This window comes from Ictalurus furcatus, chromosome 11, assembly GCF_023375685.1.
Source record: "Ictalurus furcatus strain D&B chromosome 11, Billie_1.0, whole genome shotgun sequence".
In the NCBI taxonomy this organism is placed as follows: domain Eukaryota; kingdom Metazoa; phylum Chordata; class Actinopteri; order Siluriformes; family Ictaluridae; genus Ictalurus; species Ictalurus furcatus.
In genome coordinates, this window is record NC_071265.1 from 14,185,415 (window position 1) to 14,473,772 (window position 288,358).

The 288,358-nt window shown below is 40.0% G+C and overlaps 1 protein-coding gene across 4 annotated transcripts; it reads right to left on the minus strand.

The window, feature by feature from the left end:
- Nucleotides 1-30,208: 30,208 nt before the first annotated feature.
- Nucleotides 30,209-201,691, minus strand: LOC128614500 (contactin-4). Of its 4 annotated transcripts, XM_053635835.1 has the most exons (25): nt 201,672-201,691; nt 201,400-201,490; nt 145,677-145,713; nt 103,202-103,349; nt 101,156-101,282; nt 100,171-100,346; nt 98,639-98,734; nt 92,758-92,961; nt 92,013-92,115; nt 83,798-83,982; nt 83,029-83,171; nt 82,580-82,709; nt 82,306-82,456; nt 72,799-72,926; nt 68,953-69,125; nt 67,906-68,023; nt 61,036-61,194; nt 57,266-57,415; nt 56,220-56,290; nt 53,955-54,189; nt 51,465-51,580; nt 49,188-49,368; nt 47,471-47,583; nt 39,315-39,480; nt 30,209-31,029 (listed from the first exon to the last, which is right to left on the minus strand). In XM_053635835.1, the coding sequence occupies exons 4-25, from the start codon at nt 103,266-103,268 to the stop codon at nt 30,935-30,937; spliced, it is 3,087 nt and encodes a 1,028-aa protein (XP_053491810.1). In that variant the 5' UTR covers nt 103,269-103,349; nt 145,677-145,713; nt 201,400-201,490; nt 201,672-201,691; the 3' UTR covers nt 30,209-30,934. The 4 variants fall into 4 exon arrangements, with proteins under 4 accessions (XP_053491810.1, XP_053491809.1, XP_053491808.1 ...); XM_053635834.1 differs by lacking the exon at nt 145,677-145,713; XM_053635833.1 differs by lacking the exons at nt 103,202-103,349; nt 145,677-145,713; nt 201,400-201,490; nt 201,672-201,691 and having other exon boundaries at nt 101,156-102,772.
- Between the last annotated feature and the right edge of the window lie 86,667 nt (nt 201,692-288,358).

Sequence of the window (288,358 nt, forward strand, 5' to 3'; positions counted from 1 at the left end):
GGCCTAACGGCCAACCCCAAGAAGTGCCACCTAGGGCTGACTGAGGCCCAGTACCTGGGGTACCGCATCGGCCGGGGGATGCTGAAACCACAGGCGAAGAAAATCGAGGCCGTAAAGGACTACCCTCGTCCCACTTCAAAGAAACAGGTACGGGCCTTCTTGGGGTTGGCGGGGTACTACCGGAGGTTTGTGCCTAACTTCTCTGCTGTAGCTTCCCCCCTCTCAGATCTCACCAAGAAGGGCCAGCCAGACCGGGTCAGGTGGTCAGCCGATGCAGAGAGGGCCTTCCAGGCCCTGAAAGGGGCCCTCACCAGTGCGCCGGTACTGCGTAATCCGGACTTCGACCTCCCATTCACCGTGCACACTGATGCGTCTGAGACCGGGCTTGGCGCCGTCCTCTCGCAAATCTTCGACGGGGAAGAACATCCGGTCCTCTACATCAGCCGGAAGTTATCCCCTGCAGAGAAGAAATACGCAGCTGTCGAGCGAGAGGCCCTGGCGATAAAGTGGGCCATCGAGGAGCTGCGGTACTACCTGGCTGGCCGGCACTTCGTCCTCGTAACTGACCACGCCCCCCTGCAGTGGATGGCCAAAGCCAAGGACACAAACGCCCGGGTAACACGCTGGTTTCTCGCCTTGCAAGATTTCTCGTTCCAGGTTAAGCACCGGGCGGGGGCCCAGCATGGCAACGCAGATGGGCTCTCTCGACGAGACGCACTCTGGGCCCACCACCAACCGGCAGTAGGCTCGGAGCTGAGGGGGGGTGCTGTCGCGACGGACCGACAGCCGGCGCGCAGGAGAAGAAAGGCGCTCCTTCCCCAACTGCCGCACCGGCACGAAGCGGACAGCCTCGTGCCAAACACACCAGCAGCCGGAAGGACCGGCACGGCGGGGCGGGACCGCTGACACTACGCCAGCCGGCGATTGGGGAGTCAGGCGGGAAAAGTCCACCAATCAGGTGACAGAGGAGGAGGATAAAAGGGCGCGCTTCCGGCCATACGGGAAGAGGAAGACCGACGGTGAACGAACAGAATCCGTGCGTGCTCTTCAGCAGCCTACAGACGCGCCAGCGCAGAGCACACCGGTAATATTGACTCACGCCGACTACTAATCTCTCTCTCTCTCTCTCTCTCTCTCCCCTCTTCTCCCCGAAGGTGTGAGCGTGGACGAGGCCACCGGGCGGTGAAAACGCACGCACCGGTGGATGACGGCACGGGAGACCCACGCCCTCGCCTCGGGAACCTCGACACACCCTCAAGAAGGTCACGCGACAGCCACACCCCCCACGCACTCACACACACTCGCACTAAGCTGAAATAAAAACACCCTTAATAACTATATATATATATTTATATATATATATAAAAGATGGATCATATCAGAATTTCAGCTTTTATTTACTGATTTTTACGTTAAGATGTGTTTAAACAATTTAGAACATGTCACCTTTGGTTGCTAGACATTTTAGGTGAACAAAAGTATAGGAACATAGTTTTACAGTAAACAACCCTTAATATTTGGATGTATATCCCTTGCTTACAATAACTGCATCAAGCCAGCAACACACTGACATCATCAAACTGCTGCATTCTTATTTTGTGATGCTTTTGGCTTGTACTACAGCTTCTTTTAGTTGTTTGTTTTGTGGGGTTTCTCTTGTCTGTCTCCTCTTCAGGAGGTGAAATGCTGCTCAATTTGGTTAAGATCTGGTGATTGACATGGGCAGTCTAAACTTGTCTACTTTTGTGCTGATGAGTGGTTTGCATCTTGTGGTATGGCCTTTATATTTCTGCTGTTGAAGTCTTCTTCAAACAGTGGTTTGTGAGACCATCGCTCCTGCCCTGTGGAAGTTGTTGATGTCACTAACTGGTTTCACAATGAATATTTTTTGTCAGCATCCTCTGAAGATGATCTGATTTGGTTTTGGTGAAAACCTGACATGGTATAGGAGGATTTTTTTTTTTTTTTTTTTTTTTAAAGGGGTTTCAGAAATTTAAAAATGGTGGAAAATCTAGTCTAGACAGAAATTGAAACCACTGTATGCTTTAGACTTGGCTCAAGCCAAGGAATCAGAGAAAGAAAAAAATAATTTTGTTTCTAGTCCTTAAGGTTCAAAAGTTATTAACATAAACATGAGTGCAGCTTTGACTTGTTTGACCTGATCATCAGCTTCTGTTGTTTTCCTTGGCCAACTGCCCATTGTCTAATTGTTGGCATGCCAGTGGTTTCTTTCTGTTTCAGGACATTCCATATTGTTGTATTGTATATACCCAATGGTTGTGCAATTGCTTTAATTGATTTTCTTTGTTTTCTTAGCTTCAAAATGATTTGTACATTTCATTGTTTGTATTATTTCACTTGTCTGTGTTTACTACATTAAATTCCAATTATGTAACGCTGTTACATTGAAAGTTGAAATACACTTACTATGGGCTTTAAGTCAATCTGTGTGTTATATACTATGCTGTTGTGGCTTCTTTGGGAACCATTTTCATTGACTGAGCAAAAATAAACACAATATTTGCCCATATTATGCTGGAAACATCAGTTACTCAAAATTAATTTCTTGTTTATAGAACTGTTCTATAAAAGCAATATCACACTTGCAATCATGCTGTTGCACTGAATATCAACATGACTATTATTCTGCTAAAGGCCACAGGCTGGTACAACAGCACTCTAGCATTTGCGATATTGCTTAATTACAGACTACAATTTGCTCCTTGAACAGATGTAAAGTTGGAATGGAACAGATGGAAATTTCTCATTATGAAATGCAACAAAATAGGGTAACAATAAACTAAATGCAAGCCAAAAATTAAAACCCCAAAAACATGATCCAGAACTCTGAATGTTGTTCCACAGTGAATTTGTTACATATTCCATACACTGTCATAAAGGAAACAATATTTGTGCATAGGAACAACATTCATGAAATGAATATCAGTCAGGATTTAGACCTCATCATAGCACAGAGACAGTGTTAGTTAAAGTAGTAAATGACCTACTACTGGGCTCTGATCAGGGTTGTGTCTCATTGCTTGTGTTACTTGACCTTAGTGCAGCTTTTGATACTATAGATCAAACTATTCTCCTTGAAAGATTAGAAAATGTTGTTGGCATTAAGGGAACGGTCCTCTCCTGGCTCAGGTGTTATTGGACCGATCGTTTTCAGTTCGTAGATGTAAATGGAGACTTCTCCACATGTACTGAGGTTAAATTTGGTGTTCCACAAGGTTCTGTTTTAGGCCCACTGCTTTTTACTTTATATATGCTACCTCTGGGTCAAATTATTCGTAAACATGGAATTAGCTTCCACTGTTATGCTGATGATACACAGTTGTATGTTTCAGCGAAACCAGAGGACAGACAGCAGCTTAGTAAAGTTGAGGATTGTGTAAAGGACATTAGACATTGGATGCTAACTAACTTCATTTTACTTAATTCTGATAAGACAGAAGTACTTGTATTAGGACCACGTGTAGATAGAAGTAAGCTTTCTGATCACATAGTTACTCTGGATGGTCTTTCTGTTTCATCATGTGCAGCAGTAAAAGACCTTGGTGTGATTATTGACTCCAGTCTATCATTTGATGCTCATGTAGATAATATTACTAGGATAGCCTTCTTTCATCTCAGAAATATTTCGAAGATAAGAAATATATTGTCACTACATGATGCAGAAATATTAGTTCATGCATTCGTCACCTCTAGATTAGATTACTGTAATGCCTTACTGTCTGGATGTTCCTGTACGTGCATAAATAAACTCCAGTTAGTCCAGAATGCAGCTGCTAGAGTCCTAACTAGAACCAGAAGATATGACCATATCACCCCGATCTTATCAACACTGCATTGGCCCTCAGTGAAATCTTGCATTGATTATAAAATACTATTATTAACCTATAAAGCACTAAATGCTCTCGTGCCACAGTATCTAAGCGACCTTTTGGTTTTCTATGATCTGTCACACCTACTTAGATCAAAAGGTGCAGGCTATTTGACGGTACCTCGAATAGCGAAGGCTACAGCAGGGGGAAGAGCTTTCTCTTATAGAGCCCCACAGTTATGGAACAGTCTTCCAATTAGTGTTCAGGACTCAGACACAGTCTCAGTGTTTAAGTCTAGGCTTAAAACGTATTTGTTTACTCAAGCCTACCACAACTAGACTTTGTTATGCTAAGCACAGTCCTAATAATCTTTTCTCTCCCTCTCTCCTTCTGTCGAGCCACACACTATGTGTGATTTATGGAGATACTAGAGATCCTGATCCTCTCTGCTCTCTGGACCTGCCTGATCCGTTTCGGATGTCCTTACTCTGGATGGAGCTCTCATCTACTCCAATTCCAGATTGCTGGGACTACGGCTGCTTCTAAGGCGAAACAGACTTCATATGAATCCATAATGAACTTTTTCACACTATCTGTTGTTACCCAGATGAGGATGGGTTCCCTTCTGAGTCTGGTTCCTCTCAAGGTTTCTTCCTCTTAACATCTTAGGGAGTTTTTCCTTGCCACCATCACCACTCAGTGGCTTGCTCAGTTGGGATAAATTCGCACCTTTAATATATATATACCGTGTTGATATTTCTGTAAAGCTGCTTTGAGACAATGTCTATTGTAAAAAGCGCTATACAAATAAAATTGAATTGAATTGAATATTTGTAAAAATGTGTACAATAATCATATTGAAGATTTTTAATATAGAAAAACATTTAATAGTTAGACTATAAAATGTGAATGGCCCTCCACATTGATAAATAAATTGAGCAATTAATAGGTTTTGATTTCAACTGATTTATAGTTGCAATCAAAATTGTTAAACCCCAATTACAAATCAGGTATATTGTCAAAATTTACAAACTTTCAGCTGTTTGCAATGAACAAATCAAACAAAAGCAATTGAAATAGTTAAACACAATGAATGCTTCAAGTGGTTTCCCCAAATTCAACTGAAAATGCAACTTATGACTCCTCCAGTTTCAAAATTATTCAACCACTTCATGGCAAGCATCTTTAGTACTTAGAAGTGCACCCTTTTGCTGTTATGACCTGCTGCAAAAGAGATGCATAGCTTCTGCCAGCATTCCTGAAGAAAGTTAGCCCATTCCTCATGAGCAATGGCCTGCAGTTCAGTAATATTCTTGGGTTTGTGTGTTCAATTGCCTTCTTCAAATCCCACCAGAGATTTTCTAGTGGGTTCAAGTCAGGTGAGTGTGATGGCCCTGTAGAATCTTCCAGGACTACTTCTGCAACCAAGCCTTGGTGGAATTTGAGGTATGCTTGGGATCTTTGTCCTTTTGGAAGGTCCAATAATGCCCAAGTTTCAGCTTCCTCACAGATGGGATGACGTTTTCTCCTAGGATTTCCTGTTACATCAATGAATCTTGCCTTCCACACGCTACAGGTTTCCAGTGCCAGAGGATCCAGACATACCGCTGATCCGTCGTGCCAAAAAGTTTTGTTTCTTCACTCCACAGAACAGAATCCCAAAACTTCTGTGGCTTATTTATATGACTTTGAGCCAACTTTTCTTATGATATTGTCAGTAGTGGTGTACGTCTTGTAATTCTGGCATGGAAACCTTCTGTGTTAAGTATGCACCATACTGTGCTCACTGAAACCTCAGTGCCTGTTGCCACCAAGTCTTGCTGCAGGTCTTCTGCAGTCACTCGAGGGGTTTTTCACAACCTACCTTCTCAGGTTGCAGTTGATAGCTCCCTTTTTCTGCCCCGTCCCGGTATTTCATGAATTTTCTACCCCTAGCCAGTTCAGGTATTTTATGTGTTCAGCTCAGGCACACCTGATGCAATTAATGAAGCCCTTGATTAGTTGCATCAGGTTTGCTTGAGACAACACCTGTTTTGCATATTTCTGCTGTTGTGAGGGATTCTATTGAGGGAGTTGAATAATTTTGAGAGAGGAGAAGTCATCATACAGTGCATCCGGCGGCTGTGGCTCAGGTGGTAGAGCGGGTTGTCCATTAATCTTAGGGTTGGCGGTTCGATTCCCAGCCCATGTGACACCACATGTGGTAGTGTCCTTAGGCAAGACACTGAACCCCAAGTTGCTCCCGATGGCAAGTTAGCACCTTGCATGGCAGCTCTGCTTCCATTGGTGTGTATGGGTGAATGAGACACAGTGTAAAGCACTTTGGATAAAAGCGCTATATAAGTGTGCCATTTACCATTTTATTTTATCTGGAAAGTATTCACAGCGCTTCACTTTTCCCACATTTTGTTATGTTACAGCCTTATTCCAAAATGGATTAAATTCATCATTTTCCTCAAAATTCTGCAAACAATACCCCATAATGACAATGTGAAATAGGTTTGTTTGAAATCTTTGCAAATTTATTAAAAATAAAAAACAAAAAAAGCACATGTACATAAGTATACACAGCCTTTGCCATGACACTCAAAATTGAGCTCAGGTGCATCCTGTTTCTACTGATCATCCTTGAGATGTTTCTACAACGTGATTGGAGTCCACCTGTGGTAAATTCAGTTGATTGGACATGATTTGGGAAGGCACACACCAATCTATATAAGGTCCCACAGTTAACAATGTATGTCAGAGCACAAACCAAGCCATGAAGCCCAAGGAATTGTCTGTAGACCTCCGAGACAGGACTGTATTGAGGCACAGGGGAAGGGTATAGAAACATTTCTGCAGCATTGAAGGTCCCAATGAGCACAGTGGCCTCCATCATCTGTAAATGGAAGAAGTTTGGAACCACCAGGACTCTTCCGAGAGCTGGCTGCCTGGCCAAAAACCCGATGGTCACTCTGACAGAGCTCCAGCATGTCTCTCTGGAGAGAGGAGAACCTTCCAGAAGAACAACCATCTCTGCAGCACTCTACCAATCAGGCTTGTATGATAGAGTGGCCAGACGGAAGGCACTCCTCAGTAAAAGGCCCATGACAGCTCGCCTGGAGTTTGCCAAAAGGCACCTGAAGGACTTTCAGACCATGAGAAACAAAAAGATTGAACTCTTTGGCCTGAATGGCAGGCGTCATGTCTGGAGGAATCCAGGCACCAGTCATCACCTGGCCAATACCATCCCTACAGTGAAGCATGGTGGTGGTAGCATCATGCTGTAGGGATGTTGTTCAGCAGCAGGAACTGGGAGACTAGTCAGGATCGAGGGAAAGATGAATACAGCAATGTACAGAGATATTCTTGATGAGAACCTGCTCCAGAGCACTCTGGACCTCAGACTGGAGCGAAGGTTCATCTTCCAACAGGACAGGGACCCTAAGCGCACAGCCAAAATGACAAAAGCTACAGGACAACTCTGTGAATGTCCTTGAGTGGCCCATCCAGAGTCCAGACTTGAACCCGATTGAACATCTCTGGAGAGATCTGAAAATGGCTGTGCACCGACACTCCCCATCCAACCTGTTGGAGCTTGAGAGGTCCTGCAAAGAACAATGGGAGAAACTGCCCAAAAATAGGTGTGCCAAGCTTGTAGCATCATACTCAAAAAGACTTGAGGCTGTAATTGGTGCCAAAGGTGCTTCAACAAAGTATTGAGCAAAGGCTGTGAATACTTATGTACATGTGCTTTTTTGTTTTTGATTTTTAATAAATTTGCAAAGATTTCAAACAAACTTCTTTCATGTTGTCATTATGGGGTATTGTTTGTAGAATTTTGAGGAAAATAATAAATTTAATCCATTTTGGAATAAGGCTGTAACATAACAAAATGTGGAAAAGGTTAAGCGCTGTGAATACTTTCCGGATGCACTGTAAATGGCATTTTCAGTTGAATTTGGGGAGCCCACTTAAAGGATCACGGATTTAGCGTGAGGGAGTATAGTCGTGGCTGGGGGCATGAGAGCTGAACATGGAGCAGGAGTGAGGCAGAGCTGGGCAAAGCAGGAAGTGAGCCAACAGCTACCGTACCGTACTGAAGCTGGAACAATCTGGCGGTGAGTGGATGAAGAACGGGGGTTTAAATACACTGCTGATTGATGGGCTGATGAGAAGTAGGTGATCAATCAGATGGCCTGAGAAGTGGAGCACTATGCCCAGAAAAACACACACACACACACACACACACACACACACACACACACACACACACACTAACACAGTGGTTCCCTTTCAAAGGGAAGCACCTCTTACGTGTGACCGGTATCTGAAGCTTGTGTAAAATCATGCCTATTTATAGGCCTGCCATGATCAGGTGACGTGGCAATTAAGCGCGTCACGTGATATAAATATGGCACCTGTGAACCACTCCATCAGCCTTTATTATCTTCAGTGAAAGACTGCATGTCAGTTGTTTGTGTAAAGAAACAAAAAGACACTTCATTTCCTCGTTATCCTTTCTCAAAATCTCAGAACTTTTCTATCCCTTTAAAAAAAGAGAAGAAAAAAAAAAGGAATGAGCGAGAGAGAAAAATATGAGTGAGAGAATTCAGGAAGTGTGTTACGGCTTGCTCCCGTTTCATCACGGGGAATAGTGTACACTTTCTGGGTGAAGTGTTTAGGAGTGTAGCATGCGATGGCAGCCTCGAGAGGCTGCACATGGTAATGCTTACATTAAGCAGCTCGGCTCGCGACTCGCGCTCTTCTTGGAAGCTGAAACGAGTTGGGTTTCAGAGCCTCATGAATCTGGGCCGGCCACTGCCAAGGCAGCTAGCCATCTCAGGTTCGTTCGGGGGATCTCTTATGGATCCGGAAGAGGAGCTGGAGACGACGCTGCTCTATCTCTTGCTCTATCTTCCGGGTTCGGCTCTCTGCTGGATTTTGGAACTCGCGTCGCGACTCCTTCTGCTATGGAAAGCCAAAGGGAGAAAAAAAAAGCCAGAAGGATGTGCTAAAAACTGAGAGCAGCATATAAAGAGCTGCTTGAAGTCATTACTAAGGCTGGATGAGCCGTTTTCTCCCCAGTGAAAGTAAATCCCTCACACTGCAGAAACTCCCCATTCTTCCAGATGTGCATGACAAAATATCAGGCTTCTGGGGGAAAACCATGCATAAACTGTATTTATAACCCCACGATGTTGGATTATTCGGCCATTGTGGGGAATGAACTGCATGGCTATTTATCTATGCTGAAGGTGGAGGAGGCACTTGCGAGCTACCTCTCTCCATCAACGGCAGGTAATTAGGGGGGCCGACTTTGCCATCCAAGCCAAGGCCTATTGGCTTGGATAGTCTTGTAGTTAAGCAGTAGTCTTGCTTGTGGGTCACTGCAGAAAATGACAGTGTTGCAGGCCTACCAAGCAGACCTGCTGAGTGAGCTTGACATATGGCGGAATTCAGCCAGTTCCTTCCCAGTTGTCTCGAGCTCACCCGGGCATCCACGAGTGGAGCCTGGGCCAGCACTAGTGCATGGGAGACCCAGAAGGCAAGTATGGCAGCCTGCCAACCCCCGCAGACAGCCAGGGGAACCAGGCGGCCACAGTCCTGCTACTAGGCCTGATTTGAGAATGGTCATAAAGGCCAAGCAGGCAAAGAAGAGCGGTCCTGAGGGGCTGTGGAGGGATATATCAGGGGACATGTGGTTGTTAGGGCAGTTAGCCCCCAGTGCTACTGTAGGGCCTGCCCTAGCCAAGGTTGTCTCAGTGTTCTCTGGTCAGCGAGCTGTCACAGGGCAACGAAAATCTGATGCTTTCCCTCCAATAGAATGTGGAATAGTTAACGTCACTAAAAGACCATCAGCAGCGTGGAAACTACTGCAAAATGTGTCACCATGGGTTCTGTCTACCGTAGAAAAGGGTTACCGGGTCCAGTTTATAGCTCAATCCCCCTGGTTCAGAGGTGTGCTCACCAGAGTAGTCAGCACAGACCAGAGCCCGACATTAGCGCAGGAAGTAAGATCCCTCTTGGACAAAGGGGCCATAGAACATGTATCTCATTCCCTGAGGAGGTTTTTACAGCCATTATTTCCTGGTCCACAAAAAACAGGAGTATGCGGCCAATTTTAGATCTGCGTGATCTGAACTGTACTCTTCGGACATACAGTGCATCCGGAAAGTATTCACAGCGCTTCACTCTTCCCACATTTTGTTATGTTACAGCCTTATTCCAAAATGGATTAAATTCATTATTTTCCTCAAAATTCTACAAACAATACCCCATAATGAGAACATGAAAGAAGTTTGTTTGAAATCTTTGCAAATTTATTAAAAATCAAAAACAAAAAAAGTACATTTACATAAGTATTCACAGCCTTTGTTCAATACTTTGTTGAAGCACCTTTGGCACCAATTACAGCCTCAAGTCTTTTTGGGTATGATGGTACAAGCTTGGCACACCTATTTTTGGGCAGTTTCTCCAATTCTTCTTTGCAGGACCTCTCAAGCTCCATCAGGTTGGATGGGGAGCGTCGGTGCACAGCCATTTTCAGATCTCTCCAGAGATGTTCAATCGGGTTCAAGTCTGGGCTCTGGCTGGACCACTCAAGGACATTCACAGAGTTGTCCTGTAGCCACTCCTTTGTTATCTTGACTGTGAGCTTAGGGTCATTGTCCTGTTGGAAGATGAACCTTCGCACCAGTCTGAGGTCCAGAGTGCTCTGGAGCAGGTTTTCATCAAGGATGTCTCTGTATATTGCTGCATTCATCTTTTCCTCGATCCTGACTAGTCTCCCAGTTCCTGCTGCTGAAAAACATCCCCAAAGCATGATGCTGCCACCACCATGCTTCACTGTAGGGATAGTATTTGCCAGGTGATGACTGGTGCCTGGTTTCCTCCAGACATGACTCTTGCCATTCAGGTCAAAGAGTTCAATCTTTGTTCAATATTTGGTCTGAAAGTCCTTCAGGTGCCTTTTGGCAAACTCCAGGCGGGCTGTCTTGTGCCTTTTACTGAGGAGTGGCTTCCATCTGTCCACTCTACCATACAGGCCTGATTGATGGAGTTCTGCAGAGACGGTTGTTCTTCTGGAAGTTGTTCTTCTCCTCTCTCCACAGAGACACTCTGGAGCTCTGTCAGAGTGGCAATCGGGTTCTTGGTCACCTCCCCGACTAAGGCCATTCTCCTTGATCGCTCAGTTTGGCTGGGCGGCCAGCTCTAGGAAGAGTTCTGCTGGTTCCAAACTTCTTCCATTTACAGATGATGGAGGCCACTGTGCTCATTGGGACCTTCAATGCTGCAGAAATGTTTCTGTACCCTTCCCCAGATCTGTGCCTCGATACAATCCTGTCTCGGAGGTCTCCAGACAATTCCTTGGACTTCATGGCTTGGTTTGTGCTCTGACATGCATTGTTGACTGTGGGACCTTATATAGACAGGTGTGTGCCTTCCCAAATCATGTCCAATCAATTGAATTTACCACAGGTGGACTCCAATCACGTTGTAGAAACATCTCAAGGATGATCAGTAGAAACAGGATGCACCTGAGCTCAATTTTGAGTGTCATGGCAAAGGCTGTGAATACTTATGTAAATGTGCTTTTTTTGGTTTTTATTTTTAATAAATTTGCAAAGATTTCAAACAAATTTCTTTGACGTTGTCATTATGGGGTATTGTTTGCAGAATTTTGAGGAAAATAATGAATTTAATCCATTTTGGAATAAGGCTGTAACATAACAAAATGTGGGCAAAGTGAAGTGCTGTGAATACTTTCTGGATGCACTGTACAGGTTCAAGATGCTGACGCCCAAACTTATCATTCCACAGATTCAGTTTGAGGACTGGTTTGTGATGATAGATCTAAAAGGTGCATATTTCCACATAGAAATATCGCTAGCTTTATCCCCTCGCACCTTCAAAAAGTGCATGGATGTCACTCTGGCTCCATTGTGACTCCAGGGCACGATCCGATCCAGGGAACTGGCGGTTCAACATCGAGATGTTGTTCTTGCCCACATGAAAAGCTTGAGGCTCAGGTTGAATCTCAGAAAAGTATGCTTTCCCCAGTGCAGTTTACAACTTTTTTAGGGGTTATAAGGATTCTACTATGATGAGGGCATTTCTATCCTCAACATGCGTAGGGTCAGTCCTATCAACACTAAGCAAGATAAAGCTGGATCTTGGGACTTGGCACTTGTGGCACTTATGGGCCTATTGCACAGGAGACCATTCAGTGGTGGCTGAGAAGTTGGGGGTTTCATCCAAGGACGAAACCTCGGAGAATAATCAGTATCACGTGGCGATGCCTACGTGCTCTGAGAATTTGAGTGTCCCTGGTTTCTAGCTTTGGGTCACACTCTAGGGGTGTCTCCTCAGCGCAAGACGGTAATGACAGACACCTCCCTCACGGGCTGGAGCGCGGTCTTAGACAGCTGTCCATCTCATGGTTTCTGGTGCGGCCCTCATCTGGAGCAGGGTGGCTCCATCCACAAGTGGTGGAGTCCATATGGCGAGATTTGGCCAAGCGGGATTGCATGTGTTCGCCTCTGAGGATACAACACATGGCCCGCTGTGGTTCGCCCTCACTCCTCCCACACAATTAGGGCTGGAAGCCATGGTGCACACGTGGCCGAGGTCACATCTGTATGCTGTTCCCCCATCGCTCTGCTCCCACAAGTTCTAGCGAGAGTTCGCCAAGACAGTCTACGTCTGCTGCTAGTAGCACCTTATTGGCCAGCTCGAATATGGTTCTGAGAGATAATATCCCTGCTAGATGGCACTCCTTGGGAGATTCCCATCTGCAGGGATCCACTGTAGACCCAGTGAACTGTGCAATAGCTACAGTCCTGGAGTTCTTACAAGAACATTTCTCAGCGGGGTGTTCTCCTTCTACAATCAGGGTTTACGTGGCCGCCATTTCGGCCAGCCATGCCCCTGTTGATGGAGCCTCTGTGGGGAAACATCCTCTGACTTTAAGGTTTATGCATGATGACAGGTGGCTGAGGCCCATCTGCAGGCCGCGCATACCTTCCTGGGACCTTTCTGTGGTCCTGGAAGGTCTGTCAGGGACCCCATTTGAGCCCTTAGGGTCAGCCTCTGAGAAGCTTCTGACTCTAAAGGTAGCTCTTCTGCTGGCCCTGACATCTCTCAAGAGAGTAGGAGTCCTACAAGCTCTCTCTGTTGCCCCTTCCTGCCTTGACTTTTCCCCTGGATTAGCCAAGGCCTTCCTGTATCCTGGCCCGGATTATATTCCTAAAGGTGCCTACATCTGCTGCCCAGCCTGTGGTGTTGCAGGCTTTCTGCCCTCCTCCATTCCCCACACCGGAACAAGAGAGAATGCACCTGCTGTGTCCAGTAAGGACTCTCTGTACTTACGTCCACCGCTCCAGCCAGTGGCGTAAGTTGGAGCAGCTGCTGGTGTGCTTTGGCGGTGACAGTAGAGGTGATGCTGTGTCAAAGCAGCGTATCTCTAATTGGATAGTGGAAGCAATCTCGATTGCTTATGAGGCACGCGGTCTTGCTACGCCTCTGGGCATAAGGGCTCATTCCACTAGGGTGGTCGCCTCCACGAAGGCTTTGTCCAAAGGTGTATCCTCACAGGATGTCTGTGCTGCTGCAGGGTGGTCTACGCCACACACATTCATTCATTATTACAGCCTGGATGTTCATTCCACCCCGGGCTCAAGTGTCTTGCAGTGACCCTCGAGCTTGGGTCTTTTTGAACAGGCCGTACCCTCGGTATGATGGAGTGGGTATTCTCGTTCCCATATGTTATGCTAAACGCAACGTCGAAGATCCCTTTGAAAGGGAAGGTCTGGTTTACACATGTAACCCTGTTCCCTGACAAGGGAACGAGACGTTGCGTAGCTTTGTCATACCAGGGCAAGCCTGTGAATTCATCTTCGCTTCAGATAATAGAGGCTGATGGCGCAGTTCACTGGTGCCATATTTATATCACACAACGCGCTTAATTGCCATGTCACCTGATCATGGCAGGCCTATAAATAGGCATGATTTTACACAAGCTTCAGATACCGGTCACGCGCAAGAGGCGCTTCCCATAGTGTTATGCTAAATGCAACATCTCTTTCCCTTCTCAGGAAAAATTCTAAAAAAATTTTTTTTAGAATTCACAGACATTGCATCATTTGGGTCCTCAGTGCATTTTATTGCTTTTCAAATAGGATGTGCATAAATTGAAAAACTCTGTGTTCTTTCTCCATCTGTATTTTCTTTTTGCTGGGGAGAGGCGGAGCTTAGACTGCCTTTTATGTAGCTATCAGTGCAGACCAGTGTTGCTAACTTAGCGGCTTTTTTTTGCCAAAAAAAAAAAAAAAAGCACCTAGTGACTTTTTGGACTAACCTTAGCGACTTTCCAAATGTGGCCAGTGCTGTCCTGAAATCGTGAGGTCTTGCTTTCCCGCTGCACTCACACCTCTCTCTCTGTGTCTGCTCTGTTCAGTGAGTGGCTGAGAGCCGAAGATTTAACAATGCCCTGGATATCGATATGCGCCCTTCGTCCCCATTTACATCGTTCTTATGTGAATGTTTTCAGAACGCAAGACGAATATAATGCAACATGTTTTACATGTAAAATAGTCCATGTTATTACAGCCTAGTTCTCTTCTTCAAAATAGTTATAGTGTTCAGACACATTTTTGATCATTCATGTTCTATACCTGTCCGTTATATAGTTTTATAAAAGTAAGTAAGTAAGTAAAATTTATTTATATAGCATGTTTCACACAGCAAAGCTGACCAAAGTGCTGCACAGAGTAAGGAAAATAACATAGAAACGGAATTAGACCAAATAAAAACAGACAATGGACAATAGAAAAAAATGATTAAAAATTTGTTTAAACAATTAAAAATTTGATCAAAAAGCCTGGCAGAAGAGATAAGTTTTAAGCCTATTTTTAAAAGTGGTAATAGAAGGTGCAAGGCGGATGTCCAGTGGCAGTTGATTCCATAGACGGGGGGCAGCAACAGCAAAAGCTCTATCCCCCTTTGTTTTTAACCGGGAACGAGGGACATGCAAAAGAAACCTATCAGAAGATCTTAGACATCTGTTTGATGAATGTGGTTTAAGAAGATCCTCGAGATAGGAAGGAGCTTGATTATTAAGAGTTTTAAAAACAAACATCAGAATCTTAAACTGAATCCTAAAACGCACTGGGAGCCAGTGAAGCGATGCTAAAATTGGGGTGACATGATCAAACTTCTTTGCCCTGGTCAACAGCCTTGCAGTTGCATTCTGAACCATCTGAACATGATGGTATGAAAAGTCATAAAAGTTATGAAAAATAATATAAAAAAATATAAAAACACAAAGGCAAGAAAATCTATATAAAATCTATCTATCTATCTATCAATCAAAAACAGATTATCTATCTATCTATCTATCTATCTATCTATCTATCTATATATATATATATATGTGTGTGTGTGTGTGTGTGTGTGTGTGTAGATATAGATAGATAGATAGATTTAATATAGCACAGGTAATCATTATACCTGTTCTCCTCCAATATGGGGGGTCATGCCACATGGTAGGGAAGGCCTGGGGGGGCTTTAGTTGCAAAAGGTTGAGAACCTCTGCACTAACAGAAACACAAGGGAGAGAAAACGCAGGGAAAAACAGGAAACACAGGAAAATGCACAGGCTTCTGGCTGGATCATGACAGTACCTTCTTCTCGATGGCCTTGTCAGGGTGGGCCCAGTGGAATTCCTGAATGAGAGAGGGGTCCAGAATAAGGGATCATGGTATCCAGGTCTGCTACGTAAGCCTCCCAGTCCACAAGATATTGCAGGCCCCTTCCCCTATGGCACACATCCAGCAGTCCCCTGACAGTGTAGGCAGGGTGATCATCCATGACCCGGGTGAGTGGACAGGGGTCGAATGGGAGGCTCAAGGGGCTGAAGTGAACCGGCTTGAGCTGTCTTCCACTCATCCCCCTCTCTAATCCGGACAAGATGGTACGCGTTCCACAGGTCCAACTCTGTGAAGATGGTGGCCTCCTGCAGCAGTTCAAAGGGAGAGTTGTGGAGTTGAGGAGTGGAACGGGGTACTTATTTTTCACTGTGATGTTGTTGAGGGCCCAATAGTCAATGCAAGGACAGTGGGTCTTGTCCTTCTTGGCCACAAAGAAGAAGCCAGCACCCAGGGGGGAGGAGGAGAGGGCCAAGAGGGACTCTAAGATGTATTTCATGCAAAGAAAGCAGAGAGGAAGAAGGGACCCCAGTTGACAACCCTTCCAGCAGACCAGTCTATTTGGGGTTGTGTTTTGTTAACCAGGAGTGACCCAAAACCAGGGGGGTTGCTTGGGGAGGAGATGACTTTGAACAGACTTGTTCTCGGTAGTTATGAGAGGGTACCAGAAGCAATGGAGTGATGTGATGAGTAACCTTGGCCAAGAACCTCCTGTCCAGCACAGTGACCATAACTGGGAGATTAAGACGTTCTACGGGGAGGCCAGTCTGGGACGCTAACTCCAGATCCAGGAAACTGTCCTCTGCGCTGGGGTCAATCAGAGGGAGTATGGAGATGGAGATTAACTTGTGGTGCAGGGTGTCAGGAATTTTGAGTCTGGACCGGGAAATACCGAGATGTTTGGCTCACCAGCAACTCCCTTGCTAATGGTGAGCCCCTCCCTTTAGAGCAGAGAGGACAGGTGGCGATGAAGTTGCCTAATTGACCACAGTAGATACTCACCCCAGCCTGGAGCCGGTGGTCACGCTTGGCTGGGGTGAGCAGGGCTAGCGGGGGGGCGGAAGGGACTCGAGGACTGGGCTGAGGCTCCTTGGCCAGGTTGATGGACAAATGGGGAGGCAGATGAGGGATTTGGGACCAGCTCGTTCCACCCAGACACGGCAGCCAGGACACGAAGCTCAACTGAATACCCTGCCACACTACATGACCTTTGGCGTGGGAAAGCAGATGCTTGGCAGCCTCCTTCTCTTGGACTGGGTGGACACAAACCCTCTGAAGCTCGTCAGTGAAGGAGCTGAGGGAGGACCACAGAGCTGGCTGCCTGTCCCAGATGGCAGTGGCCCAGGCTATGCCATCTCCCCTCAGTAGCCACATGATTTTGGCCACCTTAGCCTCATTGGTGGCATAGCTAAAGGGACAGTGGACAAACAGGAGTGAAAACTGGAGGATTAAGGACAGGAACTTGCCTAAGTCACCGTGTAGGTTTCAGGGTCTGGGACATATGCTTCACGCTGTGGTGGACTGGGGAAGGCAGCAGACTGGACCATTTGTGGAAGGACATTGTGGAGCTGCTGGGTGCGGGGCCTGAGTTGGTCCATCATGGCCTGGTGGCTCTCAGTGAGTGTGGAGAGCTGTAGGGAAACTAGCTTTGCTGGGAGCACGATGGCTAGATTATTCTGTTAGAATTTAACCCAGAGGCGAGAGGACCCAAACGCAGAACACAGTCTGAATGATAACAGGATTTATTGTAGCTGCTTGGGTGGAATTGGAATGGAGTGAGATAATGAGTCATCAGGGTCGGGATTCAAACAGGTCTGCCGCGTGAGAGATGAGTGCACAGCTAAAGCGAGAGATCCACGGTGAGGCAGGGTGTGGGCATAGTTGGAAGTGAGCCGAAAGTGAGCAGGCAGGGAAAAACAGACTGGATAAGCATGGGGAAAGTCGACAACAAAGAACACTAGACATAACATAGAAAACAATCACGTGGAAGACTGGAAGTGTACCATACTGAAGCCGGAACAATCTGGCGATGAGTGGCTGAAGAGCCAGGGTTTATATACACTGCTGACTGAAGAGTAGGTGAGTCCCTGATTCAGTCAGATGGCCTGAGAAGTGGAGCGCTACGCCCAGAGACACGTGCGCGTGCACACGCACGCACACATACACACACACACACACGCACACACACACACTAACAGAAACACAAGGGAGAGAAAGCATTGGAAACATGTGGAAGGGAAAATCAGCAAACACAGGGAAATGCATGGGCTTCTGGCTGGATCACGACACAGAGGGCATCTGCCCTCTGCTAGACATTGAGTCTGATAAGGAATGTCTAACGTCACTGCCAGCCTCAATCAAAAATACAAACTCTGTTTTCTCAGCAAATCACTTCACATACTGTTTCGATCAATAACATGAACTCAGTTTCACAAGTCATGTATCAAACTACAGAGTGCATCACCTGGCCATTTACATGACACTTCATCTCATACACCTGACTTTTGATCAAGCACATGTGTTCATCACACACACACCTTTAAATAATGTCAGTCTTCATTCTGTTCTGCTGCTTTCTGCCAGTGATGAGTCAGAGACTGGGAGTTCTGAATAACATTCTGGCTTTGACTTACTTCTGTAAACTCCTAGCCTAGTTTATTCTGTTTACCAATTGCCTGACCCTCTGAGGTCTAGACCATATTAACAGTCTTGATATTAATTTAAATCATGTATGAAGATGACTGTAGTTTATTTAGATAATCAATAGACAGTGCATTACTAATTTAGGCATGATAAAAAAAATGCAAATAGATGAGCCAACTGATAAAAGACCTAATGCAATATATATTTCTGAAGCAGAAGAAAGCTCAAAGTAATAACTAGCTTACCATGGCTTAGAATACTGTAGCTTGTCATTTCACATCACGATTGCATACATGCTTTATTATATTATTGGAATAATTAAGCATTCACATTTTCAGTCATTTTCAGTCTATCAAACACTATATATACAGTATTATCAGGCTTGACACCTTTTTTTCTCATGACCGATGGAGTCATGGATTATCATACCCATCAACAATAATCATGTTTAAATTATTTATTTATTTTCAAAATCCTGAGGGGTATCCAACATTTCAACTCTGGAGACCAGCTTTGTCAGTATTCACTCCTTTCATGTCAATTTATAGTCCAAGTAGTCCAAGATGCTGCTTTGCAGATTACAACTGCTTTAACCTGGCTCTTGGCACCTCTTGAGCCCTTGTTGGTTTTACCTTCTTTGTTCTTTGAAACACCTTTCTTCATGGGAACCATATTTCTCTATTGTGACACTCCCATGTGGTATCTGGTACATCAATCTGGTTATGTAATACATAGAACTAGCTTTTCTTTTGTGTTAAATTAGTTACTATTATGCTTGATTTATTTTGATCTTCAATTCAGGGTTTAACAGTCTAAATCCTCTACAGAGATCTTTTTATTTAATTCAAAAGAAGATAGTAAAGGATGTGGTCAGATTGTAATGGCATACATTACATTCAAATTGCAATGCACATCCAGCACACAGGGTTAAGTACTGTAGTCTCTTAAGAGTCTCTTGTCTTAATGACTAGCACCTGATATTGACCATATTGTTTGACCTTTATGAATTATTCATCATTGCTACTGCTTTTTAATTTATGTCACTGTAGTACGATGATTTTTTTATGTAGTGGAAAAAATATTACAAAATTACTCTGTCCCTTTGCAGTAGTGATTTAGGCATTTTTGTGTTTTAATGAATAATTGTTTTAGCAGTTGCAAATGAACATCTGTAAAAAAAAAAATATCCTTGATAATCAACATCTATAAAAACCCCCTTGAAAATAACTCAGCTATTCCTCTTCTATTCATCTCTGTAGGCAGTGGGTGCTTGTCCATAGTGGCAAGTGGGGCAGGGCCCCACTATAGGCAGTCCCACCTGAAAGTATTGGAACGGCAAGGCCAATTCTAGTTTTTGCTATAGATTAAATTGGCATTTGGGTTTGAGATCAAAAGATGAATATACGAAGATAGATCCAAATTTCAGCTTTAATTTCCTGATATTAACATCTAGATGTGTTAAACAACTTAGAACACCTTTTGTTTGAACCCACCCAAGTGATCAAAACTATTGGAACACGTCACTGACAGGTGTTTCTTGTTGCCCAGGTGTGCTCTGTTAGATTTAATTTTAAACAGTTTATAGCTCTGAATGACTATTCTTTGTTTGAGGCCTGAGTTTTACCTGTGAAGACTGAATTTGTTGTTAAAAACGATAAAACAACATGAAGACTAGAGAGCTATCTATGGGAGAAAAGCGTCTGGGTTATACGTGTAACCCTGTTCCCTGAGAAGGGAATGAGACATTGCGTGAGCTTCACGTTGTGGAAAGCGCCCTTGTGCACAACCGGTATCTAAAGTCTGTGTAAAATCACACCCACATTTCTAGGCAATTTATATGCCACACTAAATAAGGGCCACTTAAAGATATCATATAGTAAACACAAGATGACATCATAGGTCTTGATTTGTCATTACTGCAACAGTTTCACACACACACACACACACATACACACACACAGAGAGAGAGAGAGAGAAAATATTTGTAATATTACAGACTAAACTGTGCATGCTTGATTGAAAATTAGAGTTTACATTTTTAAAGTTTACATTTTTTTTCTAAAAACTATTTGCCATGATTAGCAATGACTTATCAGGAAAGATAGAATGTCCCAAACTATACGGAATACATACATAAAAGTAATTTTAATGCTATGTTATATTAAGGAGATTTTATATTTAAAAAAATGTATGTTCTTGATTAAAATTTGTGAAATCATATAAAACATCTTTGTACATCTTATTTCAAACTGTATGGCATTAATTTTATATGCCATTAGCTCAGACATTACTAAACCTGCGGTGTCCTTATCTATATATGCTTTATGTCACTTCTCCCAAGAGGACGGAGCGATCTAGTCCAAAATCTTTTTCGACTTCTGGTCCCCCTAACTAGGCTGTGAGATCCTTCACACCCTTTCCTGGTGCCTCAGATTGCCTTTTCAGCTTTCCCACTTAATATGCATAACTCCTAAACCATTTTTTATTACTGGTCCCTCCTCAGTGGCATCCCACCACCAACAAAATGAACTATGACAGCCCTATTCTATCACCATAATGATTAATTTCAATAGCCATAGGTTCCCCTGAGTAAAGGTGCTTCCTACATACTGCTATGGCTATCCGTGAGAAATTCTGGGACAGAATTCAGCCTTTTTCATTTTTGTATAAGATTCATTACAGTGCTGCTAGGCAGAATTTTTAATATGCCCTACTTGAGCAAACAGATATCCATCTATAATGAAAATATTGTCTGAGACAAAAGCGGCTATTATCAATAGTATTATTGATGGGGAAGGGGCAGTCTTAACACAAAACGAAAATAACTATGAAAATACCAGAGCCATACAAGTGCTAAGATTAGTTGGTGTATAACATAATCAATGGTGCAGCGTAATGTTCCAGCAAATGTGTTTTTACATAGACATATATAATCCCACAAAACTATAACCTTAAACTTTCATATGTCTTGTGGCTTGTGAAGTCACAGTACCAAAATTATAGACTAATACTCATTGAAGAATGAACAAATGTGAATTTTAGCCATGTTCTCTGACTAAATAGACACATCAGATGCACAAAAGTATTAAATAGGAGACATACTTCACAAAAGCTGTATGAGCTCCAGTGAAGCCATTAATTTAAGATTATGAAGGAGAGGATCATTTTAAAATGGCAAATAGTGCCAGAATCAGAGCTGGTATTGAGGGGCAGAGAACAAAATGGCAAGGAGGACTTAAAAAAAAAATAAAATTCTTGCTTCCTACTACACGTGCTCTAGGTTTTAGATGGCCTACCACTTACAATTAAATCCCTCAGCAGTCTGATAAGTTGGAGCAGGTCTCGGGAGATTACAGTCATGCCGAGACGCTCAGCTGTGTTCCTGACAAGCTTATTCCTCGGCAAACCAGGAAATGTACTCGCACATCTTTTCTCCACCCCACGTCACAAAGCCCTTATCATTAAAACTGACACACTGATTTCAACCCAGTTTCATATTTTAATGTCAAAATTGTGTAAATATATAAAGGAATGCTTAGTTTATATATATATATATATATATATATATATATATATATATATATATATATATATATATATATATGTATGTGTGTGTGTGTGTGTGTGCATTGTTTTTTGTTAAAAAAATAAAGCTTAACTAAATGAACTATTTTCAAAATTAGAAAATTTCACTCTGTACAGTAACAACTATGTATACTCAGATCAGATGTAACTACTGTATGTTTCTTGCATGAAAGAAAGCTTGAAATTGGAATCCTTTCATAAAATTGTTCACATTAGTGTATTTATTAGTGTTGTTACCTTAGTGGTAGTGGTTAGTAATTTTGGCGAAGGTTTGATGGTTCATATTCCATCATTTTTGTCTACATTTACATATAATTGCATCATATAAAGTTAATCAGGTGTTGCCCTGTTGTTATATATAGATAGATATAGATATAGATTTAGAGTAAAATTGAAATTGTTCATCAGCTGCAAATTAAGCCTAAATGAAAAACAATTACCTGTTTTTAAACTGAAACAGGGACAGGAAAAAATTATTTCATTAAATCTTATTCTGTGTACACTATGTCTGTATTACATATTTGTAATTTCTTTATTTGCAGATTTTTAGGCTCTGGGTTTAATGTTAGTTAAGCCCTCTTCAACATGGGCCAAAGTGTCACTGTGTGGTGTTTTTGTCCAATGAGAAATTCAAAGATTAGTATTTCAATTTGAAATTTTATTATGCTCCTGTTACATCTCACAGAGATAATTAAGATATTAATACAAAAGTATTAAAATGCTTGACAAACTAATTGCAGCAAGAACCAACAATGGCCACATGAAAGGCAACTGAACTGATGGTCTTACAATAAAAACAAAAATAACATAAAACATTAATCATAATTCATGTCAAGGGGCATGGTAATGGTAGCTATGAGCTGACAATCGATAATGGATGGCTACCAGATTTTAAGCATTTTTTGAGATACACTGCCCTCCATTAATATTCGCACCCTTGGTAGATATGAGCAAAGTAGGTTGTGAATGTCTTTATTGATTAACCTTTTGATCGTTTGTTTAAAAAATTCACAAAAATAATCTGCCCTCATGCATATCAAACAATTGCAGACAAAACACAGGTTTATAAAAAATATGTATATCTTTGTTAAATATAGGTGTGCAACAATTATTGGCACCTTTTTAGTCAATATTTGTGCTACCTCCCTTTGTCAAGATAACAGCTCGGAGTCTTCTCCTATAATGTCCACTGAGGTTAGAGAATACTTGGCAATGGATCTGAGACTGTTCCTCCATACAGAATCTCTCCAGATCCTTCAAAATTCAAGGTCCACGCTGGTGGATTCTCCTCTTCAGTTCACCCTGCAGGTTTTCTATGGGTTTCAAATCAGGGGACTGGGATGGCCATGGCAGGACCTTGATTTTGTGGACAGTAAACCATTTTTGTGTTGATTCTGATGTATGTTTTGAATCATTGTCCAGCAGGAAGATCCAACCATGGCCCTTTTTAAGCTTTCTGGCAGAAGCAGTCAAGTTTTCATTTAATATCTGTTGATATTTGATAGAGTCCATGATGCCATGTATCCTAACAAAATGTCCAGGTCCTCTGGCAGAAGAACAACCCCTAAACATTAAAGAACCACCACCATATTTAACCATGGGCATGAGGTACTTTTCCATATGGCTACCTCTCTGTGTGTGCCAAAACCACCTCTGGTGTTTATTGCCAAAAAGCTCTATTTTGGTTCTAATTTAATTCTCCAGCTGTGATCCTTGGAGAATTTTTGGCCACTCAAACCATCCTCTTCACAGTACGCTGAGATAATATAGACACGTGTCCAATTCCAGGTTGATTAATAACATTTCAGGTTGATTGGACCTTTTTAATTGTTGCCCTGATGGTAGAAATGGGCATTTTTAATGCTTGCGCTATTTTCTTATACAGTGGGGAAAATAAGTATTGAACACGTCAACATTTTTTTCAGTAATCAATTTACTAACCCAGCTGATATTAATTTGCACAGATAGGAGGTAGAATTACTTTCTAACTATTTACGGATTTCAGCTGGTTCCTTGCCTTACCTTGCCTTGGAGAACTGCTTTTTCTTAGCATGTTCAATACTTTTTTCCTGTGTCATTCCTCTTTATTACACATAACTTCATTTATAGACTTTAATGTTTGGATTTCATTATATGTGTGGATATGAATAGCTTCATTGGAAATATATTTACTGAAAAAAAAGTTGATGCATTCAGTACTTATTTCCTCCACTGTAGCCACTTCCCATTTTGTGAAGCTCAGCAACACATCACAGCTGTATTCCTTGGTCTTACCCATTGTGATGAATGACTAAAGGACTTTGGCCTATGTGTTACCTCATATTTATACCCCCGTGAAAAAGAATGTCATGGTTGAACAATTTCCTGTTCCTAGTTACCCACGTGTACTAAAACAAATGTAAAATATTGATGGGAATAGGGATGTCACGAGAACCGATACATCGGTACTAAGTCAGTACCAACATTCTTAAAACGTGACGGTACTTGTTTTTCTTCAGTACCATTAGTACCAATTGTAACGAAAGTACCGGGTTGGACGAAAGGACCTGATGGGGGCAGCAAATACGCGCAAGTGTTTTAGTCGGTCCACAGGTGGTGAAGAAGAAGAGGAACACCTACAAGCACACAGGAAAAACTACAGAAGATTAGCTTAGCTTAACAAGTTTAGCTCCGCCCCGACTCGTTGAGAGGAAAAGAGAGGAAAGCTAGTATCGGTTTCCGATACAGAAACACCTGGAATTTGGCGAAGCACCTGAAACACGGTCCTATATTATGTTTGTTTGATGCAGCTGGCATTGTAGCCGTGAAACCAGCTAACGTTATGCTCCATGTAATGTTTGCGATAGCCAGTTATTTGTTAACGACGCTAACGCATTGCGATGTTACAAACTACCTCCGAATGGACCACCATGCATCGCCATTCAGCCCGTGTCCTGTCAGCTAAATGTAGCCTAATGTCACTAATAATTATTCACATGTTCATGCTTTTAATAAATCGTTTTGGCCTCCTACCATATCTAATGCTTTTAAACTAATGCTTGCATTCAGAGTATAAGGTGTGTGTGTGTGCGCGTGAGTCTGTGTGCATGCGTGTGTGCATGTGTGTGCGTGTTTAGGAGTGCACATCCACTCACTGTCAGACGGTGTTTGATAACTAAAATACACCCCCCCGCCTCCATCTCTCTCGCTTTGCCAGTATCAGCCAGAGGAGGATGTCCTCCAGGAGAGTTTTTTTATTTAACTTTTTTAATTTTATACTACACCGTGGTATCGACTTTGGTATCGAGTATCGTGTACTTTTGGTGGTATCAGTACAGACTACTAGATTTTTGGAATCGTGACATCCCTAGATGGGAATATATTTCAAATATATTTCTCTCACATGAATTCATAAGGGTGCCAATAATTACTGCACACCTATATTTAACAAAGATATAATTAGATAAAAAAGGGTTCCCTTTCAAAGGGAACTCCACGTTGCGTTTAGCATAACATTACGGGAGTGCCCTCGCGCACGTGATAAAAATCAAGCTTGTGTAAAATCATGCCTTTATTTATAGGCCTGCCATGATCAGGTGACCTGGCAATTAAGTACATTGCGTGATATATATATGGCACCTGTGAACCGCACCATCAGCCTTATTATCTTCAGCGAGACTGCATGTCGGTTGTTTGTGTAACAAAACAAAAAGATGCTTCATTTCTCCTCTATATTTTCTCAAAATCTCTGAACTTGTCTATCCCTTTTTAAAAAGAAAAGAAAAGAGAAAGAAAGAATGAGCGAGAGAGAATTCAGAAAGTGTGTTACGCCTTGCTCCCGTTACATCACAGGGGGAGACGGACATGCTTTCTGTGTGAAGTGTTTAGGGGTGGAGCATGCCATGGCAGCACTTGAGGGGTTTGCGTGTGAGCATTGTGAACGTTTTATGATTTGGCAGCTCCGCTCATGACTTGCCCTGTTCTTGTCCAAAGGGAGATGGGTTTCAGAGCCTCGTGGATCAAGTCCAAATCTAACATGGATTTGGAAGAGGAGCCGGAGACAAGCGCGGCTCTATCTCTCTCCGGCTCTCCGCCTGACTTTGGAGCTCACGTCGCGACTCCTCCTTTCCCTATGGAAAGCAAAAACACCCTCGCTGACTCCGAGGAGTTGGTAGGAGGCGCCATTGCAACAAAAACCGAGAGCAGCTCTCAAGTATATAAAGAGCTGCTTGAAGTGATTACTAGGGTAGTTGAAAAGCTGAATATAGACTGGCCTGGGGAAGAGGAAGTGGCTTGTAGCAGGCTGGATGAGCGCTTCCTCTCCAGTGAAAATAAATATAAATCTCCAGCATACCGCAGAAACTCCCCTTTTTTCCATAAGTGCATGATGAGATATCACACTTCTGGGGAAAAGAATACACTAGCCGTGTTTATAGCCCCGCGATGTCTGATTACTCAGCCATCATGGAAAGTGAGAAGCACGGCTATTCAGCAATGTCGAAGGTGGAGGAGGCACTTGCAAGCCACCTCTCTCCATCAACGGCAGGTAATTTAGGGGGGCCGACTTTGCCTTCCAAGCCATGTAAGGCCACCTCGGTGTTGGTGTGCAAAGCCTTTGCAGCAGCGGGTCTTGCTTGTGGGTCACTGCATACAATGGCAGTGTTGCAGGCCTACCAAGCAGGCCTGCTGAGTGAGCTCGATACTGGGGAGGGAATTGGGCCCGAGGCAGTAGCAGAGCTGCGCCGCGCCACGCCACAGATTTGTCTCTCCAGGCGACCAAGCAAACGGCCCATCATATCAGCCGTTTAATGGGTGGCCTGGTTGTGGTGGAGAGGCACCTATGGCTCAACCTCTCAGGGATGGGGGACAAAGATAAGGTCTCCTTGCTGGATGCCCCTGTTAAACCTTCCAGCCTGTTTGGTGGCGTGGTTAATAACATCGCCGACAGCTTTCATGAGGCAAAACAACAACCGGCGGCATTCAGCCAGTTCCTTCCCCGTTGTGTCAAGTTCGCCCGGGCATCCAAGAGTGGAACCTGGGCCAGCGCTAGTGCAAGGGAAGCACAGAAGGCGAATGTGGCGGCCCACTTCCCCTCATGGAGAGCCACTGGGACTGGGCGGCCACAGCTACAGCCTGCTAACAGGCCTGATCTAAGAATGATCATAAAAGCAAAGCAGGCAAGGAAGGAACAATCCTGATGGGCCACGGGGGGATGTATCAGGGGACATGAGGTTGTTATGGCAGATAGCCCCCAGTGCTACTGTAGGGCCTCCCCTAGCCAAGGCTGTCCCAAGTTTTCAGCCTTCACTGGTCAGCGAGCTGTCACAGGGCAACGAAAAGTTCAGAGTTCAGGGTCCAGTTCAGAGTTCGACCCCCCTGGTTCAGAGGTGTGCTCACCACAGTAGTCAGCACAGAGCAGAGCCCAACGTTAGTGCAGAAAGTAAGATCCCTTTTGGACAAAGGGGCCATAGAACATGTACCCCGTTTCCTAAGGAAGGGAGGTTTTTACAGCCATTATTTCCTGGATTGCAAAAAAGATGGGAGTATGTGGCCAATTTTAGATCTGTGTCAGGTTCAAGATTCAAGGTTCAAGATGCTGACGCTCAAACTTATCATGCCACAGATTCAGTTTGGTTTGTGATGATAGATCTGAAAGATGCATATTTCCACGTAGGAATATCGGCCAGTCACAGGAAGTTCCTGAAGTTTGTGTTTGGAGACACCGCATAACAATATCAGGTTCTTCCCTTCGGGTAGCTTTATCCCCTCGCACCTTCACAAAGTGCATGAATGCTGCTCTGGCTCCCTTGCGACTCCAGGGCAACTGTGTACTAAACTACTTGGACAACGGGTTAATTCTTGCACGATCCAGGGAACTGTCGCTTCAACATCGAGATGTTGTTCTCGCCCACATGAGGAGCGTGGGGCTCAGGTTGAGCCTCAAGAAAAGCATGCATTCTCCAGTGCAGAGGACAACTTTTCAAGGGGTTATATGGGATTCTACTACTATGAGGGTGTTTCTATCCCCAACATGCGTAGGATCGATCCTATAAACATTGAGCAAGATAAAGCTGGGTCTGGGCATCCCCTCCAGTCTCTATGAGAGACTGTTGGGCCTTATGGCAGCAGCAGCCAACGTCATACCATTGGGCCTATTGCACATGAGACCGTTTCAGTGGTGGCTGAAAAGTCAGGCTGAGAGTAACGAGTGTCATGCAGCGATGCCTATGTGCTCTGAGTATTTGGAGGTGTCCCCAGTTTCTAGCCCTGGGTCACACTCTAGGGGCGTCTCCTTATCACAAGACGGTAATGACAAACTCCTCCCTCACGGGCTGGGGTGGGGTCATAGATGGATGTCCAGCTCACAGTCTTTGGAACGGCCCTCATCTGGAATGGCATATAAATCACCTAGAGATGCGGGCCGTATTCCTAGCGCTGAAGTTCTTTTTTCCTCAATTAAGAGGTCACCATGTGTTAGTTGTGACAGACAACACACGGTGGTCTCATATATCAACCACCAGGGAGGGTTACGTTCACACCCCCTGTTCAGGCAGGCGCAACTAAGTCTTCTCTGGGCAGAGGGAAAGTTCTTGACAGTGAGTGCAATGTACATTCCGGGCAGCCGGAAAGTGGGAGCAGACACCCTGTCGAGGCAGGGGCTGAGGCCCGTGGGTTGGAGGCTCCATCCACAAGTGGTGGAATCCATATGGTGGAGGTTCGGACAGGCGGAAGTGGATGTGTTCACCTCCAAGGAGACAACACACTGCCCACTATGGTCCGCCCTCACTCCTCCAGCACCACTGGGGCTGGATGCCATGGTGCACATGTGGCCAAGGTCATGTCTATATGCTTTTCCCCTGATCTCTCTGCTCCCACAAGTTCTAGTGAAGTTAGAAGTTAGAGTTCACCAAGACCATCTACGTCTGCTGCTAGTAGCACCTTATTGGCCAGCTCGAATATGGTTCTTAGAGAAAATATCCCTGCTAGATGGCACTCCTTGGGAGATTCCCATCTGCAGGGATCTACTGTCTCAAGGTGGCTGAGGCCCATTTGTAGGCAGCGCATACCTTCCTGGGACCTTTCTGTGGTCCTGGAAAGTCTGTCAGGGGCCCCATTTGAACCCTTAGAGTCAGCCTCTGAGAAGCTTCTGACTCTAAAGGTAGCTCTTCTGCTGGCCCTGACATCTCTCAAGCGAGTAGGAGATCTACAAGCTCTCTCTGTTGCCCCCTCCTGCCTTGACTTTGCCCCTGGATTAGCCAAGGCCTTCCTGTATCCTAGGCTGGATTATATTTCTAACGTGCGTACATCGGCTGCCCAGCCTGTGGTGTTGCAGGCTTTCTGCCCTCCTCCGTTCCTCACACCGGAACAAGAGAGGATGCACCTGCTGTGTCCAGTAAGGGCTCTCTATACTTACATGCACCGCTCCGGCCAGTGGCGTAAGTCGGAGCACTTGCTGGTGTGCTTTGGCGGCGGCAGTAGAGGTGATGCTGTGTCAAAGCAGCGCATCTCTAATTGGATAGTGGAAGCAATCTCTATTGCTTGTCAGGCGTGCAGTCTCGCTACGCCTCTGGGCATAAGGGCTCATTCCACTAGGGCGGTCGCCTCCTCAAAGGCTTTGTCCAAAGGTATATCCTTACAGGATGTGTGCGCTGCTGCAGGGTGGTCTACGCCACACACATTCATACATTATTACAGCCTGGATATTCATTCCACCCTGGGTTCGAGTGTCTTGCAGTGACCCTCGGGCTTGGGTTTTTTTTAACAGGCCGTACCCTCGGTATGACGGAGTAGGTATTCTCGTTCCCATAGTGTTATGCTAAACACAGCGTGGAGTTCCCTTTGAAAGGAAACGTCTGAGTTACGCATGTAAACCTGTTCCCTGAAAAGAGAACGAGACATTGCATAGCTTTGTCATACCACGGCAGGCCTGTGAATTGCGTCTTCGCTTCAGATAATAGAGGCTGATGGCGCAGTTCACAGGTGCCATATATATATCATGCAATGCGCTTAATTGCCATGTCACCTGATCATGGCAGGCCTATAAATAGAGGCATGATTTTACACAAGCTTCAGATGCCGGTCACGCGCAAGGGCGCTCCCATAGTGTTATGCTAAATGCAACATCTTGTTCCCTTCTCAGGGTTGGTTTGGGCTGTACTCACTTTTGTTGCCAGCGGTTTAGACATTAATGGCTGTGTGTTGAGTTATTTTGAGGGGACAGCAAATTTACACTGTTACACAAGCTGTACACTCACTACTTTACATTGTAGCAAAGTGTCATTTCTTCAGTGTTGTCATATTAAAAGGTATAATCAAATATTTACACAAATGTGAGGGGTGTACTCACTTTTGTGAGATACTGTATGTGTGTGTGTGTATATATATATATATATATATATATATATATATATATATATATATATATAATATGCCTCGCTGGTTTGATCTACAGAATATTGATGAAAACAGTTCTATGGAGATTTCAAGCATACATACTCCAGACCACCTAATAACAGGGAAAATGAGTGTATTAAAAATAAGGGTAAGGTTTCTTGTTATTATTAGCAGTGTGACTCTCACAAAATAACAAAGAAATTATGACAGAATTTGGTTTGACAAATTGTCACACTCACACACTAAACTTCAATCTTCAATTGCATAATCAAGGCAAAATGTCTGATTAATTCCGTTTACCAGGCGTTCTGTAACAGTTTAAGGACAAAGACAAACAGTGTGAAAAACACATTCATGTTCTTTTAGAAAGACTTACACATCTACACTGACAGAAGAAAGTAGTATATAAGTCAAACAGTGAGAGTCTAATGAAGAGCCAGGGGACTTCTTCACAGAATACAGCATTCTCTTAAATGCTGTTTTCAGCCCAAAATATACTAGATTTCAAAGTAGAAGTGAGTTTTAAGTTTTCTCAAATGTTGAAACTGACAAATAAAACCTAAGCAACACTCCAACAGTTCACCCTTTTTGCATAAAACTAAACAGATAAAGCACAAGTATATCAATAATAAAACAAACAAACAAACACACAAAAAACAGCAACAAACCAATAACAAAAAACATATTCGGCTATGTGTATCTATGAACATTCTTCAGCTCATGAAATAAATAAATTACTTTCACATTGTGTATATTCCTCGTAATTTTCATCTTGATTTTCTTTTCAGACTCTGCTAATCAAAAGGAAAAATTCTACAGAAATAGCCATGCTAGCATAAGAAATGCTACTTTGTGGATATGGACCAGCTTGTTTGCATCAGAGCTGAAGTAGCCCCTTGAGTTCAGATCTGGAACAAAAGAGACAAATATGAATAATATATAATATTAGTTAGATAAAATAGCATATGTAATGTCAGTGTACACATTAGTTTAGTTAGGTGCATTTTTATACTCACAAAGCAATATTAGCATATTTGTGATCTGTTGAACCAAAACAGGTGCAGACTAAAGCCTCACTCGCTGACTGTCTTTTTAGGTCTTGAATGGGCTATTTGTGGGTGAATGCTGACTGTAATGCTGACCTACAATGTTCTATTAATTGTTACCAAGAAGAGCACTGTTGATTCCATTGACCCAAAATGAGTAAAAATTAGCCTCACTGGACATATTTGATAATGAAAGGAGCTGCTGTAACAAAGGTAACAAGCTTGCACAGTGCTGACACTCTACTCTATTCCATTAGTTATTAGCATTAGCATTTTTGGATACAGCAAGATGAATGAGTGGAGCAAGGTAAATCTGTTTATAGAGCTGTAACAACTTTACATTAATTATTAACAGCATTAGCATTTTTTTTCTGCTGACTCAGTATGAGGTTGTGGACATTTTCAACATTAGCATGGTCAGGTCCATTAACCCTAAATGAGGCTGTGAATTAGTGAAGTCTCACCAGGCATCTATGGCATATAGATGAAACTGAGTGAAAGGTTTGTACAGTGCTAACTCTTCCCTAGTTTTTTTTTTTTTTTTTTTTTTTTTTTTTTGCTCATTACCAATATTAGCAAAATGATATATGAATCAGAAGAAGGCAAGTACTGAAATAAACCTCTAAGAGTCTAATACAGTATACTGCCAATATATTACTATATGAATATTCCTAGTTGTAATTAACATAGTAATCACTGCAAATCACTCCACTGATCACCCTGATTATTTGGCAGCTTATGAGCACTTGATCTCTTTTTTTTTGCAGGATGAACCTGAAGTATAACAGATGAAAGCATGAAACCTGGACAGTATTGATAAATGCTGTGTCTGCTGTTGATATTATTAACAAATTACTGGACAAACAACCAAAAATATTTATTTTATTATAATGCGATAACAATTTAAGGCAGCAAATATATACTTAAAATCCAGGGCACGAAGTGGTAATGTGTGCAGGCCTTAGGCTATTTTCTTATGTTTAATTTGCTATTTTGAGTTGTCTAATTAATTAAATGATGCTAATGTCCTGCCCAAACATCCCCCTGTTTTAAAGGATAAGCTTACCAAGCATTCATTTGGAAAAGTAAGTGTTACTAAAAAAAAAACAGCTGGAGGTTAACTGTAGAGTATCTTGGAGAGGCAGAGTCTTTCAGAAGTAAAGATTTGCAGAGATTCACCAAGCTGTGAAAAACTGCATCTACAATTTGTGGAACAATTTCAGAATAATGTCCCTCAACATAAAATTGCAAACACTATGCATATCTCATCATCTACAGTACATAATATCATCAAAAGATTCCAAGAATTTGGAGAAATCTCTGTGCACAAGGGACAAGGGTGAAAATCAATATTGCATGCCCGTGATCTTAGGGCCCTCAGGTGGCACTGCATTAAAAACAGGCATTCTGTAATGGAAATCACTGCACTGGCTCAGAAATACCTCCAGAACTCATTGTCTGTGAACACAGTTCACCGTGCCATCAACAAATGCTGGTTAAAGCTCTATCATGCAAAGAAGAAGCCATATGTGAACATGATCCAGCAACACCGCCATCTTGTCTTGGCCTAAGCTCATTTAAAATGGACTGAGGCAAAGTGGAAAACTGTTCTGTGGTCAGGTGAATTGAAATTTTAAATTCTTTTTGGAAACCATGAACACCACATCCTCTAAACTAAAGAGGACTATAGAGAAGAGGGACTATCCGGCTTTTTATCAGCACTCAGTTCAATAGCCTGCATCTCTAATGGTATGGGGGTGTATAAGTGACTATGGAATGGGCAGCTTTCACAACTGGAAAGGCACCATCAATGCTAAAAGGTGTATACAGGCTTTAGAGCAAGATATGATCCCATCCTGATTCCTTCTAAGAGACTCTGCCTCTCTAAAACACTGTTTTTATACCCAATCATGTTACTGAGCTGTTGCCAATTAACCTAATTAGTTACAAAATGTTCCCCCAGCTGTTTCTTTTTAATAACACTAACTTTTCCAGCCTTTTGTTGCCAACTTTTTTCACATATTGCAGCCATCAAATTCAAAATTCACTTATTTTTTCCTTAAAATGGTAAATTTCCTCAGTTTAAACATATGATACGTTTTCTATGTTCTATTGTGAATAACATATGGGTTTATGAGATTTGCAAATCATCGCATTCGGTTTTTATTTACATTTTACACAGCATCCCAATTTTTTTGGAATTGAGATTATCATAATACAGTATAATTGATAAAAAGAAGAAAAAAATTAGTCTTTGAGCTAAGAAATGTCTCAGATTAAGATGTTGTCTCCTCTGATATCATCTGTGTGAAAAACATTACAGAGATGTATTTTTGTAGTGAAGTTATAGCCCAAAACATGAATTTCAGTGTGACATAATGTGGTTGCTGTCAGACAGTGGCACTGGACTTAATGCTGTTCCTTGCTTGAGCCAGTATAATGCAAGCAAAATCAATTAACCTCAAAATTATTTTAAATCATTTCAAATACTGAGCTATTGTTTCCTCAGAGGACCATTTTGCTCTGTCCACATTCATCAGTGACTTTCATGACAATTATTCTTCTATTTAACTGATTATTAAATAGATTCATCACAACATCTGATTGAATGGTATCATACTATAGATCATAGTACAGATTTATTGTAATTATATCACTAACATGAGAACTGAATGACATTAATCTGCAAAACTTCTCTGTCTCTATGGAGTTAAATGCAACACCACACTTGACATTGAATATTAAACTAAGATAATTACATGATTATCAGATTATTTTAAATTGTATTATGACTATTCTGATTGGCTATATAATATGAATATATTGGTTATATACAGCCAGGTCCATACATATCTGGACAGTGACACAATTTTCATAATTTTGCCTCTGTAAAACACCACAATGGATTTGAAATGAAGCAATAAGATGTGATTGAAGTGTAGACTTTCAGCTTTAATTCAAGGGGTTTAACAAAAAAAAAAAAAATTAAATGGTTAATTGCATTAACCATTTAGAAATTTGGAGTAAAATGGTTTCCCTCCATTTCACAGTCTCAAAAGTAATTGGACAAACTAACAATTATAAATACTAGGATCATTTTTAATATTTTGTAGTCAATGACTGCATGAAGTCTGGAAACCATGGACATCACCAAATGCTGAGTTTCCTCCCTTGAGGTGCTTTGCCAGGCCTTTACTCCAACTTCAGGTCCTGCTTGTTTTGGGTCTTTCTGCCTTCAGCTTTGTCAGTGAGTGAAAAGCATGCTCAATTAGACAGAACCCATGGAGACACATTTGGCAGTAGTTTCCATGCTGCCAGATGGTCTTATAACTTATAACGTTAACTTTTCCACATTCTATTCATTTTCGTTGCCCTGTGACAGCTCGCTGAACAGAGAACACTGAAAACTAGGGATAGTCTTGGCTAGGGGAGGCTGTACAGTAGTACTGGGGGCTAACTGCCTTAACATCCATCTGCGGCTCCTCATGACCGCTCCTTCTTTGTCTGCGTCTTTTCCATTAGGCGTTTATTTAAAAATGCAGTCTGAAGGTTGTACAAAGTGACATTAATCTTTAATGCCAGGCTGATCTGCCCCCCCCCCCCCAAAGATGTTCCAGGCCTTGGATTCTGGACTCCCGAACGCAGTCACAAATAGTCCTACAAATACACATACGTTTTCAAGCCCACTGGATCCCGTGGCCACTAGAAGCTGTGCCCACTGGTGGGTTGGGCCGAAGAACTGGGACAACATGAACCTTATCCATTGCTTCTCATTGGGCTTGGCTTGGGGTCTGCTAGGCTTGCAAAACAGTACTGGCAGTCAACAAGAAAATATTCCGGATAGCCAAACCTATCATACGTATTCGGGAGCTCTATGCCAGTCCACTGGGGAAACTGGATCGGGTCCAAGGTTGGGACAGTTTGCTTGGTTTCCCTAGTGTGACGTCTCCTCTGTCTTCCTGCTGCATCCATGGTGAGGCGAAGTACTCTGTCACGTAATGGAGTTGAGGACGGATACAAATGCAGATAAGAGCTTCATTAAAGAGAGGCAGGCAGACAAATCCAAATTGTGAATCAAAAGTGTGGTACAAAAACAGGCAAAAGGTCAGGCGATCGACAAATGGGCATAAACTAGGCAAGGAAAACGAGAAACTAGAAGCAAGATCAAAAACCATGAAACGGAACACGATGAACAAATTCTTGGCACGGTGAATACAATCAATACTTCGCAAAGACTAGTGTTCAAACAGTCTCTTTTATGTGTGGTGTGATTGTGTGTGAGATTGGATGCAGGTGTGTATGATTAGAATGAAAGTGAGATTTCTGGGAATTACGGTCCATGGTGGCCATGTTTGTAGGCCGCAGTGCAGGATGGGAAATGTAGTCACTGGTTTGCTGTGATATGACAACTCTATTCCTGCACCAGTATTTAGCCAGTAATGGAGGTGTTGTCTTGTTTGTATGTTGTGCCTCCTGTGTTTGATATTTTCCAGCACTCGCCAATGTTTTTTCCTCAAACATGACCGATCGAAGGCGGGAATATGTAGGATCTCAACTACAAGCAGGATATATGACCCAAAAAAGTATTAAGACACACAAAACCCATGGACACTCTCAGACAGAAAACCCAATGGACAGCTGTGGAGAAAACGTTACAGATTGGCTGCCATAAAACAATGAACGCTCACGCAGTAGACACTCAGGAGCCACTTAATTAGCCTCTGTTTGTGTTTGTCTTCACTCAACCACCTTACGACAATAAGATGAGTGTTAGAGGCATCCCATATATATATATATATATATATATATATATATATATATATATATATATATATATATATATATATATATATATATATGTAATAAGAATATTGTGGAAAAGTACTTTTTTCCCGTAATTTAGCTCGTGGAAATCAAAAATCCAGTATCCCGAAATATTAGAATAAAGAATTTATAATGTAGAAATGTTGACCTGAGAAAAGCTCTAATCAGCTAAATAACTCAAAACACTTGCAAAGTTATCCTGAGCCTTTAATTTCTCAGTCTGGTTCAGTACACACAACAAAAATCAATTTTCAGATGAAAGTAAATTTTGCATTCATTTGGAAATCAAGGTCCCAAAGTCTGGAGGAAGAGTGGAGAAGTACAGAATCCAAGTTGCTGGAAGTCCAGTGTGAAGTTTCCACAGTCAGTGAGGATTTGGGGTGCCATGTCCTCACCTGTGTGAAGTTGGCCCCCCACCCAATGCAAAACTTCGGCAAAATAGTCTCAATCGTTTGTGCTCCGTTTGTGCTGGTTTGTGGCGTAAAAATTTTCGTTTGTGCTGCTTCGGTTCTGGAGATATTAAAAGAATATTTGTAGGTCATTCTGGGGTCACTCAGCCCCCCCACACGCTCCAAATTCACTCCAAGTAGTCTCAATTGTTTATGCTTCGTTTGTGCTGGTTTGTGCCAATAAAAGTTTCGTTTGTGCTGCTTCCGTTTTTACAATATTAGACATTGAATTATGGTGCGGTGACGTCACCAGCCCCACACATGCTCCAAGTTCACTCCAAATAGGCTCGTTTGTTTGTGCTCCGTTTGTGCTGGTTTGTGCCGATAAACGCTTTGTTTGTGCTGCTTCGGATTTGGAGATATTAAAAGAATATTTATAGGTCATTCTGAGGTCACTCAGCCCCCCCACATGCTCCAAATTCACCCCAAATAGACTCAATCATTTGTGATCCATTTGTGCTGGTTTGTGCCGATAAAAGTTTCGTTTGTGCTGCTTCCGTTTTTAAAATATTAGACATTGACTTATAGGCGCAAATCTCCTCGGTGTGAGCACACTTTTAGAGGCGAATTGCTGAAAACTTTTTCAAGACAAATCATATCATCATTTGTTCAATAAACAATTATCTTTACTTCATTCCCTGGTCTCTCATGATTGAACTTTTCATTTATTTACAAGGAGAATCATCTGCTACACTTCACTGCCACCACTAGGTGTAAGTGACACTTCTGTTCAAGATGCTCTTGTGGAAATTAGTGTTAAGTTAGTATAGGAAAAGTCGATATAGTTACTAAATCAAAATTCTGGCCAGTGTAAGTACAATGTTTTAACACTGTCAGTTATAATATTATTAGTTAACTTCAATCATAATGGTACAACATTCAAGAGAGCTAAGACTGTCAATGTTTATTGAACAGAAAACTCAAACACAGAACTGCAGCAAACAGATTATGTTGCATGTATTTATTTATGGCAATGTTAATATTATGACTGTTATTCTCATAACAACATATACAGTAACACATAAAAACACTTACCTGGTAGTTAGTGTTACATTTCACGCATCCTGTGATCCGCTGTGTCCTTTAAAAGTTGAAAGCGCACAGTGGATAGGTAACAATTAAATGAATGCAACTATTTAATGTGATTTGTTTTGTCGTTTGGATTTTACCTTGTTACTTCAACTGTATTGTTAAAAAAAAAAGACAGTCGCAAAAACGAAGCTTTTATCGGCACAAACGAAGCACAAATGATTGAGACTATTTGGAGTGAACTTGGAGCATGTGGGGGGGCTGGTGACATCACTGCACCATAATTCAATGTCTAATATTTTAAAAACAGAAGCAGCACAAATGAAACTTTTATCTGCACAAACCAGCACAAACGGAGCAAAAATGATTGAGACTATTTTGCTGACGTTTTGCGTTGGGTGGGGGGCCAACTTCACACAGGTCATGTAATCTGCTGTTGTTCCACTGTGCTTTCTCAAGTCGAGACTGAATGCATCCGTCTACCTGGAGATTTTAGAGAACTTCATGCTTCCTTCTGCTGACAAGCTTTATGGAGATGCTGATTTCCTTTTCCAACAGGACTTGGCACCTGTACACAGTGCCAAAACTACTAGTAACTGGTTGCTGACCATTGTATTACTGTGTTTTATTGGCCAGCCAACTTGCCTGACCTGAATTGTCAAGAGGAAAATGAGAGACACCAGACCCAACAATACAGATGAGCTGAAGGCCACTATCAAAGCAACCTGGGCTTCCAGAACACCGACAATGCCACAGGGTGATTGTCTCCACGCCACCCAGCATTGATGCAGTAATTCGTGCAAAAAGAGCCCTGACCAAGTGTTGAGTGAATAAATTAACATACTTTTCTGTACTATAAATTCTTTATTCTAACATTTTGAGATATTGGATTTTTTTTATTTCCATGGGCTATAAGCTGTAATCATCAAGATTAATAAAAAAAAAATGCTTGAAATGTTCACTTTATGTGTAATGATTCTAGATAATATGAAAGTATATATATATATATATATATATATATATATATGGCAGCTTGCTCCACTCCCATAAAAATGATGCACTGGCTCCTCACTCTGGCTCCAGTCAGAGAGGGCAGGTTGACACAAGCTCCCTTTCCGTATTTTTCATTTATTTTTTAATTTTTTTTTTAACACGGAAGTGAAGCGTCGGATCTGGAGGAAAGAGTCCAGGTCCATACTGGAGCCCCAGGATCTAAGCTGGCTGTCTGCCTTGGCAGCAGCCGGCCCAGAGTCCTAAGGTTCTGAAACCCATCTTGGTTTGGTTGAGAAGTGAGGGAGCCAGAGCAGAACCGCGCTGTAGTATGCTTCACTCTCATACACTTCACACAGAAAGAGTCCTTGCCCTCTCCCATAATAATATGATACAAAGGAGTAACACTTCCTGAACTCTCTCTGACTCAACCTTTTCTTTTTTTTCAAAGGCACAGAAAAGTAAAGATCACCTAACCACGGCAGGCCTATAAATAGGTGTGATTTCACACAGACGTTAGATACCGGTCACACGTGAGGGTCCTTCCCACAGTGTGAAGTTCATGCAACATTGAGTTCCCTTTGAAAAGGAACTGTGTTTTCAAAAAACATTTACGAAAAGCTAAATTTTCACTGGACAAAACGGTGTCTCAGTGTGGATGGAAAGACCAAAACGTAGAAAAAAAGATCTGTTTTCAAATTTATCCGGATTAATGGGGATATAGCCTAAATGTAGATGTGAGGAAGCCTCAGTGGAAAAATGTGTTAAGTAGAAAGGGCTGATGTTGTCAAGTTTTGCATACTGCTAAATTTGTCTACTGTTTTCAATTAGTACAGTAAATGAGGGAAGCCTTACTGGACATCTTTGGTATGTGAATAGGACTGCTGTAGCTGCCATCTCCTCCATCACTTAAGGTTTTGATCTGTATAAGCAGATCTTCTGATGGAACCTGTAGCTCCAATGACGTCTGATTTGTTTCCACTATGCTGGTCCCTCTGTGCCAGTTTTGACGGTACATCACCTGAAAGACAACTGATCTGTCTTAGATTCAATAATATATCTGTGATATATCAAAATAACCTGTGTCCAATTTATTAAATATGAATATAATTGTCGAATGAATATTAAGATGTAGATGTATTATTTTAATGAATCTTAAGTCAATAATGTGTACAGATGTCTTATTATTGAGTTAAGATGTCTAAACTCAATTGTTAGCAATTAAGGTTTATGGAGACAGACACACAAAACCCAATCTCACAGATCCAGTCTCTCCTGTTTGTCTTTGCAGAGAAGAGAACTTACATGAGCTGGTATGTCGACTCATACTGTATGTCATGAAAATCACAAACTTTATGCATGAGTGGGCAATGCTCAATATGTTAAAAAAGAGGTCAAACTATTTATTACCCATCAATCATATCCAAATGGTGTAGTGGTAAAGATTAGCTATGCAACATATGCTTGTGCCAGAACTTTGATATTAAACATATTTAAGGTGCTGCAAATAGGCTGCATGCAAACCTGGGAGAATGGGTTGCACAAAATCCTTGACATTCTCTTGAGAGCAGGTGTGTATGAACATAGCTGTGAGTGTGAATAGGAAATTAATGGAAAATACCAAAGATTTATTTATTTATTTGTTTGTTTGTTTGAAGGGTTTTTCTTTTTTTAATGGGAAATCAGTTTATGTGGAAAAACTATATTGTTGGATAAATAATGATGAATATTTATATGCTAATTTTGAAGCACATTTACATTATGGAATTCTAAAGATGTCTTATTCATGATTTAGGTTACGGCAGAAAAATGCTGTAGCTTAAATTGGTGTGTTGTAAGACTGAAAATTTGTATTAAATGAATTGGAATATGTGATAATGGATGTTTTATGGAGTTAATTTTATTCCTGAACTAAGGTAGACAAACCTTATAGTCATACTGCAGAGTTATACACACATATACAGTGCCCTCCACTAAAAAAAAACCCTTGGTTAAAATGAAAATTGTCTTTATTGTTTAACCATTTGATCTTTTGTTAAAAAAATTCAAAAAATACTCTGCTCTCATGGATATCAAACAATTGAAAAGACAACACAGGTTTATCCCTCCAAAAAATCTTAAATATAGATGTGCAACAAAATTTTTGAAGTATATTCCCACTGATATTTTAAATCTTTTAGTACACCTGGGTGACTAGGAACAGGAAATTGTTCAACCATGAATTCCTGATTCACAGGGGTATAAATATTAGGTAACACATAGGCCAAACTCCCTTAGTCATTCATAACAATGGGTAAGACCAAGGAATATAGCTGTGATATATATATATATATATATATATATATATATATATATATATATATATATATATATATATATATATATATATATATATGTGTGTGTGTGTGTGTGTGTGTGTGTGTGTTGAATATAGCTGGCAAAAGGTTTTGAGCTTCACAAAATGGGAAGTGGCTATAAGAAAATATTACAAGCATTGAAAATGCCCATTTCCACCATCAGGGTAATAATTAAGAAGTTCCAGTCAACTGAAAATGTTATGAATCAGCCTGGAAGAGGATATGTATCTATATTGTCTCAACACATTGTGAAGAGGATGGTTTGAGTGGCCAAAAATCTCCAAGGATCACAGCTGGAGAATTGCAGAAGTTAGTTTCATCTTGGGGTCAAAAAGTCTCCAAAATTACAACTATCTGAAATCACCTACATCACCACAAGTTGTTTGGAAGGGTTTCAAGAAAAAAGTCTCTACTCTCATCCAAAAACAAACTCAAGTGTCTTCAGTTTGCAGACACTACTGGAACTTCAAATGGGATCGGGTTCTATGGTCAGATGAAACCAAAATAGAGCTTTTAGGCAATAAACACCAGAGGTGGAATTGGTGCACACAGAGAGATAGCCATATGAAAAAGTACCTCATGCCCATGGTTAAATATGGTGGTGGCTCTTTAATGTTTCGGGGCTATTTTTCTCCCAGAGGACCTGGACATTTTGTTAGGATACATGGCATCATGGACTCTTATCAAATATCAACAGATATTAAACCTGACTGCTTCTACCAGGAAAGCTTAAAATGGGACATAGTTGGATCTTCCAGCAGTACAATGATCCAAAACATACATCAAAAGCAACACAAAAAATGGTTTACTGTCCACAAAATCAAGGTCCTTCCATGGCCATCCCAGTCCACTGATTTGAAACCCATAGAAAACCTGTGGCGTGAACTGTAGAGGAGAGTCCACCAGCGTGGACCTCAAATTTTGAAGGATCTAGGGGGATTCTGTAAGGACTCAGATCCCTTGCCATGTATTCTCCAACCTCATCAGGCATTATAGGAGAAGACTCAGAGCTGTTATCTTGGCAAAGGAAGGTAGCACAAAGTATTAACTAAAAGGGTGCCAAAAATTGTGGCACACATACAGTATCTCACAAAAGTGAGTATACCCCTCACATTTTTGTAAATATTTGATTATATATTTTAATGTGACAACACTGAAGAAATGACACTTTGTTACAATGTAAAGTGAGTGTACAGCTTGTATAACAGTGTAAATTTGCTGTCCCCTCACAATAACTCAACACACAGCCATTAATGTCTAAACCACTGGCAACAAAAGTGAGTACACCCCTGAAAATGTCCAAATTGGGCCCAAAGTGTCAATATTTTGTGTGGCCACCATTATTTTCCAGCACTGCCTTAACCCTCTTGGGCATGGAGTTCACCAGAGCTTCACAGGTTGCCACTGGAGTCCTCTTCCACTCCTCCATGACGACGTCACGGAGCTGGTGGATGTTAGAGACCTTGTGCTCCTCCACCTTCCCATTTTGGATGTCCACAGATGCTCAATAGGGTTTAGGTCTGGAGACATGCTTGACCAGTCCATCACCTTCACCCTCAGCTTCTTTAGCAAGGCAGTGGTCATCTTGGAGGTGTGTTTGGGGTCATTATCATGCTGGAATACTGCCCTGAGGCCCAGTCTCCGAAGGGAGGGGATCATGCTCTGCTTCAGTATGTCACTGTACATGTTGACATTCATGGTTCCCTCAATGAACTGTAGCTCCCCAGTGCTGGCAGCACTCATGCAGCCCCAGACCATGACACTCCCACCACCATGCTTGACTGTAAGCAAGACACACTTGTCTTTGTACTCCGCACCTGGTTGCCGCCACACACGCTTGACACCATCTGAACCAAATAAGTTTATCTTGGTCTCATCAGACCACAGGACATGGTTCCAGTAATCCATGTCCTTAGTCTGCTTGTCTTCAGCAAACTGTTTGCGGGCTTTCTTGGGCATCATCTTTAGAAGAGGCTTCCTTCTGGGACGACAGCCATGCAGACCAATTTGATGCAGTGTGCGGCGTATGGTCTGAACACTGACAGGCTGACCCCCCACCCCCTTCAACCTCTGCAGCAATGCTGGCAGGACTCATATGTCTATTTCCCAAAGACAACCTCTGGATATGATGCTGAGCACGTGCCCTCAACTAATTTGGTCGACCATGGCGAGGCCTGTTCTGAGTGGAACCTGTCCTGTTAAACCGCTGTATGGTCTTGGCCACCGTGCTGCAACTCAGAGTCAGGGTCTTGGCAATCTTCTTATAGCCTAGGCCATTTTTATGTAGAGCAACAATTCTTTTTTTCAGATCCTCAGAGAGTTCTTTGCCATGAGGCGCCATGTTGAATTTCCAGTGACCAGTATGAGGGAGTGTGAGAGCGATGACACCAAATTTAACACACCTGCTCCCCATTCACACCTGAGACCTTGTAACACTAACAAGTCACATGACACCGGGGAGGGAAATGGCTAATTGGGCCCAATTTGGACATTTTCACTTAGGGGTGTCCTCACTTTTGTTGCCAGCGGTTTAGACATTAATGGCTGTGTGCTGAGTTATTTTGAGGTGACAGCAAATTTATACTGTTACACAAGCTGTACACTCACTATTTTACATTGTAGCAAAGTGTCATTTCTTCAGTGTTGTCACATGAAAATATATAATCAAGTATTTACAAAAATGTGAGGGGTATACTCACTTTTGTGAGATACTATATATGTAACAAATATATTTTTTTAAAATAAATCTGTGTTTTTTTAGCAATTCATGAGAGCAGAGTATTTTTGTGAAATTTTTTTTAAAAAATAGACAATTTTTCACAGCCTTACCTGTTCATATTTACCAAGGGTGCCAATATTAGCGGAGGACACTGTGTGTGTGTGTGTGTGTGTGTGTGTGTGTCCAAAATCTGTAGAGTGGCCAGAATTCTTCACCTTCAGTAAAAGTTTAGAACAGTTACAGTCTAGGAAAAAAGTTAACAACATCATTGTCATATCTGTAACGCCTTTGACGGTATCATAGAGTGATGCATACTGTTTAGTGCATATGGACATCTGTGATACATTATAATGCTGGCTGTAATATAGGCTTGCTGTAATGTGTAATGCACTATGTCTATGTACCTTATTTTATGCAATACATGCAATGCATGGTGAAATTTAATAGTGACATCTTTACACCATAAATAAACAAGTGACATCTTTACACCTAGTGGCAGCTGGTGATAATATTAGACGCAAGGGCTGAAATCTAATATATATATATATATATATATATATATATATATATATATATATATATATATAATCAGTAGCTTGACAATTAATCTAATAGGGCTGATCACTAAATTATGTCTCAAGGTCTCACTGCTAATAATAATAATAATAATAATAATCTGTATGTAAATAATATTTGGGCAAATTAACACACACACACACACACACACAGATAGGAAGCTGTATTAGCAATTATTATTATTATTATTATTATTATTTTAATGTTTCAAGCCCATAGAGTAATGCTCCAGTACCTTTATGGTAAACAAAAAATTTCAAAACATTTCATTCCAACAATGGCAAAAAAACCCAAAAAACTTACAGTTCTATTGACTATCTCGTAGTGTAATTTGTACTTTGATTAGACAATGTGTGCTTATTCAGTATACTTTTAGTTTCTTCTTCAAAACACATTTTCAGGAAAAATGGATGACAGTAAATAATTCACTTCATTTACATTCATTATGGGACTGTTGAAGATGTATAGTAGACATATCACTGAAAGGGACTAGAAGATATTTAGCCCAAATGGAGATTAATTCTAGCGGTTGTGTCACTTTGTGTAGTCACCTGATATAACTGGCACTGATTGACATTGTGAATCTATAAGTGAGTGCTGGGCTCATAACAGTTAGCCCATAGCATGACTTCATACCATTCAGTTTGTTTTGTCTTGTGACTGCTGTTGCACTCAGTTTTAAAAAAATGCCCAACAACAACAACAATAAACCAAAAACAAAATCTACCAATGGGAATCTACCAACACTTTTTAGTAAAATGTCTTCCAAAATTTTTCCTACTTAGTTTCAGATAGCCTTTAAGAATGCTTTTGGCAAAAGAAGAGATATCATTCTCATGGCTGGATCGAGAAGCTGTCGCAAGGTTGTGATGGACATGCAATTACATGCATAACACCAGATGTGTTAACACGAGTTCATGATGAGTGGGAGAGACGACTCCGTGTGGGTTTACAAAGAAATAGCAATCATGTACACAATGTTTTGTAAATAAAGTTGCATTTTGCTAAAAAGTGTTAACTTCCTCTGTGGAGACTTTTGGGACACCCTGTAGTTTATTCAACCCCATACTTTTCTGTAGCCTTCACTATTACTAGATATAAGTAAATTACCACAATCTATGTATTTTATGTACAATTTCATACATGACTTGCATTTACAAATACAATAAATCAGTGCTCTGTAATTTTTAGGTTGGAAATACCATTTAAAACAACAACTTCCTCTGAAAGAACTTCCTACATTAAATACTTCTAAAGTATTATTTGGACATGACAGTATTTCGAGACATATGTCTATTACACAATGTTGCTGTAAAATCTTATTTTTCTGTGTTTCAAACATGGACAATATTTGGTTTCAATTTGGTTTTGGCAGGACGTGATAGAAAAGAGTAAGTTCTTCCTGAAGTGTCTTTGCAGAAACTTTTCCCATGTGATATAATGGAATCTTTACCAACATTTCAGTTTGGATCGGATACATGTTACCTGAGGTTATTTCTACTGGCCATTTTATAGGAGGTAAATAACACCGTTTAAATAACAAAATGACATGTCAGATTCAGATGGACTAAAATCCTGTATGATTCCAGTAATAAGTACATTACCCCATCATGTCCAATCCAAACAGGGCTTAAGAGACGTATTATGTAATATTTAAATAAGCCAAATAAGCCAAAGAGTATTACGTAATATACTGCGGTTACTTTTATGAAAGAATTGAACAAATTGCTTTCATACACTAGCATGCTATGAAACATTGACACCACCTTTCAAAAGGCACCAATAACAATGTATTCAATAGACTCACAAGTAAGAAGGAAAAGATTACTTGTCAATTTTTTTTTTTAATTCTGTAAGAAAAGATGAGTTGAATGACAGCTTAACAGTCATAGCCACACAAGACAATAATGGATATGATTATGATTCTACTATCCATGCCTCCCACATGGTGAGGAATCCACTTTTGAGCCATATCTCTTCTCAAGGTTTTCTCCACATAGTATCTAAAGGTATTTTTCTCTTGTCTTGTTTTTCCCCCCTTGAGGTCTGGACAACTATTTCTAATAACACTGCTTTCTGATAGTGTCTACTGGAAAAAGTGTTTAAAACTTAAAAGTGAATTCTCAGCACACTAGAAAGATGATTAGTATGCCAAGCAATTTGCTGTGCTCTTAGGGAAAAAGATCCATAAATCATTTATAATTCTTCTTTAAACGGACAGATGAAAAACAAAGACCTGGGCTTCTGATATTCCTTCTTGCCTGCATGGGTGAGATAATTTGTAGCTATTGATTGCATTATACAAGTTCTGCTCTGAAAGCAGCCTGGATTACAAATGAATACTGGAAAGTGATGCTCAGTAAAGCTTGTAGCTCACAGCATTCCAGTTGCTTTCAGCCCCCTGGAAAGGCCTTTCTTAGTTAGCCAGCACCATTCAGCATCTAATTAATGCATTCAAAAGAGAAAAAAAGTGCAATGCTGATCTTTTTACTTTCCACTCACTTTTCATTTTCTTGGTTTGTGCCAGTTCATATGTGCCGATGAGTAAGACTGCTCTTTTTGAGCACAGCAGGCCATCATGCTGACTGGCTCTCTCTGAACTGTATTTTTAAAATATGCTGAGCGTGATCCAGACCACAAATATAACTCCCAGTGAAGAGATTCTTTTAAATGACTGTGCAAACAAATTATTCAAATTAACATTTTGTCTGATCTAAAGTCTGTATGGTATTAGTAAATTAATTTTAAACCAGAAATCTAAGATTATGTAGGATCACTTTGTTTGCACGTGTTCCTCATGTTTACATAGATCTTTCCCCTACATCACTGGGTGTATATACAACAGACATTGTTTGACTGAGGTGGCAAACTTACCACACAGCTTAAGCAAGAGCTTATAGCTGAACAAATCCTGAGATTTGAATAGTTGCTGTGACTCATTTTAGCTTCGGATTTTAATTGGTCAAGAGCACAGAACACACTGCTGGCTCCTTTACCTAACTCCAGAGCCAGCTGGCTCTCCTTTAACTAAGACTGTCCAGGTTGCCTGATTAGCAAGCACCAGAGTGTGCATTCAGATTAAAAAGCTGATTAAAATCAAGGCATACACATAAGGTACCAAATATGGAAGCCTGTAGTGCATAAACCACTAATGGGTTTGGCGTCACTGTAAAAATTGCCTAGAGGGACAGAAGCGAATTTCTGATTTTTAGGCAACAAAATGTGTCTATAATGTGTGTATAAAGATAAATTAAAAAGTGTATACAAGTGTATACAAGGTAGATTTCACTTTGTAAATATTAATCCATACTCTGGTGTTCCACAGCATACAAAAGCACTACAGAAAGAACAAATCTCACCTTGTAGCCTGTTACTTCAGATTCATTGTCCATTGCCTTTACATGCTGCCAATGCAAAAAGATCTTGGAGTTTGTCAAGTTCCACTCAATATTCCCTGGAGACTGGCTTGGAGCTGAAAAATAAACAGTGTAATGCAGTTTGCACCCACGTAATATCAATGTAACTGCTTTTTTCAATATTTATTTATGAAATTATTTAATTTTCATTGTCTGGATTTTGCATTTATAGATCATTGCTGTTAAACCTTATGTTTTGTTTGGATCATAGAAACCCTTTTTATGATCATAGAAAGCATTTTTATAAATGAAATTTATCGCTCAATCTCTGATATTTGCTAATATGAGAATTTAGTTTAATTGTTTCAGCAGCCTATGCTCTCTCTGAGTTTGATAACTCAATACACAAAAAATTGGACTAATTACTAAGCGGTGCTGAAAAACAGTGTGACATTGGGAGTTCTTCATCTGAATTCTCTAACTATTTGCTTAGTCTATTAACCCAAATGAGTTATCCATCTCTTTTTTTCCCCATTGAGACATCATAGTTTATCTGATAAGACCCTGGTTCCATTAAAATATGCTTGGGGCTTTAACAAAGTCTACATGGATCTGTCATGGGAAGATGGAGTATCCTATCAATTCAGTATGATCATTCCACTGATTAGTTATTCTCTAGATTTTTTTTGTTTGCTTGTTTGTTTTTTGCATGATGGTGTTGGAGTATTTGTGGTAATAGTTCTGTTATCTGTAAATTAAACAGAGAATTGTTTCAATACTGTTAATACATAATTACTCCATTATAGTTGCAGTTGTTACTGAGTTTTTCTTTTCTTCTTCTTTTTTTAATTCCACAAATGAGAGGATCAGCATGGTAGAGCTGCTGCCTAATAGCTCTGCATCTAGGTTCACCAGTTTGATCCTGAGCTAAGGTAAATGTCTGAGTTTCTTCTGGGTTCTCAGGTTTCCTCCCATCTACCAAAAACCATGCCAGTAGGCATACTGATTACTCTGAATTATCCCTAGGTGTGAATGAGTATGCAAACAACATCCTATCCAGGGTGTTTTCCTGCCTTGTGCCCAGTGTTTCTTCGATAGGTACCCGATCCATTGTGTTAAGGTAGTTACTGAAGGTAATGAATGAAAAATTCAGGTAATGAATGAAAAACCCTGAAGAGATATTACCACAAACAATGCTTTAGAACCACATTTATCAAGAGAAACATAAGAGGTGCTGGCAGTGTAAATGACTGAACCCCACTGCATTTGCCTGTCTCTGCAGCATATTTATCAAGGACAAGGACAGTAACAGTATGCTAATGAACAGTGGCCAGCTTTAATCATTTGGGCATCTACTGCAGCTAGAGTAGTGGGAGGGAAGTGTATACACAGTGCACGTTCATTAGAAATCAACTGCTAAAAAGGACTCACATTAGATTAGATTGACGGAAAAACATGTAAAAGACAGAAATTGTGTTAAAAAAAAAAACAAAAAACAAAAAAACAAGAAAGACATTTTTTGCGGGTTCCTTGGCTGAAAATAATATCAATTTATGAAGTTTCTGTGAAAACAAAAAAAATGTGCATTTTTTAAAGAAAAGATCAATACATGAGATTTGTATGTGACAAACTGAGATGAACATCATATTTTTTTGGAATCCTGTGAGATTTTTATGTAAAAAGTTATTTGTTTTGCTTGCATTATAGTAGAGAAACTCACGCGGTTTCTTTGTTGTCATGTTGATGACAGCACTGGTAGGTCCAATTCCACCACTGTTGTGAGCTCTGACTGAGATTAGATACAGCGTGCTGCCCTTCAGGCCTGTGATATAAGCTGGGCTTCTTATGACCCTTTCCTTCATTGCCTCACGCTCTAATGAGCCCTCCTCCCACAACAGCACCTATAGTTAAAAACAGAAGCTTGATAGAAGATTGATAACAGACTGATGTACTGATGATTAGTTATGAGACATATCATGATGTCCAACATCAATGATATTGGACACATTAATATACTGTCACTACATTACACTTTATTTAGTAGACATCATTTTTGAGATGTGTGTACTTGCAATACAGGCTACGTTATTTGAAAGGCAGACAGAAAGACAGATGCATTGTAAGGTTTCTTCGTTTGGCCAAATCTGAAGACAACATCACATGTAATTATGAACAAAGTCAGTCCCCTAATTATGTTCACTGAGAACATAATTGGAAGATGGAAGAGTGATTCCAAGATTGCGGTACCACCAACACCAAATCTATCAAAACATGCATTTAAAATATGTTAACCTATCTCAGGCAACAATCTCATTTTTAATAAGTTTTTCAACTGCATTTTGCAGGTTTTTTTTTAAACACATGAGATTTGTGTTTGACAAAATAAGACACACATCATATTTTTTGGGTGAAAAAAATTTGAGAGTTTTGTCCAATATTGTATTAAAAAGTTGAGACACTCATGGATTTGATTTCTCTGCATTCTGCAGAGTTTTATTTATTTATTTATTTAAAGCACAGAATTAACAAACACACAAAAAATCTGGTTACCTAGGTTCCATGATAATGGCATGATGGCATTAAGGACACTCTAATTCTTTAATCATTACTATTAGTTTTCATAATTAATTACATTGGGTTGTACATTCAAAGTGACCTCATAATTCAGCATATAACTGAAAATAAAGTAAAAAAAAAAAAAAAAAAAGCATGAGAGTGAAATTGTCTATATGCTGTATTTCAAGACATGAATGTTAATCCATGTAACAGGCTTGAGTAAATGTTGTGGGATGTACATTTTTCACAACCTATAATGGATGAGTCATGGAAATCAATGTTGAGATATTAAATGGATTCATACATTGCTGCAAAAGTAATATTAGGGCATTCATAAATGCTGTTTTCTAAGTGCTACAGACAGCTTTTAATAATGTTTTAAGTTATTTATCTGAAATATACACATAAATTGATGTGAAGAACAAAACCTAAGCCTTTTACTTGTACATACAAGTTAGTAAATCAATGGGACACAAATGGCACCCTAACATTGGGCTCACCCAGGATGGTATTTCTGACCATTCTGACTGAGAAAAAAAGCAAGTCATATTTCTTCTGTAGCCGGCAAAAGGTCCTATGGGTAAATTTAACTAGGTATGAACCTGACAGGTAGCTTGCTATTTAATGTTAGTATCAGATACACAATCTAACCCTATTTTAAAAACCTTGGTGTGTTTTATAAACAAAATTATTATACAATATATCCGATGTTTCATATAATACAATTATATGATATTTCATATCAGCACACATTTAATATAAAACCTGAGCGCATTCTAACAATCTATAGCTGCTGTGGACAGCCACTGGGTATTTGGTGTCATAAGCCAGAACAAGAACAACAAAAGGGAACATTTGAAAGCAGTCATGCATTAGAAAACAATGCACTCCAGATTTTTTTTTTTTTTTTAACGTCTGCTCTAACAAGGCTGATTCACCTCATCAGTTCATTATCAAGCCCTTTGTACACTGAAGTAGCTGGGAAAACAAAAAAATGTGGGCCAAGCAATGGTCCTTCTCTGATTCCAGAAATATATAAGGGATATCTGATGTAAACAAAAGAAAAATTGCAGGGAGGGTACATTCAATCTGACTCCTCTAATCAGGATTTCATCCAAATAAAACAACAATGTCAGTGTGTCTTGACACTCCTTGTTTCCTTATTACATCCAAACTTGGCAATGCTGTTTCAACAGCACACACTGAGATGAGAAAACAGGCCAAATTACCACACCTCAAGTGATCCAAGAGGAGATAATTGATTTTTGACCCTCTGAAGAAAAATGTACTAATTGTCTAAATGGATATTTTGTGTGTAGCGAATTTTTTAAATAGTTGACATTTTTTAATTTATTGTCAATTTTACAATAGAAATAGTGAAAGGTAAACAAACAGTGCATAATTAATTAAATAAATAATTAGGAGTTGCCTTTTTCCTTACCTGGTATCCTAAGATTGTGGATTTGCTATGGTTTGGCAGGATGGGATCCCAGAAAACCTGCAGTTCTGAGAAGGAAAGACTATGTGCCCACACTTTAGTAGGGGCTACAGTGGGTTCTGGGAAGACAAAGAGCAGGAAACCAAAATAAAGGATAACAGGGACAAAACAACAAATTGTTTAAAAAAATTTGTAAATTCTGATAAAGAGCTACTACAACATATAAGACTTTTAAATATCATCACATTTGTTTGTTCACCTTTGTTAAGATAGAATCTTAATACTAAGGTGAGTTTTTTGAGCAGTCATTATGCAGACAAATGAAAAGTGATAGATGTGTGTAAATACCATTTATGTTATCCACCATTCCTAGTTTTTCTGAAGAGATGCTTGATATGCCATTAAGGCTTTTAAATTAGCTTTTAAAGAGTTCATTCATTTATACATTTCTTACTGTCTGTAAGTGCTTCTCCAATTCCAGGTCATGTTTAGAGCCTATGAAGAAACACTGCACCCAAAACAAGAAAACACCAAGGACAGGTCACCAATCTACTGCAAGGCTTTATACACCCATGTGCACACAGCTAGGGGGAATTTAGAATAGCCAATCTACTTACAGTCATGTTAAGTGTAGGATCTCAACCACAAGCAGGACATATGACCCACAAAAGAATTAGACACACAAAACCCAAAGTTACAGACTGGATGCCATAAAACAATGAACCCTCACCCAGCAGACACTCAGGAGCCACTTAATTACTCTCTGTTTGCATTTGTCTCAACTCAACCACCTTACAACAATAAGATGAGTGTTAGAGACATCCCTGACTCAGGGTTGAACCATCTCGACCACGGAAACTGCTGTCACATGCAGTGATTTAGGCCTTTAGGCCAAACCTGAATAAAACCCTGAATATATATTTAAAACCACTGCAATCACCTATTTTCTGGCATGTTTCCTTCCATTTCCTTCATATGTATAACCATTCATTAAGTTACCACAAATTTTCATTTATTTAGCATGTATTAGTATAGTAGTACTAGTATGATTCTTGTGTTTTACTCTTAATAGTGTTCTTAACAAATGTTGTGTGCTGTATGTATGTATTTGTGGAATAAATTTCTGATAGATGAAACTAAGGAAATTCAGATAGGATGTACATGTTAGTATTTTGGACAAAGTTTAATCCAAGCATCATGAAAAGGTGTGGAACCACCCATCTGCAGAGACAATGGACTGATTAACATAATGGGTGGAGCATTTGGCTTACACCCAGCCCTAAGCCAATCTCTGGTTTGTTGGAACCCTTAGAGGGCTGGACTAACCAGAAAAGAGTTAAAATCCAACTCTCTGCTTTCTTTTTGGGGTTGTCTCTGCTCTCTCGGCTTGCTCAAATCAACTCATCTCACCTCATCAGTGGCAGCAGGAACTTTCAATCAACATCTGCTCGGAAACCCAGCCTAGAGCTCCCCAGCTTTTCAAAACTCCCGCCGCCAGCTCTCCAAACATTCCTCATACTAGACGCTGTTCCGTTTAGCATTCCGGTTGGTCTTACGAGATGTCACTCAACGCCGACCAGACGAATGAATAACCATAGCGGTAATCCCCTCAAGACCACGACTTAATGAGGAAATCCCCTTAACAGGCAAGCGCAGTACCTCCAGAATCTAGCTAAGACTGGTGCATATAATAAAAGTTTAAAGCCCTTCTAAAGAAGTGAAATTAGTTTGATAAAATTGGTGGTTGTTCAGGTCATGGACGCGAAATAACATCCTTTGTTATACACTCAGAACTTCATTCACTCTGTCGAACCATTTTCACCTCTTCTTGCGTGCGTGTGTGTGTTTGTGTAAGATTAGTTTCTGTGTCGTAGAATAGTTCAATAAAGTATCGTCTGTTTTTAAACACACGTATCTTATTTGTTTACAAGGGCCACTGCCTTGAATTGGCGATCCTGCTACATGCTCTTCAAATAATGTTCCACTGTATCTAGGATATTATTGCCAGTGACTCTATATATTACCATAGAGGTAATATCTAATGCATAATTAATGAATATGCTAAGTTCAACTTATCACTAGATGAATAGGTGATCAGAAATAATAAATTAGCCAAATTTCCCCTTTCGAGCTGATCTGCTAGTCTATCCTGCATATTTGGTGGAGAATACAATAGCTCAATTTAAACAGCTAATGTTCGTTAAATATAATGGTGGAGAATACAACAATTTAACCTAAACAGCTAATTTTCTCTACAGATAGGACATGGGAAGAACAAGTGAAACTCCACACAGACAGTAACCTGAGCACAGGATTGACCCTGTACCTTAGAGTTGTGAGGCAGCAACACTACCTAAATAATACAACATTAACATCTAAATTCTAATTTGCAGGTCAACAGTTTTTTTTTCTGCATGGTACAATCATAAATGCTAAATATGTATGCCATTATAAACTATTTGTGTGAAGAGAAATGACAAATATTTACGCAACCTTCCGCTGCTGAGTAGACAACAGATATAGGGCTATAGGGTCCTTCTCCAATGCTGTTGTACTCTCCCACCTTCACCTCGAACTGTGAGAGTGGAGGAAAGGTGTCATTTTTAAACACATATCGGGATGCATCCACTGAGGGCACCACGGTCTGCATCCAAACCAGAGAACCAAGTAAACGAAAGGCTACCACATATCCAAATTCTTCTCCATTCTGTAGTTCTTCTGGAACAGGCTAAAATTGAAAGAGAATGTTTAAAAAAAAAAACAACAACAAAGAATCAAAAACAAAAAAAACAACATTCTAATGCTCCCAGATGGTCAAAAAAAATCTAGAGATAAGATGTTTGATTCATGTAATTAGCTGAGATCATCGTACATAATTTGAGGATGACAAGAAAGTCCCTTGTTGTTCTTTTCTTGATACTGTCATGTCTTCCTAGATAAGCTGAAAAGCTGTGATTACTGCTCTGTCAATCTGGTATCTAAGCTCTCAAAACATGTGAAATGCTCCATTTTTAAAATCTTACTTGCCATCACCACAAAGCTGAACATGTAGCATGACAGCCAGTGTGCTTATGGAGAAAATCTCTTGACAAACTTTGTCATTTCACATTTTTTCTTACGCAAGGCTTTTCTCTAATATGACAGTCTATCTCTATCTATATGATTTCTGTAGGGAACAGCTGCACACAGAAGAAAGTGATGGTGACAGCTCTAGGTTTTAATTATGGCTTGTCTAATTTAAATGGCATTACTGCTGAGGTTTAATATTGAATCCAATTCATGTCAGAGGATTGATTTAAGGAAAAAAAAAAGATAAAACTATCAAGCCAACACACAATTTTAATGGATCAGCAGTGGCCAACAAAGGCACAAGCATTTCTGATTATGAGGCCCTTGATATAAAATGGGCCTAAAAAATATAGACATTCATAACATGTTATCATGCCATTATGTGTTGCTGCACTGCCATGTTAACAGGCAACTAGATCGCTGACAAACTAGCAAGTGTCTAGGATAAAAAAAAACTGCATTAATATTTTCTGTGCTTAGTTTAGACTACAGTTACATTCTAGGATTCCTAATAAAACATCGAAGCATTTAGATCTTAGACCCCTCCTGATTTTGTTACTCCTTGCTACTTTCATCCTGTCACTTCATATAAGCCTTCTCTTTAATTTGTGTTGGTGCAAAACACTGAACAAATTAAATATTTGCAAGTCCATCCAGGAATGTAAATCCCTTAGTGTAAATAACAGTTGATGGTTGATTTGCACATTAAAAAGTGGTGTCAGTGAACATAACAAAGATTAAGTAATGTAACGTTCATGCAGAAAGTGAGTGCTCATCATTTTGGAAAGCCTGTATAAATAAATAAGAGTGAGGGCCTTGTGGAATGACTATGAAATACAGTATTGTACATACATCTTTTTATGTTTTATGTTGAAAATGTCTTTTATTAATGCTTATGGTTTAAAAAAAAAATCTAAATTATGTTATAAAATTATGTAATTTTAGTTTTATTCACATTTATTTTTTTAAAGGTCTAAGCCAACATTTGCCAATATAGTCTCTATCTAGTGCATCTATTGTGTTTTACCATATACAGTTTAACACATTTCCCTATAAAAGGTAACAACAACAACACTAACTGATAATGGCTAACTGATGAGGGCAGTTGTTTAAATTTGCCAATAAACAACTGAGAAATATGAATATATAAAGTGAATTCCATTACATTTTAAAAGTGTTTGGATGAGACAGACATAAGGATATACTGTATGTATCAATACTGTTTTTATGTATTTAGTTGAACAAGTACAAGTGTAAAACAATAATACTGTTAACATGTTTTCCAACAATTTAGTTTCTCTGTTTGTATTCCTCTTGTTTTTCTGAAAACTTTGCCCACTCTGGAAATGTTTACTAGTACATATTTAGAGATTCATTTAAGTAACTGTACAACAACACAAAATTTGTATAAATGTTTCTTGACCCACCAACTGGTTTTAAACGTCCATTATTATTATTATTATTATTATTATTATTATTATTATTATTATCCCCCCCAATTAAAACAATGAAATGTGTATGAAAAAATCACAACACAGATTTTAGATTTTTTAGAAACAAAGCTGGAGTACTTCTATTAATTGTATTAATTTACAATTCAGTATAAGACTTTTAGTTGTAATTGGTTTGACTGTTTCAATAATGATATCTGTCCTTAAATTCCCATATTGGTCATGCACGAATCCTCACCTCCCACATAATCACCAGTTCGCTGCGGCTTCCACCACCTCCTCTCACATTGGTTGGAGCAACCTCAGGAACTTGGAAAAAGAATGAAAATCAGCAAGTACAAAAAAAAAAAAAAACAATTATAAAATAAAATCAACAACAAGGAGCATGCAACTAGATTCTTGATTCCTCTGATGTTGCAAGGCAAAATAACTTTGTCTTCTTCAAGATGAGTACTAGGTTGTCATAAAAGCACTAAGTTCGGCTGAAGAAGAACCTGCTAAACAAAAAGGCTTTGAGTTTTTGTCATCTCTTTTAAGTGCTAAAGTTGACATGGTATTTTCTTTTTTGTATCTCTGATCAAGGCAGATGCCGAATATAGACTCTTTCATTTCCTGCTGCTTGATGGTGAGTGTAGAAATTTCACACATTTTTATGGCTAAATTAACAGCAGCAGCAATCAATGCTTGCTAATGTACTACATCAAAATGATTAAAAAGTACAGCATGACATCTTTACCCTTCTGATATCAAAAGAGATTTAAAACATGACTGAAGTATCAGGAAGCACAAATATCCATAGTTATTCAGCCGCCATATAAAATACAAACACCATCAGTGCTGCTTCTCAGTCAATTTAGCAAAATCTCCTCTGGTGTTGATCAGATAGTTGCACGCATGATTTGTGTCTTAATTGTGAGGAGATTATTTGGTGATTTGGGGCCATGTGCAATGACTGACAGGAAACAATGATCACAGATTTCCCATGGCTAATCTGCCATTGAGATGAGTCTCTCCAAGTGAATTAAATTTAATTTAATTATGGAGTTAAACAGCATTCTCGCTGTGGGCCTGCAACATTAGTAACGGAAGGAAATGAGAGGAAAAGAGGGGAAGAGGAGCTGGAGAAGAGACAAAATGAAGAGTATAAATGGCTTGAGGGGTTCTAGAGGAGAGAAGATAGAGAGGTACAAAATGAAAAAGAAAGGAAAGGAAGAGGAAAGGACGTCTTGTGTTCAGGAAGAGGAGTAGAGGACATAAGGAGGCATTTAGGGTTTAGATTCGTACCTGCTGCCTTAGTGAGAACAGCCTCAGATGGGGCACTGGGCTCACCCATGCCGACACTGTTCATGGCTGCCACCCTAAACTTGTACTGAACCCATGGGCTTAAGCCCACTGCAATAGCATGTGTCATCTGCCCAGGCACAGCATGAGGAACTAGGAGTAAAGAAATTTGGAATGGAGACACAAATAAATGCCCTCTGCACATGAACCAAGACACACATTTAAGAACACATTGTCTTGTTCCATGAAGGATGCACATGCTCTGCAACAATACTCAAATAGGCTGTGGCATTCAAGTGATGATTGATTGGTATTAACAGGCCCAAAGTGTGCCAAGAAAACATGCCCCACACCATTACACCACCTCCACCAGTCTGGACTGTTGACACAAAACAGGTTGGGTCCATACTGTCCAGGTTGGATACATACTGTTGGCATCAAATTCTGACCCTACCATGTGTGCCTCAGCAGAAATTAAGATTCATCATACCAGGCTAAGTTTTTCCAGTCTTCAACTGTTTTGGTGAGCCTGTGCCCACTACTGCCTTAACTTTCTGTCAGAAGTGGAACCCATCTTCTGCTGTTGTAGCCCATCCACTTGAAGGTTCAACGTTCTGCATTCTAAGATGCATTTCTACCGACCACAATTGTATAAAATGGTTATCTGAGTTACTGCAGCCTTTCTGTCAGAGAATGGCCAGCTCACCACTCTGGCCAATCTCTGTTGATCTCTCTCATCAATCAGGCATTTCCGTCCACAGAACTGCCACTCACTCAATGTTTTTTGTTCTTTACTGCACCATTCTGAGTAAACTCTAGAGACTGTTGTGCATGAATATCCATGGAGATCAGCAGTTATAGGAAAACTCAAACCAGCCTGTCTGGTGCCAACAATCATGCCACAGTCAAAATCACTGAGATTCCATTTTTCCCCATTCTGATAGTTGAACATTACCCAAAGCTGATTTCCCGCATCTGCATGATTTTATGCACTGCACTGTTGCAACACAATTGGTTGATTAGATAAGTGCATGAATGAGTAGGTGTACAGCTGTTCCTAATAAAGTGCTCAGTGAGTGTATTTGCTAGATGATAAAGGTTGGCATAGGGTTGGAGGTTCGATTCCTGGCCCACATGTCTCCACATGCCGAAGTGTCCTTGGGCAAGACAGTGAACCCCAAGTTGCTCCCGATGGCAAGCTAGCGCCTTGCATGGCAGCTCCACAGCCATTGGTGTGTGTGTGTGTGTGTGTGTGTGTGAATGGGTGAATGAGAAACAGTGTAAAGTGCTTTGTAGAACTGCTAAGGTTAAAAAAGCAGTATATAAATGCAGACAATTTACCATGATAAAGCTAATGACAAATTAGCAAAAACAAAGCTTAGTAAACACCTTGGACCTGAGTTACTACAGTTTTACATGTACAAACATGTAAACTTGATAATACCTACAAACAACAACAACAAAAAAAACATTTGCAAGTTGATTTGCTAGTATGTATGGGGGATTGCATATTTTACATTAGCAAAATAGCACATCTTGTCAGTTTTGTGTATTTGGCTTAATGAAGATGCATTTTGGGGCGCTTTTACCTTAATGTTCAAATACAGGTTGGTATCAATGCAATCACCCACAATGTGATTTTCTAAGCCTGAAAGTAACTTTGGGGTTGCTGAATTCCTTGGCAAATTAATACAGCTGAAGGGTTTTAAATTTTTTAACTTAAAACTATAATTATAAGCCTTGTAAATGATACATTTTATTGAAATTATAAAATAATCAGAAACATCTGCAAAATTGTTACTTAATATTACTCTGGTAAAGTCCACAAATATCCCAGTGCTGAAAACGTTTAAATCGAGCTACTGAAAAGGTTTTCATGGACATACAGTGCCCTACTGTGAAAAATTGTCCTATTGTTTAAACTTTTGGTCTATTGTTTTAAAAATTCACAAAAATACTCTGCCCTCATGCATATCAAACAATTGCAAACAAAACACAGGTTTATAAAAATATATCTTTGTTAAAAATAAGTGTGCACCAATTATTGGCACCCTTTAATCAATTCTTTGTGCTACCTCCCTTTGCCAAGATAACAGCACAGGGTGTTCTTCTATAATGCCTGATGAGGTTGGAGAATAAATGGCAAGGGATCTGAGACCATTCATTCATACAGAATCTCTCCAGATCCTTCAAATTTACAGGTCTGTGCTGGTGGACTCTCCTCTTTAGTTCACCCCACAGATTTTCTATGGGTTTCAAGTCAGGGGACTGGGATGGCCATGGCAGGACCTTGATTTTGTGGTCAGTAAACCATCTTTGTGTTGATTTTGATGGATCATTGATCATTTTAAGCTTTCTGACAGAGGCAGTCAGGTTTTCATTTAATATATGTTGATATTTGATAGAGTCCATGATGCCATGTATCCTAACAAAATGTCCAGATCCTCTGTCAGAAATCTGGCCCCAAAACATTAAAGACCCACCACCATATTTAACTGTGGGCATGAGGTACTTTTCCATATGGCTACCTCTCTGTGTGTACCAAAACCACCTCTGGTGTTTATTGCCAAATAGCTCTATTTTGGTGTAAAAATTGTAGTTTGTAGTTTTGGAGACTTCCTGACCCCAAGACACAACTAACTTCTGCAAGTCTCCAGCTGTGATCCTTGGAGATTTTTTTTTTTGGCCACTCAAACCATCAATATATTGAATCAATATATACACACATCTTCTTCCAGGTTGATTCATAACATTTCCAGTTGACTTGAACTTCTTAATTATTGCCCTGATGGTGGAAATGGTCATTTTCAATGCTTTTGCTATATTCTTAAGGCCACTTCCCACATCACAGCTATATTCCTTCTTCTTTCCCATTGTTATGAATAAGAGAATTTGGCCTATGTGTTACCTCATATTTATTGCCCTGTGAGACGGAAAGTTATGGTTGAACAATTTCCTGTTCCTAGTCACCCAGGTGTTCTAAGAAAATATAAAATATCAATGGGAATATACTTCAAATACATTTTGTTGCACATCTATATTTAAGATTTTTGAGGGGGATAAACCTGTGTTTTGTTTTGTTTTGAACAAAAGATCAAAAGTTTAAACAATAAAGACAGCCTTCTTTGCTCATATTTACCAAGGGTGCCAATATTAGTGGAGGGCACTGTACATCTTATTAACAGAACAAACAGTCATGTCTACACTCTTATATTCATTTATCTCACTGCCTTTAGTCCGTGTTATACTAGAGTTTCAAGCTCACTTTCAGTGAGGTGTTTTTGAGTTCTAATCTTGCCACAGATAACGAGAATGTTTAGCACACAAAAACCTAATATACATATTGTTTTCTCCCCTTACTTTGCATGTGATGCATTTCATGAAAAAGTTCTTTGTAACTCAACTGCAAGATATCCACTATTTGGGCAAGCAAATTATTTGACCAGTTAACCCAAGATGATTTGTTAGTTATCTTTTCATCAGAACATCTGCAAGCTTATGACATAAGTCCAGTAACCTTGACTTCTACTAGATGTTAAGAAATTACCTGTCTTACTGAAAAAAATGTATAACGCAGATTGCTCCATAAATAATTATCTAAATATTGTATCCAATAATTGTATTAAAGCCTGTGTTGTAAACATTCTTAGTTTATGTGCGTCATTGTTCTTGTATGTCCCTACATGCATATTTAATAATGCATCATTTATAAACAACATTCAAAGACTATTTAGTAAGTGTTATGTAAATGTGTATCTTTCTGAGAACAGTACCTGTTTTTACAGCCTGCCAGCCAATCAAGAAATGACTTCGGGCCTGCACTACATAATTTGTGATGGGGCTATGATTGTCAGGACTGGGACGCCATGAGAGCTGAACTGTCCGTTCAGTGACTTCCCCCACCAAAACTCGCTCAGGGCAACCAGGGGGCCCTATGAAACCAAAAAAAAAAGCATCATGTTTTGAACCTTCATGAGGTCATGTGAAAGGGCCTTAAATCATCTTTTAGTTTCTTATTTACAAATAATGCATACATACAAAAATACATACAAACAAGGAAAATAAAACAGTGGCTCTGTTAGGCCATAGGGGGCATGTTGCTGGCATGGTTTGGGTCCACTTAGAGGGACGGGTCACTGCAAATTAATACAATGTTATTCTGATTGATCACCTTAATCATATGATGAAACGTCTGGGTTACGCATGTAACTCTGTTGCCTGAGAAGGGAATGAGATGTTGCATGAGGTTAACGCTGTGGGAAGTGCCCTCGTGTGAGAATAGTATCTGAAACGTGTGTAACATTATATCTATAGGCCTGCCGTGACCAAGTGACATGGCAATTAAACATGTTACATGATATATAAACGGCACCTGTGAACCACGCGGTCAGCCTCTATTATCTGAAGCAAAGACGCAATTCACAGGCATGCCCCAGTATGACAAAGCTACACAATGCCTCATTCCCTTCTCAGGGAACAGGGTTACATGCGTAACCCAGACGTTCCCTTTCTAAGGGAACTCCACATTGCGTGAGCTCAACACAGTGGGAATGAGAAGACTCACTTCGTCATACTGAGGGTATGGCATGTGCAAAAAGATCTGAGCCCAAGGGTCACTGCAAGACACTCGAGTCCAGGGTGGAATGTATATCCAGGCTGTAAAATCAAATGAATGTGTGCGGTGTAAACCACCCCGCCGCAGCACACACATTCTGTAAGGGTACCCTTTTGGAAAAAGCCTTCGAGGAGGTGACCCCCCTAGTGGAATGAGCTAGAGCTGCAACAACTAATTGATAAAATCGATAATAATTGATTATGAAAATCCTCGTCAACGAATCTCATTATAGATTAGTTGTTCTGCGTGCGGCATGGGGTACATTTACTCATTTCATTACTTCTGTTCCTAAACCATGCTTCGGAGAGTAAATATTAAAGTTGTGTCCCAAATTAAGTACTATAAACTTACACTATGCATTATGTACTTTACCGTCTACTGTATGAATTTTAGAAGAGTAGTATGGTCTCAAATGGAACACTAGCAGGTTTTTTACTAACCGGAAGTATAAGCTGTTTCCCAGTCAGTGGCACATGACGTCATACACATGTAATGTGATGCCGCTACGCCGCTAGCTTTAGCAGATACCCAAAGTCACAGATAATGACTTTCTTCATTTTACTGTTTATGTCAGTGTTACTTTTTATACCCCACATGACCTCAGTCACCATCAGATGGGGGCGTAATCGTCAAGTGACTGAGGAAGAAAAAGTATGCGACCTCCAAGTCCTTTAAGGCAGGGGCGCATTTTATATTAAACACCATGGAGAAGATCATACTATATAATGTGGAGATGTGTCATAATGTGGCATAGAACCTCCGCCATATGGACTCCACCACTTGTGGTTGGACCCACCAATCCCTGGGCCACAGCCCCTGCTTCAACAGGATGTCTGCCCCCACATTCCAGTTGACCAGAATGTACATTGCACTCGCTGACAAAAACTTTCCCTCTGCCCAAAGAAAAATTAGTTGCGCCTGTCTGAACAGGGAGCACAAACATAATCCTCCCTGGTGGTCGAAATATGGGACCACCGCTGTGTTGTCTGTCACAACTAATACATAGTGACCTCTCAATTGAGGAAGAAAGAATTTCAGTGCTAGAAATATGGCCCACATTTCTAGGCGATTTATAGTGCCACTACAGATGAGGGCCGCTACAGAAACCGGGAGCTGGACAGCCGTGTATGACCGCACCCCAGCCCATGAGGGAGGTGTCTGTCATTACCATGATAAGGCGATAAGGAGACACCCCTAAAGTGTGACTGAAGGATAGAAACAGGGGACACTTCCAAATTCTCAGAGCACTTAGGCATTGCCGCATGACACTGATTACTCTCAGAATAATCCCCAACTTTTCAGCCACCACTGAAACAATCTCCCGTGCAATAGTCCCAATGGGATGACGTCAGCTGCTGCTGCCATAAGCCCCAACAGTCTCTTGTAGAGATTCGTGGGGATGCCGAGATCCAGCTTTTTCTTTCTCAATGTTGATAGGATTGACCCTACGCATAGATAGAAACGCCCTCATCGTAGTAGAATCCGTATAACCTCTAGAAAAGTTGTCCTCTGCACTGGAGAAAGCATATTTTTCAGAGGGTTAACATCTCGATGTTGAATTGCCAGGTCCCTGGATCATGCTAGAATTAACCAGCCTTGCAGGTAGTTTAGTACATGGATGCCCTGGAGTTGCAATGGAGCCAGAATGACATCCATGCACTTTGTGAAGATGTGAGGGGATAAAGCTAGCCTGAAGGGAAGAACCCAATACTGGTATGCGTTTCCTCCAAATGCAAACCTCAGGAACTTCCTGTGACTGGGCAATATTTTTATGTGGAAATATGCATCTTTTAGATCTATCGTCACAAACCAGTCATCAAACTGAATCTGTGGAACGATAAGTTTGGCCGTCAGCATCTTGAACCTGTATGTCTGAAGAGTACAGTTCAGATGACGCAGATCTAAAATAGGCCGCACACTCCCATCTTTTTTGCGGACCAGGAAATAATGGCTGTAATAACCTCCCTCCTTCAGGGAACGGGGTACATGTTCTATGGCCCCTTCATCCAAGAGGGATCTTAATTCCTGCGCTAACATCAGGCTCTGCTCTGTGCTGACTACTGTGGTGAGCACATCTCTGAACTGGGGGGGGATCGAGCTCTGAACTGAACTGAACTAACCCTTTTCGACGGTAGACAGAAACCATGGAGACATATTTGGCAGTAGTTTCCACGCTGCCAGATGGTCTATTAGTGACGTTAACTTTTCCACATTCTATTGGAGAGAAAGCATTAGATTTTTGTTGCCCTGTGACAGCTCGCTGACCACTGAAAACTTGGGACAGCCTTGGCTAGGGGAGGCCCTACAGTAGCACTGGGGGCTAACTGCCCTAACAACCTCATGTCCCCTGATCTGTCCCTCAGGACCGCTCCTCCTTTGTCTGCTTGGCCTTTATAACCACCTTCAGATCAGGCCTCGTAGAAGGTTGCGCCTGTGGGCACCCGGTTCCCCTGGCTGCCTGCAGGAGGAGGCGGGCCACCACACTCCCCTTCTGTGCCTTCCTCACACTAGTGCTGGACCGGGCTCCACTTGTGAACTCAACACAACAGGGAAGGAACTGGCTGAATGCTGTCTGCTTGTAGGCCTGCAACACTGCCATTGTCTGCAGTGACCAACAAGCAAGACCAACTACTGCATAAGCCTTACCCACCAACGCTGCGGTGGCCTTACATGGCTTGGATGGCAAAGCCGGCCCACCTAAATAACCTGCCATCGATGGAGAGAGGTAGCTCGCAAGCGCCTCCTCCACCTTCGGCATAGCTTAATAGCCATGCCGTTCATTCCCCACGATGGCCGAATAAGCTGACCTCGCAGGGTTTTAAAAACGGCTTATGCATGGTTTTCTCCCAGAAGCCTGATATTTTGTCGTGCACTTCTGGAAAAAAGGGGAGTTTTCTGCAGTGTGAGGGAGATTTATTTTCACTGGGGAGAAAAAAGCTCATCCAACCTTAGTAATCACTTCAAGCTGCTCTTTATATGCTTGAGAGCTGCTCTCAGTTTTTAGCACACCCTTCTGGCTTCTCAGAATCAAAGAGGAAATTTGATTTATTTTATTTGTAACATTTTTATTTAGAAGGAGGAGTCGTGATGCGAGCTCCAAAATCCAGCAGCGAGTCGGACCCGGAAGAGAGAGCAGGAGATAGAGCAGCGCTCGACTCCGGCTCCTCTTCCAGATTCATACGAGATCCCCAGGACCTGAGCTGGCTGGATACCTCGTTAGCGGCCAGCCCAGATTCGCGAGGCTATGAAACCTAACTCCCTTCGGCCGCAAAGAGAGCGAGCCACAAGCGGAGCTGCCTAATTGTAAAGCGTTCACAATGCGCACTGCCAGACCTCTCGAATGCTGTCCTGGCGTGCTCCATCACTAGACACTTCACACAGAAGTGAAACGGGAGCAAGGCATAACACACTTCCTGAATTCTCTCTCACTCATACCTTTCTCCTTTTTTTTAAAGGGACATAAAAGTAAAGAGATTTTTCTTTCTTTTTGTTTGAAAAGATAGAGAGTAAATGAAGAGTCTTTTTGCGAGCCTTACACAAATGGCCGACATGCAGTCTCGCTGAAGATAATAAGGCTGACAGTGCGGTTCACAGGTGCAGTATATATCACACAATGCACTTAATTCACACGTCACCTGATCACCGCAGGCCTATAAATAGGCATGATGTTACACAAGCTTTAGATAGGCGGTCATGCGCAAGGACGCTTCCCGCGTAGAGCGTAGAGCTCACACAACCTGGAGTTCCCTTTGAAAGGGAACCACTTATTCTTAAGTTAAGGGACAAAACATGTTTTAGAAGTTGATTTACATTTTTTAATACTACATTAATTAGAAATTTATATTTGTAGAAAAAGGTCTCAGCTAATGAACCATGTAAAGGAACAGGTTTTTATGAAAATGCTTTTTCTATAAATGGACATTTATTCACTTAAGTTATTTCTGTCAACTCCGTCAAACAATAAAATGCATCTCAATGATCTAATAATGGTGTTCAGTAAAGGAGTTAAGTGATAAAATACATTCTCTATTTTTTTTTTTTTCTGTTCACACTATTATGAAAAATCCAATTCCTAAAACCCTTAATTCTCTACCCTCCTTTTTAATATTAAGCATAAATAACTAGTGTTCTTAGGCAAAAAAGACATCATATCATGTAATTCAGTTATTGTTTTCATTATTAACACAATGAATTGAAACAAAGAATAAAATATTTCTTTCAAAATTAACAAAAACCTTCATCTGACGGTCATGACAATTAACTGACAGAGGTGACAAAGAACCAACTGAGGTTACAACAGATTAAGTACTAAAATATTTTTTTAAAACAACGGATTGACAAGACAACAAATTAAGAGAACTTAAGTATAAATGTTTTATATTTAATTTAATTAAACAATTTAATTTTGTAATTTTATTATAATTGGGTTCCAGAATCCTTCCAGTGCCTTTCTCTTTGTAGCAGCATGTCTTATTCTGGGTCTCTGGTGGCTCACTGGAAAAACAGAAGAAGATTATGTTAGGTTCAGTGTAATAATAAGCATTATTATGCAACATCTTGTAGTAGCAACAGAAATCTTCTCAATTCTGTAGGGATACAAGGGATCTGTGGCCCGTTTATCAATTATCTAGTTGAATGGCTGCTTCCGAACTTCTCTGATACCTCTGCTACCTATAGTCCAATTCAATGATTTGACTAGCTTTTTTGTCTTGAACCCTTTACTTCCACCCTTGTCTTTCTTTCTCTCTTCTCCCTTCTGCTTTCTGGGTCTCTGTTTAATTTCACTCTTCTCTTTCTTTTATACTCCCAACAACATTAGAATAATTCCCCATATTTAAAAATAATATTATATCACTATATAAAGAGTTTGTGTGAGCACTTGTCAACTCGGTCATCTTGCAAGTCAACTCCCTGACGGAGTTGACAAAATTGAATATTTTTCCATCTTAAACATGTGTTCTACAGTGGACCAATTTAGTTCTTTTTCCTTAGTTGAAGCTGCCTCAATAAGTATAACTAAAATGCCAAAATGTATCCGCAATTATAGACAGAAATGATCACAATGGGAAGACGGTGTTGACATATGACCACAGAGACTTAAACATTGTTTGTTTCAAATATTTTTTTTAAAATTATGAAAAAAACTTACCAGACCATGCATCCTACTGTTGCATCCACCATGAGTAGGAAGTGGGAAAGGGATCCTCAGAATTATAGCTGACTGTGACAATGATTTTTCAGGATTATAAAAATAATACGATGGAGTTGACGCAAAGTAAGGACACAACTTTGATCATCAGTCTTTTATGGAAAATATCATTTAAATTTAGATTTATGAATTTATTGCATTTTTATGCACTTTGTTTGATATTGTGACCTCTTGCTGAGGACAGGTTAAATTACATGTTTTCCAAGTATAGAGCATGCATTTAGAACAATTGTAATTATTGTAATTATGATTAGTAAATATATATATATATATATATATATATATATATATATATATATATATATATATATATATATATATATATATATATATATATAAGCAATAAATGGCCAGAGTATACAGATTACCTTTAGATTGAATTTTTTAAGTATTTTTATTTTTATGAATTTCTTAATTTTTAACATAAAGAGGACTTTTGTATGTACAGTAGGACATGTTTTGTCTCTTCTCTCAAGAATCATTGAAGGGACTGATGAGAGTGGTCAGTTCCAGGATGACCTCATCCCCACCCATAACAGACTGGGCTCACCAAATATTTTGATGATTATGAAAATGGTGTTAATAACACTAACTGAGACAGTAACTTTTAGAAGAATGTACAGTTGCAGAGACTTGTGGAATCTACGGCAATATGCATTTAAGCTTTCTTACAGCTAGTGGTATACTGTACATAGATTAAAGTGTTTAATTATTCATTGGTTAGGAACATTGTGATAGAAACAGAAGGGAATTCAAGCATCAGTTTTAGACAGGGGATGAAGGGTTGGAGTTGTAGTACCTCTGAGAAGCTGTATGTACCTCTGACTATCAAATCAGCTGCAGCCGAGACACTGTCCATCGCTGTATGGACCATGCACACATATTTCCCAGAGTGTTTTAGCTGAACATTACGTACCATGATGTCACCGGATACTCCCTAAAAAATAATAATGTTACATGCATAGACCTATTTACATGGGTGACAACAAGCTAAATCTAATGTTAGTATGTTATACACACAGTAACATTAGCATTCATTTGAGATTAAACAAGAACTTGTCTCTCATTTGGCCTATTAACCTTTTAGTTAATTAATAATTAGCCTCTAATTACTATTTGAACAGTTAAATATAACACTTTTGCATCAGTAGCCTAGGCTATGAATAAGCACTTCATCACTGTTGCTAATGATGTAAATGGTATAGGACTGTCCGTGGTGCAGATTCCCAATGATTACATTATAACATGATATACTGTGATGTATTTTTGTGACATTATTTAACATTTTGTGATGGATACCATACTTCATATTGTAGTAACAACACTGATAGATACACTCAGTACAACAATCTCCGTATATTACCATACTTTGACCATCCTATCACAAGTTTTACTGTATGGTGATTGCTGTTCTTTAATGTATATAAGAAACAAAAGCCAGACAGTCATAGCAACGAAATACCGAACACCTTTAAATACATAACAAAAAGCTAATCAAGACATCTAGGTTATTTGTTTTCTTCATTCCATATTTTTGAGTATGAGCAGGAAATTAAATTGAAGGCCTTCTTGCACTGACAGACTTTTTTCATATCTAATGTGTGGATTAAATCCTGTAATCAGACAGATTTGTGCTTTCTCCTCAACAAGCAGCCAGATATAGCTCTTGTTCTCCATGTCCCTGATCACTAGAAAAAAAAGACCTACAAAAGAGCATTGGGAGGTCTTGAAGTTTTAGGAACCACAGCTGCACAAAAGCCTTGCTTTATTCTAAATAACTAGCTTTCAAGAAAGAACCTGCATACCATGTAAAAGCATTATGGCACTCAGACAGAGAGTGTCGGATATCTATATTTAGAGACGTACCCCTCCAATCATCTCAAAGTGTTCATGGCGGCTGAAATCAACAAGTTTCCCGTTGAAGAACCACTTGAAGATGAGGTCCATGTTGGAGTCTCTGGACACCCTACATGACAGAACAATGCTCTCACCCAAACTGGCATCCATACTTAGTGGAGGAACTGTAATTTTGGTTGGTTCTGTTTAAAAAACAAACAAACAAAAAAAACTATAGTAAAGATTTGTTTTAATCTGACTTTGCCTTTTTATTTTATCATGCTGTCTTTCTGGGTTATCCTAGAATACTATAAACTATCATTGAACTTTTCTAATAGGTCTACAGTATGAAAGGGAAGTCATATCACAATAATAAATTCAACCAGTCATTAGTCTCAGGTAAGGTAAATGTTAAAAATTGTGAACCTTTTCTTTCAACATAATTTAGAATCTCAGAGCAAGAGTGATGACTGATTTTGTCTATGAATACTGATGTGTAATTATGTGGATGTCTAGTAACAATGACTAATCAAGAGACGCTTCACAAGGGTCTGCAGGTGGCTGAATCTTGATCAGTTCCAGCTTTATAATTAGGAGATAAGTATATAGATGTGTGTTGGGGGGGGGGGGGGGTTTGAGCTTGTGGGTACATCTGGCTGGTCCTCACAAGGAAAACTGCCCTTTTTTTTTTTTTTTTTTTTAATAATTTAAAAAAAAAAAAAACGCAGCTTTTTTAAAACTAAAAGAGCCAAATGTTTTTCTTTTGGTTATTGATGTTAAATATTAGGTTTAGATTTAGGTTTAGCATAGCATTGTAGCATTGACTATTTGCATTAATAAATACAATACATGACCAAAGGTTTGTGGAAACCTGAGAATCACATACCAGTGGCCCTTCCCCAAACTGTTGCCACAATGTTGTAAGTATACAATTGTACAGGATTTATTTGTAAATCTTTGTAAGTTTTGCAATTTCCCTTCACTGGCACTAAGTTGCCGAAACATGTTCCAGCATGATAATGCCCCTGTGCACAAAATGAGGTCCATGAATAGAGAGTTTGCTAAAGCTGGAGCTGAAGAGCTGCACAGATCCCTGAACTCAACCCCACTGAACACCTTTGGGATGAATTCGAATGCCAACTGTGCACCAGGGCTCCTTGCCCGACATCAGTGCCCAACCTCACTAATGATCTTGTGGCGGAATGAGCAAATCCCCACAGCTGCATGAATCTAGTGGAAAGCCTTTCCAGAAGAATGGAGGTTATTGTAACAGCAAAGGGGACTAAATTTGGAGTGAGATGTTCAAAAGGCACATATGCTATGGTCAGGTTTCTACAAACTTTTCATGTCCGTGGAAGGTCCTCATCAGTATAGTAAGACAAGTGTGTGTGTGTGTGTGTGTGTGTGTGTGTGTGTGTGTGTGTATTTATACAAACTCCAACAACACTGGACTGTACTGAAATTACAGGGGAAACTAGCATGTCTTTTCCATGCTGATCATTCTGTGTCTCATTCATTCTTTAAGAACAATCAGTGTAATCACTCAGTGAGGACATTCTGAAGTTTAAAATCTACATTACAAGTCCTCCCCACCAGACTCTCAGTCTGGACTTCTAATACTCAGCCACCAATGCCTGCAACACAAAACAGAACTCCTAGCCCAAGTTTGCAATGACTGTTATGATTACAAAGGACTGTACATAGCACATCATAATAGAACAGTAGACCTCATAAATACCAATCCATTTATCTTTTTCTGTGAAAATGTACAAGCATTCTTGCCAGAGCTGCTATGCTCAACGTCTGTAACAATAATTCATTAACTTTTGTAAAACTATCTGCTAATACACTAGATGATGTTGTTGTAAATGATGAGTTCAGACAGGTATGTGTCCTAGAAGTAGTTTGCACATTTGATTATAGCCTTGAGGAAGCCTTTATGACAAAAGTACCAACCACTCCTCAATAGCATCTCAGAATATACTTTTGGGCTTCATGTATGACAGCCTAGGACATGTCAACAGACTGGTCATGAGGAACTTGCAACTAGTAGTAGTCAGGGCAAAATACTGTGCAGTGTCTGCTATCATTGTCATCTGTACAACATAGAGAACTATTAAGGAACTATTTTTAGCCGTTATTAATCTTGATATGGTCCATGTTTTAACTGTAGGATAATGTATTTTTCTATATTCTGCATCTATATTATTTATGTTCTGTATTTCTACTTTGCTTAATGGATATAAATAAATTGTGTGTGTGTGTGTGTGTGTGTGTGTGTGTGTGTGTGTGCTGTTATCAGTCAACAAGGAGCAAATTGTTTAACAATATCAAGGCTTTTGACATTGCTGACAAAAACCTGATCACAAAACCCTTGTCATTGTAAGAGAGCTGTTGTTCTGTTTCCTGATAAAAGACTGAATGAGTTTGAAAGTGCAGCTGTGGTGGCTCTGTACTGCTGTCAGTGTTCCTTTGATTAACAGGTCTGAGACAGCTGCACATGCAACATGGGGCAGCTGTTGTGAGAAGTAATGTTTTATCAGTCAAATTTTGACTTTAATAATTCAACAGTGATTAATTCACATCTTATGTAAAATAAATAAATAAATAAATAAATAAATAAATATAAAAAAACATACCGTAATTTCCGGACTATAAGCCGCTACTTTTTTCACACGCTTTGAACACTGCGGCTTAAACGATGATGCGGCTAATTTATGGATTTTTACGGGCTAACGAGCTTCATGCCGCCAAAACATTTAGCCTCGTCACATGGGACCAATGAAATTACCGAACAGGTCACAGTCGACCAATGAAACTGTTCGAATTAAATCAAACGCACTCACACTAAATTCTTCAGATCAGTCATTTTGCGCTTCATGCACACACCCTTATCATGGAAAACACACGAAGAAATGCATATGATGCAGCTTTCAAGTTAAAGGCAATCGATCTGGCTGTCGAAGAAGGAAATAGCATGCGAGGAGCAACTTTTGCTCAAGTCTGCCAGTGGGTCCTAACAGCGTGGAGCAGTGTCAAAAAATCTACTATCACCAACGGGTTTCGAAAGACTGGACTGCTGCGTGATGAAGAGGACAGCACGAGCTCAAGGGCGAATTTGCCTCGAGACATAAGTGACATTGAGAGCGACAACAAAAGAGAGACTGAGGAAGTGTGTGATGAAATACCGGTAATTCTGAGGCGGTTCAATTCCGACACTGAAGAAGACGACTTTAGTGGTTTTAGTGCGCAGGAGGAAGATGAAGATAGCGATCAATGACTTTTCCTGGTAGGCAACTGTATTTTTTATTTTTTTAACCAGCCGTGTTACAGGCACTGTTCGGAATAAAGCATTTACCGTACGTATTTAATTAAAAGTTAAAAAAATCTCTGTGTAACATCTTTCTGTGTAAATATCTCATGTTACAACGTGGACACCTGCGGCTTATAGACAAGTGCGGCCTATATATGTACAAAAAATTTTTTCTTTTTAAAGTTAGTGGGTGCGGCTTATATTCAGGTGCGCTCAATAGTCCGAAAATTACGGTATATGAAAACCAAAAAGAAATATAGAGGGAAATATTGAACAGAAATGCAAAAACAACATTAAAAAAAAAATTAATCACACTATTTAGAAGCAGGAGAGAGGAAAAACTTCCCTCATTCCTACAGATGGCAGAGGTTTTCCTCATGCTGCTGATTTGACCAATGACTCACAGCTGACAAAAACATGGATGAGTTATATCTCTGTCAAAGGTGGCAGGGACATAAAACAACTATATATTTCATTATCAATTTCATGCTTGACTTAGTCATATTTTTCCTGCTGCTTTCTTGAGTCAAGTTTAAGACAAAATGGAGGGGGGAAAATTGTACCTTTGACCATCAGTGTTCCTGTGCTCCTGGCCACGCCGAACAGGTTGTGCGCCACACATGTGTATCTACCTGCATCTGACTCACTCACATTGGTAATACGCAGAGTGCCATCCTCTGAGATTGTCCTTCTGTTGAAAAAAAAGGATATTGGATGAATCATCATCCCCTTTTATAAGGGCTTTAAACTAAGTCATACTGAGACAGCTTCTTTGACAAAACATAAAACCGTAACCCTCATACATAAGACAATCTGAAGCTCATAATGTAACCTCAAAAGGGCTCAAGTGTCAATCTTCACTTCTGGAGGGCTACAGCAGTGTAAAACTCAGCTTTGTAAAGTACTATTGTATGATCCAGGGATGCATCAATACTGACACTGGTATCAGTCTGATGCCACATTCATTTACTCTTACTCAAATTCATGAAAAATCCTCTGATACCAACATCCAGTACCATGGGATACTAAGTGTACTAAGTCTAGTGTATGCTGTTGTACTAAAGAATAGACCACATGAAATGACAGCCATCTGGACATATTTCATGATTACTAATCAAAACAAAGCACACTGTAAAATAGAGGACGAACTACACCATTTTAAATATAAAATTCAGCAAGAGGAGTTCATTCCGAGCAGCACACAGCAACAACCAAAACTGAAGTAAGCATTTGCCAGACAAGAAAACATGATTACATGGCAATGAGGGATTGCAATGCAATAAAGACAAAAAAGTTTTTCAAAGTAGAACAAAATGTCTGTTTTACGTATGTAACCCTGTTCCCTGTAAATACGTAACCCAGAGGTTCCCGTTCCAAGGGAACGAGAATACCCACTATGCCATACTAAAATATGTCTGTGAAGTATATACACACAAAACCACTTCTTGAACAAACATAGAATGTCTCGTCTTACAGCATACCCTCAGACAATGCATCAGACGTAGTCACACCCTCAAGTGCAACCACCTAAGTCTGCTTGAATGAGCCCCTTTAGAATTCCAGCACCTCAGTTACTGTTGCTACTGGCAATATTTATCCCACAAAGGAAAAGACGCATATTAGAGCATACACTTCCTTGTGGATAAAAAACAGCATTCAAAACGTTTTCCCAACCTCGGTTGAGAGAGACCTCAGGGGCCAGACTTATAGCCTACACTGCCTCGACAGGGCTATGATGTCTGAAAACCATACTCGTTGTTGGTCAAAGCAGAGCTACAAGCATCAGTCTTTACTGGTTTTGACTAACCCCTTGTTCTGAAAACAGAGCTATTGGGAAAGAGGCATGGCCTCAACCACTCCCTCAGCCCCTACCTCGGTAGGATGTCTTCAACAATATTCCCCCTTTAGATATGAGAAGAAATATTTTCTCAGAAATATTCTGCATTCATAACAGACCCAACAGACTCAACTGAAGGGAGGGCAATATGGATGCAAGAATGTGCGATTTTCAGATTTATCGTGACAAATAAATACTCAAACTGAAAGTGCAAATGATAAATTTAGCATATAAATTATAAATTTAGCTGCATGTATAATGAGCACAGTTTCGGTAACGCAGACCCAAACGCAACCCCGGCAGACTCAAGGGAGAGAGAGACTTAGTATCATAAACGTAGAATAGTTGATATTCTGGGGGCAATAACAACTTCAAAGTCCTCAATACCTCATTTATCAGCCTCTCGGGACTACTTCTTCCATCTAACACTTGGAATAGTCCTTAGATCCATTCTTGCACCTCTAGAGAACTGGGATCGCAGTTTCCCAGATCCCCTGCCACTGCGTGGGGTGAGTCGGGCAGCCACACTAACTTTCTGTTCCTCCCTACCAGTGCTAGTCCCAGGTCAAGGACTACTCGAAGCCCCAGGAGCTTGAAGCAGTGAGGGAGGAGTCTACTGAATGCCTCTGACTGTTTTTTCACTCACTGAAACCTGTCCATGACAATATTTACTGCATTCAGGGGGCATTCAATAAAAACACTTTCTCTCTCTCTTTTATTCCCGATAAATTAAGCCAAAGATGCCTCTTCACAACCACCAAAGCAGCATAGAATGGCCAATGGCACCGGCCATCTGGTTCGTGGCATGGACAGACAAATCTGTGGCTTGCCTCGGGACCAATACCTTCGACACTATCGAGCTCTTTCAACAGGTCAGCTTGATAGGCTTGAAACACAGCCATAGTATGCAAAGCCCCACAAGCCTGACCTGCTGCTGCATAAGCCTTGCCCACTAACTGTGATGATACCCTGCATGGCTTCGTAGGCAACACTGGCCCCTCTACGTTTGCTACCATGCCGGGAGAGAGATAGCCCATAAGTGTCTCTTCAACCCGGAGAGTAATTTGCGGGGTTAAAAACTCAACTGGAGTATGGTTTCTCCCATGATCTTGACACCTCAGTGTGGAGCTCGGGGGAAAAGGACAGCTTTTTGTGGGGGGAGGATTTTTTACTACTGGGGAGGAAGCACTCGTTCAGTCTACCACAAGCCTCCTCCTCAGCTGGCCATTCTATTTTCCACTTCTCCACAGCCCTAGTCACAACCTCTAGCAGCACTTTATATGATTCAGAGAGCCACATGTTTAGTACTTCCTCCTCCATCTCCTCGGAAGGTCGCACTGCAAGCTCCCGCCGGGACTGGAGACTCGGAACTGAAGGAAAAAGCAAACAAAAGGGACTCGCACGTCTCTTGCTCTTCCTCCAGATCCATCTGGGACCCCCATGATTGGGACCGGCAGGCTGCCTCGACAGCGGCCGGTCCCAAACCACGAGGTACAGATGTCCAGCTCCCTTCACTCGAGAAGAGAGTTTTTTTTAGGGAGAATTTCTCACAATGCATGCAGATAGCCCCCTCAAGGACTTGCCTTGCGTGCTCTGCCCCCAAACATTTAACACAGAGAGTGTGCCCATCATCCTCTGAGAAAATGTGAGCATGGCATAACACAACCTCTGAAATCTCTTTTGCTCATGACAAATAGGACAAACAATAGGGCATACAATATACACAGAGTACACAGACATGTACTTCCTGAAAACAAAGAAGTTAAATGATGTAGATTGTGGGTGCCTTATATAGTCTTTGTGACACGTTTCTACTTTGTCACCTGAGTGAGACAGGCCAATCAGATTGGCATGATTTCACAGGTATTCAGACAAGGTTTCCACCGGGGGTGTTCCCAAAGCATCAAGCATGACGCAACATAGAGTTCCCTTGGAAAGGGAACCCGCTCTTCTCCACTGAAACTCTTCTTGATCCAAGCACTTCAATACACTCAAAACCAACTAGCTATCATTATACAGAATGAGCCTAGTAGCATAAGTCTATGAATACATACACATGTGCACTGTACATGGCCATTATTTAAAGCAGGGAAACATAAACAAAGCTGAATAAAATGTTCCATGGCATCCATGACTGATTATTACTAGAGGCTACTTCACAATGGGCAGAGCACTGCCCTGGTTTTACTATTTATGTCTATAATTTTTAACTATGTGTGTGCGTAAACTCCATAGAAACCCACTGAAATCATAAAACCACACTTGCTCTATGTTGTGCACTTTATTTAAATAATCTGCAAATATGTCATGATTGTGCAGTAGGGTTTGTACACTATGATACTTATCATCTGGCCACAAAATATTGGTTGTTTACTGTTCCACTGTTTTTGTAATTACAGCTGGTAGATGACTATATACAAAGTAAGCTTAGTAATAAAGAGAGTTAATTAAGTAAAGTGAGTTCTTGTTAATTATTTTAGCACCCTCTTCATGTCATTTTGGCAAAAACTGTTAATTAGCTATGCAGTTATTTTGGTAGAGTATGGAACAGGTTTCCTCATCTAAGTGTATAGGAGTGTGAGTTGCAAACCAAGGGAAATCTATACATGAAATTTACAGCTGTTAATGAACAACAAGAGAGTGTAAATATTAAACGAGTTCATTTGGCTTGACTGAGAGCCGGCATGGTTGTCGGCAGGAGATTCTGGAAGGCTCATTCCATTAATTAATAATATTAAAGATTTAAAATCTCTCTCCCTCAAAAAAAATGTAATTCACCCACTCATAAATGATATGTGAATGCTGGAGTTTCCAAAACAGATTTTTTTTTTTTCTTTTTTTAAAGCGCTGTTGATCTTTCTTCTGCCAGTAGGCCAAATGGAAACACAGCTCAGACGTGTCCATTATGGAGTCCTGTGATACTTATAAGTAGGTTACCCATTTCCATATCAGTATCGGCGAATACTAAAACACATGTATTCATATTTGTACTCAGTCTGGGGAAAAAAAAACAGTACTAATGTACTCCTATGATGTGGGGAATATATAGTAAGTAACAATTTGTGCCTCTGTAATTTAACACAGTGAATTTTAAATGAAAAAAATAGCTATGAGGTTAAAGTGCAGAATGTCAGATTTAATTCCAATACATTTGTATGTAGACATAATCCAGGTCTAAAGCCTCAATAAAACAAAACATTGCAGAAATTCCACTGGATTAACTGGTTTTAATAATGACACACATAACAGTGAACTAGGTGATCAGTTAAGACCAAGAATTCAGACAGAATAAACCACAGCTGGAAAGATTCAATATGTCCATTCACGCACACACATACACACACACACACTCACACACACACACACACACACACACACACACACACACCCTCTGCTGCTGGATTTTAAGTCTTCCTTTAAAAAGACAAGGCTGCTGAAACCACATGGCTTCTTACGGTCACCCTCCATTTGCTGAGGGCAATCTAAGAACAATCTAACTTGGCTTAACATCTCTGAACGGGAAAACCTTTATGTCTGTCCAGCCTTGTTTTGTTGGCGTGAGTGTGTACTTCCCAGAAGAAGAGCTGTTGCATTGCTATTTTTATATAATCTGAGAACTAGCATTTGGCTAAGCTCACTGATATGATATGCTAGCCAAACAGCTAAATCCTGCATTCGCTGCAGCATCCAATTAAGATCATTAAAGATGTCCAAAAGCAGCAAGTAATAAAACATGACTTTATTTAGCAGTAGGGCAGAACAAAAGCATGACAATGTAGCCCATGACAAGATTAATGAGACGTTGGTTAACTAATTGAAAAAAACTGTAATACAAATTATACTATTAGGATAAAACAGTAATCGTGGTAGTTAAAAAGGACACACTGAGGGTTGTTTGGCTGTTTCAGTGAATCTACATGTAGCAAGTTAAACAACTGAGAGCAGCACCAGGAATACTGTGTAGTCTATAATTACAAACCAAATATTAACCCACATTTACACATTTCATAATGCCATGTTTTGTGGAAGATTACACTGTTAGTTTCCAACACAGTTTAATTACTAAAAATACCGTACATACTTTACATGAAGCATGTCTGCTTTAAACAGATGTCTTCTTTTTGTCATAATGTTCATAACATGGCTGCTACAAAATGCACTGCCTTAATTTACTAGTTTATTAGTTCTGTTGACTACCCAAAAGATTATGTTCAGACATACTTCAAATCATTTTTGGCATCTGCGATTAGATCAGGGAAGAGTTTTTGTACTCTGAACAGAAAAAAAATGTGTTGAAAATGTTTGATGTACAAAATTTGCACAAAGAGCAACAAAAGTATCAAAAAATAAGCAGGCCTATTTGTAGTACCTGTATGACAGTGGTAACAAATATTGTATACGCTGCCCTCTTCATTTACTCAGTGTTATCTATGATGAATTTGTTCAGAAAAAGGACTGAAGAATGGGCCTCATTTATCAAATTGGATGCAGATGCATTTATTCATAAATGTGGTATTCATAAAAGTCCAGTTAGTTTGAGAAAAATGTTCATATCTTACAAGAGTTGTTGAGTTTTAAATTTATGTATAAGAAGACTCAATACTGTATGAACCTTGATCCTTGTATACTTGGAATGAGTTACTGTAAATCATGGACTACACTTAAGGTTACATAGTTTAATTATTTCAATTGCACACATTTTAGTAAAACAATTGTGAAACTCAAGAAAGAATGCAAAGCAATTTAAATGAACACAAATCAAACAACAACTCAGTATAAAAGGACGAGTTAGCGTGTGTCTGCAGTACCTGAAGAGCTGCATTGGATGTGCTGTTTCACCATTTACGCATCATTTTGATGTTTAATGTGGGCATGTGATGTAATGTTTAATGTGGTGATTGGCAATTATGAACATTCACATGTGACTACGAAGAAAATCAGTGTTACCAAAACTTGAATATTTAGTTTGGTTTGGCCTATGAAAATAATTACATACAACTTTACTACAAGATTGATAAATGAGGCCCATTGCCCTTATGTAAAATATTATCCAGTATAAGATCAAAATGTTGGTAGCTAGCTAACTAGCTAACTGCCCCTTGATTCAGTTAAAAAAATTTAATTAATGAATTATATTCAGTTTCACATATGAGTGAAAATTGAGAAAGTAGTCAGAAATCCATCCATCTTCTACCGCTTACTCCTTTTCAGGGTCACGGGGAAACCTGGAGCCTATCCCAGGGAGCATCGGGCACAAGGCAGGGTACACCCAGGACAGGGTGCCAATCCATCGCAGGGCACAATCACATACACACTCACATTCCATTCATACACTACAAACACTTTAGACACACCAATCAGCCTACCATGCATGTCTTTGGACTGGGGGAGGAAACCCCCGCAGCACGGGGAGAACATGCAAACTCCGCACACACATGGCCCCAGCGGGACTCGAACAACTGACCCTGGAGGTGTGAGGCAACCGTGCTAACCACTAAGCCACCGTGCGCCCAGTAGTCAGAAATCTCCAAAATAAATTAAAACTCTGATAGCATCAAAAAGATGTATCATTTATTGTCTCACTGCTGTAAGGGATAACAAGTCAGATTAAAACTGCTTCTGAATAGTTTGAATAGAAGGTGTATGGAGGCCAGAAAGATAGCGTGAAATGGGAAAACACTGACTCATCAACTGTGACTTTAATATTAGCCAAAAGATAAAAATAGACATGAATATTATGCTTGTAAGAGGCTATGTGTCATACAAGGAGGAGGTAGGACAAATTTGAAAAAAAAAAAAGAAGAACTTTTGAATGTGTTAGCAGTAGTGTGCTTCAAAAAATTTACTCAATGACTGAGTTGATTTGAGAATCTGAAATTAAACAAAACAAACAAACAAATAAAAATCTAATTCTAATGATGAATAGCAACAATATAGATGTTTCAGCCTCAAGAAACTGACATGGAAATGGCATTTGGCAACTAAGACTAAGAATTAAAGACAGTATTTAAATATTTTCTGGGTTGCCATTCATGATAACTCCTGTCAAGTTTCTAATTACTAGGAATACAATGAAAAAGGCAAGTAACACAAACACAAACAACATAAACAAATTAGTTTAGTCCCTTGCCTTATGTTCAACTCAATCAATCAAACAGCAGAGAAGTGAAAGTCACAAAGAAAACAAATAGTTTCTGTAAAATAAATATGTCTTTACCACAGCTCAGAAAGTATTCTTGGCACTGGGGCTGTTCCTGCTCTGATTTATTAACCAAAATCAAAACATTGTGTGTTCCAGCCATGCTGGACCACTGACCTGAGAGGGCAATGAGTTGGCAAAAAAAGAGGATGGGAGGGGAAAAAAGAGAAATATCTGCTTACCAAAAAGAAACTTCTGGCCATATTCATATTCTCATCAAGTCATGCGCATAGCTTTGTAATCATTTTCCTCCCTACATTTCTGCAGCTGAGCCGCCTCATGGAATATGAGAGCTAATCGATGCTAGCGCTTGCAAGTGCAGAGAGTTACGGAAAAAAAGGGCTGTGGGGAATGGGGCGAGGCGCATTGATTCAGAGCCGAAGTCGACTGCATGCGGCTGGGAAGGATGGCCACTTCCTTAATCACTTCTTTAATCTTAACCATAATTTCTTTAACCGGAACGCAACGTCAGTGTAATGATCATGTCGACACGTGCACAGGCGCAAGGGCAAAACATGTGTATGCTCAAATACTCAAAAACATCTCATATGTATATTGGCATTAAACTCTCTCTCTCACTCGTCTTGCAAAAACAGGAAATGCATTTAAATGTATTGCAGATAGTTTAACAGAATTCTCAGTCTTTTTTTCAGTGTATGTGTTCCTCTAGATGCCTCGTTCAGTTCAGACAAGCTTTACTGACATGGCTGTAAGCACTAGTGTATAATCAAAGTAGAGGTACTTTCCATTGACATAATTTAACAGATTTAAGAATAATAAAAGGTCCTTTCTGTTAGATTTAATCTCTCTCTCTCTCTCTGTGTCAGTTCAGGATTACTTTACTGACATGGCTGCGTATAGCAGTAGCAGCATTACCAACACATATAATTGACATAGCTGAACATATTCAGAAGTTCTCTCTCTTTCACTATCTCTTCTTTCTGTCAGATCAATTCTGGATAGACTTAATTGCTTGGCTGTGAAGTACAGTACTGCCAACTCATGCTGCTCTAGTGTTTCTGTCTCTCTTGTGCTCTCACTCACTTTCTCTCTCTCTCTCTTTTATCAATCATCATCACTTTACTGGCATGACTGTAGCACAGTATGGCCAAAGCAGTTCACATACTGACATAGTTAGACATATTCAGAAGGAGAAAAACTCTTGGTCTCACTCCACCTGTCTCCTTCTCTCCTCTTTCCCATATCTCGCCATCTCTTTCTTACCCTCATATCCAGTAATCACTCGGCTCCTCTGGGGCTTGCAGACAGCAGCAGTGAGTCATAGCGGCAGCCTTCCCGCTAGCGTAGATAGACCCGCCATGGCCGTCTCTTTATCCCCATCTATTACTGGAGATCATGCGCTTCTACTGCCACCTGTCCTGACACAGCCATGCAAGACTCTATCTCTCTCTCTCTCTCCTGTCCTCACATGTCCATGCTAGACTGTCTGCCCTATGCAAACCCCACGGGCCAGATACAGTGAATTAATAAGTGTGCCATTAAGCATGCAGTCTTCTGTGAAAATGCCATCAGGAAAAAAAATATAGTACTATAGTGTCTACCAAACAACATCTTTGCATGGACATGTGCTTATATCACCAGTTCTGTCTTAATTAGGATACCAGAAACCTCTGGGGTGGTAGAAGTGAAGAGGAAAAGGTGTGGATGAATAAGGGTGACAAATTCATTACATGACCATAGGTACGGGCAAAGTCTACATCTCTCTGGAGACTGGAGGCCTCCATCTTGAGGAGTGATGTGGCCTTTAACTGGTTTAACTGTTACTTCAAGTGTGTGCCCCAGAAGAGTTGTTGTATGCTCACTCATGTTATGTGTTAGCCAAACAGCTGAATATTATTAAGGTATTAAGTCAAAGCTTCATTTTGCTAAACTAATTGCATGAGCTGTATGCAGTGAGATTGAACCTAGCAAGAATCATGAAGCACTGACAAGTTCCATGAGTGAATTTAAATGGCTGAACCAGCCTGAAGTCCTTAGCATGTCTTCGCTGCATACTTGGCCAGTGATCCCTACCTCTCACTGTTTTTCAGCAGATCACCTTCTTTCCTCCATGAGAAGGATGCCTTGGGGGATGCATGTGGCCGGCATTCAATGATGACTTCACCTCCTTTTTGAACCAACGTGGACTTCTTCACTGGACTTTTAGAAAAGTCTGGAGGAAAAGCTTTATAAAAGGCAACATTATTTTTTTTTTTGCTGTTTGTAATAGGTAACAACTGTGTGTTTTTATAAAGTCAATATATTTTCAGCCTTCTAATGATGCTCAGATAAAAACAAGGTCACTCACCTACAACTTTGAGTTCGGCACTGGCATAAACGACACTATGCTCATTCTCGGCCAAACACTGATACATCCCCGAATCCTCTAGGTTAACTTTCAAGAGCATGAGCTTGCCTCCATTAATGCGGATTCTGTCCTGAGGGCAAAATTCAATCATCAACAGTCACAACAATGTGCATGTACAATGTTGCTGAATACTGATCCCAGTTAGAGATATATTGTTGAAATATTACTAAGGCAGGTGCAACTGACACCATTATACTGTTATATCATGTATTTGTATTAGATTATCATTTGAATAAAAAGTCATACAACTTGAAGAATTCTGTATAATGCACTGTAAAAACATCACTATTTGATATTTGTTGGTTGCATCAAACAGGTTCATCTGACATATACAAATCATGCACATAATTGAGAGGAGTTTTGAAGGCATCGCAAATTAAATTTCTCACCTTAGACACCATGACCTGTCCATTTTTAAGCCATCTGTACACCGGCTGGGGTTTCCCATTAGCCCTGCACTCCCAGTGCAAATTGGCATCTATGGCCATGTAGGCATCATGCAGTGTCTGGACCCAATGCAGATGTTCCACATCTACAATCAAGGACAGCAGAGCACACAGTTTCTGTGACTACAAGCTAAATTATTAAAAACAATACACTCTCCTTTTTTCTCTCTCAATTCCTTTTACAATCCTGCCCATCCTTTTTGCATGGTAAATATGCATGTTAGCTTGAGAATACTATTTCATAAACCACCAAACAGTGGAGTTAATTGGTACACATCAGTTCCAGATTAGCCTGTCTTTATACAGTCCATCCTCAGTATGAGCAAAATTGCTTTTCACCACCAATCTAAAGACTGACACTTCAGCCATTTTAATTAGCCTGGCTTGGCCAACCGGCATTAAGGCATATTCATCTGCAGGTTATTCATTATTCAGTAGTGGTTAACATGCTGCCCAGTTTCTGACATACAATTAAAGTATGTTGTATTGATTTCCCTGCTGTAAAGGTAACAGAGCTACTAAGAGTCATCTTAAATAGATGAGATTAAGTAATACGTTTTTGCAAAATTGACTTGCAGTTCATCCAAAGCACTCACAGTGTAGTTCTAATTTGGGCATTTTCTAGCCAAGTGCACCCAAAATGCATCCTATTTACAGCAGCCATTAAATATGTGCTTTTCTTTCTATTATTACCTATTGCAATTATAGTTACCATCAAATATGAGTTGTCCTTTTGCAATACTGTGGCCTCTGGAGTTCTCTGCCACACATTCATAAAAGCCAGCATCCTCAGGCCGGAAATAAGGGATCTCTAGGACGCCATTTGATTGATTGATTTTCATCTTTCCAGGAAAAGGGCTTCTGTCTGCTCTTCTCCAAGAGATAGACGGCACTGGACTGTCCAATAAGACAATCAGTCCATGTTAGTATCGGACTAATGCTAAACAAATATGAAAAATACAATATAAAATTTTTCCACTTCTCCAAAATGGAGTTGATAAAAAACAAAAACATGTACTGACTGATTTTTCCTATTTAATTTTGCCTTGGAAATACAATGTTAATAGTATGATGCCAACTGCATAGTACAATCATTTGAACATTTGGGTTGTTAAAGAATCTTAGAGTGTTTGTGTGGTTTCTGACTCTACATGACAGTGTTTTGAGTAAATACTTTACACAAATACAACCATTAAGATGTATACACTTTGTCATTTTCAAATATTCATATGGAATTACTAAACCAAATGACTTCAGCAATACTGACAAACAGTGTGCATGAGGATAAGTTTGCTTTATTTATGATCTACATTTGCCTTGTGAGCTCAATGCAAACCAAAGGAAAATTTGGACATCAAACTCTTATTGGCTAATTGACTACATGTTAAGTAGAAGTAAAAAACTGAAGTGAATGGGTCAAGTGAAGTGTAAGATTTCTTGTGCAGTGTGTCTCTGTTAGACATGATTCATTCAAAGTTTTGTTATTATTTTTGCAGTAATATTTTGGCAGGATTATAGTCGTGTGTTAGATTTCAGTGGTTGTCATCTTCTCATTCATTATTGGTGTTTTATGAAACACCTTACATTGCAACTTGGTGACATCATCAGTGATGTAACCTGAGGTCATCAGGTGTTTAGTGTTTTTCAACATCAAACGCCCTTGCCAGGCAACCCAGCCAGGGATGATCAGGCCCTGGCTTGTGTCCAACTAGTTTATGTGTTCCACAGATTACTCCAATTGTCCTCAGGATCACGAACATGTTCAGTGCAAATCAGAACCATACAGGCCTCCCCAGTGATTAAGACTGTAGCAAACCCCACTGGCACCATTAACGCATGCTCATTGCCACTGGCTCTGTATGGATTCCCTGTAACACATAACACCACACAGACATGTCTGCCTAAAGTACAAACATGCAGAAGCATTAACACAAGCAGAAACACACATGCATTAGTGCATGACACCAACACACTTCTCACCCCTTTCTTAAATATGATGGGGTCATTGTAGCAAGGTCACTAAACAGGGTTTGAGTGCGAGTAGCTAAATGTATTTCATGGATCACCCTGCTTAATCCACAGCCATCTGGATGCCTTTCCTTCTGCCATACCACAGCTGAAGAAGTTTGGATGGGCAAGGCAGGACATCATAAACTGACTGGATCAGAAACTCGATCCAGAATGGCTCTGGTTTCCAGAGCTCTGTCCACAAGATGTTATGGTCCAATGCTTGTTCTCATCTGGTCCACACACTTTCTGTCACATCACTACAGTCATGCTGACTTGAAGTTCCTCCACCCCTACTCACACGTGTTTTGGACATCAAGTGCGCACATGGCTGCGAGGCCGGGTGGCAGAAACACACACGACTGGCAGCGGCTTCTTCTCATGGTTTGAGTGAAGAGGAGTGGCTATAAAAAGGGTGCAGCAGAGATGACATGGTTAGTTCATTCTCCACAAACACTCTTGCTCTCTCTTTACAGACTTAGATGACGACAATCTCAAAGTAGAAACTCCCCGTCGCGCCCCACTCTGGGAAGACAGCAACCCACACACACATGCTCAAAACCCCTTCACTTCCACATTTGCACCTAAAATTTTAATAAACACTAACTCTTTTTCACCACCTCTGCCTGCCCAGTGTCTGTGTCTGCCTGTTCTGCCTGAGAGCTGACATCTCTCTTTCTCTCTGCCTTTACTGCAGCGCTGCATCCTTGGATGCTACCCAGCCCTGCCTGTCCAGAAGCTACAGATCTCACTAGCTCTCTGGGTCACATCCATGATTCCAGCAGTGATTCCAGGCCAGTCAATAGCCTCCTGTTCCCTCCACTTCCTTGCAGTTCTCACCTCAGCACCTGCTGAGGAGACTCTGGTGTTAATGGAGTCTCTGTACAGTAGTACCTCTCTTGCACGGGTAGCCAAAAACTCCTATGACAGACTGCTGAAGGGGAACTGGAGCTTTTTTTTGTTCCTATACAAGGATGCTGCGTAGGCTTTGTTGTAGGCCCAGCCAGCTATGCAAGAAATAGCTGATATTTCTCTCAAAGCCCTCCACAGTGGTAAGCGGGACCACATAGACCAGCAGGGTCTAGAGGACTCATGGTAAGATGCCATCTTAATAAATCCAGGCTTTGAATTTCCCTGGCAACCTTGATTTATCTATATTTGGTCATATCTATTCCTGGTCAGCAGTTTCCTCTTTGTTCCAAACCTTTCAGAGACAACACTGAATGTACACATAGACCATAGCCTCTAGTTTACATATCCCCTGCAAGTGGTTTCAAGGACCCCATCCACATCACTTGCTCTGATTGCCTGCTCTCAGGTTGGGCTTGTGATGCTTAGAGGCTTCTGGCTTTGTTGGGTGATTCTGGGCCTGGTACCTCTTGAATCTCACCAGGGGCTGGACCTCTGTGCACCATGTGATCCCCCATCAAGCATGTAGTCCATGAATGTTTTTTCAGAGTTTCTCTCTCTCTCTCTCTCACACACACACACAAACCCATACACACACACCCACACACACCCATACACACACACCCACCACACTTGTAGTCATTACTCCTTTAGCTTGGGTCATTGAATGTATGTCCACCCAGTTCGGGTGCTCATTCTCCCCCTCTCCCAGGCACCCCTGGGATTATAACTAAGTGGGGCTTTCTATAGCGTTGTTGTGGATTCTCATTCATGACAGCTACAGTTTGGGGTGCTAATACTCACTGCCCACATTGCTGTCTCTCCAGGCATCACCACACTATTTGTAGTAATCATCCATCCTGTCTCATCCATTTTGTCTCTAGCCTAACCAGGTGGATTGGTTGTATCATACACCTTTCGATGCAACTTTTGCACATCAACTATGGCGTTAGTTATTTTATTTAATTTTCATGTTTAAAAGTTCTCTTGTTTTATATGGTACATTATATTACACAGAGGCTTAGTGGATAGCACGTTTGCCTTGCACCTCTGGGGTTGGGGGTTCGATTCCTGCCTCTGCCCTGTATGTACAGAGTTTCACAGGGTTTCCCCCTAGGTACTCTGGTTTCCTTTCCCAGTCCAAAGACATCATTGTAGGCTGATGTGTGTGTGTGTGTGTGTGTGTGTGATAGGCTCCAGGCTCCCCTGTAAGCCCTGTGTAGGATAAGCGGTATAGAAGATAGATGATTTTTTTTTCAGGTGTAAAGGCTAGTTCTTGTGTTAAAGGCAGTGATCTATATGCTATTGAAAAACCCCTGTGTATGCTCTGTAGACTTCTATTTAACTCGTCTACTCTGGCAACCTGGAAAATCAACTTAAGCACATACTGTCTGTAGCCCATCTCTGACTATGCGTAACTCTGTCAAGATACATTTTTATTTACAGTTTGGATTTACATTTTTTATTTTTTGTTGAGGGTATGTCAGTGATTCCCTACTTTAAAATCCATCTTAGACCAGCTTGGATCCTGAACTGGTTAAGATGGGTGTACCAGCCTGGTTTAACTGGTCAGAGCTGGTTGAACTGATACTCTAGCCTTGTGAAGCTGGCTATAAACTGGTGGACCAGACTGGTGATACTGGTGAGTGCATGGTTAAACTGGTGGATATGGCTAAGAGAGAAAGATCATGTCTGTGTCCTTGTCTTTACATTGTTGTAGGTCAAAATGTAAAATCTTCTTTATTTCTGTGGATATGTTTGAGTTAAGCATATCTTGGTTTAGAATTAAAATAATGCTCATGATTCTCCCAGTCCCAGGAAAGTGTGCTGACCTTTGAGGATCTGAACACACACATGCACTATTTCTGCTGAACTTCAACAATTCCCAAGAAACACAGTTAACTTCCTGCATGATCTGTTGCATATCTGTCAGTACTTGGGGCTGTACATTGCCAATGGTAGGTCACACTTTGGTAGGCTAGGAACTCTGCAGAGATACATGTTTTGCTCACTTTTTGTCAATAAAACAATAGATCATGTGGTTACAGATATAGAACCTTTGCCAAATGTCTATTTTGCATGGATATATTGGCACTCCCTATATAACTGCCAACACTGGCAGAGGAACATCGTTAATACCAACCTTGACAACACTGGCATGCTAAAAAAAAGACTTAAATACAAACAATTTTTCCCCCTGTATAAATGTATTATGTTGTATGAATTGGTTTGTCATAGCTATATTTATGATACTATATGTAATTATGTGATACTACATATATTAAATATGTATTATACTTTGTAAATATAATATTTTTGGCAACACAAAAATAGTTTTTGGATTCCAGGACAGATTTAGAATTTTGGCAGTGGGCTGCTGTTCTTAATGCAGACCTGGAAAACCTGAGCCTGTCTGAGTCTGTTAACATAAATAATGGACAGCACCTCACCCACTCATTTCATTCCAAAGATTAGTCACAACAACACACAACAAAATATACCACTAAATGGCATCATGTATACTATTGTGTGTATTTTAATTGTAAGTGCTAGTCCTTGCTAGTCCAGGCTCTTGTCATCTCAGAACTGGACTACTGCAACGCACTTCTCACGGGCCTCACAGCCAGCTCCATCGAACCCCTTCAAATGATTCAAAATGCAGTAGCACACCTCGTCTTCAACCAGCCCAAATGAACTCATGACACACCTCTCTTCAAATCCCTCAACTGGCTTCCTGTAGATGCCCATATCTAATTCAAGGCCTTGATGCTCACGTACAAGACCTTGTCTGGAGGTGCTTTGTAGTACCGACTCAGTATGGCTCAAGGTCCCTTTCCAGAACCTTCACACTAACTGTCCGTCAGTGATGGTATGAACTTACAACCTCAATCCGGACCACAGAATCTGTCACTATCTTCAAAAAAACAGCTAAAGACCCACCTCTTCCGTGAGCACTTAACGAACCCCTAAATTGCCAACCCCACATTATTTAAAAGAAAGAAAGAAAAAACTTACTCTGGCTCTTACACCTTTACGCTGCACACTTTGCTTCTCTAGAACTCAATGAATAGATCTTATATGGTAGCACTACTTGTATTGTTCTCCGCTTGATATATCGCTTTGCTTGCATTTCCTCATTTGTAAGTCGCTTTGGATAAAAGCGTCTGCTAAATGAATAAATGTAAATGTAAGTGCTGATTATCCATCCATCCATCCATCTTCTACCGCTTACTCCTTCTTCAGGGTTGCGGGGGAACCTGGAGCCAATCCCAGGGAGCATCGGGCAGAAGGCGGGGTACACCCTGAACAGGGTGCCAGTCCATCACAGGGCACAATCACATACACATAATCACATACTCACACACTACGGACACTTTAGACACGCCAATCAGCCTACCATACCAGGAGGAAACCGGAGTACCCGGAGGAAACCCCCGCAGCACAGGGAGAACAAGCAAACTCCACACACACACACATTGAACCCCAGACCCTGGAGGTGTGAGGCTAACCACTAAGCCACCGTGCGCCCTAAGTGCTGATTAATTATTACATAAAATACGCTAAGTGCTAGCTAGTCACAGCTAAGCTAACTAATAACATTGAATGTTAGCTAGATAGAGTTAGCTGTAAGCTAATAATTTTTTTTTCATCCTAGGTTCAAGTTCTCAATCACTTCAATTTTGAACATTTGTTCTGTTATAATTGTATTTATAAGTGCATTATTGTGTTACATTTTCAATGATCAGTGATCAGTGGCTGCAGGCAATTGAACGTCAGACATCTGGAGGTTTGCATCTTCATTGTGCACTACTTTATGTCATGAAAGCTGACTTTATATCTGTATTAAAGGGGCCAGATATTAACCTGGTTTAACCATTTATACCAGCACATACATGGTTAAAAACAGTTCCCAGCAACTGGGGTGCAGACCAGAGAATAGTTTGGTACCTAGACAAAACAATACCTAAAAGACAAATAGATCACAAAGACATACATACCAAGAATATTTTATTTAAAAATGACTTTTGAATGGTCCCTGTGAGAATGACCCCTATATAAAACAAAGTTGATTTAAATTTCAAAGTCTTTTTGTTCCATGACCAATTGGTTGGCCCAATGCTAGTCCAACATCAGTTTGCTAGTTTTGCGATTAGCCCAACACTGACATAACAGAGCTAAAGGTAGCTAAAAGACTGTTGGCCTTGTAATTAAATCACTGGCCCAACATTTGCACTGGCCAACTGGATTTTCCAGCAAAGTTAACAATAATCCTAGTGTACTACTGTATCTTTGCACTCCTGTTCCAGAAATAAGTCTAAGGTATTTTTTGACTGCTTTTTCTGCAGCCTCATTTGATCTTATTTGGCTTATCTACACTTGTTTTAAATACTACAATTAAACAAAGTGAATGGAAATACTTCTTTTTTTAAAATCAAATTTTATAGAATTCCTGTTTAGTTAACAGTGATTACTTGTCATCAGTAGGAAGCACTACTTATACCTTACGTTTGTTTTCAAACATTTCAAACTGTAAAATGATATTTTAATGTCTATTGCTTACCAGTAAAGTCTGCCAAAATATAGTGTGTATTTCATTCTCAATTTTTTCCAGGTATAGTACTGCATATTTCTGATCCAATACATATTAGAAGGTCTACCAGGTCATATTTGCATTTAATGCAATAATAATGATAAGTGATAGGAAAGACATTGTGGATTGGTCAACAGACACTTGCAATATATCAGAGAGCTTGCTTAATAATAAGTTCCAGTCTATCTCTAGGTAGATGACAAAATGACTTGCGCGGTGACTTGGTTTAAAGTGAGGAAGAGTTGCGCATTTCGTCGACCTCACTCTCTTGCCCAAAACCAACTGGGACCAACAGCAAGACAAGGTCAAGACGGCTGGAGACGGAGTTGAGTGCAGTGGATGACCTTGCCAACCTTTGTGACTCGTTATGCTCTTAAGCACTCCACAACGCTTTGCTGGGAATCGCCTTTATGCCCGTTGGCCAGTTACGTGCTTCTTCTGCGTAGATTGCCGAGTCCAGTCTTTACTATTTACCCATAGCTGGGGGGCTCGTGGAGGACGGGAGCGTCTATCTTCCCGTGCAAGTCCTTATGACTTGCCCACCGTCCACAAGTTCCAGTATTTTTGCAGACAGGGCTAAGTCCAAAACATATGATACTAACTGGCTAGAGAGTAATGGGGTTTATCTAAATTAAATGATAAAAAGCCTACTCTTAATCCATTACACCCAGTAGAAGACTTTCTAAAGCTCTATACAGTGATTAACAGTGTTTTAAAAAATTAGAGCTGCACATGGTCCAGTATTGCCTCTTGTGCCTCATATACAGGTGTATGAGTAGCTGAAGATTAGAATTAGTGACTAAGAAATCTAGTACAAACTACAGTGTATATACTATATAGGTGATGCCCATAGGTGAGTGAGATGGAAGTGACAAAAATTGCAGGCTTGTACATAGTTTAAAAAAAAAACGTGATATTACATTCCTGAAAACTTATAGACATTTGGCAAAATCTCATATAAATTAATTGTATTGCTGTGAATGAACAGCTTTGTAAACCAGCAATGCTCTTTCTTTAAGTATATACTTGCAGTATTGTAATATTACAGTAAGTCAAAGATGTTCTTTATTTTGACCTATGAGCTCTTGAAAAAGCCATGCTGCAAAATATGGACTTATTCAATGCTTGTTAGGCCTTGCACTGCCTCTACATACTATGCCACATTACCTATAATCAGAGGTCCCTAACCTCCCACAAAACCCCTGAATCATACCTAGCAGCTGTTTGTGCAATGATGAATGTCCTGTTCTCTTGTCCTGGCCGCATTTTGCTAAGATTAAAAGAGGCAGCATTTTCCTGAGATCTTTCCCTTAAATAAAGCTCAAAGATGTACTATGTGCCAAGTGTGCAAAGTCCTTGCTAGCTTCAGAAATCTCTAGAGGCAGGAAAGAGTCCATATGCTATCCAAGCAGAGACCTACTTTCCTAGAGCGAAGCACTCCAGTCTAACCGACGATCCTCTGACGACATGCAGCATTTCTTCAAACTGGACTTCAATTTTAGGCTCGTATTCACCCATCACATCTGGAAGAAAAGATGGAGAAAGCGATGGATTCAAAATAATTGTTAATTTTTAAAAATCCACATCAATTGTAAATGTATGTGGCCAATTCATTTTATAGAATATGTACCATACATACTTGTATACAGTAGGACTGACAAGACAGTTTGCATTTATGACTGGATCCTAAACACAACTGTTTGACAAAAAAGTTATTTTTGTTTTTTAATTAATTCTTACAAGTAATGACCATACAAAATGCGATCGGAAACAGTATATATAGGAAGTGAATAACCAGTAAAGAAAATTAATTAATTTTGCATTGCTTTAGCCTACAGTATTTAGTAACCAACTAAAAGCCTGCTAGCTAAGTAGTGATTTATAAGTGAGCTCTAAATAAACCAACATATTCTGATAAGGCTGTTAAAGAGCACACAGACACTAAACATATATGACCGCTATCTTTAAATTGAAGTTAATGCTTTATTTAAATAATGCTTTATTTCATAACTTCATCTTCACTATTACAATTGGAGACAATTCTCTGCATTTTGCTTCATTTAAAAAAAGGCAGACACTAGCTAACACTGTGTGAGCTGCAGCATACATTGTTTTCTGACACACTAGATGATTGATTCACCGATTCTGACACTGAGGTCACTCACCATCCTGGCGCAGCACCACAGGAGTGGGCGAGCTGTACACGGTGCTATTGGTCATCAAGTTCTTTACCACACACGTATAGTTGCCCGCATCAGATGGCTCCATTTTGGCGATGTACAGGTTCCCTGTCCTCTGGGACACAAAGCGCCGATTATCCTGGATGAGGACACTGGGATTACCATTGAAGATCCATGAATATCTAACCTCTGGGAACAAGAGGCAAAAGAAAGTAGTCACATAAAATCATTAGTGCATATGGATTACAGTATATACATAGCAGTAACAACCATATCCGAAGTGTTTTGGTTGGATTGCCTATTACTTACTTTGTACTTTTATTTCTTGACACACTACTGTATATGTGTTGGATGTAAGTCTTTCTATTGGAAAACCATTCCATCAGAAGTCTCATATATATCCAGATTTTAATAATAAGTATTGAACGTGTCAACATTTTTTTTCAGAACATATATTTCCAGTGAGGCTATTCACATGAAATTTTCACCAGACTTTGGTATTTACTCAAGAAATCCACACATATAAAGAAATCCAAACATTATCGTCCATAAATGAAGTTATGTGTAATAAAGAAGAATGACAGGAAAAAAAGTATTCCATCCATCCATCCATCTTCTACCGCTTACTCCTTTTCAGGGTCACGGGGAACCTGGAGCCTATCCCAGGGAGCATCGGGCACAAGGCGGGGTACACCCTGGACAGGGTGTCAGTGAAAAAAAGTATTGAACATGCTAACTGAAATTGATCTAATACGTAGTGGAGAATACCTGTATGAAGAAATTAATCTGCCACAGTATTTAGGTGTGATTTTGGCCCATTCTTCTAAACATATTGTCTTTAAATCTTGTTCAGTTGGATTCGAGTCAGGTGATTGACTGGGCCATTCTAACACCTTGATTTTTTTTCTCTAAAACCAATTGAGAGTTTCCTTTGCTGTATGCTTTGGATCATTGTCCTGCTGGAAGCTCCACCCACGTCTCATCTTCATCAGCCTGGTGGATGGCAGCAGATTCTTCTGAAGAATCTCCCAGTAAAAGGCTCCATTCATCATTCCATCAACTATATGTAGTCTGTCAGTACCATGCGATGAAAAACAGCCCCACACCATGATGCTTCCACTTCCAAACTTCACTGTTGGTATAGTAATTTTAGGGTGATGTGCAGTGCCATTTCCTCTCCAAACATGGTGTGTAGTATGATAATATTTCACTTTGTAGTGTATTTGAGTAGGTTTGATAGGTTTTGAAAGTAATGTTAAAGTAATTAGTAATTTGATTACTTTTTACATGCAGTAATCGGTAATCAGATTACAATTTTAAAGTAGTAATTAGTCATTTGTAGTGAATTACTTTTTTTGAGTAACTTATAAAAACATGTTGTAATTTATGTTAATTTATGTGAAATTATTTTAATCCCGTTTTCAAATAAAATGATGACATCTGATTGGAATAAACATTTAACACAGGTATATTTGTTCAACATGAATTAATACAGGTGTTACTTGGCTAACATGACTTATGGTTTATTTATGCTTAAGTTTGCTAATGTTGCTAAGTAATGCAGTAAATAATGTTAGTTTAGAGTACCTTAATGTAAAGAGTTTTAAAAAAGTATTTTGGGTAAAAGATACAGTACACCTTAATGTCCTATGATGGACTAGTGTCCCAATCAGTGTTCTGGATCTACCAAGGGTAAAGGGGTTACTGAAATGAATGAATGATGCAGCTTCCTTTACTATGCACTAATGTAAAGTTAGTACCTACTGGACACATATCAGTGATCAAGCATCACTGTCTGACAACCTTACTAGCAACAGCAAACAAATATGTAATGTACATATTTAAGCTTTTGACAGTGGCAGTTCAATTAGGAACATGAAACCATTTTATGGATAAAGAATTATGAACATATACAGTACAGTAAGGACTGGTGGAACATATGGTTTGCTGAAAAAAATCTGCTAGCAATTTTGTGTGCTTACATTGCTCCATGTATCATTACAATAACTCGTGCTGACTCTTAATGACAAGCCACTTGAAGTGGAACAGTATGAGAAAACTGTGTTGAGCAAAATAGCATGGGCAATTGCTTACATTAATGCCTGGCTAGATCTGCCACATTTACTACAGATCTAATATTCAGTCTATCTAATCATACTGTAGTGATGGGTCTGAAAGTGCTATGACATTTGTCATGTATAGCAATCACAAAAAAATGCTAGAGAACTTGAGGAAGGGTATAAAAAAATTCACAGAATAACTGTATAACACATTATGTTTCAATATATCATGGTGTCTGTTTGCATTTTCAACTTTTATAAATGATTAAAAAATGTATTTAAAAATGATGTACAGTATGATGTACCCTAGCATATCTGTTTTCCAAAAAGAAAAAGTTATTTATCTTCAGTAATCGCTTAATCCTGGTCAGATTCGTGATGGATATGGAGCCTATCCTGGGATCACACACACACATTCACAAACTCATTCACACCTTGGGGTAATTTAGCATAGCCAATTTAGCATAGCGAACCATAGGGATCTTTTAGGGAAGTGGGCAAAACGCATGCCACCTGTTGTTAAGGTATTTCTATTTAAAATAGAAAATAGCTCTATATTATGTACAGTGTATATTTACAGAATGTCTGGAAAGTTTCCATACATAGGTAGGTTTAAACTTTTTAGCAAAATGTCTTCCAAAATTTTTGATACTTGATTATATTAGATTTTATTTTCAGATAACCTTTAAGAATGCCATTTGACAAAATAAGTATGTATTGAAATGTTCCATGATGTATAGCTGGATCGGGAAGCAGTCGCAAGGTTGTGATGCACATCCCACACGACACTTTTGCCAAACTTATTAACATATTCAAAAAGACTGGAAGTGTTGCGGGCCAACTGAGAAGTGGACATCCACATTGGATTCCACTACTGTCCGCCAAGAACAGGAATCTGAGCCTATCATGGGCACAGACTCATCGAAGCTGGACAGTTGAAGATAAGGAAAAAAAAAATCACCTGTTCTTTTTCGCTGAGTCTGTTCCCATGATAGTCTCAGAACTTGCATTCCATAACTTGCATTTTGGTCAGTAAATATTTCTATGTGTGTTATTTTATATATTATAGGTTTATAAGTTTAAACTATGTTTAATGTTTTCATTTTAATTCTAAAATAGTCGCAATAGCAAAAATTAAGAAAACCTTCTATGAGTAGGTGTGTTTCACTAGTAATGTGTATCAATGTTCTTTGAGGATTTGCTGATTTATTAACTTGTACAAATTTATATGCAACTGCACTTATGGTGAGTGTAAAGAAAACAAAACTCCCTCCACTTCACTGTATTTTTGGATGCTTTTCACTCATAAAGCAACAATTTAGAAATGCTTCTGGCCTTGGTTCTGGAGGTTTTCCAGTGTTTTGTTTCTTAATGAGACAGAGACCATAGTGTGGAGCAGCTGGATCTGCCAACATCAGTGTCAAATTAAGGGGTGCTTATTAAAGGTCTGGGAAGGCTAGAGAGATTGAAACGCAGCTCGATAAGAGCTTGTCTAAGCATGGCATGTCTAAAAGTCAGAGCTCATTTTGTTTTGTGGAGATGAAAAGAAAACCCATTTTTAGATCTTAGACTAAAGACTTGACAAATTAAACCCATTTTGGAGGAATTGATGGGGGTGTGATTTCCCTTTCATGGTTACAGAATGGCAATAATTGAAGATGTTCAAGTGCTGTTCACCACATAGCAATTAATGACCCACTGACCAAGGCTATCTCATTTGATTTTATAGCAACAAAATACATTTTAGTATGCCTCATATATCTTATCTTCATCTCAGTTATTAGCACTGTAAATAATATTTATGGAAGCAATACACACAAAACCCCTGTATTTCATCCTGATGGTGAGTGTGTGAAAACAGGTAGGAATGTAAATAAACTAAGATGATGTTCTGTTCATATTTATATACTGAGTTTTACAGAGATTATTGTTTTGTGGACTTTATTCCATCATTTTGACTGATGAGCTTTCATTTTGATGGTATAGTCATAATTTGAATATCTAAAATTTGCATAAACAAGGTACAAATGTCATATCTTGGATACAGAGTAACAAACCTTTTGAACATAGCGCACACCAGCACAGACATGGAATAAACAGAGAAATGTATTTATTTGCATTAATATTACCATGATGTCTTATTGTGAAACAGATAAAGCTGAAAGGGAAAAAAGGAATAACTGTACAGAATATCTCAAAATCCACAAGTGCAGAACTACAGTATGGTTCCGGTTATCCAATGCATATATCTATATGAAAGCACTCAACAGCGGAAGTGTAAAAGGGAAAAAGGGATTGTGGGCTAAAGGAGGGAGGGCCGTTATGCTTCAGGCCATTCGCTCCTCTTGAAAATGCAACCGAGTGGCAGAATGCTGGGCCGATGGCGTGAAATTGCACCAATGGCATGTGTGTATGTGTGTGTGTCTGTGAACTTTGACGGGCCGCTAATCAGCTGCACATAAGCACAGAAGACACCAGTGGCTGCAAAGAGGGATAAAGAAGCTTGTTGCTCCACAAGGACTGCCAAGTGCCTTTATTACCCAGCAATATAAGGCCAAGCCTAAAGATAATAACCTTTCCAAATGACCGCAAGGGCACACATGGCATTAAGAAAGAAGGAGGTATGGAGAAACTGAGCTAAATGCCATGAGGAAGTGGTGTGTGTGTGTGTGTGTGTGTGTGTGTGTGTGTGTGTGTGTGTGCGTGTGTGTGTGTGTGGGTATTGGAGGTAAAGAAGTTTTCAAATGTGAGGTGGTGAAAGTCTAATAAATATTCTTCCTGTAAGTTGCCAGTTTAGAAACCAGCTCTTGTAAGTACTTAATGCATGACAGAGAGAGAAATTGTTGTCACATGACTTTTTGCAAGTTTTCATGCTTTTAACTGGTCTTAACTTGTCAAAACACATTACACACACTGGTGAGGACATTTGCTGTGAGTTATGACACAGTGCAGTGTTGCTAGATTTTTCATGTGTCTTGTTCTTGATGCATGATTCTTGAAGTTTAACCTTTTTCTATAGTAATTTTCCTATTTATGCGTCTGTGAACATGTGATTTAAAAAAAAAGTAATTTACTTAAAAATATTAACTATGGAATTATTATTTTGTAAAGTTTGTCATACAATAAGTTAAGAATAAGATATACTTGGTAGAAATTTACGAATTCATATTTTTACACAGTGCTGGGTAATGCACCTTTGTTGTTTTCAAATAGTAATTCTTATTGGTTTTTTGTTATTTGTTTTACATATCATAAACAAATATCTTTGAATAAATTCCATTTTATAATATTTATTGTGCTGTTGTCAGTTTATTGTCATTGTGAGTCAAAAACAAACCACTAATTAAAAATAAATACTGATCCATTCTCATTGTTCTTGTTATTCTTTTAGATTTCATATATTGAAAGATGTCCTTGCTTACAAGTACACACAACTGCTGCTGTTATATACAAAAACAGAGCTAAATTCAAAATATGTCTTTAAATTTATAAGCTTCCAAGAAAGGAGTATGACATAGGATTCACTATAATTTGGAATAATGCTTTTCTTTTCAAAATACATGTTTAAACAAGCACTTTCAACTGGCATTTGTGTATTTAAAGTTACCCTCCTATTCCCATTTCTCATTGGTGCCACCTGCTGGACCGAACTATAGTTGGGCAGCTTTGAAAATAAACAGTTCAATATAGACATCCCACAGATATCCCACCGTTTACCTCCAAGTTGCTGAAGATGAAGAGATAGATAAGGTTGCTTTATATTGAAAAATAAAATAATATTAAAAGCAAAGCTGGGAGCACATTACCTCCAAAATGGAGTGGTGGGCCACACAGAAGCACAACAGCCTGGCCTTCTCTTACTGAGACTGCATTTCTGGCCTTGCTAGTGAAATTCTGAAGATCTGCAAACAACAGTTATGCCATTAGTTTTCATTGTGCAAAGCACCATCTCATTGAAAGAGCACTCACAGGACAGGAACCTTTAGAAAATACCATTCTAATCCACAGAGAATATCTGAAATACCACTAACACTGCAGGCATCAGTAAGCCAATTAAAAACAAAGCTTTTAGTTAAGCACTTAATCGGCTGTCTACTGGAAAGCTTGAAAATATATTGTCTGAATGTCAGATCCTATACACAATGGAATTTATTATAACTAATTCTCTACAAGAATGAAACAACAATTATTACAGTTGATTAACACATTATCTAGATCCAAAATTCATTTTCCAGATACAGAATAAACTGTTTCATACAAGTTTGCTTGTTATAATCCACAAGTAATGATATATTTCTCAGGTTTAGGATGGCATGATGCAGGAAATTCCTTTTAAAGCTGATGACATTGGTGGTGTTATGAACACAAAAGACTCATAGTGTATACTGCATGTAAAGATGCATTCTTACATAACCCAGAGAAAAATATTACCAATAAGTACAAACACTGATGAATGTCTATGTCACTCAAGAATGTTTAGTTTTGGAATTGCAAATGACAACAGATTTGCTTTTGCCATAAGTATACACTGATTCAGTATGTCATTGTCTATATTTCTTCCATGAAATCAAAATATTTTTTTCCAGTAGCACAATTGTATGTTGAAGGCATCATCCAAATGAGAGACTGTGCTTTTTTTGTAGTTGTCAGAAATAGGCACATCCTGTATGTTCAGACCTACATCATATACAATAAGTGCCATAAGGCATTTAATGCACTTGAGGGGGAAAAAGGGATAGTTTCAGAGTAATGTGCTAATATTGTCTGACCTCTTGCCTGTCTCAACCACCATTTGTGTCTTACATTCTGGATTTGTTTGTCTGTCCTGGATTTGTTTGTCTGTCAGACCTGATGGAAGAATTCATGAAAGTGTTCTACAAACATGCAGTACATTTTATGAGAGTTTATGAGATGAATATTCATTCACCAACTGTCCTTAAACATCCATAATAAATTAAGTATTGGTAAACGAGTTTTCTTTTATGGAAATCTGGCAAAATTCTCATACATGGTAATGGTAATCAGACATGAGCACCAGATGTGGTGGCTAGAGATTATGATGCCTTCACAGATAATGATACAGTGAGCTTTAAATATCATGAAATGTCTTGTATCTGATACTGGTACATGTCTAGAGTGTAAGAGATAGAAAAATTAATTGTTCTTATATTTTATACACATAATTATTGTATTACCTTTGGTAGCTGATTCTAGTATTACTTAGGATTTGACTAACATTATGCTAAATGCATGTGAAAAAAAATAAGAGCTCTGTGAGGAAACGTTTCAATTCTGTCACAGCATAAGTGACAGAATTTGATGTGTGAATTCTACTCACAGGCAAACTCCACTTTGGCCTTGCGGCTCAGGATGGTTCCAAAGGCATTAGTGGCAATACACTGGTAAGATCCTCCGTCTTTCATCGCCTGTGGGTTATTGATCAAGAGGTTGCCCTCTACTAGGCTGTAGTTCAAATCAGTGTAAGTGTCGAAATCTTTTCCGTTGAATTTCCACCTGCAGGTGAAGGGAAATACAGTTTTGCATTTTTGAAAGCAACTGAACAATTGTGAAGCCAAACATTAATTTTAATTTACTGGCTATGTAAATCTACTTTTAACCCTATGTTCACTTCAGACGTGTTCTCTGTTTAGCCCTAGATTAGCTGGTCTATTTATGCCCTGTCTTTTTGTCATTGTGCAGTCTTATCAATGTTATTGTGTTTTACTGTGCTTGTTTTTGTGTTTCTTAGTTCTAGTAATATGTCTTGCCTTTCCTGGTTTTGATGATCCTGTGTCCTCATTTAGGATTATGGATGTTTCTCATTTAATGCTGTCCAACTGTTATTTGACACCTGCATATATAACATGCTGCTTTTACGCACTTGTGTCCTGCTTCTACATGCACGTAACATGCAACAGGGATCATTCTTTTTGTGTATGTGTGTGTGTGTCTGTGTGTGTGTGTGTGTGTGTGTGTGTGTGTGTGTGTGTGTGTGTTTAAAATATTTATTTCCCGTCAACGCTTAAGTCAAAGTGACCATGAAAAATCATGTTCAGTATAAAGAACTAAACATGCCAGGCACATCAGGTTTCATGTAAAAGCCACTGTTAGCATATAATAATTGTAAAATTTTAAAATAGGCAATTTTGAAAGTAAATAAAATATAGGAACATTGCTCATTTCAATTAAGACATCATTCATTTACATTATGGTTTTGCCCTTTACATCCTAATATCCTTAAATAAACACCAAGACCTGACCCTTGGCCAGTACTCTTTGTCTAAAATTTTGAAAAATATGAGCCAGTATGAGCCATTTATTACCTGTAATGGGGCAGCGGATTTCCTTTGGCTTTGCAGTTGATGAATATCTTGGGGTCTTCAGTGCTCAGCGGAAAAACACTGTCACTAGGCTCTTGGGTGAAAACAGGTCCATATTGAATAATTCTCTCTGCAAAAATGCAACACCAGGTCCATGTTGGCATATTCAGAAAAAAAAAAAATAAAAAATCATGTTTCATTATTGATACACAAAGAAGAAAAAAATAATGAAGTGGAAATTTCACCTTTTTTTCCCCTTCCGGGAAAGGGGAGCAATGGGTAACGCTATGTATATTTACAAGCTAGCACTTCAGCTAGCACTTCAGATTAGCAGACCATGAGAGATATATAAAAGCAGTTATTTGTTGGATCTCTCCAACGCAAAATAATTCCATCTATCCTACGCACAAAACACATGCCAGAGGCAAGTTCATTGCCTTCAAAGTCTCAATAACAGTTGAACTGAGGTGAGGCAGCTAGCTAACTTGCTATCTTTCTCTTTTGGCTTGTGACATTATCCTTTCTTAAATATATCCATCTATCTTATATACTTTACTTACTTGGTTCAATTTAATATGATTTGTCATTATTGCATGCTTTACTACTTCAAGTATATGAACTCCCCTTTCCTTTCTCTATGCTCTTGTTCAATAGAAACTCATAAGAATATAAAAATACACTCATCTGTAGGGTCACTGATGTGGTAATTTGCCACTGTAATGCTGATAGACAGACAGACAGACAGACAGATAGATAGATAGATAGATCTGCGATCAATCAACGACCGACGTTGAGTAATACCTACTCAGCGTTACTCAAGGTCCCTTTCAAGAACCTTCAAACTAACTGTTCCTCAGTGATGGAATGAACTTTCAACCTAAATCTGGACCGCAGAACATCTTCAAGAAACAGCTAAAGACCCACCTCTTCCGTGAACACCTAACCAACCCCTAAAAAATCATCAATAAAAAAAATAAAAAAAATAAAAACTTACTCTGGCACTTACACCTCTTCTCTGCACACTTGGCTTCTTCTGGAAGTCAATTAATGGATCTTGTATGGTAGCACTACTTGTATTGTTCTCTGCTTGATATCGCTTTGCTTGAATTTTCTCATTTGTAAGTCGCTTTGGATAAAAGCGTCTGCTAAATGAATAAATGTAAATGTAGATAGATAGATAGATAGATAAATAGAGAGTGAGTTTTTAAATGATGTACATTCACCGAGTGCAGAAATATACAATTTACAAATTGATGCACATTTGTAAATTCAACACAATCTGCAACCAAAGCCTTTGTCACAGTTCAGAATATGACAGTTAAATCTCAGCATGTTTTTTCTTTGTTCATACCCCTCTTCATTTTTTAGGGATGCATCACCTGCTTGTTCTCTAAAGGAAAATTCTCTCTCTCTATCTCTTTTTTTAACAGGTCCCTAACCTTGACAAGGACAAAGTGAAATGCTCCCTCCCACATAGTCAGGCTAATAGAATGGCCTGTTTGCCTGGGGTGAGGGCCTCATGTCTCCTCATTCATTTTTTCCCTTTCCTTTGCTTCTTTTATATGTCCTTTAAATGAAGGGAATTAATGATCCATTTAGAACAGGGCCGATCATTCTGGGAAAGGCGGTTGTCTTCACTGCAGGGAGGAAGTTCTTGAGCCACATTTCCTCGAAGAGGAAGGAGTGGATTAAGAGAGTCTGTTAAGGTTTTCAATCATTCAGGTCTGTGTGCCTAGTAATAGATGGTCAAGGCCACTTGACTTGTGGTTTTATCTTGAAGACTTTTCATTGAATGAGTTTCATAATTTCTAGGGAATGGTGTGAAATTCCAGAAAAGTCTTCAAGATCTTCAAAATAATCTTCAAAATAAGGTTTGATTGTGTAGTCCATGAAGATGTATCAAGAAAGAAGTAGCCATATAGGCAATTTAAGGAACTTAATTGCAGTGTGCTCGCTACGCAATAATGCACAAACCTCCTCTTGTGAAGTGCAGAAATGGGAATTAAGCAGATCAGTGTAGAATTAAAGGCTACTGGAAAAATACTGTACCTGCGAGGTTGCATTTGAGTGACAGCAGGGTTAGGGCTGTCCATGATAATAAAATCCTCATCTTCATAATTCAAAGACACACTTTTAGTTTCATTGCCCGTCCAAAATACCTGAGTGATGTTCTGGTGTGCACGTCAGCTTCTGTTATCTGCAAAAGAGAGAGACAGGAAGAACTGAGATGCTGCAATGAAGTACAGCACTACATACACTGAAAGTCTGTTGGAAAATCTAGCAGCAAAGCTGGAGCTTGAGGAAAATCAGTAATGCATTAATAATTCATTCATCCAAATAAGCACTGGCAGAATCCCAGTCCCGCAGGCTCACAGCTGATCCACAGCAGCCGATATTTAGTGTCGACACACTACTATGATAGTCTCCAGAGACAGAGCAAGAGAGAGAGAGAGCAAAGAAACCTTGCTTTGCTTGTAGCTGTAACATCTAAATACACATCTGTTTGGCACTGTTTGGATTGTGTTAAAAGTATTAGTTCTATGCATATGGACAGCAGTACTGCCATGATAAGGAACCTACAAACTGTACAATGTGTATCTTTAAACAATATTACAAGTTGATATAATGAAAGGTGATGTCTTAGATCAAATCTGTGTTTTCTGTGAGTGATGAGCAAAATCTGTCCAAGGAATCCAGTCCATTTCAAGTACAGTGCAGTGAAAAAGTATTCTGATTTATTCTGTTTTTGTGTATATCTGTCATGTAAAGGAGATAGAGATGGCTGCAAGTGCAGTTTAAGCTTTTTATTAAGGAGAGGTAGGCAGACAAATCCAAATCAATAGGGCAAAAATGTAGTCAAAAATGGTTAGCCATAAACAGGGCAGAACAAAAATCGAAAATGTGAGGACAAAAACAGAATAAAAAAACCATGGAACGATAAACACAATGATCAAAGGCTTGGTACAGATCTGGCAGAAAAGGCCTGGGTTACGCATGTAACCCTGTTCCCTGAGAAGGGAACGAGACGTTGCGTTTGGCATAACAATATGGGAGTGCCCTTACACGCGCGCCCGGTATCTGAAGCTTGTGTAAAATCATGCCTCTATTTATAGGACTGCCATGATCAGGTGATGTGGCAATCAAGCACATCGCGTGATGTAAATATGGCACCTGTGAACCATGCTGTCAGCCTTTATTATCTGAAGCAAAGATGCAATTCACAGGCCTGCCCTGGTATGACAAATCTAGGCAATGTCTTGTTCCCTTCTCAGGGAACAGGTTTACTTGCGTAACCCAGACGTTCCCTTTCAAAGGGAACTCGATGTTGCATTTAGCATAACATTATGGGAACGAGAATATCCACTCCGTCATACCGAGGGTACGGCCTGTTCAAAAAGACCCAAGCCTCTGGTCACTGCAAGACACTCGAGCCCGGGGTGGAATGAATATCCAGGCTGTAATAACGAACGAATGTGTGTGGCGTAGACCACCCTGCAGCAGCACACACATCCTGTAAGGATACCCCTTTGGACAAAGCCTTCGAAGAGGCGACTGCCCTAGTGGAACGAGCCCTTATGCCCAGAGGCATAGCGAGACCGCGTGCCTCATAAGCGATAAAGATTGCTTCCAATATCCAATTAAAGATGCGCTGCTTTGACACGGCATCACCTCTACTGTTGCCGCCAAAGCAGACCAGCAGCTGCTCCGACTTACGCCACTGGCTGGAGCGGTGGACGTAAGTACAGAGAGCCCTTACTGGACACAGTCGGTGCATCCTCTCTTATTCTGGTGTGAGGAACCGAGGAGGGCAGGAAGCCTGCAACATCAGGGGAACACCAGGCTAGGGGAAATCTGTGACAGAGTCGCCCCCAAGGGAGCCAAAAAACACTACCCCCGGCAGTCCTGGCCCTCTGGGCAAAATGTACACACAGTCCTCCAGGTCCCGAGGCAGGCATTGTCCATAAAATAGCTGGTTCCTGGAGGAGCCGAGAAGCAGACATGAGGCTGGGGCAGACTCACCGTGGTAGTGAGGGGGGAATAAGGCTTGGGAGGTCGTGTTGTCAGCCTCAGGTGTGAGCTGTTCTTGTTTGTATGTAAGTAAAGAAAGCAGCATTATTATTTATGCTGTTTTCTTTACAGCACCTCCATCGAAAGCCCAGATAAAACTGCTACAGTCCACATTCCACCGGAATACCAGGACCTCAGGGCTAGTGGATTACCACCTCATCAGCCCTATGACTGTGCCATAGATCTGCTTCCAGGAACTACGCCACCCCGAGGAAGGGTGTATACATTGTCACAGACTGAGCAGAGAGCTCAGTGAGTACATTCAGGAGGCACTGCAGCAGGGTTACATAAGACCTTCTAGGTCCCCTGCCTCCAATTTTTCTTTGTGGACAAGAAGGGAGGAGGGCTCAGGCCAGGCATTGACTACAGGGGTCTTAATCAGTGTTGTATCAAGAATCGCTACCCTCTCCTTTTAGTACCAGTTGCCCTCGAACAACTCCATGCTGCCAACATCTTCACAAAACTGGACCTCCGCAGCGCATACAACTTGGTCCAGATCAGAGAGGGAGATGAGTGGAAGATGGGGTTCAATACCACCTCAGGCCACTATGAGTATCTGGTAATGCCGTATGGGCTCTCTAGTACCCCCTCAGTATTTCAATGCCTAATAAATGACATCCTAAGGGTCATGCTGGGACGTACCGTTATCACCTACATCGACGGCATCCTGATTTATTCCAGTTCACTGGAGGAACATGTCCACCATGTCCACCATGTACGACAGGTACTGCACAGACTACTCAAGCACCAGCTTTACGTAAAGGCCGAGAAATGTGAATTCCACAAGGACACCATCTCATTTCTGGGATACATCATCAGTCCTGAGGGGATCACCATGGACCAAGATAAAGTGCAGGCTGTGGTAGAATGGCCTACTCTATCAACTGTTAAGGGGCTACAGAGATTCCTGGGGTTTACAAACTTTTACAGGCGGTTCATCAGGAATTTTAGCTCCATAGAGCACCCGTTGACATCCCTGCTGGGAGGAAAGCCAAGACGCCTGTCCCAGAATCCAGCTGCGCAAGCGGCACTAGAGCAACTGAAAAAGGCATTCACAACCGCCCCCATCATCACACACCCAGACCCGTCCAAGCCGTTCGTGGTGGAGGTTGATGCGTCCGAGACTGGTGTAGGAGCCATCCTATCACAACGTTTCGGAGAGAGGCCGAAGCTGCATCCGGTGGCCTTCTTCTCCCGGAAACTGTCACCAGCAGAGCGAAATTATGATGTGGGCAATAGAGAACTCTTGGCCGTTAAGCTAGCCCTGGAGGAGTGGCGGCACTGGCTGGAGGGGGCAAAACACACCCCTTCATCATATTCACAGATCATAAAATCCTAGAGTACCTGCGGACCGCCAAGCGTTTATCACCTCGTCAAGCCTGCTGGTCACTATTCTTTGCAAGGTTCCAATTCACCCTGTCATACAGACCCGGGTCCAAGAACCCACTCATTGTGCGCCCAGTGTAAGGTCCCACGGACATTACCGGCCGACAATCTCAAGCCCCTACGCTTACCAGAACGGCCCTGATCCCACATCTCCATTGAGTTTGCCACAGACTTACCAGAATCCCAGGGTAACACGACCATTCTGGTGGCGGTGGACCGATTTTCCAAGTCCGTAGGGTTCATTCCACTCCACGCCCTCCCCACCGCCTTCATGACAACAAATTACTCTTTCAGCACGTGTTCAGGTACTTCGGTATCCCAGAGGAGATGGTCAGTGATCGGGGACCCCAATTCATGTCCAGGGTATGGTCCAGCTTCATGGAGAAGATGGGGATCACTGTCAACCTCACATCTGGTTACCACCCACAAGGGAACGGACAAGTGGAGCGAGTTATCCAGGAGATTGGCCGATTCCTTAGGACATTCTGTGCCTCAAGCCCTGAGGACTGGAGCAGATTCCTCCCATGGGCCGAATACACACAGAATTCGCTGCATCACTCAGCCACCAGGCTCACACCGTTCCAATGTGTGGTAGGCTACCAGCCTCCTTTTATAGCTTCCTCCTTTCATGTGTCATGACTCAAGCCTGTTATCACGGGACCTCTAGCCATGGATGTAGCCTCTGGCCCGTATCCCTCCCAATCGACCAAATACTCCAGCTTACCCCTCTTGTCCCACTTGAGATTGAAGGGCAGCCCGCCTACCTCATCAAGGATATCCTAAACTCGCGGTGCAGAGGGGTAAGCTGGAGTATTTGGTTGATTGGGAGGGATACGGGCCAGAGGAATAGTGCTGGGTGCCGGCGCAGGACATTCTGAACCCGCAGCTTTGTACAGACTTCCACGCATCACACCCTGAACATCCAGGACCCCGACCCTGAGGGAGACCCAGAAAGGACTCTACTCCCGGAGTGAGCCCTTTGGGGGGGGGATCTGTCATATCACAGCCAAGCCAAGACTCAGTTTCCCAGGAGACACAGCTGACTACAAACATGGCCGCTGAGAACTACACTTCCCACACACACATGAGCTCACCTTCCATGGAGTTCTAATCGCACACAGCTGCTTCCAATCACACACACACTCTCATTACAGCATTTAAGAGACTTTGGAAACAAACAGACTTTGTGAAGTAATACGTTCAGTAGACTTGCTCTCTGCCGTTTTGCCAACCTGTGTTCTAGTGAGTTTTGCCTTAGTGTATTTTGACCCGTGTTTCCGTACCCGACCTCGTTTTCTGCCTCGCCTCGTTTTGTTTGTTTGCCTGATCGCCTGACCCCTGCCTGTTTTCTCGACTACGAACTTTGTCTCACCCTTTAGATTAATCTGCCTGGACTCTGTCACCTGCAACTGCTTCCGTTGCCAGCCATGGTGCGTGACATAAATGCATTTGAAATCATCTGAGAGATTTCCACAAACTCAAAAATATTTCATGAGGGATCTATGTATACAGGTATACAAGTATTTGTCTGTTTCCAAATGAGAAGAATCATGTTCCAAGAGGATTTGAAATCCATGATGACTTCTTCACCATACTTGCCTGTCACACTCACTCATCCAAATTCTCTTTCAATACTTTTAATGCTCTGGATTCTTTCAACTAAAAAACATTACTTCAGTTCTATATCTATGTCTCATTTTGGAAAAGTGGCAATCAAAGGCTATAAATGTAAATGGATTTGTTGAAGTAGATGTGTCAAGGGCATGACATATGCTTTTATTCTAGGGGGAATATTTGCTTCACATTTGCTTCATTTCTCATAAACGTAAATGTGCCCACTTACAAATTAAATGCATTTAACTGGTTTGGGACTGATCTTTAGTAAGGAGTCTGTGCAGGACTCAGTGCCAATTTACAGAGGTTAATCAACAGTATCTTGTTGATTGCAGCAGGGCTTGATTTTCTCCTGTTCCTCTAATAGTCTTTCACTTCCCCTGTGTCATCCATATCTCTAACTATTTAAGATAACAAAAGACAAGATGTTTCTTATCCCTTGATTTGCTAAAGCCTTGCAACAAGCTTTAATCATTTTCTAGTACTGTAGGAAAGAGTTCCATATGTGCGGGATCTTAATGAACAAATTGAACAGAATTGTTTTCCTTCTCTTTCTGTTTTCTTGTTTTTTGAAATCCTGGACTGTTTTTTTCCAGGAATTTTAAGTTTTCTTTTTCTCCTGCCAAATTATTTATTGGTAACTGAGCCATGGGCAACACATCCTCTGACCCTTAGCCATGCCCCGTCAATGAACTGTAAACTGTGGCATGTCAGCCAACATGATTATGTGAACTGCAAAGATTACTCAGTAGCAGATATTACTAGGTGTGTGCATTGTCAATAGTAATGTCATTTGTTTCTTCCATTATCATCTAGTTAAGTAAGCGATTGATCAATTCCAATTGGGTAGCAAACAAGTTAAAAAAGTAACCAATACCTCATATCTATATATACGGTACATTATACTGTGTATACGTTTCCAATTTATATTGTTGCCCAAAACGATAATCAATCATATATTACTAATGGTTAATAATGGTTACATTAACCTGTCTTCTGAGTGAGCATTTGTTAGACAGCATGTAATGTAACTAAATACTGATATTCGGCATGGTCTCATTTTCCGTAGGTGCTTGTCTGTACTGTAAATGATTTTGGTCTGACCCTATTAGCTGCTGTTTTTAAAATGTTTTACATCAACTTCTATCTAATAAGATTTCATTCTCTCTTGACCTGAGCATCCAAGTTCTCTCCTCACTATATCAACACTCTGTGAATTGATCTTCATTTTCACTAAGCTTCTCGGGGAACATGCAATCACTGGCTAGAAAATGAAAAGAACTGACCAGGAGAGAGAGAAAAACGAGCGCAGATAGGAGGAACAGATTAAATCAGATGAGACTGATTATGTTTTGGTATTATCTGCTCAGAGGGACCACAAGCGCTGACCTTCAATCCCTTTGTCATTTCAGCCAATTTTATTGATTTGGGGTTCTTTTTTAACCTTGTGCTTCTTTTTTATTATCGTTCTGACCCACCATGCCACTATGAGTCTCAATCAAGTCAATAACTGGATATTTGGTTCATGTCCTTAGGAAACACAAAAAATGAGACATATAGTCATGCATGCAGTTGAAATGGATGCTGAAACAGTAGGAATGAGGAACTTCTTCTGACCTCTAGGTAGAGTGCTTGAGAATTACTACATTTATCTGTTTTATTTCATTAGATATTGTCACATGATTTGTGACAAACTGATCCTAGGGGACCACCAGATATTCCACATTTTTTCTCTCTCAGATTTAAGCACTCATAACAAAACAAAAACACTTCACACCTGATAAATATGTGTACTGGGTATTGGTCAATAATGTGGACTATTTTGGGTAGGCATGTCAAACCCAAATTCTACCTGGACTACATTAGTGGCAAACTGGCAAGTGAGCGTGTGCCATAGTTTCTGCTTGTGCTTGTCCCACAGAAATTGGATGCCATTTTCTGGAGGACATTTTATTGCCTATTGTCCAAACGTTACCTACATTGGACTCTTCACATTTCCTATAAAACAAACAAACAAAAAAATTAAGAAAATTGACAATCTATTGACAAACTATGACAATCATCTACTTTTTCGATGGACATCCAAAGTCTATATATAGTCATACCTAATGAAGATGGATTGAAAGGTCTAAAATATTTTTGATGTGTGACTAAAAGGTTCAACCAATGATACTGTATTAATGTTATCAGAACTTGTGTTCATGCTTAACTGTTAAACTGTATGGGCACTTCATTAGAACCTTACTATGGTGATTTTTGGTTGAACAAAAAAAATTCTTAAAAACATTTCACTGGGACCGACACTATTCCTTAGGTACTTTGATTATTTTCCCATTGGTACTTTGATGGATTTTTTAAAAAATTGCTACCTGCACACTTAGAGATCTTCTGATGTGCATTCTCCATATTTCACAAAGCCCTTGAGCATACATGGAGTATTGCACTCCCTGGCTTGAGCATAACCTTTTGCGTGTCAGTGAAAACAGAAGATTTTCCATCATTCATTCTAAACCAACAGACCCTGATTACTACTTGTAGTACAACACGTCTTATCTCAAGCCCCACAGACATTCCACTTCTTATTTTCAGCTAATGTGACAAAAACCTTTGCAGTGAGAATGAAGTTTCTCCAAATGATTGAAGAATAACTTCCTCCAAAAAATGAGAAAAGGTGTGACTATTTTTTATAATCGTGGATTCAATAAGAAAGTCATAGATCATGCCATGGCTCATAATATCAGAATTCAGAGAAAAGATGTGCTGACCACTACATAATCCACCATTTGGTCAGAGAGAATTCCTTTGGTGCTCACTCATCATTCCACTAGTTACACAGTGGCTGAAATTACAGAATACTACAATTACAGTATACAGTATACTTAAAAATTTTAAAAAGAAAGAAAAATCTTGTGGGATGATACTGAGATTGCTTTCATTTTTAAGGAACCTCCAATCATTTCCTGCAGACTGGACAAAAAATGTCAAAGACATCATAAACCATTTTGAATATCTACTGTATTGGTTTCACCTCCTAAGTATTTTCACAGCTGATGAAGGACATTTGTCCAAAATTTCCTGTTTCCTGTTCAATCAAATGGTCATTTAGAACTGTTAATTGTTTGGTGACTAACGATAATTATATACAGTACATTAATTCCATGCTCAGTTGAACAGCTATGCAGTACTTATTTATGCAGGTTGATATTAAAGTTCAATATTAAAAACAAAAGATTTACAGATTTTATACTGTTTTTGCTGTTGAAATTGTTGTGTGATTTATGAACTATTATTAATAATAATGAACAATAATGATGGGAAAATATATTTAACAGAAAATTATTGTTTGCCACCAAATAGCTAGCATTAAATACTAAAGGGCCATTTCATTGAAAAGAGTGGCCTCTGACTTTCGCACAGGACTGCACATACTGTACATAAACGTATGCAGCTCTGTACACAGCATGCAATAGTTTTCAGCACAGAACAGCTCAAACTATGAAAGCATAATACTTTTGTTTGTCGAGAAATATGGTATATGGTACAGTCACAATCAAAATTATTCAACCCCCATTGCAAATCAGGTTTACTGTCAAAATTTACAGACTTTCAGGTGTTTGCAATGAACCAATCAAACAAAAGCAACTGAAATAGTTCAACACAACGAATGCTTCAGGTGGTTTCCCCAAATTCAACTGAAAATGCAACTTATAATGATTTCTCCAGTTTCAAATTTATTCACCCCCTTCATGGCAAGCATCTTTAGTACTTAGTAGAGCACCCTTTTGCTGTTATGACCTGCTGCAAACGAGATGCATAGCTTCTGGCAGCATTCCTGAAAAATGTTAGTCCATTCCTCATGAGCAATGGCCTCCAGTTCAGTAATATTCTTGGGTTTGTGTGCTGCAACCGCCTTCTTCAAATCCCACCAGAGATTTTCTAGGGGTTTCAAGTCAGGAGACTGTGATGGCCCTGTAGAGCCAAGATAGCAGGCAGTGTTTGGCACACAGCTGTTGAGTTTGACATGGTTTGAGGGACCCTTAAAACATTTACATTTAATATTAATAAAACCTTTCATAACATATATATATATATATATATATATATATATATATATATATATATATATATATATATATAAAATCACAAAAGGTCGATCATCCACTGGCAGAATTCGTTGCACAGGAAGCACACTATACTGATACAAATGAGAACTACAGGATTACAGTTACGCCATAGTGAATTTTGTGGGCTCAAGTTCTTAAAATTAAAACTATAATATTTGGGCATTTGAGCTTTTGGACCCTTAACCCTCAAGAAATGCAACACAGAGGGGTTATTTCTACACATCTTAAAGCATATAGCTCTAATTCTTATGAACCATTCTTTGGCCTCAGGCAAAATATGTCAAAACTGAAATGGCAACTTTGTAAAACTGAAATGGCAACTTAATGCCCGTGTGTCTAAAATGACTTTTGGCATTACTGTGAATGTACTTCGCATGGTTGGGAAAAATTACTAATTTCTGTTCTGTGTGACAAAATGATGTCACAAAAAAAATGGTAAGAATTCCAAAATTTTGCATAAGCTTGCATTACTCTTACAGTTGACTTTGCTACAGTTCACTTTAGTTTATAATTTGATACTGCTTATGGAGTTCTCACAAATTTTAAACTCCAGGTACTGTTAAAAACATGTGCAGTAGATAATACTTAATAGAAGTATTTTAATATTCATGCAAATTTTAATAGATAGCCAGTGTAATGAAAATATAAAAAGAACCAATGTCAATATGATCCAGTATCCTAAAGCATTCTGGCAGCTGTGCACTGAAGAAGCTTTTTTAAAAGAGTTGTTATTTCAACTATCCAGTAAAGCATAATAATCTAACATCAGTTATGATTGTATGCATCACTGTAAAGAAATTGTATTCATCTTCATTTTCATTATTAATGTGTATATCCAGAGAGATGTGTCTGTCCCATCCAACATGGACAGTTCACTACCAAGCGGTCAGAGGGGACCCTCCCACATATTTTTTAACTACTTCTTTATTTATCTCACTTATTTCCTGTTTTCAGTTTCTCTCTTGATTAATCCATCTACATAAGTTCTGTGTTATCTCCCATTAGTTGCTTAGCATCTGTTGTTTTGACAGACTGTTGTTTTTGTGACGTCTTATGTGGCAAGTCATTTTCTTGTTTTGGTACATTGTTTTCAATTTGCTCAGTTAATGCATCTTGCTGTGACTTTGTTTGTTTTGTTTGTGTTTCATTTAATAAAGAATATGCTGCATTTGCTGCCTCCAAATTGTTAGTGTCAGTAGTAAAACTTGTTCACAACTTCTCTGAGTGTGATCGAGATACTGCAATGGACAGGATTTCTTTACGTCCCTGAAATAACACTGTTAACCAGACACACTAATGGGTTTTCTGATAGGGAAAGAAATTGCATTTCAGTTCATAAAGAGAGCCCAACTGTATACTTCTTAAACCCATTGCAACATTAACCTGCATTTGACTTGCATATTGGCATTCTTTTAGTTTGTATGTGTATCTCAGCTAAACACTGCAATAGGCTAGATAGCTACCAGTTAGACCTGTAAAATTATTGTATTTTTATTTGCTGTTGGACTTTCTGAATTAATTACTCATAACTGACTGAAATTTTGGTGTGGTTCATTTGATTAGTCTGACTACAAAGCAGTTTTTAGGTTTATAATTCCCTAATGGTAAAGAAAACTGTTTTCTGCATGCTAAAATGCAATAGAGTACCAAAACAAATCCTACAGTAGTCCTAAATTGGCTTAATGAGACAATTAATCATGATTTCAATTATTATTACAAAGCAGTCCTACCAATGGAAAGTATTAAGAATCTTCAGTGAGTGTTCAGAAAGGTCCAGCGTGAATATGTTCAATAAATGAATACATTTGTAAAATATCCATGGACTGAATTTCAGAGCTACACAATGCTTAACTACCTGCAAAGCACCACACTTTTTGCTTAAACGGTCACCTGTAGCTAAATTTGGTTAATGGTTAATGTTTTTAACAAATAACACATTTGCTCTATAATCATTAACTAAAAGTAGCTTTTTGGAAGCTGCTGTGTCTGTTAGGAAGAGGCTGCCAATTCTGCATTACAAAAGACCCCCATTGTTTAATAAAACAAACCCAAAAATGCCAGATTTAAAATACAGTGGGAGGAATAAGTATTGGACGAGTCAACAGATTTTTCAGTAAATACATTTCCAATGAGGGTATTCACATGAAAATTCACTGCTGAAGAGGACCAAAAAAAGAACCGGGTTCTCTTTTGAGTCCACAATATTTTGAACACCAAAAGGACTGAGCTCACTTTCGGCTGGTTCCCTTTCTGGTTCACTTAAGTGAACTGGGTTTGGTTCTTTTAAAACAAACTATATGTGAAAACACCCTTAAAGACAATATGTTTAGAAGAATGGTCCAAAATCACACCTGAATACCGCGGCCGATTAATTTCTTCATACAGGAAGCGTCTTGAAGCTGTCTTTAGAAACAAAGGCTTCTCCACAAAGTATTAGATACATTTCATGCCCAATACTTTGTTCCTGTGTCATTCCAGTTTATTACACATAACTTTATTTATGGACTTTAATGTTGTGAATTCTTTATATTTCCAGATTTCTTGAGTTAATACTGATGTCTGGTGAAAATTCCATGTGAATTCATTGGAAATATATTTACTGAAAAGAATGCTGACACATCCAATACTTATTCCCCCACTGTATGTCCCACCAAACACTGTACACTTATTTAACAATCCAACACATACATCATGACTAGTAATGTCAAATGCATAATAATAAGACCATGCAATACTTTTTTTTTTTTTTAAATGTACCAATAATTACTTAGACTTTTAGATACAGTATATTACCATAAATAAAACACACTTACAAGAATGAATAGGAGAAATCCCGTATTCAAAACAGTATATCATCCATTTACTGGGTGCCATTTTTACTGTATCTTTTCTAACATAGCTAACATACATATATACAGCATTACTGATAATATGATCATGAGACCACCTTACATGGTGGCTAATGCGTGCTGAAAAAATTTTGGTGTGTGTTGAGTGTTTCCATGGCAATGTACCCATGTTTCCATGTTATCAATGGCAGATCCTTTCTGCCTCTGGATGGAGCTCAAATCTTCTCTAATTCCAGACTGCTGGGACTACGGCTGCTCCTAACGCCATACAGACTTCATATAAATCCATAATGAACTTTTTCACACTATCTGTTGTTACCCAGATGAGGATGGGTTCCCTTCTGAGTCGGGTTCCTCTCAAGGTTTCTTCCTCTTAAAACATCTTAGGGAGTTTTTCCTTGCCACCGTCGCCACTCAGTACTTGCTCAGTTGGGATAAATTCGCACCTTTAATATCTGTATACCATGTTGATATTTCTGTAAAGCTGCTTTGAGACAATGTCTATTGTAAAAAGCGCTATACAAATAAAATAAAATTGAAAAAATTGAAATTGAAATCAATGTACGTTTATGATGATCTCTGGCTCAGTTTAATATACACACACATTCACACACTACGGACAATTTGGTAATGCCAGTTAGCCTACAACATGTCTTTGGACTGAGGGAGGAAGTCAGAGAACCCAAAGGAAACCCCGAGGAACAAGGAGAACATGCAAACGCAGGGCTGAGGCATTTGCAGGGCGGAGGCAGAAGTCGAACCCCCAACCCTGGAGGAGTGAGTAAAACGTGCAAGAAGATATATTTATAAAATATTTTGTAAATGCAAAAAAAAATTAGAATAATTAATGCTTGGTAACTTAATATGCAAACTGATTTTAACACAGAACACCTCTGCATCTTTTGCAAGTTCATTATATACAATATGTAATTTTACAAAATGTTGTGTGTGTCCAGGCATTTCAATAAAACTCATTCATATAGCCATAGAAACAGAATACTATCCACAGCCAATTATACAAAAATTCAAAAAAAAAAAAAAAAACACTGCGTATGTGACAGTTCTGTGGGTGAAAACGCCTTGTTGATAAGAGAGGTCAGAGGAAATTGGCCAAATTAGTTTGAGCTGCCAGCAATGATACAGTAGCTCATATAATCATTCTTTATAACTCTGGTAAGCAGAAAAGCAACTCGACATGCACAAAACTTCGAACCTTGAGGTGGATGAGCTACAACAGCAGAAGACCACATCAGGTGCCACTCCTGTCAGTCAAGAATAGGAATCTGAGGCTATCATGAGCACAGGCTCATCAAAACGGGACAGCTGAAGATTAGAAGAAAAAAAAATCATCTGCTCCAGTTTCAGTGAGTCTTTTACTATTATAGTGGAGAGTGAGTATACAGCATAACTGCATGACATTTTAAATGTTTCTGATTTTGAATAAGGGCCAAATGTTCTGTACCCAATATCAATCTGTAATCTATAAGAGTGTAATCATGGCTGCAATCCAAGAGAGAAAATTAGCTGTGCTGTCTGGGTGGAAGAGATGGCATTACTCCCTCTTCTGTTAATCAGAGAAACTCTAGCTAGTTGTGAGCATCTGTGAGCTCATGACTGCTGAATAGGGTAGTTAGTGCTGTCCTCTAAGTCTGTTATGTTGCCCTGTAATGAAGCATGAGCAGCAGTTCAAAAAGCTGGTGGCTAGCTTCCTGTGTCTTGGAGGAAGCACATGCTAGCTTTCACCCTCTCCAGCTGGTAGCTGTTGTGTGATAGCAGTGAACTATCTAATGGGTGAGAATTGGCAGATGAACAAATTGGGAGAAAACTAGGATTAAAAAAACATTAGGAGGCACCAGAAAGATGTTCCCACCAAAGTTGAAACAAAACTTACTGTACATGTATGATCTGAACAGGATGACTAGAAATGCAGTTTATCGCACAAAAATTAAAAACAATTATCTATACTAACATATGTATTTATTGTACTGTGCTACACGTCATTCCACTGAAATTGTACTTTTTTTACTGTATGGTACTGTGTTATTTACATGAATTGTCATCATTGTCATCCAAAATTCTGAATACAAAAAACAGAGGCTTTAGTGCATCTGTTTCCAGTCTGATATGGAATGATAATATGCATCAAATGTGGTGCCAACTTGCCAGTGCCGAATTATCTGTGACAAGAAAGTGGTGCTCTGTTTTTAATGATTCATGGGGTTCCAGGCATCCTCTGGGAGGGACAGCATTCAGCGAATAATAATAATAATAATAATAATAATAATAATAATAATAATAAAAGTAGTTGATCACGATCCCTCTGTGATTAATTTATATACCAGGGAAAAATACAATGGTAATAATTCTTTGGCCCAGAGAACAGTGGTCGCAGGTGGTAGAAATACTGAGCGGGATGAAGCCTGGCTAATGGTGCCTGCAAGGGAAGTGATATGTCACGAATAATCTCTAATAATATCAGGACATAAATAATGTGCACCCTTCCCCCTTCCTTTTCCACAGATGAACAGATTTCACTGCTATCTTTATGAAAGTGGTTGAAGACACTGACATTGGAATAGGTGACTATGCCAACTGAGCTGCTCAGAACTTGGGAGTGAATGGAATATCATGGTACATATACATAATCCTTTGGTCTAAATCAGAGACTGCAAAAGCCCTGTGCTTCCAGAAGTGAAGCTTACACTTCTCATCATGAGCACACTTGATGTATGTATAATTCAGGTTGTAGGAAGGGGGGGTACCACATGAATCTGACAGACTGTCTGAGTCCTGCCAGCCTGACCTTCATAAGCGCTTCTCAGCTAAGGCACAGCGCCAGAGCTTTATGCAATTCATTGCTGTCATGTCGCTGCAAAGCAGGGGACCTCAAGGCCACTTCACTGTAAGTTTAGAATCAACTAGTCTGGAGATGCCAAGATGGTTGATCATGCTTGAAATATGAACTGGTGAATCACACACAAACTGAATTAAATCTGGGTAACAGTAATTATGAAATGTCATATCCATCCAAATCATCATCATCTATACCAAAGTACATAAATCTAAACAAAATTCTAAGTTGATTACAATGTAATACATAATTAATACAAGTGCACGCTTCTTTACATAACATTACAACACAAACTTACACTGGTCTTTATATAACCTTTCTATTAAGGAGAAGGGGTTTACTAATGGTTTACTTGTGTAAAATCTTATAATCAAAAACACAAAAACAAAAACATAAGCTGATAAAAACATGGAGTTAATCACACTCTAACCTATAACATGCTATCGTAACAAGTACTTTGACTCATCTTTCATTAAAATACATAATATTGAAATAGTTTTGACCTAAATGGTTCATGCTATAATGCTGTTTCCCTTTTCTCCCCGTTTTCTTCTCTGCCAATTACTAAACACCAGCCAGCTCCCCCCAATCAGCTGACAGCTACCAATGAGAAGACGGCGAAGTTTAACACTTTCTTCTTCTGAGACAAATGAAACCAGCCAACCACATCTTTTCAAACTGCTGTTCATGCTGTGTTGCAGGACAGCATAACATAGAATAACTTGGAGGAAAGTGATATCTGCCTTCTTCTGCATACATGAGCTCACAGACACCTATGAGAGCAAGAGCAAGCTTGTGCCATCCCTCCCACCCAGAAAACTGTGAATAGCTGGGACCTCTTTGGGAATGAAATTACAATGTTCGGCAATAGGGTGGACGATTTTCTGTGGCACCATTCAGAAGCCCCTAGTTTATATTATTATAAAAACTATTATGATTAAAGGAATTACCTGACATACTGTACACATGCATTCAGTACCTCACAGGTCAATATGGTTCTTCCATGACTGAGTGTGGTAACATGCCTAACATGAGTTAGTGAATGAATGAAAGGTAGTGGACAATGCTAGCATAACCTCATTTGGCACTGGCTTTATACATTATTAGCAATGTATGTATTATTGGATAGTGCAGTCCTTTAACATTCTGCTCACATTAATACTGAGTGTCAACTGTCATTAATGCTGTAAAATCAATATGAAGCTCTTTGAAAGATTATTGAGACCTCACAGTGCCTCCATTCTACAGCAGCTAGTTGCAGAACCATAGAAACACACATGCACACACTCAGCTAGTCTCCCTTAGTCACTTTGCTTGAGGCAAACTGGAACACAGCGTTAAGCCTGTTCCCGTTAAATTGGTTCACCAGCTTGAAAACCAGGTATATTTTCATGCCCATTTTTTTCATTCTATTTTGTAATATATTTGTTCTGCTGGTATCAACTACATTTCACCTCAGTTCAGATTTTCTCGGCTACCATGTCCCTTCTTATATCAAGGTATCTGCAGGTATCAGCACTTCAAATTTAATGCTTTTTAATACCATATTCAAGACATTTCCAAAAATAAATTTCAGACCTATCACGTTACATGATACATCAGCTATACTAGATTGTGTTCATGTATATACATCCATTTCTGGGTTTAAGTAAATTATAGCAGAGTAAACCTCTATAGAGGTATATGGGAGACCATATCAAATATCCTTTATTCATTACCATTTGCTCCAACAGTGAAAGAAATAATTTCCTTTCCATGACTTTCCAAGAAAGTAAAAAAATTGAGAGAGATGGATTACGGCAGTCAGAAGAGAAAAAGATGTTGAATTTACCATCACCCCCTCAGCAGCTGTATTAGAAACCCCCTCGCAGCAGTGTTTACAAAAAAAAAAAAAAAAGTTTTTTGTAATTTAATGCCAGTTTAATATAACAAGTAGTGTTATAAATGTACATACATTTTTGAAAAGAAGAAAATATATATATTAAAAATGTTTGCTATTTTGTAATATTACTATTGCACTGTATAATACTTAATAATAATAATAATAATAGTAATGATTATTATTATTATTATTATTTTGTGTAAAAATAGTAATATAACAATAGTAATATATTTCTGACTTAATTCACTTTTATGTGTTAGACCTTGTGGCTTTTATTTTGGCAGAGAACCGCAGGAAGACCTCAGTTTTTGAAATGCACTTCTCGTTACCAATAAGGAGAAATGCTGTAAACCTCTGCCCACAAAAATATTTGAGATTACGCTAACGTAAAACCAAAGAGAATCTTGCATGTGTTTTGTCTAAATCGACTCAAACTCACACCACAGACAGAGATGAAGTTGGTGTTTTACTGTGAGCCACTCTAAAACACCAATGAGCCACACTCACACTGAGAGCAACACAGTCACACGGGTGGACCATCTCAAACAGCAACGAGCAAGAATAAAATCGAAATCTTTTTTTTTTATGGTGCCGGTTCGGTTGCTTTTTTAAGACCTTTGAAATGTGAATTTAAGACATTTTAATGCTAATTAAGGCCTTATTTTTACATTAAGGAATTTAAGACTTTTTAAGGACCCACAGACACCCTGCATATAGTCTACATGGGTTCTTATGGAGTTCTTGTGGCGATTAAAAAAAAATCAAAACAAAGCATGAGAAAACCAGGCAGAACTGGAAAGGAAACATTAAGTAACTCAGAGAGATATGTGTTATCACTGTCATAAGTCCCTCAAAAAAGCAAGTTCACATCATATAGCAGGTATTGATGGATTAAGCTTGTAAGCAAGTACAGGTTTTAATTTAGCTGCTCATTTCGGACAAATACACATTTCCATTAAGCCACAGGGCATACAATCCTTACTATAGTTGTCAAAGAACCTGTGTTTGTTTGAAGACAAATGTATAACTCATTGCCAATAGGAATGTGTACATGATGTGTGTAAATGTATAAATAATGTGTGCTGGGGAGGTAAACATGCCAAAAAAGCTTTACCTGTATTGATACTCTCAGAGCATGCATTCATACCTTTGCAGATGATTTTTATTCCTTTTTTTTTTGTTTGTTTATTTTTTGAGTAATTTAAATTACATTTTACAGGGGTTGCTCTGAAATCTTTAAAGTAACATCCATTGCTAAGAGGTGAATATAAAACTGATCAAGTCATTATCTTTGTTTAGCTTTCACCTCAATGCTCATCTATGATGCAATATACAAGAATGGTACTATATGTTGCACTGCAACTACATAATAATTTCCTACTGCTCATTTCTTTTTTTTTTCTTTTTTTGTTTTTTGCCAGTTGAGTAGTTCAACTATTCAGATACAGTATGGCACAATTTATCTAAAAATATTAGGTCAAACCACATCCTAAGAAAACAAGGCATACCTAACTGTGTGTTGCACTTAAATCAAACATACAAGCTTTAAACGTTCACAATCTTTGCTCAAGTCTCCTGTAACCAATCCTATAACCAAACATGTTATATGGTCTATCCCATTTCTCTAAACCACTATCAGTTCTGTAGTGTGGTACAGCATGAAAAAAGGTCATCCACCAGCTATCATCTCATAAACAAATGGTTCTTATGCATTGCAAAAAAACAACAACAAACAAACAAAAGTGGATGGACTGAATTTGAAACCATTGTTTACATGCAATAAATGCGACCTGGTTTCCTGTGCTAACACGAGCAAGTCCATTTATTCATGGTAATTGGGTTTCCTCATACACACAGTCTCCAGCAGGGCCCATCAAAGAAAGAGTGATCGCTTCCTCAGGTGGAAGAATAAAACAAAAAACGTTTTGAACCAGCACGGAAACAATCATCAACTTTGTATTTCCAGCACAGTCTCAGAGAGCACTATTAACCATTAGCTTATAAAAAGAAAAAAGAAAAAAGGCAAAAAGAATAGATCTAAGCAAGGACTCTGCAAATGAATTGGAAGAGTGAGCCCAAAAGGCCCAAGGAAATGTGTGCATAAGTTTTGACAAACTGGCTAAGCTAATAGAAGCGAGGGAGGTATTTTAAAAATGGTATTACACATGCTGTTCATGACCTCCATTTTCTCATAATTCACTGGGAGATCGAGGGACTGTGTCAGGTCAGCTATCTACCATGATATTTAATTGGCTTTATTGATTCCAGCAGTGAAAAAGCAAATGTCTTCTGACAGCTATGGAGATGATTGGGAGTGCAAGATTTTACTTTTTTTTTTTTTTACTGTGAGTTTTTAATCAGGCAAGTCCCTTTGTATTTTTGGGTCCCAAACATTACAATTAAAAAGATATGATTTTCTTTGTTGAAAAGATGACACATCAAACAAACGGGAGACACATTACCAGAACTGCTATGCAATATTTTGGAGACTTGTAATACAAGACTTGCATTGTATTGCCTTACAGTAACGAAAGAAAAACATTAAAATTAAAATAATGATTATAAACATTAAAGCAAGTGTTTACGTAGGTTTAGTTCTTACCAATACTGAGAAAACATTGATTAAATGGAATAAAGTTTCATTTCAGACTGGGGTGTGTGCAGCTGGCAGCATTTTTCTCCCCATCTCTCTGTGCTCTGTGATGAACTGATAATATAGTGTGCCATATTCTTGCCTTGCACCCAGTGTTCCTGGGACAGGCTCTGGATCCACCACAACCCTGAGCATTATAAAGCATTTATTAAAAGTAAATTAACATGTTGAGAAAATCAAAGCAGCTAGTGTTTAAAAAAAGTTTATTGTTTTTCTTGTAAAACACTGAAATTACTATTATGCATTCCATATACTGCAAAATATGTGAAAGCATCTTAGTGAGTTAAAATATCTTAAATACTGTATAGGCAAATTTGTTGAATATTTCTAAAATTACAATAAGTATACAATAGTAAGTTAGAAATAAATTAAATTTAGGTAACTATAAACAGAAATACATTAATATTAAATAAAGAAAATATCATTTTATCACATTACCCTTTTTATTATGGTGCAATCTACAGATATGTACTTTTTGTTGTTTTGTTGTTGTTTTTTTATAGCAAAACAGTATTACTATATACTTATTCAACACTGCTTTTCTCGTTTGTTGATCGTTCCTAGTCCAGCTAGCTTTGTAAGAAAATATGCTGTTCCAAGGAAGTGGCAGTAGACATCATTGGACTGTTACACATGTCAGACTGAATATGTGTTTCACCGTAGATACATCATGGCTCCCTATAAAATAGGCATGTGATAAATAAATTTTAGGGATGAGCAACTAGACCGACAGTTTATAATCCTATTAACTACTGTTGACTACTTTTCAAACAGCAAAGCCACTGTGTTTTAGACTTTTGATTGCTCTTCCATAGAGAAAGCACTATGTTTGCAGTCTAGCTATATGCTTGTGTTAATAGAGCTGAATAATGTAAAGCTAAATTCATTTTATAGTTGAATGCTAGACTGCTTTAGGCTGATAGTTTTGGAATATTGCCTGTGCAGGGACGCACGGTGGCTTAGTGGTTAGCACGTTTGCCTCACACCTCCAGGGTCTGGGGCTCGATTCCCGCCGGGGCCATGTGTGTGCAGAGTTTGCATGTTCTCCCTGTGCTGCGGGAGTTTCCTCTGGGTACTCCGGTTTCCTCCCCCAGTCCAAAGACATGGGTAGGCTGATTGGTGTGTCTAAAGTGTTCGTAGTGTATGAATGGGTGTGTGAGTGTGTATGTGATTGTGCCCTGTGATGGACTGGTACCCTGTCCAGGGTGTACCCCGCCCTGTGCCTGATGTTCCCTGGGATAGGCTCCAGGTTCCCCTGTGACCCTGAAGAAGGAGTAAGTGGTAGAAGGTGGATGGATGGATGGATTGTCTGTGCAATAGTTTGAGAGTTACATGTTATTAGTATGTAGACTATCTATTTAATGTGCTATTTAATGTAATTATATAATATATAATGTAGTTCCATAATTTCTGTCATGTTTAATTTCTTATTTATTTGTTATTAACGTTATTGCTAAGTTGATTACAATTGTGATTATTACTTAAGTATATGATTTCACTTAATATATCCACTGTGTATTCTAAAAAACAACAGCAACAAAAATGCACAAAATTATAAGACTTCACATCCTTGTACAAGTTACAGCACCTGCTGACATAGCATCCTGGAGTAGTTGAGGGTTGCGGGGAATTGTTCAAGTATCCACCCTAGCGCTGGGAATCAATCCTGAAAAGTGTTGATTCTGATGAATGAAATTCAAGAATAGGGAATAGATAGTTACATACTGCTCAAGTTTTTGCACAAATGATAAAGTGAGATCTCTTTAGCTGCCTGACATTTTTCCATAAACATTGTTATGCTCAGTAGTTTGGCAGGATTTATTATGCTAAATGTTAAATTTATGTTAAATACATTACAAAAAAAAAAACACCAGATCTAAATCTTAAGGCTATACTCACCCAAAGGAGTTTGCTAGCCTAGATGATATGGCTAGTGCTAGCTCATCTAAACATGCACAAACCAGGGGGGCTGGCAATGTTGTAGAGCAGTGGAGGTTCTAATATATATATATATATATATATATATTGACTGAATCCACTAGGTAAGGGCATACCATGTCAAGCAACTTTTGAGTGCAATTTCTGATGTTTAACTCCTTAGTCAATTAAGCCTTCTTTTGGGTCAATTAAGCCTTCTAGTCAGCTCTCATAGTTCCATAGTAACTGATCCTGACTTATTTTAATCTGAGTTGGGAAAACTCTGGATTATCCTGAACAACTCAAGGATGATCAGTGGAAAAAGGATGCACCTGAGCTCAATTTTGAGTGTCATGGCAAAGGCTATGAATACTTATGTACGTGTGGTTTCTTTGTTTTTTATTTTTAATAAATTTGCAAAGATTTCAAACAAACTTCTTTCACGTCGTCATTATGGGGTATTGTTTGTAGAATTTTGAGGAAAATAATGAATTTAATCCATTTTGGAATAAGGCTGTAACATAAAATGTGGAAAAAGTGAAGAGCTGTGAATACTTTCCAGATGCACTGTAGATTATGAAGGTTGTACAGCAAACAGGGTCAAAACATAGGGATTTATACGGTCAAATGGGTCCATACACCTTCAAGAGAAAAGCTTTCTGTAGTAAAAGCATTATCCCGGTCAGGGTTGCAGTGGACCTGGAGTTTATCCCTGTGAGTGAGGCAGCAATACACCTTGGATAAGATGCCATTTAGTAAAAACAGTATAAGCTTTAACAAGACAAGTGATTTTTGTTTCCGACTACAGTTAATAGAGTAACATATTTTCCTGAGTAACCATGCCCCAAACCATTATTATAAAAAGTACTTCTGTACATCTTTAGTGTTCTTACTTTTTAGGCATAGTACTTACACAGTCTCACTGAACATCAATCCTCGTGGTGCAGCACAAACCATGGTATAAAATGTTCTCTGCTTAGCCGCTTATGCATTTTCTACCAGAGAGTGAACATTTCAATCTTATAACCAGCTACTTTAATTATTCTTGCACCATTTATTTTGCAGCTGAAAATAAAATAAAAAATTGTATGTGTTGATATAACTTTTGTATTAATATTAATATTCCATGTTAATATTACATGGAATTCATTACAAATGTAAATGTGAATAAATATTAGATTGATTCCCAGGAACACCAGAAATTGGAATCATAATTGATTCCAAAAATCTCTGGAACCACTCAGCTCACGCAGTAATTATAGTCATAGTATTTGAACTTACAGCCTTCTGGGCACTACTGCAAAATATTGACCACTAAGCTACCAACACAAAAACAGGCAATATCCTACACAATTCCAGAATTAACCGCCTAGTGTAGTCCAAATGACTGCAGAGGTGTCAGGTAAAGACAGAGACAGGTTTGATCTAAATGTTTATTAAAAGTACTGTCAAAAAATCCAAACCACAATCCAAGTTCAAAGTCAAGAAACATGCAGAAGTCAGATAATCAAGACCAAGAACAAAGTAACAACATAAACAAAGTCAATAACCAGAAACACACTTGATAGAAAAACAGCTTGGTAACAACACTAGGAATGCTAGGACGAGACTTTGCAATATATGAGTGTAAGTCTGGGTGATTTGTGTGTGTGTGTGTGAGAGAGAGAGACAGAGAGAGAGAGAGAGAGAGAGAGAGATGAGCAACAAGTGATTTTAATGTAAAGTTTGGCGATGCAGGTGAATAAAAAATCACGTGATCTGTTTTTAGCCCTGATGTTCTGTCCTGGCGTGTTGTGAGAAATTAAGTCCATGGTTGAAACTGGTCATGACGTGACAAGAGGCAAACACTTTATTAAGTTCAAATGAAAACAGCTGGCAAATTGTGCATATTTCAACACCTGATTGGTGAACATTTAATCTGTTTCCAATCATTGTCTCATGCAACACAGGAATAGGGACTGTACATCGCTACCCCACCCCACACCAAAAAGACACTGTACAGTAGATACCATCAAGAACATATTATGACCCATCTATATCATTTTTCCCTCTGTGATGAGGGTGTTGAAATATGGTGTCAGGAGAGCATATGATACCGGATTCTAATGGTTACTGTGTTTCAAAGCTCTTGTAGCTGTAAAGGTCATTGGGAAGATTTTCAGAGCAGAAAAAAATCTCAGGGAGTGTGATTAGCTCAGTATATTTATAATGGTTATTTTCAGTTCTTGCAGTTTTTCATGTACACATGCCTGTGTGCTCACACAAACACCATCACTAATCTCTAACCTTTCCTAACCCTTTTTTTTTTATCCCTTTGAGCTGAAGTCCTTTATTGTTATATACAATGTGCAAATTAAATTCTTGGAGAAACTTTCATCAATTAAAAAAAAAGAATATATATATTTTTAAGTTTGACTCCTTATCCTTATTTTACCTCAGTTGATCAGTCAACTAAGAAATGACTTCTATTAAAAAATGGCCACAATATCAACTTAATCTCTAATACTGATCATTTGATCTGTTGTACCTTTGCTCATCCATGCACCAAGCTCCATTACTGATGTGTGAGGTGTTGTGTTTGACTGCTCTAAGCAAACAGAAGATGGTCTCTATCTCCGATCCTCCTCGAGTATCGCTCAGCCCTGCCGAAAAGTGCCACTAAGTGCATAAAGCCCATGCTCATATTTCCTTTACCCTCCAGATTATGAATGATAAGGACCCTCTTTTTATACTCATTACCAAGACAACCATGAATAATTCAGCTGCTCAAATTACAGTCCCAAAAATGTTCAAACAGTGTTGCATTTGGCTTTTTTTCTCCAATAGATCAGATTCTCATACAGGTGATATATTTGCCAAGCTAAAAGTGGCACATACATTTTTCAAGATACAAAATGTGAAAAAAAAATGTACAGAGACTTCAGCAAAAGGTGAAATGTTATTACACTGATAACGATTCAGCATCATCTGCAAGATCATCTTTTATTTTCCTTTTTTCTTTCTACACCACCAACATCAAGTTTAATACGCTATCAGACGGCATTATCTTCTACTCTTTTATGATTTATTTAAGGTGATTGCAGAATGTGATGGAAATAATCAATTGTCTTGGGTCAAATATCAAATCCTAAGAGAAGGTGTGTTTTGATGTGTGTGGGCTAGTGAAGTAGAAATCATAAAGTGCTGAAGCTGTAACTCATCACTGGTCTGTGTAATATCATCAGAGCTTCTGAGAATTCTGTCAACATTGCTGGGTTGATCATCCCATGGGGAACAATGGATGTCACTCACTTTAATAATGCCAGAGATAGCACTGGTATTTCACAGACCATCATCCAACATGGGTCACAGAGAGAGTAATTCCACTAAAGGTTAAGCACCAAATCGGACCATCTTCCCCCAACCCCCTCCACAACTCCACACACACTTTTGACAAAGTGCCAGCACCCAGAAAAAGTGAAAGGGTTATTGTCAGTGAGATTAGTTGCTCTCCAAGTGACCAGAGGGGAGGACATTAAAGTAAGGTGTGAACATGAAACTTAAGGGAGAAGAACACAAAGAATGCTGAGAGAGGATACCACATGGGATATGATAAGTGACAAAAAGTTTCCAGGGTTAGGATATGACACTATAAGCATTAGGTTATGGAATAATTATATTCTGTGTATGACATTTCAGAGGCAGAACAGAGCATGTGTACACCTGCAGATTAATCAGGGGGTTATTGACATCCTGTGGTGTAACTATGGAACTGTTTTCCTGGAACAGATGGCTCATGAAAAATGCCCAAGTCAATGGCAGACCACCTCCTAGAAAAAAGGTCTATTGTAGGGAGTCCACCACTGTGACCTTTTAATCTATCTATCTATCTATGTGTCTATGTATAAATTTATATGTCTATCTATATACATATACAGGGTGTCCCAAAAGTCTCTGTACATAGGGGAAGTTTAAATGTCTTCCAATTTTTTCATATTTAGTTTATATTATATATATTTTTATCATATAGCTTTTAAAATGCCTTTGACAAAAGAAGAATGTATTGAAATCATTGTCATGGCTGCATCAGGAAGCTGTCACAAGGTTGAGATGGACTTTAACAGGAAACATGTCGAGCACATCACACACGACACTGTTGACAAACTTTTAACAAATTTACAGGTAAAAAAGACTTGAAGTGTTGCAGACCAACCGAGAAGTGGCCATCCACAAACATCCATTGACGAAGGCACAACTGACGTGCTGCTGGCAAACATAGCCCCTATGTATGGAGAATTTTGGGCCACCCTATAAGGTATGGGGTATAATTTTTATATATAATCACACACATATGTATGTGTGTGTGTGTGTGTGTGTGTGTGTGTGTGTGTAAACAGTACTGTGTAAAAGTCACATGTAAAGAAATGCTGAAGAGCAAATATGCCTCTAAAAATAATGAAATTAAATGTTTCTCCATAAAAAAAAATACTATAAAAAGCAGTAAACAATAATAAATGAAACACAGGCAATATTTGGTGTGACGACCCTTTGCTTTAAAAAAAAAAAAAAAAAAGTCTCTGATAGAATTAGTGCAGTTTTATAAGGAAATGAGCTGTAAGTTTTACTGAGTATCTTGTAGAACCAGCCATGGGTCTTCTGGAGACTTTGACTGGCGCACTTGTTTCTTATTTTTGCAGCAAAATCCAGCAGCCATCATTATGTTTTAGTTTTTTTTTTTTTTTTTTTTGTCTAAAAAGTGGTCTCTTAACACTTAATATGCTACTTTCTTTACTGACATACAAACTTTTTTTTTTTTTTTGTAAAATTTAATTTTACAAAACTAATGTTTGGAAATCTAAAATCTTTTTGTACTGACTTGATAATGTAGAAGTCATAAACTATCACATTTTTCCTCTACATCCTGGAAAACAATGGTGGCCACACAAAATATTGACACTTTGGGCCCATTTTTGGACATTTTCACTTAGGGGTGTACTCACTTTTGTTGCCAGCGGTTTAGACATTAATGGCTGTGTGTTGAGTTATTTTGAGCGGACAGCAAATTTACACTGTTATACAAGCTGTACACTCACTACTTTACATTGTAGCAAAGTGTCATTTCTTCAGTGTTGTCACATGAAAAGATATAATCAAATATTTACAAAAATGTGAGGAGTGTACTCACTTTTGTGAGATACTGTATGCATATACATACACACACACACACACACACACACTGACAGTGTCAGAAATAAGTATTGCACATGTCAACATTTTTTTCAGTAAATATTTTTCAAATATTGCTGTTCACATGAAATTTTCACCAAAAATATGTGTCAATATAATAATATATAGTAACACTATTTTAAAATTTTTATATCCTGGTGGCAGAAACAACAGGAATAATGATTAAGGTGAGGTCTATGCATATCCTTCCACTTCAACTTAGCTAATTAGCAAGCTCTTCTTGGGCTGAATCAGGTCTGACTGAGCATGGGAAACGCTGAAACCCTGCAGTACTGTAGCCCTGCTAAGCTTTGTCATCCCAACCATTTAATCCCAACCATCTTAATAAATATTAGCTAAATTAAGTTATTGTTCTTATATTTGGCCAAATTAGTACCTTCGAATGAACAATTCCTTTAGGAAATCATTTTCCAATACAAAAGCTGTAACTGGTATCATTAAAATGAGATCAATGTTGAAACTCTGTCCAGAATTATCAGCAAATTGAAAGGGCAGTGCAGCACCACTTCACATTCCAGTCAACAGGCTCTTGTTACGATTTGTCAAGGTCAAGAGCAGAGCATTTAGAAGTTTTAAGAGCTTGGCGAGGAAAAGCCTGACAATCAGATCATTCTGAAAGTCAAGAGCAAAGGCAAAAGTGACACGTGCCTTTTTCTCATGCATAAAATAACAATGGAACATCATTTAGCAGCTGTTGCCTAAACTATTGTGTTTTTGAGGTCACAGAATTTACCACTAGAGTGTGCTTTTAAAACATTTAATCAAAAGATCCAGAGAATATGTACTTGATTTCACAACTCCTTCGTGTTTTTCAGAGAAATACCAAAGTTGGTTATGGCACGACTGCTCTTTTTGGCAGGCAGCTCATGCAAGATCCCATTCTTTGAGGTCTCAATTAGTAAAGGTTTGAAACCCCCACAATCAGACAGAGCAACAACACTGCACCCCAGAGGAACGTAGCCATTATCACCCACTTTCCAATCTCGTTTCAACTGACTAGCTTGAGAACAGGAATTCTGCTGATGTCTGCCCTTATTTAACAAAATCGATTTTAACTAAATAGCTGCCACAGAGCAACACTTAAAAACTTGCGATTGGGCCTACTAGTAAAGTGCCTTTTGATTAGATTTAAAGTTCAACTTATTTTAAGAGTGCACTGCTAATGCCAAACCAGACACAGTTCACATATTCTCCTAAAAAGTTTCCTAAAGAATTCTTGATGAGGTCTTGAGTGCAACTACCTTATTACTAAAAACCCTTTAACCTGCTCACTGTCTCTGAGAGGTGATTTGCATTCTAAAATGTAGGTCATGATCACAAGAATGTAAGGTCATGTTTCCCCAAGCTGTAATCAAATTCATTCCTTAAAAGTTAAAGTACAGTGTAAAGACTTTCCAAACACCAACAAGCTTCTCATATTTCTAAATGTGTCTACCTAGATATTTTACTTTTAAAAGCATATTATTATGCAGCATTTCTTTTTACAATGAAATATGCCATTTCTATGAGGACCATTTCATTCTAACACAGCCCCAGGCTACCAAATAATGATTGACAGACGAAGCTATATTGCATTATAATAAGCACTTCTACTGCAGTGTTCGTGTTCCATCTCTTTTCATATATTATGTGACCAAAAAGGGATACTGAGAATGTTTTGTTGTATATTAATGTTAATAGCAAGATTAATAATCTTGTTGAAAGCCAAACTGTGCTCTAACACATAGTTTAGTGTAGAGCAAGTGTAAGGCTTATTTTCAGCCAAATAAGTGTGCCCTTCTATTTGACAGGAGTCTTCTTAAAGGAGGACAAATCTGGGCTGCTGTGTGACTCAGGCATGGCCAAAATGAAGGCTGTGCGAGTTACTCACAGTATTTGTGCAGCTAAGAATAGGAACCTGTTGAGTATTTAGGGAGAAGAAAAAAATTAAGATACAGTGGCCTCCACTAATATTGGCACCCTTGGTAAATATGAGCAAAGAAGGCTGTGAAAAACTGTCTGTCTTTCTTGTTTAACCTTTTGATCTTTTGCGAAAAAAATTCACAAGTTTATCAAAAAATAACGCACTGTGAAGAGTACAGTTCAAGAGGTCAAATAATCTCCAAGGATCACAGCTGGAGAATTGCAGAAGTTAGTTGTGTATTGGGGTCAGAAAGTCTCCAAAACTGCAATCTGAAGTCACCTACATCACCACAAGTTGTTTGGAAGGGTTTCAAGAAAAATCTCATCCAAAAACAAACTCAAGCGTCTTCAGTTTGGCAGACACTACTGGAACTTCAAATGGGATTAGGTTCTATGGTCATTTTGTTGGATCATGAACTCAATCAAATAACAGATATTAAATGAGGGTCATTCCACAAAATCGGTGCTTTTTCAACTTTGAAAAACTGAAATAAGTTTAATATACATATATATATTTTTAAAATATTCTTGATATTAAGACAGCTTACAATAATGAGAAATTGTATTGTGCTCATCAGGCTATGTAATTTTTTATTTTATGACTATTTATCTACCTCAGGTTTTGATATTTTTGTCATCCCTGTGTGGTGACAGGCCGGTAGCCGGCGCACAGGAAACGAAGATCGCTCCTCCCGCGACTGCTGCAGTGGCGCAGAAGAGACAGTTCCGCTTCAGCGCCACCAAATGTTTTGGATGGCCAGAGAGCATGTGGCGGCGGGGCGGGGCCGCCGGCACACCCACGGCTCGTGAATGGTGCACCGTGTGGAAGATTTCCACCAACCAGCAAGCGAGGGGAGAGTATAAAAGGGCGATATTCCACTTGCAGAGGGAGAGAAGTATCTCCGAGCATGTGCGCGAATCTCTGGCGTGTTTTATGCAGTTTTGCCGACGCGTGCATTTCTGCTAATCGCTGCTGTGTGTTTTTTCCTGGTTTCAGGTGACTCCGACGCGAGTGAGTCAAGGGCACCCCCTTGGCTGTAACCGCCGATGGTGGAGACCCTCACCACCCGATCACCCTTCAACCCCCACACACACACGCACCCCCGCTCACAGATTGTCTTGAATAAATCTCCCATAACACTGAAACAGCCTCCTGCGTGTCTGTGCTCCGCCCATCGCTGGCTAAAATCTCTACACTGGTGGAGGATGCGGGCATGAGTACAGACACACCCATTTTTTTTTTTTTTTTTAAAAAACGGGGTTGTTTTTTTTTTCTTTCTCTTCCCCCTTTTCCCTCTCCTCCTTGGGGATTGTTCATAAACATGGATCCCACGCTGCAGCACCTTCTGGAGGTCAGTATTCAGCAGCAGACGGTGACACAACAGCTCACCCACAGCCTACAAGCTGTGACACAAGAACTAGCGGCCCTGAGGACAGCGACTCCCGCAGCTGCTACGTCCCTCCCTGATCCTGGCCGTGAGGTCTGCTGCCTGCTTCCCCCTCTAAACCCCGAAGATGACATCGAGGCTTACCTCGAGAGCAGAAAGAGGACAGCCGCCTGAAGCATTGCTGGGCCCAGGTGCACCAGATTGAAGGGTCGACCAGAGCCCCTTCGTCCTGGTGACAGACCACGCCCCACTCCAGTGGATGGCCAAGGCCAAGGACACTAACGCCCGGGTGACTCGGTGGTTCCTCTCCCTACAAGACTTCTCATTCCAGGTCCAGCACCGGGCAGGGACCCAACACGGAAATGCAGATGGCCTCTCAAGACGGGACGCCCTGTGGGCCCGATATGTGGCGGCAGTAGGCTCGGAGCTGAGGGAGGGGTACTGTGGTGACAGGCCGATAGCCGGCGCACAGGAAACGAAGATCGCTCCTCCCACGACTGCCACAGTGGCGCAGAAGAGACGGTTCCGCTTCAGTGTCACCGAATGTTTTGGACGGCCAGAGAGCACGTGGCGGCAGGGCGGGGCCACTGACACACCCACGGCTCATGAATGGTGCACCGTGTGGAAGATTTCATGGAATAACCCATGCAAACCTGACTGCCTCTGCCAGAAAGCTTAAAATGGTCCATGATTTGATCTTCCAGTGGGGCAATGATCCAAAACATACATCAATATCAACACAAAAATGGTGTACTGACAACAAAATCAAGGTCCTGGCATGGACATCCCAGTCCCCTGACTTGAACCACATTGAAAACCTGTGAGTGAACTGACGAGGAGAGTCCACCAGCATGGACCTCGAAATTTGAAGGATCTGGAGCGATTCTGTATGGAGGAATGGTCTCAGATCCTTTACCATGTAAAAGGGTGCCAATAAAAGTAATTGAGAGCAGTAAGTGTAATGGGGTTATAACATGTAAGTGTATATAAATGTAAGAAGTTTCATACATTTACAGAATAAAGTAATATGTTACTGTGTTCAAATGAGTAAATGTGTATGTTACTGCAGAACATTCAACCTCTTACCAGTTAACACTTAGTTTGTGCTTTTGTTTTTCTTTTCTTTTTTATAGCATTTTTAATATAGTGATTTAACTTCTGCTTTAAAGCCTGTGGACAATCAGTTGTTTTTTTTTTTGTTTAAAAAATATAATGTTTTCTTTTATTATTATTATTTTAAATCCTTGCACAATGTATAGTGTAGCCCACATGGATACATTTTAAACATTTTTCATAGCCCTCAATTTGCACAATGTTTGAAGGACAACATTGGGCAGAATGTGAAATAATGTTTTTTTTTGTTGTTTTTTTTAACAGAAATAGAGAAAATTAAGATTTTAATCCAACTAATCGATTAATCGAAGAAATAACAGATTAATTGATTATCAAAATAATCGTTAGTTGCATCCCTAAATAATTTATTTATTTATCTATCTGGCTTCGTGGTTGAAAATGATTTAATGACATGCCATCACTGGGGTTTACTCATTCTTCTGTGATTTTATTTATTTATCTATTTATTATTATTATTATTAGTATTAGTAGTAGTAGTAGTAGTATTGTTATTATTATGATGCAATATTTTTGGTGTGATGTTTACATTGAAAAAAGTTCTATGGTTCTAGTCAATTGTCATCCATGATGACTGTTCCAGGGCCAATCAATATCCATTTTTGATGGCTGACACAAGGCAGCTGACTTGAAGCCTCATTGTGGCATGCCAATAGAAAAAGAAACTTTTATCCATATATATTTTACATATACTCAATAAATGCAAATAAAATTTAAAAAGTGTGTCTTGGGCAACCAGACCCCCATATCCTTAATTTGGTTTCATGATGTGTAAATGTTCTGGCACATTAGAAATCTAATATTGTGTTATATGTAGCTAATGTCATATAATATTGGCTTCAAATATTACAAATATCAGCTAGATGTAATATGCTTAATAAAATGAACACTGTAAATGAGGACTGGAGGTCAGCCAGCAGACTTATGAGAGTTTGGATGGTAGTGAGTGAGTTTGTTGGGGGGGGGGGGGTTTGGGGACAATTTATTTGAACAGTTGTACCCTTCGATCTAATTTATAAGTTATTTATTGAGATTTGCATACAACTATATCCTTAGAAAACCAATTTGTTAAAATATCTACTTCCTAATTAAATTACAATTTTGAGTGAAGATCTTGTTGAGCTGTAAAATGTAGATTTTAGCAGCCTGCATTAGAGTTTTGCTAGGTGGAATGTCAATGTCCTGTATGACAGAACAGCTAAAACGAATACTGCTGTTTTTAAGGGCCTCCATGTAGATTGTGTCACGAATCGGAGTTGAGCCAGAAGCAGGTGCAGACAATGACTTTTATTGAAGAAAACGTACTAAGAAACGAATACACTATGACAACTTGGAAACACACTGTGGCAAGAAACAAACACCGAGACATAAACAACATGAGTCTTAGACAACGAAAAACAAACAAACCGTGCAGACACGGACTATATATACACAGGAGTGCTCATTAACCAAAACGTGAATCAGGTGCAGGTGGTCATGTGACAACTAGTGCAGTGCAGTGGCTGATGCGAAATGGAGTCCAGAGTTTCTTGATACTTGACAGAACCCTCCCCCAAGGCCTTACTCCCGGAGTGCCCAAAATTATACGTCCTCCCTCTGGTGGTCCTGGTCCCCTGGGATAAATGTCCCCAGCAAAACCAGGAGGCCGGGCAGCTTCCACAATGGCATAAGGAGGCTGAGATATTTCCTCAGCTGAACATGAAAGCGGGGCGATGTCCTCGGCAGAGCATGAAAGCGGGGCAACGTCCTCCACGGGACAGGAGAGGGGAGCGATGTTCTCCATGAGACTCAAGGGGGGAGCGATGTTCTCCGCGAGGCCAGGGAGAGGAGCGATGTTCTCCGCGAGGCCAGGGAGAGGAGCGAGGTTCTCCGCGAGGCCAGGGAGAGGAGCGAGGTTCTCCATGAGACTCAAGGGGGGAGCGATGTTCTCCGCGGAACATGGAGACAGAGCGACGACCTCAGCGGAGCAGGATGGCAGAGCGACGACCTCAGCGGAACATGGAGACAGAGCGACGACCTCAGCGGAGCAGGATGGCAGAGCGACGACCTCAGCGGAACATGGAGGCAGAGCGACGACCTCAACGGAGCAGGAAGGCAGAGCGATGTCCTCGGCGGAGCATGAAGGCAGAGCGACGTCCTCGGCGGAGCATGAAGGCAGAGCGACGTCCTCGGCGGAGCAGGAAGGCAGAGCGACGTCCCCGGCGGAGCAGGAAGGCAGAGCGACGTCCCCAGCCGAGCAGGATGGCAGGGCGAAGTCCCCCGTGCAGCCAGGGAGAGGAGCGTGGGTCTCCGTGCGGCCAGGGAGAGGAGCGTGGGTCTCCTCGAAGCAAAAGGGGGGAACACTAGTTGCCAAGGAGCAGGGGGACTGAGCGACGACCTCAGCTGAACAGGCGGGCTGAGCGACGACCTCAGCTGAACAGGCGGGCTGAGCGACGACCTCAGCTGAACAGGCGGGCTGAGCGACGACCTCAGCTGAACAGGCGGGCTGAGCGACGTCCACAGCTGAACGGGGAGGCTGAGCGACGTCCACAGCTGAACGGGGAGGCTGAGCGACGTCCACAGCTGAACGGGGAGGCTGAGCGACGACCTCAGCTGAACGGGGAGGCTGAGCGACGTCCACAGCTGAACGGGGAGGCTGAGCGACGTCCGCCGCTGAACAGGGCAGCGGGACAGCCACCTCGCTGTGCAGGGCAGCGGGACAGCCTCCTCGGCTGTGCATGGCAGCGGGACAGCCTCCTCAGCCTGTCCCTCTGAGGTCGCCATGTTGACCTCAGGTGAGAGCTCCACAGCTGAGACCTCCCCGTAGGCCTCAGGCTGGAGCCCTGCTGTCCTCATTGCCCCCCCCCAAAAAAATTTCTGGGCCAGCCTTCACCTCTGGACTGCGCAGCAAGGTGTGCCTCCCCTGCAGTGGAAAGCCCCAGATGCTCAGGTTACTCTGCTGGCTGTGTTGCAAGGCAGACTGTGGCGTGAGCGGAGCTTGGCGGTGCGTGTCGGCGGACTGTGGCGTGAGCCGAGCTTGGCGGTGCGTGTCGGCGGACTGTGGCGTGAGCGGAGCTTGGCTGTGCGTGTCGGCGGACTGTGGCGTGAGCGGAGCTTGGCGGTGCGTGTCGGCGGACTGTGGCGTGAGCGGAGCTTGGCGGTGCGTGTCGGCGGACTGTGGCGTGAGCGGAGCTTGGCGGTGCGTGTCGGCGGACTGTGGCGTGAGCGGAGCTTGGCTGTGCATGTCCGCGGACTGTGGCGTGAGCGGAGCTTGGCTGGGCGTGAGCGGCATTTGGTCATTTGGGTCAGTAGGCCTGAACGTGAACTCAGGGACGTGAGGCTTGGCTTGGACCTTCCTGACTGGAGGCTGGACCTGGAGCTCAGGGACTGGAGGCTGGACCTGGAGCTCAGGGACTGGAGGCTTGACCTGGAGCTCAGGGACTGGAGGCTGGACCTGGAGCTCAGGGACTGGAGGCTTGACTTGGATCTCAGGCACTGGAGGCTTGACTTGGATCTCAGGCACTGGAGGCTTGACTTGGATCTCAGGGACGTGAGACTTGACTTGGACCTTAGGGACTTGAGACTTGACTGGGACTTGGATATCAGGGACCTGAGACTTGACTGGGACTTGGACTTTCCTGACTGGAGGCTTGGCTTGGATCTCAGGGTTGATTCCATCCGCTCCGGGCGGCAACAGTGCGAAATTCGAGGGCGTAATCCGCCACACTCCGTGATCCCTGCGCCATGGACAATAAGTCCTCCCCAGTCTCCCGGCCGTCTGGAGAGTGATCGAATACCGTGCGGAAGCGTGATGTCAGCTGCTCAAACGTGCTGATACGGTTCCCTTCCTGTTCCCATTCCGCGGTAGCCCAGAGGAGAGCTTTCCCGTTTAAAAGTTCCATGAAGTGGATGATCTTCTGACTCTCCGTCATGTCTGGGTACGTGGAAAAAAACAGGGAGCACTGGAGTAAAAAACCCCGGCAGCGTGCGGGATCTCCATCATACTTCTCCGGCGCTGGAGTGGGAGGGAAGCGTGGGGTCGGCACCATAGCAGGCTGCGCAGCTTGATTTAACCGAGCTACCTGCTCAGTTAGGTAGGCGAGACGATCATGTTCGCTAAGCATCCGGCCATGTCCCTCGATGGCGTTCGGCCAGCGATTTCCCGCTGCCTCCATTAACAGGCGAAGTATTCTGTCACCAACCTTGAGACGGTACGGAAGCAGGAGCGGGAGGCGGGTGAACAGAGTAGGATCGGGAAGTTCCGGAAGCGTAGTCGTAGAATCAGCAAGGGTCAAGCGATCGGGCGAACAATACAAATGGGGATATCCAGAAAGCGTAGTCGAGACAAGAAGCGAGGGTCGAGGATTATAAGCAACAACGAACTAGATAATGCTTGGTAACGCAGCAAACTAAGCTACTGAGCGTATACTTCCGACTGTTGGCGTAACGTGGCAAAGTACTCCACTAACATTGGTGGCATCCTGACGCCCCAGTTATCCATCCTGGCGATCTGCTGCTTCTGATTATAGGTCTTTCGTTCTGTCACGAATCGGAGTTGAGCCAGAAGCAGGTGCAGATAATGACTTTTATTGAAGGAAACGTACTAAGAAACGAATACACTATGACAACTTGGAAACACACTGTGGCAAGAAACAAACACCGAGACATAAACAACATGAGTCTTAGACAACGAAAAACAAACAAACCGTGCAGACACGGACTATATATACACAGGAGTGCTCATTAACCAAAACGTGAATCAGGTACAGGTGGTCATGTGACAACTAGTGCAGTGCAGTGGCTGATGGGAAATGGAGTCCAGAGTTTCTTGATACGTGACAGATTGATACTGATAGAGAAGCCATAAATAATGCACCTAAATTAATTTGGGAAGAAGTGGATAGAGATTGTGAGAGACTGTATTTTTAGCCTGGACATGAATATTTAGTGTCTATGTAAATCTGTGTGAACACCTAGGTCAAAAAGTAAATGGTCTCATATGCCAGTTGAGAAGCAATGAGCCCCATCATTAATTTCTCCAATACCCCACTTCATCCCTGCCTAATTTTGATTTCTTCACCAGAAATTAAAGCAAATCTCATTATAAAGCACAACACACCATGACCAGGCCTCAGGCAGAGATCATGCTGGGTTTTGGCATGCTTAATATCTTTCTGTCCCAGCCCCCTTTTTACTGTCCCTTCATGAGTGTTTCTCTAATAATTGCCATGGTTCTGTTTTAGCTGAGTGGAACAGTACATCAGCTTTAGTCCTCAGGCCACATTTGCACCTTTTCTCTGGTTCCGACACCATGGCGCCCCTCTGGAAAATCTTCAAACACACAAGTGTCATTTTAATTGAGTGTAATTTGCCAGTGGTGGTCATTAACAGCCAACAAGATTTCTGACAACCAATGTCCTCAAAAAGGTGGATCTATATACAGTATATTCAAGCTTCTGTTTAATATACCTATTTTTGTGAACTGGCACTCATTATTTGAGCACTTAACATTACACAGAGAGCTTGGGATGACAGGGAGTTTACATGAAGGATTATGTAACAATCTGATCCCATGTAAAATGAATCATATTTCATTGGCTTATGTAAGATTGAAATCAGAAGAACGCTACAGCAATTATGATTGTCCTTCTTGGTGATCATTCTCATTTGTTAACCTATGGATCTCTTTATAAATAAACAAGGCATTATTTTCATTACCCATCTCTTAGGGATGGAACCGAATACATATACATTATTTAGAATGAACAGATATGAATGAATAATGTATACAAATGCAGATACTAATCAATCTATCTATCTATCTATCTATCTATCTATCTATCTCCAAAACATACATCAAAATCAACACAAAAATGATTTACTGACCACAAAATCAAGGTCCTGCCATGGCCATCCCAGTCCCCTGACTAACCAAAAGAAAACCTGTGGGGTAAACTGAAGATGACAGTCCACCAGCAGGGACCTCAAAATCTGAAGGATCTGGAGAGATTCTGTATGGAGGAATGGTCTCAGATCCCTTGCCATGTATTCTGCAACCTCATCAGGCATTATAGGAGAAAACTCAGAGCTGTTATCTTGGCAAAGGGAGGTAGCACAAAATATTGACTAAAAGGGTGCCAATAATTGTTGCACACCTATATTTAAAAAAGATATTTTTTGGAGAAACCTGTGTTTTGTTTGCAATAGTTTGATATCCATGATTTTTGTGAATTATTTGAACAAAAGATAAAAAATTTCAACAATAAATAAAAATGGTCATAGCTTTCTTTGCTCATATTTACCAAGAGTGCCAATATTACAGACGAGCTGAAGACCAGTATCAAAGCAACCTGGACTTCCTTAACACGTCAGGAGTGAGGTGATTGCCTCCATGCCACACTGATTGCCTGCACGCCATGCCGCATTGATGCAGTAATTTGTGCAAAAGGAGCCCTGACCAAGTATTGAGTGCATAAATTAAAATACTTTTCAGAAGTTCGACATTTCTGTATTATAAATTCTTTATTCTAATATTTTGAGATATTTCCAATGAGGTTATTCACATGAAATTTTCACCATACCTCAGTATTAACTCACAAAATCTGCAAATATAAAGAATTCACAACATTAAAGTCCATAAATAAAGTTATGTGTAATACAGCGGAATGACACAGAAAAAAAGTATTGAACACGCTAAGAAAAAGCAGTTCTCCAAGGCAAGGTAAGGAACCAGCTGAAATCCATAAGTAGTGGACTTAGAAATAGAAATAATTATACCTCGTATATGTGCAGATTAATATCAGCTGGGTTAGTAAATTGATGGTCTATAAAAAGGCTTATCATTACCAAGTTGTCACACAAGAATCATCTCATGATGGGTAAAAGCAAAGAGCTCTCCCAAGACCTTTGCAACCTTATTGTTGCAAAACATATTGATGGAATCCGATACAGACGTATTTCAAAACTTCTGAATCTTCCAGTAAGCACCATTGGGGTCATTATCTGCAAGTGGAAGGAACATCATTCCGTCATCAACCGGCCACGCACAGAAGCTCCTCGCAAGATTTCTGACCAGGGAGTCAGAAGAATAGTCAGGAGAGTAGCCTAAGCACCAAGGACCACTCAGAAAGAGCTCCAGAAACACTTGGAGGCAGAAGATACCATCCGTCACAGAGAAAACAATAGGCAATGCACTCCACCATCATGGTCTCTATGCATGCTCACCCTGCAAGACTCCATTACTAAAGAAAAGGCATGTTGAAGCTCTTTTAAAGTTTGCTACAACTCATTTGGACAAGCCGATGAAATACTGAGAGAGTGTAATCTGGTCAGACGAGAGCAAAATTTAACTTTTTGGCTGTCATACTACACACCATGTTTGGAGAAGAAATGTCACTGCACATCACCCTAAAAACACTATACCAACAGTGAAGTTTGGAGGTGAAGCATCATGGTGTGTGGCTGTTTTTCATCACATGGTACTGGAAGACTTCATATAATTGAAGTAACGATGAATGGAGCCCTTTACCAGGAGATTCTTGAGAAGAATCTGCTGCCATCCACCAGAATGATGAAGATGAGACATGGGTGGACCTTCCAGCAGGACAACTATCCAAAGCATACTCTCAAAGGAAACTCTCAATTGGTTTTAGAGACAAAAAATCAAGGTATTAGAATGGCCCAGTCAATCACCTGACTTGAATCCATCCATCCATCCATCTTCTACCGCTTACTCCTTTTCAGGGTTGCGGGGAACCTGGAGCCTATCCCAGGCAGCATCGGGCACAAGGCGGGGTATACCCTGGACAGGGTGCCAGTCCATTGCAGGGCACAATCACATACACACTCAATACATGTTTGTATACAATATTTGAGGACAATATGTTTAGAAGAATGGGCCAAAATCACACCTGAATACTGCGGCCCATTAATTTCTTCATACAGGAAATGTCTTTAAGCGGTCATTACAACTAAAGGATTCTCCACTAAGTATTAAATAAATTTCATTTAGCGTGTTCAATACTTTTTTCCTGTATCATTCTGCTTCATTACACATAACTTCATTTCTGGACTTTAATGTTAGGATTTTCGTGAGTTAATACCAAAGTCTGGTGAAATTTCCATGTGAATAACCTCATTGGAAATATATTTACTGAAAAAATTGTTGACGCATTCAATACTTATGTCCTCCTCTGTCTGTGTGTGTGTGTGTGTGTGTGTGTGTGTGTGTGTATATATATATATATATATATATATATATATATATATATATATATATATATATATATATATATATATATATATATATATATATAAATATAACGTGACAATGCTAAATATGTATCAGCACCTAAGTAAGGCCTTATTTTTAAGAATTCGTATGAATTCCTTATTCTCTATGAAAGCGCTACTGGAAGATGAAGAGCTTGTTGGCAAATTCCTGTTGCTTGGAGACCTACGGGAAGTGAGATTAGTATGCAAAGCAGGAGGGGAAAGAATAGGGACCACGGTGTCTTCTGCTTGCAAGAGTCTGTAATGAATCTTGCCGCACCTTATCGGTCTTGCACAAACCAGGGATGATCACACAACAACATGGCGAGCCAGTTAAATTGAATATTGCATGGAAAAGAGGGAGAAAGCAGGAGAGGGTAAAACCCATGTCAGGATAATCACATATATGCTGAGGCTATTATGTCATTAATAAGCTTCAATTACAAGCATCTAAGAACTGCAAAATAGGCATTGCTTTTACTTTTATAAGTATGTTTTTTTGTGAATAATTGGTGCGAAAATGCTTCAAATGAATCTAGAACTAACTTAGTTAATTAACTTAGTCAAAAGTGCTGTTCTTAACGTTGGAGATAAACTAAGGGAAAGAGTAATGGAAATTCAGACAGTGTAGTCCAAGGAAAGAACACAAGACCTGTGACTAGCAAGAAACTGTGTTCATTCAACCGCCGCATTTCCTAAACATCAATTTGGTTGTCAATTTGGTTATGTTTATACAGACTACCAATTTTTTAAGCTTGATTTGACTTATGAAACATTAACTCTTAAGCCTCAAATGCACTGAACACAATCTCTGTAATATTACAGTAAGTATTTTTTGTTCATGTCAAAAACATTTGTTCCTGTTCGTTAGAGTAAGCAAGAAAAGTTTGAATGTTTAAAAAAAAAAAAAAATGTTTCATATGAAAATTTTCAAGATTGTGCCATGTTTATTTAAAACACAGAACTGTAGTATGGCCTGAATAGAACATGATGATTAACCTTCTACAGTACATAAACCTAAAGAAGACCTTTAAAAAAATCACAGTGAAAGTTACAAACGTCCTGCATGTTTTAAGTAATGGCTGCAAAGAGTTTAAATTAGAGAACTTTGGCATTCTGTTAGCCTTTTAAGTAAATTAAATAAAACCTGCTGCAACACAGAGACTCAGTAAACTCATTAGCATTGTGCTCCAAATACTACTGGCAGCTACTGAGAATAAATCTCTGGTCCCATATTTTTTAAAGCAACAAATATAATACTGCGACAGAGTTTAATGGCGTACCCCAGTGGTTCTCAACCCGGAGAGATCAGAAGGGGGGGCGCATACTGTTTTCAAGAAAAAAAACACAGACAGGGCATCATTTGGGTACTCTGTGTATTTTATTGGTTTTCAAATAGAATGTGCATAAATGAAAAATTCCCTCTCCCTCTGCATTTTCTTTTTGCTGGGGAGAGGCGGATCTTAGCCTGCCTTTTATCTACCTGTCCGTGCAGACCAGTGTTGCCAGCTTAGCTACTGTTCAGACCCCTTTAGTGATTTTTTTTTTAAAAAAGGGCCTTGCGACAAATCTAGCAACTTTCCAAATGTTGCCAGTACTGTCCTGCAAGTGCGTGGTCTTGCTTTCCCGCTGCAATCTCACCTCTCTCTGCATCTGTTCTGTTCAGTGAGTGGCTGAGAGCTGGAGATTTAACAATGTCATGGATAACGAGACACGCCCTTCATCCCAATTTGCATAATTCGTATGAGAATGTTTTTAGAATGCAAGACGAATGGAATGCAACATGTTTTACATGTAAAATAGTACACGTTATTACAACGTAGTTCTCTTGTTCAAAGTAGTTACAGTGTTCAGGAAGATTTTTCAGAAGGATGTTCTGATACCTGTCTGTTAAATAGTTTTTTTTTTTTTTTTTTTTTAAAGTTATTTAAAAAAAATCATAAATGTTATGAAAAGTAATTTAAAAAAGTACAAAAACACAAAAGCAAAAAAAAATCTATCTATCTATCTATCTATCTATCTATCAAAAACAGATTATAGGTTATATATAGATAGATTTTATATAGAATATAGATCATCATTATACCTGGTCTCCTCCAATGGGGGGGGGGGGGGGGTGTCACATGATAGGCTTGAGGGGGGGGCTGAGAACCTCTGGTGTTCCCTAATGGTATATTTCCTTGTAAACATGCACAATCGTAAGAAGATAAAGCTTAATAAAACTGTGTATGATATCCTTATAATATTCTATGGACTGACAATATTCCCCCCAAGAACATCAGGCACTTATGCAGTATTTAAAAGATCACAATCTACTCCCAATTCAGTTGATCCACATACTGTATGGTTGCTCCCTATTGAACTGGCTCATAGAAATCAATGCAAAATGAACTTATACAATATTATGATTATTACAAACAGACACAAAACACATTTTGTCCAATATTGTAATAGCTCTGACGCCATATTCAGAGAGGATTAAATCAGAAGAAAATAACACTTCCACAGGAACAACTGTGGAACTTTTTTGGATAAATCTATTGCTAAATAAGATATTGATCCTAATGCTGCTTCAATCTTCACTGATAGGCCTTTCTGTGCTACGTATACAGTATTCCATTGTTACATATATAGTATTAGTTCTTCCTGCAGAACACTTAAGAGTCAATTACTAATTTCAATAAATTTTAATAAATTTATTTAAATAATTTTAATAAAAAGAAGCTCATGAAACTAAAGCAAAAAAATGCTTGAGGACAGACAAAATCGTGACATCCTAACTTAAGCAATATTTTATTAATTAAGGTAACGTTATGGGGAAAAAAGCAAGACACAGCTATAACACACACTTACTGTCACCACACAGATTCTGTGGCACTAGCCTTGGTTTTACACAAAAGGCCAATTAGTTTTTAAAACTGGTTTACTGGCATGTAACGATGCAGAGTCCAAGCTTGAGTGTTTGATTTTTACAGTAAATGAAAAAATACCTCACCCTAAATAGCAAGAAACAAGCTACCTGGCCCTACTGCCAATACACTGATGGCTAGGGTATGTAGTCTCTGCACCCATCACAACAAACATAACATTGATTTATTCATCTTCAGTAACCACTTTATCCTTATCAGGGTTGTGGTGGATCCAGAGAAAATCCCAGTAACACTGGGGACAAGGTGGCAGAATTCACCCCGGATGGGCTGACAGTGCATCACAGGGCACGGTACACACATATTCACACAACGATTCAGACCTATTGGAAATTTAGTGTAAGCAATCCACCTACTTGAATATTTTTGGATCGTGGGGGGAAACCAGAGAACCTGTAGGAAACCAACACAAACACAGGTAGAACATGAAAAAAACACACAGAGTAAACTGAGCTCAGGATTGAACACAGGACCCTGGAGCTGTGAGGAAGCAATGCTACCTACTGTGTCACCATGCCACCCATACACACAACAGTGAAAGAGCATGAGCTGATGAATGTGATTATATATATATATATATATATATATATATATATATATATATATATATATATATATATATATAGAAATATAACACAGCTCTGGAAAAAAATTCAGAGACCACTGCAAATTTTTCTTAAATCAGCATCTCTACATGTATGGCAGCCATTCCATTCCATTGTCTGTTGAATTCCAACACGCACACCGCATTCTACTGAATGAGATGCTAATTACGTTATCACCTGAACCAAATTTCATTTAATGAGGAAAAGTATAAAAACCACTGCTGTGGTCATCACTATCCTCTTGCAATAGGACCAGCTGGATGGTGAAGACAGTGCTAGTAGTACCTCAAAATTAATTGGAGTCAAAAAATAACTATTGACCATGCCAAAAGAGTTGAAAATGAAAGTTTTGTGTGAGGAAAAGAAGGGTTCAAGCAACCCGACACTCAGACATTGGGGAAAACAAAGCTACAGACCGGCAGAGGGCGAAAACGACACTCCACTGACCGGGATGACCACCAACTCTTTCGAATGTCACTCAACAACAGTAGGATGAAATCAAGTGCCCTGCAAAAAGAATGGCAAACGGCAGCTGGGGTGAAGTGCACGGTGAGGATGGTTTGAAACAGGCTCTTACAGACAGGGCTGAAGTTGTGCAAAGTTAGAATCTTCATCAATGAGAAACAAAGAAGAGCCAGACTGAGGTTTGCAAAAGACTATAAGGATTGGACCGTAGAGAACTGGAGTAAGGTCATCATCACTGATGAATCCAATTTTCAGCTTTGCCCAACACCTGGTCATCTAATGGTTAGACAGAGACCTGGAGAGGCTTACAAGCCACAGTGTCTCACACTATGACCTTTGGTGGAGGATTGCTGATGATCTGGGGGTGCTTCAGCAAGGCTGGAATCACGCAGATGTGTCTTTGATGAATCAAGCCACGTACAAGGTTGTCCTGGAAGAAAACTTGCTTCCTTCTGCTCTGACAATGTTCCCAAACTCTGAGGGCTGTTTTTTCCAACAGGACAATGCTCCATGCCACACAGACAGGTCAATCAAGGTGTGGATGGAGGACCATCAGATCAATCTCCAGACCTGAACCCTATTGAAAACCTCTGGAATGTGATCAGGAGGAAGATGGATGGTCGCAAGCCATCAAACAAAGCCAAGCTGCTTGAATTTTTGCACCAGGAGTGGCATAAAGTCACCCAACATCAGTGTGGAGAGCATGCCAAGACACACGAAAGCTGTGATTGAAAATCAGGGTTATTCCACTAAATATTAATTTCTGAACTCTTTCCAAGTTAAAACAGTATTGTGTTGTTTAAAAATTAATGTGAACTTTAATCTCTTTGCATTATTCGAGGCCTGACAACACTGCATCTTTTCTGTTATTTTGACCAGTTGTCATTTTCTTCAAATAAATGCTCTAAATGACAATATTTTTTTATTTCAAATTTGGGAGAAATTTTGTCAATAGTTTATAGAATAAAAAAAATGTTAATTTACTCAAACACATACCTATAAAAAATAAAACCAGATAAACTGATAATTTTGCAGTGGTCTCTTATTTTTTTCTAGAGCTGTATATTCACTCCTAGGTATCGTTGGGTGTTATTTATAATAATAATAAAAAAAGGCAAAAGTAAAACTTTACACAGCAAATGATACCTGGATATCAAAATGATAAGTGTAGGGCTACAACACTGCAGACAGCAATGACTTCATTATTTGTTCAGAGGATTGCATGAATCTAGATGTGTGAGGTTGTTCTTCTCCAAGCCTCTGGTCTGGCAGCCAGTAAGTTCAAATCTTTTTGCAGCTGCTGAACCACAAAATGACAGACATAAATAATCAGACAAAGCAAAAGCACTTTTCGATAAAGAGTAAGAGAGACGGAGGGAGAGAGAGAGAGAGAGAGAGAGAGAGAGACAGAGAGTCTGGCCAAAGTGAAATGGATAAACAGCTATGGATCATGATTTCAGAATTCAATTTCTGCCATGTTATAAATTACCTTGATAACGCCGGCTGGCACTGTCTATTTGCTGATTTCTTGATTTAAATGTAGAACAACTAAAATAATAAGTGTTTTATGGACATGGACTTTAATTTTTTTAAATGGTATGAGATGATATTACATTTCAACCTGGAAAGGTTTATGACAGTTACTTGATGAAGGCAAGTAATCACAAACTTCAGGGATTCCAGAATATGAAGCCATTCTAGGCTTTTTGTACCTCTTTGTTTCTCAACATACAGGGGATGGCCATAGGCATGGGGTTTTGTCTCAACTCAACAACCACAATCTCTAGTCTTCACTATATCTCAGATTCTCTGCAGGTCTTGTCAGCACAGTAAAGTTAACAACGAACAGTATGTTTATGTGTATTTATCTCATTGAAAGATAGCTAGGTCTAGAAAGTTGATTGAATTAACTGGCTTGCTTTATAAAAGAATCATATTAGAAATGTACTGTGAAGTTTCATATTGTTCACCCACAGTTTCCATAGATTTGGCCAAGGGTGATAAATCACCCCTTTGACTTGAGACAGTATATCCCTGAGAATGGGAATCTCCCAGGAAGTGCCAAATAGCAGGGATATTATCTCTGAGAACCATATTCGAGCTGGCCAATAAGGTGCTACTAGCAGCAGTCATAGATGGTCTTGGCAAAGTTTTGCTAGAACTTGTGGTAGCAGAGCAATCAGGGGAAATGCGTACAGACGTGACCTCAGCCAAGCGTGAACCAAGGCATCCAGCCCCAATGGTGCTGGAGGAGTGAGAGCAAACCACAGCAGGCAGGTTGTTGTCTCCTCAGAGGCAAACACATCCACTTCCGCTTGGCCGAACCTCCGCCATACGGACTCCACCACTGGGTGGGTGGAGCCTCCAATCCCCAGGCCTCAGCCCCTGCCTTGACAGGATGTCTGCCCCCACATTCCGGTTGCTCGGAATGTACACTGCACTCACTGACAAAAACTTTCCCTCTTCCCAGAGTAGTAGTAGCTGTGCCTGCCTGAACAGGGGGCATGAACATAACCCTCCTTGGTGGTTGATATATGAAAGCACTGTATTGTGTGTCACAACTGCCACGTAGTGACCTCTCAATTGAGGAAAAAAGAATTTCAGTGCTAAGAATACAGCCCGCATTTCTAGGCGATTAATATGCCACTCTAGAGTCCTTGAGCTGGACAGCCATCTAAGACCATGCCCCAGCCCATGAGGGAGGTGTTTGACATTACTGTTTTGTGATAAGGAGATGCCCCTAGAGTGTGACCCAATGCTAGAAACTAGGGACACCTCCAAATTCATCTTTTTTTGCGGACCAGGAAATAACTGCTGTAAAAACCTCCTTCCCTCATAGGAAGGGGTACATGTTCTATGGCCCCTTTGTCCAAGAGGGATCTTACTTCCTGCGCTATTGTTGGGCTCTGCTCTGTGCTGACTACTGTGGTGAACCGAACCAGGGGGTCAACCTCTGAACTGGACCTGGTAACCCTTTTCTATGGTGGACAGAACCCATGGAGACACATTTGGCAGTAGTTTCCACGCTGGCAGATGACCTTTTAGTGACATTAACTTTTCCACATTCTGTCAGAGGGAAAGCATCAGATTTTTGTTGCCCTGTGACAGCTCACTGGCCCGAGGGGACTGAAAATTTGGGACGATATTGGCTGGGGGGGGCCTACATTAATACTGGGGGCTAACTGCCCTAAGAACCTCATGTCCCCTGATACCTCCATGCATTGCCCATTAGAACTGCTCCTTCTTTGCCCGCATGGCATTAATGATCATTCTTAGATCAGGCCTACTTGCAGGCCGCAACTGTGGCCGCCTGGTCCCAACGGCTTTCCGTAGGGGGAGGCAGGACACCACATTCACCTTCTGTGCTTCCCTCGCACTAGTGCTGACCCAGGCTCCACTTGTGGATGCCTGGGCGAACTTGACGTGATGGGGAAAGAACTGGCTGAATGCCGCCATCTGCTGTTTTGCCTCGCAAAACCTGTAAGTAATGGTATTAACTGCGTCGCCGAACAGGCCAGAAGGTTCAACAGGGGCGTCCAGCAGGGAGACCTTATCCTTATCCCCATTCCACAGAGGTTGAGCCATAGGTGCCTCTTCGCCCAAAGAGACATATCCCTGACGCGGTGAAGCTTTGCTGCTGCCTTGGGCCCAATTCCCTCCCTGCTGTCGAGCTCATTCAACAGGTCTGCTTGGTAGGCCTGCAACACTGCCATTGAATGCAGTGACACACAAGCAAGATCCACCACTGCACAGGCTTTGCCAACCAACTTTGGAATGGCCAAATACCCGTACTGTTCATTCCCCATGTTGGCCAAATAATCCGACGTTGCGGGATTATAAATATGGATGGTGGATGGTTTTCCCCAGAAGTGTGATACTTCATCATGCACTTCTGTAAAAAAAAAAAAAAAAAAAAAAAAAAAAGTGGTGCTTTCTGCAGTATGAGGGAGGTTTAATTTTACTTGGGAGAAAGCGCTCATCTAGCCAATTCCTCTTCTCCGGGCCAGTCTAAATTAAACTTTTATACAGCCCTAGTGATCACTTCAAGCAGCTCTTTATATTATTGAGAGCTGCTCTCCATTTTTGTTGCACTGGCTCCCCCTCTTCCTCCTCGGCATCAGAGAGGGTGGGTTGACTCTCCATACAGGAAGGAGGAGTCCTGACGCGAGCTCCAAAACCCGGAAGTGGAGAGTCAGATCCAGAGGACAGAGTAAGAGATAAAGCAGTGCTCATCTCCAGTTCCTCCTCCAGATCAATACGGGATCCCCAGGACCTGAGCAGGCTAGCTGCCTTGGCAGTGGCTAATTGTCAAGCGTTCACAATATGCACAGTCAGCCCCATCAAGGGCCACTGCACCATACTCCACCCCCAAATACTTCACACTGAAAGTGTGTCCATCCATCCACAAAATAAAACAAGAGCACGGAGTAACACACTTGCTGAATTCTCTCTGACTCATACTTGCAAAGAGGTGATGGATAGAAAAGTGTAATATATATATATATATATATATATCTTTTCTGAAAAATAGAGAAGTGAAGAGTTTTAGGAGCGATCTTACAAACCACTGACATGCGGTCTTTCGCTGAAGATAATAAGGCTGATGACATGGTTTACAGGTGCCGTTTTATAATCATGTGCCTCATCACCTGACCACGGCAGACCTATAGGCTTGATTTCACACAGACTTCAGATACTGGTCACGTGCGAGGGTGCTTCAAACAGTGTGAAGCTCACACAAAGTTGAGTTCCCTTTGAAAGGGGATATATATATATATATATATATATATATATATATATATATATATATATATATATATATATATATATATTACACACATACACACAATAGGAACAGAAAAATAAGAATTAGAGTAGTAAAAATAATAATAATGGTAATATATACACTATGGACACCTCAATGTATGTACAGATGAATACAAATTTGAATATATACAACAAATAATAATAATGTGTGGGTTAATGATGCAAAAAAACAGCTAGCAGTGCTACATTATGTTGTTGTTGCATTAAATAGTCTGACTGCTGTAGGGATGAAGGACCTGTGGTAGCGCTCTTTCTTGCACTGAGGGTGCAGCAGTCTGCTGCTGAAGGAGCTGCTCAGGGACCCCAGTATCTCATACAGGGGGTGAGAGGAATTGCTCATGATAGACGCCATCTTAGCTAACATCCTCCTCTCCCCCACCACCTCTACACTGTCCAGAGGGTAGACCAGGACAGAGCTAGCCCGCTTAACCAGTTTGTTGAGACGTTTCCTGTCCCTCTCTGTGCTTACAACTCTCCAGGAAACTACTGCATATAAGATAGCAGATGCTACCACAGTGTCATAGAAAGTTTTAAGCAGGGTCCTGCACACACCAAAAGACCTCAGCCGCCTCAGCAGGTGGAGACGACGTTGGCCCTTTTTGTACAGGACATCTGTGTTAGTGGACCAGTCCAGTCTATTGTTGAGGTGAACACCCAGGAATTTATATGTCTCCACCCTCTCGATGTCAATACCCTGGATGCTCACCGGTGTAGACCGGGTTGCCTCCTACGGAGGTCGACTACCATCTCCTTTGTCTTGCTAGCGTTGAGGGAGAGGTGCTTTAATTCACACCAGTTGACAAAGTCAGCGATGACCTCTCGGAATTCCTGATCGTTCTCCTTTGATACTCGTCCAACAATGACCGTATCATCAGAGAACTTCTGCATGCGGCAGCTGTTAGTGTTATGCCTGAAGTCCGCTGTGTACAGGGTGAAGAGAAATGGAGCAAGCACTGTACCCTGTGGTACTCCCGTGCTGCTGACCACCACATCAGACATACAGTCCTGGAGCCTCACATACTGTGGTCTGTCAGTGAGATAGTTGGTGATCCATGCAGCCAGGTGGCGGTCAACTCCAGCTCCCAAAAGCTTCCCCCTAAGTAGTGATGGCTGAATTGTGTTGAAGGCACTGGAAAAATCAAAAAACATGATCCTCACAATGCTCCCAGTATTCTCCAAGTGTAGAAGTGATCTGTGCATCAGATAAATAATGGCGTCCTCATCCCCCATGCCTGGTCGGTAAGCAAACTGTATGGGGTCTAGCTCTGAGCTCACTAGAGTCCGCAGCTGTCGCAGTACAATCCTCTCCATGGACTTCATCAGGTGTGAAGTTAAGGCTACTGGTCTGAAGTGGTTTGGCTCTCTCGGATGCACAATTTTGGGTACTGGAACCACACAGGAAGTCTTCCACAGTACTGGAACTCGCGTTAGTCTCAGATTAAAGATGTGCAGGATGACTTCACTGAGCTGATCTGCACAGTCTTTAAGCAGTCTGGAGCTGATTCCATCCAGGCCTGGGGTTTTTCTTGCCTTGATCTTCTTTAGCTCTTTCTTCAACTGATTGAGTGTCAGAGAGAGACTGCAGGGGGGAGTTATTGGCGATCCCTGATGAGTGGTATGGGGGAGGGGTGTGAAACCTCCTCGAGTGAGGGATGGTGAGCAGTGGAGAGGTGTGAGCTGTGTAATGCTGATATCTCAGAAGCTCTGAGGTGTGAGTTGGATGATGCCGATATTCCTGGAGACCTGGGAGTGGAGGAGGGGGTGCCTAATGGCACAAGAGGGAAAGGTTGAGTCGCTGACAGGTCTGAGGTCTGGTCGGAGGTGGGAGGAGATGGAGCCGAATCAAATCTATTAAAAAAGAGATTTAATTCATTTGCTCTGTCACGGTCGCCGAATACAAGGCCCCTCAGGTCTTTGTTCTGACCTGAAATTGTTTTCAGTCCCCTCCAGACCTCCCTCATGTTGTTCTGTTGAAGGTGCTCCTCCAACTTTTTTCTGTAGCTGTCTTTTCCTTTCCGTATCTCCCCTCTGAGTTGTTTTTGAGCCTTCCTCAGCTCATCTTTGTTCCCCAATCCAAACAGTCTCTTTTTTTCCTTTAACAGAGCTTTGAGCTCTGGAGTCACCCAGGGTTTGTTGTTGGAAAAACACCGAACCTTCTTCTTAGGCACAGTGTTCTCCACACAGAAATTAGTCTGTTACACAGTGAGTGAGACTGTCAATGTGCTCTCCGTGCGAACTACAGAGCATTTCCCAGTCTATTGACTCAAAACAGTCTCTTACTGCCTCACTGGTCTCCTCAGACCCATTTTCTCATGTACCTTGTGATTGGAGGATGTTTATTCACCAAAGGTATGTGGACAGACAGCAGATGGACCAGGTTGTGATTTGAGCGGCCAAGCGGGGGAAGGGGTGAAGAACTGTATACATCTTCTGTGTTTGCATATAGCAGATCCAATGTTTTATTGCCCCTAGTATGGCATTTAACATACTGTGTAAAATTGGGGAGAGTTGAGGACAGGGAAGCATGATTAAAGTCCCAGGAGATGAGAAGAAGGGACTGTGGGTGCGATTTCTGCAGCTGTGACACAATAGTGTGAAGTAGCTCACATGCCGCTGTAGCGTCAGCCGAGCGGGGGATGTAGACAGTTATCACGATGACGCACGAGAACTCCCTCGGCAGGTAATATGGCCCCATGCTAACTGCTAGCAACTCAATATCCTTAGTGCACCGCTGCCCTGATATGCCCAGGGTTACACCATCTCTCATTCACAAACATCGCTCTTCCTGTAAGAAATGACACTTTGCTACAATGTAAAGTAGTGAGTGTACAGCTTGTGTAACAGTGTAAACCGCTGGCAAAAAAAGTGAGTACACCACTAAGTGAAAATTTCCAAATTTTGTGTATCCACCGTTATTTTCCAGCACTGCCTTAACCCTCTTGGGTTCTGAGATACTGTGTGTGTGTGTGTGTGTGTATATATATATATATATATATACACACACACACACACACACACACACACACACACACACACACGTGTGTTTATATTTTATATATATATATATATATATATATATTAGTCAATACTTTGTGCTACCTGGCTTTGCCAAGATAACAGCTCTGAGTCTTCTCCTATAATAACTGATGAGGTAGGAGAATACATGGCAAGGGATCTGAGACCATTCCTCCATACAGAATCTCTCCAGAGCCTTCAAATTTTGAGGTTCATGCTGGTGGACTCTCCTCTTCAGTTCACACCACAGGTTTTCTATGGGGGGGAACTGGGATGGCCATGGCGGGACCTTGATTTTGTGGTCAGTAAACCATTTTTTTGTTGATTTTGATGTTTTGGATCACTGTCCTGCTAGAAGATCCAACCATGGCCCATTTTAAGCTTTCTGGCAGAGGCAGTCAGGTTTTCATTTAATATCTGTTGACATTTGATTGAGTCCATGATGTCATGTATCCTAACAAAATGTCCAGGTTCTCTGGCATAAAAACAGCTCCAAAACATGAAAGAGTGTTTAAACATTAAACACCATATTTAACCGTGAGCATGAGGTACTTTTCCATATGGCTACCTCTACCTCTCTGTGTGTGCCAAAACCACCTCTGGTGTATGTATATACATATTTATACATACATTATATATATGTATATACACACACACACACACACACACAAGACACACAGATGAAGTAAATATCTTGTTAAAATGGCTCCTGTCAAGGGATGGGATATATTAGGCTGCAACTGAACAGTCAGTTCTCAAGGTTGATGTGTTGGAAGCAGGAAAAATGGGCAAGAGTAAGGATCTGAGCGACTTTGACAAGGGTCAGATTGTGATGGCTAGGTCTTGTGGGGTCCAAAGATGGACAACCAGTAGACTGACGACAGGGTCATGGACACGTGAGGCTCAGTGAAGCACATGGGAAGCTAGGCTGGTCCGATCGCACAGAAGAGCTACTGTAGCACAAAATGCTAATAAAGTTAACGCTGGCTATAACAAAAAGGTTCCAGAACACACAGCGCATCACAGCTTGCTGTGTATGGGGCTGTGTAGCCACAGACTGGTCAGAGTGCCCGTGCTGACTCCTATCCACTGCGGAAAGTGACTACAACGGGCATGCAAGCATCAGAACTGGACTATGAAGCAATGGAAAAAGCTGCACTGGTCTGATGAATCATGCTTTCTTTTACATTACGTGGACGGCTGGGTGCATGTGCGATGCTTACATAGGGAAGAGATGGCACCAGGCTGCACTATGGGAAGAAGGCAAGCTGGTAGAGCAAGTGTGATGCTCTGGGCAATGTTCTTCTGGGAAACCTAGGGTCCTGGCATTCATGTGGATGTTACTCTGACACATACCACCTACCTAAACATTGTTGGAGACCAAGTACACCTCTCCATGGCAACAGTATTTCCTAAAGGCAGGGGCCTCTTTCAGCAGGATAATGCGCCCTGCCACGCTGTAAAAATTGTTAAGGCATGGTTTGAAGAACAAGGCAGGGGCTACACAATATTAAGTTAGGTGGTTGTAATGTTATGGCTGATGGGTGAATATACTTAATGGTTTTAATAACATCAAATTTACTCATTATCCACTTTATTAGGAACACCTATACGCCTGAACATTCATGCAGTTATCTAATCATCCAACAATGTGGCTGCATTGCAATGCAAAAAATAATGCAGATACAGGTCTGCATGCAAGTGCTTCAGGTAATGTCACAAAAGCTTCAGATAATGTTCATAAAAAAACATCTGGATGAAGAATAAGTGTGAGCTCTGTGACTTTGATAATGGCATGCTTGTTGATGCCAGATGGGCTGGTTTGAGTGTTTCAGAAAGTGCTGATCTCTTGGGATTTTCACACACAACATTCTCTAGACTTTACATAAAATGGTGAAATGGAAAAAAGCAAAAACACATTGAGTGAGTGAAAGTTCTGTGGGTGGAAAAGCCTTGTTAATAAGAGAAGTCAGAGGAAAATGGCCGATTTGGTTTGAGCTGCCAGGAAGGATACAATAACTTACATAATCACTCTTTACAACCTTGGTGAGCAGAAAAGTATCTCAACATGCACAAAACATCTAGCCTTGAGGTTAGCCAAGAATAAGGATCTGAGGCGATCATGGGCCCAGACTCACCAAAACTGGAGGTAGACTGGAAAAAGACAAGGTGATTTTTTTTTTTTTAAATCTTCAACTGACCAATTTCGGTGAGCCCTTAACTTTTAACCTTTGAACCTTTAAAGACAGTGCCTTTTGCCCTTGATACCATTGGGAAACTCAGCCAAGACCTGAGAAGAAAAAAATGGACCTCCACAAATCCAGGTCCTCCTTAAGACCAATTTCCACACAACTGAAGGTACCAAAAACATCTGCACTCCAACTGAACTGAACCCCAAGACAACAACAAAATATCTGTTGAAGGACTTGGAAGCATCAGGTAACAAAGTATGTACATCAACCATTAAGAAGTATGTACATCAACCATGGCCTGAAAGACTATTGTGCAAGGAAGAAACCCCTACTCCAAAACTGGCATTAAAAAAGCCAGACTGATGTCTGCAGGTATGACCAACTGTTTGGTCATAATGATCATCAATATGTACGGAGGAAAAGTGTGAAGCTTTTAATGCTTAAACACATAGCGACCCGGGACGTCATCCAGTACCTCCCCCTTGTTAATTTTTTCATATTAGACCTCCACCTTCTTAGTATTGCTCAATCTATTTATTATCAACAATATAACAAGAAAAAATATATAAAATTATTGAATAATATCTGTTTTATAATTCATTTATTGTAAAAAGGTTATAGGGTCACTACTGACCTGAGGCAGGGCTCTACGGTAACAGTTTTTACAATTACAAAAATTTAGGAGCACAGTCAAAAATTTAGGAGCACGGTTGAAAACTTGAGCTTGACAATTATGGCAGAATTTAGGAACATAGTGTGAGCCATGACAAATTAATTTACCTTCTGATAAATAAAATTTTATATTTTCAGTTAATTTTACAGGCTGTATGCAAAAATCAACAACCGTTAACCTGTTCCCCCTTGTAAACAAATACAAAAAATGTTCAGTCTTTGAAGTCTGCTCTTCGTGAAAATATTTAAAGCGACACTATTAGCCATTTTCCAAATTCTCCAAAATCAATACGCAAACCGTTCTGTGTATATTGTGTATATATCTGAATAATCTCACATAGGATGTGATTGGGTGAATTAATTTACCCACCAGATGCAAAGCACTTTAGTTTAATGGTGTTCATTAGAGATGCTTCAATCAGGATTTTTACAGCCGATACGATTTCTTGTCATCTTGATCGACCGATACCGATCCAGATACCAGTATTTTTTTGTTTAAGCTTTAATCAGGAGGTCTATCATAAACAGTTAAAAGTTAGCTCTCTGCTCATGGTCACTTTTAACTGAATTAAAATAATAGCAATGAAAAATACTGTTCGTTAATTGATAAATAAACAAGCATAAAATATTTATTTTTAAATATCTTAAACAATAAAGAGTCCTAATTAAAAGTAGATTAATATAAAAATTATCCATATTAGGAAAAAGAAGGCTAACAGCCTACTAAAGAAATAGCCTACTAAGATATTCAAATTGATATTAAATGCAACCCATAGTAATGAAACATTATTTCATTTATCATTATATTTAAATTTTAGGAATTTATTATAATGTCTATTTTAATATTAAATGATTTATTTATAACTAAGCACATTTTCTGTCTTTACATTTTATTAGTTTTTTGTTTGTTTGTTTTCAGTTGTTTAGATGGGTTCCCTCAGTACAGTGTTGCTACGTCTGCTGAAAATATTGTCTATTTGTGGGGGCATTAAATCAAAACATGGAAACTGGATATGACTCTTCTGGTGGTATCTGGCAACCGTGATCTTAAATGAAGTGAATGCCCTGTCTATTAGAGTTGAAGGAGAGCGGCAGCGTACTGTATGTTTGCAGGCTGAACAGTTGCTACTATTGATTATGATTTGTGAGGAATTATTTAATAAAGAAGTTTGAATTACACCCCACCTTTTAACGTTAGCATTATTATTAGTTTACTCCACCCAACGCCACTATGTCTACACGAGCAGGTCACAGTCGCAGGTTCAGGTAATTTTCGTGGTCAATAAAAGATGGCGATTTGTGAGATCGGCCAGTTGAGAGAAGCAGATGATGTACAGTGTTACTCTTGTCATCATAATGGCTTCTTTGCAGTATTTGCACACTTGTTCGGTTGACAGAGGTAATGAAAAGAAGTGCGAAAGTAACTGTTGTGCATTTTCGACTTCCTGTAGTTTTTATTCCAATTGTATTATACAACTTTGAACAGGTCACTCACAGTTGCACAAAATACTTTTCAGTCGCAAATGCGAGTATAATGGTCAACCTGCAGAGCCCTGTGAGGTATGTAATAGTGTAAGTATATTTTTCTGCGCAACAATACTGAATCTCTCACGACTCAATAAGTGCAATTCACTTTTATTCCTCAAGGTGGGAATGTTTGGTAAAAAATGATGATGTAAAAAATAATCAATCATAGTGATCCCAGACATAAAAGAAACGTTACAAAAGTTGACAAGGCTCAGAGATTTACTGCACAATATGTTTCTAATCAAATATTAGCGCTGTTTGATGGTGGATCTCACTATGAAGCTGTTGGAAAACAAAATATTGATTTTGATGATTATGAACATGATAGTAGCCTATTGAGAGTAACATATCAAATGATCCAGATCCTGAATATGAGGCAGATGCTGAATTTAATATTATAACTATCATAATATTACCTGAAAATATTATTTTTAACCATGAAAGTTATACATGAAAAAATGACTATAATTAAGAAAATATTAAATATTGTAATGACTTTAATTTTGTTATGGTGACTGAAACGATTGAATGAAAATGCTACAATACTTTCACTATTTTAGCATGTGACTTATAAGTGTGTAATTTTAACAGTGTGTGTATATATATATATATATATATATATATATATATATATATACATATACATATATATATATATATATATATATATATACATATATATATATATAGCATCAGTTTATTGACAAAAAATGTCAAAATCTAACGAAATATGCTGTATTTTATTATTTTGTAATTGCTAATAAAATATTAGGCAGTTTTATACTATTGGGGCAGTTTAGAGATCCATCCGCGTTAGATATATACTCCGGGCCAAATATATAATAATGAGTGGGGAAACATGTATGAATTTAAGGGTCAATCCAAAGAAGACCATCCCAACTGTGAAGCATGGGGGTGGCAGTTTCATGTTGTAGAGGTGTTTTTCTGGAAAGGGAAAAAGTGCACATCATTAAATAGATGTCATCATGAGGGAGGACACTTATCTAAAAAAGCAAAGTTACACTTAAAGACATCAGCCAGAAATTAGGTAAATCATATGCTATGGCCTTTCCAGTCACCAGATTTAAACACAATTGAACACCGGTGGGGATTTTGGAAGGATGTGTTAAATAGTTCTCTCCACCACTATTAGCAAACATTCAAAAACGGAGGGAATATCTTTAGGAAGAATGGTGTTCATCCCTCTAGCGCAGTTCCAGTGACTTAGAGTATCTGTGCAAAGGAGCATTAGCTGTTTTGCTGTCTCATGGTAGCTCAACATCTTACTAAGACACTTGTTACACAAGTATTCACCCCATTGGTTTGAAACCCCCACAGTTTTGAAAAAATTATCAATTAGGGTTTAGTTAGAAAAAGATAGCTCAACCTTTGTACAAATTATAATGGAGCACCATTAAATCCATTCATCCATTTTCTGTACCACTTATCCTACACAGGGTTGTGGGGAGCCTATCCCATGGGACTCGGGGCACAAGGTGGGGGACACCATGGGCGGGGAGCCAACCCATCGCAGGGTATAATTGCACACACAGTACAGACAATTTAGAGATTCCAATTAGCCTACAATGCATGTCTTTGGACTAGGGGGATGGAACCAACTTACCTGGAAGAAACTCCTGAAGCACGGGAAGAACATGCAAGCTGTGCGCACTCAGGGTGGAGGCAGGAATTGAACCCCTAACCTTGGAGGTGCAAGGCAAGCATGCTACCCACTAAGCCACTGTGCCCCCACCATTAAATCCATTATTTAAAAAAAAAAAAAAGGATATGGAAAGAATATGGTATAACTGCAACTCTGTTTTAACCAAAGGTCAGAGAGGCAACCAAGTCTCTGGAACTGTACTGGAGTGATGCAGTCCAGCATACCAAGAGAGAAATCTGTCATCATAGAAATGTCAGAATAACATTTTATTATAACAGAGCGACTGGTTTTTCCTTAAATGGTTTTCAATTTGTATACTGTATACTCATATATATATATATATATATATATATATATATATATATATATATATACACACACATACATACATACATACATACATACATACATACATATATATACATACAGTGACTTGAAATCTATATCACATATTTATCTACCCATCCCAAAATAATGCAGAAACAAGTATGTTATGGTGTTACATATTTTGTTTGGTGTTATAATTTTTTTTCCAAACTTTACTTCCTGAATTTTCTCCTCTTTAACCTTATCTTAGGAAACAAAATAGTAAGAAAATACAATACTGCATTATATTTCAGTGGTTTTACACTTTAAAAAGTGCATTATCAGCAGCAAAATACAATAGGGGCTAGTTCCTCTGACATGGACTAAGAATAGACTTGGACTAAATTGCAAAGGCAATGGTGATTCATCAGTGAAGTTCCTTTTATTTTACCCTTGGCCCTATCTGAGTATTGGAAACATTTCTATCACCGCTACATACCGGATTCTGCATTATAGGGATTTTGGAACAGGTAGAAAAGGACAAGCTGGTTATAAATGTAAAATGTGACACTAAACTGAGAAAGTCTACAGCTGCAATGAGCAAGAGACAGGCATTATATCACAAAACACTGGCTCATTTTAAGCTAGGTGGACAAAACCTGAAATTCTGGCTTGAAAGGCAATAACTATAAAGCATTTCATTTTATAACACATAAAATGTAGTATTTTTTTCATAGATCACCTAAATTATCCCACTGGAATGTCAAACCATTACCCTAAATACTGGGCCATTTTGACATCTCACTCAGAACTAGAGGCACCTACATGTCATTGTACAGTGTAAGTACAATAAAGTACCACTTTATTAGCTACCTTGTACCACACTTATTTATTAAAGCATACCAAAGTATACATTTTGTAGGTGTACCATTACTCACTGAAGCTCATCTGTAGCTGTGCACAGTTTGTTAGACCCCCCAGTACTCCATGCATCAACGAGACCATCATTGGCCAAATATTATTTCTGTCATGGACCATTCTCAGCACAGCAGTACATGTGTGTCAGGTTCAGCAGTACTGCTGGGAATTTTTTTTATTGTCACTGTAACCACCAGGTTGAATAACAGTCTACCAACCAAAAACACCAGTGCTGTGATCAAAAGAAGATGATTACCACTTGTGCATGCACAACATTGAGCTGTAGTCTCCAACTATCTACATAGGGGAAGATGGTAAGTGTTTATAATAAATTGACAATTGACATTGCTGCTCTACCCGACATTCTTGTACCAGAGCAACACCCTCTTTAATGTCACTACCATGTCAGTGTTATTGTGGTGCTGAGAATGGCCCACTACCCAGGCAACATATGTTCAGCAATAGTCCTTGCTGCTCCCATCAGGTCCGGAGGAATTGCAACCTCGGTACCTTAATTACAATGGTACTGACGCTACTGCAGAAAAACAGGTAAAACACGTTTTAAGAATGTTGGTACCGACTTGGTACCAAAGTATCGGTTCCCGTGACGTCCCTATTATATACAGTATCTCACAAAATTAGTACACCCCTCACATTTTTGTAAATATTTGATTATATCTTTTCATGTGACAACACTGAAGAAATGACACTTTGCTACAATGTAAAGTAGTGAGTGTACAGCTTGTGTAACAGTGTAAATTTGCTGTCCCCTCAAAATAACTCAACACACAGCCATTAATGTCTAAACCGCTGGCAACAAAAGTGAGTACACCCCTAAGTGAAAATGTCCAAATTGGGCCCAATTAGCCATTTTCCCTCCCCGGTGTCATGTGACTTGTTAGTGTTACAAGGTCTCAGGTGTGAATGGGGAGCAGGTGTGTTAAATTTGGTGTCATCGCTCTCACACTCCCTCATACTGGTCACTGGAAGTTCAACATGGCACCTCATGGCAAAGAACTCTCTGGTGATCTGAAAAAAAGAATTGTTGCTCTACATAAAGATGGCCTAGGCTATAAGAAGATTGCCAAGACCCTGACACTGAGCTGGAGCATGGTGGCCAAGACCATACAGTGGTTTAACAGGACAGGTTCCACTCAGAACAGGCCTCGCCATGGTCGACCAAAGAAGTTGAGTGCACATGCTCAGCGTCATATCCAGAGGTTGTCTTTGGGAAATAGACATATGAGTGCTGCCAGCATTGCTGCAGAGGTTGAAGGGGTGGGGGGTCAGCCTGTCAGTGCTCAGACCATACACCACACACTGCATCAAATTGGTCTGCATGGCTGTCGTCCCAGAAGGAAGCCTCTTCTAAAGATGATGCACAAGAAAGCCCGCAAACAGTTTGCTGAAGACAAGCAGACTAAGGACATGGATTACTGGAACCATGTCCTGTGGTCTGATGAGACCAACATAAACTTATTTGGTTCAGATGGTGTCAAGCGTGTGTGGCGGCAACCAGGTGAGGATTACAAAGACAAGTGTGGCTTGCCTACAGTCAAGCATGGTGGTGGGAGTGTCATGGTCTGGGACTGCATGAGTGCTGCCGGCACTGGGGAGCTACAGTTCATTGAGGGAACCATGAATGCCAGCATGTACTGTGACATACTGAAGCAGAGCATGATCAGTATGCAGTATTCCAGCATGATAACAACCCCAAACACACCTCCAAGACGACCACTGCCTGGCTAAAGAAGCTGAGGGTGAAGGTGATGCACTGGCCAAGCATGTCTCCAGACCTAAACCCTATTGAGAATCTGTGGGGCATCCTCAAAGGGAAGGTGGAGGAGCACAAGGTCTCTAACATCCACCAGCTCGTGATGTCGTCATGGAGGATTGGAAGAGGACTCCAGTGGCAACCTGTGAAGCTCTGGTGAACTCCATGCCCAAGAGGGTTAAGGCAGTGCTGGAAAATAATGGTGGCCACACAAAATATTGACACTTTGGGCCCAATTTGGCCATTTTCACTTAGGGGTGTACTCACTTTTGTTGCCAGCAGTTTAGACATTAATGGCTGTGTGTTGAGTTATTTTGAGGGGACAGCAAATTTACACTGTTATACAAGCTGTACACTCACTACTTTACATTGTAGCAAAGCGTCATTTCTTCAGTGTTGTCACATGAAAAGATATAATTAAATATTTACAAAAATGTGAGGGGTGTACTAATTTTGTGAGATACTGTATATAATAGGGACGTCACGGGAACCGATACTTTGGTACCAAGTCGGTACCAACATTCTTAAAACGTGTTTTACCTGTTTTTCTGCAGTAGCGTCAGTACCATTGTAATTAAGGTACCGAAGTTGCAATTCCTCCGGACCTGATGGGAGCAGCAAATACACGGAAGTGTTTTAGTCGGTCCACAAGTGGTGAAGAAGAAGAAGAACATCAACAACAACAACCACAAGCATACGGGAAAAACTACAGAAGTTTAGCTCCGCCCGACTCGTTGAGAGGAAATGTGGTATGGAATATGAAAATACTTCGCATTTGAGGCGGATGACAACAAACATATAATTGATGCTCTGATGCCGGTGTGCAACCGATGCTATCATTCATTTCAAACAAAGCAAGGAAACACCTGGAATTTGGCGAAGCACCTGAAAGACAGACCCTATATTATGTTTGTTTGAGGCAGCTGGCATTGTGGCTGTGAAACCAGTTAACTTTATGCTCCATGTAATATTTGCAATAGCCAGTTATTTGTTAATGACGCTAACACATTGCAATGTTATAAACTACCTCCTAATGGGCCACCATGCATCGCCATTCCACCAGTGTCCTGTCAGCAAAATGTAGCCTAATGTCATTAATAATTATTGAAATGTTAATGGTTTTAATAAATCTTTTTGGCCTGCCACCATATCCATCCATCCATCCATCTTCTATACCGCTTATCCTTTTCTTCAGGGTCACGGGGAACCTGGAGGCTATCCCAGGGAGCATGGGGCACAAGGCGGGGTACACCCTGGACAGGGTCTGCCACCATATCAGTGAATTTAAACTAATGCTTGCATTCAGAGTATAAGGGGTGTGTGTGCGTGTGTGCGTGCATGTGTGTGTGTGTGTGTGTGTGTGTGTGTGTGTGTGTGTGCCCGTGCACGCATTTAGGAGTGCACCTCCACTGTACCCTCCACTAATCGTCAGACAGTGTCTGATAACTAAAATATACCCTCTCTTTTTTTGCCAGTATCAGCCAGAGGATGCCCCTCAGGAGAGTTTTTAATTGAATTTTTTATTTACTTTTTTATACCACACCGTGGTATCGACTTTGATATCGATTACCGTGTACTTTTGGTGGAATCAGTACCGACTGTAGCCTAATGTCACTAATAATTATTGAAATGTTAATGCTTTTAATAAATCTTTTTGGCCTGCCACCATATCAGTGAATGTAAACCAATGCTTGCGTTCATTAGCCAGAGGAGGATGTCCTCCAGGAGAGTTTTTAATTAAATTTAAAAGAAAATAAATAAATTTATACCACACTGTGGTATCGACTTGGGATTGAGTATCGTGTACGTTTGGTTATATCTATCTATGTATATGTGTGTGTGTGTGTGTGTGTGTGTGTATATATGGATAGATAGATAGATAGTCACGTCGCAGCAAACCAGTGACTACAACTCCCAGAATGCAAAGCAAACTACAAACATGGCCGACAAGGACTACACTTCCCATGCACGCACAACTCATGTATTCGTGCTACCTGTCAGGATTGAACACTCATGGGTGTCTACTGTGCTCACAGCACTAATCGACTCAGGAGCTGCCGGCAACTTCACTTACCAGAGAACAGTGCAAGACCTAGACCTTCCCGTTCGTCCCCTACCCCTGCCACGTCGTATCCAGTCCATCGATGGATCTCCCATAGGTGGTGGGGCCATCTCCCACTGTACAGCACCCCTTGTACTCCAGGTTAGTGCCCTCCATAGCCAAACCATAGTCCTGTATGTCACTATCTCTGCCCAGCACCCCCAGGTTTTACGGGCAGACAAACAGATTATCCAGTGGTTGCCGTGCTGCCTCAGAAACTGCCTGAAATTTCCTGTTGTCCCAGTGGCAGCCACAACAGTGGAGAGCCCCACTACACCCATCCCAGTCACAGTTCCTCCTGAATATCATGACCTCATGGAAGTATTCAGCAAGGAGAGGGCGAGCGGATTACCACAACACCGCACCTACGATTGCGCAATCGAGCTCCTTCCAGGAGCCAGCCCACCGCGAGGTCAAGTGTACCCTCTCTCACAAGCCGAACATCAAGCCATGGAGGAGTATATTCAGGAGGCGCTCCAACAGGGATATATTAGACCATCCACGTCTCCTGCCTCAGCCGGTTTCTTTTTTGTGGAGAAGAAAGAAGGGGGACTCAGACCATGCATAGACTACCGGGGCCTAAATCAAGTTTCTGTTAAATACCCATATCTCTTGCCACTAGTACCTGCAGCCCTCGAACAGCTAAGATCCGCGACCATATTGCGCATCCCCTGATGTCCCTCCTACGTGGCAAGCCAAGGCGGCTGGCTTGTACCCTAGCTGCCTAGGAAGCATTCAACAAGCTCAAGAAAGCCTTCACCATGGCTCCCATCCCCAGACACCCTGACCCCTCCAAGCCCTTCGTCGTGGAGGTCAATGCTTCAGAAACAGGAGTGGGGACCGTGCTATCACAGAGGCTCGGAGACAAACCCAAGCTTCACCCCGTGGCGTTCTTTTCCCGTAAATTATCCTCAGTGGAACACAACTACAAAGTGGGGAACTGAGAGCTCCTGCCGGTCAAACTCGCCCTGGAGGAATGGAAGCACTGGCTGGAGGGCACCAAGCACCCGTTTGTTATTTATACGGATCACAGGAACCTAGAGTATCTACAGACGACCAAACATCTCACGCCTCGCCAGGCCCACTGGTCCCTGTTCTTCTCCAGGTTCCAGTTCACCTTGTTACCTTGTCACCTTGTTGGCCAGGATCGAAGAACACCAAGGCAGATGCTCTGTCACGGCTCCACTGCCCGGAGAGTCGAGCTGACCACGGAGATCATATCCTGCTTCTCTCCTGCATTGTAAACGCCATTGAATGGGCATTGGACCAGGCCCTAGCACGTCTCCCAAGGTCGCAAATCCCTGCAGCGTGTCCACCCAGCAAGCAGTTTGTCCTGGAACAACACCAGCTGGAGCTCACCACCTGGGCCCACACGGTAGTGGCGACGGGCCACCCGGGAGTACACCGCACCTACTGTTGCCGAGAAATACTGGTGGCCCGACATGGCAAGGGAGGTGCAGCGTATAGTGTCCTCGTGCTCTACGTGTGCCCAGGCCAAGGTACCGTGGACACTGCCCACAGGCAAACTTAAATCCTTGCCCATACCAGCACGCCCATGGTCCCACCTGTCCATAGACTTCATCGCGGACCTACCAGAGTCGCAGGGTAACACCACAATCCTAGTGGTGGTCGATCGGTTTTCAAAGTCTCTGCGTCTCATCCCACTACTCGCCCTCCAGTCAGCCTTTGCCACAGCCGAGTTATTGTTCCAGTATGTGTTCTGGTACTTTGGGATCCCGGAGGAGATTGTGAGTGATCGGGGCCCACAATTTACATCCCATGTCTGGGCCAGTTTCATGGAGAAGATGGGCATCAACATTAACCTCACCTCAGGGTACCACCCACAAGCCAACGGGCAGGTAGAGCGGGCCAATCAGGAGATCAGTAGGTTCCTCAGGACCTTTTGTGCCAAGAACCCAGGGGATTGGTGCCGATTCCTCCCTTGGGCAGAGTATGCGCAAAATTCCCTACTCGGCAATGCAGGTCACCCCCTTCCAGTGTGTCTTGGGCTACCAGCCTCCCTTATTCCCATGGAACACCAGCCCCACCGACTTGCCAGCGGTCGACGAATGGTTCCACAGGAGTGAGCAGGTTTGGGAACGCGCACACCAACACCTGGTGCAGGCCACACGCACCTCCAAGCGAAAGGCGGATCGTCACTGGAGGGAACATCCCCACTACCGGCCAGGTGACAGAGTGTGGCTCTCCACGAAGGACCTGCGGCGGCCGTTCCCGTGTAAGAAACTCAATCACCGGTATATCGGGCCCTTCAGGATCAGTAAGCGAATCAACAAGGTCACGTACAGGTTGGACCTACCCAAGCATAGCCGTATCGCCCCATCATTTCATGTCTCATGCCTCAAACCAGTTACCCCAAGTCCATTAGCCACGATGGTGCCATGTGACTCACCACCAGAGCCATTAGACATAGGTGGCCAACCAGCCTATCACATCAAGACCATCCTTAACTCCAGGCGCAGGAGAGGTAAACTGGAGTACCTGGTCGACTAAGAGGACTATGGTCCAGAGGAGCAGTGCTGGGTCCCATCTCAGGACATTCTGTACCCAAACCTATGTAAGAACTTTCATACTGCTCACCCAACAAAACCTGGACCCCGGAGGAGGGGTAGGCCTAGAAAGGACTCGGCACCCGGAGTGAGCCATTTGGTGGGGGCTCTGTCACGTCGCAGCGACTACAACTCCCAGAATGCAACGCAAACTACAAACATGGCCGACGAGGACTACACTTCCCATACACGCACACGCTCGCATTCTCCGGAGTTCTGATCACGGACACCTGCACCCAATCACACACACGCGAACACACAGTATTTCAGTAATGATTAGAGCAGTATTGACTCGCAAAGTAAACGCTCAGCAGTCTCGTGTCTGTCGTTGACCAAGCCGTGGTGATTGTTTAGTTTTAACCTGGTTTTCGGATTTTGTGCCTTGTTTCTTGACCATGATTCCCTGCCTAAGCCTTGTATTGTCTGTTCGCCTGATCGTCTGACTACTGCCTGCCTTATGATTACGCCTTCTGCCTGATCCTCGCATTTGGAGCCATTCTTGCCTGCGCTTGCTTCCGTCTCAGTTCCCGTTCATAACATAGATAGATATAGATATATATAATTTTTTTTGTCTGGGTTTTTTTTCCCCAGGATTGGCCCCCACCTATGTGTCAACCTTATTTTATTTATTAATTAATAGATGTACGTATGTATTGATTCCTTTATTTATTTGTTTGTTCATTTGATTATTTGCTTCTCTGTTTGTTTGTTTTCAAAATAAGACAATAAAATTAAACCATCATACATATGGGCTTCTTTGGAAACAAACCACATTAAAAAATGCATGGTGCCTTCATTGTTTCATTATGTCTGAAGCAAGGCCATGTTTTCTGATAGAATTCAGCATGCACAGCTACAGTAGACTAGGCCAGACAGATATGATGTGTAGTTGAATCTGCCATGACTGTGAATCTGTGACCATTTTTTTTTCACACCAACAATTCTGAAAATACAATCTAGAACAAGTCCTGCCATTTCAAAGAACAAAGTTGTGTCTCTTCAAAGTTCAGTACAAACTTTGACAGCATTTTTGGCTTTTAGAATCCTGCAACTGAAAGCTAAATGTGACCCCTTAGGCAAGGCCATTTTAAAATATGATGCTCTCATTACTAAAGAGTTATATGATACTTAGTCATTTTCTTTAAAAATTCTTATAAGCAAAATGCTTATACGTTATAAGCATATTTCACTTGAGATGAGTGACGATAGTATTGGGAATCACTGATAGAGTCCAAGTATCACAATGACTGAATGAATAAATCAATCTGTCAATTAAAATTCTGTCAGAAAAAGTGGTGTCTGCAGCTTTAAAATAAATTAAATAAATCGCCTTAATAATAGCCTTAATAATGTCTGACTTTGGAGCAGTGCAATAAATTGTTTCTCTGATGCATGTTAGCTTCCCTTGTCAATGCATGCCACACAGATAAAGCTGTGCTAGCCTTCCACGCATGGAATGTCTTCTTTCACAAAACATGAATGGGGGCTTAAATTAATAAAAAATTAAACACGGTGTTGTTTCTCAGGGCTACTTCACTATACAAGAATTCAAACAGTATATACACTTCTGTTTCAATGTCAGAGCATATGCACACAGTTTAGATAAATTTATTTAAATTTTATGATGAGCTTAATTACAGCTAATAACACATTATGTTTATTTACAATCCAGACTTCAGTTTTTCAAGCGATACTGAACTTGTTAATTAATTTAAAAAAAAAAAAAAAAGGTAATTAAAAAAACCTGATTAAATGCTAACGGTAGAGACTACCCCCTTCTTATTTCCCTGAATCAGCCTGAATCAACAACTGCCTCCATCTATAACCCACAACCCACCCACCCCCCAACAAAATATGGCCAACACTATCCTCAATCAGCAATAGTTAGGTACATAACAGTTTATCACGAAAGTTCGCCCTAACTGTCTAGTTTGAGGTCATCGCAAACCTCTCAAAGCCCATATTACAAATATAAAACATCACAGCAAAAACAGAAAGCACTGGATTCATACTCAGAGTGTTTAAGTGAAGTTCAGAAGCTAGATCAAAATGTCAGCTCTGGGTCCTTGATGTGTCAAAGCTTGTCTCTTTAAAGAAAACCGTTTTACAGAGGAAATAACATCCATGTGAACTAGCTCACAAAGTCATGCATTATAGGCAGACCCAAGTACCTACTGTTTGATTTATAGAGGGACAGAAGTTTGCACTCATACAGTAGTACTTAACTGCTTTGTCAGCAGTACCATGTGGTGGAGGTCTTGGTGTGTGCTGACCCTCCATGTGTTTACTTCATTTAACCATCTGTTTGTATTTGAGTAACAAGGTCAGCTTTTAAAACATATTCAAATACCCAGACTAATCGAAGGGTATGTGGTGAGAAAGGACAGCTGAGTTTAGCTAGCAGGTCCCTGGAGAGTGAACATGGTGGTAAAGTTTGCATCATTCCTGAAAGACTGAACTGATCTGAATTATTAGTTGGGTTGTATTATAGAAACTTGGCCCTATCACACTGTTATTATATTATGATAAGGACATCCTCAGGAGAATTTTGGAGGAATATTTGGATTTGGGCTGAAAATAAATTGTGTAGTATCAAAATTTTGCTCACCTTGCATTCCTGGGTGTTCACTTTCCAGTTTTTGCTTTCAGAAATCTAAAATTAGTATACTAAAACAAATAAATCATACCTCTAACTCTGTCTGATGAGATTTTGTGTCTCTTGATTTCATCCTACTAGTGGGGCGCCTCAGGTGGCCTTCTCCCTTATCGCATTATCAGAGTGAGGCTTGCATGATCGTTTTCCCTGGGATTTTATATGTTATGCAAAGTGACAAGCAGTTCTGTTAGGGGCACACGGGATTGATTTTCACGTAGACAACAGTGCTTTCTATTTCTGGTTCTACTCATAATTCATATGTTGTTCTTCTGTACCAACAGTTGGAGAATAAGGGTTCAGTGCCTGGGATTAATTGAATTTTAAATTTGACATTACATGATGTGGCATGATAGTGCAGAGGGTCCCGTGCCACCTCACAGCTCCAGGGTCTGTGATTTGAGCCTGGGCTCAGATTAGTGTCCTGTGTGTTTCTGTATATGTTGTCCCTGTGTCCACAAGATTTTCCTCTGGGTTATCTGTAATTCATCAGCATATAAGCTTTAAGCTGTATCCTGAAATTGACATCTAGATGTGTTTTCTCTTTTTCTTTTTGTTCTAACCCACCCATTTTTCATGTGATTGAAAATTTTGGAACATGTGACTGACAGGTGATTCTTGTTGCCCAGGTGTGCCCTGTTAGATTGAATGTTTAAACAATTAATTAATTAATTTCGAATGTCTACTCTGGGTGTTAGCCCTGGGATTTGCCTGTGAAGACTGCATTTGTTGTTAAAAAGATAAACAAATGTGAAGACCAGAGAGAAATGTAAGCCATTTTGAAGTTGAGAAAAGAGGGAAAATCTATTAGGGCGATTGCACAAGCAATGGGTATAGCCAATACAATAATTTGGAATGAAAAAGGAAAAACCCATGGTGTGATAACAACCAGACATCAAACAGGTAGGCCAAGAGAAACAACAGCATTTAATTACCGAAACATTGCGAGAGCTATGAAGAAAAACCCCAAAACATTCAGTGACATCACCAACGACCTCCACATGGCAGGAGTGAAAGCATCACAATCCACTGTTTGAAGAAGATGTCGAGGGCAGAAATATAGAGGCTATGCCACAAGATGCAAACCACCAGCAGTAAGAATCGGAAGGCCAGATTGGAATTCACAAAGAAATACAGCGATGAGCCACAAATGTTCTGGAACAAAGGTTACCCACTACCAAATTGTGAAGAAAAAAGGATCTGCTCATGATTTAAAAGACCCCAAGCTCATTGGTCAAGCATGGTGGATGTAAGGTCATGGCTTGGCCTTGCGTAGCTGCTTCTGGAATGGGCTCACTAATCTTTATTGATGTAACTCATGATGGTAAGAGCAGAATGAATTCAGAAATCTAGAGAAACATTCTGTCTGGCAATTTACAGAGAAATACATTCAATCTAATTGGGAGTAAACAAAGTACTTCATCGGGGAAAAATCATGGAAGGTTTTAGACTGGCCAGGTCAATCACCAGACTTTAGCCAATTGAATATGCAGTTCACCTACTGAAGAGGTGACTGAAGGGAGAAATCCACCAAAACAAACAACTGAAAGAATATGTATATACAACTGAAAGCAATGGATATGCAAATATATATTACGTGTAATTTATTTTAGGACTATCTGCTGTTATACTTTTGCTCACCTAAAACTTGGGTGGACTTCCACCAAAGGTGCAATGTTCTATGTTGTTTAACACATCTAAATATAAACAACAGATAATGAAAGCTGAAATTATGACATATCCTCTCATAATCATATTTTGATCTCAAACCTAAAGTGGATCCTCACTGAAAAACAAGGTGAGGCGTCAGGTGACTCGGTGCATGCGTTAGCTGCGACGACACAGTCGGTGCGTTGTGTTTGCGTTTGTTTGTTGTTGTTTCTCTGTTTGTCTACGGCTTAGACATCATGGGGAACTGGACAAATTGGATTTGTATTATTTTTATTATTACATGGATTGTTAGTGACTGCGCTGCTTGGAGTATTCAATTAAATGATGTCAGAGTGGGGAATGGACTCGCCTATTCACCGGATGAACTTCTACTGCTTCGTAACTCTATCCACTGCCAACTGAACCCAGCTATCGCCATTCCGCTGGATATAACATTAACAACTGGCTTAAACAGGAAAAGAGGAAGGCGACGAGGGGTGCGTTGCAGACTTAGTGGTGTACTAACATCAAAGTACACGGGAAATCTTGTAATCCGGACCTGGAGCTGATCACCCTGTCCGCCCGTGCCTTTTACCTCCCCAGGGAGTTCTCGACTGTTGTGCTTAGCTGTGTTTATATTCCACCAAGCGCTAATGTCAAGGCAGCAGTTGAGCAGATAGCGCATAATACACAGACTATGCTCTGCAAATACCCGAATGCTCCAGTACTACTTCTTGGTGACTTCAACAGCTGTCGGCTTGATTACGCATTGCCAGCCTTCAATCAATATGTAGATGTACCAACAAGATTTAATAAAACTATAGATTTATGTTACAGTAATATCCCACCGGTATCTCTGGGATATCTGGGATATTACTTATGTTACAGTAATATCCCAGACCTCTCCCACCACTAGGATTAGCGGATCATAATGTTATCCATTTACTTCCTGTTTACAAACAACGGCTGAAACAACGCAGGCCAATAATACACAGCGTACCTCAATGGTCGGAGGATGCTATTACATGCCTTCAAGGCTGCTTTGCGTGTACAGACTGGGAAGTCTTTGCGGGAGAGCTGGATGAGCAGACTTCAGTCATTACTGATTACATTAAATTCTCTATGAATTCCTTGATAATGGTAAAGACCTTGGATCAACTCATCTCTAAAATCTCTTTTCCACAAGAGAAAACTTGCCTTTAAGCAAAAGGACTTTGCTGGTCTCAAAATCATACACCAGGACATCAAAACTATTTAAGGTATGAAACATTTAAGGCTAAAAAGAAGTATAAAAACAAATTGGAGCAGGTATTCGCAAATATCAACACCAAACAGGCTTTTCAGCGAGTCAGGTCTCTTACTGGACAAGCCGTTAAACAGACTGTCTCTGTACCAGATCCCACCACCTTTGCTGCTAATCTTAATAATTTCTATGCCCATTTTGATACCTCTGATTTTTCAGCAGAGTGTGAGAGCCTTTTGGATTCTTTGCCTTCTCAAGAGCTGGATTATGAGTCCCTTCCAACTAAGCAGGATGTCTATTTCCAGCTTATTAAGTGGAAATACTGAATAAGGCCCCTGGGCCAGATGGAATTCCAGGTCGGGTCTTGAAAAACTGCTCTCTGCAATTAACCCCCGTTCTTCATTCTCTTTTTCTTTGATCACTTTGTACTTCAACAATACCAGTCACATGGAAAACGTCTGGGTTACGCATGTGACCCTGACTGAAGTGAAGACCCAATTCACAGGCCTGCCCTGGTATGACAAAGCTACGCAACGTCTCGTTCCCTTCTCAGGGAACGGGGTTACATGCGTAACCCAGACGTTCCCTTCCAAAGGGAACTTCAACGTTGCATTTAGCATAACAGTATGGGAACGAGAATACGCACTCCGTCAAACCGAGGGTATGGCCTGTTCAAAAAGACCCAAGCCCGAGGGTCACTGCAAGACACTCAAGCCCGGGGTGGAATGAATATCCAGGTTGTAACAACGAATGAATATGTGTGGTGTAGACCATCCTGCAGCAGCACACACATCCTGTAAGGATACCCTTTTGGACAAAGCCTTCGAGGAGGCGACCGCCCTAGTGGAATGAGTTCTTATGCCCAGAGACGTGGCAAGACCGCGCACCTCGTAAGCCATAGAGATTGCTTCCACTATCCAATTAGAGATGCGCTGCTTTGACACAGCATCACCTCTACTGTCGCCGCCAAAGCAGACCAGCAGCTGCTCTGACTTACGCCACTGGCCAGAGTGGTGGACATAAGTACACAGAGCCCTTACTGGACACAGCAGGTGCATCCACTCTTGTTCTGGTGTGAGGAACAGAGGAGGGCAGAAAGCCTGTAACACCACAGGGTGGGCAGCCGATGTAGGCACTTTAGGAATATAATCCGGCCAAGGATACAGGAAGGCCTTGGCTAATCCAGGGGCAAAGTCATGGCAGGAAGGGGCAACAGAGAGAGCTTGTAGATCTCCCACTCGCTTGAGAGATGTCAGGGCCAGCAGAACAGCTACCTTTAGACTCAGAAGCTTCTCAGAGGCTGACTCTAAGGGCTCAAATGGGGCCCCTGACAGACCTTCCAAGACCACAGAAAGGTCCCAGGAATGTATGCGTGGCGTGCATATGGGCCTCAGCCGCCTGACACCACGCATGAACCTCGAAGTTAGAAGAAGTTGCCCCACAGAGGCTCCATCAACAGGGGCGTGGCTGGCCAAAACGGCGGCCACGTAAACCCTGATTGTAGAAGGAGCCAACCCTGCTGAGAAACGTTCTTGTAAGAACTCCAGGACTGTAGCTATTGTGCAGTTCACCGGGTCTAGCTGACGTTCCTCACACCACAAGATAAAAAGCCACCACTTGAGCGCATACAATTTCCTTGTGGATGGTGCTCTAGCGTTTAACATGGTATCTACAACCTCAGTTGTGAGACCAGAATCTATGAGCTGGTGCCCCTCAGGGGCCAGACGCACAGTTTCCATAGTTCAGGCCAAGGGTGTTAAATCAGCCCTCTGGCTTGAGACAGTAGATCCCTGCGGATGGGAATCACCCAAGGAGTACCTTCGAACAGGGAAATTATCTCTGAGAACCATATTCGAGCCGGCCAATGAGGTGCTACTAGCATCAGACGTAGACAGTCTTGGCGAAGTCTCGCTAGAACTTGTGGGAGCAGAGCGATCGGGGGACAAGCATATAGACATGACCTCGGCCACATGTGCACCATGGCGTCTAGCCCCAATGGTGCGGGAGGAGTGAGGGCGAACGACAGCGGGCAGTGTGTTGTCAGTGTGGCGGAGTCCGAACCTCCTATACTTGTGGATGGAGCCTCCCACCCCCGGGCCTCAGCCCCTGCCTTGACAGGATGTCTGCCCCTACATTCCGGCTGCCCAGAATATAAAAACGCCCTCATCATAGTAGAATCCCATATAACCCCTAGAAAAGTTGTCCTCTACACTGGAGAAAGCATATTTTTATTGAGGTTCAATCTGAGCCCTAAGCTCCTCATGTGGGCGAGAACAAGCTCTCGATGTTGAACCGCCAGTTCCCTGGATTGTGCTAGAATTAACCAGTCCTCCAGGTAGTTCAGTGCACGGATGCCCTGTAGTCGCAAGGGAGCCAGAGCAGCATCCATGCACTTTGTGAAGGTGAGAAAGCTAGCCCGAAGGGAAGAACCCGAAATTGGTATGCGTTTTCTCCAAACGCAAACCTCAGGAACTTCCTGTGACTGGGCAATATTCCTATGTGGAAATATGCATCTTTCAGTTCTATCATCACAAACCAGTCCTCGAACTGAATCTGTGATAAGTTTGAGCTTCAGCATCTTGAACCTGTATGTCCAAAGAGTACAGTTCAGATGATGCAGATCTAAAATTGGCCGCATACTCACATCTTTTTTGCGGACCAGGAAATAACGGCTGTAAAAACATCTCTCCCTTAGGGAACGGGGTACATATTCCATGGAACTTACTTCCTGCGCTAACACTGGGCTCTACTCTGTGCTGAAAACTGTGGTGAGCACACCTCTGAACCGTGGGGGGGGGGCTCTGAACTGGACCCGGTAACCCTTTTCTATGGTAGACAGAACCCATGGAGACACATTTGGCAGTAGTTTCCATGCTGCCAAATGGTCTTTCAGTGATGTTAGCTTTTCCACATTCTGTTAGAGAGAAAGCATCAGATTTCTGTCACCCTGTAACAGCTCACTGAACAGAGAAGGCTGAAAACGTGGGATGGCCTTGGCCAGGGCAGGCCCTACAGTAGCACTGGGGGCTATCTGCCCTAACAACCTCATGTCCCCTGATACATCCCTCTGTGGCCCATCAGGACCATTCCTTCCTTGGCTGCTTTGCTTTTATGATCATTCTTAGATCAGACTTGTTAGCAGGCTGTGGCCGCCCGGCTCCCCGGCTCTCTGCGGGGGGAGGTGGACCGCCACACTTGCCTTCTGTGCCTTCCTCACACTAGCGCTGGCCAGGGCATCCACTCGTAGATGCCCAGGCGAAGTCGACACAACGGGGAAGGAACTGGCTGAACGCTGCCTTTTGCTGTTTTGCCTCGTGAAACCTGTCGGCGATGGCATTAACCACGCCGCCAAACAGGCCGGAAGGTTTAACAGGGGCATTCAGCAAGGAGACCTTATCTTTGTCCCCCATCCCTGAGAGGTTGAGCCATAGGTGCTTCTCCACCACAACCAGGCTACCCATTGAATGACCGATATGATGGCCCATTTGTTTGGCCGGGCACAATTCCCTCCCCAGTATCGAGCTCACTCAGCAAGTCTGCTTGGTAGGCCTGCAACACTGCCATTGTATACAGTGACCCACAGGCAAGACCCGCCGCCGGATAGGCTTTGCCCACCAACGCCGAGGTGGCCTTACATGGCTTAGAAGGTAAAGTTGGCCTCCCTAAATTACCTGCCGTTGAGGAAGAGAGGTGGTTCGCAAGCGCCTCCTCCACCTTCGGCATCCCTAAATAGCCATGCTGCTCACTCCCCATGATGGCTGAGTAATCAGACGTTGCGGGGTTATAAACACAGCTAGTGTATGGTTTTCTCCAGAAGCGTGATATCTCATCATGCACTTCTGGAAAAAAGGGGAGTTTTCTGCGGTGTGAGGGAGCTTTATATTTATTTTCACTGGAGAGGAAGCGCTCATCCAGCCTGCTACGAGCCACTTCCTCTACCCCGGGCCAGTCTATATTCAACTTTTCAACTGCCCTAGTAATCACCTCAAGCAGCTCTTTATATGCTTGAGAGCTGCCGTCAGATTTTGGTGCAGTGGCACCCTCTACCGACTCCTCGGAGTCTGCGAGGGTGTTTTGGCTTTCCATAGGGGAAGGAGTCGCGACACAAGCTCCAAAGTCAGGAGGAGAGCCTGACCCAGAAGACAGAGCAAGAGATAGAGCAGCGCTCGTCTCCGGTTCCTCTTCCAAATCCATACGAGAACCCCACGACCTTAGATCCATGAGGCTCTGAAACCCAACTCCTTTCGGACGAGAAGAGAGCGAGCCAAGAGCGGAGCTGCCTAACTGTGAAATGTTCACAATGCTGACAGACAGACCCCTTGAGGGCTGCTGTCACATGGTCTACGCCCAAACACTTCACACAGAAAGTGTGTCCATCTCCTCCCGTGATGAAACGGGAGCAAGGCGTAACACACTTTCCGAATTCTTTCTCGCTCATTCTTTCCCTCTCTTTTCTTTTTTTAAAAAAAGGGATAGAAAGGTTTAGTGATTTTGAGAAAATATAGAGTAGAAATGAAGCGTCTTTTGTCACACAAACAACAGACATACAGTCTCACTAAAGATAATAAGGCTGGCGGCATGGTTCACAGGTGCCATATATATATCATGCGACGCGCTTAATTGCCACGTCACCTGATCATGGCAGGCCTATAAGTAGAGGCATGATTTTACACAAGCTTCAGATACCGGTCACACTCGCAAGGGCGCTTCCCATACTGTTATGCTAAACGCAACGTTGAAGTTCCCTTTCAAAGGGAACATCAGTTGTTATTCCTGTTCCCAAAAAACATCATCCAACAGAGTTGGCAGGGGAAACTGGTGCAAGTTGCTTAAAAGGTTTAGTTTAATTTAAGTTTATTGTCATAATATGCTGTATTTGCATGCTTGCAGTGTAAATTCTGTCATTTAATTTTCTAACGGAAGTGATGTGTTAGTAACGAGGCCGCAATGCTGATCACGCACAGTGTAAACGTGCTGATACACAGTGTAGCGCAAGTAAGATCTGTAATATCTAATTAAAACACTATAATCAAAAGTAAACACAAGTAAAATAATACGTCTAAAGGCAGTGAGTAAAAGAAACCACAACGTGCAGTGAAAGTGAGTTTTTATTATTAATTTAAGACTGTAGTTTAGTTCAGTGCTTTTTGTGCATCCAAAAAAAATAATGCATAAATACTATAAAATAAATTTTTTTAGATTTTATTTTAAATAAACAAAAAAAGGTACTGAAAGTTTGCCCCCCATCCGATTAATCGAAAAAATAATCAGCCAACTAATCGATTATAAAAATAATCATTAGTTGCAGCCCTATACAATACTTTCACTATTTTAGCGCATGAATTACAAGTGCGTAATGTTAACAGTGTATATATTTTTTGCATCATTTTATTGACAAATAAATTGTCAAAATATAATGAAATCTACTGTATTTTATTATTTTGTAATTGTTAATAAAATATTAGGACAGTTTTATACTATTGGGTTAGTTTAGAGATCCATTCACGTTAGATGAGGGGTCTCAGACTCGCGGCCCGGGGGCCAATTGCGGCCCGTGGAACGATATTTTGTGGCCCCCTACTTGAAATCAAAGCTTAGTGTTAGTGCGGCCCGCACGTTTTTTCTCACATGCACCTGCGTGAGTCGTTGCCCTGGGCGTTTTATATTTTTTAACGCTTGTGGGCTACCATAGCTCAGGCTCGTGACAACACCACGAATTATCAACGTTGGTCACTTGAAACGTGTTTCGGGAGTGTCACCCAGTGCAAATACGTTTTTTTTTGCCACCCAGTCATGTCTTTTTCAAAACCTGCCATGAAGAGAAAGGTTGGCGATGAGCACAGACAATTTCAGGATAAGTGGGAAACAGAATATTTTTTTGTAGAGAACAGGGACATTCCGACGTGTCTAATATGCACAGATAAAGTTGCGGTGCACAAGGAGTATAACATCAGACGTCATTACTCAACTAGACATGCTGAGGAGTATGCAAAATACCAGGGAGATGAGCGAGAGGACCGGGTCGCCAAACTTAAAACATGTCTACTGAGGCAACAAGATTTTTTCAAGAAAGCAAGCAAAGAGAGCGATGCAGCAGTCGAAGCTAGCTACGTGGTGAGTGAGATGATTGCTAAGGCAGGAAAGCCATTCAAAGACGGCGAGTTCATCAAACAGTGCATCTTACAGGCTGCAAGTATAGTCTGTCCGAAAAGAAAGGTCAGTTTAGCAACATCAGCCTTTCAGCCAACACAGTGGCAGAGCGCATTTCTGACCTGTCGGTAACATTTACGATCAACTGCGTGAGAAAGCTAAAAATTTCCATTCATACTCAGTCGCTCTTGATGAGAGCACAGGCGTCACTGACACTGCGCAGCTCGCAATATATGTCTGTGGTGTTGATGAACTGTCCGTGGTGTTGATGAATTTTGAAGTGATGGAGGATTTGCTCACAATGATTCCAATGCATGGCCAGACCACCGGTCAGGAGATATTCCGCCAGCTGTGTGATGCCATTGTGGATGCCGGCTTACTATGGAAGAGTTTTGCTGGAATAACAACCAACGGAGCGCCATCAATGACAGGGAGGAGAAATGGACTGGTGGCACTTGTTCAAAGAAAACTGGAAGAGGAGGATGTGGAAGAGGCCATTGCTTTGCACTGCATTGTCCATCAGCAGGCCCTTTGCAGCAAATGCCTGAAGTTTGACAATGTGATGTCTGATGTTGTGAAATGCATCAACCATATCAGATCCAGGGTCTTAAAGCACCGGCAGTTCCGCACCTTTTTGGAGGAAATATGAGGATGTGCTCTACTTCACCGAGGTACGTTGGCTTAGCAGGGGGGACGTCTTGAAGAGGTTTTTTGAGTTGAGAGCAGAAGTGAAAGCCTTCATGGATAGTGATCCCAAATGGCTAATGGACTTAGCTTTTCTTGTTGACATCACACAGGAGCTGAATGTACTGAACAAGAAGTTACAAGGCCAGGGCCAGCTTGTCAGTGTTGCATATGACAATGTCAGAGATTTCTCCACAAAACTTGTGTTATGGAAAGCCCAGCTTTCTTAGACAAACCTCTGCCATTTCCCACCATGCAAGGCGCTCATGGATTCAGGCACACCATTCAGTGGTGAGAAGTATGCTGATACCGTTGTAAAACTACAGGAAGAATTTGATCACAGGTTTGCAGACTTCAAGACACACAGAGCCACGTTTCAAATTTTTGCTGACCCCTTCTCCTTCGATGTGGAAGATGCCCCTCCTGTGGTTCAGTTGGAGCTAATTGACCTGCAGTGCAGTTCTGAACTCAAAGCCAAGTTCAGGGAGGTGAGTGGAAAAACAGACAAGCCTGGACAATTTATGAGAGAATTGCCCCCCACGTTCCCTGAGCTTTCCAAGATGTTCAAGCAAATCATGTGCCTTTTTGGGAGCACCTATCTGTGTGAAAAGCTCTTCTCCACTATGAACTTTAATAAATCAAAGTTCAGGTCCAGACTTACAGATGAGCATCTTCGAGCCATACTGAGGGTCTCAGTTGCTTCCTCCCTCAAGCCAAATGTGGCTCAGCTGTGTAAGAGGAAGCACTGCCAAGTCTCTGGCAGCAAGGAGTAGGAGGAAGTAAGAGAAATCTATGTTCTGAAGAACCGTGCATGTTCTGCATGTTCTGAATTGTTATTACTAAAGATTAAAAAGATTGGATCGGTTGTACTGTTTTTGGAATACTTGATGCGGCCCAGCCTCACCCAGACTCTACCTCCAGCTGCCCCCAGGTAAGTTGAGCTTGAGATCCCATGCGTTAGATATATATTCCGGGTCGCTAACGACCTGAATATGTAATAATGATTGGTGAAACATGTATGTATTTAAGGGTTAAATAACTAAAGAGACACCTTTATTTGAGGGATGTTCATTTTATGAAATACAAAACCTTACCAAAAATATATTCTTTAAAAAAAACATGTCATGATTATTCATCATTCTGTAGGGCTTATTAACTGTTAAATGGTCTGCCATGACTACCTGTTTTGCTGGGATTTAAATATGAGTTGACACAGTGGCCAGAATCCTTTAGTCATTCATCAATATAGGGAAGATTAGAAAGTACACAAAGTAAATTAGACAACAGTGTGTTGATTTTCATAAATCAGGCAATGGCTGAAATAGCTCCGTGCATGAAAATGCCCATATGCACTGTTAGGGCAATAATTCAGAAGTTTAAACAACCAGGTCATTGTTGAACCTGTCCTCTTCTGTCCTCTAAACACAGATATAAGCACCTGGATTTAGACGCGAAACGCTACTGGAACTCAGGAAACTGGTTCTATGGTCAGACGAGACAAAGACAGAGCATTTTGGCAAGAAACAATCAAGATGGGTCTGGCTTAAAAGAAGGGCAGTTATACAGAAAAAAGTCTACTCCACACTGTTAAGTATGGTGGAGGATCTGTGCTGGCCCTGGGAACCCTGTATCTGAAGGCTCTGCCAAGAAGCTCCAACTAGGTCATGATTGATATTCTAGTAGGACAGAAAACTACTGTATGTCCAAATCCTTACTAAAGTGGAACTTCAGAATCAAGCTTTTTACATGGCCATCCCTGTTCCCTTACCTAAACCCAATTAGCTGAAAGTCCACAAGAGAGGGTCTAGAACCCTGGAGGTTCTTGAGAGTTTTTGTATTGTAGACTGCTCACAGTTTTCTTGTTCTGTATTCTCCTCATCTCAACAAACATTATAAAAGAAGACTCTGTTATTATGCTGGCAAAGAGCGGCTGCACAAATGACTAAAACAGATGTGCCAACTATTGTGACACACATAGTGTTGGTTAAAAAATATATTTTTTTAAATTTTTCTTTAATTATTATTATATTCTTCAAATAAAATTGCTCAGTGTTTTTTTTATTTTATTGAAGCGGTGAGATTTAATTAACCTCAATTTAATAAGCCAGTAAACCTGCCTGATTCATCCTGATGCCCTACCTCTGGATGGAGCTCTCGTCAACTGGAGGCTACATTCCACCACTGAGGATGACCCCAAGCAGTTCAGCCTGGAGATTGCTGAGGATGGTGCCACTTGAAGTACCATGGAAATGGTTTTGGACCTCAAGTGCACATGGACATTCTTGCTGTGGTTGCTAGGACTACAGCACTGCAATTAATGGCCTTAGCACTGCAATTACCACATACAATTTTGCACTCAAGTCTCCTTTAGTGATCTAGTTCAACAAAACAGACTTCATATAAAAACCATAATGAACCTTCCTTTATTTTCACACTATCCGTTGTTATCCAGATGAGGATGGTTCCCTTATGAGTCTGGTTCCTCCCAAAGTTTCTTCCACATATCATCTTAGGGATGATTAGGGATAAATTCACACACTTAAAATCTGTATCCTGTGTTTATATGTTTCCAATGTCCATTGTTAAAAGCTCTATACAAATAAAATTGAATTGAACTGTACAAGTGGCTTGTACAAGTGGCTATTGAACAAAAGTAAATTTGATCTCAGAGCCTTTTTCAGGAACAAACACACAGGATTTCTCATTAAATTGGCACTTTCACTGTTATTTCTCACTTACGAAATGTTAATTTTCATTTATCCATATTCGTCTATTCGAGTTGAGTCTTTATATTGATGACTTACGTTTTGCTTAAATTCATCAGATGCCAGATATTGCTGTGAATTTATAACAATTAGTGCACTCGTGACCTGTCTTTTCTGCAGAGATATCATTATACTTCTAGTTCTACAGTTCTTCACTACAGCTGGATCAAAGCAGGAGTAAACTCCTCCATCGCTTTATAAAACAAGTACATATTGAAGTCAGGCCAAACATACAAACCCTTGTCTCTGTTCCTCAGTATAACACCATCTTACATCACCTATAAAACCCTAAGCTCATGAACCACTTGTCCTTTAGCAAGAAGAGTTTTTTTATAACTCTGAAAAAGCCATCCTCAGATGAAGCCCTGTCAATATAGATGCATTAATGTACAAGTGGGACTTAGGGTTAGTGAATGATACCTTGATCTGGCACTGGAAACATTAAAGCAGTTGGCTGTTTCTTATCCAAGACATAAGTCTTAACCAACACAGGACTGTCTACATCGTCTTCAGATACTGTTGGCTAAAATATCAATAAGAAACCTGTATTAGCCTACCTTTTGAAAAGAAACCACTCCAAGGTTTGTATAAATGTCCCAGCATAAGATGACAAACAGAAAATGCCCATAGTGGAGAATAAAACTGATTTAGGTAGTATGTGGAAAAAGCCCAACCAACAAACAGCAAAAAGACCAACTTTTGAAGCAAAAGCCAGTGTAATGATTCACAATTGTTACTTGTTCTGCCTCAATTTTCTGTATTCCTCCTGCTTGGCTTTGGAAGTTGGGCTTTTATTGAACACCAAATTCAGCAGATATTGTCATAAGGAGGCCATAATGAATATTGTGCTCATGCCCATCAGGTCTTTAGATAAAGAGCTCTCAATTAACTAAGGGAAAAACAAGCACTCTAAAACACAAAGGGCTTTATTCTTTCATGGAGACCTCTCATGATGGATGAAGTCATATGTATAGGGCAATGATAAAATATCTTACTCTAATTTTGATGTAGCAGCAGTTGGTTTCATCTCCAATACACAACTTACTATGTCTTTCTCAGAATGTCTGCTATGCAGTTAGTGCTCAGTTAGCAATGAGACTCTCAAACAGGGGCTTGAAGTGATTTATGGACTGTAATTGTGCCTTCTATCTGGGAAATCTAGACTCCCTTGCCTAGAACATTGGACTTAAAAAGCTGTAGACTACATACAGGTCCTAGGCACAGAAAAAAAAACACTTGTGATTTATGCTTCCTGAGATAAGGATGACAGTACAGTAGATCCCCAGTATTACCTTTGTGTCTGCAAGACATGTTTTCTATTAAGAAGGGGCATTGCTCAGAAAGGTCTTTTTCAGTTTAAAACAATTTCAAAAACAAGGTCCATGAGCACAGGTGATGTTGAGTAAGATGAAGCCACAGTAAATGATTCAGTTGATTTCGAAGACAGTTTGCACACTTGACAATTGCAAAAGTTATTTTAGTTTTAACTTGGTCTTGAATTATTATATGTTACATAATGTTTTGGCTGTAAAATCTAAATACCCCTAATCTCCCCAAGGTCTAGTAGTGGTTACCTAGTTTAAAACTGCATAATTTATGACTTTACTTCATTTAATACATCCTGTACTTGGGGGACACTGGTTGTCCTGTCTTGAACTATCATCCATTAAGATGTCCTGAGAAATTCTGTTAGATCTCAGCTTTCTAGAGTCAGTATCATGCATAATCTGAATGTGTTTGGTGTTTTATTCTTGCTAAATCTTGCAAAATGGGGGAGTTTGATGACTGAAGACTATCCAAAACAGGAAATCTGTTAATGACATTATATTTGGGGTGTCTCATGTTTTCAACATTGATTACAGTTGTATAAATCTTGTAGTGTGGCCCAGGCAAGATAAATCTTGACCATTAGAGACCAATATATCTGCTGGAATGCGTTCTAGTTCTACCAGAAACAACCGTCAACCTCTGTTAACAACAATAAACTCCCCATTCGGCATTGGGTGTGTGTATACATCTTTCAAACTATCGGTTATGAAATCACTGAATAAGAAACCCAACCTTGATCCATGTCAAACTGTGGGCCAATTTTAAACAGCCTTCATATATCCATCGTTGAAAAGATGTAGCTCAGCAGCTAAGCTCATACTTGCACAGGAATCATGGTGGAAAGATGGTGGAAAGATTTCATGTACTGTAAAATCTTTCCACCAGCATTTATGCTTCATTACAGCTACTGACGACATAGAGTTGTACATTTCAACTAACTTGATGACAGACACCATCTTACTAAGATTGAAAAATACAACAATAAAACACATGTTCCTCGTACTTACTTCTAACTGGACAGAAGTGTTTTTTTGTTTTGTTTTTTTACTACAGGCATCACAGACACATAGAAATAATCATTTATATAGTAAATTATTATATGAATCTAAATTATTATGTAATATAAAATAAATTATTATATTATATACTGATTATATAGTAACTACTGACAGCATTTCAATTACATCATGTGCAATGGTGAAAAATGTTGGAATGACTTTTTACACCAGAATACAGTAGTCTTTGAAGGCCAAGTAGATATTACTACACCTATTTTATTGACATTGCAATGACTCTCAGTAAAATGTTTATTGATTATAAAATACTATAAAACATTTAAAGGGTAACACTTTACAATACTTACACATAAATACACTTTACAATACAATACTGCTTAAGTAACCTGCGGGAACTACGCAGGAACAATATGTAGTTCTTGAACTACATTAACATTTATCTTATTCCTATAAAATAACAAGAACTACTAGTTAATTACTCAGCAAGTAGGTTAGTAGGAGTTCACTATTAACTATGCCGAAAATTAAACGAATCTTAAGTAGACATCAAGTAGACATTTGTCTTGCATAACTATTAGCTAACTATGGCTGATTTGTAATAACTACTGATTAATTACTGAAGACACCAACATTAATTTCCTAATAGCAAAGGCTTACCTTTGTCATGGAGATCTACTACTTAATATACCTCAACTTATGCAAACACCTCAGTATCTAAAAAGTAAATATTTGAGTTATTTAGGTCTCCTCAGAGGAACACCAGGTTAGAGTGTTTTGTTTTTATTTAGCCAGTCAAGCTTTAAAGAGAGAATGGACAAAAATAACCTCCAAAAGTACAAGCAATCAGTAGCACCAGTAACAAATTCTACGTTAACATACTTTCAAATTAATTTGTAATAAAAATTTTACATAATAAAAAATAGTCATGAATTGTCATATGTAATACTGTTCCATGTCATTATTAACAACTAAAGAAAAATACAGTAACACTTCAGTCATTACTAATGAGTTACCATCTGTTTACAATAGTGTTTCACATCTTCATTAACTACTGAAGAATTGCTAATTACAAAATTTCACTTTATTATTTAAACTCACATCCATATATGCAAACAACATTCTTAAGTAAACAGAAGTGACAAATTAATTTAAAAGTTACATTCTAGTATCTTAAGCAGTTAAATAAATAATGAAATATAAATAATAATAATAATAATAATAATAATAATAATATGAACATTAATGAGAAGGCAATGTCATAATTTATCATTTACTTTAGTGTTCATAGTCATTTCTCGTTATGTACCTACAGTCATGTTTTAGCCCAGTTGCCATTTCTTAGCCTACTCAAAATTGTTTAAAGCCCCATGATCTCTGATGTTTATGGAGGGTTTTTTGTTTTGTTTTGTTTTTATTACACAGAATCTCAAATAACTTCCTCTTTACTAGTGACTAGTGATGTAATTGCAATAGTAATAATTGTCATGTCATTTAAAATTCAACCACAGAAAAAGCACCTGATCAAAATGCATAGCAATATATAAGTAATTGGAATTTTGAATGTGTATATAACAATATCAAGATATAAATTTTATAATCAAATATATTATATTACTTACTCTACTTGCAGGAGAAATGTAAGACTCAGTAATTGCTGCTTAAGAATCAATTAATTCTTAAGTAACTCAAAGCCTTAAACACTAAGTCACCACAACTAGCTCAACTAACTCACACTCAGGTAGCTTGTAAATTACTGTAAAATGTCTAGCATTTTCTAGAATTTAATAGTGAACTCCTACTAACATACTGAGTAAATAAGTAGTTGTTCTTATTATTTTATAGGAATAAGATAGGTGTTAATGAAGAACTACTCATTTGTTCCTTCTTAGTTCCTGCATAGTTGTCTACCAAGTTGTTGAACAGTACTGTAAAGCATTACAATATAAAGTACTAAATGGTCTCACCCAACCATAGTTGAGTGAACTATTAGTCTATTATTATCTGCCATGTTTTTTTATCAAAAGTTGCAGGCTCTTTATCAGGAACTACCGAGCTTTTTCCTACAAAGCCTCCAAGCTATAGCCTTTCAATCATGGTTCAGGTCTCAATCTCTAGGTCTAGGCTAATCCTATTTGTTTCTCCTCCTAATTTCCTCAGGGATCACAAGTCTTTCTGTAGGAAGTATCCTGGTGTTGCTCAGTGCTAACCGCCTCTCCCAATTGTAAACAATAGAGCCATGGCCGAATGGGTCTCCCAGTGCAGAGTGGTACAGACCAACAAACAGAAAAATAAATATCGCTAACCTCCACAATTGCATATCCAAATCTGAATACGCAACGACGTAAATTAGTGTAGAAAAAAATCACGAAGAAAGCACAAAAAAACAAGGGAAAATATACTAAACTTTACCGAAAAAGATCAGAGCTGCTGCAACAGGCTGCCACTCGCGTGGTGCCTCATTATGTCTGCCTCATTTTGAAGAAGACTTGTGAGCAGAAACAAAGAGGCCATACCACAAGATGCAAACCACTAATCAGCTCTAAGAATCGGAAAGCCAGATTGTAATTTGCATACAAATACATACAGAGATGAGACACAAAAGTTCTGTAACCAATATTAACCTCTACCAAAGTGATGGAAAGGCCAAGGTATGGAAAAAGATAGGATATGATGACCTAAAATGTAGCAAAACAAGCTCTTCCGTGAAACATGGTGGAGGTAGTGTCATGACTGCTTCTGGAGCAGGTTCAATAATATTTATTAAATGATGTAACTCATTATGGCTAGAGCAGAATTAATTCAGAGGTTTGCAGGAACATTTTGTCTTTATTTAATTTACAGAGAAATGCATCCAATTTAATTGGGAGGAATGTTATCATGCAGCAAGACAATGATATAAAACTGCCACACTGCCAACTCAACAAAAGGACTCTATTGGGGGGGGGGTGGATTTGGAGGAGGAGACTGAAGAGGAGAAACCCCCCAAAGCAAACAAGAACTGAAAGAGGTTCAGGTAAAAGCCTGAAAAAGCATCACAAAAGAAGAAACCAACATTTTGGTAAATCACAGGCTTGATGCAGTTATTGCAAGCCAGGGATATGCAACCAAATATTAGGTGTTATTTAGGCTACTTCAATTTACTTTAAGACTTATCCGTTCTTATAATTTTACTCGCCTAAAAATTGAGTGATCTGATACAAAGGCTTCTGTGTCTTAAGTTGCTTAAACACAGCTAGATGTAAATACCAGGAAGCAAAAGCTGAAATCCAAAACTCTCTTCTCATATCCATCTTTTGATCTCAAAACAAAATGTTTTTGGTGTATAGCACAAACAAATGAATTGGCCTTGCTGTTCCAATAGTTTCAGACGGGACTGTACATTGAAACAAAGCTGCTTTGTGACGATGTCTATTAAAAGTGCTTTACAGTATGTAATTTAAAAATTGATTAAAGGTTTTCAAGGACATTGTTGACAAACATCAAGTTCTATGGGATCTTAAGAAGAAAATTAATAAATTAAAATTCATTTAAAATTAATAAATGAAACAAATCACTACATTCACCTATGAAGGACCCACACAAGATCCTTGGACTTAGGGCAAAGAGTGGGTAAAGTTCATTATGCTAGGTTTGTACAATTTGAAGAAAATATTAAAATTGTGGCTATACTAAGCCACAACTAAAACAATCAGAAACGTATCTCACACACCCTCCCCTTTCAGTGTGCAAATTCAGTGATGGAATGATTAGTAAGAGAGTTACAGCTCATCTGACACACTCTTCATTACATATCTATTTAGTGATGCTTTAGTCAGGAAGCGGAGTCTGCAGATACAACACCTCAGTTATGAACTGCTGATTACAATCAATTCATTACCGAAGGTGGTTTTGAAACCTCAAGTAAGTCTATAAATATAAAATAATTAACATGCAATGTCATAAATTCCTGATGCCAAGTTATCCAAAATAAGAAATCCTGCCAGGTGACTGGGTTCTGATGTTTGATTGTACTTGCTGCCCTGGCATGCAGTGCATCTTGACATGAATTCCATCTGTGCATAGTGCATTAAAATAGTGAATGCTTTTTAATATCTTGCTAATTGATTTAGACATGTGAAGCTTGAAGTGATGACATTATTAAATTCCAAAATGATTTGTGTCTCCCTGTGGAGATAGTATGTTTAAGATATTTGTGGTGAGAGGAAATTCATCTGAGACTAGCCATTCTCCCTATTCCATTCCCTGGATTTCCTCAATTACGACAGAGCAGAGCAGACATTCACTCTGAGGTAATGTGATGTTAATACATCCACTGAAGATGACTGCATTAAAAGGTGAGGTAAATTAACCCAGACATAAAAATAGGCATGTACATTTCCTTTTTTCTCTATCCCCAGAAGGTTTGAGTTTATGAACTGAATTTGATGAGCAATTCTGTTCAGAACAGATTCAATACTTCAACATGTATTAGGATTAAGGAATATTACAATGTAAGTGCCAATGTTAAATTTTAATATTGTTAATATTTAACTATTTTCGAAGCTGTACATTATATTAGAAATATACCGCATGGCATTATCTATACTTATTCTCACTTTGCAGCACATTATTACACACTGATTCACTGCAATGCATAATACAGTATGCCTTCAGTTTTCAGTTTGAAGGCTAGGCAGCCTATGTTGTCTATTCCATGATCCTGTGCTTGGATTGCAGTTTATAAAATTCATAAGGGCTTTATTGTGCTACAATGCTGATGTGGCTTTGTGCTGAGGTATTTCAAATAGGGGCACAGGCTATGCAATAGATAAGGTGCAAGGTCACACTGCCATATGTTATGTTTTTGTGGAGTGCTGTCACTGCTTGTGACAAAGAACTACTAACCAATGGTAAGGCAGGGGTGTGATAATAAAGAATTTAAGTACCAGGCCGTGGTTGCAATTTCCTGGTTGAATCCTGTTGAATATTCATAATTTTCTAACTTGCATTATGTAAATCAGCAACAGACCCTCGTTGAACATCTAACTGCATGGACTAAAAACTGCTGAAAACTTGCAATGTAATTCTGGAGCAGGGAATTCCCAAACTGATATATTATATTAACTGCATTCTCTGTCATTCATTTCTAGTTCATTCCTTCTAGGGACAAAACACCTAATGGGCTCATACAGAAATAGTACAACTTTCCAGAACATTATTTCTTTTCTATATAATTTTATGAGAAAACATGGGGATTTATTTGTTTTGATTGCTTTCTTCATAAATCAAAATCCTGCACTGAAGAAAAGCAGTGGCTACATCGAATTCTAAAAACAGGCTAAAAGCTGACCACCAACAGTGGACTACTCTAGAAATGTCTTCAGAAAAAAAATTGGGAACATGACTTAAAATGTCAGGTTCACATTCAGGTTTGGAGTGGACATTGATACAATTCACAATACTACAAAAAAAAAGCCTCAAAACTCATTAATTAAGGCTTCACAAGCAAGTTCTAATTTGTGAACCACTATGACATTAAGAAGTCTGGCATATGTTTGCATTGGAAGAGGAATAATATGAAACTTCTCAGTTAAAGGTGTACAGAACATGATGATTCCATTCCCTCCTGCTCTAAGCTTTGACAGCAAGGGTTTTTCATTTATTAATGACTGTTGTGCTTGCTGCCAAGAAGCATTAAAGCAGAGTGAATGACTCAAAGGTAAGCAAATCTGCTTAGGAAAGCAATTAATAACACAGATCTACACTATCCCCATGGCTTTATAGGAAAAGAAAAATTTACTCTGACATAAGCAAAGTATGGCATCTCCCAGTTTCAAGGCTCACCTTGCCTAAGGCTAAGAGATGGTAGAACATGTTGCTCTAGCTCAGACAAAAGATGGGTTCCTTTTGAGTTAGTTCAGTCTTATAAAGGTCTTTCATCTGCCTGTTCAATTGGGGAATGGTTTACTGACCAGAAGGTTGGGGGTTCAAGCCCCAGCACCACCAAGCTGCCACTGTAGGGCCCTTGAGCAACCATATCTGCTCCAGGGGTGCTGTATCATGGCTGACCCTGTGCTCTGACCCTTGCTTCCCAAGCTGGATATGCAAGCTGGGATATGCAAAATGATTATCAGAGAGGTTGTTTACTGCCTGCTGAAAACTAAAATTCTGTTGCTTCTTCAAAATGTACCAAAGCATGGTTGCAGTGGTGGAGTCAGTCCCACAATTCAAGGTCACTCCACCTGTCCACTGGTGCTCCTGCACAGTGGGACATGTGCATGATCACAACATACCATCAACTGTCCTTGATGCTTCACAAATACCCAAACATTCTGCCCACATTATCTTGAGATGTACTATATTTTACTATGTACACTGTGCATATTAATATAAGGATTTACAAAATATTTATTGCCCATGGAATAAAGAACATGATAGCACATCCAGAGTGTGTTTGTATGCATAAAGTACTGTGCAAAAGACTTAGGAACACACAAAGAAATGCTATAAAGCAAGGATGCATTCAAAAATAATGACATGTTTCTACTCAAAAAGAGCTGGGATGTTCTTTTATCACAAGCACTGAGTTATACATACTAGGTAGTTATTTGGGTTGTTTGTTTCATTAGTGGGATAATTTGGTAACAACCCAACATATCGGTTTAAATAGTCTGGTCTTGTGACAGCATTTAAATTTTAATGTGCATTAGTTTTAGTGCATAGAACTTATAATCGTGTTCTGCAATAAATAATGTATTTTTAATAAAATTTAAAATGAGTGTATTTTCATGACTAGCATCTTTTTTTATTTAATTTAAGATAGAACACTTTTTATAGGCTAGCTACACTATGGAGACAAATAGCGTATATAAAATCATAGGTACATTTATAGCTAAATCTGTGATGGTTTGTAAACACGACGCTGCAGTCTTCACTGCTGCTTGATACAGTATCTGGGCAGCTGGTATAAAATTACACTTGTTTAACTACAAATTGCAGCAAAAAGAAAGTATCATTTTAAAATATATTTCTATGGCTATATTAATAATAATAATAATAATAATAATAATAATAATAATAATAATAATAATAGCAATTAAAGCTGCAAGCAGCATTTTCGGTGGCTAAGCACCCAGACTCGGTGCTACAATTGTTGCCTAAGCAATTACAGCAAGGCAGAGCCATAACTTTAGGCAAATTTATTCAAGAGTGATTTTTCTAGTTTCACTCATCATGTGTATGTTTTGACCACGGACAGTTGTGGAATTCTCTGACTGTAGGAGGAAAGATCTAGATGAACAAATGTGTAGCAGGGTGGCATTGCTGCTGCAGCTACTGCTGTGACCTGTGGTGTTGTCTGTTGCTACTTTGACCTGTGGTCATGATTGCTACTGCTCTGACCTGGTTGTTTTTTTTCTTAGGCTTTTGTGTTTTTTCCTCATCAGTCTGGGCCTTTTTTTCCCCCACTTTCTGCAAGTATCTGAAGCAAAATGATGTGTCTTTTGTTGTTTTTTGAACGTTGTTCAAAAAATGCTATTTGATTAAATCTTGCTAGTCATATGTTTTATGGTGTATAATAGCACATTGAACAGCTAGAATAACAGTGGACAGTTGTTTAGTCAGGTCTAGATGATGTGAGCCAAATTTGATGAATATTGGACAAAATTTGGTGGAGGACTAGCAAAAATGCCACTTAGATGGAAGCATTTTCAGCATGTTATTGTAACTTTTGACCAATAAGTGGTCCTGTCTTTAAGTTTGTTGCATAGCTTCAGGGCATTGCCCTGAAGTTGCCTACAAAGATTTGTGTCAGTGTGCAAGGTCGTTGCTGCGATACAACACTCAATATTTGCTGGATTCACTGTCAGATTTGTTGGCCCCTTACAGACAAACCGTTTGGAATATTCCAAATTTTTGTGAGGCTTACTCTGAAGATCAAGTATGCCAAATTTGGTGATGATTGTACAAAATCTGTAGGAGGAATATCAAAAAAAAAAAAAAAACATTTTTAGCAAAATCCAAGTAGGCGGAAAATCTAATTGGCGGAAATTGAGGTCATAGGGTGTGTTGAACTCGCTTTGACCCAGGGATGACTGGCACTTAAATTTTGGACACATGACCATAAATGTTATTTACACAAATTAGGCCCAAATTTGACCCGCTGGTGGCGCTAGAGCATTACCAGCACTTGTCCCAAATTTGGTCAGAATGTTCCTTCCCAACTTCACAAATTTCACAACTTTTTTTTTTACCAGATAGTTCTATGGGCTGCCATAGACACCCTAGACAGAGGATGAAAAAGAAGCAGGAAAAGTAGAATAACAACAGTGTGCCTACTTACCTTCGATGTTTTGCCCACTAATAACGCAAATTTTTCTATCTCCAAACATTTTTTTCCAAGAACATATAAAATGTTAAAGAAAATTTTTGTATGACAGTAAAGAAGGCAACATATTATGTAAAAGACCACTTTTCAGACAGAAAACATAATGAAGGCTGCTGGTGCAAGTGTGGAAGTCAAAGTCTCCAGCCAAACTGTGCCAGATTCTCCAAGATGCTCAGTAAAACCTACTACCCAATTTCCCTATAAAACTGTACATTTTTACACACAGGCTGCACATACACTGCTGGGTTAAAAATTACCCAACTATTGAGTTCAGTTCTGATGCTCACATGCCCATTGTAGGTACTTTGGCAGTGGACAGAGGTCAGCATGAGCATTCTGACCAGTCTGGGACTATGCAGCCCCATATGCAGCAAGCTGTGATGTACTGTGTTCTGACACCTTTGCATCATAGCCAGCATTAAGCAGTTTGTGCTACAGTATCTCATCTGTGGGATCGGACCACACAAGCCAGCTTTTATCCCCACGCGCATCAATGAGCCAAGGGCACCCATGACCCTGTTGCCGGTTCACAGGTTGTCCTTCCTTGGACCATTTTTGTTAGGTACTAATCACTGCATACCGGGAACACCCCACAAGACCTGGTGTTTTGGAGATACTCTGACCCAGTCATCTAGCAATCACAATTTGGCCCTTGTCGAAGTCACTCGGATCCTTACTCATTCCCATTTTTCCTGCTTCCTGCCTCCCAATATATCCGACCTCTTGACAGGTGCCACTATAAGGAGATAATCGATGTTATTCACGCCACCTATCACTGGTTTTAATGTTATGACTGATCAGTGTATATATACTGTATTATTATCCGCTGTGGCAACCACGAACGGGAGCACCCGAAAGAGGGAATATATAGTCTTGAGACGTTTGAGTTAGCATTGGACAGGTAATTAGGTAGGAGTCTGCAATTTTGAAGTCACCTCAACTGTCAGCAGTGCAGTTGCAACGTCCAGCCTTAGCAGTGGTACTATCTATCTTCCTAATCTATGTCACCCTTAATCTTCAGGATTAAGTCTCTCAGCTTCCAATTTTACTGCTGCTTCGCAGTGGAGGGCTGTGTACACTCACTCACATGCAGCAATGTATTAGTGAGTGTACAGCATGCAAACAATGTTTGAGTACCTACTGAAACCCAGAATGGTTCCCATACATCTATTTATTGTTGGTCTCATGGACAGATGAGTTTTCTTTGAAACAGTGTCAACATTGGTAATACAATCTGTATCATGAACAATCATGAAAGGAGACTTCTAGACAATCTCAAGTTTGTGAACCCTTAATCAGAAACTGCCCAAAAATAGGTGTGCCAAGCTTGTACAGTAGCATCATACTCAAAAAGAATTGAGGCTGTAATTGGTGCCAAAGGTGCTTCAACAAAGTATTGAGCAAAGGCTCTGAATACTTATGTACATGTGCTTTTTTTGTTTTTTATTTTTAATAAATTTGCAAAGATTTCAAATAAACTTCTTTCACGTTGTCATTATGGGGTATTGTTTGTATAATTTTGAGGAAAATAATGAATTTAATCCATTTTGGAATAAGGCTGTAACATAAAATGTGGAAAAAGTGAAGCGCTGTGAATACTTTCCGGATGCACTGTATACAGTGAGGGAAAAAAGTATTTGATCCCCTGCTGATTTTGTACGTTTGCCCACTGACAAAGAAATGATCAGTCTATAATTTTAATGGTAGTTGTATTTGAACAGTGAGAGACAGAATAACAACAAAAAAATCCAGAAAAACGCATGTCAAAAATTTTATAAATTAATTTGCATTTTAATGAGGGAAAAAAGTATTTGACCCCCTCTCAATCAGAAAGATTTCTGGCTCCCAGGTGTCTTTTATACAGGTAACGAGCTGAGATTAGGAGCACACTCTTAAAGGGAGTGCTCCTAATATCAGTTTGTTACCTGTATAAAAGACACCTGTCCACAGAAGCAATCAATCAGTCATATTCCAAACTCTCCACCATGGCCAAGACCAAAGAGCTCTCCAAGGATGTCAGGGACAAGACTGTAGACCTACACAAGTCTGGAATGGGCTACAAGACCATTGCCAAGCAGCTTGGTAAGAAGGTGACAACAGTTGGTGCGATTATTCGCAAATGGAAGAAGCACAAAAGAACTGTCAATCTCCCTCGGCCTGGGGCTCCATGCAAGATCTCACCTCGTGGAGTTGCATTGATCATGAGAACAGTGAGGAATCAGCCCAGAACTACACGGGAGGATCTTGTCAATGATCTCAAGGCAGCTGGGACCATAGTCACCAAGAAAACAATTGGTAACACACTACGCCGTGAAGGACTGAAATCCTGCAGCGCGCGCAAGGTCCGCTGCTCAAGAAAACACATATACATGCCCGTCTGAAGTTTGCCAATGAACATCTGAATGATTCTGAGGACAACTGGGTGAAAGCGTTGAGGTCAGATGAGACCAAAATGGAGCTCTTTGGCATCAACTCAACTCGCCGTGTTTGGAGGAGGAGGAATGCCGCCTATGACCCCTGGAACACCATCCCCACCGTCAAACATGGAGGTGGAAACATTATGCTTTGGGGGTTTTTTTCTGCTAAGGGGACAGGACAACTTCACCGCATCAAAGGGACGATGGACGGGGCCATGTACCGTCAAATCTTGGGTGAAAACCTCCTTCCCTCAGACAGGGCATTGAAAATGGGTCGTGGATGGATATTCCAGCATGACAATGACCCAAAACACATGGCCAAGGCAACAAAGGAGTGGCTCAAGAAGAAGCACATTAAGGTCCTGGAGTGACCTAGGCAGTCTCCAGACCTTAATCCCATAGAAAATCTGTGGAGAGAGCTGAAGGTTCGAGTTGCCAAACGTCAGCCTCGAAACCTTAATGATTTGGAGAAGATCTGCAAAGAGGAGTGGGACAAAATCCCTCCTGAGATGTGTGCAAACCTGGTGGCCAACTACAAGAAACGTCTGACCTCTGTGATTGCCAACAAGGGTTTTTAAACCAAGTACTAAGTCATGTTTTGCAGAGGGGTCAAATACTTATTTCCCTCATTAAAATGCAAATCAATTTATAACATTTTTGATGTGCGTTTTTCTGGATTTTTTTTGTTGTTATTCTGTCTCTCACTGTTCAAATAAATCTACCATTAAAGTTATAGACTGATCATTTCTTTGTCAGTGGGTAAACATACAAAATCAGCAGGGGATCAAATACTTTTTTCCCTCACTGTATATGTGTGTGTGTGTGTATATATATGTATAATTTTTTTATGGATGTACAGAAAGCACTGAATTGAAGTACAGTCTTAAATTGATGATAAAAACATTTGCCCCACTGTGCATCACCGCGTCTACACTGTGAGTGAGGAGCAACACGGCCTCGTTACTAATAGATCACTTCCGTTATAGTAAATGACAGAATTTACACTGCAAGCACACAAATACAGCATACAATGACAATAAACTTAAATTAAACGAAATCTTTTAAGCAACTTGCACCAGTTTCCCCGACCCCTTGCACACAGTGGAGCATTTTGGATACATACATAAGTTTGTGCTCGTGCATCACTGTTGTGTTTCCGTGCTACACAAGCCCCGTTTTGTAAAGTTTTCTGTGGCATTTAATATAAAATGCGCACCTGCCTTAGAGGACTTGGAGGTCGCACATTTTCTTCCTCAGTCACTTGAGGATTACGCCTCCATCTGATGGTGACTGAAGTCATGTTGGGAATAAAAGGTAAGGTGAACAAACAGTAAACTAAACAAAGTCATTGTTGGCTAGCGGCATCACATTACTTGCGTATGACGTCATGCGCCGTTGACTAGGAAGCAGCTTATACTTCCGGTTAGTTTAAAAAAAAAAATGCTAGTTTTCTATTTGAGACGATACTACCCTTTCTAAAATTCATACACTAGACGGCAGACTGCATAGTTCATAGTGTAAGTGTATAGTACGTCATTTGGGACACAACTTTAGTATATACTCTCTGATGCGTTACAGAAGTAAAGCAATGAGTAAACATACCCTGTGCCACGCACAGACCAACTAATCGATAATGAGATTCGTTGACAATGATTTTTATAATCAATTATTAGCGATTTTATTGATTAGTTGTTGCAGTTCTAGTCCACGAGGTCACAAAGGAGGTAGCTTCTAAGCAACTAAAGGTCTCTCTCACATTGGCTAATGTTAATGTTCATGAGTCTACCATAAAAAGAACACTGAACAACATTGGTATGCATGGCAGGGTTACAAGGAGAAAACCACTGCTCTCCAAAAAGAACATTGCTGCTCGTCTGCAGTTTGCTAAAGATCATGTGAACAAGCCAAAAGGCTACTGTAACAATATTGTCTGAGTTGATGATACCAAAATACATTTTTTGGTTTAAATCAGATGGGCTACATTTGGAGAAAAGAAAACAGTGCATTCCAAAATAAGAACCTTATCCCATCTGTGAAACATGTTGGTGGTAGTACCATGGTTTGGGTCTGTTTTGCTGCATCTGGGACAGGACGACTTGCCATCAATGATGGAACAATACATTCTGAATTATACCAGCGAATTCTAAAGGAAAATGTCAGGACATCTGTCCATGATCTGAATCTCCAGAGAAAGTTGGTCATGCAGCAAGACAACGACCCTAAACACACAAGTCATTCTTCCAAAGAATGGTTAAAGAAGAATAAAGTTAATGTTTTAACATTAAGCAAGCAAGCAATAAGCAAGCAGTTCATGTGAGGTAACCCACCAACATCCCAGAGTTGAAGCTGTTCTATACTGAGGAATGGGTTAAAATTCCTCCAAGCCAATGTGCAGGACTGATCAACAGTTACCAGAAATGTTCAGTTACAGTTATTGCTGCACAATGGGGGGTCAAACCAGATACTGAAAGCAAAGATTCACATACTTTTGCCACTCCAATATTACTAATAATATGTAATATTGGATCATTTTCCTCAATAAATAAATGACCAAGTATAATTTTTTTCTCATTTGTTTAATTGGGTTCACTTTGATCTACTTTTAAGTCTTGTGTGAATATCTGATGATGTTTTAGGTTATATATTTATGCAAAGGGTTCACAAACTTTCAAGCACCACTGTATATGTAAGGCATAAGAAAAGGTGTAGTACATAGTATAAAATAAATCAGCACCTTAATACCAACATCTTACTTTGTAATACTGAGATAAATCCTGGGGAATAGTGAAAGGCAAAGAAAATGGACATCTGTTTGCAGAGATAATTTAATAATTGAAAGAACATACCAAGCCAGCTCTGATCGTGGAGCCATATGCATTCTTCATCCCCATAGACAGGGGGGGTCGGTAGTTTGAATGACACCTCCCCTCCCCCTCCCCTCTGGGCAAAGGTCCAGAATTTAAGTCTTTTTTTTGCATTCATTATTATCATCCTTTACAAGGAAGATTACATGCACAGAAACTGACATTATGCGCTAAATCTGTGAGGCCAACGACATCCAGCTGGATAGTAGGTATGGGGCAAAAAAAGCAGTAGAGACAGAAGAGAAAGCAGGCAGCAGCATCATGTCACAGAATATTAAACATATGTACTAAAACACTGCCAAACAGGATAAAGTTTTTATATTTACTACCTATCCTAATAGTTGAGATAGCTAACACTAGCTATATGCTAGCTAACAGCAGTCAACCACACAGGAGCAGAAGGTAGCTAATGTTTTCACTTATGTGTGTCTGTCAGGATTACGCAAAAACAACAAGACCGATTTTAACAAAACTCAGTGGAGCGGTGTAGCATGGGTCAAGAAAGAACATATAAAAATATGTTAGCTTAATAGGTCTGACATGTGAATTTGTGATTTGTCAAATAATATACAGTGCCAAATAATATACAAGCTTATTTCAGATAATGAAACAGTTGAATGCACTCCACACTACATCACTGACCAATTCCTATACTTTATATTTACAGATGATTCACAACAGCTCAGGGAAGGTCAAGCGGATATGCAACAGCTCAGGGAAGGTCAAGCGGATATGCAACAGCTCAGGGAAGGTCAGGAGGACCCACACCTCGTCATGGAAGGTCAGGAGAAGGAGATGTTTAATGATCTAGGATTTTTCATTCAGGCCACTAAATCAGTTGAAGAAATCTTAGAGAGTGTTCGGAATGGCCAGATGACCAGAAATACCATTTACTCAGGAACTTGTTTAATAATATTCCAGAAAAGTTCCTTAAATGTATTCTGTTGCTAGTGTGGTCTTTAAACTTTTGAACTCTGTGTGTGTGTGTGTGTGTGTGTGTGTGTGTGTGTGTGTGTGTGCATGTATGTTTGGACAGAAAAAGGTGGTACATGATCTTGGTAAGCAATTTGACAACATTGTAGAAAATATTTTCGGTGCATCAAAAAGTGTGCTCATTAAGATACCAGCAGACAAGCTAATCCAGCACAATTTAGTGCATAAAAAGTCACCAAAATGAAGCACTTGAACCTCATAATTAAATACAAAATGAGGGGGGAAACTGCAGAAAGGTACACCTTTTGAAAAAAGAACCCCCACCTTCCATTTAGCTGGCTACAGGCCTGTTCTTTATATTATACTTGCGGGGCCTAATCCTTAACACAAGGTTCATAAAAGCCACTAGTGTCAAGCCTGGGCTGCAGCAGAGTAAGATGAAGATCATTTTGATAACAAAACTGTTGGGACATCACAGTATTCAATATGTTTACAGTAACAGAACAACTGCACACAATAAGGTTGTGTCAACGAGCTATTTTGTGAGTGTTACTCTCCACGTAAACCTTAAAAAAAAATTTCTTTTAAATAAAAATAAAAACCTTAGAATGAACTCTCTTTAATACCCTTCATGAGCATTTTTTGCAATAACAATGTACCTGTACTATACTTCATGAACATTTGAATAGACACATGGTCAGGCATAGGCGCTCTTGTACTCTCTCTCTCTCTCTCTCTCTCTCTCTCAAATTTCAAGTTAAACCATAGGGGGAAAAAAACCCTCAAAATTCAGAAAAGTTAATCAAACGTAGGCATTATCTACTTGACGGAAGAGTAAATGCGTATTAGTAGATCCAATGCCAAACTCCAATGGCCATTTTATTTTGAGGTGTTGCTCCTCAACTTTGAAATGAAGATATGGAATGAGCCTTGAAGGTGGAGAAGAACATGAACCAAATACACACAAGCCAATTCACAGCCATACGTGAACACACACACACACACACACACACACACACAAGGATTAATTAACCTATGTAGTGTTGAATTAATTTTAGAATTCATTTAAACGTATTTAAATCCACTGGAGCCCAAATGAACATGTTAATGCAACATCGTGGATTTAGTGCTGAGCGAGCAAGCAAACACACACACACACACAGCCCAGCATTCTGTACATAGACAAATAAATATGTACAGCCCTGATTAACTCGGAGTCAACTGAACTCGTACTGATCACTATAATCCATTTACTTCTCTCGCGCCGAGCCTCGTGATGCAACAGCATGAGAGTGCACACGATACACTCTTTAAATTCAGACGCATTAATCGCCTGTTTTGACTCTCTCTGTACAGGAAGATAAGTAGCTTCTCTCACCTTTTAAACGTTCCGGAGTTCGGACTGCACCAAGCTGTTTGGATGCGTCTTATCGGAGAAATCTGATGTCCGAATAGTCGCAGTGATCTTTCTGAAAGAGTGTACACTAGACTGAACAACCTGCAAACCGAAACTCCTCCTCTCTCCTGCCCTCACAAACACACATCACCCTGTTTTCACACACGATTCCTAAGATCATTAATGAGAGAGATTTATCGGATTTAGTACGAATTCAGTCATAAGAGAAGTTATGGTAAGTCACCAGCACTAACTTTTTACGTAGAAGTGGGCCATGCAAAATTCTTATGCAACTGTATCCAAGAACTGCTGAAAAAACGAATCACAGAAATTCTTATGGTTTCCCCTACAAATACCATTACAAACCATCAGCTGTTAACCATTAAAACCAATACAATTCCCATTAAAACCACTACAAATTCTGTGAGGATTCTATTGTTGTTGTTTTTTCATCATTTTATAATTCTAACATTAAGACTTTGAAGAATAATTAATATTTATAAAGCCAAAAAAATGTGAAGTACTCATACTTTGATATATGCAAATTGAAAACATATTATCTGTAGTGTTTAGAGTGGATCTATTTCTTTAAGTGGAATCACTCCCCTGAGCATTGATTTCTGTTTGGTAATTAGCCATGCTCATTGGTATCTTTTTACTCTCTTGCTCTGGTTAATACTCGAGCTGACCTTACTTCAGAGTGTCTGCTTTCTTTTTCTCAAGTTGTAGTCTAGTGCAAAAGATACAACAAATTGGTGGCGAGTAAATTACAAACCTGAATATTGTCAAATGCACATTTATGAGATGCCAGATGGTCTCTGGAGGAAAATAGGAGAGGAATACTGAACCTCGACGGCAGGCAGTCACTGCTAGTGTAATAGATATAGGAAATTAAATTTATTGTTTTTTATTTGTTTTGTTTTTTTCATGGCATGTGTTGCGCTGTAAGATGTATTAATTTCGCCAAAATCCTTTGCGGTTATTTAATATTTTGCTGTTCTTGGTGTTGGGAGTACTTTATTTGTGTTATAGCGCTGTTTGTTAATTGGTAGCAGACGTACGTGTCATTTCCGGTTTCTCGTCAGTCGGTGTTGAGTTTGACTGAGAGAGGTATGTACTTAAGATAGTGCAATTATAAAGTTCGAATTTTAAGCTTTAAAAGTCGTTTCTGCTGTGTATTTTACTTGTAAAATGAGTTTGTATGGAGCCCCTCTAGTGCCAGGAAAAAAAAAAACAGCCATGTGTAAACCGTGCCCCCGGTTTTGCGATCCGTACCCTCGGTTTTGCGATCCGTACCCCCGGTTTTGCGATCCGTGCCCTCGGTTTTGTAAACCATGCCCTCGGTTTTGCGATCCGTACCCTCGGACTTGTAAACCGAGCACACCGCGTTAAAGTTGGGTTTGTATTGGACATTTGCTGTACATTCGAGCTTCTCTCTTCTATTTCTCAAGAAATAAACACACAAAAAGGACATAATGTGTATCGTCTTAATAATGTTTATTGAACCAATACAACTGAATATATTTTTACATTTTCTCCCGTTAAAGCCCGCGGAAGCACGGGCTTTGGGAAACGCAGGTCATCAGTGCCTTATAGTAATGGAGTCAGTAAGGGACCGTCTAAAAAGTGCATGACCTGGGCAACTGTATAAGATTCTACTAAGTTTATAGTCTTCTACTTAACAGGATATCTAACTTATTGCAGTGTTAGGATACAGTATGGATAAAGAATTTTTATACACATTATGTCCTTTTCGTGTGTTTATTTCTTGAGAAATAGAAGAGAAAAGCTCGAATGTACAGTGAATGTCCAATTTAAACCCAACTTTAACGCAGTGCGCGCGGTTTACAAAACCAATGGTATAGTTTACACACAGCTGTTTTTTTTTTTTTACCTGGCACTAGGGGGGCTCCGTAAGTTTGTGAAAGATGAGCAAATTAGCAGGTTTTTGTCGTGTGTGCTAGCTGTCGCCATTTTATCTTCTTAGTGAGGTACACGCTTATGTTATTTTCTCACGTTAGGTGTGTTGTGAAGATAAACCCTGTATGACGACATTTTGCTCTCTTTGAACTCTGAATAGGTATGTGCATGTGTTTTGTACTCCCATTACCATGTTCAGTAAGTGTATTATTTTAGTCAAGTTCACTGTATTAGGTTGTTGTAGTATAGGACCTTTTTCATGATTGCTGTGGGTGTTTGTGTATTCCTTTCTTTCATAGAATGTTTTTTTTTTTTGTTATGCACCAGGTGATAAATGTGCATTAATATAATGTATGTTAGTCTCATGTTGATAGTGAGTCGGCGTTGAGTTTGACAGAGAGAGGTGTGTCTTGAAGATAAACCCTGTATGACGACATTTTGCTCTTTTTGAACTCTAAATAGATGTTGAGCTTGTCTGCGGGACGAATAAACCTGACTTCAACAAGATACGCCAGTGTCAAGTGTCTATTGTGCACCAGAACACAACGCAGTGTAGCCGGGCTAGGCAGAACGGACCGGTTACACTAGCAAAAGGGTTGCGTGAGTAACATTAGCTGTGCATGGCATGCAGGAAAAGACGCACACTCAAGCTAAAGTGGAAATAACACAATGGCCTTCATCAGGAAATTTGATGAGTTCGACAGCGCTCATGAAGACTGGGAAGTGTACATTGAAAGGGTTGAACTGTGTTGTGAAGCGAACGATGTGGAGGCAGAGAAGAAAGTTTCTGTACTCCTTAGTCTCAATGGGACTAAAACATACAACCTTTTACACAACCTAGTAACCCCTGCAAAGCCAGCAAACAAGACATTCAAACAAATTGTTGACATCTTAAAAGGTCACTTGAACCCCAAACCACTAGTGATAGCTGAAAGATTCAGATTTCACAAAAGAAACCAGTCAAAGGATAAGAGCATTTCTGAATACATGGCAGAATGACAAACTTTCACAGTATTGTGACTTCATAGAGGGACTTTCTGATGCATTAAGGGACAGGCTGGTATGTGGCATGCATTGTTCAAGCACACAGAAGAGGCTATTGTCAGAAAAAAACCTGGACCTAGAAAAAGCACTGGCCATTGCCATTTCAATGGAAACAGCAGCCAAGGGTGCATCAGAGCTACAAAAGAAGAGTGTAGAAAATGAAATGTACAAAATGTCCCTAAATGGTGCAAAAAGGCAGAAATGTTATAGATGTGGTAAATCCTCAATGATGCAAATTAGGGATGCACTGAATGTTCGGCAACTGAAATTATTCAGCAGAAAATAGCAAAAAAAAAGCACTTTCGGTGTTCGGCCGAATAAATTTGACCGAATAATGACGTGTTTGATTACACGACCAAATAATCTAGCGACCAGAGTCAGACGCGCGAATGTCACGACCTCCACTTCTGGCAGCGCGCTCGGAGAGATGAGGGGGCGCACGCATGCACGGACAACACGGACAATCTAGAGGACTAAGGCATGGCTTGTTTACTTGTCGTCCGTATTGTCATCGATGGACTGCGAACAGTGCATACAGCTATTCAAGAGGACACTGGGCTACGCAAAGGGACAGATCCAGTTGAAACTGTGCCAGTAATGAGTATTAACACAGCACCACCATTTTCTCCAGTCACTACAGCTATACAAGTACAAGGACAAGGCAAGATCTCAAACCACATCTCTCAAACGACAGCATTACAGATGATTTCATTCTAGAAATTATAACAGTCAGTCAGCGAGGAGAATGAAAGACAGACACTCCTAGGTCATTCACACAGGCAGAAAATAGTCAGTGTCAATGCTACACAACAGGAGGCAGACAGGTGGGATGCTATCCAAACCCAGGCTGAAGTACAGGCAAACTGTACTGCCTTACAGGACCTGACAGTACAAGTTTCAGCTTTGACCAAGAGCCTAGAGAAAGCCCTCATAATCACAGTGCATAAAAGTCATTGTGATACTGCAACAAATCCCCAAACCATAACAAAACCTGACACAAAAAGAAAATGTAAGCAGTGTGCAGAACAGGGAATTGGCATGTAAACACTGTTTAGCTGTGGTCGAGAGGGACACAGAGCTGTTGGCTGTCTCCTAAAGAATAAACCATCAGGAAACTGGAACAGGTCATTGGGGAGGGACCACCAGTCTTAAAAGTGATACCCCAGTAGCTGGCAGATCATTCAAACAGCATAATGTACCGACAAAGAAACTGGTTGCTCAGTTAATTGGAAGGAGGTGCATGGTTACCTGTCATCTGAATGGTGTTAAAGTACAGATGCTACTGGATAGCAGGGCACAGGTAAGCATAGCAGGAAAGTCCTGGGTGGAGCAATCCTTGCCAGATGTCAATATCCAGCCCATTGAATACTTATTGTCAACACGGTAGCTGGAGGTCACTGCAGCTAATGGGACATTCATACCATTTGATGGGTGGATTACAGTTCTCGTAGAAATCAAGAGCAAAAGATTTGGTAAAGTAGAAATATTTATACCAATGCTAGTCAGCAGAAGCTGTGAAAGTAGTCCACTGTTAGGTTTCAATGTCATTGAAGAACTAATTAGGGGCAACAATGGACAAATCAATGACAGCAGTTTACATGACCTTCTCTCAGAGGCAATGAATGTGGAAAAACACACAGCTGAAGTTCTTGTTTCCACTGTTAACAATATGCCTTTATAGGAAGATCCAAAGTGCCTCTTGATAAAAACTGGAAAGAAAGGACTCCTGGTTCAAAGTGGTCAAATATTTCAGGTGAGATGCCGTATTAGATACTGTTCAAAAGAAGGAACAATGTTATTTGAGCCAGCGGAGGAGAATAACTTACCAGATGGATTGGAGATGTTTCCTGAGCTTGTTGATGTGCCTGCTGGAGCCTCAAAAGTAGTGAGAATCCCAATCCAGAAATCCACACACCATGACATATTCTTACCTTTGAGAATAGTACTGGGTCACATTGAGAGTATCACCGATAGTACACCAGTAATATTCCCTTCAACACACACAGGTGGTGGAGGTGGTGGTGGCGCTCATGCATACTCAACCCAGTTAGGGAAAACAGAAGGTAATGGTGAGAGAAAAGGTACACCTACAATGCCTCACCAACGGGCGAAATGGGACCCACCTGTGGACCTGAAACACCTTTCTGTCCATGAACAGCAGGTGGTGCGACAAATGCTCTATGAAGAATAAGTTGTGTTTGACAAAGGCGAGGGAGATATCGGCTGTATTCCAGGTTTACAGCTAAGTATCAACACCACTGACAATAACCCTGTCCAAAAAGCATACAACTCTATTCCAAAAACCCTGTACATAGAGGTGAAGGAGTATGTACAGAATCTTTTGGACAGAGGCTGGATTCATAAGTCTGTATCCGCTTACTCGTTTCCCATGTATGTGCGCGGAAATAAAACAACAGTCTGTGCCTGGGTGTAGATTTTCAAGGATTAAACCGAAAAACTATTCCAGAATGCCATCCACTCCCATGAATCCCAGACCTCCTAGACAGCCTTGGAGGGCACTCATGGTTCTCCATATTGGGTCAGGGATATACATATTATCAAGGTTTTGTGAGTGAAGAATCCAGACATCTCACAGTTTTCAGCACACCTTGGGGACTGTATGAATGGGTGCACATCCCATTCAGATTGACAAATGTCCCCACCGCATTTCAGGCGTGTTAGAGGGTATTAGAGATGAATGTTGTGCTCCATGTCTTGTTGACGTGCTGTGTTACTCAAAAACTTTTGAGGAAAACTTGGATCACATAAAACAAGTTCTGTGCCATATGAGAAAGCACAGCATAAAGCTCCGACCCATTAAATGTGAGCTCTTCAAGAGGAGAATCAGGTATATTGGACGCATGGTATCAGGTGATGGAATCCAGATCGACCCGAAAGATATTGAAGCGGTGGTCAGTTTGAAGGTGAGAAAGCCCTGCACAGTCGGAGATGTTCGGGCACTGCTTGGATTTCTAGGCTATTACAGGTCTTTCATACAAGACTTTTCTCAAATAACAAGACCCTTATTTGAACTCCTCCAGAGCCCAGCTGAGACTGATACCAGCAACATCAAAAACCTCAAAAGGCAAGGGTAAAGGTCAAACCAAAAAGAGTGATAAAAAAAAAAAAACTACTTTACTCGTGAACACTTATCACCTGGACTGAAGAACACCAGAGTGTGGTAACTAGGTTTGAGGATTTGCTAACAAACCCACCCATCCTAGCATATCCAAACTTTGACCTTCCATTCATATTACACACTGACGTGCCCAATGAAGGCTTGGGAGCAGTACTTTATCAACGCCAGGACAACAGGTTGTGTGTAATAGGATACAGGTCATGGACATTAACACCTGCAGAAAGAAACTATCATCTGCACTCTGGTAAACTAGCATTCTTGGCACTTAAGTGGGCTATCGGTGATAAGTTTTGTGATTATCTGTATTATGCCCCTACATTCACAGTTTACACAGATAATAACCCACTAACCTACATCCTGAGTACTGCTAAGATGAACGCTGTTGGACATCGGTGGGTGGGCGAGTTGGCAGATTACCACTTTGGCATAAAATAGGTGGTGTCAGCAGTGTGGCAAGGGAGTAAAGCAGTGTGTGACAGCGATAATTCTTGGGTGGCTGCATTACAACTGAAAGATGGGAATAAAGATACAGTGCAGATTAATGGTGTAGCCAGAATCACACCAGATGATATTAAATTTGCACAACATGCAGACCCAGCTATAAAAGAAACAATTGAACTGAAATTAAAACAATGGACTCCAAATGGAAAACAAACAAAAATTAGTGTATGAATGGAACAAGCTTGAAGTAAATGATGACATACTTTACAGAAAGACAGGAAAACACACTCAGTTAGTACTCCCTGACAATTTAAAGTCTACTGTATTAAAGTGCTTACACGACGACATGGGACATGTTGGTGCCGACAAGGTGAAGGTGATACATCTGGCCAGAGAGATATGTTATTGGCCCCACATGCAGGAAGACATAGAGAACGATGTAACAAAAATGTGCCTGTATTAAACAAAAGCATCCCAATTTCCCACAGAGAGCACCTATGGGTTCCATTAACACCAGTACACTTTTTGAGTTAGTCTGTATCGACTATTTACATCTGGAACCAAGCACAGGAGGATATGAGTACATCCTTGTCCTCATCGACCATTTCACTCATATCGCTCAGGCGTATCCAGCGAGGAACAAATCGGGTAAGACAACAGCTGATAAGATATTTCAGGATTTTATCCCTCATTTTGGATACCCAGAAAAGCTCCATCTTGACCAGGGGTGTGAATTCGAGAACATATTTTTCCAAAGACTACAACAACTCTCAGGTTTTGGCCACTCCTGAACAATGCCATACCACCCACAAGGCAATCCAGTAGAGAGGCTGAATCGCACAGTTTGAAAATACTGCATACCCTACAAAAAGAGAAGAAGAAACATTGGAAAGACCACTTACCTCACATTGTGCAAGCATATAACTGCACAGGGCATGAAGCCACTGGTTATTGCCCATTTTTTCTTTTATTTGGCAGGGTACCACGGTTGCCTATTGACCTACTTTTTACTCAGAAGACAGACCCAGAAATGTCTAACAGTTGGACATTTGCACAAAAGTGGGCAGACAGAATGTGAGTAGCATATCAAATAGCTGCAGACAACAGTCAGAAATCATCTTCCAGGGGCAAGAAACATGATAAAGTGATGAGAGGTGCTATTCTGCAACCAGGTGATCAAGTACTAGTTAAGAACTTGTCCGAACGAGGAGGTCTGGGAAAGCTACATGCCTACTGGGAAAACGTAGTACACAGAGTAGTGGAAAGATTATGGGAGGGACCAGTGTACAAGGTACAACCGGAAAGAGGAAATAAATCCTTGCATGTACTACATCGAAATCTTTTAATGCCAGTAAATGACATCCCTCTAGAAGAACATATTCCTATGGAAAGTGACACAAGGAAGAAGAGACCGAAAACTAAAGAAACAGAAACAATCACACAGGGATGGTGAGGGATCAATGACAGATGGCTCGGACAGTGAAGAGTTCATTTACCATCATAATCTGCGGAGCAGAATGCCATGCTACAGACTTACAAGGCCTCGCGGACAAAGCACATCTCTACCAACACTTCAAAACCAATCCAGACTTAGTGCAACAACCACTGAGTTCTGTCCTCAGAACTAAGGAGTCCAGAACTTGCATAATGATCAGGAGGAAGTTGACATACCTGAGGAGAGGCTGGAAATTGAGGAAAATGATAGGAACCAGAGTGATGAAGAGGAGGAGTGGAGATCGCAACCAAGAGTAAGGCCAACGGAAAGATTGACCTATGATAGTCTGGGTCAGCCATCATATAGGAGATGGAATGTTGAGGTGAACTCACTCTTGCCTAGTCCGCCCATCACAATGTTTCCAAATGCTTTGCCTTTTACTTATAATTTATTGTAATAAAAACTTACAATTTTACTTATAATTAAATGCAGTTGCCTAAAGTACTGTTAATTATTTAAAAAAACAGTAAAATATCAGGGGACATTTATTTTAAGGGGGGGGGGAGTGTAGAGGGTTGAAATAAGACATACACATAATAACACCCCATAATTTTTTTAATGTTATTATTTTGTGGGGCTACATTCAACATTAATACATTAGAATAGTTAATTTTGAGTTCAGTTATTCAGTTAGATTCAGTTAGATTGTACTAATTTGTTTAGTCTGATTATACACTATTACCCTTGCGTTTTCATGTACACTAGACCTTCACAACTCTAGGTTGCACGGTGGCAGGTAACAGGAAAGGGGATTGCATTAACAAATGCAGAAGAATAAATGCTGCAGCGATAGCAAGCGCCAATAATGTGGTCTTCCTTTTTTATTTACTATTCGGTTACTATTCGGACATCCCACCCCAATGCCATTTTCAGGGTGCCAACATCTACAACAGACTGTTTTTCAAGCTACCTTTAGAAAAGCCCTCAGTCATGTTAAAGACGTACACAGGTGAAAAGGTGTCTCCTAAAGGCAAATTGAAAGTAGATGTCACATGTGGTGGCAAAACACAGCAGTTGGAGCTTTATGTGTTGAAAAGTGGAGAGCCAGCTCTTTTTGGACATGAGTGGTTAAGAAAAATCCAGCTTCACTGGCATACCCTCAAAATATCACCAACAGGCCTTAACAGCACAATCTGTAGCTCTAATTTCAATTCAATTAATTTTTTTTTTGTATACAGCTTTTTACAATGGACATTATCTCAAAACAGTTTTCCAGAAACATATAAGCACGGGATACAGATTTGAAATGTGTGAATTTATCCCTATTGAGCAAGCCGGTGGGGACAGTGGCAAGGAAAAACTCCCTAAGATGTTAAGAGGAAGAAACCTTGAGAGGAACCAGACTCAGAAGGGAACCTATCCTCATCTGGGTAACAACGGATAGTGTAAAAGTAAAGGAAAGTTCATTATGGTTTAATATGAAGTCTGTTTGTTGAACTAGTACACTGTTCAAAGGAGACCCGAGTGCAAAACTGCATGCTGTAATTTCAGTCCTGGGGCCTTAGAAGCAACCGTAGTCCCAGCAACCACAGTGAGTGTGTCCATCTGGAATTGGAGTAGATGAGAGCTCCATCCAGAGGTAGGGCATCCGAATGGATCAGGCAGGTCCTGAGAGCAGAAAGGATCAGGATCTCTAGTATCTCCATAAAATCGTGTATGGCTCGACAGAAGGAGAGAGGGAGAAAAGAGATTGTTAGGACTGTGTTTTGCGTAGCAGAAAGTCTGCTCATGGTAGGCTTGAGTAAACAAATACGTAGTTAAACACTGAGACTGTGTCTGAGTCCCAAACACTAATTGGAAGACTGTTCCATAACTATGGGGCTTTATAAGAGAAAGCTCTTCCCCCTGCTGTAGCCTTCACTATTCGTGGTACCGTCAAATAGCCTGCATCTTTTGATCTAAGTAGGCGTGGTGGATCATAGAAAACCAAAAGTTTGTTTAGATACTGTGGCGCGAGACCGTTTAGTGCTTTATGAGTCAATAATTGTATTTTATAATTAATGCGTGATTTCACTGGGAGCCAATGCAGTGTGGATAATATCGCGGTGATGTGGTCGTATCTAGTTATGACTCTAGCAGCTGCATTCTGCGGGGGCCTCTGTGGGGCGGTGTGCTGGCACTGGGGGCATTGCTGGCAGAAGCCCCAGACCTCCGCGTCCATCCCTGGCCAGACAAAGCGATCCTTCAGTTTTTCCAGTAAAAATGTATTTCCCAGAATGCACCAGGAACTACAAACATGGCCAACGACAACTACACTTCCAAAAAACACAAACACACGAACACGGTCATCATCCCGGAGTTATAATGAGAGACAACTGTTTCCAATTAGACACACACTACTCCTTTTAAGAGACACTCATTCATTCATCAAGTTGCAAAGTATATGCTCAGTTGCCTAGTGTTTCTGTATATACCAAGCCTTTATACTGTGTCTGTTTATTCTGGTTTTTGACTTTGCTCACGTTTATGACCTCGTCTCTTTGCCCTGCCCTGTTTGAACTGCTTGCCTGATCGAATGATCTCTTCTTGTTTATGATTATTGGCTTCTGCCTTATCCTTTGGACTTGTTGTTTAATTAAACTGCCATACCTGCACTTGCTTCTGTTTGCTCCTCTATTTTGTGACACTTTGAAACAGTGCCTATTAAAAGTTCATATACTTGAACAAAACCACAAGGAAAAATAGCTTTTTCAACCATTTTATTTAACAGAAATATCAATAGATGTGATATTCTTCTGTGGAAAAAGTTAGTACACCCTTGGCCTCAGAAATTAGTATTGCCCCTTTTAGCAGAAATAACTTCTTGAGACATTTTGCTTAATTGTCCACCAGACTCTGATATCGGCTTACTGGAATTTTTGACCACTCTTCCATGCAATATTCTTTCAGTTGCAAGATGTTTGAAGATTTTCTTGCATGTACTGCCCGTGTCAAATCCCCCACAACATTTCAATAGGACTCAATCCGGGCTTTGACTAGGCCATTCCATAACCCTCCATTTCTTCTTTTTGAGCCATTCCTTGGTGGATTTGCTAGTGTTCTTAGGATTATTATCCTGTTGAAAGGTCCAATTTCGGTTCAATTTCAACTTTTGTTGAATTCATAGTTGAATCAATGAATGCAAGCTGTCCAGTCCCTGAGGCAATGAAGCAACCCCAAACCATAGAATTTCCACCACTGTGCTTCACAGCTGGTATGAGGTGCATCTCCTGAAAAGCTGCCTTTGGTTTGCCAAACATGTCTGTTGCTACTGTGGCTCTATCTTTGATTCGTCTGTCCAGTGCACATTATTCCAAAAGGCCTGGTCTTTGCCTATAGGCACATTGGCAAACTGTAGTCTTGGTCTAATGTTCTTTTTAGACAGCAAAGGCTTTTTCCTGGCACACCACCCATACAGGTCAAATTTGTTCAATCTCTTTCTGATTGTAGAGGCATGCACTTTGACACCAACAGTTGCAATATTTACTAGCAGATCTTGTAATGAAACTTTGGAGTTCTTTGAGACTTTTTTTTCCATCAGACTTGTCTGCTCTTGGGCTGAGTTTGCTGGGACGGCCAGTCCTGGACAAACTGGCTGTCACAATCTCACCAGCAGATGGCGCTGCGGCGATGATGTGCACATGCAGCTGGAGAGCGTGTGCACGTGGTTGAAGTGCGCATGGACGCTAAGACTTTGTTTACAATGGACATGTGCACTTATTTGGGTTTCTGTTCTGTCCCCGCCCTGTTCAGTTATTGGCGGAGGTGCGAGAGTGTGCTTTGAAATGTTACCAGCTGTCAGCAATTAAGGTAATTGGGACTGGTTATTTAAACCCCTCGCATTGCTACACACATCGGGCAGTATTAGCGTAGAGACTAATAGAGGAAAGACGGAATGTATAATGGTGCCAGGCGGTAATGTGTCCATGCTCTGTCTAGTTTCCTGTTCCTAGTTTCATGCTATAGTTAAATGAGTGTTCATGCCATAGTTAAATGAGTGTTCATGCCATAATTAAATGAGTGTTTATGCCATAGTTAAACGAGTGTTTCCTGTCTTAGTTAAACGAGTGTTTCCTGCCTTAGTTAAATGAGTGTTTTGTGCTAGAGTTAAACGAGCGTTTCATGCTAGAGTTAAACGAGTGTTTATGCCATAGTTAAACGAGTGTTTCATGCCTTAGTGAAACGAGTGTTTCATGCCAGAATGAAACGAGTAGAGTTTACATGTTTGGGTTCATGTTTCTTGTTACTACTGTAAGTTTTTGTCTAGACCTCGTTTCCCGCCTCCTCGTCCATTGACTTAAGTACAAATAAAGACTTCACTCCTGCACTTACATCCTGTTTGAGTCCTGTTTCATAACACTGGCATTTGTTTGAAATCTGTGCCACTTGTAGATGGTTTTCCTAATAGTGGAATTATGTATTTCAAATAATTTGGAGATTTTTAAAAAATCCCTTGCCAGACTCGTAGGTATCTACAACCTTTTTTCTGAAGGCCTTATAGAATTCTTTAGATCTTGGCATGATGAGACCTTACATACTTCAGTAGCAAAGGGAACACCAGACACTAGATTGAGAAGAGTATAAATAAGACAGGTTCCACCTGCACTCTGTTAGCAGGTTTTATTTTTGAACATCTGCTTCTAATTTTATGGATTTGAATGTGTGATAAATGTAGTGGTGTACTTACTTTTTCCATGTGCCTGATCTGTGTTCTTTTGTTGTTGTTGTAAATTTAAATTGTGAAAATTACTACAAAATGTCAATTTTATGTGTCATTTGATAGAGTGTATCAACTTTATTAATAAGCATTGTTTCAAAAAGGATCAAATGTTTTTTTTTGTTTGTTTGTTTTGTTTGTTGTTGTTTTTTTTTTTTTTTTTTTTTTACATATTTTGACAAGCAAACAAACAAACAAAAAAATTCCATGGGGTGTACTTATTTTTTCACATGACTGTAGGACCAAAATAAATCCTACAGTCATGTGTTTCACCCTAGGAGACTTGAATATAGGCCAACACTAATGAATTACCATGATCCTGACCTGAACAAAGCAGGTACTGTATGTGAATGAAATTCACTAAATAAATTTAAAACCTTTCAAAGATGTGTGTTGTAATCAAGTCATAAGACAAACTGTGTCTATTTTTTTTTTCTAATATTTTCGGTCATGAAACCAGCTATTGACCCAGCTTCTGTACTGAGAGATGAGTTACCCCCCCGTCAAGGGTCTCCTTGTTACCTCCACCCCTGGTCCTATCTCTACCCTCATCAAATGCCTCCAAGCATACACACAGTTAGCTGCATTACTGCATTAATAATTGGGAAACCTGCTGTGTTTTTTTTGTGTTGTGTTGTTGCCTCCTCTGATGACTCCTGCATGTTTGACAAATGTGTGAGTTATTGAGCTAAACAGATAACTGGTCATATTACATTACATATGCAGAATGTATGGAAGTCTGTAGAGTCCATTAACACATTGTTACCAAGAGTATCATTTTTCCTTATATCAGCTTGATTCCTGAGGCTATCAAAACCAGCATTGGTCATACATCAATATTTAGGTTTCCCAAATACCAGCCACCAACCACCAACATAAATAGAGGGATTGTGGCAAGCTCAATTTCATTATCTGAGAGAGAAACAGTCAGAGAAAATGACTGAGAGAGATCTATATTCTATGTGCCAGGAATATAAATCACAGCCAAGGACAAATAACCAGCTATCAGACATGGTTGCATAAGGAAGATATTAATTTATTGTAGTTAATACAGAAATCTGGACAGAGTAGGTGTTACATGATGAAGTTGCAGGTACTAGGAAAATAATAATAATAATAAAAAATTACTAACATATGACTGAACGACTGAATCTAAATGAATTTGGCCCTGTTTTGATATTCAAATTCCTTCTGAACTGCTTTCATCTTATTTCTTATCACATTTATTTCTAAGTGCATGGAAGGCAGAGTTGGACACAATAAAATATACTCTAAGTGTGTGAAATGTTTTTTTTTTATTGTCTCTTATAAAAATTCTAATTTGTGTATATGTATTTTTTTTTTAAATAAATATGAGCACCTACAGAATTATTGCACCCTTCCTTAAAATACACTAATACTATACTATACTATACTACATTAAAAAACATAATATGTAACTGAGAAATACATTTGAATAGCATTTCCTGTAATGTCTAACATGGTTGGAGATACTTGTAGATCTTGGTCCACTCCTTGACTATCATTAGATGGTAGCAGTAGATGGTCATAGCAAAACACTAACTTTGTATTTTACAAACATTCCTGTGTTGATTTGGATATATGTTTGGGCTCGTTACTTTGTTCACAGAAATAACGTGGTCTTGGTGAAGTGAATCTGTTAGCAAAGACAACCTGGTTTGGGGCTACAATATTCTAGTACTTACTTACTAGTGACCAACATAATGAGAAAAATGGGGAACAAGATAAACAAAAAGTGATTGAAAATATCCGCAAGGCAAGCCAAACCACTGAAAATTACTAAAGCGGCCTAAGAGTTCATGTTTTGCGTCAGATTAAAAACAAACAAACAAACGAACAAAAAACTTTACAATTAAAAAAAGTCAAGATAGTAGCTTACCCTTTGAAAACCACCATACTTTGGTGTACCAAAGAAACTGAGCATAATTCCTACTCATTTATTCACATAATCAAAAAAAGTGATTGAAGTGGCTTTATAAAGTTGACTCTTTAGCTGCCTCATCTAAAACACTCTTTTTTTTGTAGCCAATGCCACCATAAATTGCAGTGGACAGAAGTCACGAACCGTGTTACACGTAACCCTGTTGCATTACCCCATTATTACTCTGGTGCTGTTGATGCTCACACAATGAACACATTTTAAACATCAAAAATGGCTTTGCAGGGATTTTGGAATCACTTAAAATATTGGTAGATTTTTAATTCCAGAAAAGCAACTCTCTCACACTCTTTATACAGCTGCTGGTATACATCTGCCATTTCATTTACTCTTCATTAATCTGTGTTCTCAGTAAGTGCTATCATATTTAACCGTTAATGTGTCTCCTCACATAACACCAACCAATCATCTCCTTTGCAGCGGGTAAAATCAAATTCTCCCTGATTGTATGTTAATTCCTGCTTTAGCTATAAACTGCCTTATATAATAGGATGCCTAAACAGCTTTAGCGTTTTTGTTTCCTGTGCAAGTTAATTCTGCCTTTTTTTCTGCCCTGCTATTCTTAAATATGCTATAAGGTTGTTCTAAAAGAAAAAAAAATAGATGTGCTTGTCATGTAAGCTGGGTGAAAATGGATGCAATTGCAGTAAAAGCTTTTATTAAGAGAGGCAGGCAGACAAAACAAAATAAATATGTGTTAGGTACATTCTATAGAGACTGTGTCTGTTCCCCGAGCTAAACAAATACATAGAAAATTTCAGAAAATTTGTTTTAGTAACCTAACTAACATAAAATTAAATCATACTGTATGCACGGCCAGCACCTTTGATCCGAAGTTAGGACTATTAAATATTAGATCTCTTACGTCTAAGGCACTTATTGTTAATGAAATCATTACTGATCAGGAATTTAATATAATGTTTAACAGAAACTTGGATTAAACCTAATGAGTACATAGCACTAAATGAAGCCAGTCCTCCTGGATACAATTATATACATCAGCTCCATATAACTTGCAGAGGAGGAGGTGTTGCACTCATCTATAGTCATAATCTAGGCATCACACAAAAACCTAGGCATAAATTCAACTCTTTTGAAGTTCTTTATACCAGTATAACATGTAGTCAAAAAAAAAAAAGTCAATTCCGCTAATTATTATTTACAGACACCCAGGGCCATATTCTGAATTCCTTAGTGAATTTGCAAATTTTATCTCACATCTGGTTGTTTCTCTAGATAAAGCATTAATCGGTGGTGATTTTAATAATCATTTTGATAACCCAAAAAACCCTTTGAGAACAGTGTTTGTGTCCATTTTAGATTCAGTAGGGGTCATTCAGAATGTAACAGGATCCACCCATAATGGTGGTCACACTCTTTACTTGATACTAACATATGGATTAAATATAGAAAATATAGTCACACTTCAGCAGTCTGAAGTTGTCTCAGACCATTATCTCATCTTGTTTAAATTGCTTATTGATAATAATATTTGCACCTCGCCACGCTACCACGTAAAATGTACATTCACGTCAGCTACTGCAACGAGTTTCATCAACAACATCCCAGCAACATCAATTATATTTGGATCACCATCTGATCCCATAGAACTTGATCAGGTGACTGAATGCTTAGAGTCAATGCTCTACTACACACTAGATAAGGTAGATACACTCAAAAGAAAGGTAATTAGAGAGAAAAAGCTAGCACCCTGGTATAACGATCAAACACGTACCTTAAAACAGACCACTTGACAATTAGAACGTAAATGTCTAGGGTTAGAAAAGTATATTTCTCCACCTTAATAGAAGAAAACAAAAACAATTCTAGATTTCTATTCAACACGGTAGCAAAATAAACTAGGAATAAAACCACCACAGAAACAGGCACACAATCACAATTATTATATAGCAGTGAAGATTTCTTGAATTTTTTTCATTGGTAAAGTTGAAAATATTAGATATGAAATTCAGACTATTAATTTAAAACCAGACAGCTTTATAATTAACCATGTAGATGATAATATAGCAATATCAAATCAACAATTAGAATGTATTACTTCCCTTAGAGAGAACGAACTAGCTTCATTAATCTCTTCAGAAAGATCATCAACTTGTATACTTTATCCCTTACCTACATGTTTCTTCAAACAAATTTTTCCTGGAGTAATTGAACCCCTTCTAAAAAGAATCAATTCTTCCCTTAGCACTGGATATGTAACTAAATCATTTAACCTAGCAGTTATCAAACCCCTAATTAAAAAACCTGAACTCAACCCCGGTCAATTGTCCAGCTATAGGCCAATATCAAATATCCCCTTTATTTCCAAGATCTTAGAAAAGGTTGTAGCACAGCAGCTATGCTCATACCTACATTGGAATAACATTCATGAAATGTATCAATCAGGATCTAGGCCTCATCATAGTACAGAGACAGCGATTGGTTAAAGTAGTAAATGACCTGCTATTAGCCTCTGACCAGGGTTGTGTCTCCTTGCCTGTGTTACTTGACCTTAGTGTAGCTTTTGATACCATAGATCATGCTATCATACTATCATACTATTCTCCTTGATTGACTAGAAAACATTGTTGGCATTAAGGAAATAGCTCTCTCTTGGCTCAGGATTTATTTGAACAATCACTATCAGTTCGTAGATGCAAATGGTGACTTCTCCATGAATACTGAGGTAAAGTTTGGTGTGCCACAAGGTTCTGTTTTAGGTCCACTGCTTTTTACTTTATATATGCGCCCTCTGGGTCACATTATTCGTAAACATGGAATTAGCTTCCACTGTTATGCTGATGATACACGGTTCTGTTTTAGGCCCACTGCTTTTTACTTTATATATGCTACCTCTGGGTCACATTATTCGTAAACATGGAATTAGCTTCCACTGTTATACTGATGATACACAGTCATCTGTCATCTGTCATCTGTCTGTCATCTGGCTTTGCTGTATGTTTCAGCAAAGCCAGATGACAGACAGCAACTGCATAAAGTTGAGGAATGTATAAAGGGCATTAGACATTGGATGCTTATTAACTTCCTTTAACTTAATTCTGACAGGACAGATGTACTTTTATTAGGACCTCATGTAGCTAGAAGCTACTCTGATTACACAGTAACTCTGGATGGCCTTTCTGTTTTGTCATGTACAGCAGTAGAAGACCTTGGTTTGATGATTGACTCCAGTCTTTCATTTGATGCTCATGTAGATAATATTACTAGGATAGCCTTCTTTCATCTCAGAAATATTGATAAGATAAGAAATATAATGTCACTACATGATGCAGAAATATTAGTTCATGCTTTCGTCACCTCTAGGCTAGATTATTGTAATGCCTTACTGTCTGGATGTACCAGTACGAGCATAAACAAACTCCAGTTAGTCCAGAATGCAGCTGCAAGAGTCCTTACTAGAACCAGAAAGTATGACCACATCACCCTTATCTTATCCACACTGCATTTGCTCATAGTAAAATTTTGCATTGATTATGAAATACTTCTACTGACCTATTAAGCACTAAACGGTCTCGCACCACAGTATCTAATCGAACTTTTGGTCTTCTATGATCCGCCACGCCTACTTAGATCAAAAAGTGCAGGCTATTTGTTGGTACCTCGAATAGTGAAGGCTACAGCAGGAGGAAGAGCTTTCTCTTACAAAGCCCCACAGTTATGGAACAGCCTTCCAATTAGTGTTCGGGACTCAGACACAGTCTCAGTGTTTAAGTCTAGGCTTAAAACATATTTGTTTACTCAAGCTTACCATAAATAGACTTTCTTTTAACAAAGTACACAGTCTTATCCATCACAGAATAGTAAGCATACCTAATAATCTCTCCCTCTCTTTACATCCCTCTCCCTCTGTCTTTCTGTCAAGACACACATGATTTTATGGAGATGCAGTGATCCTGACCCTTTCTGCTCTCTGATCCTCCCTGATCCGTCCTTATGCCCTACCTCTGGATGGAGCTCTCATCCACTGGATGCTACAGCCTGCAGATTGCTTAGGATGATACCGCTTGGACTGCAATTACCACATGCAGTTTTTCACTCAGGTCTCCTTTGGTGAACAGTGGACTATTTCAACAAACAGACGTCATGTTAAAACCATAATTAACTTTCTTTTACTTTCACACTATCCCTTATTATCCAGATGAGGATGGATTCCCTTCTGAGTCTGGTTCCTCTCAAGGTGTCTTCCTTATTTCATCTTAAGGAGGGTTTCCTTGCCACTATCACCACTGGCTTGCTCAATAGGGATAAATTCACACACTTAAAATCTCTATCCTGTGTTCATATATTTCTGTAAAGCTGCTTTGAGACAATGTCCATTGTTAAACGCACTATACAAAATAAATGGAATTGAATTGAATGTCAAGGACAAATAACAGACATGGATCAGGCAGTGAGCAAACAGGCAAAACAGGACAAAAAACAGAATCACAAAACCAGAAAAAAGAGCAAGATCAAAAACCAGGGAAACACACAGAAAAAAATGCTTGGTAGCGTTCAGGTGGCAAAACAATGAAACAATATTTTGCAATGTACAAAGACACACAAGGATTTAAATATACAAACTAATCAAAGGGGGTAACAAGGAACGGGTGAGAAAATGTGACAGTTGAGGGAAAACAACCAAGAACAAGACAGGGGAGGAGACAGGACATGAATGAAAACAAAAGCACACATGGTAACATAAACAAGACTAAAGAATGTGGAAGCACATGCTGAATGAAGCGAGCTGCTATGCACACTGTGCACTTCTGCATTCAGGGCAAATCCCTGACAGTGCTTAGATACAGTAGAGCTTGAAAGTTTGTGAACCCTTTAGAATTTTCTATATACAAAAGTGTGACCTAAATCATCATCAGATTTTCACACAAATCCTAAAAGTAGCCAACGAGAACGCAGTTAAACAAATGAGTCAAAAATATTATACTTGGTCATTTATTTATTGAGGAAAATGATTCAGTATTACATATCTCAGAGTGGCAAAAGTATGTGAACTTTTTCTTTTAGTATCTGGCGTGACCCCCCTTGTGGAACAATAACTGCAAGTAAACATTTCCGGTAACTGTTCATCTGTCCTGCACATCGGCTTCGAGGAATTTTAGCCTATGCATCAGTATAGAATAGCTACAACTCTGGGATGTTGGTGGGTTACCTCACATGAACTGCTTGCTTCAGTTTCTTCCACAACATTTCTATTTGGCCAACATTTGACTTGGCCATTTCAAGACACTAACTTTATTCTCAATATCGATTCTTTGGTAGAATGACCTGTAAATGTAAATGGACTGCACTTATATAGCACTTTCTTTTAACCTTAGCAGTTCTACAAAGCGCTTTATACTGTTTCTCATTCACTTATTCACACACACACACACACACACTCATACACTAATGGCTGCAGAGCTGCCATGCAATGCACTAGTCAAGGTGCACCTGCCATTGAGAGCAAATTGGGGTTCAGTGTATTGCCCAAGGTCACTTCGGCAGGTGGAGTCATGTGGGCTGGGAATCGAATTAGTGGACACAATTAACTACAATTAGTGGACAAACCACTCTACCACCTGAGCTACAGCTGCCCGAACTTGTGTGCTCATGAACAGATGTCCTAACATTTTCTTTTAGAATTCACGGCTACACTTTAGAATTCAATGTACCATCAATGATTGCAAACCATGCTGGTGCAGATGCAGGAAAAAAGGGCCAAACCATGATACTACAACTACCATGTTTCACAGATGGGATAAGGTTCTTATGCTGGAATGCAGTGCTTTCCTTTTGCCAAACATATTTTGATCTCATCGTTCCACAATCCATTTTTCCAATAGACTTCTGGCTTGTCTTCGTGAACTTTAGAAAATGCAGACAGGCAGCAATGTTCTTTTTGGAGAGCAGTGGATTTCTACTTGCAACCCTGCCATGCAAACCATTGTTGCTCAGTGTTCTCCTAATGGTGCACTCATAAACATCAACATTAGCCAATGTGAGAGAGGCCTTTAGTTGCTTAGAAGTTAACCTTGGTTCCTTTGTGAGCTCGTGGACTATTACATGTCTTGCTCTTGGAGTGATCTTTGTTGGTGGAACACTCCTGGAGAGGGTAACAATGGTCTTGAATTTTCTCAATTTGTACACATAGCTGCAGGGGTCTCAAGTTTTATCAAAAGATTGGAATGAGATTGCATCTGTTAGGGGTGGAACCACTCAAATATTTGCAGCAGTGGCCCCTCAGCCCCACCCAATTCTCTCATGTTTTTGATAGCAGTTCAATTTTACCTATTGTTTATAATTGTCCAGCACAAACAGAAATTATAACTAGAGATGCACCAATACTAAATTTCTCAGCTGATACAGATAACCGATTATTCGAGTGATATCGGCCGATACCGATAGTTCTGCCTTTTATGCCTTCTTTTAAATTAATAATAATTAATTCCAAAATTCTGAATGAAATGCAAATAGAAACCTTCTGAAGAATTGAAGAATTGAATTGAAGAAATCTCTTCAATTCAACAAGTTGTTTCACAGTAACTGGTCTCATAAATAGAAAACACATGACTCAAATTAACATTAACTAAATTCTGAAGATTAAAGTAAGATTTCTTAACTTATTGAATGTTACTAATTCAGATCAACAGAATTAATTGACTGAATTCTAAAAAAATATTGGGGTTACGCGTGTAACCCTGTTCCCTGAGAAGGGAACGAGACGTTGCACTTAGCATAACAGTATGGGAACGCCTTGCGCGCGTGACCGGTATCTGAAGCTTGTGTAAAATCATGCCTATACTTATAGGCCTGCCATGATCAGGTGACGTGGCAATTAAGCGCGTTGCATGATATATATATATGGCACCTGTGAACCACGCGGCCAGGCTCTATTATCTGAAACGAAGACGCAATTCACAAGCCTTCCCTGGTATGACAGTGCTATGCAACGTCTCGTTCCCTTCTCAGGGAACAGGGTTTCATGTGTAACCCCGATGTTCCCTTTCAAAGGGAACTTTGACGTTGCATTTAGCATAACAGTATGGGAACGGGAATACCCACTCTGTCATACCGAGGGTACGGCCTGTTCAAAATTACCCAAGCCTGAGGGTCACTGCAAGACACTCGAGCCCGGGGTGGAATGAATATCCAGGCTGTAATAATGAATGAATGTGTGTGGCGTAGACCACCCTGCAGCCACACATACATCCTGCAAGGATACCCCTTTGGACAAAGCCTTCGGGAAGGCGACCGCCCAAGTGGAATCAGCTCTTATGCCCAGAGGCGTGGCGAGACCGCGTGTCGTAAGTCCTAGAGATTGCTTCCACTATCCAAGTACAGATGCGCTGCTTTGACACAGCATCACTTTTCCTGTCGCTGCCAAAGCAGACCAGTAGCTGCTCCGACTTATACCACTGTCCGGAGCAGTGGACGTAAGTACAGATAGCCCTTACTGGACACAGCAGGTGCATCCTCTCTTGTTCCAGTGTGAGGAACAGAGGAGGGCAGAAAGCCTGCAACACCACAGGGTGGGCAGCCGATGTAGGCACTTTAGGAATATAATCCAGCCTAGGATACAGGAAGGCCTTGGCTAATCCAGGGGTAAAGTCAAGGCAGGAAGGGGCAACAGAGAGAGCTTGTAGACCTCCCACTTGCTTGAGAGATGTCAGGGCCAGTAAAAGAGCTAACTTTAGAGTCAGAATTCCTCAAAGGCTGACTCTTAGGGCTCAAATGGGGCCCCTGACAGACCATCCAAGACCACAACAAGGTCCCAGGAAGGAACGCATGGCCTGCAGATGGGCCTCAGCCGTCTGACACCACGCATGAACCTCGAAGTTAGAGGATGTTGCCCCACAGAGGCTCCATCAACAGGGGCATGGCTGGCCGAAATGGCGGCCAAGTAACCTGTAGTTCTTACAAGAACGTTTCTCAGCGGGCTGTAGAAGGAGCCCAGCCCGCTGAGAAACGTTCTTGTAAGAACTTCAGGACTGTAGCTATTGCGCAGTTCACTGGGTCTAGCTTACGTTCCTCAAACCACAAGACAAAAAGCTGCCACATGAGTGCATACAATTTCCTTGTGGATGGTGCTCTAGCATTTAACATGGTTTCTACAATCTCAGTTGTGAGACCAGAATCTATGAGCTGGTGCCCCTCAGGAGCCCACCCCGCTGAGAAATGTTCTTGTAGGAGCTCCAGGACTGTAGCTATTGCGCAGTTTACTGGCTCTACAGTGGATCTCCCAATCTCCCAAGGAGTGCCATCTCGCAGGGATATTATCTCTCAGAACCATGTTCGAGCTGGCCAAAAAGGTGCTATTAGCAGACTGTCTTGGCAAACTCTCGCTAGAGCTTGTGGGAGCAGAGCGATGGGGAGAGCAGCATACAGATGTGACCTCGGCCACATGTGTGGACTCCACCCCAAAAGTCTCCCAAGATCTAGCTTTATCTTGGTCAGTGTTGATAGGATTGACACTACGCATGTTGGGGATTGAAACGCCCTCATCGTAGTAAAATCCTATAACCCCTAGAAAAGTTGTCCACTGCACCGGGGAAAGCATACTTTTCTGAGATTCAACCTGAGCCCCAAGCTCTTCATGTGGGCAAGCACAACATCTTGATGTTGAACCGCCAGTTCCCTGGATCGTGCTAGAATTAACCAGTCATCCAGGTAGTTTGGTACACAGATGCCCTGGAGTCCCAATGGAACCAGAGTGACATCCATGCACTTTGTGAAGGTGCGAGGGGATAAAGCTAGTGATATTCCTATGTGGAAATATGTACCTTTTAGATCTATCGCCACAAACCAATTCTCGAACTGAATCTGTGGCACGATAAGTTTGAGCGTCAGCCTCTGAACCTGAATGTCCGAAGAGTACGGTTCAGATGACTCAGATCTAAAATTGGCCGCATACTCCAACTTTTTTGTGGAACAGGAAATAATGGCTGTAAACCTCCCTCCCTTCGGGAACGGGGTACATGTTCTATGGCCCCAATGTCCAAAAGGGAACTTACTTCCTGCGCTAACGTCAGGCTCTGGTCTGTGCTGACTGCTGTGGTGAGCACACATGTTAATGCGGGGGGGGGGGGGTCGAGCTATAAACTGGACCCGGTAACCCTTTCTACGGTAGACAGAACCCATGGACACACATTTGGCAGTAGTTTGCACACTGCCCAATGGTCTTTTAGTGACGTTAACTATTCCACATTCTATTGGAGGGAAAGCATCAGATTTTCGTTGCCCTGTGACAGCTTGCTGACCAGAGAACACTAAAAACTTGGGGACCGCCTTGGCTAGGGGAGGCCCTACAGTAGCACTGGGGGCTACCTGCCCTAACAACCTCATGTCCCCAGATACATCAATTCACGACCCCTCAGGACCGCTCTTCTTTGCCTGCTTGGCCTTTATGACCATTCTCAGATCAGGCCTAGTTGCAGGCAGCGATTGTGGCCGCCCGGTTCCCCTGGCTGTCTGTGGAGGTTGGCGGGCTGCCATACTTGCCTTCTGGGTCTCCCTCACACTAGTGCTGGCCCAGGCTCCACTCGTGGACGCCCGGGTGAGCTCGAGACAACAGGAAAGGAACTGGCTTTTTTGAATGCAGCCATATGTCGAGCTCACTCAGCAGGTCTGCTTGGTAGGCCTGCAACCCTGTCATTGTCTGCAGTGACCCACAAGCAAGACTACTACTGCATAGGCTTGCCCACCAATGCTACGGTAGCAGCGCTCGTCTCCGGCTCCTCTTCCGGATCTATAAGAGATTCCCCGAACCTGAGACGGCTGGCTGCCTCGGCAGCTGCCAGCCCAGATCTGCGAGGTTCTGAAACCCGACTCGCTTCGGCTTCCGTTTTTTTTCGAGAAAAGCGCGAGTCGCGAGCCGAGCTGCTTAATGTAGGCATTACCATGCGCAGCCTCTCGAGGCTGCCATCGCACACTACACCGCTAACACTTCACCCAGAAAGTGTGCACTTTTCCCCGTGATGAAACGGGAGCAAGCCGTAACACACTTCTTGAATTCTTTCTCACTCATTACTTACCTCTCTTTTCCTCTAAAGAAGGATAGAAAAGTTCAGAGATTTTGAGAAAATATCGAGTAGAAATGAAGCATCTTTGTCACACAAACAACAGACATGCAGTCTCGCTGTAGATAATAAGGCTGGCGGCGTGGTTCACAGGTGCCATATATATATCATGCGACGTGCTTAATTGGCACGTCACCTGATCATGGTAGGCCTATAAGTAGAGGCATGATTTTACACAAGCTTCAGATACCGGTCACGCGCGCAACGTGTTCCCATAGTGTTATGCTAAAAGCAACGTCGAAGTTCCCTTTGAAAGGGAACCTCCTGTCACATTCACTCACTACAAACAAAAGCATTTCTACTTCATCATTGAACATCAAACTGATAATATATAATCTAAACTTATATATATATATATATATATATATATATATATAATTATATATATATATATATTAATTGCATAAGAAATATACTACTCCACAAATATATTTTTCTGTTCAATATATATATTTTTTTCAACTCAGCTTCATTTAAATCTTTCAACAGTGTACTGGCGCTTTAATTCAGCACAAGCAGCGAGAGCAGCGCATCCTGATCATCGGATGTTTCTAAAAATTGAATCAATATCGATTATTGGCCGATACATCGGTGCATCGCTAATTGTAACAATTGCTAAATCTGATAAAAGACAGACAAATTCATCCAAAAAAAAATTAATTTATGTATTTAAAAAAATACAAATGTATCAAAAATGAAAAGAAATTTGGCCCCAAACAAGCCAACTGAACAGCAGTGCTCAATGTACACATACAGTAGGATTACAGAACTTGCCCTGAGCATGTATGTCAAGCTGTGTGTGAGTGTGTGTGTGTGTGTGTGTGTGTGTGTGTACACATTTCAGCTTATGAATGATGTTCCCTCCACGTTGGGTTTAGCTTGTGTAAAATCATGCCTATTTATAGGCCTGCCGTGATCAGGTGACGTGGCAATTAAGCGTCGTGTGACATATATATGACACCTGTGAACCATGCCTTATTAACTTCAGCGAGACTGCATGTTGGTTGTTTGTGTAAAGAAACAAAAAGATGCTTAATTTCCTCTATATCTTTTCTCAAAATCTCTTGACTTTTCTATCCCTTTAAAAAAACAAAAGGAAAAAAGTAATGAGTGAGAGAGAAAAGTATGAGTGAGCGAAATCAGGAAGTGTCTAGGGCTGGAGCATGCGATGGCAGCCCTCGAGAGGTCTGACTGCGCATTGTAATGCCTACATTAGGCAGCTCCGCTCGCGACTCGCTCTCTTCTCAGAAGCTGGAGCAAGTTGGGTTTCAGAGCCTCGCCGATCTGGGCTGGCCGCTGCCGAGGCAGCTAGACGTCTCAGGTATGGGGGATCTCTTATGGATCCAGAAGAGGAGCCGGAGACGAGCGCTGTTCTATCTCTTGCTCTGTATTCCGGGTTCATCTCTCCGCTGGATTTTGGAGCTCGCGTCGTGATTCCTCCTTCCACTATAGAAAGCCAAAAGGAGGAAAAAAAACCACACACACAAAAATAATAGTAATAATTCCTCTTTGACCCCGAGGAGGCAGAAGGATGTGCTAAAAACTGAGAGCAGCATATAAAGAGCTGCTTGAAGTGATTTCTAAGGCTGGATGAGCCTTTTTCTCCCCAGTGAAAGTAAATCCCTCTCACTGCAGATACTCCCCTTTCTTCCAGAAGTGCATGACAAAATATAAGGCTTCTGGGGGAAAACCATGCATAAGCCGTATTTATAACTCCATGATGTTGGATTATTCGGCCATTGTGGGGAATGAACGGCATGGCTATTTAGCTATGCTGAAGGTGGAGGAGGCACTTGCAAGCTACCTCTCTCCATCGATGGCAGGTAATTAGGGGGGCCTAAGCCACCCAAGCCACCGTGTAAGGCCACCGTGGCATTGGTGGGCAAGGCCTATGCGGTAGTAGTCCAGCAGTAGTGCGAGGGAGACCCAGAAGGCGAGTATGGCAGCCCGCCAACCCTCGCAGACAGCTAAGGGAACCGGGCGGCCACAGTCGCGGCCTGCTACTAGGCCTGATCTGAGAATGGTCATAAAGGCCAAGCTGGCAAGAAGAAGAGCGGTCCTGAGGGGCCGTGGAGGGACGTATCAGGGGACATGAGGTTGTTAGGGCAGTTAGCCCACAGTGCTACTGTGGGGCCTCCCTTAGCCAAGGCGATCCCAAGTTTTCAGTGTTCTCTGGTCAGCGAGCTGTCACAGGGCAACGAAAATCTGATGCTTTCCCTCCAATAGAATGTGGAATAGTTAACATCACTAAAAGGCCATCTGGCAGCACTACTGCCAAATGTGTCTCCATGGGTTCTGTCTACCATAGAAAAGGGTTACCGGGTCCAGTTTATAGCTCGACCCCCCCGGTTCAGAGGTGTGCTCACCACAGTAGTCAGCACAGACCAGAGCCCAATGTTAGGGCAGGAAGTAAGATCCCTCTTGGACAAAGGGGCCATAGAACATGTACCCCGTTCCCTGAGGGAGGGAGGTTTTTACAGCCGTTATTTCCTGGTCCTCAAAAAATAGGAGTATGCGGCCAATTTTAGATCTGCGTCATTTTAACTGTATTCTTCGGACATACAGGTTCAAGATGCTGACGCCCAAACTTATCGTTCCACAGATTCAGTTTGAGGACTGGTTTGTGACAATAGATCTAAAAGGTGCATATTTCCACATAGAAATATCACTAGCTTTATCCCCTCGCACCTTCACAAAGTACATGGATGTCATTCTGGCTCCATTGTGACTTCAGGGCATATGTGTACTAAACTACCTGGACAATTGATTAATTCTAGCACGATAAAGGGAACTGGTGGTTCAACATCAAGATGTTGTTCTCGCCCACATGAAGAGCATGGTGCTCAGGTTGAAGCTCAGAAAAGTATGCTTTCTCCAGTGCAGTGGACAACTTTTCTAGGAGTTATAAGGATTCTACTACGTTGAGGGCATTTTGTATCTCCACCATGTGTAAGGTCAATCCTATCAACAAGCAAGATAAAGCTAGATCTTGGCATCCCCTCCAGTCTCTATGGGAGACTATTGGACCTTATGGCAGCAGCAGCCAATGTCATACCTTTTGGCCTATTGCCCAGGAGACCGTTTCAGTGGTGGCTGAGAAGTTGGGGGTTTCATCCAAGGATGAAATCTCTGAGTAATCAGTGTCACACGGCGATGCCTACATGCTCTGAGAATTTGAATTGTCCCCAGTTTCTAGACTTGGGTCACACTCTAAGGTTGTCTCCTTAGCACAAGATGGTAATGACAGACACCTCCCTCACAGGCTGGAGTGCAGTCTTAGACAGCTGTCCAGCTCACAGTCTCTGGAGTGGCCCTCATCTGGAACGGCATATAAATTGCCTAGAAATGTGGGCCATATTTCTAGCACTGAAATTCCTTCTTCCTCAATTGAGAGGTCACCATGTGTTTACAGACAACACAGCAGAGGTCTCATATATTGTCCACCAGGGAGGATTATGTCCGCACCCCCTGTTCAGGCAGGTGCAACTAATTTTTCTCTGGGCAGAGGGAAAGTTTTGGCAGTGAGTGCAATGTACAATCTGGGCAACTGGAATGTGGGGGAAGACATCTTGCTGAGGCAGGGGATGAGGCCCAGGGATTGGTGGCTCCATCCACAAGTGGTAGAGTCCATATGGCGGAGGTTTGGCCAAGCGGGACTGCATGTGTTCGCCTCTGAGGAGACAACACACTGCCCGCTGTGGTTTGCCCTCACTCCTCCCACACGATTAGGGCTGGATGCACATATGGCCGAGGTCACATCTGTATGCTTTTCCCCCGATCGCTCTGCTCCCACAAGTTCTAGCAAGAGTTCCCCAAGAGAATCTACGTCTGCTGCTAGTAGCACCTTATTGGCCAACTCGAATATGGTTCTCAGAGATAATATCCCTGCTAGAGGGCACTTCTTGGGAGATTCCCATCTGCAGGGATCTACTGTCTCAAGCTGGAGGGCTGATTTATCACCCTCGGCCAGAACTATGGAAAATGTGGGTCTGGCCCCTGAGGGGCACCAGCTCATAGATTCTGGTCTCACAACTGAGATTGTAGAGACCATGTTGAACCCTAGAGCGCCATTCAAGAGGAAATTGTATGCGCTCAGGTGCCGGCTTTTTGTCTTATGGTGTGAGGAATGCCAGCTAGACCCAGTGAACTGTGCAATAGCTACAGTCCTGGAGATCTTACAAGGCTGTTTCTCTGCGGGGTGGGCTCCTTCTACAATCAGGGTTTACGTGGCCGCTATTTCGGCCAGCCACGCCCCTGTTGATGGAGCCTCTGTGGGGCAACATCCTCTAACTTTGAGATTTATGTGTGGTGTCAGGTGGCTGAGGCACATCTGCATGCTGCGCATACCTTCCTGGGACCTTTCTGTGGTCCTGGAAGGTCTGTCAGGAGCACCATTTGAGCCCTTAGAGTCAGCCTCTGAGAAGCTTCTGAGTCTAAAGGTAGCTCTTCTGCTGGCCCCGACATCTCTCAAGCAAGTAGGAGATCTACAAGCTCTCTCTCTGTTGCCCCTTCCTACCCTGACTTTACCCCTGGATTAGCCAAGGCCTTCCTGTATCCTAGGCCAGATTATATTCCTCAGGTGCCTACATCTGCTTCCCAGCCTGTAGTGTTGCAGGCTTTCTGCCCTCCTCTGTTCCTCACACTGGAACAAGAGAGAATGCACCTGCTGTGTCCAGTAAGGGCTCTCTATATTTACGTCCACCGTTCCGCCCAGAGGCGTAAGTCGGAGCAGCTGCTGGTCTGCTTGGCGGCAACAGTAGAGGTGATGCTGTGTCAAAGCAGCACATCTCTAATTGGATAGTGGAAGCAATCTCTATCGCTTATTAGGCATGCGGTCTCGCTACGCCTCTGGGCATAAGGGCTCATTCCACTTGGGGGGTTGCCTCCTCGAAATTTTTTTTATTTGCATTCATTATGTTGATTAAGTAAATGTCAAGTGGTATAGAACATCTCTTTCCCCTATTTTTCACTGATGTCATATGAAACAATTATTTAGCACAAATTTGGCTATATTCTCCAACATCAGCTCTCACTATCTTTGATCACAGGCAAGTGATTTCATCCAGGAATTGTAAAATCAAAATGCTAAAAAAAAGAGAAGGGGTTACCTACCGTATTCATCACATCTTGCTCTTCCAACTTCCTCTCCATGTGTGTGCGCGCATTCACGTTGCCAAATAACGAACATGCTTGCAGCGAGATCACGTAATTTACCCGGAAACAACAAATTCTAATTTCTGATTGGCTGGTAGGTGGTATTTAACTCTGTATAACTCGAGACAGCTATGAACTCGGCAGAAAACTTCCCTCCGTATACCTGCGCCTTGTCCATTAACTACATAGTGGGACAAGTTCTTCCTTCTCAGTGTGAGAAATACAAGGTGTGGCGTGTGAGCATGTGAACTGGATGAAATGCGTATGTCTCACGGTGAATGCGTGAGACTTGAGGTAGGGTAGTACACTACCAACTTGACTTGCCCATTTTTTCCCACCCTTCCTTGCAAAAATTATAAAGATCTATCAAGACTCCAGGGGATCTGTGTGCACAGACCTCTTCAAGTTATTCAACAGGTTTTTGATAGGATTTAGATCAGAGTCGGCCATTCCAAGAAGTTTATTTTCTTCTTCTGGAGCCATTCCTTTGATGACTTGGATTTGTGCTTAATGTCGTTATCATGCTAGAAGGTGAAATTGTTCTTCATCTTCAGATGTCTGAGGCCTCCAGTGTTTTATGCCAAACAGATTGGTATTTGGAGCGATCTTGAACAGCTCTTGAGTCCCAGCTAAAGAGAAGCAGCCCCATAGCATGAGTGAGTATGATATTATTTGGGGAATAAGCTGTCTTTTTTGTATCAAACACATGTTTTACCTTGGTCTCATCAGGCCATAAAACATTTTGACATACATTTTGGGGTGATTTTAGATGTGCTTGGGTGTTGTTGTTTTTTTTCTTTTTCTTTTTTTTCATGAAAAATATCTGGCTTCCATTCCAGATATTCCTGCAGCTCCTTAAATGTTGACTTTGTTTTCTTGGCAGCCTCCCTGATATGTTTTCCTCTTGTCCTTTTGTCAATTTAGGAGGGATGTCCTGTTCTTGGTTATGTCCTGTCCTGTTAATGATGACCTTTGTGGTGTTATATTGTACATCTAATTTTGAAAAAAATATTATTTTGTACCCTCTCCTGATCGATATGTTTTCGACAGTGAGGTCACATGCATGCTTGTGCTTTTGTGGACCTTTGTGGCATTGTGGATCCTGGCAAAGCTTTTTGCCACCTCTTCTTGCCACCAGCTGCAACCTACAATGGTAAAAAATCTTTGTAAGACACCTAATACATCTAAAATGTTCATGCACACACACACACACACACACACACACACACACACACACACACACACACAGAGATAACAAAAAGTCACTCACAGTTACTTTAGGCACTGGAAGTGGTGGCTGTCTGGAACTTGCAGTTTGGGGTAACAGGAGTCTACTCCTTAATCCTTCTCACCATGACTGCAGGACCTTGGGACTTGTTTTCTTCTCGGGATATGAGGGGTCACAAGTGTCTTTCACATGGACTTGTGTTTTAATTTCATATTTATCATGAGTCGTCTGTTTTCAACCATTTATATCAATCAAATTGACTCAAGGGCTTATAAGGGATGCAAATGTGTAAGGGTGGTATAGGGTGTGTGTTCAATTTTTGTTGTTGTTGTTCCTCACAGAAAATAACCCAAGGCCACTGAATTTTAGGTGGAAAAAATAATTTGTTCTATATTTTGTCTTTCATTAAAAATAATAAATGGGTCAATTTGATCCGAGGGCCACACGAGGGTTAAGTGAGGTGGGATTTTTTCATTCATATTGATTTACCACATTTTTAAATTTTGTTTTTCATAGATAATGGGTGAGTAGAAGACTTGATTCTTCTTAGATAACACGTCATTTGGTAATGTGAACAACAAAAATATCCCTGGCCTTTACAACTCTATCTGAACACAGAGACAATGCTTCTACATTAATAGTCTCCCCCAACAACCAAATATGGAAGTGTATTAATTATTTGCAAGCTTGTATTTCTTATACACTGCTTGCAGTTTATGTTTGTGCTGATTCAAACAAGGTTACTGAACTGCCCTCAAATATAAATGAGAAACACACACAGTCCCATGTACTTGCATCACTGTTGTAAAGTGCATACACCCCTTGTATCAAAATGAGATGGGTTTTGCTGACAGAGTACAGACCACCCTAGACTCCCAACATAATAGGCTATTAAACAGGGCAAGCTCCTTTTTTTTCCTGGAGTACATTCTTACAGAGTTGGAATGTCATCAGCTCTCTATCAATTTTTAATAGTAAATGTTAAGAAAAGAATAATACAACAGTAATTACTTATAGTATATTAAAAATATCCAAAGTGCTAAGCAAATGCTGCTCCACTTTTCTTTGCCTTATTTTTTTATGCATTGTTTGAGAGCTGATGACTGCATCCAAGACCTCTTCACACTGCTAGTGTTGCAACTAAAAGAATAATTACATACAACAAATTGAGTAAGTGAATGCATACTGCATATTACAGCAATTAAAAACTAAAATATATTTAGCCATTAAATATGCTCACTACATATGTATAGTGTTTATGTACAAACTCATTTAGCAGTTTCCAATTTTATTGCCTTACATGCATCACATTTATTTAGTAGAATTCCTTGTTCTGCTGAAGAAAAGTCTGAGATCATGTCATCATGTCAGTAAAGAAAGACAACCAGTTATTGTCAATCTCAATGACAATAACACTAAAAATAATTCTAGTTGGTTTATATAGGCATGCATTTATATAGGCATGCACACACCACAGTAAGCACATATAAATTTGGGGCCTGTTCGCAACTGGCATTAACCTGCATAAGATAACTGGGTGAATCGATTGTAAGTGGACAGCACTAAGTACAGATGTAAATGAGGTCCAGTGTGTCTCGGGAGATGCATTGTGATCCAATCACTCAAACCATCTGCGGCAGCTCGTCTAATCGACTATGTCTATATTTTGCCCTTTTGGGAAAATACATAATCATTATGAGATGCGTTGGAAATCACTCTAAAAGTAAGTGTTTTCCACCACTAGGCAATGCTATAATAGCAGAGTTGAAAGCAGCTGCTTTTTTTAGCATCTTTTGTCAGCTCATCTCCTGTTGTTTTATAGGTTTTGTTAGCAGAAAATGTACTGTATGCGCGTGCCATGTCAGTCAAATTGACCTTTTCCTGTGAAAGTAGAAGGTTTTGACCATGTTTATTGATTATACATACCAGCAAATGCTGGAAAACTGGCTTGTAAAACTATCAGAAAAAAGGCAGACCTACAACTGAAAACAATGTGAAACAAATTAGCTCATGTCAGAAGAAAAATAAAAAAAATAAGAAAAAACACAACACAGCTGTCTCATGTTACCATGTTTAGGAAAGATACTCAAATCTAGTTTCTATTCGTCCATAATTTTATGCAATATATTACAGCCTGAAATGCTTGATCTGGAGACTCACTTTCAAAAGAATTTTTGCTGATAGCATTCTGTTTGGCTTTTATCATATTTATACAACTATGAATCTTCCCTAGTGCAGTGAATGATTGTCTGTAAACCTGAATTCTATTATTATAGCTGACCAATGCACAGCTTTTTAAGTTGGTCACAGCTTTCATCTTACCTGCTGTCACAATCACGCATAGAGACTGTGCTGTATTACAGCTCCATCACACACAATTCTCACAGAATATCTGTTTCTCCAAGTAGGGGATCTTATGACCATAAATAATTTTTAAATAGCCAGAAAGTAATGGGCTGAGAATGATGTGAAACCCTAGTGTCATAAAATGCCAATGCTCCAATCAATTTGGACCTTGAAATTATTTTAGGGGAAAAAAGTCCTAAACACTTTTGTTTCTATTATTATTGTTTTTGACACACTACTTTCAGCCTTACTGTAGGTAAAGGAAATCAGTGTTACTAAGGGACTATCCTGTTCTCTATTTACAGGGCAAGACTGAGTAATATTAACTACCCAGCAAACACTGGCCTGATGTGGGCACTAACATTGGACTGTAGGCTGGGGATTTGCACATTGGTGTGACATTCGCCCCACAGCATTGGCCATTGGGTAGTCCACAGTGTTTAGAAAAACATGTTTATAAATATTTCATTCAAATAAAACTAAATAATTGAAAAAAGTGTGTGCATGTCCTTATAATAAATAGACTAAGTAAAGATGAAAAACATATATTCATATGGGGCGTATAGACTTAGTGAGTATTTGATGTAGTAGATACTTAAACAATACAACCAGCTCACCTGTTTCCCATGCTTTACAATGTTGACAAATAGAATTTTTACCACCTCTCAGAGAGATCTCTATAGGGTAGCAAAGAAAGTAAAGATCAGCAAGATATACTTTATATATCTAGACCCTTGATTCTGATACTGACCTGTCTCTAATAAGTGACAGAACAGACTGTGCTGAGTAACTCATGATCTCTCTCTGCAAATTGCTCCAGCAGGGAGTAGTAGAACCCCTCAGTAGGCAGGCAGGCAGGCATGCAGGTGTGAAGATGGACCTTTTGACACATCAAACCAAAACTATGTGTAATGATAACAAAAATAGGGAGAAAAAAATAAATGCTACATATTGTGAAACAAGTCTATGTCTTAACAACAAGCTACTGCAACCTCCCAATCTCATAAAAAGGTCACTGGGTTATGTTTATAAAATGAGAGTAGGTGGAACAATTTTTAGTCAGGTCACCTTTAAGATTTGATTTAGCTATAGGACACTACAAGTGTATGTTACATGACTTTAACACAGTATTCCTTTTTTCAAATCTCAAATTTGGTTGAGGCTAAATTACTATGAGTGCCATCAAAGCTGTTCAGTACAAGTATGCCAGACACACACCTTGAGTTTTCACAGATTTTCAGGTCTGAAATTCTTGGTACAAGTTACAATACACTGTTTCTACTTAAATTAATTTGTAATGTAATATTTACTTTATATACACTACACTAGGAATTCAGAAACTGACATCAAATCAATATGGCTGCTTACACACTATAAAAATGGAATATGTGGTCGGTCAGATTTAAGGGAAAATGTCATGTATAGTTTACATAAAATGATTTAGTTACTCATCAGAACATAGTTTCATTGTTTACACTAAACTCAATGTAAAGAAAATCTAATGTACTATCTTGAATTATGTAGCGTGAGGGTGATCAATTGACCTAATAATAACGTGATCCAATTATATATTATTATTATAATATACACTGTAGTGAGTAGACAACACTTGGATGTTAGCACTGACAGGATGATATAACTTATTAACTAATAAATCTTCATCAAATTATGTGCAGCATGGTGGAAGAGGGTCCTGGATTTGATCCTGAGCCAAAGTCCTAACTATGTGCTTAAATGGTTCAACTTCCTGTGAGATTGTCACTACAACCATTTGTATAACATTAAGCCAATGAAGTGGATTCATTTTAATCATTTCTCAAAGCAACTTCTTCATAGCACTGGCTTTAAATTGCAAATTGTCCAGAGTTACTTAAAGTTACTTAAAAAAGCTTGTAGTAAGTAATGTAGGCTAAATTATTTTTTATTAATACTACACATAATGATATTAACAGGATGAGTTAAAAAGATAATACTTAATTGTTACCATTATTAATGGATATTCATATATGACTCAGAGGCTGTTAATGTATACGTTTCATTATTTCCTGATACACTTATTGCATGTATTAATTCATTATTATGAAAGCATTAGTTATACACTAATATATTGATTTGTGGACCTTAGTAAAGTATTACTCAATTTACTTAGACTATTATTCCACTAATCCAGTCCTCAGCTGAACAGACAACACTTGATGCCTAAATTATTTTTGTAATCATTTGTCTGTGCATTACATCATGCCTCAAATGTGAATAAAATCGGGGTAACAATATAATAGTGCTGCAAATCAGCATATTATTCAGCAGCAGATTGTACAGACACTATGGAGCAAAGCTGCCTCAATATGTGGATACTGACAGGACAGATAAGCATATGTGTGAATAATGTAGTAATACATGTACTGTTTAGTTTAATGTGGCTACAGGATACTACATCTGTGTCAGGAAATAATGCTTGTGCGTTATTTTATTTTATTTAGAACTTTATTCAGGCTCAACTTGCTATTTTATGTTCACGGTTTGATACATTATTGCCCACATTTTGATTTATTTTGCTTGTCGAAAGTAATCGTGTACACAGATTATTTAAGTAACTCTATTTTAAATAGTTCCATAAAAACATTGAAAATATATCTTGCTACAGTTATACTGTGGATAGATATAGCAATATATCTCACATCCCCATGCTAACAAAAAATCCACAGACATAATGCCATAGCAGAGACTTACTTCAACTAAATTGTAAGCTGCTTTGTGGAAGAGCACACCTTTACTTAATGCATGGACTCATAATACCATTTAAATAAACCATCTTGACTTAGTAATCATAGAATATAATTATTAATATATGCATTAAAATGTGTGATTTAGTGGCTACAAAATGCTTTGCACTTACTGACTAGTTATTTTGTTAATAACAGCTTTGAGGAACAAAGAAATCCAGGATCATATCAAATTGACAAGAATCTAATCCAGCTAATTCAGTAATTCATGCACGAAGAACAGGCCCCTGGACCATATGATATCAAGAAACACAATGACAGTATCAGGGTCAGTACAGAGATGGATATACTTCATGCTTCTGGCCTTAGAGCAACCTGAAGCATATGAGAGGTACTCTTCACAACATCTGGGGACAGATGACTGTCTGTCTGACCATCCTTAGCAACACATTCTCATCAGACCCTTTTGTGAATATCATATATTAATAGTGCCTACTCAGCATGGCTCAAGGTCCCTATCCAGAACCTTCAAACTAACTGTTCCTCAGTGGTGGAATGAAATTCCAGCCTCAATCCGGACCATAGAATCTGTCACTATTTTCAAAAAACAGCTAACGACCCATCTCTTCAGTGAGCACTTAACTAACCCCTAAAATGCTGACCCCCACATTATTTAAAAACCAACCCCCCCAAAAATTACTCTGGCTCTTACACCTCTACTTTTCCCACTTTAACTCAATTATAACTCTTGCATGGTAGCACTACTTGTATTGTTCTCTGCTTGATACATCACTTTGCTTATATTTCCTCATTTGTAAGTCACTTTGGATAAAAGTGTCTGCTCAATGAAAATGAATACATTTCTAAGTTTATTTGGCAAACCTTTTTTTTTTCTTCCAGCGGTAAAGGGGTAGTGACTTTTACAGAACTGCAGGCTGTTATCTCTGGCTTGTACACTGACCTTCTCTATTAATTGACTCTTCAGGGAGTAGATTTCTTGGGAGTCGTGTGGATTGCTGTTTGTGTTAACTGTACTCCTTGACATAGTTTTCGGCATGTCCAATTGAAGACCTAAGGTCCTGACCCAACTGTCTCCTGGGCAACCATCCATCTACAATCAGCAGACAGCTTGTTTCTTTGTTTTTTAATTTGTTTAATAATTTATTTAAACACCTATGAATCTTTGCATTATATGCCAGGGCAAAACCATTTAGAGATATAAATGAGCACATAGCCACAAGGTGGGGTGGGGGAATGGAGCATGGCTGGTGGCCATTAGTCACTGTGTCTCCTCACCCTCACAGAGAAGATGGGAGATTATAAAATCTCCATGGCCTCAATGAGGTGAGCAGCTTTTGTCTCCCAGACTATGCTAATACTTTTTAATTTTCATCTTGCAGATGACAGTGACAGCGACGCTCTCCTCTGTGACATGCCAAGAGCCCACACCCCCGTTGCTTATGGGAGAATCTCAGACCTCATGCTGCCACCACACCACGCTACCGGTACATGCCGCTCTGCCCGACCCACAGAATCCATTACCAACACAGCCTGATGCCCTTGGAGAAAGCGTTCTATGCCCCCTCTGCATTCCTGTCCTTCCTCTTTCCCCTCACCTAAAGAAATAAACACCCCCTTTATCACCAGTCCAGCCTCTGTCTGTGTTTGCATTCTGCCTACTGCTGCTGTGAGTCACTATAACTAATACAATTTTAAAGCACATATTCTGACTTGGATTCTTACTGCTGTTTATATGTAGAAACATTTCAGTTTATTATTTTTTAAGGCATGTTTGCCTTCTAATTTCTTTAAATTCATTTGCATAAAGTATATTAACTTTATTTTGATAATTATTTAGGATATCAATTCCCTTGAAGGGTGGTAATAATTCTGGAGTTGGATGTACATTCCAGCAAACTTTGTCACTTCAGTGAAAGCATTATTTTGTCAATCCATGTCTGGGTTTTAGGGAGATCTGTTTCTCTCTTTGCCAGGCTGCTAAATGGATGATCAGTATTGAGAGGTGTGTAGACTACCCATGGGTTTAGAGGTGAGAATACAGATGAGTCAACCTTACCCTCAAAAAAGCATCTTTCCCACCAAGTGCACAACACTGTCACGAGCTTATTTAAAGACATACTGTCATTCTAAGAAAAACTGTGTTTTTGGTTCTGTGTTCTGATTTACAATATAATATTGGTAAAAGGGAAGAAAATATTTCATACTCCTTTGAATTTTATGGCACAATTATGAGTGCAAAAACTCAACTTGATCACCTGGGGAACACTAGAACATCCAGAATATGGATTGTTGATTTACAGTTTTCTTTTTTTTTTTTTTTTTTTTTTTTTTTACAGTCTTTGTATATCTTTGCAAAACAATGCATATTTTGGTTGCTAATGAGGTAAAAAAAATATATATATATATTTTGATCTCATTAAGAAATTAGAAAATACAGTGCCCTCCACTACTATTGGCATGCTTGGTAAATGTGAGCAAAGAAGGCTGTGAAATGAACAAAGGGTTCATTTGAGTCCCGTGGACTTATATAAACACTAAAGTGTGTAAATTCAACACTCATTGTGTTAATTAAACACTAGGCATTTTACTGTGTATGTTCTTTATTTCCCAGCAAGAGGCAAGGCATTCACCTCCATATTTGTGACAGCAACCTTTCCCCTGGGGCATTTGTTTATTATTATTATTATTTTTTTTTGAGTCAATAGTTTCTGGCATTTTCTAGAAAGTCAACATCATGGCAATTCATCCTGCAGCCCCACCAGGAGAACAGAAACTTCTTTTAAGGCTATCCCTATTCTAAATATAAGTAGCAGCTTTCTCCCATACCCCTGAAATGAAACGCTTGATTTCCATATCCTGTAGGCATGGCTGGCTTAGCATGTCAACAGTGAGGTGGCATGCATCCGAGAAAGAGTGTGGCTGCTTGCTTCAGGGGACTCCCAATTCTGTCTGATCTCCTGTGATGAAACGTAAGCAGAAAAAGGAAGCCCCACACATGCACATGCAATTGCACACACACACACACACATATTCTGGCTTTTTAGCATCCTGGAAGGAGCCTACCAGTGAGCTTTGGGAGCACTGAACCAAGTGCTCCTACACGAGCTCACTTACGTGATAAGGAGGGCTCAACAGGGCATTTAGCATCTCCTTTAGATCTGAATCCTGTTGAGTATGTGTGTGTGTGTGTGTGTGTGTGTGTGTGTGTGTGTGTGTGTTTATTTATCTGTGGGAGTCTGAATAATGATTCAACTTCTAGGACATGTATATAAGCATGCCATATGCTCAGTAGAAGCCTCCATATGCTCCTCTCTCCTATGGTGATTGATGATCATATGCGTTCTTATGCTCAGGACGTAATTGTGGTTGATTCACCTTTCAGAGTTGAATTAAGAAATTGTTCAAGATCAAACCCCTAAAATTACACAAGCTCCCTCTTCAATTCAACAAATTAAATCTAACTAAAGCTTGTCCACAACGTGTGTGGTAAGTATGAAAGTGCATGCAAGTGGGACTCTTGTCAATGAATGAATAAACCTCTTCTTTCTTTCTAAATCCTCAGCAGAGGGTCATGTGGGAAAAGAAGAAAGTAAGCATGCATCCTTCCCTTCGATGGCAAGCATTCCAGACGACAAATGGCACAGCATGAAATATTGATGGATGGCAAAAAGTAGACCTCAGGCTGAAGGGAAAGAGACATGCAGCTGAAGGAGGGGGCAATTTATGCTGGCCTAATTTCCCCCAATCAATTGCACTACATCAGAGAGGCCATAGCAGGTTAATGGCACCATGCCACACAATTAAGGAGTCAGGAAGCCATGCTCATTTGAGGATTCATTCCTCATTAATTCTATAGCTTAGTGAGACGGCGATTGATGGTCCTTTGTTTTGGCCACTGTTAGATCCTTGCTGCTTATCAAGGAGGATTTCCCTGGTCTATTTTGGCTATAAACACACAAAATCTGATTGGAAGAGCAAAGTTTAAACCCAATTTGAATGGATATTATTATCATTTTAGCTATTTTACTCAGCATGTGATCATTGCTACTGCTGTAGATGACATCGTCAGCTTAGATTGTGATTTTTTATGACTTAATTGTTTCCCGTACCAGTGTCTTTGGTGTTCTAGTGGTCGGCATCTGCTTCACTAAATCAATATGCCAATCATTCATGTATATCAATGCAGAAATTAATGCTGCCCAGTAAACAAAATCAGCATGCTAATATTCACACGAGGAATGGCATTTTTAATAAAGCACCAGCCTGTTCATCTTGGGCAGTAAGAAGCAGCTGCACAATAAAATCAAAACAGCAGTAGATACCTGAATCTCAAACACCATTCGTGTTTACACTGCACACACAAACACAAACACACACAGTCAGCATTCATTCATTTTTGCCCATGCCCTAAAGGTACAGGTGACAGACATGGCTGACGAGCAAAGTGGTTGAGAGCACCCCTCTGCTTCTCTTTCCCCCTTTTTTTCCTCTTTCTTCCAGTATGAAACCTTGTAATGGCTCCCAGCAAAGTGCAGCGGGATGAATAATTGATTTGGTGGGGGCAGGAAAGTATATGATGTAATATTCACAGTTCAGTGCACTGTGTTACTGGCCTTTGTGTCCGACACTCCCCGTGGAAGAGGGAGAGTTCTAGGAAACCCTTTGCACTTGACAGTAATAATGAGAGAGGGATGTAGGGAGCTAGTGTTCTTGAGATTAAGGAAACTAATGTGTACTAGTGCATTACCTAAAAGCTGTAAATGTTATTTGTGTGTACAATTTGATTGCAATTGCTCTTCTTAGGTTAGAGAAAATTTGCATTCTTTGAATAACTGAAAATATCACCCACATACTGTCATGAATGACCTGAGATTATTTCAGGAATACAGGATTGTGCAATTACCAATGTTTATTAATGTAGGGTCTGTGTGTGTGTGTGTGTGTGTGTGTGTGTGTGTGTGTGTGTGTGTTTCCTGGCTTATATGATGAACATCATGTCAGTTTTTGTGTTTGAAGGGAATTTATCTTTTTGTGTGTGTGTGAGTACATATTTTTATATCTTGGTGGGGATCAAATGTCCTCACCAGGATAGGAATATCTAAGTTTTGACCTTTTTTAACAAATGAAATGTATAAAATGATTACTGAGGTTAAGATTAGGCTTACATTTAGGTATAGTATAGCATTAGTAAGCATCATCAATAATTGTCTGTGGAAGGTTATCACAAGACGTGTGTGTGTGTGTGTGTGTGTGTGTGTGTGTGTGTGCCACACTGCAGTAGTAGTTGTAGTCTAGGGTTCGACAGCATGTGCCCAGTAAGCTTACTTTCTGGCTGGTCAGATGCAGCTTTTGTACGTTACCTGTGTATTTCTCATTAATTTCAGTCACTCTCTCTTTTAGAGACCAGAGGAACAGGAGGAAATGATGTCTCATTACATTAAAATGTCTCTTCAGTAGACTCTTCCTAAGTGAAGTCCTATTATAGGTCATGGTGCAGTGGAAAATAGCCAGATTTTTACTTTTCACTTCCAGTGATTTCCTGCATGGTCTTTCTCCTCCAATACATGAAAACATATAACTTACAGCATGATATTGTGGCTTGATATTGTACCGTATTGAAAATGTTTCAAATGTAGTAGCTGAAAAAATGGTCAGGGATTTCATGTTACGTGTGAAAGAAGAGTATATTTTAGGTTGTCTCAATTATTTAATAAAATTTACATTTATTATGGTTACACAATTATATTTGGCCTTAAGGACATTGGCTGCTTTAGGCGTCCCATAACAAATTCATTAACAATGCCAATAATCTAATATTGATCATACATATGATATTTAAAGATCCTATAATGCATGACAAATGATATGGAAGACAGGTAACACTGTACCACTCATACCACTGCTATGCCGATGACAGTCAACTTATCCTCTCCTTTCCTCACACAAAAACTCATACTTCTACACAGATCTTGGCATGTCTGGCTGACATGCAATCATGGATGGATTTGTTCAGCTGAAACTTAATCTTAGAAAAACCAATCTGGGGTCCACCATCACTGGTGATGATTCCCAATGTCAGGATCATGTGATCTCTCTTTATATAATTTTCAAATCTTTCCATCTGCCACTGCACACAGCCTTGGGGTAACCATGTACAACCATCTATCCTTCTTACCTCAGATCACTAAACTGACCTGCAGACCTTACAACATAAAGAGTATCCAGCTATTTCTATCTACAGAAGACTCTCAAGTGCTTGTTCATTTCCTTGTCATTTCAAGACTGCAACTTGCTACTGACAGGTCTATCTCTGAATACCATCCCACCTCTGCAACTAATCCAGAATGCAACTCCATAACTTGTTTTCAACCTGCCCAAGTTCACCCACAGTACCGTATTTCTATACTCCCTCCACTGACTTCCTGTAACTGCCCGCATTAGATTTAAAACACTGATGAATGCATACAAAGCCAAAAATGGACCAGCGCCCACCTACCTTAAAGCACTTTTCACACCTTGCTCTGTACCAGGCTCCCTCTGAACATCTAGCATTGCTTGATTGGGCCCATTATCTCTAGGAGTATGGGAAAATATGCATCAAGGCTCTTCATTTTCCTGTCACCTTCCCTGGCTGTCTGATCAGCTTAGTCACTGGCTGTCTTCAAATTATGACTAAAGACCTTCCTCTTCACTAAGCACTTAAATTAGAACTTTGTTAGTTTTTTTTTAACGTGTCATTGTCTTGTGTGTTTTCCATACTATACAAACCTCCCTAATGGAGTTTTAGGCTAGTACTCTTAGTCCCTGAAATAGTGAACCAATATGAGGATGTATTTATTGATAGGTATTTCAAGCACTTCTAGATGTTGTGCCGAATAAGGGCATCCACCAAATGCTATAAATGTAAATGCAAATCAAACACCTTAGTGCTAGATGTACTGTAACTACTTTATAGAGCAAATTTACCAGGCAAAAAAAAAAGTTCTTCTACAAACAAGCTAGAGAGGGCCAAAATTGTTCTACCTGAGGCTTAATTTATATTGCATAATTTATTATAGCCTTTTCATCTCCTCTCAAGTGCAGATACAATAAGCTGCATGTTGATATATTGGTCTCTGTAAGCCACTCAAATTGTCCTTGCCTGAGGCCTTATAAATGCTGCATCCTTTATTTCCTCTAAGTAGAAAATGATTTCAGTATTTGTTTAATTAGTGTAAAAGGCATTTCTCCCCTAAGCACCATCCCTATTTGTTACTACCATGACAGTGATATTACTTTGTCATATTCCACATCTAATTTTGTAATGAGGTAGCACACATAAATGTAGTTTTAACCTTGGTGGGCAAGAGAAACCATAGTACTTTCTTCACCTTTTTTTTTAACAGCCATTGCAAATTATGAAAGAAAAACAGACTGAAACTAGCGTTGTTGGTGTATGTTGAGTAAAGCTTGTTGAGGAACTTCATTCGGTAAATGAGATGATGTATTACCCTGTCAAAGCTGTTTTTGAGGGAGTCAAATCAGAAGTTGTCAAACATGGATCAAATATGTCTCAGTGGAAAACTGGAACCATACATACTGGTGGCTGACTTCCATCCTGAGTGAAATCAAATGAGTGAGCCATGACTGAGCTCCATTACTCCTTGAAAATAAATTTCACTTGAAGCTCAGTACCAATGAGAACTGAAGGACAAGCGGGCACAAAACTTAAGAGAAATAGGGTTTGTTGGATCATTACAATCTTCAAATAGAGATCAATGGTCTTCTCATGTGTTAATCCTGAAACTCATGTGTTAACACAGAATCTAACAGTTTCTGTATTCACATGCACATGCGCTCACTCTTCTGATGTTACCCTTCTTCTGCTAATATGTGTGCGTGTGTGTGTTTGACTGTGTGTCTGTGGCCAAGGTCAAGCCATATCAATGATTTTATTTGCTATAAAACAGAAAGTGTTGTCAGGGCTTATTATATCCAAGTTAACTAAGTCCCTCAGTGCCTGTGAATGGGAAAACATGCTGAAGGGAAATTCATAACTATACTTCAGCTACACTAGGTAAAAATAAACTGCAACAGCCCACCAGCACTGCCTGACAAATATTTATGCACATTTGAATTTCACTCATTGTGTGTGTCAGTGTTTCCCATACATAGGCTCTACTTGGGCAGCCAGCCCAGGTAGATTAAGACCCAGCCAGGTAGATAAAATCCAAATCCCAGTTTTTCTTTTCAATCAAGACAGGCCATTATCAGTTCATAATGAACACAAACAAGTGGACCTTCAACCCACCCCCCTCTTTCTTAAGACAATGCACGTCAGGCGTTCATGACACAGTGATTCAGTTGGAGCATCAAAATTCAACAGGAGATTAGCAGCAGCAACTTTTTCTGAGGTACAGTAAGTTAACTTTTTTCCTAACTCGATAATAACCACACTTAGCAGTTTGTGTATTGGATACCTAAAAAAAAGAATGCCTTTCCTATTTAATGTGTAAACATTAAAAGTTAATGCTACTCATTATTTTATCTTATGAGGGTACATAATGTTAGTTGGTCTGGCTAGCTAGCTGTCTAGTGATGGTAGCGCTAGCCTCGACACTGAACTGAACACTCGATGCAAAGAGTGACATAGCTCTAATGTTATCGATAAGTTAAGACAACAGCTTACTAATTTTAGGTAACATTATCAAGACCATACAACTACCAACTTTTGTGTATGTTTTATTTCTCCCCCTTGCCGGCTTTCTCGCTACCACTGCTCGCTCTCTTCATTCACTGTCTAGCTTGCTCAACCACCGCTGCTCTCTCTCTCTCTCTCTCTCTCTCGCTCCGTGCTGTCAGCTCGCTGTCATCTTTTTAAAAATGACTCGGGAAGCCAACAACAAGCAATAATGTACTTTTATGAAGAGAGATGTCCTCCCTTTGTCCTAGTAACGTCTTTGTACTTATGGCAGGGTTGTACAGCTCTGATCAGTCTGATTGCTATACTACTGTGACTGCTGCTGCAGACAGTCATGGAGCAGACACTTTGTTTATAATTGTAGAGTCCATTGTCCAACTAAGTATAGAGGGTATGCATTGACGTCACTTCCCACTGGAACACGCCCCCTCAGCCAGACTGAGTGGCAAAAAATCCAGCAGAATGGCTGGTTTTAATAGGAAAGCTACAAAAACTCTAGTATAACTAATGATTATCAGCTTAAATTAAAGGCAGTTGGACTCGACAGTGAACCTTGCAACATGCCCAAGAACCTGTGGTCCATGAACATTGGCATGTGGCCAGAAATCGGTCTTACCAACATTTATATGTACCTGAAGCCTGAAGGCATACAGAAGCCTTGACACTTGGTCATACTTCAAGGCGGGAATTGTTAAAGAAATAAAAGTAACAAGTACACCAGTAAACATTCTGGTTGTATGTACAAAAATTTATTTTATTATATAATTTCATCTGGTAAACCGTAAGGTATCTAGTCCTAGTTTGTTTGTAGCCAACACTGCTTCCACTCACTAATGTTATATATTTGTGAAGGTAAAACACAGTCAGAGAATGAATGAGCCCCCATTATTCATCAATGGAAATAGGTAGCGTTGGAATGGAAATAGGTAGCGTTTAAAAAGAAATATGTAGCAAATTATTCATCATTGAATGCTCGACTTAGTAAAAAAGGAGTGAATGGTTTTTTTTGGCACTCTGTAAAAAGATAGCTCTGAATTCTTGTTGAATCTGTTAGCACAGTCAATTACACAACAGCTTTTTCCCATTTTAAATGCGTTTTTTCTGTGTTTTCGCGGAATTCGAACTGTACACCAATGCCACAACTCAGTCTTTTTGCCACTCAGTGGGCGTGACCGCGGCAAGTTCCAGCTACTGTGACGTCACGTGCATACCCTCTATTGATAACACACTTATCAATAAGCATATCCCTACAGACAGGCATTGGAAAAGTTTTTTTCCAAGCCAAGGAAAAATAAGTGTTTCAGCAAGCAATACCAACTGTGCAAATAGGCACATTTGAAAATGTATTCCATAATGCAAATAGTTATTAAGACTCAACCACAAATGGTGTGAAGCCCTGTTGGATCTGCTCCATTTATTATTAGGTCCCGAGCACCGGAGGTGCAGACTGAGAGCGGACTGCACCAAAGGTGCAAAGCCCTATTGTTTTTGGTATGTTTATTATTTTTATTTTATTTAGTGATTTCACTCACTTTTGAGGCATTTGTGATGCTTCAAAATGAATTAAGTTCAGCATACACCTCATACCTGCCGAAAAGTAAAACATGATGTAGTAAATATGCTTGGCCATGGTTTAGCAGCTCCACAGTGCCCCCGAATGGAGGAATGGAATTTGATGCTTTTTTTCAGAGGAGCACAAGATTTGGTATGGCCATTGCACTCATCATGTACGACAATGTTCACTTGGTTGTATCTGACTCCGCCCAACAGGAAGTCGACCATGCTGGTTGGCATGTGGGGTTTTCAAACATTCCCACAGTTTTTTGAGGGACTTACAATGGCTGAAAACGCATGAAACTTTACATTTCTATTTCAGTTACGACAACTTTTCACTTGATATTGCAGTTTAGCATAGGTGTGCCTCCTGAGCTCCATAGCACCACCTAGGATTTTTAACGCAAATTTGACACCCTTGTACTGTATGAAAAGTCAGGGAAATTTGGCTACTCATCACACTTTGCCCAAATTTTATAATTCTTTGGTAATTTCTTTTAGGTTTTGGCCATTGGACTCCATAGCACCCCTTAACATTTTTGAATGAGTTTATTATTGTGGTTGCCACAAAGATCGTCTGATATTTACCAATATCGGTGGAGACATAATCCACATCATGTCGGACATATTTCCCATTGGCTTGTATTAGCTCCACCCATCAGGAAGTCAGACATTTTGAAAGTTTCTTGTTTCTTCATACAGTGCATCCGGAAAGTATTCACAGCACTTCACTTTTTCCACATTTTCTTATGTTACAGCCTTATTCCAAAATGGATTAAATTCATTATTTTCCTCAAAATTCTACAAACAATACCCCATAATCACAACGTGAAAGAAGTTTGTTTGAAATCTTTGCAAATTTATTAAAAATAAAAAAACAAAAAAGAACATTTACATAAGTATTCACAGCCTTTGCCATGACACTCAAAATTGAGCTCAGGTGCATCCTGTTTCCACTGATCATCCTTGAGATGTTTCTACAACTTGAGTGGAGTCCACCTGTGGTAAATTCAGTTGATTGGACATGATTTGGAAAGGCACACATCTGTCTATATAAAGGTCCCACAGTTAACAATGCATGTCAAAGCACAAACCAATCCATGAAGTCCAAGGAATTGTCTGTAGACCTCTGAGACAGGATTGTATCAAAAAACCCGATGGTCACTCTGACAGAGCTCCAGCATGTCTCTGTGGAGAGAGGAGAACCTTCCAGAAGAACAACCATCTCTGCAGCACTCCACCAATCAGGCCTGTATGGTAGAGTGGCCAGATGGAAGCCACTCCACAGTAAAAGGCACATGACAGCCCGCCTGGAGTTTGCCAAAAGGCACCTGAAGAACTCTCAGACCATGATGAAACAAAGACTGAACTCTTTGGCCTGAGTGGCAAGCATCATGTCTGGAGGAAACCAGGCACCAGCCATCACCTGGCCAATACCATCCCTGCAGTGAAGCATAGTGATGGCAGCATCATGTTGTGGGGATGTTTTTCAGCGGCAGGAACTGGGAGACTAGTCAGGATCGAGGGAAAGATGAATGCAGCAATGTACAGAGACATCCTTGATGAAAACCTGCTCCAGAACGCTCTGGACCTCAGACTGGGGGGAAGGTTAATCTTCCAACAGGTCAATGAACCTAAGCACACAACCAAGATAACAAAGGAGTGGCTACAGGACAACTCTGTGATTGTCCTTGAGTGGCCCAGCCAGAGCCCAGACTTGAACCCGATTGAACATCTCTGGAGAGATCTGAAAATGGCTGTGCACCGACGCTCCCCATCCAACCTGATGGAGCTTGAGAGGTCCTGCAAAGAAGAATGCGAGAAACTGCCCAAAAATAGGTGTGCCAAACTTGTAGCATCATACTCAAAAAGAATTGAGGCTGTAATTGGTGTCAAAGGTGCTTCAACAAAATATTGAGCAAAGGCTGTGAATACTTATGTAAATGTTCTTTTTTGTTTTTTTATTTTTAATAAATTTGCAAAGATTTCAAACACAGTTATTTCACGTTGTCATTATGGGGTGTTGTTTATAGAATTTTGAGGAAAATAATGAATTTAATCCATTTTGGAATAAGGCTGTAACATAAAATGTGGAAAAACTGAAGCGCTGTGAATACTTTCCATATGCACTGTATAATTTTAACAAACTCTTTCATACTCCTTTTACAAAGATAATCAGATTCACTTGAAATTTTATTATTATAAACTCCAGACATATGTGATTAAAAATTGCGACAGAAATGTGGATATCTTAAATGAGGATGTAATGGTGGCCAATAGATTTGCTTGACACACAACATTAAATCAGATTCAAAGGTTTTAATGGTAAGTACACTATTGGTTTGACAGTCATGAAATTTGGCATGAGCATGAATGTCATCATTGTACAAAATTTGGAATTTGTGAATTTTTCCATATTTTTCAGAAACTCTTTCTGACTCCTCTTAGAGAATTCAGCAGATTTCCTTTAACTTTGGTTGGAATGAACTTCAGATATATGTGGTTATAAATTGCCAAAGAATAGTGGATATTTCAAATGAGGACATAATGGCAGCAAATCGATTTTCATGAGACGCCACACCAAACCAGGAAGTGGCCATAACTTGATGTTTGGATTGATCAGCCTCAACTTGGCTACTAATGGGTCACCCCTGATTACAGTAATGTGACAATTATGAGTCATTGTTATAGCACCACCTAGACTGAAACTGTTATATTGCACTTTAAAAAAAGTTTATATGGGTTTACCATAAGGATTCATGTAGATTTACTAGAACGGTTTTCTGATTTGCTTGAAAAATAGTCACGTAAACCTAAGAAATTAAGGTGGAAGAGTAATTTGAATAGAATAGAATGATGTGTGATTAAGGTGTTGTCATTGCCATACATGATAGCATGCTAAATAGGAAGTGAATAATGCTGTGCTGGTTTGAATGATGAGCTTCAAAATTCAAGTAATTTCTCCATCTGGGGATTAATAAAGTATTATCTTATCTTATCTTAAGTAGTTACTCAATATCAAGTCCTGCTTACATCCATTTGACTTTTGTGCTTTTACTTTTTGCACCACCTATATGGAAAAGTAGGTGCACTGCACTTTGATAGACAGGTGCATCTCAAAAAATTTGAATATCGTGGAAAAGTTATTTTTTCCCTGTAATTTAATTAAAAAAATAGAACTTTCATATATTCTAGATTCATTACACAAAGTGAAATATTTCAAGTCTTTTTTGTTTTAATCTTGATGATTACAGCTTACAGCTCATGCAATTAAAAAAATCCAGTATCTCAAAATATTACAATATAGAATTTTTAATACAGAAATGTCGACCTGAGAAGAGGTCTCATCAGCTAATTAATTCAAAAACACCTACAAAGGTTTCCTGAGCCTTTAATCTCTCAGTCTGGTTCACTACACACAACCACAATCAAATTTTAGATGAAAGTAAATTTTGCATTTCATTTGGAAATCAAGATCCGAGAGTCTGGATGAAGAGTGGAGAGGCACGGAATCCAAATTGCTTGAAGTACAGTGTGAAGCTTCCAAAGTCAGTGATGATTTGGGATGCCATTTTCTCAAATCGAGAAATCATGTTTTTCTCAAATCGAGAGTCAATGTAGCTGTCTACCTGAAGTTTTTAGAGCACTTCCTACTTCCATCTGCTGACAAGCTTTATGGAGATGCTGATTTCCGTTTCTAGCAGGACTTGGCACCTGGCCACAGTACCAAAACTACTAGTAACTGATTTGCTGACCATGATATTACTCTGCTTTATTAGACAGCCAACTCGCCTGACTGTTGTATTGACATGTATTGCCAAGAGGAAAATGAGAGACACCAGACCCAACAATACCGACGAGCTGAAGGCCGCTATCAAAGCAACCTGGGCTTCCATAGCACCAAAGCAGTGCCACAGGCTGATTGCCCCCATACAGTAATTTGTGCAAAAGGAGCCCCGACCAAGTAAATTAACATACTTTTCAGAAGGTCATAGGTAATAGGCACATTTTCTATTGTCCTAATATCCACTTATAGCTGGTGTGTGGTGGGTGTTCAGGCGCACTATGGCTGCTGTCGCATCATCCGGGTGGATGCTACACACTAGTGGTGGTTGAGGAGATTCCCCTCCCATACTATGTAAAGCACTTTGAGTCTAGAAAAGCGCTATATAAATGTAACTGTAACTAACTATTGTGTTACAGGATGTAATGTTAAACTGGAACTGTGTAAAACTTTGCTGTTTTGAAGGAAGAATCTTACTTTAACTTGTTTACTGAATAGACATTGCTGATCATGCTCATTTGGATAGCATGGAATATAATGATGGTGGTGTCCATTTTAAAAGGCATGTAATGCATGCAAACATTTCTTCTTTAGCAGATTTGTTGGACATTTATTTAGCAAAAAGTAGAGAAAATAGTGCATATGTAATTAAAGAGATAGTTGATTTGTAAATCAAGGTTGTTACGGTGGATTCCTAAGGTAATGGCAAACACAAAGCTTTGCTTGGATCTTTGTGTTTACTGTCAGGATGATTTGTGATGAGGATTTTGTGCTTTTAGTTACAGCGCCACCTATATGAAAAACTAGGTGCACTGCAATTTGTAGTAACTTGCAGTTACAAAGGTCACTCCTGGTCACACACATTCACTGTACTGGAGTATAGATAAAAAAACGGATTGACATTTCATTTAATGTGCTATTAATTCCCCAAACCTTGTTTCATCAGCCTCATGTGTAACACCTAAAAAAATGTGTCAAGTATTCCATTTAGTTGGTCCTAAAATCAGCTATTGTCTGACCATGTATATGTCAACAAGTGTCTCTTTGTGCATTTTTGGGTGCACACAATTTTTACTGTCATGCACACCAATAAAAAGTTATGTGTTCATGTCCATTCAGCTTGTTTGTTAGGATGTATCAAATCAAAATAAGTCACATCAGAATAGGTTACTGGCAAAGCTCTGATGCCATTAATACATTTCTGTAACACAGTCTTGCCTGCCAAAATATTTAATTCAAATCTATGAGCAAAAATGGGTGCACGGTGGTTTAGTGGTTCACACCTCACACACCTCCAGGGTCGGGGGTTCGATTCCCACCGTGGCTCTGTGTGTGCTGAGTTTGCATGCTCTCCCCGTGCTGTGGGGGTTTCCTTGGGTACTCTGGTTTCCTCCCCCAGTCCAAAGACATGCATGGTAGGCTGATTGGCATGTCTAAAGTGTCCGTAGTGTATGAATGGGTTTGTGAATGTGTATGTGATTATTGCCCTGCGATGGATTGGCACCCTGTCCAGGGTGTACCCGCCTTGTGCCCGATGCACCCTGGGATAAGCTCCAGGTTTCCCTGTGACCCTGAAGGAAGGATAAGCGGTATAGAAGATGGATGGATGGATCTATGAGCAAAAACCTCAGTGTTAATTCTACAAGAGCTGTTTAAATCAAAAGCTCACCGTGAAACTAAGGTACCAGTTTTTTCTTCACCGGGGCCTGATGTCAATCTTGACTAATATAATTTGCCCCCACCCCAGGCTCTTCACCCTGTGACAGGGGGATCTCTTGTTATTATTCTTTTCTCAAATGAATCGCATTTTTGAGGGTCTAAATATACCCCAAAACTCACAAAACTTTGCAGACGCATCAGAACTGGTGAAACTGTACAGCTGATAGGGGTTCCAGAATTGAGTGGGCAAAATGGGTCGATAGCGCCACGATATGTCATAAATTTCAACGATATGCGCCTCGCGCTACGTTTCACCTACATGTATGAAATTCGGTATACATATGTACCATGCCAATACATACAAGAAGGTCTCCTGAATCCATGCCCTAAACTCAATAGGAAGTCAGCCATTTTGATTTTTATCTTAAATCTTTGCTCCGTTTTTGCCATTTCCAGGCCTTGTACTTTAACAAACTCCTCCTAAAGATTTCATCAGATACACATCATATTCAGTCAGTCTAACCTAAAGGAATGGACGATATTAAATTGTGAAGTTTTGAGTTTTTGTTACACAGGGTGGGCATGGTGGTCTCACAAATTTAGATTTTTCACCATGAAAATGGAAGTTGTTATAAACTCGTACATGCAATGTCCAATCTGTGCCAATCTTCACGTTTGATAAAGGTCCCAGCCTGAAGACATCTACATGCCAATATTCAGTTATAGCCATAGCGCCACCTACTGGCAACAGCCATTTCCAGGCCTTGTACTTTAACAAACTCCTCCCAGAGATTATCAGATCAACATCATATTTGGTCAGCCTAATCTAAAGGCCTTGCTGATTTTAAATTGTGAGGCTTTTGAGTTTTCATTGAAAGACATGTCTGTGGTAGCCTGACAAATTTCAATATGAAATGAATCACATTTTTGAGGCCTAAACATGCTCAAACATTTACATCGGATACAGGTTTTAGAACGGAGTGTGGCAAAATGGCTTGATAGCGCCACCTACAAAATTTCAACAATCTGAGCCTAGCGCTACATTTCCCCTACATGTATGAAATTCGGTACACGTGTGAGCAATTCCAGCGTTATGGACGTGACATTTACAGTCAACACTTGAAAAAATATAAATTCTCAGAGAATTATCATACTTAACCATCTTTTTATATTTTCCTAAACCCCTGACGATAGAGTCCAGACATCAGAAAAATATCAATCTATACAAATATTTTCTATTTTAGACAAGGGAAATATACCTGTGTTAAGGACGTGACAAAAAAAGGACATGAGTTTTTGGGAGACAAGATACTTTGTAGGAATTCTGTGAAATAAAATGCACAAATCAGAAGTATTAATACAGACTGAATGGAGAAGGGTTGGCTTCTCCATAGAACATAAAAAATGTATTTTATTTAAATTTTCGTTTTCACATTCATGAGGAACGTAATGGTTCCTCTACGACGGTTCTGAAAGCAGCGCTTACCTGACTAAAAAAGACATAACAAATGCTTTAAAAACTTTAAGAGACCTTTAGTGGGTATTTAAACCACCAAACTTTGACCTCTGAGGCATCAGTATGGTAAGGCTGCACAATTAGTCGACTTTAAACTGAAATCACAGTACCGCAAGTGGTTATGGATTATTTAGTTCACAGCGTCTCTGATGCCGTTAAAGGTGTAACCAGTGGCGTTGTTCAAGATTCAGTTTATAGGCCATGAATTTGGTTTGTGCATGAGACCACAAAAGGTATAGAATTACAAGCTAGATCAGCTGCTATATTAAATATTTATCATATTGGAGATCAAATCGCCAGTTTCCCCCCAAAACCCAAAGACATTCAGGCCAGGTGAATTTATGACACTAAATTGCCCATAGGTGTGAGTGCGATTGTGAATGGGTGTATGTTTGTGTGTTATCCCTGTGATGGACCATCCAGCCATATGTCATATGCAATCAAGAGTCAAAATAAGCACAGTATTATGCTTTGTGTCAAAATGATCACTAGTAGTATTAACAATTTCAGTAGTTATGTTTTAACCATGTCTAATAATGGCTGTCATTTGGATTCTACCTATTAAGAGGAGGAAAAAAGAAGCAACAACATGATCTGTGTTAAACAGATGTCCGAAAAAAGGTGAGGGCGCGTGCGAGAAAAAGAGAGAGGGGAAAAACATGTCAGGTGTGTCCTTTATGGTGGGATGTAAGCATTCAGCTGAATGAACATATGTGCATGCCTGTTCATCTGTCTCTCTCAGACACACTCAAATTTATTAAAATACTATAAGAGCAATAACATTGTAGTGATCTGTAAATCCCCATTGTGCTCTCATTGTAATTTCTTATATGTTCAAGTGGCCTTATTGTCATTTCAACCATATACAGCTGGTACAGTAGAAGTGAAACGAAACAACGTTCCTCCAGGACCATGGTGCTACATAAAACAACACACTAACCACATACGATGACACAGAACTAAATAAAACCTACACATTCTACACAGTGTGCACGTGCAAATGTGTACTAACAACACAGGACAGTACAATACTACTAAAACAGGACAATAGGCACAGTAAGTGACAGTGTAGCACCGACCAGTACACATTTTTTGTGTGAAAGTGATATAATAGGTCGTGCAGAAGATAGGTGCCAAAGAATAAATATATAATTTAAAAATGGTATAAATGTGAACATAACATGCTATGACTTAGTCTTCAGCAGATTACCTTATACCAACTATGGACATTTATTGTTTTAGCAGCCAGGTAAAGTGTATAATAGTGACAAATTAAATACTATATTTTTATAAATACAGTAGCAGCAAAAATACAACAGAGTCAATGCAGGAATGTGCAAATATTACAATGGGAGTGCAGGAGTCAATGCAAGAATGTGTAAATATTGCAATGGGAGTGGGATGATGTTCAGTTCAGAGTGTGTGTGTGTGTGTGTGTGTGTGTGTGTGTGTGCGCGCACGTGTGTGTCAGTCCAGTCTTTGAGTATTGAGGAATCTGAGGGCTTGGGGGAAGAAGCTGTTACACAGTCTGGCCATGAGGGCCCGAATGCTTCAGTACCTTTTTCCAGATGGCAGGAGGGTGAAGAGTGTGTGTGGGGTCATCCACAATGCTGGTGGCTTTGCGATGCAGCGTGTGGTGTAAATGTCTATGATGGAGGGAAGAGAGACCCCAGTGATCTTCTCAGCTGTCTTCACTATCTGCTACAGGGTCTTGTGATCCAATGAGGTGCAATTTCTGAACCAGACAGTGATGCAGCTGCTCAGGACACTCTCAATAGTTCCTCTGTAGAATGTTGTGAGGATGGGAGATGTGAGACAGGCTTTCTTCAGCATTTGCAGAAAGTAGAGACGCTGCTGGACTTTCTTGGTTATGGAGCTTGTGTTGAGGGACCAGGTGAGGTTCTCAGTCAGGTGAACACCAAGGAAATTGGTGCTCTTGATGATCTCCACAGAGGAGCCATTGATGTTTAGCAGAGAGTGGTTGCCCCGTGCTCTCCTGAAGTCAACAACCACCTGTTTTGTTTTGTCCACATTCAGAGACAGGTTGTTGGCTCTGCACCAGTCGGTTAACCGCTGCACCTCCTCTCTGTATGCTGACTCAACGTTCTTGCTGATGAGACCCAACACAGTCTTGTCATCTGTGAACTTGATGATGTGATTGGAGCCATGCATTGCTGCACAGTCGTGAGTCAGCAGAGTGAACAGCAGTGTACTGAGCACACAGCCCTGAGGGGCCCCCATGTTCAGTGTGGTGGTGCTGGAGATGCTGTTCCTGATCGGGACTGACTGAGGTATCCCAGCCAGGAAGTCCAGGATCCAGTTGTAGGTGGAAGTGTTCAGGCCCAGTAGGTTCAGCTTTCCAATCGGGTGCGGAGTAATGATTGTGTTGAATACTGAACAGAGGTCTATGAACAACATTCAAATAAGTTACTAGAATAAATGAATTAATAAAATTTCTAAAAATGTTCCGATATACAGTAAGCCAGAAACAAACTGCAGTACTATAAGTCAGTCATCTAACAGCAGCATCTGGGTAAACAAATGAGCTGTTGATCATAATTAGCATGGACATAATTTAGCTTTGTACAGAAAGTTTTACGTTATTTGTATTAGTAATTATTATATGATATTATATTATATGATAAACTTCATTTTGAAAATGTTACGGACGTGACGCACTGAAGTGTCGTGACATCCTAAATATAGCCCTTACAAATTCACAAGACATCGCTCTTATGACAAAGTGAGTATGTTTACTTCTCAGACATTTTTCCATCTTTCTGCAAAATGCTTATTGTTACAGTAATATAAAGTTTGAAAAAAAAAAAGGTTTTTGAACCCTCTTTTGAAAACATGAAATATGGCTGATTGAAAATGTTATTTTAGTATTGGTGCACACCTCATTTATGGTGGATATACATGGAAATGTCCTTAACATTTCTATTACAACACATTAATGCAGTAAAATACAGACCTAAATGGACAACTTAAAAATGGTTTTGTTCTTTTGTTAAGAACTTTATTTTTAAATAAAGTTTACATGGAATTGCTCATGTGTAAATTGCCAATACATACAAAAAAGTCTCTTGAATCCATGCCCTAAACTCAACAGGAAGTCGGCCATTTTGATTTATCTCTTAAATTCTTGCTCAAATTTAGCCATTCCAGGCCTTGTATTTTAACAAACTCCTCCTAGAGATTTCACTGGATTGACATCATAATCGGTCAGTCTCATGTAAAGGCCTCGATGATGGTAAATTGTGAAGCTTTTGAGTTTTAGCTGCACGGTGTGGGCGTGGCAGTCTCACAAAATTTTATGTTTTGCAATGAAAAAGGAAGTTGTTATAACTCAAATATGCAATGTCCAATCTGTTCCAAACTTCACAAGTTTGATAAAAGTCCCGGCCTACAGACATCTACATGCCAATATTCAGTTATAGTCATAGCATCACCTGCAGGCAGCAGGAAGTGTCATTTTTACATGGTGATGCACTCCTATCAACATATTAAAATATGTCAGCAAGTGGTAAATATGCTAGCAACATTCTAGAAACATGTTAAAACATGCTTACAACACTTAGCTAAGTACTAAAGTGTGTTATTACTGCTATTAAACAAGAAGTTTTTATAACTCAAGCATACAATGCCTAATATTCCCAAAACTTCACATTTCATACGAATCCTGGCCTGAAGACATCTACATGCCAATATCAGTTATACTCATAGTTGCCACCTACTGCCAACTAGAAATGACAATTTTTACATGGTGATACACTCCTAACAACATAGAAGTGCTAATAAAATGAAACGGCACTCCCTTAGCAGAGCAGCCCGAATGTGCACCCTGGTGCGACTGCTTGCAGCTTTAAATTATTTTGAAATGTTCATCAAAAATCATTCTGTGTTTTGTTCATTAATATATTTATAAAATGGAAAGTGTACTTTAAATTGAAATTATTTATTTTGACATATAGATAGTTATTTGAGTAGCCATTTGTTTGCAATAAATAGTTTATTCATGAACCTTTGTTTGACTTGTTTATTACTGAGCCCACACCATCACACACTGTGCCAACCACCACCACAAGTAAATTCTCAACCTGTGGGAAACACTGCAAGTAGAAACTGACATAAGGGTTCTGTCCAGATTTTATGTACAGGTGCATCTCAAAAAATTAGAATATCGTGGAAAAGTTCCATTTTTTCCATAATTTAATTTAAAAAGTGGAACTTTCATATATTCTAAATTCAACACACAGAGTGAAATATTTTAAATATTATATTCAAAATATTAGAGTAAAGAATTTATAATACAGAAATGTCAACCATCTGAAATGTATGTTAATTTCTGCACACAATACTTGGTTGGGGCTCCTTTTGCATGAATTTCTGCATCAATGCGGCATGGCCTGGGGGCAATCTGCCTGTGGCGCAGCTGAGGTGTTATGGAAGCCCAAGTTGCTTCGATTGCGGCCTTCATCTCGTCTGAATTGTGGGATCTGGTGTTTCTCATTTTCCTCAAAAGTTCAGGTCAGGCGAGTTGGCTGGCCAATCAAGCACAGTAATACCACGGTCAGCAAACCAGTTACTAGTAGTTTTGGCACTGTGGGCAGGTGCCAAGTCAAGTCCTGCTGGAAAAGGAAATCAGCATCTCCATAAAGTTTGTCAGCAGATGGAAGCATGAAGTGCTCTAAAATCTCCTGGTAGACGCTGCATTGACTCTCAACTTGAGAAAACACAGTGGACCAACAGCAGCAGATGACATGGCACCCCAAATCATCACTGACTGTGGAAACTTCACACTGGATTTCAAGCAGCTTGGATCCTGTGCCTCGCCACTCTTCCTCCAGACTCTGGGACCTTGATTTCCAAATGAAATTGATTTCCAAAATTTTATTTAATCTGAAAATTGATTGTGGTTGTGTAATTGATTAAAGGTTCAGGAAACCACTGCAGGTGGTTTGAGTTAATTAGCTGATTAACGACTCATGTCGACATTTCTGTATTATAAATTCTTTATTTAAATTGTTGAGATACTGGATTTTTGATTTCCATGAGCTGTAAGCCATATTCATCAAGATTAAAACAAAATGAGGCTTGAAATATTTCACTTTGTGTAATGAATCTACAATATATGAAAGTTCCACTTTTTTAATTAAATTATGGAGAAAAAAAAACAACTTACTTTTCCATAATATTCTAAGTTTTTGAGATACACCTGTACAATAGCAGTGTTGCAGACCTGCTGAATTTTGAGGGCGGAACAAAAGGTGAAAGTGGTGACTCGCCTCCCCCCGCAGAAGGCTAGGGGGACCCGGCAGCCACCGTCACAGTCTGCTAATAGACCTGATTTAAGAATGATGATCAGTGCCAAAAATGCAAAAAGAAGCAGTCATAAGGGGTCACAGAAGGAGCTTTCAGGGGACAAGAGGTTGTTAGGGCAGTTAGCCCCCAGTATAACTGCCCTAGGGCTCCCCTAGTCAAATTGTCCCAAGTTTTCAGTTTTCTCTGGTCAGCGAACTGTCACAGGGCAACGAAAATCTGATGCTTTCCCTCCAACAAAATGTGGAAAGTTAATGTCTCTAAAGACCATCTGGCAGCATGGACACTACTGCCAAACGTGTCTCCATGGGTTCTGTCCTCCATAGAAAAGGGTTCCGGGTCCAGTTCATAGCTCGACCCCCTGTTTCACAGGTGTGCTCACTACAGTAGTAAGCACATTGCAGAGCCCGACTTTAGCCCAGGAAGTAGATCTCTCTTGGACAAAGGAACCATAGAACATGTACCTCTTTCTCTGAGGGAGGGAGGTTTACAGCTGTTTTTTCCTGGTCCACGGAAAAGACAGGGTATGTGGCCATCTGCCTTTAGATCTGCCTTATCTGAACCATACTCTTCTGACGTATAGGTTCAAGATATTGATGCTCAAACTTATCATTCCACAGACTCAGTTTGAGGATTGGTTTGGGATGATAGATCTAAATAGATGCATATTCCATTGCCCAGTTAGAGGAAATTCCTGAAGTTTACCTTTGGAGGCACCACATATCAAGATAATTTTTTTCCTGTCACTAGCTTTATCCCCTCGCACCTTCACGAAGTGCATGGATGGTGCCTGGTTTCCTCCAGACATGACGCTTGCCATTCAGGCCAAAGAGTTCACTCTTTGTTTCATCATGGTCTGAGAGTCCTTCAGGTGCCGTTTGCAAACTCCAGGCAGGCTGTCATGTGCCTTTTACTGTGGAGTATCTTCCATCAGCCACTCTACCATACACGCCGGATTGGTGGAGTGCTGCAGAGATGGTTGTTCTTCTGGAAGGTTCTCCTCTCTCCACAGAAACATGCTGGAGCTCTGTCAGAGTGACCATCGGGTTTTTGGTCACCTCCCTGACTAAGGCCCTTCTCCCCGATTGCTCAGTTTGGCCGGGTGGTCAGCTCTAGGAAGAGTCCTGGTGGTTCCAAACTTCTTCCATTTGCGGATGATGGAGGCTACGGTGCTCATTGGGATCTTCAATGCTGCAGAAATGTTTCTGTACCCTTCCCCAGATCTGTGCCTCGATACAATCCTGTCTCGGAGGTCTACAGTCAATTCCTTGGACTTCATGGCTTGGTTTGTGCTCTGACATGCATTGTTAACCGTAGGACCTTATATAGACAGATGTGTGCCTTTCCAAATCATGTCCAATCAACTGAATTTACCACAGGTGGACTCCAATCACGTTGTAGAAACATCTCAAGGATGATCAGTGGAAACAGGATGCACCTGAGCTCAATTTTGAGTGTCATGGCAAAGGCTGTGAATACTTATGTATATGTGCTTTTTTGTTTTTTATTTTTAATAAATTTGCAAAGATTTCAAACAAACTTCTTTCATGTTGTCATTATGGGGTATTGTTTGTAGAATTTTGAGGAAAATAATGAATTTAATCCATTTTGGAATAAGGCTGTAACATAAGAAAATGTGGAAAAAGTGAAGTGCTGTGAATAATTTCTGGATACACTGTACCATTGGTGTGTGAATGGGTGAATGAGAACCAGTGTAAAGTGCTTTGTAGAACCGCTAAGGTTAAAAAAGCGCTATATAAGTACAGACTATTTACCATGTACCATTAGCATAGCTAATGGCATAGCTTACCATAGCTAATTTATGCCTAGCTAGACAGCCAGCTTAAATGAATTTTTGTAAATGCAGTATGTATAATTTAGCTGCACTACCAAACATGCTAACATAACCTGCATATTGAAATTCAAAAATCACATAAAATATTTATAAATGCTGATAACATACAGACCCTTTGTCTTTTGAGTGCTTTCCTTTTGCAATTTCTTTTTTTTTTTTCCTGCACTGTGCTCCAGAGGGTTTGTACCTCTTCATAGTGCAGTCTTCAGTAGTTTGTTCTGCTCTCCTCACACATGCACTGCTTGTTATATCATATAGTGGCATCTCACACAGTGGTGTACCTGACCTACTTGGTGGTGTATATCTTTTTTATGCATTAAATATTTCAAGAAAGTGTTTAGATTTGGTAGTGGATATGGTGCACATAGGCTACTTGCATATAAGGTAATCTTCACATAAGCCTATAACAAATAGCAAATTACTGTGATTAAATCATTGCTTTTATGCAATTACACTTTCAACAGTGGGGTGCCTTTTTTTGCCTGCAGCCATGCATGCAACTATGATGTACATTCTTATTATACTGCCATAACATGCAAGCCCAAGCAAAGAGCCATGGGCAGCAATGTTGTCACTTACACTTTTTGTGTTATATAGGCAATACTGAAACTGCACAATATACCGATGTCGCCCGTGGCAAGTTGCTACCCTAGGCAATTGGGTATTTTGCCTATAGGAGGAACTGCTACTGGCTATGGAAATGTATTTTTGCAGTGTATAGAATCTGAAGAGTTGTACACCAGTTAGGAATGATAATACGTATGCTTATGATTGGATGATGGTATTCAAAGCATGACCCTGACTTTTCCTGATGCTAAGCAATTTCTATGTATTGCTAGCATGGTTTCTTTCTTAAGCTTGAAAGTCTGTTTTTTTTTTTTTTTTTTTTTTGTTAGATGAGTTACTGTACATGTTGCTTACATGTGTCTCCATTTCTTCATGCAGTTGTACTGAGTCATAGTCCTAGCATAGTTCAGAATTATACAGACAGAAAAGGAAGTATGGGATGAATTTGAGGTTATAATGCATAGATTATAATGCAAAACTCATTTGTCTAGTTTTTTATGTTTGAGGTCAGCTGTTCTAAGAGAAAGGACGAGGAAATGGATTAGGATTAGAACATTAGGAACACATCACCCAAAATACTTGAAACCATCCTGGAAATAAGCTAGACTTTGCATGTTGCTACAGGCCGTGTATTAGCTGCTATTTGTTATCATTTTTGTTTGAAAAAAGCACTGTTAGCATTTTTATTTGAATGGCTGAGTTTACATGTTACATTTAACAGGTTTCTTGTTCCTCATAAAAAGCAGGCTAACTTATCCAAGGGTACGAAGTGTGTATTTTCATCTCAGTGTTGTTAATTATAATATGAAGCACAGTTGAGCAGTGAAGTGGAAAAAGGGCCTTTTTGTGAATTTTAACGCTCCCTCAGAGGTGACAGTTAAGCTGCTAGCTCAGGATTAATCATCTACTTGAGTCAGATAGAGACAACTCTTTCACCCTACCCTGTTTTTATGAGATTGCATGGTACCAAGAAGCCCTCAACACATTTGTTTGTGTTGATAACATCATCAACTTTGCTCTCTACTCTGTCAGGTTGAATAAACAAACCTGAATAAAATGGAATCTTTCAGCCCTGCTTTTTAAATCATGTGGAAACATGTCAAAGTAACCCAAAGTGCTGCAATTTTGAAAACTTAAAGCACACCATCGGATCACTAGCCATCTGAGATTTAGCAGTTTCTACCTTCTGAAACCTGTGTTTATCTGAGCTTTGTTTCATAAAAGAAGCCAGCCATAGGAGAAAAAAAAAAATAGTTTTTTAGAATTGAATTGTTCAATACTAAGTAGCTGACCTTAACTCTGGAGACTCCATATAGAAGAATGGAAAGTGACCTGCTTCTTCCTCTAAGTCAAGTAAAGATCAAGATAAAGGAAAACTGAGAAATGCTACCTCTGGGAATGCAAACAATATTGTTCTGCAAGGCAGATTTGTTTTTTCTACAACCAGTGTTTGCTCCAATTGCCTGGCAACTGAGCTTTGCATGGAAGCTTTCAATAAAAGCTCACAACAGGCTGCCAAGGGCAACTCTGCACCTCATTCTGAACCACTTCTTTTTTCTCTCTGCCAAACAGTAATGAGACAGATCCATAATTAAAACTTCATAATGCAGGGTTAATGGCTAAATCTAAAATGAACAAAAAGCTATGTTTTAGTTTTCACTGCTTGCAATTTCACCTGCCCATTGTCTTTTTTTAGAGACAAAAGGTTCACACTTCACATCAAAGAAAGCTGAAAACTAGTTGCCTTTAGAATTGTTAATTGGAGACAGTGTTGATTATAAGTCTTCAGCAAAGCAGTTATAATTGAGAGATGATTAGGTTAATGGAAATATTTTATGGATGCTTCTGTTATCTTCTATGATGAAAGTCCCATTTAAAGTTTTGACTTGTCATGGTTTTCACTCATTCATGAAGTTTGCTAGCCCACTGGTTAGGCTGTCCATTGGGGATCTATATGCCTCTACAGCTATCGTCAAGGCTGCAACCATAACAGTAGATGATTTATGTCACACTTACAGTGGAGTGATGGATTTGCAGTGAATGTGTAACATGTCATATGATTTATGGGTCTTCCATCAAGTGGACACTGTTCATCCCACAGAACGTCGGGTTTTGTGATAATATATAAATGACCCTTAGGGCAATTGATGGACTACTGAATGCACAAAGGAGTCTTCAAACTTCTGAGAATTCTGTACATTGCCTGTGAAATACTCTGAAGTACCAGGAATGTTCACTTCCAAGAAATGTGAAATGAACTTCAAACTGTGATTTTGATTTTATTTTTTATAATGAATACAACACTCTGTGGTATAAAATTACATTTATACGTACTAGACAAGGCTTATGTATTAAGCTGAGGCACTCTTCCAGACCCGAGACATGCTATGCATATTCTGAATATGATTGCAGTGGCCTTGATAAATGGTAAGAGGCAAATCAGCTTCTCACAGCAGGAGGGTGATAAGCTGCTGCTGGATCCAAGATGGTTTCCTAACTTCACACGGAGCCCATGGCAAAATGCTCCTTTTAGACCATGTTCCTGACAACTGCACTTTCGCTTTCAAGTGCAAGACCCTTTCTTGACAGTGAATTGCTTTTTGACCTAACTTCAGTACTGAAAAATGTGATATTTAAATCTACTGCTCTTATGATGGCAGTATAAATTGAGGTTGTGCACTGATATATAAAATTCTTCCAGAATTTGGTAGCATATAAAGTGTGAATATGTTTACATGACATGATTAAAAAGCTAGGCTGTTATCACTCTTTGCTTGCTGTTATACTCAGTGTTCTTCCTTAACTTAGGGTTTACTTTATTATTTCATTAATAAACTACAATTAATTCTAATGATGTTAATTAACCCCAATGCTCAGAAAACGTGCAGGCAGTGATTGTGCTACAAACACGCAACATGAGAACAGTAGCTAAACAGGCATTATTATTTTTACCTATGGCAATAATGTAATTATCTTTACAAATGTTATGTGTTTCCAACAAATAATTTTGATATCATTGTCGTTCATATTTCATACACACTTCAGACAATGCTAGTTTCCTGACTCCAGAGATTAGGTGCTTTATCATTGCCAAACAGCACTGGTCTATTTTAACTAGCAAGGCACACACAGAAATCACACAGCTATGCCAGGTAGGACAGAAAGTCCATGGGATGTTGCTTTGAAAAAACTGGTAGAACTGCCTTTGTGGATGTGGTGCCTTCTTTCCATTAATTGTTTGTTGAGTAATTGTGATTTGTTGTAATATTTGACCAACCAATATCTGCATTTGAACAAATATGCATTCTTGATAAAAAAAAAAAAAAAATCTAGCTCAAATCTAGCATGCATGTCTAATATAAAATTGTCATATACCTTAAATTCTGAGACCACTCTTAGAATCTTGATTTATTAACAAACCCCACACTCACTAATGTGATTTTTTTTTTTGTATTATTGGTCTAATGCAATTAAAATGACCTAAAGGACATTATTTCAATTTTCATCGATTTGCCATTTATGTTAGGTTTATTGCCCTTGCAACTCCAAGGAATTGGCTTCTGTTTTAAAGCCAACGAGGCTTTAGCGTGTCTTGTTCACACTCAGCTCAATAAAGGCAAGGTGGATTTTCATTCATCAACTCTTGATTCTTTTAGGTCATCAAGAAAATGACAGTGCTTTTCTAAATGGTGTATGGGGTCCATTTGCAGAATTTTTCTGGCCCTGCATATGGTATATATTTTTTTATTGTATTGACCCTGTTTTGTAATCAGCAAGTTGAAGCTCATTCTTCGGCGTTCTTTGAATACACATAACCCTAGGTCATGACTCTCTTTTACAAAAAAAAAAAAAAAAAGAAGAAGAAAGAAGCACTGAGATATCTCAAAAGGAAATTGTATTTCTGTCACAATTAGTCTTTGCTTAATAATGCAATCACTGCCTTTATTGCTGCACTGCTCGTGCAATGCAACAGCTTACGCACTATATAGCTCCAAATAAATTCAGTTCAATTCAATTAAATTTTATTTATAAAATACCTTTTAATAATGAAAATCAGTTTACACTACAGGGGAGCATTGCCTATATTGCAATGCACAGACATAAAAATTATCCATAACTCAATGGCAGGGTGGAAACAGAAAGCATCAAAGTGAGAGTTTCAGTTGGATGTCCAAACTTAGAAATGATAATCGGAAGCAAACATTGCTTCAGAAGCACTCTGCCACATTATCTGTACCTCCACCTCAGTCATTATACATATATCTCCTGCACAATCTGGCAGCTCAAGAATGGGTAATTATATGGCAGCAGAATGGATAGATGGCTTTTCAGAAAGGGAGGCAGTCAATTAGTAAACAGTTTTTGAAGCGTGCCAGCAGATCCACAGAAGAGAGCTGCCAAGGTGAAGGTAATGAGCCAAAACCTTTGAGGAAATCAGCAGAAACTGTTCTCAAATGCACATGTACAGTAGAAAAAAAATACATCATTCTTTTCTGAAAAGGATGAACTCCTCCATTACCCAGACTAAAGAAATATTATCATCATATCACATTAAGAAACTGAAGATTTTTCCATATCAATTTGGTTTTGTAAACATATTTGTTTATTCTTATGAATACATACTTTTTTATTCATATTTATAAGTGCAAAGTCAAAAGATATGTGAAAATATTATGATAATATTATGTGCAAATAAAAAGTGGATGTACACTGGAAGTATATTAACAAAAACATACTACCCCCACCTATATATGTAACTAGGCTCAGTTAAATAGCTTACATCAACAGCAACAACAAAATAATAATTTAAAAAATTGGCCACAAATAATACGTGTTATGTTTCATTCAGTTCCTGCTTTTGTTAGGAAGGTCTTGCAGCCCTAACAATCTATAGCCTGTGCCTCTGTTCAGCTACACAAATAAAGCATTTCATGCAAATGATAAAGGAGCCCATTTGAATACATGTACATGCATTTTACATGACAGGCAGATTTTCACTGTGTGTTATAAATGTACACCTTGCTCTTGGTTCATGTGTACTGTGTCCTCACAGTAGAAGACTGTGTCCTGCATTTACAACTCCGATTCCAAAAAGTTGGGACAGTATGGAAAATGATAATAAAACAAAGAGTGATTTGTAAATGTACATTTACTTGTATTTAAACAAACAAACAAACAAACAAAAACGTATAAAGACAATGCACAATATAATTAAAAGATTCAAGGAGTCTGGTCAAATCTCAGTGTGCAAAGGGTCAAGCTCGAAAACCACTTCTGAATGGGTGTGATCTCCGATCCCTCAGATGTCACTGTCTGTCTTAAAAACCATCATGAATCTGTAATGGATATCCTGACATGGACATAGATGCAAGTTAAGGCTTTATTATTCAAAGCAGAACCCATACATCAACACTGTCTAGAAGTGCCGCCGACTTCTGTGCTCTCATTCTCATCTGAGATGGACAGTAGCACAGTGGAATCATGTTTTGTGGACCGAGGAGTCAACATTTCAAATAGTTTTTGGACTAAACAGCCATCATGTTCTCCGGGCCAAAGTGGAAAAGGACCATCCAAACTGTTACCAGTTTCAGGTCCAAAAGCCAGCGTCTGTCATGGTATGGGGATGTGTCAATGTCAGTGTCAGTCTGTGAGGACACCATTAATGCAGAAAGATATATACACATTTTGGAACAAAATATGCTTCCATCCAGAGCAGGACAACGCCAAATCACGTTCTGCCCAGATTACAACTGCATGGTTGCGTAAGCAGAGTGTGGGTGCTAGCATGGCCCACCTGCAGTCCTGACCAGTCATTGATCGAGAATGTGTTAACATTACGAAGCACAAAATAAGGCCCCATACAGTTCTGCAGCTGAACAAATGCATAATGCATGAATGGGGGAAAATTCTGCTTGCTAAACTTAATCAACTCCAATCTTCAGTGTCTTCAGCGCCCAAATGCTTAATAAGTGTTATTAAAAGAAAAGGTGATGCTACACAGGGGTAAACAGTCGACTGTCCCAACTTTTTTGGAGTGTGTTGCAGTCATCAGATTTGAAATGAATGTATGTTTTCAAAAATGAATTAAATTCACAAAGTAAAATATTAAATAACGTGTTATTAAGCCGTTTTCAATATAGTACAGGGTGAATTGACTTTCAAATGACTCCTTTTGTTTTTTTGCATTTTCCTGTACCAACTATTTCGGAATTGGAGTTGTATGTAATAGCTATTCATGTTGGTCCCGGTTTCATCCTCATCACATCAGCACCCATTCTTGGTGTCTCATTCTCATTCAAGCTTGCTGAACCGAGATTCTTTTTGTCATATGGATGGATTGTTGTGATGTGCCATACACTGTGACACAGAGCTATTTATACCTTATGTCTCGTCCCCAATTTGCAGTTGAAAAAATATTATGAAAATATATTGCATGTTCCAGTGAAAACATTTGTAGTTACACATGTAACTCATTCTGTTGAGTGTGTCATGTGTGTGTGTAAAAACAGTAGAATATGGGATATGAGAATGCAGGAATAGAGAGGTTTTTGTGGTTGAAATGTAAAAAATTAAAAATGTGCGTGTGTAATTTCACACACAAGAAAGGAAAGAGAGTTAGGGGACAACTGACACAAACACATGAATAAAGTGTAAGGAGAATCAAGACTCTGTAAAGTTGAGAAAGAAATGGGAATTGTGTAGGCTAAAAGCGAAACTGGAATTTTTTTGTCCCTGCAGCATTGTCATTAGGACCCACTATTATGATGTACTGTAGTTGCTAGCCATTGAGCAATGTTTTGACTACAAATTTCCAATGCTGTGTGATGGAGTTAACATAGTATTCTCCAGAAAAGGCACCATACTGTACAGTCCCCTCCAAAACTATTGGAATAGCAAGGCCAATTCATTTGTTTTTGTTGTAGACTGAAGACATTTGTGTTTGAGATCAAAATATGAATGTGAGAAGAGAGTATTTATATGGTATTTATATAGAGTATTCCTGGTATTTATATGTAGATGTGTTAAACAACATAGCACATTTTGTATCAGACCACCCAATTTGTAGGGTAGTAAACATATTGGAACATTAGACTGACAGGTGTTTCTTGTTAGATTGATTGTTTAAACAATAAATAACTAAACATCTACTTTTGGTTTTAGCCTTCACTTTCATATGTGAAGACTGCATTTGTTAAAAAGGATGCGTCAACATGAAGATCAGAGTGCTGTCTATCTGAGAAAAGCAAGCCATTTTGACGCTGACAAAAGAGGGAAAATCAATCAGAAGCATTATGCAGACACCGAATGGGTCGGCCAAGGAAAACAACAGCAGCTGATGACAAGAACATTGTGAGAGCTGGGAACAACATTCATTGACATCACCAACAACCTCCACAGGGCAGAGGTGAAGGTATCACAATCCACCGTTCAAAGAAGACTTCAAGAGCAGAAATATAGAGGCCATACCAAAAGATAATTATAATGATAATTATAGAGTCTTTATTGGTCACATATACATTGCAGCACAATGCAATTCTTTTCTTCACATACCCCAGCATGCCAGGAAGTTGGGGACAGAGCACAGGGTCAGCAATGATACAGTGCCCCTGGGGCAAAGAGGGTTAAGGGCCTTGCTCAAAGGTGGCAACTTGGCAGCTTAAATCCCCGGCCATCTGATCAGTAGCCCAGAGCCTTAACCGCTAAGCCACCATTGCCCCCCCCAATGCAAACCACTCAGCAGTAAGAATCAGAAGGCCAGAATGGAATTTACAAAGAAATACAGAGATGAGGCACAGAAGTGCTGAAACCAAGATTAACCTATACCAAAGTGATGGAAAGGCCAAAAGTGTGGAGAAATAAAAGATATGCTCAGGATCCAAAACATACAAGATCCTCTGTGAAGCATGGTGGAGGTGTTATGGCTTGAGCTTGCATGGCTGTTTCTGGAATGGGCTTCTGAATGAATTAAGGCAGACAAAAATAAGAGAGGCATACAAGAGAGGAGAGTCTATTATCAGCTATGGAGTTAAGATTATGCAGATAATTCCATATGAAATCTTAATTTCTACTCAGGTTTGCACTTTTTCCCCAATGTCTTCTCCCTATTTCTGACCAATAAAGGAAAAATATTTTATAATGATGTTTGTAGGTGTGCTTATGCTGTAAGAAATCAAACTGGACCAAATAGAATATTAACAAAAAGTATTAATTCTAGTCTGATTCAGACTCAGTAATCAGATTGATGGGGGAAAAAAGTGTCCTCATTATTGAAAAATCTTAAGTATAATTAATTTGGTTAATTGGTCTGATTTAGCATTTAGTAGTACTACTTGGTCAAAAAATTTGTTGAAATTCTTTTAAACTGGTTCTAAAGAACCTACCGTTAAACTAATATTTTAGCTATTTTTATGTTACCTTACAATGTGAAAGTCAAAGCTAAAACTACTAATTATTAGAGATGCACCGATACTAAATTTCTCTGCCGATACCGATAACCAATTATTCAGAGTGATATGCAAATAAAAACTTTATTCTCTCCATTTCAACAAGTTGTTTCACAGCAGCCAGTCTCATAAACAGAAAACACATTACTCAAATTAACATTAAAACCTTAACTCAATTCTGAAGATTAAAGTAAGATTTCTTAACTTATTGAATGTCATTAATTCATATTAACAGAATTAATTGACTGAATTCTAAAAAAAATCTCCTGTTAGGCTCACATTCACTCACCACAAACAAAAGCATTTCTACTTCATCATTGAATATCACACTGGTAATATATAATATAAACTTTTTTATATATTAACATTAGCTGGATATGAAATATTCTACTCTACAAATATATATTTTCTGTGCAATATATACTTTTTTTCAACTCATCTTCATTTAAATATTTCAACAGTGTACTGGCGCTTTAATTCAGGGTGAGCAGCTCAAGCAGCACACCAAAAAAAAAACAACAACACATTATTAGACTTGACGCTGAAACTCCTGCTTCACTGCTGCAGCATCCGGTGTAAAATTTTAGCAGTTCAGAGATTACAAACTGCAGTTTTGTCATCATTCCACACAAGAGACATGTTCTTTACACACAGCACGAAATTGATGCGTTTTCCCACCCTCTTCTGATTGACAGGATATAATCAGCCCTGATCATCGGATGTTTTTAAACTGTTGGCTGATGGCCAATAGCGGGAAAAATTGCCTTTATCGGCCGTTACCGATAATTGGCCAATACATTGGTGCATCTCTACTAATTATGTATTACATTCTGACCAACACTGACTCAGATGCCATTAATAGTGATCTGCATGTGACCACAGAGGAAAAGATAATGGTACATTTGGCATACAGTGTAACACCACACACACACACACACACACACACACACACACACACAGAGAGAGAGAGAGTGAACTAAACCTAACCTACATTTAACCTCATTAACCAAATGAAATGGAATCTCGTTAAACAAATGATTCTTCAAATATAAGCTGTAATTTCTCCTCACAAAGAGATTAGAAAAAAGTACACACAATTCTAGGAGAAATGTTTGTGATAAGGATGATAGAGAGGAAGCAAAAGAATGAGCTTTTGTTATTTGCTCTGTGGACATTACTGTGAGTGTTTTATCTTATATTAGCATGCATAGGCACGGGGGGAAAACAACTAAATTTAATTAATGCTTTTATTAATGTAAGAGTCCCATAATTTGTTCAAGGTGCAGCCAATTTTAATGGTATTCTTGGTCAACAAAAGAAAAGTAGAACACATTACTAGTGTGTGTGTGTGTTGGGGAGGGGAGGGGAGTATAAAGGCTTGGCTGAAGGCTGACATTTTTTATGGGCAAAATAAAGATAGACACATACACATTTAATGTAACATAACATCATGCATTAGGTGTTGTAAACATTTAAATAATTTTTTTAAACAACATTGGCACATACCAATTTTATTTTATAACAAAGTAAACCCTCTTATGGTTTTGTCTTTTGAAAAAACAACACTTCTCACAAATGCACATTCTAAGCCATTTGCACAAAACACCTCATAGTTATTTAGAACAAGGAGCAGTGTTAATGGCTGTAGCTTTTTTATTGACTTTCTTGGAATTTTTAAAACAGCTTGCGATTGAGTGAATAAAAGGTATACCAGCATTATTTTAGATTGTTAGATGGGGCCTTTCCTGCACACAACTGTTTTGTTTTCTGTACATGTGTCCACCCTATGCATGTATGACCTCTTGTAGAAAAAAAAATGAATTTATTTGTTTCAACAATTGTTGAAACATTTGTTGCCAAATCACATACTCCTGCCACTTGCAGTGACTGGGACTCCCAGTCAGAGTGCACAAAAGTGTCAAACAAGCTCTTGTACACCTTGAGCTGCATTTCTATTTCCACAGAGTATTTACACAAAATAAAGCCTTAATCTGCACAACATGAGGATTAGCCTGATCAGAGCCCTTTATCCCACCACAGTGAAGACATCTATTCAAAAACATTTAGCCTCAAGCTAAAAACACTTTTAAATCCACATGGCTTAATCCCAACTTTAAATAACAATGCTTAATATGTATACATAAACACTGCTATGTGAGTAGCAATGAATTTAATGGCAGCACATGTTTGAGTTAACACTAAACAAGACTGCTCTAAAATGAAAGCATACAGGCCTTGGAAGTTTATAACACTTGTTACAAGTCAAAAATTTTACTCACTTACACTCAGTACTCAGCTCAATTCAGCATCTTCATGGGGCCAATAAGTGATTTCTGCTGAAGTTTTTCCATGTACTGTATAGACAGTGGCATATATAGTGGTTTTCACTTCGCCACCCTTTCATGGAGACATTTTTGCCCAATGTCTTTCTGATAGTGGAGTCATAAACAGTGACCTTTATTGGTGCACAAGAGGCCTGTAGTTCCTTTGATGTTGCCCTTGGCTCTTTTGTCACTTCCTGGATGAGTCACTGCTGTGCTCTTGGAGGAATTTTGGAAGGTTGGCCACTTCTGAAAAGGTTCACTACTGTGCCGATTTTTTTCCATTTGGAGATAATGGCTCTCACTATGGTTCTTTGGAGTCCCAGAGTGTTTGAAATAGCATTGTAACCCTTCCCAGACTGATGTGTTTCAATCACCTTCTTCCTCATCATTTCTGGAATTTCTTTCAACTTTGGCATAGTGTGTTAATAGGTAAGACCTTTTAATCAACTTCATGCTGTTGATAAAATTATATTTCAGCATTGATATAATTTAACAGGGCTGCCAGAAATCAGGCCTGGTTGCATCTAGTACAACTGAACCCCATTATGAATGCAGTTTCATAGATTTGGGGAATTAGTAACTATGGGGCAAATAAATTTTCACACAGGCCCAGTTGGTATTAGGTACCGTTTTTGCTTCAATAAATATCATCATCATTTGTATTTTTGTTAGGTATACTCATGCCACAAACTCAATTTCCCATTCTGCACCTGATGGACTACAATTCCCAGATCACGCACACCTGCATCCAATTCACAGCCACAGTAAAAAGGCACTCTCATTTCACTCACTCAGGATGCCTTATATGCTCTATTCCTTGTGTTTGTGACTATACCAAGCCTGTTCATCTCTCAGCTCATGTTTATGTTATTGATCTCTTTCTGCCCAGTATTTTTTGAGATTGTCTTGCCTTTGATATTTTTTTATTTGCTGATTGTCTGACCTTTTGCCTGTTTCTTGACTCTGATTATTTCCCATGTCTTGGATTTGTCTGTCTGGATCTTAATAAACATCTTTCCCTGTATTTGCATCTGTCTGCCTGTTCCAATTCATGACAATTTTATGTTTATTCAGGTTGCTTTGTTTTATATTAGATTGTGTTTTAATTTCTGAAACAATCTAGTGTGAGATACAGTATGCACAAACAGAAGAAATCAGGATGGGATGTATATGCATGCCATAAACTTCAAAGCACCTGCCTAATATCGTGTAGGTAAGTTGTGAGGTGGGGCCTCCATGGATCAGACTTGTTTGTCCAGCACATCCCACAGGTGCTTGATCAGATTGAGATTTGAAGTCAACACCTGGTGCTATCTCTTCCCAAGGTAAGTGATGCACACACACCCGGCCATCCACGTGATGTAAAGGAAAATGTGATTTGTCAGACCAGACCACCTTCTTCTATTGCTCCATAGTCCAGTTCTGATGTTCATGTGCCCATTGTAGGCACTTTTGGTGGTGGACAGGGGTCAGCATGGGCACTCTGATCAGTTTGCAGCTACGCAGCCCCATATAAGGTGTACTGACACCTTTCTATCATAACCAGCATTCAATTTTTTCAGCAATTTGTTCTACAGTAGCTCTTCTGTGGGATTGGAGCAGAGAGGCTATATATATATATATATATATATATATATATACACACACACACACACACACACAGTTGTTCTTGAAAGTTTGTGAACCCTTTAGAATATTCTATATTTCTGCATAAATATGACCTAAAACATCATTACATTTTTACACAAGTCCTAAAAGTAGATGAAAAGAACCCTTTTAAATAAAAGAGACAAAAATATTATACTTGTTCATTTATTTATTGCAGAAGGGTTAACCCTTTGTGACCCAGAGTTGCCCTTTGTGGTAAAGGTGGATGCTTCAGATGTGGGGGTAGGGGCAATCTTGTCCCAATGAGCCAGGGTGGACAACAGGCTCCACCCGTGTGCATACCTGGGTCATGAACTAATGGCGGCAGAGAATTACAACATCTGCTGTCAAGGTGGTGCTGGAGGAATGTAGGCATTGGTTAGAGGGGGCTAAGCATCCATTCCTTGTCTTGACAGACCACAGAAACCTTAACTACATTTGGGAGGCCAAGAGACTAAATTCCCACCAAGCGCCCTAGGCTCTGTTTTTTAACCGGTTTGACTTAGTCCTCTCTTATCGCCCAGGTTCCAAGAATTCGAAGCCAGTCGCACTCTGTTTGATTCCCCAGAGGAGGAATCCAGACCAGAACCTATCCTACCCACCTACAGAATAGTAGCAGCCATCCAGTGGGGCATTGAGGCTGCTGTTAAAAAGGCCCAGCAGCAGCAACCTGATCCAGTTAGTGGTCCACCTGGATGTTTCTTTGTGCCTAACAAAATACGCTCTAATGCGTTGCAGTGGGCACATGTTTCCCTTCCCTCGGGCCACTCTGGGCCCTACAAACTCATCCGGAGGAGTCACAGGTGGCTGTGGCTCAGGTGGTAGAGCGGGTTGTCCATTAATCGTAGGGTTGGTGGTTCGATTCCCGGCCCACATAACCCCACATACCGAAGTGTCCTTAGACGTGTGTGTGTGTGTGTGTCTGAATGGGTGAATGAGACACAGTGTAAAGTGCTTTGGATAAAAGCACTATATAAGTGCAGACCATTTTGGTGGCCAAAGCTACAGTGTGAGCCCAGAACAAGGAGCCTGGAGCCCGCCCTGAAAGGACTACTGCACCCTCTGCCATTAAACGCACTTGGTTGCACATATCCCTGTACTATGTCACAGGTTTGCCTGAGTCCCAAGGTAATACAGTCATTCTGGTGGTGGTGGTGGTGGTGGATAGATTTTATTAAAGTATGTCACGTCTTGCCATTACCCAAACTTCCCATAGCAAGCCAGACTGCAGAGCTGCTACTGGGAGGCTTACAGCCCAGAGGAGTGCTCATGGGTGCCTGCTCGAGACCCCACACTCATTATGGCCTTTCACCACAACCAAAGACTCAATCAAGGGAATGTCAGGAGCTGTTCCTAGAGGGGGGACTCCTGTAAGGGGCCCCTCACTGGACTGAGATGCCCCTCCTGGTTGGCATGGGGTGCCTCTCTTCAGACTCATGCTGAACTCTGCTACTCATTAGGCCTGAATTGTTACACCTGGGTTTTCCCCTATTTAAGCAGCCTTGGACTATGCCTCATTGTTCAGACTTGAGCCAATGTTTACCTGTTGCCTGTTGCAAGCCAAGTCTGTGTAGTTAATGTTTTTTGGCCCTTGTGTCTGTTTTCTTTTCTTTTTTTCCTTTTATTGTTGCTCTTTTTGTCAGTAAAGACTCTATTGTGGATTATCTCTGCCTGCTTCCCTTTTGCTGCCTATGCTCTTGGCTCTTGGGAAATAGCTCTGCCAATAAACTCAGTGACTTTGTACATGAGAGCCATGGCTTCGATTCCCACCTAATTTCATCTTCAAATTAACTGATAATCCTAGAGGTTCACAAACTTTTGCCACTCACACATATGTAATATTGGATCATTTTTCTCAATAAATAAATGATCAAGTATATATTTTTTTTCTGATTTGTTTAATTGGAATCTGTTTGTCTACATTTAGGATCTGAAATTCTGTCATCTTTTAGGTCATATTTATTCAGATATATAGAAAATTTTAAAGGGTTCACAAACTTTCAAGCATGTGTGTGTATGTATGTATAATATATATATATATATATATATATATATATATATATATATATATATATATATATATATATATATAAATGTATTTATATGTAAATAATAATAATTATTTACATAAATAATTATGTAAATAATACTACCAAATTTTCTTAGGCAAAATTAATGGAAGCATACTGATGTATATTTGGAAAGATATACACTAGTGTACTTTTTATTTGCGTGCTTAGAGAGAATTTAGCTACTGTAAATTATAAACATATGCTAGTATTCGAAAGTGTACTTCATTAGCCATAACTAGGCAGTAATACGGGAATGAAAAAAGGCACTAGGCTGTAGTAATACAGGAATGAAAAATATATTTTGAGTCTATTAAACTCAGGACAACTTATTTACGTGATTCTAAACCTTATCTACTGCACATGTTTCCTGAATAGAGAAGTTTAAATGTTTCAATGTCAACAAAGTCTCAACAAAGACATTATTATATAAGGCAAATAATACAAATATTACATAACATGAACATTCTCCAGTTTTACACTTAGCTAGATGGTCACATTCAGAAAATGGTGATTTTCCTTTGTTATGTAATAGAACAACAAACCCTGTGTTCATGCAAAGCATAGAAAAATCTGACTATTTTAATAATAGTTATTGCCCCAGTTTTCCTAGCTTGCATAATAGTAGCCATTTAAACTAGTAAACTGCAATCACCCATCAAATTTTAGGTAATGGGCTAGGCTTCAAATACAATGGCACTCTTAAATCATAGACTAGCCAGTTGTCCTTGGAAGTCAAGGCAGGTGGAATTGACACTGCATGACAGCAAATACGTAATACATAAATGTATTTAAATACAGATGAATGCAGAGTCTAATGGACAAACATGTCTGAAATATAATGGTTGTTTTAAAAGTAGACATGAATGTTGTGTAATATGGTGGCAACATTAAATTAGAGAAACAAATCTATTCATTTCAGAATCAATGATTTCTACATCTGGAATATTTTCACTCTGATACTAAGCTGACAGCTTTAAAGATTTCTTTTATGAATTATTTTTTTTATTTGTACTTTCTTTTTTTGCAGAAACTGTAAGAAAGAATTAGAACTACATACAGTTGTGTGAAAAAATAAGTACACCCAATGGAAATTGTTGGCTTGTTTGACATAATTGGACAAGCAAACATTTGGTCAATTTTGTGCATTCTTTTGTGCAATAAATGATTGGAAAGCTATTTTTCCTTGTTATTTTGTTCAAGTATATCAGCTTCACTAATAGGCACTGTTTCAAAGATGATCAAATGTTTTCTTGTCCAAATAAATAATGGCAACGATTTCCAATAAATGGCAACAATTTCCATGGGGTGTATTTATTTTTTCACATGACTGTATATGTAAATGATAATTACAGACCATTAGAGATGTATGATACTAGATAATGAAAAAATTGATGTGCTAGAGGTGGGGAAATGATGCCAGAGATTGTTACCAACCTGTGTTATACATGTATGGAATCATTTATTTAGTTTTTATAACACTTGCTTTAACATAACATTTACCACAGATAAGATCTATGAATAAAAAGCTCTGTGCATAAAAATATCACTGAAAAAAACCCCAACACATTTGAACAATATGTCAGATGAAGTTCACAGTATCTGTGAAGGATGGCACACTGTTCTTGAGATACCTGTCAAACCGATGGCTGCAAGAGAAAGCACCCAAATGTGGTCTGCTCAATCAGTCTTCCATATCTTTCAAAACCGTCACTGTTTTGTAGAGTAACTACAATGGAAGAATGTCCAAAATAGGAGAAAGAAGGAATTGAATATTAGATCACTGTCATTCAAACCATTCAACTGGCAAGAAACAGTTGCTGAAGATAGGCCTTTAAAGATGACATTGATTAAAGGACTACTGTCATTAATGGTGGAATGGATCTGGCTTAGATGACACCTGTACTCTAATAGAGAGTACAGGTGAAATAGAGAAATAGAGAAAACTGCTATAGAAACATGAGTACAACTTGCATAGAGATATATTTGAACAGATAAACTGTGTCATTTGACCTTGCTGCAATGCCACACTGGTGTAGTTTGCAGAATCTGTGTATTTCCAACCCCAATTTTTGATGCAACTGTCTTGATAAAGTATTTTATAGCACATTAATGGCTCAGTAACAGCAGAACTATGGTACAAAAGATCACAGGACTATTGTCAGAAAATTTACTTCATTGGGAGCCTTCCCATTGATCTCTTCCTGTGCCTTTCAACATCTTTACAGGCAACTGCAGGATCTAATTTTCTCCAAATGTCATATATTATTGCCAGGGCAACCAAACATGCTGTATCAATGTGCGTCTCTCCTTTCTTTCTCAGCCAGCTCTACAAAAGAAGATTGCCACAGTCTGTACCAATTAGAACATTTTGGGCCAAGGCCATCTCTTCTTTTTAGATTCCAAATGTAAAAATAGTATGAAGTGTGGCCTATTCACTCAGCTGTTAAGGAAAAATAATTAGTGTCTTTGGATAAAGTAGAGCCAAGTCACGTTCACCTGTCTCAATTATGTCATGAAATTTAATTTTCCCTCAGTTCAAATTTCTTTTGCAATCCTTTTACAAGGTCTGTTTCTTCACTGACTTGGGAAAGAGAAATTGCATCAAGAAGTTATGCTGCTGCAAATAAGGGAAGGCACTGAAATATTTTAACATGTCAGTGTCAGTATGTGGAAGCATGGGTGCAGATTTGGTTTGGCAAATTGGTTTGGCAGATTACTTCAAAGTCACATATGCAAACAAAGTCAAGAGAAAACCAATATGATCTAAAATACTTTTATTTAGAGCTTATTTTAGAGCTTAAAAACATGTTCAATGATTGGATTTGTTTTAAGAAAATAAATAAATAAATGAACAAATAAATAAAAGATCACTGTCCCTGATGCGGGTAACATTACATCACAAAAGTTAGGGTGACCATATTCTGGTTTTCCAAAAAGTGTCACGTCGTAATAGTGGCAATAGTCTGTCTGTCTTAATAGTTTCACGAAAATGAGGGTTAGGATGGATGCAAATGCAGAAAGAGCTTTATTAGAGAAAGGCAGACAAATCCAAATCGTGAATCATTATCGTAGTCCAAAACAGGCAAAGGGTCAGGCGATCGGCAAATGGGCATAAACAAAACTAAGCGAGAATCAAACAATGAGGACGAGAATAGGATCAAAACTATGGCGTGTAAACGAGGAACAAAGGCTTGGTATGATGGTAACACTCACACAATACTTCATGCCGAACAATGAGACACGAGGGGATTAAATACTAAACCTAATCAGGGGTGAAACACAAAAATGATGAGAACAATGATGACACGTACAGGAAACAACCAATGACAATACAGGGGCAGAGACAAAAAAGTCAATGTCACTGAAAAACCCGGACATGTGCACTCATTTACATTACATTTACATTACATTACATTTATTCATTTAGCAGACGCTTTTATCCAAAGCGACTTACAAATGAGAATATACAAGCAAAGCGATATATCAAGCAGAGAACAATAGAAGTAGTGCTACCGTACAAGATCCATTAATTGAGTTCCAGAAGAAGCAAAGTGCGCAGAGTAGAGGTGTAAGTGCCAGAGAATTAATTTATTATTATTATTATTATTATTATTATTATTATTATTATTATTATTGTTTTTTCGTGCTTCAAGCTCGTGCTTCGGGTTTCAGAGCACGCTTCGAGCTCCAGCACTTTGCTTGAGGGGAAATCATGACAAATAGCATTCAAAACAGTGTTACAATGAAAGCAGATTTTAATACACTGAAAAGACACACTATTAGCACTATTAGCATCACATAAATATATATAAATTCCTACATTCTTTTGAATGTCCGAGAAGCCGGGAATTACAGAGTGGGGTTAAATCAATGCAAATATTCGCACACATGATGCAGTATTTGACCATAGGCACATCATAATGAAATTGAAGCCAAATCCCAGACAGTTTCTTAAATTTCGAAATGCCGGCCGGACGCTTTTTTAAGGTCTGAAAAAGAGGACGTATGGTCACCATAACAAAAGCATTTCAGAGAACAATTTGTGTTAATTTCTACCAAATTAACTTGAGGACTCATGTGAGCCACGACTGGCAATAGAGAACCAGAACCAGAATCAAGCAGCTGTCTATATTGTGTTATGTCAAAAGATTAATTTCTTTGGTTTGAAATGGAAAAAAGTAGTCCTGATAGTATTCCTATTTTTTTTACAAAATGTACCTGTAATCTGATTACTTTGTTTTTTGACGTAAATGTAATGGATTACAGTTACCAGTTTTTTGTATCCTGATTATGTAACTCTGTTACATGTATTCTGTTACTCCCCAAGCCTGCAGTTAACATATTGCATTCTCAGGCTATTGAATGCAGCACCTATCAATATTAAAACATCAGCTTTATTATTATTTTATTATCATTCACTTCTCTGCTGTCTTTCTATCTGTCTTTACTCTAGTCTCTCTTTTTGTCTCTCTCCCTTCCTACAGTGATCTCTGTAGTTGTCTGTCTCTTTGCTGTTTTATGGTCTGTCTGTCTGTCTGTGTGTGTCTGTCTACCCCCCCCCGGTTTTCACGCTCTTGTCTTTCCTGATAATTATTAATATTAAGTCGTTTCAAAAAAAGGTTTGTCTACACAATGCACTTGTTTTAAAAAACATATTTCACAGCAATCAAACCATAACTTTGTTGTAAATTGCCCTTGTGCTTCTCTATAATGAGACATGTAGAATGCGAACAGAACTTTATATATTACATTAAATAACATAAAAGTACACATGAGCATAGAGTCAGACCAAACACATTTGAAGGGAAAAATGAGTGCATTGTTGCCTCTGTACTAATACAGGTGCATAAGGAGCCTAGTGGGCAGGATAGCCATTAAATTGCTGCCCAAATTAGAATCAGTCCTGGAAGAGATTGTGAGTTCAAGCAAGAAAAGCTGATAGAATATGACTTGGTTTTTATTTCATATGTCAAACAACAAAGCATTCAGTAAAGCTTGTAGCTTGTACAGAGTGTGTCATATGAGAAAGAAACTGATTTTAAATCTCCATCAAAGAGACAGCGTACAAGCTTACCCCACTGATCTATTTCATCAAAGGTTTTAGTAGAACTAAAATCTATAGTCATTCTGTCTCTCATAACACTAATGTGTGAATAACTCATGTGAATGGGGTGCAGTCCATGTGATGAATGAAATCTTGATATACATTGTTATAGGTATGTGTTTGCTACGTACATGAACTGAATTTTCTTTCAGCACTCCCATTTTGTATTTAGAATTTTAGCTATAAATTTTTTTTTTGCCTGTCCATCTATACATCCATTTTCTATACCGCTTATGCTACTGGGTCATGGGGAACCTGGAGTCTATCCCATGTAGCACAGGGTGGGGTACATCCTGGACGGGGTGCCAATCCATCACAGTGCACACTCACATGCAAACTATTTGGTCATGCCAATCAGCTTATCATGCATGTCTTTGGACTGGGGGAGGAAACCTGAGTACCCGTGGGAAACCCCCTGCAGCACAGGGAGAGCATGCAAGCTCCGCACACACAGGGCAATGGCAGGAATTGAACCCCCAACCCTGGAAGTGTGAGGCGAATGTGCTAACCACTAAGCCACCATGCTATATTACTACTACCCTACTATATTAATCATAGAAAATAATTAAATGCATAAATATTTTCATACAACTGCTACTCTGGATAATACATATTTCCAGGTGTCATTTCTCTCTTGCTAGACAAAGTTTAAGTGTAAAACAATAGCGCTATTTCTGTATCATTTTGCTAAACTATTGAAGTTTAAGAGTGCACATATTATGCTTATAACTTAACTAAATGATATGCTGCTGCTGTTTTACATTATACGTCCTTTACTTTCATCCTTAAAAGATACAATGATCTGCTAAGGCAAAAAAGTGGTAATGGGTTGTATAGTTATCTTATTAACATTTCAACTCTGCCTGTGACCACTAAACCTATTAACAAATTTCTATATAATCTGGCTTGGCTGCTCCTACTTCTGAATACTGATCACCTTGGCAATTATATCAGTCTTGCCACTGCCGCACAAACTGTGATCAAGCCGGGTTTGATGCACATTTGATAGTGATGTGCACAGCAATAAAGAGGGGATAAAAGGATTCTAAATCAAGCGTAAAATTGCAGATGGTGGCTTAGTCTACTTCAGCAGAGGCAGTAAATGACTGTCAACATTGCAGTCCATATCCACTTGACCCAAGGCATACATCATTACCTTATCAATGAGATGTAACTCAAACTCCCTTCGAAAAATTGAAAAAAAAAAAAAAAAATGATTCTCATATTTTGTTCTCAGTTTTGTTTCTTCTCATTGTGTCCCTGCATTAACTGCATCACCTAATTGCAAGACAAGAGCAAGTAATTAGATCCAAATTTTGGTGGGAAGCAGATAAACTTTATTTTGCTGAGCAAACAACGTTTTGTCTGCTCAGAACAATTTCTGAAAATTTGGGGGGACCTAAGCAACAATGTACACATATCATATAAAATTTTATACGCCGATTTTATATGCAAGAATGAAGGGAATCAATACTTCATTATCTTAGATGACGGAAAACAGGTTATTAAATAATTTAAAGAATGGACAGAAACTATATACAATTTTTTTAAAAAGTTGAATTTGGTTTTAAAATGTACCTGCATTATTTTCACTTGGTTGTAATGCTGATATTGGCACCCTGTCCAGGGTGTACCCCGCCTTGTGCCCAATGCTCCCTGGGATAGGCTTCAGGTTTCCCCGTGACCCTGAAAATGATAAAGTGTTATAGAAAATGGATGGATGGATGGATGTAATGCTGATGACTCCCCCAAATTTTTCATTAGAGCATTAAGCTACTTCGCTGGTTGAAAGGTTAGAACTCAGGCAAATCTTCTTCACTGGTTGTTATTGTGATTACTATAGTTCTGGGGGGAGAAAGTCAGCCAGTGATGTCATGGCTCGTAGTAACCCATCTTATTCTAGATGGCTTAATCATCTCCACCTTGCCCCTCAACTCTCTACTTGCCTACATTGCCTACTCAACAGGAGTATATGCATTTAACAAACATAGAAAAATTACTTCAAAGCTCCTCTTATTTGAAGACATCAGCATATGAACAAAATTTAAAAAGATATCTCCTTATTATCTTTATAGTTTCTCATAGAGAGCAATGTGATCAGATCAAAATAAAAGGTAGATGTCTGCTGTATCTCACCTTTGTCTTCTGGGACAAAAGACCCCAGACTGAATTTCTCCTTTCAGTAGAGATCTCAACAGACACACACTGTTCTCAGTTCTGCCAAGTTAATGATTCATGGAAATGTATTCAAATATGCTACAAAGTTTTCCACAAAGTTTTCCTAATGTATTTGGAGGGATGTGCAGTTTACTTTTGATATACTATCATGTCTAAGTGTATTTGAAGAGAAGTATGCTACTGTATTTTTATATTCTAGCATTTGTAAGTATAATTGAGGAGAAGAATAATCTACATTCTATTTTCCAGATAGTATTTTAGTTGTAGATGTAGTAATACAAGTATAAAAATTACTTGAGTATGCTAAATACTCAGGTCTACTTTACTGTCCACTTTAAATTATGTATGTTGTATGTGATCAAGTTTTTTTTTTTTTTTTATTTATTTTTTATTTTTTACATGCATACCAATAAAGTGTAATGACAGTATTGGGCTCAAAAAACCATTTAGCTCTATTCTGTTTAACTGGTCCATTCTGCCTACTGATGTAAAGCTCATTTCAGGTGCAAACTAAATGTCCAACAATGGATGCTACTGTGTAAACAGCTGCTAAATGGCCTTGATACTCAGATACTGCTGAAACAAATGTTCAGTTTGATTGCATAGAGAAGTCAAAATTAGGAGTGATGTATGTAGGTGTGAGGGGTGTTTGACATTAAAATGGAGAAATGTTATGGGGTCTGACACACACTGTACCACTGTAATGGAAATTTCAGCGAGTGTTACAATTTTATGATAACTCATCAAATGCTCAAGAGTGGAAAGCAAGCTATACAATTTGTACAATACAGAATAATCAAGAGTAATCTCTCTCTCACACACACACACACACACACACACATTGTTTGTTTGGGTGTTGGGATTATTATTTTATACTTTATATCACTGTATTAGTTTGAACATGGTCATCCTTAGTTTACAACCATGACAATAAAAGGAGAAAAGGAAAAATGTGGAGAGCCTTTTCTTGGAGAGCATTTTCACTCAAGGTTTTTTTTTTTTTTTTTTTTTTTAATCGAATACTACTTTTCAGTCATCCATCTCAGTGTTTAATTTACATACTGGTGTGTCTAAATACTTTTACCCAAAACTATATTTTTTTATATATTCATATTCATTTATATATTTTTATTTAGGGTTCTGGGTTTTTTTTTTTACCCGTAGCAAATTCAAAACAAAGAAAAGAATAAATAAAAATTAAATTTTATTAAATACATTACAGGAAAAAAAATAATGTGATGTGTATGTAATTCAAATATATGAAATTCATATTCACATATTTTAATCAGCTTCCAAGCTCCAATACAGAACAAGTGATAGATAACAACAATTTGAATATTAAAGCAGCAAGCAGTGTTTAAAGGGCCCAAGCACCAAAGGTGCAGCAAGCACAATGTGCAGCCTGAAGAACACAGAGAGGAGAAATAGAATGTACATGAATGAATAAAAAATAGGTTCTGAAGCACAGCTTAGAAAAAGATTGAACCGGAAATGAACAGAACAGAGGCATTTATTTGTATGCCAAGAGGTTGAAAGGTTAGTGCAATGCTGAGCAAGAAAAGAAAGGAACTAAATGAAACAACATTACACATTCTTTTAACAACTTGCACTAGATGGGAATCGAACCCAGGACATTTAGAATTCGCACATATTGCTCGGCACAGTGCAACACACAGATGACCCACATTTGTCTGGATGTTGAGGAGAGCTTCCAAGGTGAGACTGAGCACACAAAAAAAATTAGTTAGAACGTTAACAGATAATGTATCATAACTGTTGAACAAATATGAATATCAAAATTCTTTTCAGTCATTTTTGTGAGCTGAACATCTGAGCTAATTTTGGTTATTATTATTATTATTATTATTATTATTATTATTATTTTATTTATTTTTTTTTTTTTACAAAAGACCTTATATCTCTAGAATACTAGGTGGTGCTGTATTCAAATTTCTCAGGTACCTAGAGGATATGCGTTGAATGATCCCTATAATATTTTGTGCAAATATGTCAAATATTTTAAAGATATTTCAATATATGTCAAATTTCTAAATGTTGGACAGGCAGTTTGTCCCGTCCACAGATTCACCATAACCCACTGAATCCGTAGACACCAAGATAATAATTTTCTGACAAAGTATTAAAAAGTTATAAGCCAAAATATTAATTTTTCAAATCTCATGACCTGTAGGTGGTGCTGTTCTCATATTTGGCATGGACCCTTGGATCAGGGTGCTGACGAAGTTTACCAAGTTTCTTTATGATTGATCAAAGTCTGGCCGAGATACAGCCTCTGATCCAATTTTGGGTCAACTTGAAATTTGCGACATCATAACTTTTGAACATATATGAATATCAAAATTCTGTACAGTAATTTTGTGTGGCTCTGTCTCCTGAACATGTGAGACAATTTTTGTAACAATTAGCCAAAATAGAGTCTTAATGTAAGAAATGGTTTGTAATCAGCATGAGGAGAGTAATCTAATGAACAAAATTTCTTATCTCTAGGACAAAGTGTTCAACAATCATAACCATTAGAAAAGTGAATTTTTGAACTAGTGTTGGCACTATAGAGTTGGTCATAGAGAGCCCATTATTGGTCCAGATACTATTCATGGTCATATCTATGAGTGTGGCAAATTTAATCATTTTCCTACTTACGGTTCAGAGCGCTCCCAAAGACTCACATTGGGGAAGAAGAGCAGAATAATAATAATAAAAAGCTAATGAATACAATAGGTGCCTACACACCTTTGGTGCTTGGCCCCTAATTAATGGCAGAGGTAACAATAACAGCATGGAGTTCAAAGGATGGGATGCTAAGATGAGATGATAAGGGGTGTGAAGCATCATTTCTGGGCTGAAAACAAACACGTGTCACTGCCCCTGCCAGTTTCAGCTGGAAAGTGAAAGAAAGCATAGACAGAGTACAGAGCAGTCTGTGTAGCAGAATTCTCTGGCATGATCCAGATATCAGTGAGTAATGGAAAGTGGAAAGAGAGTAAAGGGAAGTCAAAGGCCACATGAAGTCAGCTTTCTGGACAGCAGACTGGCAGATTCACAGCCCACCACTGATTGGAATTAAGACGAAAATGGAGGCTAGTTGAGGTTGCTGGTAGTACAGACTCTGCTTTGTGAAGGATACCTTTAGAGCCTGTGAGACATAAAGACAGAAATTGGAGTAAGGTACATGTTAGAAGAAATGTTACAATAACTGGGGTTAAATTCATTAATACCTTCATCTTCAGCAAACAATTTAGGCTGATTATGGTCGCAGTGGAGCTGGGTGCAGGGTTGAAGAATTCACCCTAGATGAGATACCAGTCTATTACAGGGCTGGAGGTAAATTACTAAAGTTAATACCTAGCAAAATCAAGAAGGTTATTGTTGAAATAGTGGCAGTGGTGCAATGGGATTTTCACAAATTATTATTTTAAAGTAGTAAATTATATGCAATGTGAAAATTTCATTAAAACAAAGTACCCATATTTCAGTATGCCTTTGTATTAGTATTATTTTCTTATCAATTTTGTAACCAACTATAGTTCCATTTTAATTCAGTTGGACAAAGGAATTTTCTTTGAAAACTAAAAGCACACAGCACCAAGGAATGGTCTTTGTTTGAACCAACCACCTCACCATTTGTGGGAAGGGGGCTTGGCCAGATCCAGTTTCCTGCCACTGTGACTGGACACTCCGCTGCCAGTCATATCTGAGTATATTAGTATGGGGAGCTGACTACTCTCTCTTTTTTCTTTTCTGTTCTTCCCTGTATATATCAGCATAAGACCAGTGCACAATTCACACATTAGAGGAGTCTTAAACCACTCTTGACTACATACCTGAGGCAACTGATTAGCAATTTACCAACAGATACAAAATTTACCAACAGATACTAATAGAACTAAAACAACTGTAGCTATTCAGGCTGCAGTGGGCTGAACACAGACACAAAGGAGGCAGAGTAGGGTAAATAAGTGCTCTTTTATTTT

What these genes read in the sequence shown, in the direction of transcription:
- LOC128614500 (XM_053635833.1), bottom strand. Translation starts at nt 101,352, where the DNA reads ATGAAACATGATTTTTTATTTTTTTTTTTTCTGAATATGCCAACATGG. An exon ending in TGTCTACTCAGCAGCGGAAG is followed by an intron (nt 51,581 to 53,954) that starts GTTGCGTAAATA and finishes TTGTCTTCCCAG; the next exon opens with AACCCACTGTAGCCCCTACT. An exon ending in CTGAAGTAACAGGCTACAAG is followed by an intron (nt 39,481 to 47,470) that starts GTGAGATTTGTT and finishes GTTGTCTTTCAG; the next exon opens with GTGATGTACCGTCAAAACTG.